Source organism: Homo sapiens, chromosome 5, assembly GCF_000001405.40.
Source record: "Homo sapiens chromosome 5, GRCh38.p14 Primary Assembly".
In the NCBI taxonomy this organism is placed as follows: Eukaryota; Metazoa; Chordata; class Mammalia; order Primates; family Hominidae; genus Homo; species Homo sapiens.
The window spans coordinates 150,562,519-150,844,010 of record NC_000005.10 but is presented as its reverse complement, the minus strand read 5'-3'; the positions used below and the strand labels follow the sequence as shown (position 1 = coordinate 150,844,010).

General features: G+C 44.7%; 6 protein-coding genes and 3 long non-coding RNA genes across 38 annotated transcripts, besides 29 other annotated features; 6 read left to right on the top strand and 3 right to left on the bottom strand.

The window, feature by feature from the left end:
- On the bottom strand, positions 47,277–65,254 carry SMIM3 (small integral membrane protein 3). The gene is made up of 2 exons (NM_032947.5): positions 65,039–65,254; positions 47,277–48,581 (listed from the first exon to the last, which is right to left on the bottom strand). The coding sequence occupies exon 2, from the start codon at positions 48,568–48,570 to the stop codon at positions 48,388–48,390; it is 183 nt and encodes a 60-aa protein (NP_116565.3). The 5' UTR covers positions 48,571–48,581; positions 65,039–65,254; the 3' UTR covers positions 47,277–48,387.
- Positions 52,898–53,876: an enhancer, noted in NCBI's record as "H3K27ac hESC enhancer chr5:150169697-150170675 (GRCh37/hg19 assembly coordinates)". NCBI's record gives its function as "activates a minimal SCP1, AML or CMV promoter by ChIP-STARR-seq in primed H9 embryonic stem cells {active_cell/tissue: H9 hESC(primed)}" and the evidence as "EXISTENCE:reporter gene assay evidence [ECO:0000049][PMID:30033119]".
- Positions 53,877–54,856: an enhancer, noted in NCBI's record as "H3K27ac hESC enhancer chr5:150168717-150169696 (GRCh37/hg19 assembly coordinates)". NCBI's record gives its function as "activates a minimal SCP1, AML or CMV promoter by ChIP-STARR-seq in primed H9 embryonic stem cells {active_cell/tissue: H9 hESC(primed)}" and the evidence as "EXISTENCE:reporter gene assay evidence [ECO:0000049][PMID:30033119]".
- Positions 63,610–68,809, top strand: LOC124901110 (uncharacterized). 2 transcript variants are annotated; one of them, XM_047417995.1, is made up of 2 exons: positions 63,610–64,104; positions 64,460–68,809. In XM_047417995.1, exon 2 carries the CDS (start codon positions 64,890–64,892, stop codon positions 65,529–65,531), a length of 642 nt encoding a protein of 213 aa, XP_047273951.1. In that variant the 5' UTR covers positions 63,610–64,104; positions 64,460–64,889; the 3' UTR covers positions 65,532–68,809. The 2 variants fall into 2 exon arrangements, with proteins under 2 accessions (XP_047273951.1, XP_047273950.1); XM_047417994.1 differs by having other exon boundaries at positions 63,610–64,148.
- Positions 63,871–64,732: an enhancer, noted in NCBI's record as "OCT4-NANOG-H3K27ac-H3K4me1 hESC enhancer chr5:150158841-150159702 (GRCh37/hg19 assembly coordinates)". NCBI's record gives its function as "activates a minimal SCP1, AML or CMV promoter by ChIP-STARR-seq in naive and primed H9 embryonic stem cells {active_cell/tissue: H9 hESC(naive and primed)}" and the evidence as "EXISTENCE:reporter gene assay evidence [ECO:0000049][PMID:30033119]".
- Positions 65,170–65,359: a silencer, noted in NCBI's record as "silent region_16517". NCBI's record gives its function as "represses an Ori minimal core promoter by ATAC-STARR-seq in GM12878 lymphoblastoid cells {active_cell/tissue: GM12878}" and the evidence as "EXISTENCE:reporter gene assay evidence [ECO:0000049][PMID:35858748]".
- Positions 84,919–85,218: an enhancer, noted in NCBI's record as "active region_23428". NCBI's record gives its function as "activates an Ori minimal core promoter by ATAC-STARR-seq in GM12878 lymphoblastoid cells {active_cell/tissue: GM12878}" and the evidence as "EXISTENCE:reporter gene assay evidence [ECO:0000049][PMID:35858748]".
- Positions 84,994–135,571, top strand: DCTN4 (dynactin subunit 4). Of its 8 annotated transcripts, none has more exons than NM_001135643.2 (14): positions 84,994–85,152; positions 87,524–87,594; positions 90,354–90,532; positions 101,854–101,897; positions 110,536–110,643; positions 112,105–112,125; positions 112,522–112,595; positions 112,855–112,967; positions 113,271–113,380; positions 121,031–121,104; positions 124,241–124,295; positions 125,628–125,735; positions 128,349–128,446; positions 132,649–135,571. In NM_001135643.2, exons 1-14 carry the CDS (start codon positions 85,018–85,020, stop codon positions 132,860–132,862), a joined length of 1,404 nt encoding a protein of 467 aa, NP_001129115.1. In that variant the 5' UTR covers positions 84,994–85,017; the 3' UTR covers positions 132,863–135,571. The 8 variants fall into 8 exon arrangements, with proteins under 8 accessions (NP_001129115.1, NP_057305.1, XP_011535946.1 ...); XM_011537644.2 differs by lacking the exons at positions 84,994–85,152; positions 112,105–112,125 and adding exons at positions 85,313–85,425; positions 86,063–86,090; XM_047417261.1 differs by lacking the exons at positions 84,994–85,152; positions 112,105–112,125 and adding exons at positions 85,313–85,425; positions 85,588–85,895.
- Positions 85,649–85,718: an enhancer, noted in NCBI's record as "active region_23427". NCBI's record gives its function as "activates an Ori minimal core promoter by ATAC-STARR-seq in GM12878 lymphoblastoid cells {active_cell/tissue: GM12878}" and the evidence as "EXISTENCE:reporter gene assay evidence [ECO:0000049][PMID:35858748]".
- Positions 108,853–109,082: an enhancer, noted in NCBI's record as "active region_23426". NCBI's record gives its function as "activates an Ori minimal core promoter by ATAC-STARR-seq in GM12878 lymphoblastoid cells {active_cell/tissue: GM12878}" and the evidence as "EXISTENCE:reporter gene assay evidence [ECO:0000049][PMID:35858748]".
- Positions 142,154–142,930: an enhancer, noted in NCBI's record as "NANOG-H3K27ac-H3K4me1 hESC enhancer chr5:150080643-150081419 (GRCh37/hg19 assembly coordinates)". NCBI's record gives its function as "activates a minimal SCP1, AML or CMV promoter by ChIP-STARR-seq in primed H9 embryonic stem cells {active_cell/tissue: H9 hESC(primed)}" and the evidence as "EXISTENCE:reporter gene assay evidence [ECO:0000049][PMID:30033119]".
- Positions 142,931–143,707: an enhancer, noted in NCBI's record as "NANOG-H3K27ac-H3K4me1 hESC enhancer chr5:150079866-150080642 (GRCh37/hg19 assembly coordinates)". NCBI's record gives its function as "activates a minimal SCP1, AML or CMV promoter by ChIP-STARR-seq in naive and primed H9 embryonic stem cells {active_cell/tissue: H9 hESC(naive and primed)}" and the evidence as "EXISTENCE:reporter gene assay evidence [ECO:0000049][PMID:30033119]".
- RBM22 (RNA binding motif protein 22) lies at positions 142,949–153,219 on the top strand. Its single transcript, NM_018047.3, has 11 exons — positions 142,949–143,079; positions 143,514–143,567; positions 144,740–144,769; positions 145,380–145,512; positions 147,120–147,220; positions 147,306–147,478; positions 148,305–148,505; positions 149,771–149,935; positions 150,704–150,792; positions 150,985–151,116; positions 152,130–153,219. Exons 1-11 carry the CDS (start codon positions 143,026–143,028, stop codon positions 152,258–152,260), a joined length of 1,263 nt encoding a protein of 420 aa, NP_060517.1. The 5' UTR covers positions 142,949–143,025; the 3' UTR covers positions 152,261–153,219.
- On the bottom strand, positions 164,643–183,142 carry MYOZ3 (myozenin 3). Of its 2 annotated transcripts, none has more exons than NM_133371.5 (7): positions 182,932–183,142; positions 181,009–181,070; positions 173,373–173,527; positions 172,361–172,414; positions 172,103–172,256; positions 171,509–171,671; positions 164,643–167,304 (listed from the first exon to the last, which is right to left on the bottom strand). In NM_133371.5, exons 2-7 carry the CDS (start codon positions 181,067–181,069, stop codon positions 167,136–167,138), a joined length of 756 nt encoding a protein of 251 aa, NP_588612.2. In that variant the 5' UTR covers position 181,070; positions 182,932–183,142; the 3' UTR covers positions 164,643–167,135. The 2 variants fall into 2 exon arrangements, with proteins under 2 accessions (NP_588612.2, NP_001116325.1); NM_001122853.3 differs by lacking the exon at positions 182,932–183,142 and adding an exon at positions 182,584–182,760.
- MYOZ3-AS1 (MYOZ3 antisense RNA 1) lies at positions 171,542–178,497 on the top strand. Of its 8 annotated transcripts, NR_186482.1 has the most exons (6): positions 171,542–171,895; positions 173,204–173,483; positions 173,802–173,861; positions 175,413–175,625; positions 175,742–175,894; positions 177,980–178,497. It is a non-coding gene; the product is annotated as an MYOZ3 antisense RNA 1 (long non-coding RNA). The 8 variants fall into 8 exon arrangements; NR_186480.1 differs by lacking the exon at positions 175,413–175,625; NR_186481.1 differs by lacking the exon at positions 175,413–175,625 and having other exon boundaries at positions 175,739–175,894.
- Positions 184,804–258,001, bottom strand: SYNPO (synaptopodin). Of its 14 annotated transcripts, XM_047416685.1 has the most exons (7): positions 242,823–242,935; positions 242,017–242,182; positions 229,948–230,102; positions 229,118–229,219; positions 225,244–225,908; positions 193,708–196,067; positions 184,804–187,607 (listed from the first exon to the last, which is right to left on the bottom strand). In XM_047416685.1, the coding sequence occupies exons 5-7, from the start codon at positions 225,641–225,643 to the stop codon at positions 186,924–186,926; spliced, it is 3,444 nt and encodes a 1,147-aa protein (XP_047272641.1). In that variant the 5' UTR covers positions 225,644–225,908; positions 229,118–229,219; positions 229,948–230,102; positions 242,017–242,182; positions 242,823–242,935; the 3' UTR covers positions 184,804–186,923. The 14 variants fall into 14 exon arrangements, with proteins under 14 accessions (XP_047272641.1, XP_047272644.1, XP_047272643.1 ...); XM_047416688.1 differs by lacking the exons at positions 229,948–230,102; positions 242,823–242,935 and adding an exon at positions 257,889–258,001 and having other exon boundaries at positions 242,017–242,062; XM_047416687.1 differs by lacking the exons at positions 242,017–242,182; positions 242,823–242,935 and adding an exon at positions 257,889–258,001.
- Positions 187,210–187,269: a silencer, noted in NCBI's record as "silent region_16516". NCBI's record gives its function as "represses an Ori minimal core promoter by ATAC-STARR-seq in GM12878 lymphoblastoid cells {active_cell/tissue: GM12878}" and the evidence as "EXISTENCE:reporter gene assay evidence [ECO:0000049][PMID:35858748]".
- Positions 187,410–187,629: a silencer, noted in NCBI's record as "silent region_16515". NCBI's record gives its function as "represses an Ori minimal core promoter by ATAC-STARR-seq in GM12878 lymphoblastoid cells {active_cell/tissue: GM12878}" and the evidence as "EXISTENCE:reporter gene assay evidence [ECO:0000049][PMID:35858748]".
- Positions 191,893–192,394: an enhancer, noted in NCBI's record as "H3K4me1 hESC enhancer chr5:150031179-150031680 (GRCh37/hg19 assembly coordinates)". NCBI's record gives its function as "activates a minimal SCP1, AML or CMV promoter by ChIP-STARR-seq in naive H9 embryonic stem cells {active_cell/tissue: H9 hESC(naive)}" and the evidence as "EXISTENCE:reporter gene assay evidence [ECO:0000049][PMID:30033119]".
- Positions 198,977–199,215: a silencer, noted in NCBI's record as "fragment chr5:150024358-150024596 (GRCh37/hg19 assembly coordinates)". NCBI's record gives its function as "represses an EF-1alpha promoter that drives an FKBP-Casp9 reporter gene in an ReSE screen in K562 erythroleukemia cells {active_cell/tissue: K562}" and the evidence as "EXISTENCE:reporter gene assay evidence [ECO:0000049][PMID:32094911]".
- Positions 202,470–203,669: an enhancer, noted in NCBI's record as "CDK7 strongly-dependent group 2 enhancer chr5:150019904-150021103 (GRCh37/hg19 assembly coordinates)". NCBI's record gives its function as "activates an origin of replication core promoter dependent on BRD2, BRD4, P300/CBP, MED14 and CDK7 cofactors, with strong dependence on CDK7, by STARR-seq in HCT116 cells {active_cell/tissue: HCT116}" and the evidence as "EXISTENCE:reporter gene assay evidence [ECO:0000049][PMID:35650434]".
- Positions 216,431–217,144: an enhancer, noted in NCBI's record as "H3K4me1 hESC enhancer chr5:150006429-150007142 (GRCh37/hg19 assembly coordinates)". NCBI's record gives its function as "activates a minimal SCP1, AML or CMV promoter by ChIP-STARR-seq in naive H9 embryonic stem cells {active_cell/tissue: H9 hESC(naive)}" and the evidence as "EXISTENCE:reporter gene assay evidence [ECO:0000049][PMID:30033119]".
- Positions 216,903–216,972: a silencer, noted in NCBI's record as "silent region_16514". NCBI's record gives its function as "represses an Ori minimal core promoter by ATAC-STARR-seq in GM12878 lymphoblastoid cells {active_cell/tissue: GM12878}" and the evidence as "EXISTENCE:reporter gene assay evidence [ECO:0000049][PMID:35858748]".
- Positions 217,066–223,088, top strand: LOC124901107 (uncharacterized). Its single transcript, XR_007058995.1, has 3 exons — positions 217,066–217,348; positions 220,897–220,976; positions 221,350–223,088. It is a non-coding gene; the product is annotated as an uncharacterized LOC124901107 (long non-coding RNA).
- Positions 217,145–217,860: an enhancer, noted in NCBI's record as "H3K4me1 hESC enhancer chr5:150005713-150006428 (GRCh37/hg19 assembly coordinates)". NCBI's record gives its function as "activates a minimal SCP1, AML or CMV promoter by ChIP-STARR-seq in naive H9 embryonic stem cells {active_cell/tissue: H9 hESC(naive)}" and the evidence as "EXISTENCE:reporter gene assay evidence [ECO:0000049][PMID:30033119]".
- Positions 217,145–217,961: a biological region, named in NCBI's record as "H3K4me1 hESC enhancer GRCh37_chr5:150005713-150006428".
- Positions 217,622–217,961: an enhancer, noted in NCBI's record as "active region_23425". NCBI's record gives its function as "activates an Ori minimal core promoter by ATAC-STARR-seq in GM12878 lymphoblastoid cells {active_cell/tissue: GM12878}" and the evidence as "EXISTENCE:reporter gene assay evidence [ECO:0000049][PMID:35858748]".
- Positions 219,172–219,331: a silencer, noted in NCBI's record as "silent region_16513". NCBI's record gives its function as "represses an Ori minimal core promoter by ATAC-STARR-seq in GM12878 lymphoblastoid cells {active_cell/tissue: GM12878}" and the evidence as "EXISTENCE:reporter gene assay evidence [ECO:0000049][PMID:35858748]".
- Positions 219,473–219,972: an enhancer, noted in NCBI's record as "H3K4me1 hESC enhancer chr5:150003601-150004100 (GRCh37/hg19 assembly coordinates)". NCBI's record gives its function as "activates a minimal SCP1, AML or CMV promoter by ChIP-STARR-seq in primed H9 embryonic stem cells {active_cell/tissue: H9 hESC(primed)}" and the evidence as "EXISTENCE:reporter gene assay evidence [ECO:0000049][PMID:30033119]".
- Positions 220,250–220,544: a silencer, noted in NCBI's record as "tiled region #14746; HepG2 Repressive non-DNase unmatched - State 21:Repr, and K562 Repressive non-DNase unmatched - State 20:ReprD". NCBI's record gives its function as "represses a minimal TATA promoter and a strong SV40 promoter by Sharpr-MPRA in HepG2 and K562 cells {active_cell/tissue: HepG2 | K562}" and the evidence as "EXISTENCE:reporter gene assay evidence [ECO:0000049][PMID:27701403]".
- Positions 220,312–220,511: an enhancer, noted in NCBI's record as "active region_23424". NCBI's record gives its function as "activates an Ori minimal core promoter by ATAC-STARR-seq in GM12878 lymphoblastoid cells {active_cell/tissue: GM12878}" and the evidence as "EXISTENCE:reporter gene assay evidence [ECO:0000049][PMID:35858748]".
- Positions 220,572–220,631: an enhancer, noted in NCBI's record as "active region_23423". NCBI's record gives its function as "activates an Ori minimal core promoter by ATAC-STARR-seq in GM12878 lymphoblastoid cells {active_cell/tissue: GM12878}" and the evidence as "EXISTENCE:reporter gene assay evidence [ECO:0000049][PMID:35858748]".
- On the top strand, positions 227,179–236,197 carry LOC124901108 (uncharacterized). The gene is made up of 3 exons (XR_007058996.1): positions 227,179–229,031; positions 229,300–229,453; positions 235,496–236,197. It is a non-coding gene; the product is annotated as an uncharacterized LOC124901108 (long non-coding RNA).
- Positions 227,695–227,882: a silencer, noted in NCBI's record as "fragment chr5:149995691-149995878 (GRCh37/hg19 assembly coordinates)". NCBI's record gives its function as "represses an EF-1alpha promoter that drives an FKBP-Casp9 reporter gene in an ReSE screen in HepG2 liver carcinoma cells {active_cell/tissue: HepG2}" and the evidence as "EXISTENCE:reporter gene assay evidence [ECO:0000049][PMID:32094911]".
- Positions 253,293–253,792: an enhancer, noted in NCBI's record as "H3K4me1 hESC enhancer chr5:149969781-149970280 (GRCh37/hg19 assembly coordinates)". NCBI's record gives its function as "activates a minimal SCP1, AML or CMV promoter by ChIP-STARR-seq in naive H9 embryonic stem cells {active_cell/tissue: H9 hESC(naive)}" and the evidence as "EXISTENCE:reporter gene assay evidence [ECO:0000049][PMID:30033119]".
- Positions 253,546–253,745: an enhancer, noted in NCBI's record as "active region_23422". NCBI's record gives its function as "activates an Ori minimal core promoter by ATAC-STARR-seq in GM12878 lymphoblastoid cells {active_cell/tissue: GM12878}" and the evidence as "EXISTENCE:reporter gene assay evidence [ECO:0000049][PMID:35858748]".
- Positions 266,686–267,392: an enhancer, noted in NCBI's record as "H3K4me1 hESC enhancer chr5:149956181-149956887 (GRCh37/hg19 assembly coordinates)". NCBI's record gives its function as "activates a minimal SCP1, AML or CMV promoter by ChIP-STARR-seq in naive H9 embryonic stem cells {active_cell/tissue: H9 hESC(naive)}" and the evidence as "EXISTENCE:reporter gene assay evidence [ECO:0000049][PMID:30033119]".
- Positions 269,131–270,117: an enhancer, noted in NCBI's record as "H3K4me1 hESC enhancer chr5:149953456-149954442 (GRCh37/hg19 assembly coordinates)". NCBI's record gives its function as "activates a minimal SCP1, AML or CMV promoter by ChIP-STARR-seq in naive H9 embryonic stem cells {active_cell/tissue: H9 hESC(naive)}" and the evidence as "EXISTENCE:reporter gene assay evidence [ECO:0000049][PMID:30033119]".

Genomic DNA, 281,492 nt, shown 5'->3' with positions numbered 1-281,492 from the left:
CATTAAACATTTCCATTAAACTCTTTACCATTGTACTCCTTGTGCCCAGCAGGTGTTAAACATATTTTTGTTTGATTAATAAAACATAGTACACTTTGTGTGTTGTTAACTTACTAATTGACAGATAAGTTAACTTCCCTTTCTAAACTGTACCCGCTGAGCACGGGGTCTACTAATATACATCCAATTTTCAAGCACACTCTGCTTGGGTACGACACGGGCCAGTGCAGGGTACTGACTGTCCATGGTGAGTGTGGGAGGTCAGCAGAAAACCCTATAGTTTTCCAGGCTTTTTCTGTGACCATGTCTGTGAACTGAGCCAGCATCTTCAAACCTGTCTGCTTACCTGTCCACCAGTGCTGAGCCCCATGGGAAACAGCCTTAGCCCCTGCAGCCCCAGCTCAACTGTCCCATCCCCAGGCCTTGTTCATATGATCCGCTTCTCCTGGGCCCATGGTGAAGGCTCACCAGCTGCACGCTAGAGACAACCGAGCCGAAAATAATTATTTGTACAATTGAGATACTTTATCTCAGTTACACCAGGACTCTTCTGTGCTATGCCTGCCCAGGCCCCTGTGTCACTGCCAGGCCAGTGAGGGTATGGTTTCCTCTGCATGAGGTTGGTGTGTCTTCCAGGTGTTGTTAGTGTGCCTATGTGTTTGTGTGGGTGAGCCTCCAGGAGCACTGACCTGGAAGTTTAGAAGAGGTCATCAGAATTCAGCCTGGGTTACAATTGCTCCAAGCTCAGCTCTTTGAATATCTTGCCCAGATATATTGCCAGATACCTTCCTCCAGACAGGGGCAGAGGAGTCCTTTTGGAAGAGGAGGAGGAGGCCCTTCTAAAGGGAGTCGTGGAACCAGGTTCAATTACAGAGTGGCAGCCATACAAAAAAAAAAAGAACCAGATCCTAGAAGGAGCATATTCCTAAATTTACTAAGTGAGCATATAGGAACCAAGTACACATGCACACAAATACCTGCACACAGGTGAATGTGAGGTATTACAGAACAATTTGCCTTAAATACACCCTATAACTCCTATTCCATTCTATGAATGTTTTTCATCTGTTTGTTTTTTAATGCTGGTCATAATCCAATGAATTAATTTCATGAGTAAAACATGCAGAATGAAGAACACAGATTAATAGATTTCCCATGTGAGGTTATATATAGTTAATTCCATGCCAATTATCTTGATCCCCAAACAAAGGTACTTATAGCAAAGTAAGACCTGGCCTTAGCACAGATGTGGAGGCTGGTGCATCAGAGAACTCCATGTGCCCGGAAAACAATGTGGATCAAATCCCAGGCTTTTCCTCTGTTTGATCATTATCAGAAAAGGCTGCGGGAAAAATCAATGTGATAATTCATGTAGAATAATGAAACTGGATCCTCAGCTCTCATCTTACACAAAAATAAACTCGGCCAGGTGCGGTGGCTCATGCCTGTAATCGCAGCACTTTGGGAGGCTGAGGCGGGCGGGTCATGAGCCCAAGAGATTGAGACCATCCTGGCCAACATGGTGAAACCCTGTCTCTACTAAAAATACAAAAAATTAGCTGGGCATGGTGGTGCGTGCCTGTAGTCCTAGCTACTCAGGAGGCCGAGGCAGGAGAATTGCTTGAATCTGGGAGGCAAAGGTTGCAGTGAGCCGAGATCGCGCCACTGCACTCCCGCCTGGTGACAGAGCGAGACTCCGTCTCAAAAAGAATAATAATAATAAAATAAACTCAAGATAGATCAAAGACTGAAATCTAACTTGAAACCATAAAAATTCTAGAAGATAACATTCGAAAAATTCTTCTAGACATTGACATAGGCAAAGAATTCATGACTAAGATCCCAAAGCAAATGCAACAAAAACAAAAATAAATAAATGGGACCTAATTAAACTAAAAAGCTTCTGCACAGCAAAAGAAATAATCAGCAGAGTAAACAGACAATCCACAGAGTGGGGGAAAATCTTTGCAAACTATGCATCTGACAAAGGACCAATATCCAGAATCGACAAGGAACTCATACAAATCAGCAAGAAAAAAAACAAATAATCCCATCAAAAAGTGGGGCAGAGGACATGAATAGACAGTTCTCAAAAGAAGATAGACAAATGGTCAACAAACATATGAAAAAACATGCTCAACATCCCTAGTAATCAGGGAAATGCAAATTAAAAACACAATGAGATACCACCTTACTCCTGTTAAGAATGGCCATAATTTAAAAATTAAAAAATGACAGATGTTGGCATGCAGGTGGTGAAAAGGAACACTTTTATACTGCTGGTGGGAATGTAAACTAGTACAACCATTATGCAAAACAGTATGGAGATTCCTCAAAGAACTAAAAGTAGATCTGCCATTTGACCCAGCAATCCCACTACTGGGTGTCTACCCAGAGGAAAAGAAGTGATTATATGAAAAAGACACTTGCACATGCATGTTTATACTAGCAGTGACCTTGGTTATCTGCTTCACCTCTCAGAGAATCTCATTTCCTTGTTTTAAATGGGGACCATAAGCCCCCAGGGTGTTTAAAGTAAGAGAAGAGATGCCCCAGCACAAGGTGGCTATGAGGCTAGTAAGATGATAGTATGTCTGCTTTCTGGAGATTTACAGAACTAAGAAGTTGCAAAACCACTTATGCAGCTATGAGATTGGCTTTGCCCCCTCAACTCCTTGCCCAGGTCAGAACAGGACAACTGTCAGATTGAGGAGGCAGAAAGGGCACGTGGATGTGCCTTCACCAAAGGCCAACAGTAAGGGCTAGAGGGAAGAGCCCAGTGTGCAGAACACAGTCAACAGGACCTCAGTTGAAAGATACTGGGCTCACCTGTTGCAGAGACCGAGGAGGTGAGAGGAAATCTGCGGATTAGGGCTTTGCCTATCTCAAAGATCCCAAAAGGAATATTAGAGAGGGTCCCTCATGGTCCCTCATACTAGAGGATAGTCAGTAACATTCACCACCCCCCAGAGGCCATTACAGCCAGATTGCAACCATATCACAAGCGAGACTTGTCCTGATTTTCACCACTGCCTCTCCTCTCCCCACTTCTCTACCCTTTACCACCCTCCCCACTCCCACACAGACACCTTGTAAGGGTCCCAAACATCAGATGCTCATAGCAGAGGAGGTAGGGGAAAGAAAAGACCAGAAGCTGACTCTTTTCTTGTCCCTCCTGCTGATTTCTCACTCCAAGGTAGGACTGAGCTGGGGCGAGGGAGATTTAAGTTCAACAAGGGTCTAGGGCTTGTTTATTAGAATGTCTGGACTTCTGATTACCTGAGCGTGACCGGGAGACAGTATATTCCCTGAGCATGGCCAGAGAATTAACAAACCTGTGTAGTATTCCAGCCAATTCTTGGGGACTATAATGTGTCCCTTTTGGAGCTGTGATGCAGGGGGCAGTGATGTGAAGACATCAAGTCGCTTTCAGTGATTCCAGAGCAGATTCCTTAATTCTATCTCACTCTGTCCCCAGGACCCAAAGGCCTGGTCTCCCTCAGTGGAGCATAGGCAGAGAAAAGAGTTCAGATTCACCAGTACTCATTGTGGAGGAAGAAGACCCCAGGGGCTGAGCAGAGAAGGGAAGGAGGAGGCTCTCACCGGCCTTTGCACTGACCCCAGAAATCCTGGTCTGTCATCCCAAATCCAACTCTGCTGACTGAAGACTTGTCCACTCCTCTCAGTCACTGAGATCCCTAGTTTTGGCCCCAATGGCTTCTCACCCTCCCCTCTCTCACTGAGCCATCCACACCGGGCAGCCTGAGTACTGGACAGACAGCCTTTCACTCTTGGAAATACTGGCTTTGTTGGGAAGAGGAAAAAGCATAATCTGATTTCACTTTTCTTTTTCATATATGGAGCCTTCAAGAAAAAGCCAGAGTCTTAAATTCCAGCCAGAGCTTAAATATCAACACTCTCTTACTTTTTAACAGGCAAGTTAGGCATTTCTGTTCCAAATACTCTGGCTGGTTTGAAAAAAAATCAGATGGGAATCTCAGTCTTCCATCTAATGAGAGATTTGGAGCTACTATCTCTGCTTTGGGCCTCAGGTTCTTTGGATGTTGATCATCAGTGATACCCCTCAGGGCGGTGGGTGCCACACTAAGAAAACTTCTGGTGCCCTAGTATGCAAAGAGCCCCATGCAGATTTCACCCATAACGAGAGCCCCTCTATCTCTTGCCATTACAGCCCAGCCCCACTCAGCCACAGCAAGGCAGGTGCCAAAGGATTTTGCCAGCGCATCTTACCTCCTTGTTGTGGCAACAGTCAACGGTTTCCAAAACCCCAAAAATGTACATCCATCAGATGTGACTTTCTTGGAAAGACAGTAGGAGCAGAGGGGGCTGAGTCAAGTGCAGCCAGTTAAGTAAAAGGTGGCAAGAAGAGATGCATTTAGTGCGGAATTCGCAAGTGAGGGAAGAGATACTAGGCGTTTTTCTGATGGTTAGTCCCTGGGTGTGGGAGGCTGCAGATGGAGGGGAGCATGGGTGTCTGATAGAAGAGGAAAGTGTCCTGCAAATGGGCTGAGGTCCTAGGTCCTCCTCAGCCAGTGTCTGGAGCTTTTCCTCCATTGTGTCTGAGATTCATTATCTTAAAGTTATTTTCATTTCATTCAGGCTTTATGAAGTTGAAGTAGATAATGTATGTGTAGGCATTCAAGAAATCCTGAAGAATTTAGTTATTTAAATTCTCATTATTATTCCATTGTTCTAGCTGATGTTCATCCAAGACTATAGAATAAAGTACTCCTTATCCAACTCACGTAGAGACTGGGTAGTGGGCAGGGGTACAGGGGCATGCCTGCTGTGTATCTAGGTCCCTGACAGAAGGGACACAGAGGACGGAATGACCAGGAACAAGGGTTACTTCCCATCTGTTGTAGGCTGGTTCTCTTTCATCCTAGCTCTTCTCAGTCGTTGCCTCTTTTGAACTCTTCATCTCTTCATGCTGCTGACTTTAGCTGGGTATCCATGGGTAATATTCAATATATTTATCCATCAGAGATGTGGACCTGAGCACATAATGACCTCCCCACCATTGACACCAGAAGCTTGCTGGTACCCAGAGGAGGAAGCTCAGTGAGGATGTACTCTGTTATCAATAGAGCCTGGCAATAGACCCTAGTTACCCAAATCTGCCTTTGCAAGAATTTTGAATCAATTGCCCAAATTCTTAAGTTGACAAGGGAGGGAAAGAGAGAGAGTCTGTAAACTGGCCAGCCAACTCTATTAACTTGAATTAGGTGTCCTCCCAACATGTCTCTCTGCTTTTCTGCTGTAGAGCAGTCTTCAGATCCAAGAGAGCCCATTTGCCCAGTGTGCATGTTCAGCCTAGAAGTAGAGAGGAGGAAATATTTGGGGGGTACCTTTACCAATGTGGGTTGGGAGCCAGGTCCAAGCTGCCCACATTGTCCCAGTTGGACAATTTGGGGGCATATGCGTGTTGGATTGAGCCCCAGTTAAATAAGGCAGGATCACCCACAGGATAATCTATCTGTAGCCAAGTCCTTGTTTTGGGGGCATTGCTTTTGTAGAACCTAAACTAAAATAGCTTGGCCAAATGCCTCTAAGATTAAATGAGATGAAAGTAAGAATTATATTGTCTTTATGTCTTAAACCATCAACACCCTATTGCTGGATCTTGGAAGAACCAAGAATTGTAGGAAACAAAGATTGCTGTCATCTCTAGGAAGGACTCCAATGATTCTGTTAGGTCCAGACCCAAGTCATCCATTAGAAGTGTTCATGAAATTTATCTTCAGTCTCTGGAATGGTAATCTACTATTTCTATCAATCACTTCATGATACTGAAGCAGTTTCTTCTACAGCACATCTCCTCCCCTTTACTGTTGTTTTAAACCATTTAAATTCACCAACTAAGTGGACTTAATTTGGCACCATAGCACAGTGTAGAGTGGAATTCATGCATTTATCTCTCTTGTTTTCCTGAATCCCTCTGAAATAATAGTAAATAAAGAACAAAAAGATGGGGTGGGGTGATCAAATGGGAAGAAGAGTTCTACAATTATGCAAATTTCTGAAAGTATGCATGTGTGGCAGTAAATTTCAGGATTTTTCCACTTTCTCCATAAGGATTGTCACTTTCTAAAGAACATTTCTCTTTTCTGTAACCGGTTCATACAGTTGTGAAAAGTAAAGTAGAAGTTCCTCTTCGAAGACTTTCCACCCCATCTAATTAGGAATAAATAGTAACTTCTCTTAGAAGCAAAATTTATTCAAAGACCTGTGCTAACGTTCTTAAATATCTGCTAGACATAATAAAGAAATCAATGTACTTTATGTTCTTAGCTCCTACAATTTAGCCTAAATATTTGCCCTGGCATGTTTATACTGGTCCAAGCAAGCATTAGGTCACAGCCTGTTCTTCGTTATTTGAAGGTGTTTTTACCTTTATCAGCATTCCACAAGTTACTTTCTCCTTCTTTTGTTCTCCTCTGCCTTTTCCTCTTTTAAAAATGTTCTAGATTGCTAGCCAATCAAGACAAATACAGAATGTGAAGCCCTGTTCCAACCAATAGAAACTAGACACAGTAGTAAGGTGGACACATCAAGTTATAAATGACCTTGTCTTCTTTGTTCGGTGTACTCCTGTGGCAAAACTGCTGGCGAGTGTAACATTTCTGCAGAAAGTATAAAAATGGCCTTGCCGAGAAAATTAAATTTATGTTCAGGTGCTATTTCTTTATGGCACCGAAGAACAAGCATTTCAAACAATTTGGTGGCTGGTACAGGGATACATTCTCCTCTGGGGATGGTCTCCAGTCCTCTCTCATGAAGGAGCATGCTCCTCTGCCTCATTGCAGTGGCCTCAGGGATAAGGACTCGAGACCCACCCACTGTGACAAATAAACCCGGACTCTCAGCAATGCAAAAAAAGAAAAAACACTGGCCGGTGACCTGGAGTAAAAGATCCTCATATATCACCTAAACCAGGAAACTGTGTGCACAGACCAAGGAAAGAAACACCAGGAGAGCCAGTAAACTATTTCCTTGGTAGTCAAGACTAAAAAAAAAGCTGCAGGGTGGTAAAGCATTCCTTGGTTAGGACATACCAAGGAGGGAGAAACTGCAGGGGCGATAAAGCATTCCTTGGGCAGGACTAAGGAAAGAAAGCGACAGGGGGCAGTGAAGTATTCCTTAGTCAGGATGTCTTGGAGGTCAAAAAAGAGGTGAGAAATCCCCACTGTAGAAGTTGAACCTCAAAAAGAGGTGAGAAATCCCCATTGAGGGGGGCTTGAACCTCAAAAAGAGGTGAGAAATCCCCATTGAGAGGGGGTTGAACCTCACACAAACCTCTGGTAGTAAAAAAAAAAAAATATATATATATATATATATATATATATATTTTTTTTTTTTTTCAAAACTCCCCTTCCCCCTCTTCCCGAGGAAAGAAAAAGGCTAAGCTCCTCTCCCCGGTGGCTCCCCTAGAGGAAGAGGAAGGAGAGGGAGGAAAACAGCAGCATAGGTGGCTGGCAGAGGCAAAGGAAAGACCAGCAGAGAGGAAAAAGAAATTAGGAGAGGAAATTCAGAGAGAAAGAGAGCAAAAACAGCAAGCATGGTGCCAGACAGCCAGGCACCTTAACTTAACTAACCTAAAGTTAAGTCCCTCTCCCCAGCCCAGCTCTGTGTGAAAAAGAGGGTGAGGACCAGTGCCAGGAGGACAGCAGAAGAGGTGAAAAGGTACAATTCTTGCAAGTTGCGGCAGGCATCTGCCAAGCCTCAAGGCCGGTGAAGGCCCAGGGCCAGGACTGCAGCCGTGCAAATCCCACCCAGCCTGAGAAACTAAGTGTAGGAAGAAAGGGAAAAAAAAAGTAAAAAATGAAATCAGAAAAAAATAAAAACAGGAGAAATAGATGGCAGCGCATACTTGGGGGCGAGGCCCATGCCTTTGCCCAGCCCCACCAGCTGCAAGACCAGGAAAACTCAGAAAGGAAAAAAGAAACAGAGGATGACAGACAGAGAAAGAAAAATAGAATGCAAATGAGAGAGAGGAAAATAAGAGTGCAAATGAGAGAGAGAGAAATAGAATAAAAGAGTAAGAGAGAAACTGGAAGAGACAGAAATCAAAGAAAGACCCAGAAGGTGAAACTAAGAAAAGAAATAGTGTAAAAGGAAGGCAGAAAGTTAAGACATGTTGAAGATTGTCTGTGAAAGTCATAAGGAAAGTTATAAAAAGGAATTTATGCAAGAAATATTGTATAATTTAAAAGTAATTAGGCCTTCTGAATGTAAAACTATTTTAAAAACAGTTTATGTACAAAGTATGTAAGAAAAATAAAATATACTTTTAATAACAGGATTATAAGGAGGCATAAGAATATGGATTTTTACCTATATTAAAAGGTTAAAAAACTTGTTTTAAAGGTTTAAGCAAGTTTTAAAATGTTAATTGTAAAGGAAATTCTGTGTGTAAACATATTGGCTAAAGTTAAAGAGGTATCATCCAGTTTTTCTGTGAACTGAACGTTAAAATAAAAGCACAATAGATTTTTCTTAAAGCACTAACCTGCTCTTTAACAAAAATTATAAAAGGTTAAAAAGAGTCTATAAAAATCTTACCTTATAGTCAGACATTAAAATTGGATAAATAATGTCTACAAGATTTTATTAAAATTAAGTTTAACATTAATAGCACATTAATATGAAGGTAAAATTTAACTTATCTCGTATAAAATCATACAAAAAGCATTGTCAAATATAAAATGGTGTTTAGCTTTCTTAAGGCCTGAAGGTGGCCAGGTAAGTCACAAGGCCCCTCATCCCCAAGGCCACAACGCGCAGGGGCGGTGAAGGCCACAAGATGGCCAAGACCTTAAGAGGGATCAAGGCCGCCACGTACCCTGGGCGGCGCTGAGAAGGAATGGAGTGGGAGGCATCACCATGAGGCCTCAAGCCCCAAGATATGCAATAGAAATGATATGCTTAATTTATCTTCCACTTTCCCTTCCCTCAGAACTAAAAGTCTTTTAGCACAGGTGCCACCCCTAGAATTTCCAGTGCACCAGCACCAGCCTAAAAATCACATCCTCATCAAAAGATAGAAAAAAAATTCACGCCAGCCTAGGAAGGACCCTATTTTATGCTGTTAACCACTGAGACTGCCATCCGCACAGCCAAGAAAGAATGGACCCACCATACTCGAGTCAAGAAAACATCTTAGGTTACTGTACTAAGATCAAGCCCTACTAAGTTAAAGAAAGCTTAATTTTCATATACATTCTATATTGCTTCCTTTTCTTTCCTTATTCTGTTACTAGCTCCTTTGTTATTAATGTAACTAAGTCTGCCTCAGACCATTGCCTTTAATGCTTGCTCTATCATACCTTGTGGAAATGTAAAAGATCAACGACAGTTAGCCTTTTCACACAAATATTTATATCCTGGCCCTCTAATTGACACAGTTACCCCTAGCACTCATCGTTGTGATCACCTGCAGCCAAGACACTGATTTTCTGCTCCTACAGCCTGGTAACCTTGTAGTAAATAGGACTACGTCCTTTAAACTACTCAGGAGCAAAGTTAGACTTCCACGAAAAAGGTTTGTGCAGATCTAAAACCCTTCATCTATTTCACTAAAAAGACTACCCCTTCTAACTGCTAGCCTTATCAATGTAACCCTGTCCTTCTCTCTGTCACTACCTCCACCTTAACTAACTCTACAAAACGGGCATTATTACCCCCATCTTCCCCTTCTTCAGTAGCCTCAGTTCTAGATCCCACACTGGTCGCTCCTACATCTAATAAAACTAGAGTGTCTATTGTAAAAATAAGAGATCTAAGACAGACAGAACTTAGCCATCAAGACAAAATATCAAGATGCAAATGCGTAGCTGGAGTGGATTAAATATTCCGTTCACACTTTAAATAAAAGCGATTATTAAACTTGTATGCACGGTAGGCCAGAGGCCCAGATTATCCTCTTTCCACTCAGATGGTCTCCTCATCGACCAGATACGGACTGTATGGTGGCTCTTTTTCAGAATCCAATTACTTAGGATAATCCATCATGCCAAGCTCTCTCTGCTATTTCCTGAAATTCAACACTCTGCTGGTAAGCCCCTGAAGGCAATCCAGCTTCCACCTCTAAATGCCAAGTTTACTTTATGCATCTCATGGCAAGAGGAAAATTTGGTGTTCTTTGGAAGCACACAAAGATGCGAGGAGCTCGAGCCTTTCCAAGAGCTTGCCCATCAGTCCATGCTTAGCCATCCCCAAGCAAATGTATGGTGGTACTGTGAAGCACCTTTACTGGACACTCTGCCAAATAATTGGAGCAGTACTTGTGCTCTAATCCAATTGGCTATCCCCTTCACCCTGGCATTTCATCAATCTAAAAAAGTAAAAACAAAGCACCACAGGCCAAGAGAAACTCCTTATGAATCCTTTAATCCTCAGTTTTACATAAATGCTATTAAGGTCCTTTGAGAAGTGCCAAATAAGTTTAAAGCACAAAATCAAACAGCTGCACAATTTGAATCCACGTATTTCTGGTAAGTAACTTTAAATAAAAAAAAATGTAGACTAAATAAACTATATCTACTACAATCAGCAACAATTCATACATTACACTGAGGACGTCATCAAAGAGATTGCTAAACATCAAAGAGATATCTAAGCTAAGCCAGATGGCCTAGAAAAATAAAATAGCTTTAAATATAATATTAGCAGAAAAAGGAGATGTTTGTGTCATAATTAAAACTCAATATTGTACCTTTGTTCCTAATAATACTGCCCTGATGGAACTATAACAAAAGCGCTACAAGGATTAACAGCCCTATCCAATAAACTTGCCAAAAATTCAAAAATAAATAATCCTTTTTCTAAAATATTAAAACAGCCAAGAGCGGTGGCTTACGCCTGTAATCCCAGCACTTTGGGAGGCTGAGGTGGGTGGATCACGAGGTCAGGAGATCGAGACCATCCTGGCTAACACGGTGAAACCCCGCCTCCACTAAAAATGCAAAAAAATTAGCTGGCGTGGTAGTGGGCACCTGTAGTCCCAGCTACTCGGGAGGCTGAGGCAGGAGAATGGCGTGAACCTGGGAGGCGGAGCTTGCAGTGAGCCAAGATTGTGCCACTGCACTCCAGCCTGGGTGACAGAGCAAGACCCCGTCTCAAAAAAATAAATAAATAAAGAACAAAATAAAAATAATAATAATAATAATAAAATAATAAAGTATTAGTTAAGTGGATAAAAATAAATTTTAACTTCAATTCTCACCTTGTTAGCTTTTGTTATTAGTGTGCTTATTCTTGTAGGCTATTATTCCCTGCTTTCAAAGTTTTATACAAAAATTTGTCTCTGCCACTCTTACAGAGTTAACTCCTAACTCTCCTCCACCCTATTCAGAAAAATTACTTCTCTTAGAAAGACAAATAAAGCAATTAAGTCAAAACATATTAAACAAGTTTGAAGAGGAATTATGAAATAAAAAGAGAAGGAATTGTGAAAAGTAAAGTAGAGGTTCCTCTTCAAAGACTTTCCTCCTCATCTAATTAGGAATAAATAGTAACTTCTCTTAGAAGGAAAATTTATTCAAAGACCTGTGCTAACATCCTTAAATATCTGTTAGCCGTAATAAAGAAATCAATGTACTTTATGTTCTTAGCTCCCACAATTTAGCCTAAATATTTGCCCTGGCATGCTTATACTGGTCCAAGCAAGCATTAGGTCATTGCCTGTTCCTCTTCCTTATTTGAAGGTGTTTTTACCTTTCTCAGCATTCCACAAGTTACTACCTCCTTCCTTTGTTCTCCTCTGCCTTTGCCCCTTTTAAAAAGTTCTAAGTTCCTAGCCAATCAAGACAAATACAGAATGTGAAGTCCTGTTCCAGCCAATAGAAACCAGACACAGCAGTAAGGTGGACGCATCAAGTTATAAATGACCCTGTCTCCTTTGTTCAGTGTACTCTTGTGGCAAAACTGCTGGCGAGTGTACCCTTTCTGCAGAAAGTATAAAAATGGCCTTGCTGAGAAAATTAAATTTATGTTCAAGTGCTATTTCTTTACAGCACCAAAAAACAAGCATTTCAAACATAGTGTTGATCATCCCACACGGGATGATCAACTTTGGTTACAACTTTGGACCATTCTGCTTCCAAAGTGTGGGTGTTTTGGGAGTCCCTGGAGTATCTACTCCCTGGTGTAATGTGCTGGTTCAGGGCAGACACTGTGTGCTGAATTTAATAATTGTTCAAACACATGCACAACATACACACATACACACACAATTTGTTCATTTATATGTTCATGATAAGAGGCCCATACAGCCCTTTGCCTTATGAGTGGGTCTCCTCAGCAAGGGAAAAACCATGGTTTCCCAGCCAAGCAGATAAAGGGAGGTGCCCCAAAAGGGCATAGAGAATAAAAAATGCAAATTCCTACTCCTGTTTTTTGGATCCCTCCAGAAATTAGAACTCCCTGGTGTCAGACCCTCAAGCAGCAGCTGGAAAAGTCTTGCTGATGTCACCCTGTACAGAGAGTTTCATGATTATTTATTCAATTCATTTAGCATTTATAGGTTTGTTCAATTTTTCTGCTTAAGTCAGTTTTGGTCATTTGCGTATGTAGTAATTTGTCCATTGCCTTTGGTTATTTAATTTTCTGGTGAATAATTTTTCATTATTCTCTCTGATAATCTTTTTTATTTCTGTAAGGTTGGTAAGTAATGTCCTCACTTTCATTTCTGGATTTAGTTATTTGTGTTTTCTCTGGTTTTCTTTGCTGGTCTAACTAAAGGTTTGTCAATTTTGTTAATCTTTTCAAAGAATCAACTGATGTTTTTATTGATTCTCTCTATTGTTTATCTATCTCAATTTCATTGAACTCTACTCTCATCTTTATTGTTTCCTTCCACTAGCTTTGAGTTTCATTTGCCCTTTTCCCCTAGTTCTTCAAGGTGTAAAGTTATGTTAATTTGAGATTTTTCCTCTTTTTAATGTAGGTGTCCACACCTGTAAACTTCCCTTTGAGCACTCCTTTCCCTACATCACATTAGTTTTGGTATGTTGTACTTTTATTCTCACTCCTCTCTAAGTATTTTATAATTTCCATTGTGATTTCTCCTTTGACCTGCTGGATGTGTAACAGTGTGCTGTTGAATTCCACAGATTTGTAAATCTTCCAGTTCCTCGTCTCTTATTGATTTGTAGTTTTGTTTAGTTTGGTTTTTTTTTTTGTAGTCAGAAAAGATGCTTTGCGTGATTTCAACATTTTTAAATTCACTGAGACCTATTTTGTGGCCTAACATCCTGGAGAATATGCCGTGTGCTCTTGAGAAAATATATATATAATCTGCTCTGGTTGAGTGTATTGTTCTATATTGTTAGGTCTATTTAGTTTTTAGTGTTGCTCAATGTCTCTGGGTCCTTACTGATCTCCTGTATGAATGCTTTATCCATTATTGAAAGTGGAATATTGAATTATCCAACTATTATTGGGGAAATTTCTGCCTTGATCTCTTTTCATTATTATTTGTATGAAATATGTTTTTCCATTCTTTCACTCTCAGCCTATGTGTATCTTTAGATCTGAAATGACTCTATAGGAGTCTCTGCTTTTTGACTGGGGAGTTAAATTCACTTACATTTAGTAATCATTGGTAAGGAAGAACTTATTTTTGCCATTTTACTTTTTCTTTCTATATTATACTTTACCCCTCTCATTTCCTCCATTACTACCTTCTTTTTATGTTTAGTCCATTTTTAATTTTTTAAATTATTTCATCTTTTATTTTAGATTCAGGGGGTACATGTGCGGTTTCTTACCTGGGTATATTGTGTGATGCTGAAGTTTGGGGTACAATTGATCCCATCACCCAGGTTGTGAGCATAGTACCCAATCATTTGTTATACTTGGACCCCTCCCTTCCTCCGCCCTTTCTTCAGTGTCTACTTTTGCCATCTTTATGTTCACAAATACTCATTTTTTTAACTCCCACTTATAAGTGAGAACATGCAGTATTTGGTTTCCTGTTCCTGCATTAATTTGCATAGGATAATGGCCTCCAGTAACATCCACGTGGCTGCAAAGGATGTGATTCATTTTTTATGGCTGCATAGTATTCCATGATATATATGTACCACATTTTCTTTATCCCGTCCATTGTTGATGGACATCTAGGTTGATTCCGTGTCTTTGCTATTGTGAATAGTACTGGGATGAACATATGAGTGCATATGTCTTTTCAATAGAATAATTTATTTTCTTTTAGCTATATACCCAGTAATGGGATTACTGGATCGAAAGGTAATTCTATTTTAAGTTCTTTGAGAAGTCTCCAACCTGCTTTCCACAGTGGCTGGGATAATTTACATTCCCACCAACAGTGTGTAAACATTCTCTTTTCTCTGCAGCCTCACCAGCATCTGTTATTTTTTGACTTTTTAATAATAGCCATTCTGACTGATGTGAGATGGTATCTCATTGTGGTTTTGATGTGCATTTCTCTAATGCTTAGTAATGTTGAGCATTTTTCCATATGCTTGTTGGCCACTTAGAGGTCTTCTTTTGAGAAGTGTCTGTTCATGACTTTGCCCACTTTTTAATAGGGTTGTTTGGTTTTTGCTTGTTGGTTTGTTTATGTTTCCTACAGGTTCTGAATATTAGACCTTTGTCAGATGGATTGTTTGTGAACATTTTCTCCCACTCTGTATGTTTTCTCATTACACTATTGATAGTTTCCTTTGCTGTGCAGAAACTCTTTAGTTTAAATAGGTCTCACTTGTCAATTTTTGTTTTTGCTGCAATTGTTTTTGAGGACTTAGTCATAAATTCTTTCCCAAAGCCAATTGTCCAGAATGGTGTTTCCTAGGTTTTCTTTTAGGATTCTTATAGTTTGAAGTCTTGTATTTATATCTTTAATCCTTCTTGAGCTAATTTTTGTATATGGTGAAATGTAGGGATCTAGTTTTTTTTTGTTTTGTTTTGTTTTGAGACAGAGTCTTGCCTTGTCGCCCAGGCTGGAGTGCAGTGGCGTGATCTCAGCTCACTGCAAGCTCCACCTCCTGGGTTCACGCCATTCTCCTGCCTCAGCCTCCCGAGTAGCTGGGACTACAGGTGCCTGCCACCACACCCAGCTAATTTTTGTATTTTTAGTAGAGACGGGATTTCACCATGTTAGCCAGGATGGTCTCAATCTCCTGACCTCGTGATCTGCCCGCCTCAGCCTTCCAAAGTGCTGGGATTACAGGCGTGAGCCACCGTGCCTGGCTAGGGGTCTAGTTTCATTCCTTTGTGTGTGGCTAGCCAGCTATCCCAACACCATTTATTGAACAGGGAGTCCTTTTCTCATTGCTTGTTTTTGTCAACTTTGTCGAAGATCAGATAGCAGTAGGTATAAGGCTTTATTTCTGGGTCCTCTATTCTGTTGCATTGGTCTATGTGTCTGTTTTTGTATCAGTACTATGCTGTTTTTGTTACTATACCCTTATAGTGTGGTTTGAAGACAGGTAATGTGATGCCTCTGACTGTGTTCTTTTTGCTAGGGATGGCTTTGGCTGACTGGGCTCCTTTTTGGTTCCACATGAATTTTAGAAGAGTTTTTTCTAATTGTGTGAAAAGTGACATTGGTAGTTTGATAAGAATAGCACTGAATCTGTAGATTGCCTTGGGGAGTCTGGCAATTATAACAATACTGATTCTGCTAATCTGTGAGCATGGAATATTTCTCCATTTGTTTGTGTAATCTATTATTTCTTCTAGCAGTGTTTTGTAGTTCTCCTTGTAAAGATCTTTCACCTCTTGGTTAGATGTATTCCTAGGCATTTTAATTTTTGTGGCTATTGTAAATAGGATTGCATTCTTGATTTGGCTCTCAGCTTGAATATTACTAGTGTATCAAATTGCTACTAATTTTTGTACATCGATTTTGTATCTTGAAATTTTACTAAAGTCTATAAGGAAAAAGCTTTTGATAAAATCCAACATTCCTTTATGATTAAAAACCCACAACAAACTTCATTGAAGGAACATACCTCAAAATAATAAGGCCACCTATGACGAATCCACAGCCAATGTCATACTGAATGAGCAGCAACTGAAAGCATTCCCATTGAGAGCTGGAACAAGACAAAGATGCTCATTCTCGCCATTCCTATTCAGCATAGTACTGGAAGTCTAATCACAGCGATCAGGCAAGAGAAAACAAAATAAACGGCATAGAAAAGGGAGAAATCAAATTATCTCTCTTCTCTGACAATATGATCCTATACTAGAAAACCCTGAAGACTCTGCCCAAATGCTCCTAGAACTGATAAACGACTTTAGTTTATTTTTTTAGTGTACCATTTCAAGTCCCTTCCCAAAAATAAATGAAGAAATAAAAGACCACAAAAAAACAAAACAAAACAAAACAAAACAAAACTCTCTCAATCATTGCAGATTAGCATAGTTCTGGAACACTCCTTCAATGCTTAACAGGCTGTTTATAATTCTGCCTTAGCCTTCTCTTAGAGCTTGCACTGACCCAGCTGTTAGCCAGAGGTGAAAGTTGAGGGTCTTCTCAGGTTTGTTCTTTCTTCTTATTTTCTTTTATTATATACATTTTATTTTCTTTCTTTATTTAATTTATTTACATAGACAAGTAAAATTGTATATATTTATTTTGTACAACATGTTTTTAGATATGTATACACTGTGGAATGGTAATGTAATCAACATACATATTACCTCACATATTTATCATTTTTGTATGTGGTAAGACCACAAAATCTACCGTTAGGAATTTTCAAGGAAAAAAATGCATTGGTATTAACTATAGTCATGATGTTGTACAACAGATATCTTGAACTTATTCTTCTTACCCAGCTGAAATTTTATAGCCTTTGACCAACATCTCCCCAACTCTCACCCCACTACTGAGTCCCAGGAAACCACCATTCTGCTCTCTTCTTCCACGAGATCAACTTTTTTAGATTCTACATATAAATAAGATCATGCGGTATGTGTCTTTTTGTGCCTGGCTTATTTCACTTAACATAATGCCCTCCAGGCTTATCCATGGTGTCACAAATGACAGGATTTCCTTCTTTATTAAGGCTGGATAGTATTTCATTGTATATACAGGACGCATTTTTAAAAATATCCATTCACCCCTTTATGGACACTTAGGTTGCTTCCATGTCTTAATTATTGTAAATAATGCTGCAGTAAACATGAGAGTACATGTATTTCTTTGACATACTGATTTCATTTCCTTTGGATGTATACCAAGTAGTGGGATTGCTGGATTACATAATCGTTTTATTTTTTAATTTTTTGGGAAACTTCTGTACTGTTTTTCCTCAGTGTTTTTCTAAATGTATGTCCTGCCCTGGGCATGCACTTGACTTTCTAAATTCCTAGTACACATAGGTGCTTTTGAGTGCCCCAATTTTCTAAAGAAACTCTGTTCCCTGCTTTTCCTTTTATGCTTTTGAGTATTTATTACTTTATTCAGTTCTGATATTTTGCACCAAGTGAATGTGGATTGTTTGGTTGTATTACAATGTTTTTGAGGAATGCTTACTAATTTCTACCTTTTATGCTGTCTTTTGCTCCATTCAGCATTTGCTTGGCTGTTACTCAACTTTGACCATTTTCCAGAGTTCTGATAAATTTGGTTCTGACTTTTTATGTAATTTTTTTTCCTTTCAAATGTATTTAGAGCTTCACATTTCTACTGAGCACACCTTTAGCTGCATTCCACAAATTTAACATATTATATTTTAATCATCATTAAATATGAACTATTTTTAAATATTCATCGTAATTTTCTTTGGCATTATTTTGCAGTATATTGCATAATTTCCAAACTTAGAAGCTTTTTTCCCAATATCATTATAATGGCCCAGTTTATGGTCTTTTCAGATATCTGTTGCATGTAAACTTGAAAGAAATATGTGTTTTTTAGGCTGAGAGTGTAGTGTTATATATGTTACTTAAATTCAATTATCATTACATATGAGTTTCTTAAGTCCATTATTCATGTTGTTCATGAATAAATATATAAATGTTTTTAACTCTTCTATCTTCTATTTATTGTTGAGAGAATTGTGTTAAGATTTCCAACTATGTACCTGGATTTCTTTTGTTTTTTAATTATACTTCTGTCATCTTATCCCATTATATATACATTTGAAGCCATGAAATTAATTTTACATAAAATTAGAATTTCTGGCCATTACTTTTAATTGATAATTTTATTAAAGTAATTTATTCATTACTAGTAGTGCTTCCTCAAAGACCAATTTAGTATTATTATAGCTATAAAAGTTTTCACTTGATTAATTTTTAATTGTTAATGTTTCCATCACTTTACTTTCAATTCTTTTTTCTTTTTAATGTAATGTTTATTTTGTATATCATTGAATATTCTTCTAAAACCTAATTTTTAGTAGCTACAATTAAACATTTAGCTTATATTCAACTTTTCATTGTGTATAAAAATATTAAGATGAACATTATTACATATGAATCTTTACATACATCTATGATTATTTTTCTAAGCCAGAAACAATAAGTAGAATTTTTCTAGTTTGAAGGTATGCATGTGCCTTTTTTAACATGACAAGTTTTTTTATAAATACTTGACAAAAAACAATGGTATATATTTATGACATACAAAGTGATGTTTTGATATGTGTATACATTATGGAATAATTAAATCAAGCTAAAATTAACATATTCATCACATATTTAACATTTGTGGTATGAGCTCATAAAATCTCTCTTAGCAATTTTGAAATATACATTACATTATTAACTATGGTCATTGTGCTGTGCAATAGATCTTCAAAACTTGTTCTTCCTGTCTAACAGAAATTTTGTACCTTTTGATGAACGACTCCGTATTTCCCCTCATCCTCTGGTGACTTCTATTCTACTCTTTACTTTCATGAGTTTTATTTTTTTATATTCCATATATAGGTGAGGTCATGCAATAGTTGTCTTTCTGAGTCTGGCTTATTTCACTTAACATGATAACCTTCAGTTCCATCCATGTTGCTGCAGATGACTTGATTTCATTCTTTCTTCTGGCCAAATAGTATTCCATTGGGTATGCATACCATGGTTTCTTTATACATTCATCTACTGATGGACACTTGGGTTGCTTCCATAGCTTGGCTATTGTGAATAATGCTGAAATGAACATGGGAGTGCAGATGTTTCTTTGATCCTGATTTCAGTTCCTTTGGATATGCCCAGAAGTGGGATTGCTGGATCATATAGTTTTCTGAGGAACCTCCATGGTGTCTTCCATAATGGCTGTACTAATTTACATTCCCACCAGCAGCATACAAGGGGTTTTTTGTTCACATCCTCACCAAAACTTGTTACCTCTTGTCTTTTTTATAATAACCATCCTAACAGATTTGAGATGGTGTCTCATTTTGGTTTTATTTTGCATTTTGCTGATAATTATTGATGTTGAACATTTTTTCATATACCTGTTGCCCAATTATATGTCTTCTTTTGAGAAACATCTATTTGGGCCCTTTTAAAATTGGATTACTTATTTTCTTATTATTGAACTTTGAGTACTTTATATATTTTGGATATTAACCCCTTTTCAGATGTATGTTGCAAATATTTTCTTCCATTCTGTAGGTTATCTCTTTACTCTATTACTTGCTTCCTATGCTGTGCAGAAGCTTTTTAGTTTGATACAGTCCCATTTGTGTATTTTTGTTTCTGTTGCCTGTGCTTTAGGGGTTATATCTAAAAAATCATTGCCCAGAACAAAGTCATGGAGCGTTTCCCCTATGTTTTCTTCTGGGACTATTACAGTTTCGGGTCTTACATTTAAGTATTTAATCTAATTTCAGTTGATTTGCATACAGGGTGTGAGATAAATGTCCAATTTCATTATTCTGCATGTGGATATCCAGTTTTTCCAACACCATTTATTGAAGAGTGTCTTATCCCCATTGTATTTTCTTGATACCTTTGTCAAAAATCAAGTGACCATAAATGCATGGGTTTAATTCTATTATTTATTCTGTCTCATTGGTTTGTGTGTCTGTCTGTGTGACAATACTATGCTGTTTTAATTACTATAGCTTTGTAATATATTTTGAAGTCAGGTAGCATAATGCCTCAAATGTTGTTCTTTCTGTTCAAGATTGCTTTGGCTATTCAGGCAGTGTCTTTGGTAGTTTCATATAAATTTTTGGATTGTTTCTACCTCTAATGTGAAAAATAACATTGAAATTTTGTAGAGATTGCATTGAATCTGTAGATCACTTTGGGTAGTATGGACATTTTAACAATATTAATTCTTCCAACCCGTGAACTGGTATATGTTTCCATTTATTTGTGTCTTTTCAATTTCTTTCATCAATGTTTCATAATTTCCAGTGTACAGATATTTCACCCTCTTAGTTAGATTTATTTCTAAGTTTTATCTTCTATTATTAAATTATTAAATTTATTCCTAAATTTTAAAAAATTTACTTCTAAATTTTAAATAAAATTGTTTTTATTCTTTTGATACTACTGTAAATGGAATTTTTTTAAATTTCCTTTTCAGATAGGTCACTGTTAGTATATAGAAATGCTCCTAATTTTTCTGTGTTGATTTTGTATCCTACAACTTTACTGAATTTGTTTACTAATTCTACCAGTTTTTTGGTGGAGTCTTTAGGGTTTTGTATATAGAAGATCATGCCATCAGCAAAGAGAGACAATTTCACTTCTTACTTTTCTTTATATATATATATATATATATAATTATACTCTAAGTTCTAGGGTACATGTACACAACATGCAGGTTTGTTACATGTGTACATATGTGCCATGTTGGTGTGCTGCACCCATTAACTTGTCATTTACATTGGGTATATCTCCTAATGCTATCCCTCCCCCCTCCCCCCACCCCACAACAGGCCCCAGTGTGTGATGTTCCCCTTCCTGTGTCCAAGTGTTCTCATTGTTCAGTTCCCACCTATGAGTGAGAACATGCAGTGTTTGGTTTTTTGTCCTTGCGATAGTTTGCTGAGAATGATGGTTTCCAGCTTCATCCATGTCCCTACAAAGGACATGAACTCATCATTTTTTATGGCTGCATAGTATTCCATGGTGTATATGTGCCACATTTTCTTAATCCAGTCTATCATTGTTGGACATTTGGGTTGGTTCCAAGTCTTTGCTATTGTGAGTAGTGCCGCAATAAACATATGTGTGCAGGTGTCTTTACAGCAGCATGATTTATATTCCTTTGGGTATATACCCAATAAGGGGATGGCTGGGTCAAATGTTATTTACATGACTTTTTTTTTCCTAATTGGTCTGGCTAGGAACTTGCAGGAATATGTTGAATAGAAGAGTTAAGAGTGGGCATCTTTGTCTTGTTTCTGATACTGAGAAAAAACTTTCAGCTTTTCAACATTGAATATGATGTTAGCTGTAGGTTTTTCATATATGGACTTTATTTCCTTGAGTTATATTCTTTGTATACTTAATTTGTTGGTTTTTTAAATCATAAAGGGAGGTTGAATTTTATCAAATGTTTTTTCTGCATGTACCAAGATGATTATATGGTTTTTGTTTTTCATTCTGTTAATGTGATGCACTGTTGTCCGTCCCTTATCCACAGCTTCACTTTCTGCAGTTTCGGTTATCCACAGCCAACTGCAATCTGAAAATAATAAATGGAAAATTCCAGAAATAAACAATTCATAAATTTTGAATTGCACATCATTCTGAATTGGGTGATTAAATCTTGCACCACTTCATCCCACTCAGGACGTAAATTATTCCTTTGTTCAGGATATCCACACTATAGACAGTACCTGCCTGTTAGTCACTTAGTAGCTGCCTTCATTATCAGATGTATCATAATACCACACGCTTATATTCAAGTAACTCTTACTTTACTTAATAATGGCCCCAAAGTTCAAGAAGAGTGATGCTGGCAATTCAGATACACCAAAGAGAAGTTGTAAAGTGCTTCCTTTAAGTGAAAAGGTGAAAATTCTTGACTTAATAAGGGGAAAAGTCATATACTAGGTTGCTAATATCTACAGTAAGAATGAATCTTCTATCCATTAAACGCTGAAGGAAAAAAAATTTTGCTAGTTTTGCTCACATCTCAAACTGTAAAAGTTACATCCACAGTGTGTGATAAGTGCTTAGTTAAGATGGAAAAGGCATTAAATTTGCGGGTGGAAGACATCGACAGAAAATGTTCCAATTGACAACGATTGAGTTCAGTACTATCCAAAGTTTGAAGCATCCACTGGAGGTTTTGCAACATATTCCCTGTGGATAAGAAAGGACTACTGGATATCCTTCTTCATGCTAAATATATGTCCAGCATAGACAACAAAGAGTGGTTATGAAAAAGAAGCAAAAGAGAAGTTGAGCTCTCCCCATATCATTGCTTACTCATAAGATCAAATGACTTCGTTTATTAGTTGGGTACACCTATTATAATTTTAAGTGAGTCTCACAGACAGTAAGAAATTTGCCCGTGCTGGGATTACAGACAGAGGTTGGAACAGTTTGGAGGGCTCAAAAGAAGATAGGAGAATGTGGGAAAGTTTGAAACTTCCTAGAGACTTGTTGAATGGCTTTGCCTAAAATGCTGATAATGATATGGACTATGAGGTCCAGGCTGAGGTGGTCTCATATGGAGCTGAGGAACTTTTTGAGAACTGGAGCAAAGGTGACTCTTGTTATGTTTTAGCAAAGAGACTGGCAGCATTTTGCCTCTGCCCTAGAGATTTGTGGAACTTTAACTTGAGAAGGATGATTTAGGGTAACTGGTAGAAGAAATTTCTAAGCAGCAAAGCCTTCAAGCGGTAACTTGGGTACCGTTAAAGACATTCAGATTTATAAAGAAAGAAGAGCATTAATGTTTGGAAAATTTGCAGCCTGACTAAGTGATAGAAAAGAAAAACCCATTTTTCTGGGGAGAAATTCAAGCTGGCTGCAGAAATTTGCATAAGTATCAGGGAGTCTAATGTTAATCCCCAAGACCATGGGGAAAATGTCTCCAGGCCATGTCAGAGACCTTCATGGCGCCCCTCCCATCACAGGCCCAGAGGCCCAGGAAGAAATAATGGTTTCATGGGCCAGGCCCAGGGTCTCCAGGTTGTGTGCAGCCTAGGGACTTGGTCCACTTGTCCCAGCTGCTCTAGCTGTGGCTTAAAGGGGCCAATATACAGCTCGGGCTGTGGCTTCAGAGGGTGGAAGCCCCAAGCCTAGGCAGCTTCCACATGGTGTTGAGCATGTGGGTGCACAGAAGTCAAGAATTGAGGTTTGGGAACCTCCACCTAGATTTCAGAAGATGAATGGAAACACCTGGATGCACAGGCAAAAGTGTGCTACAGGGGTAGGGCCCTCATGGAGAACCTCTGCTAGGGCAGTGCAGAAGGGAAATGTGGGGTTGGAGCCCCCACACACAGTCTCTACTGGGGCACTGCCTAGTGGAGGTGTAAGAAGAGGGCCACTGTTCTCCAGAACCCAGAATGGTAGATCAACCGACAGCTTGCACCGTGCACCTGGAAAAGCCTCAGACACTCAATGCCAGCCCATGAAAGCAGCCTGAAGGAAGGCTCTACCCTGCAAAGCCACAGGGGCAGAGCTGTCCAAGACCATGGGAACCCATCTCTTGCATCAGCGTAACCTGGATGTGAGACCTGGAGTCAAAGGAGATCATTTTGGAGCTTTACAATTTGACTGCCTCTCTGGATTTCAGACTTCATGGGCCCCGTAACCCCTTTGTTTTGGCCAACTTCTCCCATTTGGAATGGCTGTATTTACCCAATACCCCCATTGTATCCAGGAAGTAAAGCTTGCTTGTGATTTTACAGGCTCATTGGTGGAAGGGACTTGCCATGTCTCAGATGAGTCTTCCGACTGTGGACTTTTGGGTTAATGCTGAAATGAGTTAAGACTTTAGGGGACTGTTGGGAAGGTATGATTGGTTTTGAAATGTTAGGATGTGAGATTTGGAGGGGCCAGGGGTGGAATTATATGGTTTGGCTGTGTCCCCACCCAAATCTCAATTTGAATTGTATCTCCCAGAATTCCCACATGTTGTGGGAGAGACCCGGGGGAGGTAATTGAATCATGGGGGCCAGTCTTTCCCATGCTATTCTCATGATAATGGATAAGTCTCATGAGATCTGATGGGTTTATCAGGGGTTTCTGCTTTTGTTTCTTCCTCATTTTTCTCTTGCTGCCACCATGTAAGAAGTGTCTTTCACCTCCCACCATGATTCTGAGGGCTCCTTAGCCATGTGGAACTGTAAATCCAATTAAACCTCTTTTTCTTCCCAGTCTCAGGTATGTCCTTATCAGCAACATGAAAACGGACTAATACACCACTTTATTGTTACATAGTAACCTCTTTGTCTCTTCTTATAGTTTTTGATTAAAATCTATTTCATCTGATACAAATATAGTGACTCCTGCTCTTTTTTGGTTTCCATTGGCATGAAATATCTTTTTCTGTCCCTTTATTTTCAGCCTATGTGTGTCTTTATAGGTGAAGTGTGTTTCTTATAGGCAGCAGATCAATAGATCTTTTTTTTTATTCATTCAGCCAGTCTATGTCTTTCGATTGGAGAGTTTAGTCCATTTACATTCAATGTTGTCATTAAGAAGTGAATACTTACTCCTGCTATTTTGTTATTTGTTTCCTAGTTGTTTTGTGGTCATTTCTTCCTTCTTTCTTTCCTTCCTGTCTTCCTCTAGTGAAGGTGATTTTCTCTGGTGATAAGACTTAGTTTCTTGCTTTTTATTTTTTGTGCATCCATTGCATGTTTTTTTGGTTTGAGATTACCATGAAGGTCACAAATACTATTTTTTTTTTTTTTTTTGAGGTGGAGTCTCACTCTGTCACCCAGGCTGGAGTGCAGTGGCTCAATCTTGGCTCACTGCAACCTCTGCCTCCTGGGTTCAAGCGATTCTCCTGCCTCAGCCTCCCGAGTAGCTGGAACTACAGGCATATGCCACCACACCTGGCTAATTTTTTGTATTTTTAGCAGAGACGAGGTTTCACCGTGTTAGCCGGGATGGTCTTAATCTCCTGACCTTGTGATCTGCCTGCCTTGGCCTCCCAAAGTGCTGGGATTACAGGCATGAGCCACTGTGCCCGGCCAACAAATACTATCTTATAACCCATTATTTTAATGTGATAACAACTTAACACTATTTGTATACACAAATAAGCAAAAAGAAAACTAATACGAACTCTATGCCTTAACTTCATCCACCTGCTTTTTAACAGTTTTTTTGTCTCTATTTATACCTTGTATTGACTATGTCTTGAAGAGTTATTGTAGTTGTTATTTTTTATTGATTTCTTTAGTCTTTAGTTCATCATTTAGTCTTTCTACTTAGGATAAGGGTAGTTTACACACCACAGTTACAGTGTTATAATATTCTGTGTTTCTGTGTACTTACTATTATCCATGGGTTTGGTACCTTCAGGTGATTACTTATTGCTTTTTAACTTCCTTTTCTTTTGGATTGAAGTACTCCCTTTAGCATTTCTTGTAGGAGAAGTCTGGTATTGATGAAATTCCTCAGCTTTTGTTTGTCTGGGAAAGTCTTTATTCTTCATGTTTGAAGGACATTTTCACTGGATAATACTATTCTAGGCTGAAAGTTTTCTTCCTTCATCACGTTAAATATGTCATGCCTCTTTCTCCTGGCCTCTAAGGTTTCCACTTAAAAGCCTGCTGCCATATGTATTGGAGCTCCATTGTATGTTATTTCTTTCTTTTATCCTGCTGCTTTTAGAATCTTGTTTTGTCTCCTCTATGTGTTTTCAATTAGCCTGTCTTCAAGCTCACTAATTCTTTCTTCTGCTTGTTCAATTCTGCCATTAAAGGACTTTAATGTATTCTTTAGTAGTTTGCATTTTTCAACTCCAGAATTTCTGCTTGGTTCTTTTTAATTATTTCAATCTCTTTGTTAAATTTATCTGATAGAATTCTGAATTCCTTCTTGGTGTTATCTTGAATTTCTTTGAGTTTCTTCAACATAGCTATTTTGAATTCTCTGTCTGAAAGGTCACATATATGTTTCTCCAGGATTGGTCCTAGTGCCTTATTTGGTTAGGTCACATTTTCCTGGATGGCATCGATGCTAGTAGATGTTCTTCAAAGTCTTGCATTGAATGATTAGGTATTTATTGTAGTCTTCACTGTCTAAGCTTATTTGTAGCCATCCTTCTTGCGAAGGCTTTTCAGATATTTGAAAGGACTTGGGTTTTGTGATCTAAGCTGTATCTGCTTTAGTGGGCAACCCAAGCCCAGTAATGCTGTGGTTCTTGCAGTATTGCAGAGGTACCATCTTGCTAATCTTGAACAAGATCTAGGAGAATTTTCTGGCTAGAGAAAATTCTAGAAAAGGGAACAAGGCAGAGACCCTTGTTCCCTTCCCTTACTTTATCTCAAACATACAGAGTCTCTCTCTCTGTTCTGAGCCACCTAAAGATTTGGACGGAGTGACACAAGCACCCCTGTGGCCACCACCACTATGACTGCACCGGGTCAAACCTGAAGCCAGAACAGAGCTGGTTCTTGCCCAAGGCCCACTGTAACTTTTCCCTGGCTACTTCTTATGTTTACTCAAGGCCCTGGGGCTCTACAATCAGCAGGTGGTAAAGCCAGTCAGGCCTGTGTCCTTCTCTTCAGAGCAGCAAGGTCCCCCAAGCCCCAGGTGGGTTCAGAAGTGCCACCTGGGAGTCAGGGACTAGAGTCAAAAACCTTAGAAGTCTACATGGTGTTCTGTTGCATTCAGCTGAGCTGGCACTCAAACCACACAATGCATTTCTTCCCACTCTTCCCTCCCCTTTCCAAAGGAAGAGGAGCCTCACCATAGCTACTGCCACCCCAGGCCATGAAGAATACTGCCAGACTACCACGGTGTTCTGTTAAGGCCCAAGGTATTTTAAGCAAGCTTGTGGTGAATGCTGCCTGGCCAGGGACTCATCTTTCAGGGCAGTGGGTACCGCTCTGGCCCAGGGCAGGTCCAGAAATGTCATCCAAGAGTCAAGTCCTGGGATTGAGGACCCCAAGAGCCTGCTTGGTGCTCTACACAACTGTGACCATACTAGTATCTAAGATGTAAGACAAAGTCTTCTTTACTTTTCCCTCTGCTTTTCTCAAGTGGAAGGAGTTTGGTCACATAGCCACCATAGCTGGTTATGTCCTGAGTCTCACCTGAAGTCATCAAATCTCAGAAGTTCACCCAAGGCCCTGGATGTAGTACCTAGATATTGCTGCTGGTTTTTTAGGGCACAAGGGCTCTTTGATTAGCAAGTGATTAATGGTAGCAGTACTGGGTCCTTTCCTTCAAGGCTGCCAGTTATCTTCTGGCCCAGAGCATATCTAGAAAAGTTGTCTGGGAACCAGGGCCTGGAATAGGGGCCTCACAATTCTGACCAGTGCCCTATCCTGCTGTGGCTGGGCTGGGATCCTAGATGCAAGACAAAGTTCTCCCTACTCTTCCCTCTGTTCTCCTCAAACAGAAGACAGGGGTTCTCTTTGAAGCCACAAGCTGTGCAGCCTGGGGTTAGGGGAAGGGTGATGCCAGTACTTCCTTAGCTGACCCGGCCGGTGTCTCAGTATGTCACGTGTCCCCCTAGTCCACTGTCTCTGGGCCTAATTCAGCCCCAGGACTCACCTACAAGTTGCAATCCTTATCGCCTAGACTGCCTTTCAAGTTTACTTGGAGACACACGGTGCTGTAGCCCGTGGTGGTGAGGTTTGCAGGAACTCAAGTTTAGATCACTGGGTCCCTCCCTTTGCAGGCAGGTCAGTTGAGTTTGGTCTGGGTTTCCTTTCTGCTCTAATAGAACAGCACTTTCAATGCTTCACAGTTGGTGTGTTCTCCCTCCCCCAGTACCCAGAGATGCCCACTGCTGCTGCCAGGGGTAAGGGAGGGGTGGTGTCTGCGATTCAGGGCTTTTTTTTTTTTTTAACCTCTTCAGTGCTTCTTTCAGCAATATGAATTTAAAACCAGGTACTATGAGTGGTCACTTGATTTTTCATTCTTATGAAGGTGTTTTGTCTGTGTAGACAGCTTGGTGTGCTAGCATTGAGGGACAATCAGTGGAGTTTTCTATTGTGCCATCTTGCTCCACCCTTCTGAAATTATTTTCTTAATTTAGTTTTGGATTATTCATTGCTATGAGTAGAAACAAAACTAATCTTTTTTTTTAACATAGCGAACAGCATGTTGACAAAACTAAGTTTTAAGTGCTAGTTATATACTCAATACTTTCCTGAATTTATTAGCTCTAATAGTTTGTGTGTGTATATCTTTTAAGATTTCCTATCTATAGGATCATATGATCTGCAAATAGTTTTACTCCTTCCTTTATAATTTGGATCTGTTTTATTCGTTTGTTTTTTTCTTGCATAATTGTTCTAGCCAGAACTTTCAGTACTGAATAGAAGGGACAAAAGCAGGCATCGTGTATTTTTCCTATACTTAGGGGAAAGCTTTTATTCATTCTTCATGGAGTATGATGTAGCTATGTGTTTTCCCTAAATGCCGTTTATCATGTGTTGTAGGTGAGTGATGACTATCTGGGTTGGTGGTGTAGAGATAAAAGAATTTACCAAGACAATTGTAGGTAAAGAAAGGCAGATTTATTAAAGAAAGTATGAAAACATGTTGTGAGGAGGCAATGTGCAAGCCAGCAGAAGAGGAGCTGACTGCAAAGAAACAAAGGCTTGCTGGAGATTTTATAGGATGGAACTTGGAAACTTGCATTCTTCTGTCAGCCAGGATGTTTGATAAATTGAGGCATTTTATGGCAAGCAGGAAGTTTGTAAGTTATGTATTTTATTTGTTCAGGAGGGCTATATGTCTTGGGCCATAAAGAAAAACAGACCTATAATTCATTTAATTCCTCTTTTGTTTATATAACTATGAAGAAAGCCATATTTATAGTTTATTTGTTCTATCTTTTTGCTTTCCCTTGGTCCTGCCAGCCTGACTCCTTTTCTCTAATTAGGTCTCTACATCATGTTAAGTAAGTTCCATTCTATTTCTAATTTGTTGAGTATTCTTGTCATTCTTGTGATTGTCAAATACTTTGCATAAATCAAGATGGTCATTCATTTTCACCTTCATCTTGTTACGGTGGTGTATTACATTGAATAATGTCCATAAGGTGAGCCACCCTTGTATTCCTGTGATATATTCAACTTAATCATAGTGTATAGCCTTTTTGGTATGTTACTTGATTTGGTTTACTAGTATACATTGACTATTTTTGCATATGTTTTCATAGGGAATGTTGGTTTGTGGTTTTCTTGTCTTGAGGTGTCTTTGTCTGGCTTTCATATCAGGGTAATGTTGGCCTCAAAAAATCGGTTAGAAAGTGTTTTCTCCCCTTCTATCTCTTGAAGAGTTTGAAAGGGATTGGTGTTCATTCTTCTGCAAATGTTAGGCAGAAATCACCAATGAGACCATCTGGTCTTGGGCTTTTCTTTGTCGGGAGGCTTCTGATTACTGATTCTGTCTTTTTAGAAGAAGTAAAGTGTTTAGAAGGTGTAAACATATCCACTTTTACAGATATGTTCAGATTTTCCATTTCTTCTTGAGTCAGATTTCAGGGTTTGTGTGTTTCTTGCCCATTTCATCCAGGTTTTCTAATGTGTTGGTATACAATTGTCCATAGTATTCTCTTTTAATCCATTTTCTTTTTGTGTGTCCAGGAAAATGCCTTCATTTAACTTCTTATTTTAGTAACTTGAGTCTTCTCTCTTTTTAAAATTGGTCCAGCTTTAAAAGTTTGTCAATTTTGTTGATCTTTTCAAAGAGCCAACTTTTGTTTCCATTAACTCCCTCAATTGCTTTTCTATTCTCTATTTTATTTATCACTAATCTAATCTTAATTATTTCCTTCCTTCTGTTAGGTTTGCTTTAGTTTGTTCTTTTTTTAGTTCTTTAAGTTACATTATAAGTTATATTATTAACTTGAGATCCATCTTCATTTTTTAATGTATGGGTTTACAGCTATAATTTCCCTCTGAGTACTGCATTAACTGCACCCTATAAGTTTTATTAGTTTGTATTTTTATTTTCATTCATCTCTAAGTATTTTCTAATTTATCTTGCGATTTCTTGTTTAACATATTGGTTGTTGTAAAATGTGCTGTTTAATTTTTATGTATTTGCAAATTTTCCAATTTCTTTCTATTTTTTACTTCTAATTTCATTCCTTGTGGTCAGATAAAATACTTTGTATGATTTTAATCCTTTAAAAATTTATTAAAATTATTTTGTGACTTAACATATGGTCTGTCCTGGGGAATGTTCTATGTGCTTTGATAAAAATGTATATTATGTTGTTTTGGGGTAGAGCGTTCTGTATACATCTTTTATGTTCAATTGATTTATAGTGTTTTCATGTCCACTATTTTTGTATAAGATCTTACTGATCTTTTTTTAAAAAATTTTTTTGGGCCGGGCACGGTGGCTCACGCCTGTAATGTCAGCACTTTGGGAGGCCAAGGCATGTGAATCATGAGGCCGGGAGATCAAGACCATCCTGACTAACACAGTGAAACCCCATCTCTACTAAAAATGCAAAAAATTAGCCAGGCATGGTGGTGGGCGCCTGTAGTCCCAGCTACTTGGGAGGCTGAGGCAGGAGAATGGTGTGAACCTGGGAGGCAGAGCTTGCAGTGAGCCAATATCACACCACTGCACTCCAGCCTGGGCGACAGAGTGAGACTGCATCTCAAAAAAAAAAATATTTTGTTTTTCCATAAGTTATTGGAGTACAGGTGGTATTTAGTTATATCAGTAAGTTCTTTAGTGGTGATTTGTGAGATTTTGGAGCACTCATAACCCAAGCAGTATATGCTGTACCCTATTTGTAGTCTTTTATCCCTCACTCCCCTCACACCCTTCCCCCCAAGTCCCCAAAGTCCATTGTATCATTCTTATGCCTTTGCGTCTTCATAGCTTAGCTCTCACATATCAGTGAGAACATATGATGTTTGGTTTTCCATTCCTGAGTTACATCACTTAGAATAATAGTCTCCAATCACATCCAGGTCACTGCAAATGCCATTAATTCATTCCTTTTTATGGCTGAGTAGTATTCCATCATATATATATATATATATATATATATATATATATATATATATATATACACACACACACACACACACACACACACACACACAGTTTCTTTTTCCACTCATTGACGGGCATTTGGGTTAGTTCCATGATTTCACAATTGCAAATTGTACTGTTACAAACATGCATGTGCAAGTATCTTTTTCATATAATGACTTCAATTCCTCTGGATAGATACCCAGTAGTGTGATTGCTGGATTAAATGGTAGTTCTACTTTTAGTTCTTTAAGGAATCTCCACGGTGTTTTCCATAGTGGCTGTGCTAGTTTACATTCCCACCAGCAGTGTGGAAGTGTTCCCTGATCACCACATCCATGCCAACATCTACTGTTTTTTAATTTTTTTTTTTTTTGAGACGAAGTCTCGCTCTTGTCCCCCAGGCTGTAGTGCAATAGCACGATCTCGGCTCACCGCAACCTTGGCCTCCCAGGTTCATATGATTCTCCTCCCTCAGCCTCCCGAGTAGCTGGGATTACAGGCACCTGCCACCACGCCAGGCTAATTTTTGTATTTGCAGTAGAGACAGGGTTTCACCATGTTGGCCAGGCTGGTCTCAAACTCCCGACCTCAGGTGATCTGCCTCGGCCTCCCAAAGTGCTGGGATTACAGGCATAAGCCACCATGCCTGGCCATTTTTTAATATTTTGATTATGGCCATTCTTGCAGGAGTAAGGTGGTATCACATTGTGGTTTTGATTTGCATTTCCCTGATCATTAGTGATGCTGAGCATTTTTTCATGTATGTTCATTGACCATTTGTATATCTTCTTTTGAGAATTGTCTATTCATGTCCTTTGCCCACTTTTTGATGGGATTTTTTTTTCTTACTGGTTTGTTTGAGTTTGTTGTAGATTCCGGATATTAGTCCTTTGTCAGATGTATAGATTGTGAAGATTTTCTCCCACTCTGTGGGTTGTCTGTTTACCCTGCTGACTGTTCCTTTTGCCATGCAAAAGCCCTTTAGTTTAATTAAGTCCCAACTATTTATCTTATTTAAAAAAGTTAACTGTAAAACAGCCTCAGGTAGGTCCTTCAGAAGGTATTGCAGAAGAAGCCATTGTTATCCTAGAAATGTGATTTTGGTCAAGTTACTTTACCCCACTGAGTTTCAGTTTTTTCACCTATAAAATTGGAGTAACAATGGAACTACAGAATAAGAATGTAGTTCTGAAATTTAAATGAGACACCTTGTAGAAAGCAAATGGTGGTTGCCTGGCATGGGCATTACATAAGCTGGCCAATAATGTAGGAAGGTAAGGCCTCAGTGCAAGCTTGTAAAGACATGAAAAATACAATGCAGGGAACAGGGTAGGTTTTTTAGTACAATTTAGAGTAGTTAGATTAAGCAGGAAACTTACCAAGTTACTGTAAAACTGACAATTAAATAATAATAGCTGTTAACTAAGTTTAGAAAGCCAGCCTCTTCTAAGTAATTACTCAGGTTTTCCTTTTAGAAACTGGTTCCTTTTAGAAACTGGGTCACCATTATTTAACAAAAGGCAAACAGCGTAAGAAATCTTCCTTCTTATATGTCTTTTTCTAAATTATGGAAAGGCTTATTGAAAGTGATTCACAGGCCAGGCGCGGTGGCTCATGCCTGTAATCCCAGCATTTTGGAAGGCCAAGGCGGGTGGATCACCTGAGGTCAGGAGTTCGAGACCAGCCTGACCAAGACTGTGAAACGCTGTCTCTACTAAAAATACAAAAATTAGCCAGGTGTAGTGGAGCATGTTTGTAATCCCAGCTACTCAGGAGGCTGAGACAGGAGAATCGCTTGAACCTGGGAGGCAAAGGTCACAGTGAGCTGAGATTGCACCATTGCACTCCAGCCTGGGAGACAGACTGAGTCTCCATCTCAAAAAAATAAAAAAAAAGAAAAGAAAAGAAAGTGATTCACTGTGTAGTTTAAAGTTTAAAAGTTTAACCCTTAGAACATGCTTTAAAACACAGAGAAAAGAAATAAAATTATGAAATGAAATGGTATAAATTATAAAGTACCTTTTGAAATCCTTAATGCCGTAATTAAAGAGAAAACATTTTCTTTATGTACAATCTTTTCAAAATATGTAATTAGCAAATTAATACTGCCTCATCTATCTTGGGCTTGTAATTGAGACATCTGACAATTATATCCCCAAAAAATTTATACACTACCAATTCTATGATTATTGCCTTTGAAAATTAACCACTTTTTCTATGAATCACACATACACAGCTTCCAAGTGGAACATTGGTTTATAGTCAGCAAGACAACATCCAGTCCTGGATCTGCCACTTACTGGCTGTGGAGTCTGGCAAGTGACAACTTCTTTCATCTTGACTGCTTCAATTAGTAAAATGTAATCAAGTTCATTATGTCACTAAAATGAGATAATACAGAGCTTGATAAATAGTACTCAGCAAATACTAACTTGAAAATAAAATGATAACTTCTCTTTTATCCTTTCCTTGTTCAGATCAATCCAAAGGCCACTAAGTGGCAAGAGAAATGAATATGGCAAGGATAGGGGGAATCCTGTGGTTACCCAAATCAGAGTGCTAAAGCCCAGGCAAGGTGAGGATGCTGGACTAGTTAGGGGTAATGGAGCTCAAGTAGAGCAAGAAGAACATCAACGAGAGGAGAAGCCTGGTGTGGGATATTGAAGCCCAAGCAGGTAGGGAAAGCATTGCACAGGGAGTGTGGGATGCAGCAGCAATGACAGACTGGTGACATACAGAAGGCTTGATCAAAAATATATCAAGACTTCTCACTATTGGAGAAGGAAGTTTCAAATATAGAAGGAGAGAAAACATGAATGAGCCCTGTGCTGTTAGATTGGAATTGGAGATATCAAAGTGAACCCATGGTTTTCAATAGGGATATAGAAGTATAGGTGTAAAAATGTGCTTATGTATGTATATAAGTATATATATATATTAACTAGCTCTGTCCATTGAAAACAGGAAGTAACAAGCCCTCAGTAACAATGAGCACACCTGGTTCTGACATCTTTTCTGAAGACCATACTCCAAAACAGGATCCAAGTCTCCTTGGAGAAATGGCTGATCCCAAGTCTAGGGCAGGGAAACTATAAGATGAGCCTGGGACATCTTTGCCAGGAAGTAAAGAAGCACTGAAAGACTTATGAGAACATATCAAAAAGACTCTTGAAAGAGTTCTCACTTGGGGCGGTCTGACCCGCAGACCCTGAGCCAGCCATGGATGAATGAAGTACACTGACACACAGATATTCTGCTTTGCCAGTCCAGCTGAGTGTCCAAGCCACTTACAGACTCCCTGGAGAGTACTGTAAACAGTTGTGACTGTGGCCCTGACCAGCTAGTGAGACTCACATTTATTTGGGGAAGATTAATTGACAAAGGCTTGAGTCAACACCACTAGAGGGTAATTGACACTGTGGAATTCCCAAGTAGAAAGCAATTAAGCACCTGCCGTACATCAAAGGTTAGTCTTAAGACCACATGAGTAAACAAGCTAGCTAGATAACTTCCCCACATTCCTTAGTTACTACTTTAACTTATTTAACTAAAGGTAAAGGGACCAGGCCGCCTTCAGCCAGATCTATTACTGATGTTATACAAACTCTCAGGCCTTCCAAGAGAGTTTGTGGCTATTACTATAACTATCTTTAATATTTTTCCCACCAGCCTTATTGAACCCCCACACTGAGCATCAAACTAAATAATGAAAGCAACTGGTTTTAACCTACTGAATAAAATAGGAACCCATGAGTCCACACTGAAATAAATAAATGAATGGACAAATTGAAAGTCTGATGAGGAACAGGATATTTGCATAGTCTCAAAGTACCACCTTACAAAATATTTATTAATTACAAAGGGAAGAAAGAGTAACTTTACAGTGGAGAAGTCTAGCAGACACCAATCAGTGACCAAAGTTAACATCACCAGTAATGAGGTGAATCAAAATTGTCACCATTGCTATGATATTCCTATCAAAGATGCAAACCTAAATCTATTCATAAGAAAACATTAGGTGAACTCAAATTGAGAGCTATTCTACAAAATAATTGGCCTGTAATCTTCAAAAGTGTTAAGGTCATAAAGGCCAAGAAAGACTAGGGAACTGTTCCACATTGAAGAAAACCAAACAGATATGACAACAAAATGAAACACATGACGCTGAACTGGATCCCTTTGCTATGAAGGACATCATTGAGAAAATTGAGGAAACTTGAAAGAATTTGAGGATTATATGGTAGTAACCTATCACTGTTAATTTGCTGACTTTGATGGTAATATGGTTATGTAGAAGAATGTTTGTAGGAAACATTCTTGTTTGTAGTGGAATACATAGAAGTAGTCAGGTAAGTTGAATGAGCATGTTAGCAACTACACTCAAAAAATTTCAAAAGAAAGTTCTTTTACTGTACTTGTAACTTTTTACAAGTTTGAGATTGTCTTTAAATACAAAGTAAATGGAAAGCATACAAATGAAAGAGAAAAAATACCAAATCCACTCTGAAAGAAGGAAAAGCCATGTGAGATTGTTCACATAGGAAAAGGATGATACAATGAAATGAAAGAAAGAATAAATTTTGTAAATCTCGATATTCTCTTAGAAGATAATCAAAACAAACATTGTTTTAGAAATGTATGCCTTCTGAGATTCAAATAATCATTTTCACTGTTAGTATGAATCATAACTTCATTTAATGCAGGAGTACTTTAAATTTCTTTCCACCATCAGTCAAAATTTCTCCTAAATAAAGGACATGCTGGGGTTATTGTAGAAAAATAGTCTAGCATATCTACGGCTACCCTGCTTCAGCTCATGACGACTAAATAATTGAAAACTGTTCTGTATCACAGAAGGAAAAAAAAGTCTTTTCTACCATGAAAATTAAGAGGCCATTTGTTAAAAGAAAGGCTCTAAACATTAGAGCAGGAGCATCCCGATGATTTGTTTTTAATGAATGAGTAAGGAGTTATGAGCTCCTGGGCAATTGAACCTCTTACATATGCCTGACATTTTCAAATTAAACAAGTGCTGATCATTATCATAGAGGCATGGGCCTTTGAGAAAATTAAGAAGTTTATAAGAATTATATTAAAAATATCTAACAGGGTAAGGAATGAACATTATCACTTGAAGCGAAGAGATATTATCACCATCAAGAATTTAAAAAAAAAGAATAAGAATAGAGAAGAATAAAGAAAAAAAGAACTCAGAGTCAAGTAGATTCAATGGAGTAAATGGAGAAACATCTCAGGATAATCAGAAAATTAAGACAAAACTTACCTGGTCTGAGGCAACATAAAATATGAAAGGCCTCATAAGTTTATTTTATACTAATCCCACCTATATGCTTGGGAAATGTATGTGTTCCTGCCAATACCTGGAAGACATGCAATGATTCCTGGCTGTAAACCAAGGAGAAGAAAAATGACATCAAAGTTACAGTCTCCATCAGTAAGCTTGAATTGTTTACTAATAATCAGAGGCACTAAAGAGTTCGGAAAGGTCTGGGACATGTCATAGAGGGAAAAAAGTTGTACTGCTCTACATCTTCTCCCTAAAATGGAAAGAGTAGAACACTGTGGGAGCTCCTGTAGGTGGGAACAAAAATCAGAAAATGAGGCAATACTTTCATTTCTACAACCCTCTTGACACTTCCAGTCCCAGTTCACTGGTCCAATTGTACAGAAACATACTTGAGGGAGATTCTTAATTAGAACATTTTTCTTGAAAAATTTTTGATAGAGAACATTTTGAAATTTATTTTTATTGCTTTCCCCCACTTGATCTTGACTGATTAGATCAAACATACATTAGCTCTGTCAGTGTCCAGGTTTTAGCCCTAACTGGAGAGAGAGAAGGCAGGGAACTTTCTTCGTTTAACAAAGTAAATACCGCCACAAGAAAAAGTGTTTCCTGAAGAAAGAGATTAACAAAATTGCTTTTACAAAGTAGACTTGTTAAGGGCTGCATGGCTGTGTGTTTATTTGGTGCTTTTCCTGGCCTTTTCACCAAACTTTGGGGATCTGGCTCTGAAGTTTGTGCTTCCCACCATCCATGGTCCACCCCCTCTTCTGGAATGTTTTCAACTGGACACCTAAGAATTCATGTAAGGAGAATTGTTTCTCCTGCTCTTTCTCCCGACAGAAATTACTGACCTCGCTGGTTTTCTATCAAAAGAAAAAATTATTTCACGTGAATCTAGTAGTTGGGTAACATTTCTGTAAGATTATATAAACAAAATAATGGTTTTGCAGGTGCTAAGAATTCTGAGAAGCAATGAGAAGATTTCTCATATACCTCAACATATTCCAAGAATGAGATGTTCTTCCATGATTTGATGACCAAGAAATCGTGTTTTCTATAGTTTGAAGTAGAAGTTTTAAAATATATTTTGAGGCATTTTCACTTTTCGCTTCTAATGTTAATCTATTTTAACCTTATGTATTAAGATTCACCAGAGAAACAGAACCAGTGGTATATCCTCTTGGTTCTTCAATAAATCTCCATATTTATTAAGTGAAAGAAAAAGAGAGAGACAGAGACAGAGATTAATTATGGGAATTAGCTCATGTGATTACAGAGGCTGAGAAGCTCTGCAACCTGCTATCTGCAAGTTGGAGAATTTGGAAAGCCAGTGGGTAATTTAGCCCAAGTGTGAAGATCAGAGAACCAGAAATTCTGTCATCCAAGGATGGGAGAAGATGGATGTGCCAGCTCAAGAAAAGAGAACAAATTTGCCTTTCCTCCACCTTTTTCTTCTATTCGAGTCCTCACTGGGTTGGTTGATGGACTCTCTAACCACCACATTGGTGAGAGTAATCTACTTTACTCAGCCTACCAATTCAAATACTAACCTCTTCTGGAAACATCTTCACAGATACATCCAGAAATAATGTTTTACCAGCTATCTGGGCATCCTTCAGCCCAGTCAAGTTAACACATAAAATTAATCAGCACATACCACCTCTTCTGTTCAAATTTTCATTACCCAATTTTAGGGAGAAAATTGCTCTGGTACCCAGCTAAACTCTGACTTCATAGAAATATTTCGGCCAGGTGCAGTGATTGAGTCTGCCATTTTGTTTGCTATTGTGTTAATTCTTGTCTGTTTTTTCAGGTGTCCTAAGCTTCTATTTTATATGTAGCTTTGGATACCTCAGCTCTGTCTGATCATTAAAGCTGCTTTTGTCACATTCGGCCTTTCAGAATAAAATAGAGCCTCTCAGAGGGCAGAGCTACTTCCTACCCTCTCCCTAAGTTTAGAGATCCCTTTAGATTGACAGGAATCCATAGCCCTTGCCAAAAAGAAATATTTTTTTTCAGAATGCATAGCCTATTTTCTCCAAACAATTGCTTTCCTTGTACTGCAGCACTCTAAGTGAAAGAGTCCCCTTTTCAGAATTTAAAAAGCTTGACTAAAGTTAAAAGGATGTATTCCTCCATTATTCCATACAGCTAAGCTTTGGTAAGCATCAGTGAAAAACTCCGACTCTTAGAAGTTTTCTCGGGCTCTTTCCTGGGTGACTTTTTCTTCTTTTCCACTATCTCATTTTCTTCCCAATGTGATGACTGAGTTCTGAGTGTCTCCATACTTAAGCTACTGGTTTTTATTGAGGTTTTTCCATCACCCTAACATCCTAACTTAATGTTTCTGAAGAGAATATTACCAAAACATTGCATTTTATCCAAAAACATTCTCTGAGAGGCTGTTTCTGAGGTAAAATATTTAATTAAAATATGTATTTCATCACACACACACACACACACACACGCACGCACACACACACAAAGCGATCTGAGTAAAATATGAGAAGACAAAGTAACTCCCTGAAATTAAAACATATTTAGGGATATCATTTATTTTTCTCCTCAGTCCATACTCTGCCTGGGTACAGTGTCCTTCCTATTCCATCTCCTTAGCTCACATTCTGGTTATTCACCTTCCTGGTCTCTGTTTTTTGCCTTTTTTCCTCACTCCCCCCACCCCTCTTTCTAATGGCTACCATGTCATCTCCCCTTACCCAATAATGTTTATTCTTTCAAATAACTTTTTTTTTTTTTTTTTGAGACAGAGTCGCCCTCTGTCGCCCAGGCTAGAGTGTAGTGGCGCCATCTTGGCTCACTGCAACCTCCGCCTCTCGGGTTCCAGTGATTCTCCTGCCTCCCAGCCTCTCGAGTAGCTGGGATTACAGGCATCCACCACCACACCTGGCTAATTATTCTTTAGAATTCTTAACCCATTCATGCAACTGTGAAAAAACTCTCTCATTCCCCTATCAGCTTACCCTGTGTATTAGCTTCCTGTGGCCGCTGTAACAAATGACCACAAACTTGGTGGCTTAAAACAACAGAAATTTATACTCACGCAGTTGGATGCCAGGAGTCCAAAATCAGAGTGTTAGCAGGGCCACACTCCTCTGGAGGCCAGGGGATGATGTACTTCTTACCTCTTCCGTCTTCTGGTGGCTACAAACTTGCCTTGATTTGTGGCACATCACTCCAGTCTCTGTCTCCATGGTTACATTGCCTCTTTCTCATCTCTGTGTGTCAGTCCTTCGTGTGTCTTTTATAAGGACTCTTGTCACTGGGTTAGAACCCACTCAGATAATCCAGGATCACCTCCCCATCTGGAGATCCTTAACTTAATGACATCTACAAAGACCCCCTTTTTTTTTCAAAGTAACATTCACAGGTTCTGCGATTTAGGAAGTGGACATAATTTTGGGGGGGCCACTATTCAATCCATTACTCCGAGACAGTATAGTTCTCCGTTTAGAAAGTGATAAGCTCCTTGCAACAAAATGGAAAGATGTGGTTCACTTAGCTTAACTTCCCATAAATTCAAAATAATTTAGTACTAAGTGTGGAAAAGAAAAACTAAAGAGCAATCAATTCCCCTTATGCCCAGAGATTCCATAAATCATTCTTTGACCAAGTGCCACTCAATTCCTAGAACACAAAATATCTTCATTTTTAGAGTAGGTATCAATTCTTTATTATACATGACCCAAACAATTGCTATGTAGAATGAGACAACAGCATTCATACTGAACTTTTCCTAACAACAACAACAACAACAACAAGTAACTATGTTTTCTGAGGTGCAAATCTTGATTGAAGGTAAATAGAAGCATAAAGGGCTCCAATAGTAGAAATTCTAAAGGCACTCATAACTATTTTAAAATTCAGAGGCCAGGCATGGTGGTTCGCATCTGTAATCCCAGCACTTTGGGAGGCCAAGATGGGAGGATTGCTTGAGACCAGGAGTTCAAGACCAGCCTGGTCAACACAGTGAGACCCCATCTCTATAAAAAGAACATATATATATATAAAATAAAGAATGTACTTATATCATTATTATGAAATTTGTTGTTGAAATGAAAAATTACTAAAACTGTTTTCATGACATATCTATGATTTTTCTCTCCATTGCCCTGTGTCTTCATTGACACTGAATTTCAATCACTGCTAAACTCTTATTGTACAGTAATATTATCATCTGTTTTTTTCATTAATATGCTAAGACACAATCTGAGAAGAAAGACTGCTCACTAAAGTAAAACAACTTTAAGAAAAAATATAAATACAAGGGTAATTAAGTTATTTGAATTAGAATTCTATGCTATTTCCTAATTTTTCCTCAGACTTATAACTGTCTCTTACCCTCCCCAACTCCAATCCTCTTTGTCCTTTCCACTTTCCTTTTATTGCCTTCCGAATTTTTCCCCAAGACGTTTGGTTGAAACCCATATAGCGAAACCAATCAAGCCAATGTGCCCCACCCATATATAATTTTTTACGGTAGTGCTAATGATCTTCCTTTGTTTTTAGGTAACATTTAAGCACTGAGTACTTATTACAGGCTCTCTGTAAGTGTTCTAGATTCAGCACCTTGTTTAAACCCCTCAGCGGCACTGTGGAGGCAAATATGATCCCCTTTTTTACAAACAAGGGCAATGAAACTCTTAAATGTTACTTTCTAAAGGGAACACGCTGGTGGAGCCAGATGGGAATTTGGTCTGCTTGACTCTAAAATTAAATGATTCTCTCTATAACTATTGCTGTCCAGCTTTAAAAGTAGATACAATAATTTTTGTAATTTTTAAAAATGATGTTATAGACCTGCTAAAACAGAAACATTTTTCCTACCATGTAAATCTTTATGGGAATTGAAGAGCCTTTCATTTGCTTTAATTAAATACCTTGTGTGATTGGAACAATTTCAAAGTTGCATTAATGCAACTTGGCCTTAAAAATTTCAAAGGAAATATTATCATTGTCATTTCATTTCACAGTCTCAGTTCCATTCTCTCTCTTTAGCAAGAATTATATAAGGGCCTAATTAAAGTTTTAGCTTACTGAAAGATTTTTAATGTTTTTTGCACCCTTAAAACTTTAGAAAGCAATTTCTGTGAGGAATTAATACTTAAAAATTGAATACTTTGTGTTTTATTAAATAATTGTGGATTCATTAAGAAACATTTTCTAAAAGGAACTTAGTATAGAAGAGATACAAGTTTTATACTTGTTCTAAGGCTGATCCTACAGGATAACAGTAAGGAAATTGCTAATCTCATTACTTCAGTGATTTTTAAAATCCCACATCATTAGGGGCATAGACCATTGGTGTTTTTACATTATTGGCCATCTTATAATTACTACTATTGAGAGCCTCTTCTAAGTCAGACATTAACCAACTACCTTACTTATATTACCTCATTTAATTCTCCCCATGCTCTAGTAGTTATCATCACCATTTTACAGATGTAGAAACTGAAGCTCATTATTGTTAATAATAGATCACATTTTGCTATATTTTACCTTTTCACTTTGCATTCATCACCCCATGTAATAATCATAACAATCCTTTGAAGTAGGTATAATTATTTTCACTCGTATTTTACAGAAGAGGAAATTGAGGCTCAAAGAGTTTATGTTATTTGCTCACGATCACAAAGCTAAGAAATAGTGAAGGTCCTCGCTCTTAGTCTCTGGTTATAGTGTTCCTGGAAAGGGAAGGAGGATGACAGCCAACCTGTAATGCAAAGTATGACTTCTTCCCCACCCCCAGAGAAGATAGGGGCGGAGGTGAGGTAAGTCATGATTAGCGACCTTCAAAATGTTCAGACATTTCCCAAGAAAAAGGAAGTTGATCTCTTCAGTGTGGCCTCAAGAGGGCAGAACTAGCATCCCTGAATCCTTAATCCCACTCTCACCGAGGGAGGAATTCTAACAAAACAGCTAATAAGGGGTGGCTTCAGCAAGACGTGAACCTCCTTTTCACTGGCACGTGGCTCTCAGACTTTAACCTGTTTGTTGAGCACTTACGGATTGTTTTTGCAAAGCAGATACTGAAGAACCAGTTCCAGAGATTCTCGGTCAGTACGTCTGAAGCAGGGCCCTGGAAGCTGCATTTGTAAGCAAATGCTCCTGTGTGAATCTGACACAAGCAGTCCAGGATCACACAGGAGAAATACTGAAAAGGCAACAACTGGCAACCTGTATTATACGGGATGTTGGACTGCATGAGCCCTGTGTTATCGCTACAGTCTCTGAAGCCAGAACTGGGAACATAAAATCTTGATCTGCTAGGAATGTTGTAGGACTGACTCTCACAACTTCGGCAGGCTAACCACTCCATTTGAAAAAAAAGTTATATCGCCATCTGGTGGACTGCCTAAAAGTTATTCAAACTCACCCTAAAAGCACGGAATGATTTTCTCATTTAATTCGGATACACTGCACACTTCACAGACCAGGAATCAAGACTCAGAAGAGTTCAGAAGAGTGTAGGCCACATAGAGCCTGGGTCTCACACCCACCGGTTCCCAGTCTACTACTACGCATGGGCTTGATTTGCTTGCTCAATCACAAAATTTTCCAGGTTTTCCTTTGGCGGAAGATTTAAGTCCCAGACAGCTATCACAGTGAAACAAAGTTCCCAAATACTTCAGTGCAATGTTTCTCAAAGGACAGCAAGTTGCCTTAAAAATGCAGAATTCTTGGCTCCGTCATAGGCCCACTGAAATAGAATCTTTGCAGATAAGGACCAGGATTTTGAGTGGTGGCGGGTGCCTGTAGTCCCAGCTACTCGGGAGGGTGAGGCAGGAGAATGGCCTGAACCCGGGAGGCGGAGCTTGCAGTGAGCAGAGATCGCGCCACTGCCCTCCAGCCTGGGCGACAGAGCGAGACTCCATCTCAAAAAAAGAAAAGCTCCTCAGGTGATTCTGTTGCATACTAAAGTTTGAGAACCATTGCCTTTGAGAAGAAACACTCGATTTATGGATGGAAAGGAAGAAGCTTTCCATCTGCAAATTAAAAATAATCCTTATTAGTGACAACTAATACTAAATACTATTACTGAAACTAAAAGGAAATAAGATTTGCTGTTGGGAGGTAGTACTACAAATTTATTTCCAAACATATTTATCATGAAATGGATGGCTACATGATATAAACAGCTGCATGTACATTTCAGGTGGATCACGTTACACTTTAACATGTACGCACAGGAGTGTGCACACATGTACACACAGTCTCCCAAACTGCATTCCCTTGAACTAGGTAGATATGTATAGAGGCATGCCATTAGAATGTTTGTTTCCAAAGACACATATTTGGTTGAAAAAAGAAATCAGTTTAAGCCAGTTACATTTGAGGTATAACAGAAAAAATTACCCCTGTAAGAAGAAATGGAACAAAATACCACCAAAATAATTTTATTAGTGACAAATTGACAATATATATATTCATGACTTTATTATAGATAATTGTTTTGGGTTGGTGCAAAAGTAATGCAGTTTTTACCATTCTAAAAGTAATGGCAAAATCTGCAATTTTTTTGGTGTTGAGAAGGTGCAATTTTGTATTTTGCTTTTTGTTAACTACCAATATAATAGATAGTGCTCAGTTGCCGTGTTTTATTTCATTGTTTGTACCATATTTACCAGACCATTCCTTTATGTCTGTATAAATATTACAATTGTTTCTCTTTTTTTCTTCTAGTAATTATCAAACTAGTTGGTTATTTCTGGAGTTGGAGTTGGGGAGGGGGAAGTTTGGAAGAAATGTTATTAATGATCTTTAGTTATTGCAAGAAATAGTGTTCTGATTTACCAAACATCCTTTTCTTCCAAAACGTTACTTCTGCTACCTTCAGTAAATGTTAAATGTAGAAAGATGAACTGACACGTATTGGGAGCAGATGGAAAATATGTTCATGTATTGTTCTTACCTATAAGCACACATATATTCTTTACATTTTTAAATGTAAATCATCTCACACAACTAATATAAGCACTAATTTCAATAGATACAATTTTTAAACTTTGTTACATATTATCAGACCGCTTATTTTTCAAAGAGGCCAACAAAACACTATACATTTTCTAACTCAACTATCTCACTTTTTGTTTGTTTGTTTTTTTAGTAGAGACAGGGTTTCACCATACTGGCCAGGCTGATCTCTAATTCCTGACCTCAAGTGATCCGCCTGTGTTGGCATCCCAGAGTGTTCATTATTCTTATAGTATTGTTTCAGCAATACTATAAGCAAAGTTCTCATTCTGTCGCCACCAGTAGACCTCTCTGAGCTCTCCTTGAGGCCACCAGTTCCTTGCCATCTCTATTGCTAGAAGACCATCTGCCTCCCATTAACAGACTTCTTCTTCTGTAATACTGGATCACATGATGGACTTAGAAGTTGAATTGCTAGGATAATAATTGATAGGAATTAATAGATTTTTCTTCCATCTGGATCAATTAAGGTATACTCTGGCAAATGGAAATTAAACATGCTTGCTTTATTTATTTATTTATTTATTTAGAGCCAGAGTCTCGCTCTATTGCCCAGGCTGGAGTGCAGTGGCGCAACCTCGGCTCAGTGCAACCTCCACCTCCCAGGTTCAAGTGATTCTCTTGCCTCAGCCTCTCAAGTAGGTGGGACTACAGGCGCCTACCACCATGCCCAGCTAATTTTTGTACTTTTAGTAGAGAGGGGGTTTCACCACGTTGGCCAGGCTGGTCTCGAACTCCTGTCCTCTGGACCTCCCAAAGTGCTGGGATTACAGGCGTGAGCCACCACGTCCAGCCTAAACATGCTTTAATATGGGGAATTATGTGCTGAAAATCATTAAAAGGATTGGGAGAGCACAGAAGGCAGGGGTTACTAGAATTCCTTCCAGATCAATACTGCAGAACCGGCCATCCTGGGGAGCTACTACTTCCGTAACAAGTGGGAAGCTAGGGAACAAGAAAGCCACAGCCTTGGCTGTGGGCTGCAGGACTGTCCCACCTCAACTGAGATCCAGGCATGAGAAAGCTGCGGGCTTGGCTCCAGATTGTGCTGCAGCTTTGGGATTCACACCAGTGTTGTGATTGTCTCACACCCTGTCCTAGCTCTCCCAGCTGAACTGGGTTCCAAACTAAAACATGGTATGCATGCATCTGAACAGCAAAGCCTAAATCACTTTTGAATCTCTATCAAGTGTAGTTACAGAAATACAGGTTTTTACTTTCATTGTAGTTTTTTGTTGTTGTTTTATTTTCCAGCCTCTGCCATCCAGGAAGGCATGCCAGAAAAACAGTTGGAAGAGATGCTGAGCAAACCTATCAGAATCTTATGACATCTTAACTATCCCCTTGCTATGGTCTGAATGTTTGTGTCCCTGCAAAATTCATATGTTGAAACCCAACCCCATGGTGATGGCACTAAGAGGTGAAGCCTTTGGGAGGTGATGAGGTCATGAGGACTCTGCTGTAATGAATGGGATTAGTTTCCATGTAAAAGAGGCCTGAGGGAGCTTGTTTGTCTCTTCCACCATGAGGACACATAGAAAGTACCATCTATAGGCCGGGCACCGTGGCTCATGCCTGTAATCCCAACACTTTGGGAGGCCAAGGCAGGCGGATCACCTGAGGTCGGGAGATCGAGACCAGCCTGACCAACATGGAGAAACCCCATCTCTACAAAAAATACAAAATTAGCCAGGCATGGTGGTGCATGCCAGTAATCCCAGCTACTCGGGAGGCTGAGGCAAGAGAATAGCTTGACCCTGGGAGGCGGAGGTTGTGGTGAGCCGAGATCGTACCATTGCACTCCAGCCTGGGCAACAAGAGCAAAACTCTGTCTCAAAAAAAAAAAAAAAAAAAAACACAACCATCTATGAGGGACAGGCTCTCACCAGACACAAAATCTGCATGTGCTTTGAACCTCCCTGTCTCCAGAACTGTGAGCAGTAAATTTCTGTTGTTTCTGAATTACCAGTCTCAGGTATTTTGTTAGAGCCACCCAAATGTACTAAGACAGAAACCCCCTTCACCATTTCCCCCTGACGCTCTCCTCTAACTCTTACCTCTGTATTACAATGCTACTCTTGGAAAGGTTTCTGTTCTCACTGTCTCAACTTCCTAACCTCCCACTCATTTCTTAACCTACAAAATACTATTAGGGCTGGGCGTGGTGGCTCATACCTGTAATCCCAGCACTTTGGGAGGTGGAGGTAGGTGGATCACTTGAGGTCAGGAGTTCGAGACCAGCCTGGCCAATATGGTGAAACCCCATCTCTACTGAAAAAAAAAAAAAATATATATATATATATATATATATGTATATAATTGCACCTCTATTGAAACACCTCATATCATAGGACCTATCCAATCTCTCTTTTTTCCCCTTCTACTCTCCTTCCCCTCCTATTTAGTGTCTTCCAAGTTCTGCATTTAGCATCTCACTCTTCTAAGTCTGTATATTCTGATCCTATCTACTTGTACACCATTATCTACCATAGGGGTTAATCCCCCATACCCTAATACCAGACATAACATCTTTCCCAGGAATAGACTCAGATCTCCAACTGCATCCTGAATGAGTCCACCTGAATATCACAAGCACCTCAAATGCAACATGTCCAATACGAAATTCATGGTCTTATTTGTCATTCTTTGAATCTGATATTCAAAATCGGTTCTTCTCCTCTGCACTATCTGTGTGTAACCTGCACAACTTCACCCACGTGCTGAAGCTAGAGCCCTGGAAGTAAATTTGATTCTTCTCTTCCCTTTTCTGTTACTATATTCAAACTGTCTTGAAGGCCCATACATTCAGTGTAAGGCTTTTACCTGAGTTCTGAGTTTAACAGTTGCTCTTTAAAGAAAGACCTCAGACATGCACATTCTAGCACTTTATTGGAACTTGGTTGTGTACATCAATGAGATCACATCAAAGTAAAAGCAGCATTTTCACACAATAATATCCCGATATCTGTGCTATCTTCTTACATAATTTAATAAATCCCAAGATGCTCCTGATTTTGGTATCGAAGAGCTTGAGTGGTCCAGAAATATCTCTACATAAATATAAATCATCACATCTAAAATAACCATCATTGTTTTAGTAGGTCCCAAAAGTCCTGGGAACACCTCTTAAAATATAATTGCCATAGGCTGGCTGCAGAGCTGGTGGGAGGGAGTGAAGGGGGTACACGTGGAGCTAATTACAGCAGGAGCTGGGCAGAGGGACACACACAAGGGGATGGGGGCCAGAGATCCCGAAAGCTGGGCAGGGAACTCAGTCACCCTGCATTTTCCAACATTGCTTGAGTGTCAAAGCTAACAGATGTGAGACTCCAGTGCAGAAAGAAGCCCATCACCCCAACTCCCTTGGCAGTGCCCAAAGATGGCACAGCCTTCCTTCAGATTACACAGGGGCAGAGATTCTGGAATGGAGAAGGTTCTGGAAAGCTCTACCCATCACCCTCCAAACTGAGAAAACATGAAGGAATGGCACCTTAAAGAAAATACTTTGGGCCAAAGTGCTGCTGGCCCCTTGGAATGGGGACAGGGTGCTCTTGGCTTGGTTTGACCTGAGGGGCACTGGCAAAGTCTGCTCTGCCCCCAGTATCTCCCTCACCACCTTTAAGGCCATCATCAGCAATCAGGTTCTCTGGTTCTTGAAAGCTTCTCAGGATTCAGCATAACACCCTTATATCTGTGGTAGCTTTACTGATCACAAACAGCTTTCACATCCACTAAGTCAGGTGGTTCTCACATCCCTATGAGGTAGAAAGGGCAGGGATCACCATCCCCATTTGAAAGATAAGGAACCTGGAACTCAGAGAGTTAGGTCCCTTGACCAAATTCACACAGCTGGCTCGTGGCAGAATCAAAACCAGAACTCAGGTCCATGCCCCAAAGTCCCTCCTGCTGCTTTTCTGAAGACAGGAAGAGGCTGGGGATAGGATGCCTGTCCTCATCCCTCACCCGGCCCTCTTGGGAGGCTCTCAAACAGCCCCACTAAGGATCGGATGAGTCCGCATGCGATAGATGATTACTGCAGTGGCTGGGCACAGCAACAACGAGGTCATGATGACAATGGTGGCCAGGATGATGAGGACAATAACCCAGATATCCAGGATGTGCTTGGGAAGCACGACTTCCATGGGGACTTGGCTGACTGCATCCATGTTGCTTCACTCTGCAACAGACAAGAAAGGAAGATCACTGTTGCGTACTCTCTCCCTGCCTCCCTGGTTAGAAGGAAACCCTCAGGAGTCAGAAGCCTGGGTCACTTACCAGATATGTAAACTTTAAGGTTCCCTGATTAGTAATTACAATGGCTTCATTTACTGAGGGCTTCCTATTGCCAGACCTGTGCTAGACACTTTATGTCTATTAACACATTCAGTCCTTACTTGAACCACTGGCCCTATAAGGCAAGGACTATAATTATTGTTTTCTATTTCTTGGCCTTTACCTTCTGTTACACCCATTTTACAGATGAGGACTCTAAAGTCTTAAAAGGCAAGATGACATTAATTTGACCGAGAACATGAACCCAGATGGGTGGGACTCCAAAGCTTTCCTGCTTAACTATTAAGCTACCATACTACCAGTCTGTTCTCTCATCTATAAAATGAGAGATGCATTGTTTTTGGTCCTATACCGCTTCTCCCATTCTCCCCTTTCTGGGGAGAACCTACCTATTCTGTGTGGTTTCGTTGGGACACTGACCTGAGTACAGGGATGGATATGTTTCCATCCCCAGTAACTTATGGAAAAATAAAATTAAAAAGGTATAAATAAATAAATTGTTTGAGCCTAACTACTTAATAAATGGAACTGCTCGGTATTTATTTTGACCTAGGGTGCTGTTAAAAAATGACTAAGACACTAAGGATTCAGTGAATTGAACACGATTGGAAACAGCTATTTGTAGTCTGCCCCTCTCCCACTCTTCCCCCCAAGTCACCAAAGTCCAAATTATCATTCTTATGCCTTTGCGTCCTCATAGCTTAGCTCCCACATATCAGTGAGAACATACGATGTTTGGTGTTCCATTCCTGAGTTACATCACTTAGAATAATAGACTCCAATCTCATCCAGGTCACTGCAAATGCTGTTAATTCATTCCTTTTTATGGCTACGTAGTATTCCATCATGTGTATATCTCACAGTTTCTTTATCCACTTGTTGATTGATGGGCATTTGGGTTTGTTCCATGATTTTGCAATTGTGAATTGTGCTGCTATAAACATGTATGTGCAAGTATTTTTTCGAATAATGACTTCCTCTGGGTAGATACCCAGTAGTGGGACTGCTGGATCAAAAGGTAGTCCTACTTTTAGTTATTTAAGGAATCTCCACACTGTTTTCTATAGTGGCTGTACTAGTTTACACTCCCACCAGCAGTGTAGAAGTGTTCCCTGTTCACCACATCCACACGAGCATTTACTGTTTTCTGATTTTCTTTTTATTATGGCCATTCTTGCAGGATTAAGGTGGTATCGCATTGTGGTTTTGATTTGCATTTCCCTGATCATTAGTGATGTTGATCATTTTTTCATATGTTTTTGACCATTTGTACATCTTCTTTTGAGAATTGTCTGTTCATGTCCTTAGCCCACTTTTTGATGGGATTCTTTGGTTTTTTCTTACTGATTTGTTTGAGTTCGTTGTAGATTCTGGATATTAGTCCTTTGTCAGATGTATAGATTGTGAAGATTTTCTCCACTCTGTGGGTTGTCTGTTTACTCTGCCGACTGTTCCTTTTGCCATGAAAAAGCTCTTTAGTTTAATTAGGTTCCAGCTATTTATCTTTGTTTTATTGCATTTGCTTATGGGTTCTTGGTCATGAAATCCTTGCCTAAGCCAATGTCTAGAAGGATTTTTCCAAAGTTATCTTCTAGAATTTTTATAGTTTCAGGTCATAGAGTTAAGTCCTTAATCCATCTTGAGTTGATTTTTGTATGAGGTGAGAGATGAGGATCCAGTTTCGTTCTGCTACATGTGACTAGCCAATTATCCCAGCACCATTTGTTGAAAAGGGTGTCACTTCCCCATTGCATGTTTTTGTTTGCTTTGTTGAAGGTCAGTTTGCTGTAAGTATTTGGGTTTATTTCTGGGTTCTCTGTTCTGTTCCATTAGTCTATGTGCCTATTTTTATACCAGTACCATACTATTTTGGTGACTATGGCCTCATAGTGTAGTTTGAAATCAGGTAGTGTGATGCCTTCAGATTTGTTCTTTTTGCTTAGTCTTGCCTTGACTATGCAGGCTCTTTTTTGGTTCCATATGAATTTTGGAATTGTTTTTTCTAATTCTGTGAGGAATGATGGTGGTATTCTGATGGGGATTGCGTTGAATTTGTAGATTGCTTTTGGCAGTATGGTTATTTTCACAATACTTATTCTACCCATCCATGAGCATGGAATGTGTTTCCATTTGTTTGTATCATCTATGATTTCTTTTTAGCAGTGTTTTGTACAAGGAAAACTACAAAACGCTGCTGAAAGAAATCATAGATGACACAATCAAACAACTTAATATGTATTTATGGCCTAACAACTTAGTAGCTGTTTGAAAAAAAAAAATACACGCAAATTGAAAAAAACAGTTTTTATTTCATTCTTAACTAGTTACTAATGGAATATATGCACCTGCTGGACACTGTGTAACTTTTCAAACTTTGGAATAATATTGGACAATGCCATCCTCACTTATTATTTCACATTAATTTTTGCCCAGTACTTGCCATACCATGCAACCACCAAAAAATCAACTTCAGGCTGGGTGCAATGGCTCACGCCTATAACCCCAACACTTTGGGAATCCAAGGTGGAAGGATTGCTTGAGCCTAGGAGTTCAAGACCAGCCTGAGCAATATAGTGAGATTTTAATTCTAATTTAATCTAATTTAATGCTAATTAGATTGGCATGGTGGCTTATATCTGTAGTCCCAGCTACTTGGGAGGCTGAGGTGGAAGGATTGCTTGAGCCCAGGAGGTCCAGGCTACAGTGAGCCATGATCACACCACTGCACTCCAGCCTGGGTGACAGAGCAAGACCCTATCTCAAAAATAATTTTTTTAATCAACTTCATAAATTATAACATTAACAAAAGGCATGTAGTAAGATTAGTGTTAAACTGTGAACTATCTTAAGCTAATCATTTGTAAAGTGTCTGAGAGATGTTGTCAAATATCACTACTTCTGTCAAAAATCTTAAACATCCTGCAGCACTCCCCTCCTTCTAGTGAGTTCACTGGGGCTCCCAGGACACTTCAGTGCTCAGCTTGGGAACCATCGATATAATACATTCCCTGCCCAGAGGGCACAAGGCTGGAACTATCTCCTGCAGGTCCTTTCAAATGTAAGGTCGATAATTCTGTGATTCTAGGTTCCAAGCAAAATTCCTAATTGCAATCCTATTTCCTATTCTTATCTAATCACTAACTTTTCCTTTCTAATGCCCTTGGCTCCATGTCCACTGTTGCCACCCTAAGTAAGGTATTGATCACCATACCCAAAGGAGAGTACCCAAGAAATACATACAAGGATGTTACTTTCTGCATTATTTGTTAAGGCAACAGACACAACAAGTGTCCACTAATAGTAAAATAAAGAAGGGTATATCTGTATAATGGGATGCCATGCAACAATTTTCATGTATTCATTCACTCACCCATTCATTCATTCATTTAACAAGTATATAGTACTTACTCCACATCAATCATTGTTCCAAATGCATTACAAATATTAATTTACTTAATTAATACAGCTACTATGAAAAACAGAATGGAGGTTCCTCAAATAATTGAAAATAGAGTCACTATATGATCTCAGTAATCTCACTTCTGGGCATATAACCAAAGGATTTGAAATCAGTATGTCAAAGAGATTTCTGCACTCCCATGTTTATTTCAGCATTATTCACAAGAGCCAAGTTATGGAATAAACCTAAGTGTCTATTAACCATGAATGGATAGAGATAATGTGGCATATACTCAATGGAATATTATTTAGTCTTAGAAAAGAAGGAAATTAGTGCCATTTGTGACAACATAGATGAACATGAGGACATTATGCTAAAGGATATAAGCCAGGCACAGAAAGACAAATATCTCAAGTTCTCATTTATATATGGAAGCTAAAAATATCAGACCCATAGAAGCAGAAAGCAAAGCCTCTGGTGGTCACCAGAGGCTGGAAGGTCGGGGGAATGGGGAGATACTGGTCAAAGGGTATTATGTTTCAGTTAGGCAGGAGGAATAAATAAGTACTGAGATAAAAAAATTAATTTATTTATTAGTCATTTAAGAGGAATCTGATCTGTAGTGAACTCCAAAAGTTTTAAGTGGAAAAAATAAAAATAAAGTGCAGAACACTTGTGTATAGGATGATTCCTTTGGTTCAGATTTTGTAGAATTAAGTAGGGAAATAGGCGAGGATATATACAGGAAAATTACTTTCTGAGTGTACTCTCAAGAAAGTGTTAATAGTGGTTACCTTTTCGGGAGCTGGACTAGGAATAAGAGGTTTTGCTTTTCATTCTTCATTCATAAAACATGATTTTATGCCGTTTGAATTTTCTCAACATGAGCATTTATTACTTCTAATTTTTTATGCCAACTGGGTTAAGGGGGCAAAGAGGCTTTTTTTTTGTTTTTGTCTTAATAATTCTCCATCTTAAAAAGTAAAAACACACATATACAATTTTAAAATCAAATAAAATTAAGAGATGAGACTAGATCAGCAGTCACCAAATGCCACATACCATGGTAAGTGACCTTAAGACAGTATAAAAGAACACTGATTTCTGGGTCTCAATCCATACATACTGAATTAGACTCAAAGGGGATGAGGAGGAGCCCTTTTTTCCCATTGTCCAGGTGATTCCAACGTGCAGCCAGATTTGGGAACCTCTGGACTCAACAAATCTTTAAGACCCCTAAGGCCTTTTCTGGCATTAAGATTTGGGAATTGATTCCCAGGTGCTCTGCAGCCAGGCTGGGCAGATCTGGGCAAGTTCCCAGATGAAGGAGAAGCCTCTGACAAAGCTCCCCAGGGCCATAGGATTATCTGCCGAGCTTGCAGAGGAGACAGAAGCACAGGCTGGCCCTGTCTCAGCCTAGGAAATGGAGTAACTTTCCCCAAGGTCTAAGACACAGAAGCATGAGTCACAGGAGACTGAAACTGTTAGAGGACCGGGGGCGGGATAAATCATTCTTTGTGGTCTCCTGACTACATCAACAGCTAGCTGCCTTAGACTAAAGGAACCCCACAAGAGTCCTTTCCTGTAAACCCTTTAACATCAAACAGTCTTCCTGACTTCAAATGCCAGGAAGACGTAATCACCCTGGCTGATTTTCATAAGCAAAGCCTGTAAGATACAGGAACTCAGGCTTCGGGGCTCATCCACAATCAAGAATCCTGGAACATTAAAGCTAGAATGAGTGCCATTTCACAGATGGTGAAACTGAGGTCCAGGGGGTCTTCTCCCTCCTGCAGTCTTACTCCTTAAGGGAATAATCATTCAAATACATAGATCTGATCGTGTCGCTGCCCCTAACTAAAACAAAACAGAACAAGTAGATGAATAAATGAAATTCTTCTGTAACCTGTATCCTAGACTGTACTAATATTACTCTTTTGCAAATGAAATTGTTATTCTAACCCCAATACCCAACAGCTAAAGTAAGGCTGCTCTAGTAGAGCCTGGAAAGTGGGGGCCTGGCAGGGGAAGCGTGCAGTCCTACCTACCCAGCAGAGCTGAATACATTATCCTCAGAGACCCTAAGCACTAGAGATGAGGGTGCCCACCCCCTTCACATATGCAATTCAAACTAAAAATAATACTACACCATAACACACAAACTTTGCATGTTACGAAATTAAAGTCGGTTCTTTCTTCTAACTGAAAAAATTGGAAAAAACTTTTCCCAGCTGTCCTTTGGCATGCCTGCTCAGTGCAGCGGGCTTACTTGGTAGGGCAGTGCTACTATTCAGTTTCCCCTCGACCCCCTGGGCTCCTCAGAACATAGTGTGAAAGCCACAAGTTGCAATGTTCTCCAAGGGCCCTTCCAGAGCTACTGTTCCAAGATTCTAAGGCTGGCCATAGAAGTAGTCGGGTGTCAGAGGGCACAGGGAGCTCTATCTCCCTGTTTCACTCTTCTCGAAACTCAAACGTGTCCTTTGCTGCACTGTTCTTCCCCATGTAACATGGGTTCCAGTCGCTTCCACCTCTCCCTACTGTCAAAGAAAAATTTTGTCTCCCAAATAAGAGCTAAGCAAACCATATCTTCAGCATCTTTAATTGCACACTAGAAATATTTGCTTGAGAAAAAGCAGGACTCTAAGCTTCTCCTAGCTGACTTCTATTTGACCTCTCTGTCATGAGTGCATAAAACCTTGTTTCTTGGTATGTCTAATATAATAGTCATAGATTAATTTATCATTTGCCTCACAGATATATTGCTTGATATTTCTTATTAATGGTTCATGTTGGATATGGCCCAAACCATTTATGTCACAAATTTATGCCTATCACTGATAAGAATATGATGTTTTTATAACCATAGGAAGTAAAACATCAATCAGGTCTAAACTCTCATTATTTTGAACCAGCATACTTTATCTGCTATTTGCCTCCTTAACAAATAATAAACTTTGACATATGTTCAATATAAGTTTGTCTAAGAAACTGCACGGAAACCACCCTGAGCTCACCAGCAGAAAAGCCACTAGCACCAAACATGCCATCCCATCAGATCACAGGCCCTATACCACCAGCCCTGTGAACTGGACACATCATTGCTCCTCCTCAGTCCATAGGGGTTAAGTAACTTAGCCAATTCAATGGAAAAGTCAACAATCCCAAAATGACTATTTTGTGTCCACTAACAAGACCAAATATAAGGTGGGGGGAAAAGCAATGTAGTTTCTACGAAAGAGGAAAAAAACTTTTTTCTTTTTTTTCTTTTTTTTTTTTTTTTGAGACACAGTCTCGCTCAGTTGCCCAGGCTGGAGTGCAGTGGCGTGATCTCAGCTCACTGCATCCTGTACCTCCCAGGTTCAAGCAAACCTGTGCCTCAGCCTCTTGAGTAGCTGGGACTACAGGTGTGCGCCACCACACCTGGCTAATTTTTGTATTTTTTGTAGAGATAAGGTTTTGCCATGTTGCCCAGTCTGGTCTTGAACTCCTGGCCTCAAGTGATCCGCCCACCTCAGTTTCCCAAAGGAGAGTGACCGCACCTGGTCAAATTTTACTTTTCCAAAGGTAAAAATTCATCCCCTCTTTTAAGTACTCCACTTGATCCAGTTTAGGCAGGCAAAGGGAAGCCCTACTGCCTGATTAGGAAACATCAAATTTTACTTCTGGGACCACTTTTCTTAAGCAATTAAAAGTTCTTTTTGCAAAAGAAAGAATCATTGTTTCGGCCAATCCCACCATTTGGCAAGTTTTCTAGTTATATAAAAATTATATAAATTTCATAAATTAAAATTTCCTACAAGTTGATAGTTTTAGGGTAACTGGATTCAAGGCAACAAGCCTGTGTTATCTACTCGTCAGACTCTCTAGCAAGCAACTTTTTCCTCTCTGACAGGACAATACTGTTTTTATTTTTGGTTCAGTATTATCATGATAAGTAACTCTGTCCAGGATATTCATTCATTTATTCATATGTCAAGTACTTGGTATTTGCAAGATACTCTCTCAGGACTTACTATTACTTACTCCTTATGACTCTGTGCTTCAAGAAGCACAGGGAAGTGAAATACCACTTCCCTTATTTCCTCAAACACAGGATCACACGAGCCAGCATTTGCTTAACAAATTGTATTTGTTTAAATTTGTAAAAACAAAAATAAATTGTTTTATTTCACAAATTTGTACTATTTGTATTTGCTTAACAAATCCCATTCATTAACTTATTAAAACTTCACAAAAATCCTATGTGGGGATTTTACAGCTATAAAAACTAAAACTGAGAGAGGTTAGCCAGCCATTGATCATAAAGCTAAGTGAACAGGATTCATACTCAGGAATCCTGATTCTGCACTTACTTACCACTACACTACAGCTACCTCCAAAGAGTCCACACAGACCCAATGTATAAGCATGGAGTATACCAGACCCACAGCTTTCTTCTAAGTCCAGGTCAAACACTGTTTTCAGCTGAAGGCCATTCCATATTTAGAGAATTAAGAAGAGATACGCAATCTATAAAGATCAGGACTTCCGATTCTGGTAATGGTGAACTAGACAATTTGGACTAGTCCTTTTACTGAAGACAGCTAGAAAAGTGGGACCAAAAAAACCTGATGGAAGGCACTAAGAGCTAATGAAATAATGAAGAATTACCAGTCTTCATTGCTTGAGAAAAAGCAGGACTCTAAGCTTCATTTAGGTTTTTTTGGTCCCACTTTTCTGGGAGAAGGCAAAAATCCAGGGAGGAGAGCCTGTCATTTTCCCCTACCGGAGAATGGAGACTGAGCAGTACTGACTCAGGAGACTAAGGGGACAAAAGTTGGAGTCCAAGACTGCCAAGAGAGGGAGAGTAAAACTTCTGCACTTTGAGCTTGGACCTTAAAAAGCACCCTTAGTGCTAAAGATGAACTGGAAGTATACTAGTCCTCCCAGAGACTACAACTCAGCTTTGCATTATCATAGCTCCTGAAATTAAATTAAGGAATCTCCAGGTGCTTGGTAGAAGCAAATATACATCCTCTCTGGAGGCAATATCATCATGATAGGTCTCAAATTATGTTTTGTTTACAAATATAATGTCCAACACATAACCAAAATTAATCAAGAATGCAAAAAGACAGGATGATAAAAACAAAATAATCAGAAACAACAGACAATAGAAAAAAAAGTCTACCGGGGCTCCAGATATTGGAGTCATCAGACAGACACATAGTTCAAATAACTTAGCTTACTATGTTCAAGGAGGAAAAAACTCCAAGTTTGAGAATTTTGACAGAGAATTTGAAATTATAAGAAAGAATAAACAGATTTTTTTAAAAGAATCAAATAGAGGTTACAAGTGGTGGCTCACACCTGTGATCTCAGCACTTTTGGAGGGAAAGGCAGGTGGATCACTTGAGCTCAGGAATTCAAGATCAGCCTAAGCAACATGGCAAAATCCCATCTCCACAAAAAAAATTTTAAAATTAGATGGGCATGGTGTGCACCTGTAGTCCCAGCTACTCAGGAGGCTGAGGTGGGAGGATCACTTGAGCCCAGGAGGCTAGGGCTACAGTGAGCCATGACTGGGCCACTGCACTCCAGTCTGGGTGACAGAGTGAGACCCTGTCTCGAAAAACAACAACAACAAAGAGAACCAAATAAAAATTCTAAAACTGAAAAATATAATAGAAATTTAAAATTCAGTAGATAGGCTTAAAAATTCAGTAGATTAGCCATAGTAAAAGAGAGAATTAGTAAACTGGAAAAAAGATCAGGGGAAAATACTTAGAATGAAGTAAGGATAAACAAAAGGATGGAAAATACAGAAAAAGAAATAGGTAAGAGAGATAGAGGAAACAGTGACAAGGTACAACATAAATATACTGGAGTATCAGAAGGAGAAAAGAAAGAATGAAGCAGAACAATATTGGAGTAAATAATAACAGAAGTTTCCAAAACTGATGAAAGACACCAATTTGCATACTAAAGATGTCCCATGAACTCCTAGCAGAATACATAAATTGGAATCCATAATTAGAAATATAGTAAATCTGGCCAGGTACAGTGACTCATGCCTGTAATCCCAGCACTTTGGGAGGCTGAGGTGGGCAGATCATTTGAGGTCAGGAGTTTGAGACCAGCCTGGCCAACATGGTGAAACCCTGTCTCTACTAAAAATACAAAAATTAGCCAGGCGTTGTGGCACACGTCTGTAGTCCCAGCTACTTGGGAAGCTAAAGCAGGAGAATCATTTGAACCCAGGAGATGGGGGTTGCAGTGTGCCAAGATGGCACCACTGCGCTCCAGCCTGAGCAACAGAGTGAGACTCCATTTCAAAAAAAAAAAAAAAAAAAAGAAAAGAAATATAGTAAATCTGCTGAGATCCAAAGATAAAGAGAAATAAGACAGAATATCTTTAAAAGAGAAACAGTTAGATTGACAACCAACTTCTCAACAGAAACAATGGAATTTAAAAACAGCAGAATGATCTCTTCAAAGAGGTGAACAGAAATAACTGCCAAGAATAATGGTGCAATAAGACATTTTCAGGCTAGGTGCGGTGGCTCACACCTGTAATCCCAGCACTTTGAGAGGCCAAGGCAGGCAGATCATTTGAGGTCAAAAGTTCAAGACAAGTCTAGCCAACATGGTGAAACCTGTCTCTACTAAAAATACAAAAATTAGCCAGGTATGGTGGCACACGTCTGTAATCCCAGCTACTCGGGAGACTGAGGCAAGAGAATCGCTTGAACCTGGGAGGCAGAGGTTGCAGTGAACCAAGATTGTGCCACTGCACTCCAGCCTGGGCAACAACGCGAGACTCCATCTCAAAAAAAAAAAAAAAAAAAAAAGACATTTTCAGAAAAAAAAAATACAGAATTAAAGTATTCAAGAGCAATAACAAACAAATTCTGGAAGAAATAGAATTAAAGTATTTTGATTTTCTTGTATTGCCTAAGAAAGGGCAGAAGAACCAAATCATATTAGACTTTGTTAAATCAAGGATGCATATTGTAACCTCTATGGTAGCCACTAAAAATATCAGTCAAAGAGTGCATAATTTCCAGCGGAAAACAGGAGAGGAGAAAAACAACAACAAATACTTAGAATAAAGGGGACAAATAGAAAGCACAGAGAAAGATGGTAGATTTAAACCCAAACTAACAAGGACCGTTAGGGTACATATAAATAAGGATAAAATATACACATACATATATATTTTTTATAAGAGACACATGGGGATTGGAAGGGTTAAAAAGTCAAAGGATACAAATGAAACACCGTGTAACCATGAATCACATACGCTGGTAGTCCCTTACTAGTATAAGGCCAAGTAGACTTTTAGGCAGAAAGTATTACTAAAGATACCAAAAAGGTAAAGTGATTTTCTATTTTTAGGTACCTAATCTCAGAATTATAAGGAGAAATAGACAAATCTGCAATTATAGTGGGAGATTTCAAGATGTCTCTCTCAGATCTTGTGGGGAAAGGCAGGATGAGCAGAATAGATGTTATCAACAAAGCCCAGAGTTGATGAGATACATGAAGTGTTGGAAGCATATGGAGTCCTGGTGGCTTTGGCAAGAGGTTTAACCTCTTTGAGCTTTAGTCTCCTAATTTGTAAAATGGAAATAATAACTAATAATTGTAACCACTTCATAGGGATGCTCTGGAGGTTAAATGAGCTAATGCGCATAAAGCACTTAGGACAACGTCTGGTACACAGTAAGGGCTTCACGAAGTTAAGCTGAGCTAGTGAACCCGGCATCGTTCCTAAATCACAAGGTCAAGAGATGGAGACCATCCTGGCCAACATGGTAAAACCCTGCCTCTACTAAAAGTACAAAAATTAGCTGGGTGTGGTAGTGCACACCTGTAGTCCCAGCTACTCGGGAGGCTGAGGCAGGAAAATCGCTTGAACCCAGGAGGTGGAGGTTGCAGTTAGCCAAGATCACACCACTGCTCTCCAGCCTGGTGACAGAGTGAGATTCCGTATCAAAAAAAAAAAAAAAAAAAAAAAGGGAGTTCAAAGCCTCTGCCATTAGTTAGGGTGCCGTGACTGCTTCGTGACTGATCTGGGCCCAATGTAGGAAACCACAGTGAAAAGTTTTTTTAAGTAAAAAAATTTTAAGCTGTCCCCAGCTTGAACCTCCCACCGGAAACTTACACCCTCCACATCCGAGCTGCAACTAACAGTCAACTTTTGAGAGCTTGCCAATGGTTATCCAACCGGTTTTACTGCCAGAGTTCACTGAGGAAGAAGGCAATAAAAGAAGTGACTGCCTGCTGGCAGGCAAGCTTAATTATCTCAAAGTGGGAGACAAGGCAGATAGAGGCAGGTGGCTTCCTGCAGGTGTGGCCTTAGCCCAGCACTGCCAGAACTCTGGGCAGACCATGCTGCTGCTGTTTTGTTTCCACCAGCCACGGTGGCCAGAGAGCAGACAGCTATAACCAGCTCCAAGTCACTGATGCTGAGGCGTCCAAAGATACATGACTCTTCAAGTATTTTGCAGAATGTGAACAAGGCTGATGGTTCCCAGGGCACAGGACTAGAGGGTTTGCCAGCATTGTCCACCTTATAGGACCCCTTCCAAAAAGTCTCCACCCTCAGAAGATGCTGCTGAGGTTGTCAAGGAAGAATGGAACATTTAAGCCAGAGAGGGCAATTCAAGTTCCTAGATGGGGCCACACTGGCCACTTTGTAGCCTGGGGAACCTAACAACTGTGTCCCAGGGGCTGATCCCACTTGAAGAACTTTGTGTTTGCTGTTCCTTCTCAGAATGCTCTTTTCCTCCCCTGTCCATTGTCTCAATGTCCATGACCTCAACCTAAATGTTACGTTTTAGTAAAGTTTTTCCCGACCCACTCTGTTAAACTATCACTCTTATCTTGTTTTATTTTCTGCATATGCTTTTCACAATCTAAAATTAGCTTGTTTGTTGCTTGTTTGTTTTTATTGGCTTTTTTCCTATCAGGCTAAAGACTTGTTCATTTGCTCCCTCAAACGCAAGCACAGGGAGAGCAGAAGCCTCACCTCTTGTGTATTGCTGTGTCCTCAGCACCTATCACAGGGCCTGGCATATCACAAGTGCCAACAAATATGAAATCAATGAAGAAATGAATATGGGAAGATTATTTCAGATGTGAGCTCACTCGTGGAACCTAATTGACTGAAGAGGTCCAGAAAGAATCCTCATCCCTGCAAAAGTCCCAGTGATTCTAAAAGTCAGAACACTATCTCCAAAATAACATGATGTCCTCTGATTTTATCATTTTCTGGGCTCTTTGTACATTCAGGAAGGATTATGGGGGGCTCTTTCTTCCCCAGCCCACCCTGTACATACCAGGCAGAAGAGAACTGGCCTTTCAGAACGAAGCCCTCTAGGATTCCCACTTGTTGATTTGCTTGGGCCGATAAGCTCAAATTCGAGTTCTGACTCCATGTGCTCAGGAGCTGGGGACTGAGGTGGGGAGGAGGGACCAGGGGTGAGGGGAGCAGTGATGTTGCCCAAGATGTGAATCTTTCTGTTCTTAGAAGAGGTCAGGGAGGCTGATAAAAGTGGGGGCAGGTTTCCCATGCCAAGTCCAATATGAGAAGGACATACCAGCTTCACATTTACTCTTGGAAGTATTTCTCCTCCCACTGTGTAACAGCCTCAAACATTTACCAACCCAGCACAGTCATTTCACCAGGGACCTTTGGTCCAAATAAAGGGGCCAGAGGAAGGAATGGACAGGACATACAACTACCAAAAATGTGAAATGAATCAAATCACAGCCTTTTCTCCAATGACCCAAAGTCCCTAAGGAGCACTCTGTTCTCATTTCACCCCAACTGGCCCCTGTCTCTCCAAACTTCCTAACAGACTACAGACCTGCCTGAGTTTCCATCTGCTCCTCTGTGGCTGGAAAAATGGAAAAACACCAAGATATTTCAAAGAGATCGGAACACAGCCAGAGCTGTGTAAGACCGCACGTACCATCTGACCCAGCCAATCACAGAGTCTTAGAAACCAACAGAGAGCTAGCAGAGGAGAAAGCCCAGGCCAAATCCCCAGCATCCTGTTTAAGGCACTACTATCCATCATTGCTATTTGCCAGTGACTAAGTGCCTGCTGTGTGTCGGGCTAACAAAGGAGACTGTCCATGAGAGGTGCTGGCAGGGTGCTCCGTGACAGAGCTGCAAGAGCACCGGGCGGTGGTAGTGCCTTGCCTCAATGTGTGAGCCTCAACAGGTCGCTCTCCCAAAGTCAGCCTCATGTGTGTGGAAAGCAGAATAATGCCCACCACCACCACCACCAAAGACATCTATGTCCTGGTCCCCAGAATCTTGAATATGATCCTATATAGTGGGTCACTAGCAAGAAACATATCCAATCAGCCAATCAGAGTGCAAATCAATAAAATAAGGAAGCTCTATCTATACACAACTAAGCAATTTAAAGTATATGGTTTAGACGTGGAATCTAGCTTGCTGTTGTTTAATGTGCCAGGCAATTATACTTCTGAGCAGTTCCCCTTCCTAACTACCTAATTCTTAGCCTTTACTGCTAGATGTCTCCATTATCTCTTGAGGTTCACCTTCTGTTTCCCTAGTGAGTTGGAAGGATACTAGGTCTCTAGGGATCCACTAGAACAGTGACTATCAAATTCTCACTTAACTTCTCTCAGGTCACCCTGAAAGTAAGTGACAGAGGCAAGATCTGAACCTAGTTCCCCCCAATTCCAATGAAGTTCAGAGAATAGGCCCTGGAGCCAGGGTGCCTGCGTTCAAATTACAGCTCTGCCACTTACTTTCTGTGTGATCATGGGTGAGTCACTCTCTCTGGACCTCAGTTTCCTCATCCATAAAATGGAGGTGATGACAGTCCCTCCCTAATAGGATTGTGGTAAAGCCTAAATGAGTTAATACAAGTAAAATGCTTAGAGTCATGCCTAGCTTATAGTAAGTACTCAGTAAATGGCAAGTATGATCATTATAACATCATTCCGCTTACTGGGCCAGTCAGGGTGGGGGAGGACAAGGCAGGGTGTCGCAATGCCAACACTTACTCCTATACCTCAATAAACTGTGTTTGTGAGTACACGTGCCCATTTTTTATACCACCGCCACACCCAACCAAGATATTCTCTTTCCTTGGAGGTATTTCCTTTGCATGTTTCAATCCATAGAGAAGAAATGGAGGCACAACGTTTAAAGGATTGGCGTATGGCTGAGAAAGCATCTGAGGCTGTGACTGGCCCTTATCCCCTTGGTCTGTCACCCCCAAGGGCCCAGGATCTGACCTGACCACAGGCCCCCAGAGTCTCTCATTTGTTTTGCATCTCTAACACCTCACCGCGACTCAGTGGTTCTCTGGCTGTTCTCTGGGACTCCCCAGATCTTTAGTGTCATGGAGCCACAGTTCTGAGGTTCGGAGAGGTCACTTGTGGGAGAGTTCATGAAGCATGACTTGTAACCCCCACAGCATGATTCACAGTCCCAGGACAGCTGGGAACAGGAGGTCCCGGCTGGAGCAGGAAAACACTTTTTAGTTTTTTTCAGTTGTCACTGCAGAAGCACATGATGTCCTAAAGCTCAGCTGTGCTGCTTTGCGTGTGTCTAGATGGCTGCTGTGCGGCCTGCATAAACCAAAGAGCATGTCATGCTCAACCACAGACAAACATCTGTTCCACTCCCATGTCTTCATTTTACAGATAGGGAAGACAAGGGCCAGAGAGGGGAAATGCCTCCATTAGGGTAATTCAGAGGGTCTCCTAACCCCCAGAGTACCTGTTCTTCCCGCTCCCACCTCCACCTAATTCAGGCATCCCCAATCCTTCCAAACTATGTGGCCACTGCAGTAGCAGCACGCATCATAGCAGATGTTCAAGGAATCTCTGATACTTGTGTGATTGCGCAGCCTTCACCACCACACCCTGGAGCTTTGAGGACCTTAGTATTCACCACAGATGAACCGGAGACTCCTCAGCCCCCAGGTGCAGCAGGATTCCAGCTGGTCCAGAAGAAACAAGTGCAGCTGCATAAGTAAGAGCCCAGCCTGGCCCTCAATCAGAATAACAGCCCCTGAGGTTTGTTTCAATTTGTGGGGGGGGCGGGGGGGGTTACACCTTTCATCCTTTCACTCAGTACATATGTATGGAGCACCTACTGTTAGCCAGGCCCTGCTCCAAGAGCTGAGAATGCCTCAGAGATGACGATAGACAGGCAGTCCCTACCCTCAAGAAACTGGCATGGGGGAGACTAGGGAGCAAAACAACCAGCAACTGGAACAACTACGTCCTCAGGAAAGGGACAGCTAACCAGCAGGAGGGAGCTTGAAGGAAGCCTTCTCTCCAAGATACTTTGCTCATGTCCTTTCTCCTTTGCTTTCTGCACGCAGAAAATGTTTTCCCAATTTCACTGATGGAAAAACAAGGATGGTGAAGCAGTTAGTGACAGAACCAGGGCTGGAACCCGCCACTCCTGACTCCAAACTCCTGGCGCCTTCTACACGGGGCCTCGAGAAAAGCGGGACAGGTAAGTGCAAAGACCCAAACCCAGCGCAGCGCCCAAGCAGGTGCTCAGGCCCGGGCGCTGAACCCTGACGCTGGGCCTGGAGAGCCAGGAGGTGGCAGTCTGCCCGAGGAGGAGGCTTCCCGAGAAGGCAAGGGCAGCGGACCCGGAGAGAAGCCAGTCTCCGAGTGGGGCTGGGGTTCGCCCACCCAAGCTCCGCCTCCCCCAGGCCCAAAATTCTGTGCACTAGGAGGCTCGAACTTAAGAGCTGACAGCAGGAGAAAAAGGAGGGGGTGAGGGCAAGAAATACAAAAGTGATGAAAAGGGAGAAATGGGGAGGAGAGACCGGACATAAAGAAGAACGTTGGGAGCCCGGGGAAAGGGGCCGCACTAGAGGTAGGTCGCGAATCCGAAGAGCTCCGCTCTGCCAGAGCCCCACAAACAATCCCCCGGTGGCCCCACTCACCCCAGATGGCGGCGAGTCTGCGGAAAGTTCCTGGGTCAGGGATGGCTCGGTGCTTCTCAGGGTCCCCAGGACTGCACGGGATCTGGCAGCTGGAAGCGACCCCCAGGCCTGGAACCTCAGCCCTAGGCAGCTCCTGGAACGTGCCCCGGCTCCTCCGAGCCCCGGGAGGCGGGAGAGCGCAGGAGCGGCCAGGACGCGCTGCTGGCTCTGGAATGCGCGGCTGCTGGGGACCGCCCCCGGAACGCCCGGTCCCGGGGCCCCGGCAACTCCAGCTCAGCTCCTCCTCCAGCGTCCCCTGCGGGCTGCGTTCGGGGAGAAAGGAACCTGCGAGAGAAGGGAGAGACCAGGGCGTCTCGGGCTCCCCTTCCACGTTGCCACACACTCGCCGCGTAGCCGTGGACATGTCGCTTGGCTTCTGAGGGTCTCCCCTCTCTGGATTGTAAACCGAGAGGGTTGGCCTAAAATGTGTCCTCCACGACCTTTCCAGCTATAGAGTAGACATGGGAAAGAAAGCCTAGCAAGTAGGTTTGGACAGAGGAGCCGGGACTCAGATCCTGCTTTGCGATGTCCGAAGTGTAGGGTCCTTCGGAGGCTTTGCCACTCTGTTTCATTCTCTGTAAAGTGGGAAAGGTAACACCTGTCTCCCAGTCCTGTTGTGAGGATTGGTTTAGAGGACCAGTGTGAAGCTGGTTGGTTCTCTGCCATAACATGACTTGGAGCATCCTGTTTATTTTGTGATAACAATGAAATAGCCCAATCCAAGGTGATCAAGAGCCCATTAGAATCCAGCATCTGAGAGGCTTCCCACGCCACTGTGGGTGGCCCAGCTTCCACGCAGGACAATGCCAATTCTGTAATCTTCTGCCCCCTCTATGTCATCCATGGAGTGAGGGGGGACTCCCGTCCCATGTTGGCACCCACACTTTTTAATTCACAGTGGTTTTCTTTAATCTTACTCTTCTGAAAAAAAGGAGCACAAGCCTTGACTATCAGTGAGACCTTGAGCAGTCTTGGAGCCCAGTAGTGTTTTGGAGGGTTTGGAAAGAGCCATACTGCCTTCCCCAGGCCTAAATTTGATATGGTGTGGGCCCCGAACTTAGAACTTACTCCATGCTGTTTCCTCTGATTCAGGGATGAGGTCAGCAGAAATGACCTCTAAATCATCATTATCACACGCCAGTTTCTTAAGGGAAGGACAGTGAGGATGAAGGGGATTCACATGAGAAATGATTTGAGAAAAACCCTAAGGGCTGTCACCCAACAACATGTTTTATTCAAAAGAGATAGTGTGGGAACCTAAAAACAAGGACAACCCAATTCTGAATAGTTTAATACAAAGCTCTCATTTAATAGTAAAAAAAGATTGAAGGAGGACAATCTTTTTTTTTTTTTTTTTTTTTTTTGAGACGGAGTCTCGCTCTGTCGCCCAGGCTGGAGTGCAGTGGCATGATCTCGGCTCACTGCAACAGGAGGACAATCTTAATATGACATTTTCCCTGGTTAGTGAAGGGGATGAGAGTTCCTTTGGGTGGACAACTGGTAACTCCATGTGCCCTGCTGTGAACATTGGCTTCCCTCTGGGACAAGGCAGAAGCTCAGGCCTGGAGCCAGCTGAGTCCTAGTCTCCCTTTCCATTTAGCAATTTATTAGTATCTCTTTAATATCGACTTGCCCTGGGACCCTAAAAGCAAGCCAGAAATAAAGTATGAATCCCCACAGGAGCATACCATGTTAAGTCTGCTGCCTAGGCTAGACTGATTTTGCAAAGAGAGCACTGAAGGGAAGAATAATGGATGCTGTGTTGGGATGCAGGAGTGGGGGAAATAGTCAATTTCAGCAACAAGCTTTTGTTACAGCAAAAGCCAGAAAACAGCTCACAACTTCCTTGGTCCTCTATTACAACCACTCCAAAGAGAAAACCATCAGGACCTGAAAGAAATAAGTAATACTCTCTTAGAGAGCCCCTGATACTTTGGGGAACTTGTACAGAAGAAGTTGTAGTCTAATGACATTGGCTGCCATCAAAAGACGGCCTTGGCCAGGGGCAGTGGCTCATGCCTGTAATCCCAGTACTTTGGGAGGCCGAGGCGGGCAGATCACCTGAGGTCAGGAGTTCGAAACCAGCCTGGCCAACATGGTGAAACCCTGTATCTACTAAAAACACAAAAATTAGCCAGGCGTGGTGGCGGGCGCCTGTAATCCCAGCTACTGGAGAGGCTGAGGCAGGAGAATCACTTGAATCCCAGAAGCGGAGGCTGCAGTGAGCCGAATTGCCCCACTGCACTCCAGCCTGGGCAATAGAGTGGGACTCTGTCTCCAAAAAACAAACAAACAAACAAACAAACAAACCACTGCCTAAAGAGGCCCCCATTAGGATGCAATCCATAGCAAATACCCTCTTTAAGAATCATATCTACACGAGACATTTTCTTTTCATTTTTCACTTGTACAAATATATTTATTTACTTTTGGGGAATAATATGACATATTGTATTAGAAATCAGAAAACCAGTATTTCGAGTCTGTCACCCAGTAGCCCACCCAAGCTCCATAAAATAGTAAAATGAGACCTATTCCTCACATCTGGTACAATTATGATGAGTAAATATTTTATTCATATACAGCAGACCCCTGAATAACATCCTTCTGTTATAACGTTGATGAGGAAAAAAAATTGTTTCCCTGCTGGGATCACCGTCTGTGTGGCATTTGCATGTCCTCCCCATGTCTTCCTGGGTTTTCTCCAGGTACCCCGGTCAGTTTCCTCCCACATCCCGAAGATATGCATGTTAGGCAAACTGCTGTGTCTATGTAGTCCCAGTGTGAACGATTGTGGGTGTGGGTGAGTCTGCTCTGCGATGTGATGGCGTCCTGTCCAGGGCTGGTTACTGCCTCGAGCCCTGAGCTGCCGGGACAGGCTCTGGCCACTGAACTCTAAACTGGAATAAGCAGGTAAATAATTCTCTTCCTTGTTTTTACTAATCTTTCTTAAATGTATGTATGGTTCACAATTATTTCAGTGTTCAATATTGGAAGTGTTTTAGTCTTTATTTAGAAGTTTGGTGGTACTTTTGTTATCAGAAATATGCTGTAGGAACTTAACTCTTCTTTCTGTCCATTTGTCTATGGTAAAATTGGTTTCCTTATACATAGTTTCACTCAAAATCAAAGTGTCCAAAACCTGTTGAGGAGGCTGAGTGAGGACTTACTGTATTCCTTCATTCAAAGCTATTTATTGAATATCTCCTACATGTTCTAGGCACTAAGGAAGACAAATTATCTTTATTTATTGTGCTTACATCTACTGGGAAAATATTCACAAAAAATAAGTAAGCAAATAAATAAGCAAGATGATACCGGTTTGCGAAACCATGAAGAACATAAAGCAAGATGATGAGAGAGTGATGGAGAGTGTTTTATCATGGAGATTGTAGTTAAACTGAATTTCCTAAATAGTTTATATCATCAATGATTATGTTACTCTGTAATATATCAACTTAATTTCCAAGGTCTTTAATTAACTGAGAATTTAGATTGATACTAAATCAAGTAAACTGGTGAATAATCTTAGCTGCTTGGATAATTTCTAAGAAAGATAGAATACAAAAACATTGGTCACCAAGCATGGTATTGAACACCATTTGCACACCTTTGCCTCTTATTTTTATATGTTTGAGAGTTGATAAACCTTTGGATTATATTAACGTATATGTTTTATTTTACCACTTAAAGAAATGCAAAAGGAGTCAGCACAGTGACTCACGCCTGTAATCCTAGCACTTTGGGAGGCTGAGGCTGGTGGATCTCTTGAGGCCAGGAGTTCGAGACCAGCCAGGCCAACATAGTGAAACCCTGTCTCTATTTAAAAATACAAAAAATTAGCCGGGAGTGGTGGTGCACATCTGTAACCCCAGCTACTCGGGAGGCTGAGGCAGGAGACTTCCTTGAACCTGGGAGGCAGAGGCTGCAGTGAGCTGAGATCGTGCCACTGCACTCTAGCCTGGATGACACAGCAAGACTCTGTCTCAAAAAACAAAACAAAACAAACAAATATATATATATATATATATATATATTTATATATAATTTTTATATTTTTAGTAGAGACAGGGTTTCACCATGTTGGCCAGGCTGGTCTTGAACTCTTCACCTCAGGTGATCTGCCTTCCTCGGCCTCCCAAAGTGCTGGTATTACAGGCATGAGCCACTGTGCCCAGCCTGCTTCATATTTCTTAATTGGCTCAATAATGTTGTTAGAATTTCATTATATATTAAGCCCACATGATGTTTAATAAATAAGTTGTCTTCCTTATGTTACTTTTTAAAGTAGATTTGTCCTTGTCCCCATTACCCTTGAGAATACACTGACAAAATCCATAACACAGTAGAAGATTTTATTCTCCCCTATTCTGATATAGTTGTTTACTGTAATAAATTAATAGAGCCTTAAATTTAATCAACAAAAGGTGGTTTTTATTTTTCTTCCATGCTTGCCTAAAGACCTCTGCTATAAGCTAAAGAGGTCAACAAAGGACAGCCCCAGAGCCTTGGTGGAAAAGATTTTATCAGATGCTCTTAGCTAGAATAGACTTACAGCCCCAGCCTTATCAGTATTCGCTGACTTCTGACCACAAGTAGACATCTATAGACTGAACCACAGCACTGAATCAGGATTGCTAGGACTCTTTTGTCCTGAAGCAACAAACCATGGAAGTATACTGCTGATCCAAGATTTGTGAGTCAAGAATGAATCACATTAGCCTAATAAGCCAACAAGGGAAATATAATCATGATTATTTGTTTTGGAATAGTGTTAGATTGTTTTTAATGTCCCATTTTCTGATGAGTGTAAGAGGAAGTCCTTTCTTCTTCATCTATTGCTAACCCTCATTTTAACAAACTATGCTTATTGCAAACTGAAATGAAATATTTTTAATGATACCTTGTTCCCACTGGCCCATCAGAATTTGAGAGTAAATATTTTTACTGAATCCTTGGCTATGTAATTATTTGAACAGATTCAACGAATCTGCCATCCTTTTTACCAAGATGTATTGAAAAAATCAATCATATAATCAAAGCCATCCAAAGAGTTATATTTGAGAATAAATTTCATTTAATCAGCTATAATCACATAACCATTAAAGAATAAGTGTAGTACTTCCTTTGCAGAAGCAAGGCTACAAAGCCTTCCCAGAAAACTGATCTGGTACCTATTATTTGGCTTACAGGGTTCCAGCATTGTGCTAGTAATGTGTATTAGGCTTCTCTTGCATTGTCATAAAGAAATATCTAAGCCTGGGTAATTTATAAAAGAGGCTTAACTGGCTCACGGTTCTGTGGGGTGTATAGGAAGCATCGCTAACAGTCATGGCAGAAGGTGAAGCAGGAGTAGGCACGTAACATGGCGAAAGCAAGAGCAAGAAAGAGAGGGGGAAGGTGTCACACACTTTTAAACGACCAGATCTCAAGATAACTCACTATCATGAACACAGTACCAAGGGGATGGCACTAAACCATTCATGAGAAAACTGCCACTATGATCCAGTCACCTCCCACCAGGTCCCATCTCCAACAGTGGAATTACATTTCAGCATGAAATTTGGGCAGGGACAACATCCAAACTATATCATAATGCTTACTTACCATCAGGCCAGCAAATTTAGCAAACGCTAAGGCCCTTGGGAAAAGAGAAAGTCACTCACTTTTAAAGACTGCATATAAAATCAGATGGAAATTAATGTCTTGGCTCTGGTTTTCTGATATTGGAATAAATGAGCAAAGAAGAAAAATTTTAAAATATAAATTATTACCCTAGAAAAATATTCATTTGATGCAAAAGAAAGCAATAAAGGAAGAATAAAAGAGTGAACATACTTGAAAGATATAAAAACAAAAAGTGAAATAGCAGATTTAAATCCAGCTATATCAATAATAACATTAAATGCAAATGGATTCAACAGTCCTATCAAAAGGCAGTGATTATCAGATTGGATTTTAAAAAATGCAAAGAACAAGATCCAACCTATATTCTGTCTTCAGGAGGCACACTTTAGATTCAAAGATATAAATAGATTGAAAGCAAAAGAAAGGATAAAAAATATATATATACATATATATAACGCAAACAGCAACCATAGGAAAGCTGAAGTAAAAATAAAGATTATAATGGAGCTGAAAAATCCCTATCACTTAGTGACATCGTAGCCATTGTAACATGATAGCACAACACATTATTTATGTGTTTGTAGTGATGCTGGTTTAAACAAACCCACTGCATTGCCAGACATATAAAAGTATAGCACATACAATTATGTACAGTACATAATACTTGATAATAGTAATAATAAATGACCATGTTACTGGTTTTTAAAAAAGAAAGCCAAAGTGGCTATATCAGTAATAGAAAAAGTAAAACAAAAAGGCCTGGTGCAGTGGTTCATGCCTGTAATCCCAGCACTTTGGGAGGCTGAGGTGGGCAGATTACTTGAGGCCAGGAGTTCGAGGACAGCCTGGCCAACATGGCAAAACCCTGTCTCTACTAAAAATACAAAAATTAGCCAGGCATGGTGGTACATGCCTGTAACCCCAGCTACTCAAGTGACTGAGGCACAAGAATTGCTTGAAGCCGGGAGGTGGAGATTGCAGCGAACCGAGATCATGCCACTGCACTCCAGCCTGAGTTACGGAGTGAGATTCTGTCTCAAAAAACAACAACAACAAACGTTACTAGAGATAAAGAGGCACATTTGATAATGTTAAAGAGTTAATCCATCAGGAAATTATAACAATTATAAATATACGCACTAACAAGAGAAAAAATAACATAAAGATTGATAGAATTAAGGGAAGAAGTAGACAATTTAACAATTGTCAAAGATCCCAATACCTAACTTTCAATATTGTATAGAACAAACAGGCAGAAGATCAACAAGAAAATAGAAGAATTGAACAATACCATACACACACACTAGACCTAAAACACATCTATAGTGCACTCTACCAAACAACGAATAATACATACTTTTCTCACATGTACATAGAATACTATCGAGAATTGGAAATATGCCAGGCCATGAAACAAATTGCAATAAATTTAAATAGACTGAAATCTTACAAAGTATATTCTCCAATCATGATAGAGTGAAATCAGAAATCAAGAATGGAAAGAAATTTGGGGAATTAACAATATATGAAAATAAAACAACACACTATCAGTGTATGAAAGAAGAAATCACACAAAAAATTATAAAGTACTTTAAGGTGAATGAAAATCAAGACACAGCTATGTGATGCAGCTAGAGGATGTAGTTAAAACAGCATGTAGAGGAAAATGTATAGCTATAAATGCCTGCATTAAAAAAGAAGACAGATCTCACATCAACAACCTGACCTATCACCTAAGACACTGGAAAAAGAAGAGAAAACTAAACCAAAAGCAATTAGAAGGAAGAAAATAATAAGGATTAGAATGCATATCCACAAAATAGAGAATAGAAAAACATGAAAACCAAGAAAACAAAAAGTTGATTTTTTTAAAAGGTCAACAAAATTGACCAACCTTTAACTAGACCGAACAAGAAAGACTGAGATCCAAATTACTAAAAGTAATTTATGAAATTGATGTCAGAAATGGAAATGGGGCCTTTACTACTGACCTTTTGGAAATAAAGTGAATTACAAGGAAATACTATTAATAACTCTTTGACAATCAGTTAACTAACTTAGAGGAAGTAGACAAATTCCTAGAAAAGACACAAACTGCCAAAACTCACTCAAGAAGAAACAGAAAACCTGAATAGACTCATAACAAATGAAAAGATTAAACTGGTAATTGTTTTTAAAAGTCCAGGACCAGATGGCTTCACCAGTGAGTTTACTAAACATTTAAAGAAGAATTCACACCAATTCTTCACAAACTCTTCCAAATAACAGAAAAGGAGTGCACACTTCCCAATCCATTTGTCAACCCAGAAAATCTGCTACAGGTCTCAGTTAATTTAGAAAGTTTATTTTGCCAAAGTTGAGGACGCACCCATGACATAGCCTCAGGAAGTCCTGACGACATGTACCCAAGGTGGTCAGGCGTGGCTTGGTTTAATACATTTTAGGGAGACATGAGACATCAATCAATATATGTAAGAAGTATATTCAGTCTGGAAAGGTGGGACAACTTGAAGCAAAGGCAGGAAGACTCAAAGCAGGATGGAGCTTCCGGGTCACAGATAGGTGAGACACAAATGGTTGCTTTATTTTGCGTTTCTTATTCGCCTTTACAAAGGAGGCAATCAGATATGCATCTATGTCAATGAGAAGAGGGATAACTTTGTGGGGTTTTTTGTTTTCATTTTTGTTTTGAGACAGAGTCTCGCTCTGTCACCCAGGCTGGAGTGCAGTGGTGCGATCTCGGCTCACTGCAACCTCTGCCTCCCTGCTTCAAGTGATTCTTCTGTCTCAGCCTCCTGAGTAGCTGGAACTACAGGTGCACGCCACCACGCTCAGCTAATTTTTTGTATTTTTGGTAAAGTAGAGACAGGGTTTCACTATATTGGCCAGGCCGGTCTTGAACTCCTGACTTCAGGTGATCTGCTCGCCTCAGCCTCCCAAAGTGCTGGGATTACAGGTGTGAGCCACCATGCCTAGCGAGGGATAACTTTGAATAGAATGGGAGGCAGGTTTGCGTTAAGCAGTTTCCAGCTTGAGTTTTCCTTAGTGATTTTGGGGGCCCAAGATATTTTCCTTTCACAGTATTATGCTGATACCAAAATAAGACAAACATATCACAAGAAAAGAAAACTACAGACCAATGTGTCTTATGAATATTGTCACAAAAATCTTCAACAAAATACCAACGAATCAAATCCAGAATTATACAAGGATTATAAAACATGACCAAGTAGGACTTATCCCAGGAATGCAACATCCAAAAATCAATGTAATATATCACATCAATAGAATAAAGGGAAAAAAGTTCAAAAGAATAAAGTTGGACTCTTAGAGTAAGTCTGCATGACCATACAATGGAATATTACTTAGCAATAACAAAAAGTACTGATGCAGGCTTCAAGATAGATGGACCCTAAAAACAGTATGCTAAAAAGAAAGAAGCCAGTCACAAAGGGCTGTATATTCTATTATTCCATCTATATGAAATATCCAAAACAGGCAAATCGATAGAGATAGAAAGATTAGTGGTTTCCTAGTGGTAGGGGTAGTAAAGGGAATGTGGGGTGATGTCTAAAGACTGGTATTTCTTTCTGGGGTAATGAAAATCTTCAAAAATTGATTGTAGTGATGGTTGTGTAAATCTGTAAATGCTAAAAGCCATTGAATTGTACACTTTAAATGAATTAATTGTATAACATGTGAACTATATCTCAATCTAGTTGAGAATATCTTTGGAATGATATTGGGTATTGAAAATTTAACCCTAGCTCCTTGTGAAATCTCCAGTGGAAGCTAATTATCTGGCTGTAATAGTTGCTCAGAAGCATATAGCTCTAGATTTGCTGGCCATACAACAATGAGGCTTCTGTGCAAATGAATTAGGCCAAATATCCTCTAATGAAATCAGTCATCTTTGTGATCACAATTTTTGAAGTTTGTGATTATAGAGGTGGATTGATAAGAAAAATCATCCAGAAATTTGGAAATACACCAAAAGGATGACTACATGTCCTGCTGACATCACACTAGAGCATGACCTAGTGTGCTCTAAAGGACCATCTGACTCTCTAAGGATATGGATCTTTGTTTGATTGACTATTTACTATTAATTGGGGTCCAGACATTTTACAACCCCGTAAAGTTACATGTTAACTTTAGAAAGTTTGATATGGTACAAATGTGGTTTCTTCCTTGTTTTAGCTTGTACCATCCAGTAGAGATACAAATGATTTCTGTCTCATAGAAAAGATAACCCCAAAGGTTATGATTTTATTGCCCTGTAGGTAATTAACCAATTTTGCATCTAACCTATTAATTTTATTTTAGCATTCCTTGTCATCCTACTGGTTCCTTCATTAAACATCTAAATAAAACTTTGATCCATGCTTTCTATGTATATGTATACAAATTATATTTTTAATATTTTGAAACTATACTTTTTTATTTTTTACTTTTTGTAGTGATGGTGTTTTGTCATGTTGCCCAGGCTGTTCTTGAACTCCTGGGCTCAAGCGAACCGCCCACTCTGGCCTCCCGAAGTGCTGGGATTACAGGCATGAGCCACCACACCAGCTTGAAGACTATACTTTGACAAACTATTTGAAGAGAACACAATGCTAAAACAGATTTCAGAGTTCTTGAACTCATGCCATTCTTCCCAACTGTCAAGAATTGCCAGGCAAAAGGAGGTAATGCAAGATCATGTAGTTCAGAATTTTTGAAAATTGAGTTTGAATCCTGGTTCTGGCACTTATGGTGACCTTGGATGAAGTATTTAATGTCTACGAGCCTCTGTTTTCCCTTCCACAAAATGTGAATGCTACTGCCTAACTGAAGCAGCTTCAATGAGGATGAAATAGAAACAAGTGAAATCATGAATGTGAAAGAACATGTGTCTAGTAAATATTACTTATTTGAATAGATAATATATATGAATGACATGATCATATATAGGATTTTTCCCTAGGCCCTAGAGTAGAGCCTTCATACTATGTACAATTCTTTCCTTCCTGCATTTTCACTAAATTGAAACACTGCATGTCCAAAACTAAAGGGAAAATTAAAAACAATCTAATCCAAATTCTCCCTTTTACAGATGTGGAAACTGAGGCTCAGGGAGGCTGAGTGACTAGCCAAGGCTACCAGCTGACAATTGTTAGAGCCAGACTATGAACCCAGGACAGCTTGACTACTGAGCCTAAGCTCTTTGCCACTCTGCACTAATAATTTTGAGTGGGGTCTGGTTTTATCAAAGTCCTCCCTAAGTTCAAATTTCTGGTTACGATATTTTCCTTTCTATCACCTGCACCTAGGTGCAGAATAAGTGCTCTACTAGTTGAATGAATGAATAAATGAATGATAGGATGACCAGAGGTCAACCAAGACTTCTCTTTCCAGTTCTGAAGTTGTGCCGAAGGCAAAGTCGTATGCTTGAAAAACTATTGTATTAACTCAGAGAGTTCTCCAGAGAAACAGAACCACTGTGTGTGTGTGTGTGTGTGTGTGTGTGTGTGTGTGTGTGTGTGTGTGTGTAGAGAGAGAGAGAACAAGAAAGAGAGATTGATTCTTAAGAAAGTGGCTTACATGATTGTAAAGGCTAGCCAGTCCAAAATCTGCAGGGTAGCCCAGCAGGCTAGAAACCTAGGGAAGACTTGATGTTGCATCTTGAGTCTGAAAGCAGGTTGCTGGCAGAATTCCCCCTTCCTAGGGAAGGTCTATCTTTTTCTTAAGGCTTTCAATTGATTGGATGAGGTCCACCGACATTATGGAGGATAATCTGCTTTGCTCAAAGTTCACTGATTTTTTTTAAGAGGCAAGGTCTTGCTCTGTTACCCAGGCTCGAGTGCAGTGGCACAATCATAGATCACTGCAGCCAAAAACAGAATAGAATTGTAAGACAATAGGATGTTTAGTCTAGAGATGGGAGGACTCATGTAGGCAATGGGGAATCTGAGCAAACCTCTGAAGTATGCCTGGGACAGAGGGAGCCGACCTAGAATCAGAGAGTGTCAGCTGAGAAGAAGCAAATCTCAGTTCACCCAAAGAAAGAATTTTTTTAAAGAGCTGTCCGAAATTGGACAGAACAGGCTTTCTTGGGATGTCATGGGTTCCCTAACACTGGAGGTATGGGAGCAGAGAGATATCGCAGAAGGTTTTCATTGAGGCGGTGGAAGACTGGGGTATGGGGGCAAGGAGTGTGTCACTGGCACAAGGTAATGGTACTAAACTGGCACTAAACAGTACTAAACCATGACTTCTAGTCCTGGCTCTGTCGCTAGTTTGCTATGTGACCTTGAGGAAGTCCCTTCTTCTTTCTATATCTTCAGGCTCCAGAAGTGAAAAGAAGATAGTTCAGTTAAATGTTCTCTGTAGTCACTTGCACCTCCAAAACTTTTTTAAAGCTAAGGCTCAAGGATCTTAAGATTACTACAGTTTTTAATTAAAAGCATACCTGTGTTAGGGTGATCTATTTTGTTTCACTGATGAATCTGTCCTGGCTCAGACATTAGTTTCTCACTTACAGGCCCCTAAACAGCTCGGGTCTTCCCAAAAGTCAGGCAATAAGCACCAGGACTCCTGAAATTACTAGTCTCCCTCTCTTCCCCTTTCTTCCTGAAAAAATTCCCAAAGTTCTGTTTGTTCTATAAATCCTTGGGCAAAATGCCTTCTTACTCTTTGGGGGTAGCTCCACTCACTTGCTAACTCAAAAGAAATAACCTTCTAGCCTGAACATAAGATACAGGAATTTTTATTTTAATTAAAACTTTTGTATTATGGCTGAAAGCCTTCATTGAATTAATGATAAGGAAGGATGGTGAAATGATGAAACTTCTCGAACATGTGGAATTTGAGATAAAACAAAGTGCTAAGCAGACAGGGAGAAAGAAGAGGAAATGGAAGCGTTCTGTTTTATAGCTTTGAAGTGGAGTGATAGTCATATGGTCTCATTAGTGTGGTTATAATTATTTGAATCAATTCTCATGGCTTAATTCCAAAGTGTTCAATTATTACACAGTCATGTAGCTAGAGATAATAGAGTGTCTATTACCAGAAGATATCTCTGTTCAAATTTTTGAAGTAAACTTTCGTCTCAAATATTTATATGCCTTTGCCTATATTTTTCAAAAAAGAATATTTACTTGAACGAAACACTTATTTAGCATTTATTGTATAGCAAAGATTTTATGTGCATTATATTACTTAGTCCTTAAAACAATTCTAGGGTGAAAATGTTATTAACCCCTATTTTACACATCAGAAAACAGAAGCCCAAAGAGGATATGTTAACTTTTCTAAGATTACCCAACAGGAAGTAAAAGAACTGATGCTAAATGTCTTGCATCTGAATGACTCTTATTGAGTTAGGTCCTCTCTGTGCCTCTTTTTCTGCTCATTGAAATGGAGTAATTACTGACCTAGGTAAGGCACAGTGAGATGCACAGGCACAATCAGAATTGCAATGCACACTGCATAATGCACAAGCAGAATCAGACAATTAGCTACATGGTTACAAGAGAGGGTAGAGTAACTGTGAGAATAAAAGGGAAAAAATACTGTTTTGAAACCTATACAGTGTATTTCTATTTAAGAGAGTATTAATAAGTTTTACTTATTAACTTTAAGCATGCACTTAAGTTTCATTTTTGCTTCCAGATTCACCCTCTGCACAGTTCTCCATCCTGCCTTGTGAATGGGAGGTTCATCTGAATGTATCCCATCAGTGGGCCTGGTAGCAGACACTGCCAATCCCTGCGCAAATCTCTTAGGCCTTCTCCACCTCAATGTTTCACAGACTTCCAATTGCCAGTATCTGTATCTTTGTGTCTGAGGGCTTTTCCCAGAAACACAGAAGGTTGGTCTGTCAGTCCAAAAGTATCCAGGAATTAACCCTTTTCTCCAGGAGCAGCCCTCAACCAAAGACTTTAGGAGTATAAATATCCCAACTCCCTCACCCTTCAGTGAAATAATTCTGAGAGGTGTGTTTACATTGTTTCCAGAGTTTCTCTGTGGGACTAGGCTCCAGTCACCCACTATGATAGCTGGCTTAATAACACAATCATACCAGCTGTCTTCTCTTCTTTATTTCACTTCCTCAGTTCCCTACTGGTATACCCTGAACCTTTGAACCTCTCAAATAAATGACTTGCACTTAAACCCTTATCCCACAATCTGCTTCTGAGGGAAACTAAGATAGATTTCCTTGATGTCTAGTTTTCTGGTGGGCTCATCTAAGCGGGAAGCACCAGCAGGAGCTGAGGTGTTTTGCATTCTACCCCCACCCTCACCCCAGGGGCTGCAAGGCTGGCTCTGTGGCCCAATTCCTGTTAGGGGACCCTCTTCACACAGCTCTGTCTGTCTCCAGAGTACAGTAACTGCTCCCACCCTTGCGTCTTCAGGCCTCAGGCCATAAACAGCACCCACCTTTACTAACCCTGTGAACTGCAGTGTTCCTTCCTTTTCATTGCTCTCCACCCCACCCACAATTCCACAAATAGTTCCTATATTAAACTTTCTTCAAATTATCAATTTTAGCCCGCCATCTGTTTCCTGTTGGTACTGTGACTGATTCAGCTGGTTTGATAACTTCTGGGTTTGACCTCAGAGAAGACAGTTGGTTATGGGGACATGTGGGGAGGGCATGAGGCCATGACTAGGACAGTGGAGGGGGCAGAGATGGAAAGAGAAGTATACAGTGTGGCAGAGGTTAACTGTTATGGTGGTGGTAAGGAAAGAACAAAGTATCCCCAAACTTAGCAGCTTAAAATAAACATTTTTTATCTTACAGTTTCTGAGGGTCAGAGTCCAGGAGTTGCTAACCTGGGTGGTTCTAGCTCAGGGTCTCTCACAAGTTTGCAGTCAGGCTGTCATCTGGGTCTGTAATGATCTCTATACTCAAGTGAAGCTGGAGAATCCACCTCTGAGCTCACTCGCTGGTTGCTGGCAGGCCTTAGTCCTCAACAGCTGTGGGCCAGAGGCTTCAGTTTCCTGCCACACAGGCCTTGCTATGGGGTTGCTCACAAAATGGCAGCCTGCTTCTCCCAAACAAATGATACAAGAGAAAGGGTGTGTGTGTGTGTGTGTGTGTGTGTGTGTGTGTGTTTCAGACAGAGAGAGCTCCAGCAAGAGAGGGCCCAATACAGAAGACACAGTCTTTTATAATCTAGTCTCGGAAGTGTCATCCCATCACTTCTGTCATATGCTGTTGGTCACACAGACCAACCCTGGTACACAAGGGTAGAAACACCAGAAGGCAGTGGCCACTGATGGCCAGCTTGGAGGCTCACTTCCACCAGTGCTCAAGAGTAACAAAATTTCCCATTAAACTTCCCTGTGAGGACAGGAAGGCTCTCAGATGAGACAGCTGAAAGTCTAAAAGAACTTCCCAGGAATAAATTGTAAGAGGGGCAACACTGGAAATCCCAATTGTCCAAAACAATTTTTTTAAGAAGCCAACTTAGTGCTGCTCAGAAGTAAAGCTGGAGAGCCAGTGTAACTTTAGACAAATGAATTCCTCTCTCTGAACCTGTTTTCTCACTTGTTAATGAGGGGATTGGGCCATACTCCGTGGCCTAATAACCAATACTTACATACCACTGATATTACTGACAGCGTGCTGCCCTCTACCCACTTTACTTGTATTAACGCATTTTACCTTCACAGCAAGGGGAGAAGCTACTGTGGAGAGTCCTTGGCCCCATTCCAAACGGGCTGGGCTCTCCCACACCAGCATCACCTCAGCCTGAGCTGGAGCACTGAAGATCTGATTAATGTGTTTAGCAACTGACTGATTGGCTCTTTTTCTGGCCTCTTGTGAAATATGCCTTCCTGTGTTGTCATCACCGTGCTTTGTGAGTTGGAACAAAATAAGAGACTGAACAAGTTAGCTTCATTTCTTTTTCTTAAATATAAAAGTGTCTAGTCCTTTCCTGGATGTTTTTATTTTGACCTCAGGGAGAAGAAATAGTCTTGGTAATTTCTGAGGAAATAAACCCCCAGTGGCTGAATTTGGTCAAACTGAAAAACAAACTGTCCCCTGGCCCAACCAGGGCCTCCCTGTTGCCTAACTTCAAGCCATCCCCTCCCACATGGCAGTCTATGGGCATGAGGAAATCCCATAGGCTCTATCTTCAAAATACAGCCAGAATCCGTGCTCTATGGCACTATCTTCTTTTGCTTGGATCACCATTGGAATTTGCTAACTGAGCCCTGATTCTATCCTTGTCTCTCTACAGTCCATTTCCAAAACGATGTCAGGAATGACCCTTGTAAAATGTGGGTTAGATCACATCACTGCTCTGCTTGAAATCCTGCAATGGTTCCACATTCCCTTCAGAGAAAAATTCAACATCCTTTAAATGCCCTTTGAGATCCTACATGAGTGCACCCCCAGCCCCCATTAACTCTGGGACATCATCCCCCAAACCCCTCCCCCGTGCTCACTCCCTAACAATGACACAGGTCTTGCTGCTCCTCACATACGCCTTAGAGACCTTGTTTAGCTCCTTCTGGAAGGCTCTTTCCCCAGATATCCACTGGGCTCTCGCTCTACCTCCTTCAAATCTTTGCTCAAACCTTACCTTTTCAGGAGGGTTACCCTGACCACACAATCCAGAATTGCAATCCTCCCCTCTCCCCCTATTTCTTGTTCTGCCTTCTAAAAGAAGCAACTGCTTAAAGGTGAAAAAGAAAAAAAAAATTTTTTTAGTTGCCAGCTTCCATATGGCAGCAAGTTCCAGATGGTTTAAAATAGTGTTCATCCACTCGACAAATACTAACCGAGGGCTTGCTCTGTGCCAGGCACTGAGTTAGGCAGGAATTCAGTCTTTAATTCCACTTTGCTCAATTCAGTGAGCAATACACTGGTGCTCTCCTAGAAGCAAGCCTCGGGGTTGGGTGGTGAATTGTGCAAGAGGGAGGGTGAGAAACAGTCTCTGTTTGGCCAAATTTTAGTCAGGCTTCTGAATCTTCTGTAGGCCCATCTGTGCACTTCTCATAAAAAGTGGTTTTAGTGGGCCAGGCGTGGTGGCTCATGCCTATAATCCCAGCACTTTGCGGGGCTGAGGAGGGCAGATCATGAGGTCAGGAGATCCAGACCATCTTGGCTAACACGGTGAAAACCCATCTCTACTAAAAATACAAAAAAATTAGCCGGCCGTGGTGGCGGGCACCTGTAGTCCCAGCTACTTGGGAGGCTGAGGCAGGAGAATGGCATGAACCCAGGAGGCGGAGCTTGCAGTGAGCTGAGATTGTGCCACTGCACTCCAGCCTGGGCGATAGAGTGAGACTCCGTCTCAAAAAAAAAAAAAAAAAGGAAAGAAAAATTCAAAGTTCAGTTCAATTCAAAAGCAAAAACAATTCAAAAGATTTCCCAGAATAAAGGCAGGCCAGCAGTCTTTTGCCATGTTTACACTTGGGAAATTAGCTTTAGCCCTGCCACCACCACATTTCCTGGGCAGTAAGGGCCCCCACAGGGGCTAGCATGGATATTGATGAAACAGGGACTTCTTTTTTCTTCCTCCTCTATTCACTTACTATGACTTTTAGATTAGCCTGTAAATAGATTCAACACAGGAAACCCTATAATTAATATAGTTTTCAAGTAGGAAAGCAAAAGTGGGGAAGGCAGCCAGGGCAGGTGGCCAGCATTGGTGAGAGCAGTTCCCCAGATTCCTAAGCTGTAGAAAACCCTAAGTCTTTGAGGTCAGAGCCCAGATTCGGTCCCCTTCACAAGACCTCATTTGACCAAAGTCTGACTAACTTCCAGTTTTTTCCATTATTATTGTGGATTTACTCTGAAGGACTCTTTATAAAAATGAAAACCACTTTGGGTTTTTCATACTTGGGATATTTAGGGAGCATTTCTTCCATGTGCTTAGTACTTCATACCTTACAAAATGCTTTCACAGCCTGGATGATTTTTTATTTTCACCAAGGCAGGGATTATTCTTCTCATTCTATGTGTCTTGAAACAAGACTCTGAGGTGTAAATGTCTTTTTCAAGATCACATAGCTAGAAAGTGCCAAAAGTATCCACTCAAATTTGATAATATGCCAGGTGGGCAAAACAGTGGGAAATGGATAGCTCATACACTTATAGTGAGAGTGTAAATTGGCCTAGAATTTCACAAGGGCTTATTGCCAGTATTTATTAAATGTGGATATCCTTTGATCTGCCAGTTCAACTTTAGGGTCTCTGTATTAGCCTGAGTTCCCCCTAGAAAGCAGAGCTCAAAATGAGATTCTGCAGGCAGGAAGCCAGGATTGAGAAGTGAATGAGGGTGAGTCCAGGGCTGGGTAGAGTGAAAAAGCAACACAAGGCTACATTATCAAGCTGGTCACCATTGTGCATAACTAGGACTCGATCCTGCTAGAACCCTGAGCCTTTGAGGATGGAAAGTATCTCATTTATCGCTAGTTCCCTCCCCAGTACCTGGCATGTAGCAGGGACAAGATAATTGGCCACTTAATTATTTAAAATCAGTGCTCTAAAAAGTGTCTGTTTTATGTGGATTCAGCTCAAGTCTCCAGCCTTTCTGTACCTGCAGGCTCTGGGACTTCATTTTAACAGCATAGTCCAGAAAAGGGAATTTAAACTCAGTAGAGACTAGTTTATAAACCAGAAAACCAACGAATTCATTAACCTAAAGAAATAATTGCAAATGAGTTGGCTAGTAATATATTCTCTCCTAGGAGCAGATGTCACCTATGAAACTAAATTAGTGCCAGGCTATTGCTTGGTGAACAAGTAATGACTTTTAGGCTCAATTGGTAAAGCGTGACATAAATTGTGAGATTAGCACTGTATAAGCTGAAAAGGTCTATATAAATGTAAGGTATTATTAACATCACCATATTAGAAAATATGCTGGAGGGAGTATACATAGGGGTTATACCTGCAAGCACTAGAGTCAGAGAGAAAAGGGTTCTACCTCCATCTATGAAACCTTATAGAGGAGTCACTGCACTTCCCTGTGCCTCAGTTTCCTGCTCTGTAAAATAGAAATAATGATAGCCACATGCTTTTTGGAGCTGTTGTAAGAATTAAATTAGACAATGTATGTAAAGTTTTGACACAGTGTGCTGCACTTAATAAGTGCTCAATAAATGTTTGCTAATAGTATTCAGTTCCCTTTCTTCTCAATCACCAACTCTAACGTCAGACAGGTAATAATACAACACTACTACAATTATAAAAATGTAGACCTGGTGGCAGGCAACAGAGGCTCCAGTTTCTGCTAGGCAGTTCTAGGTGGTCATTTTACATACTGGGGAGTCCCAGTTAGAGAAAGGGAGTCAGGCTAGTGGGACCAAGGGATAGCAAGAAGAGCAGATGCACTCTAAGTCTGCCTTTCTTCATGGTGCAGGACACGTAGCCCTCCTGTGCAAATAACTCACAATCTTCCTGCACTCAGCTATCACGAGACACATGCAAGTTAGCTCCCTGTAACCTTGGAGTTCTCGGTACTGCACAGCACTCTGCAGCCCAAGAACCATCGGATAAAATCTCCAGCAAGCCTTTGTTTCCTTGAAGTCAGCTCCTCTCTGGCTGGTCTGCCCATTGCAACCTTTCAACGTATTTTCATACCTTCTCTAATAAATCTGCATTTCTTTACCTAAAACTGTTGATAAATTATTTTCCCACCCATGTAATACCAGTCTCACGTAGTCGCTGCTCACCCAAGAGGCAGACCTGAGCCTTAGTTTACACATTAGAAAAACGTAGACGCCTACCAACATTGTTCATTCATTGATTTCATTCCCTCCTTTTCATACTTATTGAAGGTCCACAATACAGACTTAGACCTAACGCTAACTATGTACTCAAAAACCTGCGTTTCAAATGAGATAATGTATGTGAAAGTTCCCAAAGGCCATTGGCAAGACTCAGAAGACAGTGCTGGTGTGACTCCTGTCTTGCAGTCCCCACGGAGCCCTGTCCCTTTGAGACCTTCCATTTGTCTCCTGGATGCTCGCCTGTTAAGTGGGGCAGAGGAGGCCGTCGTAAATAAGACAAAAGATCAGGCTTCCATTCTGGAAGAAAAGAATAAAAGGAGCTCACTGAGTCCAGACCTAATGGCAGTAAGGGCAGTGGACGCTCACAAAAGCGCTGGGGGACGGGCCCAGAGTTGGGGAGAAAACAGGGATCCCAGCTGCGCACGCGCGCTCTGGTTTTCGACGGGCGCAGAGCCGGACGAGGTGGGAAACCTAACGTCAAAGTCTACGTAGGAAGTCGTAGGGAAGGCAGCGAGGAAGACGCTGGCTCTCGGGTCACGTGATGCGCCGGGAGCGTCATCGCCTCCTCCCTCCCCAAGATGGCGTCCTTGCTGCAGTCGGACCGGGTTCTCTATCTAGTCCAGGGAGAAAAGAAGGTTCGGGCCCCGCTCTCGCAACTCTACTTCTGCCGCTATTGTAGCGAACTGCGGTCGCTGGAATGTGTGTCTCACGAGGTAACAGAGTCGCCCTATAGCGAGTATGTGGGGTGGGGGGGGCGCGGCGTTCATGCTAGTCACTGCCACCGGAAGGCTGGAGCTATTTTCCTTCCTTACTGATTGGTTATGTCTTCCGTCACTCGGGTTTGCCTGCGATTTAATTTGCTTCTAATCTGTCACTTGGAAAGGAGGAGCAGCCTCGGGTGGGACTGAGCGGATCTTCTGGTTCTAGAGCGGCCTCTGATTGGACAAACTTGACTTAGGGACCGTGTCTGTCTGCGATGGGGCTTGGTAATTGGGTGGACTACGGAGAAAGGTCTGGGGGTGCTTAGTTCAGGCCACTTAAGGGGCGAAAAACTGCCTTTCCAGGATTTATTGCGAGGATGGAGGGAGGCGCAGGCGTTCTCATTCATAGTTCTCCCATCCTGAAAGTTCTGTTCCTCTTTTGTCCAGAAACTGGGCCCTCGTCAGACTGCCTTGCCCTGTTCCTGACTCAGGCCAAGGCCTGCAGCCGGGAAGAGGTTGGGGCGGCGTGAGTTATGTGAAAAGCGCTCAGAATACAGTATGTCATGTAAGAAGCTGAAAGTGTATTTATGGAGCTAGAGGACAATGCTGTCCTTCCCTGGCACAAGTGGGCGTCCGAAGTTGGATTTTTCAAAAAGAAGACCCCGGCCAGTAAAAAGTCACCAAATAACAAAACCCCAAAACTTCTGCAGCGCTTGGCACATCTTGTTTATTCAGTAAGCTTTAGGGATTAAAAGGCGAGTAAGACATAAAATGCGCTGTTTAATAAGCCATAGTCTTAGTGAAGAAAAAGCTGATAGTAGTAATAGTTGCTGCTTATTCGATACTTGCTATATGTCATGTGCTTTATGTAATCTTCAAACCAATTTAAGTGGATACTTTTTTTAAAAAATTTTTTTTACAGGTAAAGAAACAGATACAGAGTGTTCGCTGTAAGTCACACAGCCAGTAATTTGGGGGTGGGAAGGAGGACCTGGATTTGAATCTAAACAGCCTAACTCAGAGTGTTTTTTACTGAAGATCCCGGGACTGTTAAAATAAATGCATATGAAAACACATACTATAAGCCATTTTATGTGTTATTAATAACTTATTTTATTGAAGATACTTTTCATAATAGGAATAGTCAAGAAAAGCAATTAAATAATACAAGAAAAATCGTATATATTAAAAATATGGCATCGATTTTTCTTCTCATCTCCATTAGCACTTTCCTTATGTGTATCTCCTTGATGATTCCCTATTCCAGCTCCACCTCCAGAATTTATTGGATCATATTCTCCTGTGGTGAATAGAGTGCTCAGTCTCCATGATCTGTCTCTAAGACTCTCTTCAATTAGGACATCCAGTCTGTGACAGCATCTTTTACAGCCTGATGTGTACCTGTGATATGGAGGCCATTAGAGTTTAGGGAAAGATGAAGCTCTGAGGGCTGGGGCAGGCAGTGAAGTTCTAATGGAGAATCTGGGTCTGGAGCTGCACATGAACGGACAAGCAGAATTTGGAAAGGGGGCAAAAAGGAATGACTTGTATTTTGCCTTTTTTGATGAGTCAGTGCAGAGGTTAGTTAGCAATATTGTATTTTATGTTCCTGGAGATTATTTGAGCAACAACTTTATTAATCTTTTCAAATTGACCTGTTTATAGCAGATGATGAAAAAAGCCAGTTTCTATCATAGTATTTATGTTCCAGTGATTGTCTTTTCATTTGCAGGTGACTAGAGTTCTATAATTGTCAAATAGGACCTACATTAAAGAAAATAATTATTCAGACTTTTAAAAAATAAAATGAACTTAAATTTTAGACTCCAGTTTTTTAAGTACAATAAGACTGTCCCATTAATTTGTTTAAAAATCTCTAATTGGTTGGCCATAGCTGACTATGTAAATAAATATTTATGCTTGCCTTCAGTCAACCTGTATTACTTCAATAATGAGAAATCTTTAAAAAAATGTCCTTCAAAACCTAAAAGTATGGTCAAGTTTTATAGTCATATAAAGCTAGCCTAGACAGGAGGATATTTTATCACAATGTTACAAATTGGATTATTTTATTAATCTCTTTATTAATCATAGAATTCTATGGAGTTCAACTGGAAATTGTAGATTGTTAAATAAACAACTTTTAACACATAAAACCCTGATGATGGAATAGGAAAGATCAGAAAAATAGAAGGATTTTTTAAATCCGGAAGAAGAAGAAAAAAAAAAAACAGGTGACTGAAGAAGAATAAACCCTAAGCAGAAAACAGTCTACTTTCTGCTACAGTATAACATATTTTAAAATTCACTATTTGACAAGACATATACACAAGTTAAACTGAGTTCTCCTCTGGTTTTTTTTTTCTTTCTTGTTTCCTCCTAGGTGGACTCCCATTATTGTCCCAGTTGTTTAGAAAATATGCCATCGGCTGAAGCCAAACTAAAAAAGAATAGGTAAGACCTGGACTGATTTTTTTTTTCTTCCTATTTTCCTTGACTGTTCTCTAAAATAGCTAGTTAAAAAGACACATGGGCCAGGCATGGTGGCTCACGCCTGTAATCCCAGCACTTTGGGAGGCGGAGGCAGGGATCACGAGGTCAAGAGGTTGATACCATCCTGGCTAACATGGCGAAACCCCATCTCTACTAAAAATACAAAAAATTAGCTAGGTGTGGTGGCACGCGCCTGTAGTCCCAGCTACTTGGGAGGCTGAGGCAGATGAATTGCTTGAACCTGGGAGGCAGACATTGCAGTGAGCCAAGATTGTGCCACTGCACTCCAGCCTGGGCAACAGAGCAAGTCTTTGTCTCAAAAAAAAAAAAAAAAAAAAGACACATGAAATTAACTTTTTTAACCAGCTCTTTTTCATTTTTAAGCATCACCATTGCCAAAGATGAAATCCCCTTTGATTTTTGAAATAGATTTTCTACTTTAGAACAGTTTTGTACTTCAGAATTATGGTGAAGATAGTATGGAGAGTTCCCATTTACCTCACATCCAGTCTCCCCTATTGTTAACTTTTTACATTAGTGTGGTATATTTGTTACAATTAATGAACCAATACACTACATTTTATTCAGATTTCCTTAGTTTTTCTGTGGTCTCCTTTTTTTCCAGGATTCTTTTCAGGATATCACATTATATTTATAGTTATGTCTCTAGACTCCTCTTGGGTGTGGTGTGATAGGAGAATCTTAAAATTTCCTTGGTTTTGATGACCTCAAAAGTATTGAGGAGTACTGGTGAGGTATTTTATAGAATGTCATTTCATTAGGATTTGCATGATGTTTTTTTCTCATCAGACTAGGGGAATGTATTTTGCGGAGGAGAACCACAGAGGTAAAGTGCCATCTTTGATTACATCATATCAAGGGTAAATACTTATGACTTGTCACTGTTGGTGTTAACCTTGATTATCTGGCTTGAGCTAGTGTTTGTCAGGTTTCTCCACTGTAAAGTTACTGCTTTTCCTTCTTTTTTTGTACTCTACTTTTTGGAAGGAAAATTACTGTCACAGCCCATAAAGACTAGAGAATTATGCTCCCCTGTCCTTGAGGACTATCTGCATAAATTATTTGGATTTGGAATTCTTTTGCATGGAAGATCTGTCTCTTCTCCTCTTGTTTATTTGTTTTTTAAATCACTTACTTATAGGACAGTGGGATTATGAATATTCATTTTATATTTTGGCTTGTAATCCAATACTACTTTATTTATTTTGCTCAAATTATTTCAGCTTTGGCCATTGGGAGCTCTTTCAGTTGACTCCTAGATCCCTTTGACATACCCCCATCATTAGGAGCAGGAGAGAGTTCTCTGTTCATTACTTTGATCATTTTCTTACCAGTACTACAAGATACTCCAGACTCATCTTGTGTGTATGTTTTGTGTGTATTTTTTTTTTTTTGAGACAGGGTCTCACTTTGGCGCCTAGGTTGAAGTGCAGTGGTGCAATCTTGGCTCACTGCAACCTCAACCTCCCAGGCTCAAGCAGTCCTTCCACCTCAGCCTCCTGAGTAGCTGAGACTAGGCACATGCTACCACACCTGGATAATTTTTGTATTTTTTTGGAGAGATAGGCTTTTGCCATGTTGCCCAGGCTGGTCTTGAACTCCTGGCTCAAGCACTTCACCTGCCTTGGCCCAAAGTGCTGGGATTACAAGCGTGAGCTGCTGTGCCCAGCCTCATCTTGTATATTTTCTGTCTCAGTCTTAGAGTTGTTTCTCCAAGGAGCCTTGGTTCACTTTATTGGAGAATAGTCTTAGAAACCAAGATATGGCTGCTAGGCTTGCTCATTGCTACTGGATGGTGTTTAGTTTTTAGCTTGAAGTGAAAGTCCTTTTGCTGTTAGTCATACCCCCATACCTTTATGGATGTGAACCACTATTATTTGTCTTTCCTGCCCTGAGAAGTAACCCCTGATAACCAGATACTGTTTTGTATACTTTCCACAAATTAATTTTTATCATTTAATCCTCAAAGCTTCCTTGTAAGGTGAGTACTATTATTATCTTCTTTTGATAGTATCCAGATGGCAGACTATAACAGATAATGCAAGTTATATTATAGAACAGAACTTCAAGCAGGTACAGGACTGCAGGTGAAATCTTGATAATCTGTGCTGGTGGGAGAGTTAAAAGCAAGAAGACATAGGGACCTCCTAAAGGAGAAATGTTGGCTGAGCACTAGGAAAAGTAGCATTTAAGGAGAGAACAGAAAGCCCTGAAAATATGCTGCTTCTGAACCATTCCAGTTTGATAGCATTGTTTGCTTTCTGTTGAAGCTCTCTGGCACAGCAGTCGGTTATTTTCCAAATCCAGTTTCACAGCTTCTTGTATTGTTGACTCTAAGTTTTCTATGGCACAGTTGGTCTGTCCTCTCTAAAGGCATAAGCTGTGACAGTTCTCTTCCTCAGAAATCTTTGTGATCAATATAAGCATAAAAAGAGTCTGGAATCATAAACTCCATCTGTTAACAATGGTTCTCTCTGTGGAGTAGGATTGGGTTGGGCTCTAATTCTTACTTTGGCGATAACTGCATATTTTTTAAACTAATGAACATATAGTACTCTTGAACTGTTAAAGCAAAGTTGGTAAGAGGCCTGCAGAATGTTACTGTTTTTTCTTGAGAGACACTTGTCCTTATATTTGTTCTCTCTTGAATTCCTTGATAAATATTTGTTGAATGAATGGTTGTGTTTGTCATGTCACAGATGTGCCAATTGTTTTGACTGTCCTGGCTGCATGCACACCCTCTCTACTCGGGCCACGAGCATCTCCACACAGCTTCCAGATGACCCAGCCAAGACCACCATGAAGAAAGCCTATTACCTGGCATGTGGATTTTGTCGCTGGACGTCTAGAGATGTGGGCATGGCAGACAAATCTGTAGGTGAGTGAGATGGACTTCAATATGAAATTTTGTACAATTGACAGTGCTATAATTGCCCATAGATTATTATTTCTGTAACCCGTTGGGGCGATAGGAGCTAAATTCAGAATATTTTGTCATTAACTCTTCTGTGTTCCCATATGTTCACATTTGTAGACCTTAGTGTTTTATCTGAGATGGGATAATATTTAGTTTTCTTAGACTTGATAAAATAGCTTTTATAAATCTGGTACTTTCTTGGAATCAAAATATTAATGCTCTTCATGAAAAATAAACATTCATGTTAAGACATCATGGATAAAACTAAAAGATAAGGCCGGGCACGGTGGCTCACGCCTGTAATCCCAGCACTTTGGGAGGTTGAGGCGGGCAGATCACAAGGTCAGGAGATCGAGACCATCCTGGCTAACACAGTGAAACCCCGTCTCTACTAAAAAATACAAAAATTAGCTGGGCGTGGTGGGGGCACCTGTAGTCCCAGCTACTCGGGAGGCTGAGGCAGGAGAATGGCGTGAACCTGGGAGGCAGAGCTTGCGGTGAGCCGAGATCGGGCCTCTGCACTCCAGCCTGGGTGACAGAGCAAGACTCTGTCTCAAAAAAAAAAAAAATCTTTAAAGATAAAAATGACAAACTAAGAAAAATAGTTGGGTCTTATATAACAGGCTAAAGATGAATACTCAGAAATGAGGAACGCTTATAAGTCAATAAGAAAAAGACTTAGTAGAAAAACAGGCAAAGGATATGAGCAGCAATTCTCATAGTAGAAATAAAAATGGTCAATGAATATGCAAAAAGATGTATTCGACTTCCCTAGTAGTCATGTAAATGCAAATTAAAGCTTCCTTCTATTTGGTACAACATGTTTAATCTGGTTGTATCAAGTGTTGGCTAGAACATAGGAGAATAGTTCTCTCATACACTATGGTAGTCTATCTTGGAGACCAATTTTAAAACATTTATTAAAATTTTAAATTGCTTATATCCTTCTGCCCAGTAATTCAATGTCCAAATGTCTGTCCTGGAGCATTCAAACATGTGCTCAAAAACTTTTACGTATATATATAAAATGTTTATCAGTGAAAGAGAAAAATTGGTATGTTTGGATTTAAGACCACCTAAGGCATTATATACCTCCATCATTTGAGTGTTTGAGTGTTTTAGAACAGATTACACTTAATTTTATCACGAAACTTTATTTTTGCAAATTCTGTATTTCATGGTTAACATCATAGAGTGGAAACATTCTCTGTACAGTCAGTTCAAAATCTTGAGTTGCTTTTGATTTAAGTGATCCAAAGTTTAAAAAAAATTAATAAAATCTTGAGTTGCTATTTATGCTTTATATAAGTAGTAGCATCACTAACTCCGTATTTTTTTTTCTGAGGTTTCATTGTTTAATTTTCTAAAAACATTTTAAACTTGTAAAAATTCTCATTTTGGGATTTTCATAAAAAGTACAGCTTATTGACTAATAAATGAGGAAGCTCATAACAAATTCATTATATGTCATTTGACATAACTAAAATGAAGCAGACTGGCTAAAACCTTTCTATAGATTCTTACACAATTTGGAAGTAAATATGGGTGAAGTTCTTTAGATTCAACTATGTTCTTAAAAATTTAATCCTTGATTCTATTGAATTTGCTCTTTGGTTTAGAATGCTTTGAGCTGTTGATGGTTTTTCTGACTTTGTACATTGAGTTGATAAAATACATACTCTTTTCAAAAACAGAAAGTTAAATAAGTATATCTTAGTTCCTTAAAAATGCTCATTGGTGGGTAGCTATTTACCTGAAGTGTGACTGAAAATAGAAAGATTCTGTAACATCTTTGAAAATTGCCAGTAAGTATTTATGTGTATATGTTTTAGTGTCAGTATAGGAGATAAGTTAAAGAAAGTAAGTTAAATGTTAAAAAGCAACCTCAAAGTGGCATAATGTAGGCCTCAGTGAACTAAAGTATTGTTTTTTCATGTTTGTATTTTGTGTCTTTTTATCAAGTAAAAGAAACAGCCCGGAAATCCAAGTAGATTTCTCAGTTTGTTACTCTGTTAGTGAGTGTTTTATGCTTTTTGGTTTATGAGTCATGAAGATTGGAGAATTTATATTTCAGAACTATAAACTTATGCTGGCTTCTAGAACTGTATCTCCTCTAGGGTATCTCAACAGGGATAATTGAATACCAGGAGCTCTTAAAGCGTACAGATAATTTCATTTCCTCCTTGATGTCATTGGTATCTCAGAAGCCCTGAAACCACTTAAGTTAGAACTATTTGTTTATTTATAAGTACTTGTCTGTAATGTACGGAGAAAAACTTACAATGAGATTATTATGTCTCCCAAATTGCTACTTAGAATAAATTACCAGTTCAAAAGAAGCAATTAGATAAAATATTCAGACGTTTAAAAATATTACAGCTGAAACATTTCTTTCACATAATTATTTTTCATGATTGCCTTAAGTGAGGCAACTTCTAAAATAATATTATACTAAAGTGTTATTTCTGCCATTTCTTGCAAGAGGATACAATGTCACCTTCAGCAAGGTAATTGCGTCCTTTTTGTTTTGAAAAAAGTGATTTTATATGAAATATGTATATTCATGTACTTATCACCCAGTTTAAGAAATGAAACAGCCAAAACAGTTTAAGCCCTCCCCCTACTTTATCTTCCTCTCTGCCCGCTAGAGATAATAATCACAATCCTGAATTCAGTGTTTATTAGCATCCATACATGTCTTTATACTTCTCCACATATGTATGCAGCCACAAACAAATAACATTTTTCACTTTTAAGCAAATGAAAACATACTGTATATATCCTGCTACAACTTTACTCTATCAGCATTATGTTTCTGATACACAGTTGATTCCTGTATGACTCACCACAGTTTACTTATTCCGTCTTCTCTTAATGAACATTTAGGTTGTTTTCATTTTCTTTGCTTTTGAAAAAATATAGCTGCTGGAAGCAATCTTGTATGTGTTTCCTAAGGCACAAGTGTAAGGACTTTTCTATATAACTAGAAGTAAAATTGCCAGTCATAAGTTGTGTACATCCTTAGCACTCCAAAATGATTTAGCAGTCTTTGCTCCTAGTAGTAATATGTAAGAGTAAACTACCTGTAGCTCCAGTTCCTTGTCAGCTCTTAGTACTTTTGGACTCTAAAATTTTTCCAGACTGATGGTTGTGAAATGGTATCTCATTATACTTTTATTTTTCCCTTTATTTGGCTAGCTTTACCAATATATAATTTATATATAATAAAGCTTACCAATTTTAAGTGTAGAATTCTGTGATGTTTGACAAGTGTGTAATCACATAGCCACCACCATAATCATGATACACAACATTTCTGTCCCCCTAGAGAATCCTCATGCCCCATTGCAGTCAGTTTCTTCCCCCAACCTCCCGGCCCCTGACTAGACTGATATGCTTTCTATCACTAGAATTTTGCCTTTTCTAGAAGTGTATGTAATTGGAGTCTTACATTACAGTCTTTCCTGTCTGTCTTCTTTTATTTAGCATAATGCTATTGAGGTTCATCTGTGTTTCTTCTTTATATTATTTCTTCTTATTGTTGAGTAGTATTCTGTTGTATGAACATGTTTGTTTATTCATTCTCCACTTGAACATTTGGATTGTTTTTGGGTTTTGGCTTATGTGAATAAAGGTGCTATGAACATTTGCCTATAACTCTTTGTGTGAATATATGTTTTCATTTTTCTTAAGTGCCAAAGAGTGAAATTATTAGGTCATAGGATAAGTGTATGTTTAATTTGTCTAGAAGCTGCCAAACTATTTTTATTTTTTTTTATTTTTTAAAGTAGAGATGGGGTTTCTCCATGTTACCCAGGCTGGTCTCCAACTCCTGGACTCTAGCAGTTCTCCTGCCTCAGCCTCCCAAAGTGCTGGGATTAAAAGCATGAACCACTGCACCTGGCCAATGCCCAACTGTTTTCCAAAGTGACTGAACAATTTTGGATCCTCCCCAGCAAATTAGGAGAGTTCCAATCCCTTGACAACCCTTGCCATATTGTCAGTCTTACCCATTTTAGCCATTCTAGCACATGTACAGCAGTACTTCACTGTGGTTTTAATTTGCATTTTCTCATTGTGTTTGTTTACCAGCCATATATCTTTGGTGAACTGTCTGTACAAATCTTTTCCCTACTTTTTAACTGGGTTTTGTTGTTGTTGGTTTGTTTTGATTTGGTTTTTTAAACTGAGTTATAAGAGTTCTATATTCTGGATACAAGTCCATTGTTGAATATATGTTTTGCAAATATTTACTCCCAGTCTGTGCCTTGCCTTTTCCTTTTCTCAGCAGTGTGTGTTGAAGAACTCAAGTTTCTAATTTCAGTGAAGTCTAATTTACCAATTTTTTTATTTTATAGTTTGTGTTTTTTGTGTCCTATTAAAAAAACTTTAGCCTAACCCAGTGTCACTAAGATCTACCCATGTTTTCTTCTAGAAGTGCTGTAGTTTTAACACTTACATTTAAGTCTTGCTCTTTTCTTTTTTTCTTTTTTTTTCTTATTATTATACTTTAAGTTTTAGGGTACATGTGCACAATGTGCAGGTTAGTTACATATGTATACATGTGCCATGCTGGTGTGCTGCACCCATTAACTCGTCATTTAGCATTAGGTATATCTCCTAATGCTATCCCTCCCCCCTCCCCCCACCCCACAACAGTCCCCAGAGTGTGATGTTCCCCTTCCTGTGTCCATGTGTTCTCATTGTTCAATTCCCATCTATGAGTGAGAACATGCGGTGTTTGGTTTTTTGTCCTTGTGATAGTTTACTGAGAATGATGATTTCCAATATCATCCATGTCCCTACAAAGGACATGAACTCATCATTTTTTGTGGCTGCATAGTATTCCATGGTGTATATGTGCCACATTTTCTTAATCCAGTCTATCATTGTTGGACATTTGGGTTGGTTCCAAGTCTTTGCTATTGTGAATAGTGCCGCAATAAACATATGTGTGCATGTGTCTTTATAGCAGCATGATTTATAGTTCTTTGGGTATATACCCAGTAATGGGATGGCTGGGTCAAATAGTATTTCTAGTTCTAGATCCCTGAGGAATCGCCACACTGACTTCCACAACGGTTGAACTAGTTTACAGTCCCACCAACAGTGTAAAAGTGTTCCTATTTCTCCACATCCTCTCCAGCACCTGTTGTTTCCTGACTTTTTAATGATTGCCATTCTAACTGGTGTGAGATGGTATCTCATTGTGGTTTTGATTTGCATTTCTCTGATGGCCAGTGATGATGAGCATTTTTTCATGTGTCTTTTGGCTGCATAAATGTCTTCTTTTGAGAAGTGTCTGTTGATATCCTTTGCCCACTTTTTGATGAGGTTGTTTTTTTCTTGTAAATTTGTTTGAGTTCATTGTAGATTCTGGATCTTAGCCCTTTGTCAGATGAGTAGGTTGCGAAAATTTTCTCCCATTTTGTAGGTTGCCTGTTCACTCTGATGGTAGTTTCTTTTGCTGTGCAGAAGCTCTTTAGTTTAATTAGATCCCATTTGTCAATTTTGGCTTTTGTTGCCATTGCTTTTGGTGTTTTAGACATGAAGTCCTTGCCCATGCCTATGTCCTGAATGGTAATGCCTAGGTTTTCTTCTAGGGTTTTTATGGTTTTAGGTCTAACATTTAAGTCTTTAATCCATCTTGAATTAATTTTTGTATAAGGTGTAAGGAAGGGATCCAGTTTCAGCTTTCTACATATGGCTAGCCAGTTTTCCCAGCACCATTTATTAAATAGGGAATCCTTTCCCCATTGCTTGTTTTTCTCAGGTTCGTCAAAGATCAGATAGTTGTAGATATGCGGCATTATTTCTGAGGGCTCTGTTCTGTTCCATTGATCTACATCTCTGTTTTGGTACCAGTACCATGCTGTTTTGGTTACTGTAGCCTTGTAGTATAGTTTGAAGTCAGTTAGTGTGATGCCTCCAGCTTTGTTCTTTTGGCTTAGGATTGACTTGGCAATGCGGGCTCTTTTTTAGTTCCATATGAACTTTAAAGTAGTTTTTTCCAATTCTGTGAAGAAAGTCATTGGTAGCTTGATGGGGATGGCATTGAATCTATCAATTACCTTGGGCAGTATGGCCATTTTCTTGATATTGATTCTTCCTACCCATGAGCATGGAATGTTCTTCCATTTGTTTGTATCCTCTTTTATTTCCTTGAGCAGTGGTTTGTAGTTCTCCTCGAAGAGGTCCTTCACGTCCCTTGTAAGTTGGATTCCTAAGTATTTTATTCTCTTTGAAGCAATTGTGAATGGGAGTTCACTCATGATTTGGCTCTCTGTTTGTCTGTTATTGGTGTATAAGAATGCTTGTGATTTTTGTACATTGATTTTGTATCCCGAGACTTTGCTGAAGTTGCTTATCAGCTTAAGGAGATTTTGGGCTGAGACGATGGGGTTTTCTAGATATACAATCATGTCATCTGCAAACAGGGACAATTTGACTTCCTCTTTTCCTAATTGAATACCCTTTATTTCCTTCTCCTGCCTGATTGCCCTGGCCAGAACTCCCAACACTATGTTGAATAGGAGTGGTGAGAGAGGGCATCCCTGTCTTGTGCCAGTTTTCAAAGGGATTGCTTCCAGTTTTTGCCCATTCAGTATGATATTGGCTGTGGGTTTGTGATAGATAGCTGTTATTATTTTGAGATACGTCCCATCAATACCGAATTTATTGAGAGTTTTTAGCATGAAGGGCTGTTGAATTTTGTCAAAGGCCTTTTCTGCATCTATTGAGATAATCATGTGGTTTTTGTCTTTGGCTCTGTTTATATGCTGGGTTACATTTATTGATTTGCGTATGTTGAACCAGCCTTGCATCCCAGGGATGAAGCCCACTTGATCATGTTGGATAAGCTTTTTGATGTGCTGCTGCATTCGGTTTGCCAGTATTTTATTGAGGATTTTTGCATCAATGTTCATCAAGGATATTGGTCTAAAATTCTCTTTTTTGGTTGTGTCTCTGCCCAGCTTTGGTATCAGGATGATGCTGGCCTCATAAAATGAGTTAGGGAGGATTCCCTCTTTTTCTATTGATTGGAATAGTTTCAGAAGGAATGGTACCAGTTCCTCCTTGTACGTCTGGTAGAATTTGGCTATGATTCCATCTGGTCCTGGACTTTTTTTGATTGGTAAGCTATTATTGCCTCAATTTCAGAGCCTGTTATTGGTCTATTCAGAGATTCAACTTCTTGCTGGTTTAGTCTTGGGAGAGTATATATGTCGAGGAATTTATCCATTTCTTCTAGATTTTCTAGTTTATTTGCATAGAGGTGTTTGTAGTATTCTCTGATGGTAGTTTGTATTTCTGTGGGATCGGTGGTGATATCCCCTTTATCATTTTTTATTGCATCTATTTGATTCTTCTCTCTTTTTTTCTTTATTAGTCTTGCTAGCGGTCTATCAATTTTGTTGATCCTTTCAAAAAACCAGCTCCTGGATTCATTAATTTTTTGAAGGGTTTTTTGTGTCTCTATTTCCTTCAGTTCTGCTCTGATTTTAGTTATTTCTTGCCTTTTGCTAGCTTTTGAATGTGTTTGCTCTTGCTTTTCTAGTTCTTTTAATTGTGATGTTAGGGTGTCAATTTTGGATCTTTCCTGGTTTCTCTTGTGGGCATTTAGTGCTATAAATTTCCCTCTACACACTGCTTTGAATGTGTCCCAGAGATTCTGGTATGTTGTGTCTTTGTTCTCGTTGGTTTCAAAGAACATCTTTATTTCTGCCTTCATTTTGTTATATACCCAGCAGTCATTCAGGAGCAGGTTGTTCAGTTTCCATGTAGTTGAACGGTTTTGAGTGAGTTTCTTAATCCTGAGTTCTAGTTTGATTGCACTGTGGTCTGAGAGACGCTTTGTTATAATTTCTGTTATTTTACATTTGCTGAGGAGAGCTTTACTTCCAACTATGTGGTCAGTTTTGGAATGGGTGTGGTGTGGTGCTGAAAAAAATGTATATTCTGTTGATTTGGGGTGGAGAGTTCTGTAGATGTCTATAAGGTCTGGTTGGTGCAGAGCTGAGTTCAATTCCTGGGTATCCTTGTTAACTTTCTGTCTCGTTGATCTGTCTAATGTTGACAGTGGGGTGTTAAAGTCTCCCATTATTATTGTGTGGGAGTCTAAGTCTCTTTGTAGGTCACTCAGGACTTGCTTTATGAATCTGGGTGCTCCTGTATTGGGTGCATATATATTTAGGATAGTTAGCGCTTCTTGTTGAATTGATCCCTTTACCATTATGTAATGGCCTTCTTTGTCTCTTTTGATCCTTGTTGGTTTAAAGTCTGTTTTATCAGAGACTAGGATTGCAACCCCTGCCTTTTTTTGTTTTCCATTTGCTTGGTAGATCTTCCTCCATCCTTTTATTTTGAGCCTGTGTGTGTCTCTGCATGTGAGATGGGTTTCCTGAATACAGCACACTGATGGGTCTTGACTCTTTATCCAATTTGCCAGTCTGTGTCTTTTAATTGGAGCATTTAGTCCATTAACATTTAAAGTTAATATTGTTGTGTGTGAATTTGATCCTGTCATGATGATGTTAGCTGGTTATTTTGCTCGTTAGTTGATGCAGTTTCTTCCTAGTCTCGATGGTCTTTACATTTTGGCATGATTTTGCAGCGGCTGGTACCGGTTGTGCCTTTCCATGTTTAGTGCTTCTTTCAGGAGCTCTTTTAGGGCAGGCCTGGTGGCGACAAAATCTCTCATCATTTGCTTGTCTGTAAAGTATTTTATTTCTCCTTCACTTATGAAGCTTAGTTTGGCTGGATATGAAATTCTGGGTTGAAAATTCTTGTCTTTAAGAATGTTGAATATTGGCCCCCACTCTCTTCTGGCTTGTAGAGTTTCTGCTGAGAGATCCGCTGTTAGTCTGATGGGCTTCCCTTTGTGGGTAACCTGACCTTTCTCTCTGGCTGCCCTTTAAGTTTTTTCTTTCATTTCAACTTTGGTGAATCTGACAATTATGTGTCTTGGAGTTGCTCTTCTTGAGGAGTATCTTTGTGGCATTCTCTGTATTTCCTGAATCTGAATGTTGGCCTGCCTTGCTAGATTGGGGAAGTTCTCCTGGATAATATCCTGCAGAGTGTTTTCCAACTTGGTTCCATTCTCCCCATCACTTTCAGGTACACCAATCAGACGTAGATTTGGTCTTTTCACATAGTCCCATATTTCTTGGAGGCTTTGTTCGTTTCTTTTTATTCTTTTTTCTCTAAACTTCCCTTCTCGCTTCATTTCATTCATTTCATCTTCCGTCACTGATACCCTTTCTTCCAGTTGATCGCATCGACTCCTGAGGCTTCTGCATTCTTCATGTAGTTCTCGAGCCTTGGCTTTCAGCTCCATCAGCTCCTTTAAGCACTTCTCTGTATTGGTTATTCTAGTTATACATTCGTCTAAATTTTTTTCGAAGTTTTCAACTTCTTTGCCTTTGGTTCGAATTTCCTCCTGTAGCTCGGAGTAGTTTGATTGTCTGAAGCCTTCTTCTCTCAACTCGTCAAAGTCATTCTCCATCCAGCTTTGTTCCGTTGCTGGTGAGGAGCTGCTTTCCTTTGGAGGAGGAGAGGTGCTCTGCTTTTTAGAGTTTCCAGTTTTTCTGCTCTGTTTTTTCCCCATCTTTGTGATTTTATCTACTTTTGGTCTTTGATGATGGTGATGTACAGATGTGGATGTCCTTTCTGTTTGTTAGTTTTCCTTCTAACAGACAGGACCCTCAGCTGCAGGTCTGTTGGAGTTTGCTAGAGGTCCACTTCAGTCCCCGTTTGCCTGGGTATCAGCAGTGGTGTCTGCAGAACCACAGATTTTCGTGAATCGCGAATGCTGCTGTCTGATCGTTCCTCTGGAAGTTTTGTCTCAGAGGAGTACCCGGCCGTGTGAGGTGTCAGTCTGCCCCTACTGGAGGGTGCCTCCCAGTTAGGCTGCTCGGGGGTCAGAGGTCAGGGACCCACTTGAGGAGGCAGTCTGCCCGTTCTCAGATCTCCAGCTGCGTGCTGGGAGAACCACTGCTCTGCTCAAAGCTGTCAGACAGGGACATTTAAGTCTGCAGAGGTTACTGCTGTCTTTTTGTTTGTCTGTGCCCTGCCCCGAGAGGTGGAGCCTACAGAGGCAGGCAGGCCTCCTTGAGCTGTGGCTGCTTTTTTTTACCTAAGCAAGCCTGGGCAATGGCAGGCGCCCCTCCCCCAGCCTCACTGCCACCTTGCAGTTTTATCTCAGACTGCTGTGCTAGCAATCAGTGAGACTCCGTGGGCGTAGGACCCTCCGAGCCAGGTGCAGGATATAATCTCCTGGTGCGCCGTTTCCTAAGCCTGTTGGAAAAGCGCAGTATTCGGGTGGGAGTGGCCCGATTTTCCAGGTGCCGTCTGTCACCCCTTTCCTTGACCAGGAAAGGGAACTCCCTGATCCCTTGCGCTTCCCAAGTGAGGCAATGCCTTGCCCTGCTTCGGCTGGCGCACGGTGCGCTGCACCCACTGTCCTGCACCCACTGTCTGGCACTCCCTAGTGAGATGAACCCAGTACCTCAGATGGAAATGCAGAAATCACCCGTCTTCTGCGTCGGTCACGCTGGGAGCTGTAGACCGGAGCTGTTCCTATTCGGCCATCTTGGCTCCTCCTAAGTCTTGCTCTTTTCAAGGTAAATTTTGTAAATGTTGTTGAAGTAAGGGTCCTTTTGGTTTTTGGTTTTTGAGGTTTTTGTTTTGTTTTTGATGTGTGGATATTCCATTGTTGCAGCACCATTTGTTAAAAGTGTTCATTATAGTTTTACTTTCAGTACTTTCAGTTTTCTTGAATAATCTTTTCCTTTGTGATTTATGCTGTGTGCTTCTTACGTAAGAAATTCTTCTCTAAGCCAAGGTCATAGAACTTAGAAAATGCACAGTGTTACAGATAAGAGCAAAGTCTCCGGAGTCAGACTGAGTTTGAATCCTGGCTTTACCACTTACTCTCCGTGTGACTTTGAGCAAGTTATTTAACATCTCTGAGCCTCAGTTTCCTCATATATAAAATGAGACTAATAAGAGTCCTTACCTCAGAGGGTTGTTATGAGAATAAAAGGAAATGTAATACATTTCAAGTGCCTGGCACAGTGGCTGTGCATTGGTGATTGTTATCACCATCATTAGATGTTTTCTTAAAATTTTGTTCTGAACATTATAGTCTATAGTTATATAGACCAGAATGGTCTATATAACTTATGTTTTAAGTTTCTTTTTATGGCCTACAGAAGACTTGTTTTATGAAAATAAAATTATCACATTATGAAAGTCTTGTTTAATATTCTTTTATTTTGTAGCTAGTGGCGGTTGGCAGGAACCTGAAAATCCTCACACACAACGGGTAAGTAAAGGGTCATAAGAGAGAGAGGATGAAATCGGAAAAAATTGAGTAAAAGACTGAAGATCTTGCATTTTATGGGTAGATATGAGCTGTGTTTATAAGTCCATAATACGTCTTTGCACATAGACAGTGCTTCTCATTGTAAGACATTGAAATACACTGTCACTTTTTTCCAAATGACTTAAGATAATGGAGAATCCTAGGTGTAGCTTTAGTTCTGTATTTGAATTGTGCATCAGGAAAAGGAACCAAGTTTTTGTTTTTTCTTCACACAACCCACCAGTGAGTTAAGGTTCCATTTGTTCTCAGATACTCTTAGAAATATCATAAACAGCCAGGTGTGGTGGCTCATGCCTGTAATCCCAATACTTTGGGAGGCTGAGGCAGGAGGATTGCTTGAGCCCAGAAGTTCAAGACCAGCCTGGGCAATACAGTGAAACCCCATCTCTACAAAAAAATTAAAAATTCAGCTGAGTGTGGTGGCGCATGCCTATAGTCCCAGCAACTCAGGAGGCTGAGGTGGGAGGATTGCTTTAGCCTAGGTTTTCGAGTCTGCATTGAGCTATGATCATACCACCACGCTCCATCCTAGGCAATAGAGCAAGGCTGTGTCTCAAAAAAAGAAAAAGAATGCGGTAGAGACAAACGCAGTGGCTCATGCCTGTAATCCCCATTACTCAGGAAGCTAAGGCAGGAGGATTGCTTGAGGCCAGGAATAAGTATGTATTTTTATACACATCAAAGCTATACATCTACACACAAGTATTTTAAAATATATGCAAAATATAATATATTTGTTTCTCTGAGTAAGAAAGATATCTAAACCAGTAATAGTTGATACCTCTAATGAGTAGAAAAGTCAACTTGGGCAGAAGGGATAAAAGAGAAGTTTTGCTTTTTATTCTTTTCATGTGTATAGTGTTTGAACTTTTTTTTTTTTTTTTTTTTTGAGACAGGATCTCACTCTGTCACCCAGGCTGGCATGCAGTTGCATGATCACAGCTCACTGCAGCCTCAACCTCCCAGGCTTAAGCAATCCTCCCACCTCAGCCATTTAAAAGAAAAAAAAATAGGTTTTTGGGGAACACCTGGTGTTTGCTTACATGGATAAATTATTCAGTGGTGATTTCTGAGATTTTGGTGTACCTATCACCTGAGCAGTGTACACTGTACCTAATGTGTAGTATTTTATCCTCACCCCCTTCCCAGCTTTCCCCCTGAGTCCGCAAAGTCCATTGTATCATTCTTATGCCTTTGCATCCTCATAGCTTAGCTCCCTCTTATGAGTGAGAATGTATGATGTTTGGTTTTCCATTCCTGAGTTACTTCACTTAGAATAATGGTCTCCAACACTATCCAGGTTGCTGCAAATGCTATTATTTCACTAGTTTTTATGGCTGAGTAGTATTCCATGGTGTATACATACCACATATTCTTTATCCACTCATTGATTGATGGGCATTTGGACCGGTTTCCTATTTTTGCGGCTGTGAATTGTGCTGCTATAAACGTGCAGGCAAGTGTCTTTTTCATGTAATGACTTCTTTTCCTCTTGAGTAGATACCCAGTAGTAGGATTATTGGATCAAACGGTAGATCTACTTTTAGTTCTTTAAGGAATCTCCATACTGTTTTCCATAGTGGTGTACTAGTTTACATTCTCACCAACAGTGTAAAAGTGTCCCCTTTTCACCAGATCCATGCCAGCATCTATTACTTTTTTTTTTTTAATTAAGGCCATTCTTGCAGGAGTGGTTTAGATCTTCATTTCCTTGATCATTAGTGATGTTGACCATTTTTTTAAATATGTTTGTTGGCCATTTGTGTATCTTTGAGAAATGTCTATTCATGTCCTCTGCCTACTTTTTAATGGGATTATTTGTTTTTTTTCTTGCTGATTTGTTTGAGTGTCTTGTAGACTTGAGATATTAGTCCTTTGTTGGATGCATAGTTTGCAAAGATTTTCTCCCACTCTATGGGCTGTCTTTTTAGTCTGCTGATTATTTCATTTGCTGTGCAGAAGCTTTTTAGTTTAAGTTCCATTTATTTTTGTTTTTGTTGCATTTGCTTTTGGGTTCTTGGTAATGAAGTCTTTGCCTAAGCCAATGTCTAGAAGGATTTTTCTCATGTTATCTTCTAGAATTTTTATGGTTTCAGGTCTTAGATTTAAGTCTTTGATACATCTTGAGTTGATTTTTGTATAAGGTGAGAGATGAGGATCCAGTTTCATTCTTCTACATTTAGGTTGCCAATTATCCCAGCACCATTTATTGAATAGGATGTCCTTTCCCCAGTTTATGTTTTTGTTTGCTTTGTCAAAGATCAGTTGGCTATAAGTATTTGGTTTATTTCTGGGTTCTCTATTCTGTTTCATTGATCTGTGTGCCTATTTTTATACCAGTATTATGCTGCGTTGGTGACTATAGTCTTATATATAGTTTGAAGTCAAGTAATGTGATGCCTCCAGAGTTGTTCTTTTTGCTTAGTCTTGCTTTGGCTATGTAGGCTCTTTTTTGGTTCCATGTGAATTTTAGGATTGTTTTTACTAGTTCTGTGAAGAATGATGATGGTATTTTGGTGGGAATTGCATTGAATTTGCAGATTGCTTTGGCAGTATGGTCATTTTCACAGTATTTATTCTACCCAGCCATGAGCATGGGATATGTTTCCATTTGTTTGTGTTATCTGTGATTTCTTTCAACAGTGTTTTGTAGTTTTTCTTGTAGAGGTCTTTCACCTCCTTGGCTAGGTATATTCCTAAGCATTTTGTTTTTGTTTTTTGGGTGGGGTTTTTGCGGCTGTTGTAAACAGGGTTGAGTTCTTGATTTTATTCTCAGCTTGGTCACTGTTGGTGTATAGCAGTGCTACTGATTTCTGTACATTGATTTCATATCCTGAAACTTTACTGAATTCAAAACTTTTTTTTTTTTTTTTGAGATGAAATCTCTCTCTGTCAGCCAGACTGGAGTGCAATGGTGCAAACTCAGCTCACTGCAACTTCTGCCTCTCAAGTTCCAGCGATTCTCTTACCTCAGCCTCCTGAGTAGCTGGGATTACAGGCGCCCGCTACCACGCATATTTTTAGTGCAGATGGGGTTTTACCATGTTGGCCAGGCTGGTCTCGAGCTCCTGACCTCAAGTGATCTGTCCACCTCGGCCTCCCAAAGTGTTCGGGTTACAGGCATGAGCCACTGTGCCCAACCTTTTATTGAATTCATTGATCAGATCTAGGAGCTTTTTGGATAAGTCTCTAGGGTTTTCTAGGCATACGATCATATCATTGGCAAACAGCAACAGTTTGACTTCCTCTTTACTGATTTGGATGCCCTTTATTTCTTTCCTTGTCTGATTGCTCTGGCTAAGACTTCCAGTACTGTGTTGAATAGAAGTGGTAAAAGTGGGCATCCTTGTCTTGTTCCAGTTCTCAGCTGGAATGTTTTCAACTTTTCCCTGTTCAGTATAATGTTGGCTCTGTGTTTGTCGTAGATGGCTTTTACTTAAGGCATGTTCCTTCTATGCTGATTTTGCTGAGGGTTTTGCTCATAAAGGATGCTGGATTTTGTCAAATGCTATTTCTCTGTCTATTGAGATGATCCTGTGATTTTTGTTTTTAATTCTGTTTATGTGGTGTATTACATTTATTGACTTGGGTATTTCAAACCATCCCTGCATCCCTGGTATTAAACCCACTTGATCATGGTGTATTATCTTTATGATATGCTGTTGGATCCAGTTAACTAGTATTTCGTTAAGGATTTTTGCATCCATGTTCATCAGGGATATCTGTCTGTAGTTTTCTTGTTTTGTTGTGTCCCTTCCTGGTTTCGGTATAAGGGCGATGCTGGATTCATAGAATGATTTAGGGAGGATTCCCTCTTTATCTTTTGGAATAGTTTCAGTAGGATTCATAAAAATTATTCTTTGAATGTCTGATAGAAATCAGCTGTGAATCCATCTGGTCCTAGGCTTTTTTTTTGTGGACAGTTTTTTTTAATTACCATTTCAATCTCACTGCTTGTTACTGGTCTGTTCAGAGTTCCTATTTCTTCCTGGTTTAATCTAGGAGGGTTGTATATTTCCAGGAATTTATCCATCTCCTCTAGGTTTTCCAGTTTGTGTGCATAAAGGTGTTCATGGTAGCCCTGAATGATCTTTTCTGTTTCTGTGGTATCAGTTGTAATATCTCCCATTTCATTTCTAATTGAGCTTATTTGGATCTTCTCTCATCTTTTCTTGGTTAATCTCACATTCTATCAATTTGGTTTATCTTTTCAAAGAGCCAGCTTTTCGTTTCATTTATCTTTTTTATTGTCTCTTTTGTTTCAGTTTCATTTAGTTCTGCTCTCATCTTTGTTATTTCTTTTCTTCTGCTAGGTTTGGGTTTGGTTTGTTCTTGTTTCTCTGGTTCTTTAAGGTATGACCCTAGATTGTCTCCTGTACTCTTTTAGACTTTTTGATGTAGGTATTTAATGCTATGAACTTTCTTCTTAGCACTGCTTTTGCTGTATCCCAGAGCTTTTGATAGGTTGTGTCTCACTATTATCATGCAGATCAGAGAGTTTTTAAATTTCCATCCTGATTTCATTGTTGACCCAGTGATCATTCAGAAGGAGATTATTTAATTTCCATGCAATTTGCATCGTTTCAAGAGTTCCTTTTGGAGGTGATTTTCCATTTTATTCCACTGCTGTCTGAGCGAGTACTTCATATAATTTCAGTTTTCTTAAATGTATTGAGACGTGTTTTGTGGCCTCTCGTATGTTCTATCTTAGAGAATATTCTATGTGCTAATGAATAGAATGTATCTTCTGCAGTTGTTGGGTAGAATGATCTGTAAATATCTGTTAAGTCCATTTGTTCTAGGGTATAGTGTAAGTCCATTGTTTCTTTGTTGACCATCTATCTTGATGACCTGTCTAGTGCTGTTGGTGGAGCGTTGAAGTCCCCCACTATTTTTGTGTTGCTTTGTATCTCATTTCTTAGGCGTAGTAGTAATTGTTTTATAAATTTTGGAGCTCCAGTGTTAGGTGCATATATATTTAGGATTGTGATATTTCCTGTTGGACTAGTCCTTTTATCATTATATAATGTCCCACTTTGTCTTTTTTAACTGTTGTTGCTTTAAAGTCTGTTTTGTCTGATATAAGAATAGCTACTCCTGCTCACTTTTGGTGTCCATTTGCATGGAATATCTTTTTTTACCCCTTTACCATAAGTTTATGTGAGTCCTTAGGTGTTAGGTGAGTCTCTTGAAGACGGCAGATACTTGGTTGGTAAATTGTTATCCATTCTGTAATTCTGTATTTTTTAAGTGGAGCATTTAGGCCATTTACATTTAACATTAGTATTGAGATGTGAGGTACTATTCTATTCATTGTGCTAGTTGTTGCCTGAATACTTAGATTTTTTTTTTCATTGTGTTATTGTTTTATAGGCCCTGTGAGACTTATGCTTTAAGGAGGTTATATTTTGGTGTGTTTCAAGGTTTTGTTTCAGGATTTAGAACTCCTTTGAGCACCTCTTGTAGTGCTGGCTTGGTACTGACAAATTCTCTCAGCATTTGTGTGTCTGAAAAAGACTTTATCCTTCATTCATTTACAAAGCTTAGTTTCGCTGGATACAGAATTCTTGGTTGATAATTGTTTTGTTTAAGGAGGCTAAAGATAGGACCCCAGTCCCTTCTAGCTTGTAGGGTTTCGCCAAGAAATCTGCTGTTAACCTGATAGGTTTTCCTTTATAGGTTATCTGATGTTTTTGCCTCATAACTCTTAAGATTCTTTCCTTTGTCTTGACTTTAGATAACCTGATGACTGTGTGCCTAGGTGGTGATCTTTTTGCGATGAATTTCTCAGGTGTTCTTTGAGCTTCTTGTATTTGGATGTCTAGATCTCTAGCAAGGCCAGGGAAGTTTTCTTCTATTCTTTCCTCAAGTAAGTTTTCCAAACCTTTAGATTTCTCTTCTTCCTTGGGAACACCAATTCTTAGTTTTGGTAGCTTAATATAATCCCAGACTTCTTAGAGGCTTTATTTTTTATTATTATTGTTATTATTCTTTTTTCTTTGTATTTGTCAGATTGGGTTAATTCAAAAGCCTTGTCTAAGTGTGTCTGTCATTTCAAAAATTGTGATTGTTTATTATTTATGCTGTCTTTCTCTGGAGATTTTTTTTGTCCATAACCTGTATTTTTTTTTTTTTTTTTAATTCCCTTAAGTTGGTTTTCACCTTTCTCTGGTGCCCCTTTGAGTAGCTTTTTGAGTAGCTTAATAGTTGGCCTTCTAAATTTTTTTTCTGACAATTCAGAGTTTTCTTCTTGGTTTGGATCCATTGCTGGTGAACTAGTGTAATCTTTTTGGGGTGTTAAAGAACCTTGCTTTGTCATATTACCAGAATTGTTTTTCTGGTTCCTTCTCATTTGGGTAGACTATGTCAGAGGAAAGATCTGGGGCTTGAGGGCTACTGTTCAGATTATTTTGTCCTACGACATTGTTCCTTGATGTGGTGCTCTCCCCCTGTGGCTTCCTGAGAGCTGGACTGCAATTATTGTTATTGCTGCTCTGGGTCTAGCCACCCGGCCAGAGCTATCAGTCTCCGAGCTGGTACTGGGGAGTGTCTGCAAAGAGTCCAGTGATGCAGTCCGTCTTCAGGTCTCTCAGTTGTGGATACCAGCACCTGCTCTGGTGGAGATAGCAGGAGAGTGAAGTGGACTCTGTGAGGGTCCTTGGTTGTAGTTTGGTTTCGTATGCTAGTTTTCTTTAATGCTGGTTGTGCTAGCAGTGAATTGTCACGTGGACAGACTCAGGACCTCTGGTTAGCCAGGATGTCACAGGTGGTGGAATTAGCTGTTGTTTTCTCCTTTTGAGGGCAGGGTTGTTCTTTTATGAGTTGCTATAATGAGTTGGTTGGCCTCCAGCCAGGAGGTGGCGCTTTCAAGAAAGCATCAGCTGCAGTAGTGTGGTGGGGATACAAGCTTGCCCTAAGGTTGCCTGGATAAGTATTTGGGTTTCCCAGGTGATCAGTGGGGCCATAAAGCTCCCAAGAGTTTACAGTCTTTTGTCTTGGGCTACCAGGGCAGGTAGAGAAAGACCATCAGGTGGGGGCATATCTGAGCTCAGAATCTCCTTGGGCAGGGTTTGCTGCAGCTGCTGTGAAGGACAGTTGTGTGGTTCTCAGGCCAATGGAGTTATGTTCCCAGGGGGATTATGGCTGCCTCTGCTGTGTCATACTGGTGGCCAGGGAAGTAGGGGAAAGCCAGCAGTGACAGGCTTCACCCAGCTCCCATGCAGCCAGCAAGGCCAGTCTCACTCCCACCATGCCCCACCAACAGCATGGGGTTTGCAGGGCCAAGATTTTGGCCCAGGCTACAAGCCTACTTGCTGAAAAAGCAAGCTAGCCTTTTGGACTCCGCCCCTTCCCGACTGCTGTGGCTTATGTGCTCATATCTGTACTTCCCCTTTACGCCTTCCCCATCTTGATTGTGCCCAGGAAAATTTGCTCTCCGTCAAAGTTATTACAAAGTTCACCTGGAAGTTTCTGTCTCCAAGTGGTCCTTCCTCAGTTCCACTGGCAGCACTCCCCAAGGACCCCTGTGAGATTAAAGTCAGAAATGACTTCCCTGGGCTTCACTGGGAACCGGGAGTGCCTACAGGGCTCTTCCCGCTGTTGCTTCTTCTATTTTTATATTTCACTCGGCTCTCTAAATTTTGTTTCAGCACTAGGTAAGGTTAAATTTTTCTCCCATGATCTGGATTTTTAGGTTCTCCAGTGAGGATGTGTGTTTGAAGGTGGATTTTCCCCCTCTTACACATGGGCACTCACAGATTTTCTGCTGTCTCATGGATTTTGCAGCAGCAAGCCACTTCTTTTAAAGGGTCTGTGAATTCTTTCAGTTTTCCTAGTATGTTCCTGCAGTAGTTCTTGGAATAAAAATTCACAGTGTGAGTCTCCACATGTTGTTCTGTCTGTCTGAGGGGAAGCTGCAAGTTAGTCCTGCCTCCTATCTGCCATTTTTTTTTTGCCACCTCATCCTCTTGAGTAGCTGGGACTATAGGCATACACCACCATGCCCAGCTAATTTTTGCATTTTTTTATAGAGACAAGGTCTCACTCTGTTGTCCAGGCTGGTTTTGAACTCCTGGCCCCAAGTGATCTACCCACTTCAGCCTCCCAAAGTGCTGGAATTGTAGGCGTGAGCCACTGTGCCCATCCTGGTTTGAACTTTTTATGATTAATATGTATTGCTTTTATAATTAAAATGTATTTTAAAAATTAAAAAGTGTGATGGAGTTGGGGAATAAAATACAGTATAAAATGCTATGTTCTTAGAAATAAGTGGTCCTGTGGCCATGCAGAAAAAAAATAAGAGCAGTTGTGAGGGGAAATAAGTAATGAAGTTAGAGAGCAAAAAATTTCCAAGCCTCTTCATTGCCCATTTCTTCCCATCCTTGAACTTCAGTTTTCCATTTCACTTCGGAAAACAGATCACATAACGAAGAAAAATTATCTTAGAAGAAAAAGGGCAAACTTGCCCATCTTAATAATTTGTCTTCTCTATTCATTATGTGTCTAGTCAGTGTAGTTGATTAATTTGATATGTTTTCTGTTAGCTTTTTTGTGTACTGAGTCTGTGATTTTCTTACAGATGAACAAATTGATTGAATATTACCAGCAGCTTGCTCAGAAAGAGAAGGTTGAGCGAGATCGCAAGAAACTGGCACGACGTAGAAACTATATGCCTCTGGCTTTTTCGGTGAGAATTTGGTACTAAAATGATTTGCAAGACCTCTAAGGCCTAAGAACAGTGATCATTTCAGAAAATGGCCATTGTCCTAGATTCCTGAATGGTGGATATCAGAGAGAGGGATTCTTCAAATTATAGACGTTTAAGTCCAATAGTTAGGCTTTTGCTATATCATTAGTTCTGTTTGAGTTATTTGTGTTTTGAGGACATTTGTGTTTCTTTCTCCATCACTCCCCTTTATCTTCTGATTATTTCCCCAGAAAGGCTGTTAATTTTGTAGGCACTGCAGAGTTCCACGTACAGCTTTTGTGTATTACAGAAAGTCTGAGAAGAAGGAGGTGGGCAAATGGTAGATTTCAGTCATATTACCCCTGTAGCCCACCTTTGACATCCTGGCAGTAGTGGTTTCTCAGCTTTAGTTATAATTTTTTTAACATCCTCCCCTGTTTCTCCAAGATGAAAAACACTGACTTTTTACATAGTGCACTTGTGTGGTTAAATAGTAATATATGCAAGTAGAATTTTTGATAAGAATTATTTATGAGAGTCATTCTCTACCAGTTTACGTACTGCTAGTAAGAAGAAAGAAATTAGGATTTGGAATTTTTGTTATTTTACCCCGAGTTTTATTTGCTCTCATAGTACAGTTTGTTTTCTGTGTGCTTGCTTGGGGCCCAGCAAATTGACATTCAATAAATAACATTTATTGAATGGCAATGATGTGTCAAGCTCTGTGCTAAATAAACACTTTACATGTATTACTTTACTTAATCCTCACAAAAATCCTGTGGAGTATCATATCCCCATTTTACGCTTGAGGAAATGGGACCTAGTTAAGCAACTTGTCATACTGCATCCACATGAAAATTAGTTAAGTCATTGAAACCCTAAGGGTTGGTAAAGTCCATATAAAAATACCTAGATTAAGCTGGGTGCAGTGGCTCACGCCTGTAATCCCAGCACTTTGGGAGGCTGAGGCGGGGGGATCACTTGAGGTCAGGATTTCAAGACCAGTCTGGCCAACATGGCGAAACCCTGTCTCTACTAAAAATACAAAAAATTAGCTGGGCATGGTGGCGCACGCCTATAATCTCAGCTACTTGGGAGGCTGAGGCATGAGAATCGCTTGAACCCAGGAGGCGGAGGTTGCAGTGAGCCAAGATAGCGCCACTGCACTCCAGCCTGGGTGACGGAGTGAGACTCTGTCTCAAAAAAAATCTAGATTAGAATTTAAAAACATTAACACTTGCAAAGCACCTACATTTGCAAAAAGAAGTGAATTTTTCTGAATAGTCCAGTGGTATAGTCAGCATATGCACCAATGTGTGTTATATTTAGAGGTAGAATTTGAATTAAATGAATTATTCTTCCAATTTTCCCATATAACCTGCCTGCTATATGCGTTTGCTTCTATCTTATGCTGCATTTTTTGTCTCTGTTGCAACCTGCTGCTATTTTGGGGCTCTACAGCAACATACTATTCATGTAGTGGTAAGTTCTCCTTTATGATTCTTGCTGACCCTGAAGAAGTTAGCAGATGACCACTGGTGTTCCAGGAAGACGTCTGTTGTGTATCTTAGACACTCCACATAGTTCTTGCCTGAGCCGTAGCTTAGATACTTTTAGATTACTAGCAGAAGCTCACATTTGGTTCATTTTTACTGTATTAATATAGTTTCAATCTCCATGTTTAGTGCTGTTATTATTTTAAGAATAGAATAATGATGTGGGGCTACAAATTGCTTTCTTTAAAAGAAGCCTTTAGATTAGCTTTTTTTTTGCTTATTTCCCTGAGCTTCTCATGCTATCCTACCCAAAATTCTTTCTTTTGATAAATAGGGTGTGTAAAAGTGGACTTTCTAATAGGAATTTCTGAACTTTGTTTAGGACAAATATGGTCTTGGAACCAGGCTTCAGCGACCACGAGCTGGTGCATCCATCAGTACCCTTGCCGGACTTTCGTAAGTTTAGACATGAAATGACTTTGAGGAGAACAGCAGGTATCAAAATGAATATCAAATAAATGAGATTAAAACACACACACACACACAGTTGTCAATGGAAAAGAAGATTCTCATACTTAGAAAAGACCTACGCTATACAGATATTCTATGACAGAGGAATACTTCAATTATTGATATCATAGACTGAGGATAATCAGGTGGATCCGTGAGAAATTACTCTTTTGTTTTGTTTTGTTTTGTTTTTTTAATTTTTCAGCCTTAAAGAAGGAGAGGATCAGAAAGAGATAAAGATTGAGCCAGCTCAGGCTGTGGATGAAGTGGAACCTCTACCTGAAGACTATTATACAAGACCAGTAAATTTAACAGAGGGTAATTTTCTGTGTTTTTCTACTTTGTTTCTAGTCTACATCTAATTCTGTTTTTGTTATTTATGTACCTAGTGATTTGAGATTTTTAATGGAATAGCTGTTAGTAGTAAAAACAATATGTAGAAAATAAAACAGCTGTAATAGAGGTAATTGTTTGAAATCTAAAATGTCAACTTTCTATATTTTCATTTTTATGAACAACACTGTTCGTAAAGGCAGTAATGCTTCGTGTAATTACTGGTACATAAAAGTCTGATTTTGAAAGTCACTGTAAACTAAGCCTGTTTTCTGCCTTTCTTTCTAGTAACAACCCTTCAGCAGCGTCTGTTACAGCCTGACTTCCAGCCAGTCTGTGCTTCACAGCTCTATCCTCGCCACAAACATCTTCTGATCAAACGGTCCCTGCGCTGCCGTGTAAGTATTCCATTCTGTAGACTGACCATTTGTACAAGAGGAAAGCAAAAATAAATGTGGCTGGTGTCTGACTAATGTCAAAACCTTTGGAATGTATTAAATACAGAAAATACTTGTAGAGAACATACTAATTGCCAGGCACTATTTTAAATGCTTTCAATATAAACAGCTCTTACAACTCTGTGAGGTAGGTACTACTGTTAAACCTGTTTTACAAATGTAGAAAATGAAGTATCTGAAGGTTAAGTACATAGGGTTAACCCCTAAAAGAATAGTGAAAGAGTGTGAACTTTTAGGCTAGTGTTCAGGCTCAGGGAGGACCAATAAAAAATAATCAATTTAAAAGAAAGCAAGAAAAATCAGCAAAATCCAGGCTCTGGTAATCTACAGAACAAATGACAGAGTTTCTTCAATAAATAAATTGTAAAAACAAAATGGAAAAGAAACCTTTTAGAGGAGTACTATCCAACAGAACTTTCTATGGTGATGGAAGTATTCTGTGTCTGTACAGTCCCGCATGATAGCCACTAGGCACATGTGGCTCTTGAGCACATGAAATGTGATAGTGCAGCTGAGGTACTGAGTCAGTCTTTAATTTCATTTAAATAACCACATGTCGCTAGTGGCTAATGTTACTTAATCATTCTCTAGATTAGAAGAGACTTAAAAGTTTACCAAACACAATGTATAGAGTTTACGTAGATTCGGATTCAAACAAAACAGAAAGAAAGGGCCCAGGGGAGGAGGGAAGAAGGGAAAGAGGAAAGAAGGAAAGAAAAATTTGTGAAATCTTTGAGAAAATTTAAACACTGGTAGCATTTTCGATGCTATTAAAAAACTATTGGGCAGGGCACAGTGACATGCACTTGTAGTCCCAGCTACTCTGGAAGCTGAGGCAGGAGAATCCCTTGAGCCTGAGGAGTTTGAGACTGTAGTGTGTGATGATGGTGCCTGTGAATAGCCACTGCACTCCAGCCTAGGCAACACAGAAAGACCCTGTCTCTTAAAAAAAAAAAAAAAGTATTTTTTCTTTTTTAGGAATAATGATAGTACTTTGTTTGTTTGTTTTTTAATGTCTTTATCTTTTGGAGATACATACAGAAATATTTATGGAGGAAATGACTTGGTCTCTGATATTTGTTGCAAAATAATGAGGGATGAGGAATGGGTAAGAGTATAAATGAAACAAGATTGGCCATTGTTGCTAATTTTTGATAACAAGATGCTGATTCTTTTTGTTTGTTTAACCTGAGAGCATAGATTCAAGTCCTGCATATATATTCCGAAGTTGATAATCGTTGAAGTTGGGTGATGGGTACCTAGAGATTTGTAATACCATTCTATATTTTTGTACACGTTAGAAAATTTCTATAATGAAAAACCTTTATAAAAAGAAAGAAAAAGAAGGGGCAAAGGAACATTGAATTGGTAGTTCAAATAGAAAGCCTGGGCTCATGCCTGTAATCACAACACTTTGAGAGGCCAAGGCAGGAAGATCACTTGAGCCCAGGAGTTTGAGATCAGCCTAGGCAACATAGTGAGACCCTGTCTCTACCAAAAAAAAAAAAAAAAAAAAAAAAAAAAAAAAGCCAGTGTGGTGGTTCACACACTTGTAGTCCCAGCAAGTCAGGAGGCTGAGGCAGGAGAATTGCTTGAGCCCAGGAAGTTGAGGCTGCTGTGAGCAGTAATCACACCACTGCACTCCAGCCTGGGTGACGAAGCAAGACCCTGTCTGTTAAAAAAAAAAAAAAGATTGTGTGTGGTAAGATAGTAGATTAAAATCCAGATGTATCAGTATTTACATTAAATACCAATGAACTAAATGCTTCCATTAAAAGACAAACATTGTCAGTCTAAATAATAAAGCAAATTGCAGTGATCCATCTATATGCTTATTACAAGAAGCACAAACATGAGAACTCAGAAAAGTTGAAAGTAGAGAGAAGTGGGAAAAATATTGGACAAACACTAATTTTTTTAAAAGAGGGATAATTTGTTTAAAAAAAAGATTCAATTTACAAAGAAGATATAACCGTCTAAAGTCATGTGCACTGAATAATAGACTCAAAATATATAAAGCGACATTTGAGAAAATTACATAAATGGACAAATCATTTTGGGAAATTTTGACATACTTCTCTCAGTAACCGAGAGAACAAATAGATGAAAATCAGTAAGAATATAGAACATTTGGACAATTTATCTAGCAAACTTGACCAAATGGGCATATATAGACTACTGTACCCAATGTCTGCAGAATATATGCATTCTTTTCAAGTACACACAGAACACTTATAAAGGTTGATTATATACTGGATTATTATAAAGTAAGTCTGAACATTTTTCAGAAGATGAAATTCTTTTTCAGTTAAAAGAAAGTTTTTATTAACAAGAAAAGATTTAAGTCACATTTATACTTTATAATAATAAATAGGCTAAGATGCTCAATAACACAAGACTTTCTCTTTTGAACACTTTATTTCCATTTAGTACTCTTAAATACATTTGCTTGTTGTGTGTTTATATTTTAATAGGTAAAAGTTATGAATTACCAGCTATTTTGCTACCTAACTGCACGGGAAAATGAAAATTTATAGAATTTTATCATTAGATCAGAGTTTTAAAAATCAAAGGATAAGGATTTGTTTAAAATCTTTTAACATTAGGGCATTATACCTTTTTCAGAACAAATATAATTTACAGAAATTATACAAGGCAATTTTTTATCAAATATCAATATTTTAAAATGCTTTATTTAGCTGAAATGTTATTTCAGTTGAGAAAACTATCTCCAATTACAAAAAAATCATCAGGAAGCTTATTGGGTTTTTTGTTTTTTTTTTTTTTTTTTTTTTGAGACGGAGTCTCGCTCTGTCGCCCAGGCTGGAGTGCAGTGGCGCGATCTCGGCTCACTGCAAGCTCCGCCTCCCGGGTTCACGCCATTCTCCTGCCTCAGCCTCCCGAGTAGCTGGGACTACAGGCGCCCGCCACCACGCCCGGCTAATTTTTTGTATTTTTAGTAGAGACGGGGTTTCACCGTTTTAGCCGGGATGGTCTCGATCTTCTGACCTCGTGATCCGCCCGCCTCGGCCTCCCAAAATGCTGGGATTACAGGCGTGAGCCACCGCGCCCGGCCTGCTTATTGGGTTTAATCTGCTTTAGAAATGTCCTAAGAAGCCTAAAATTAAATATTTTAAGTAGAAAAAAATAATTTTAAAATAGTATGTTATACTATTACTGTGGTTTATATACATATATTAAATGGTCTCTTTTATAGGAAACATGTCTGGAAGTTTATCACATTAAGCACTGTAAAATTAAAGGCAAGAGCTAATCACCTTTTAGCAAAAGTACTCTGTATGCAACAGTTGCAAATATGAAAGCTATTATTTAGCAGTTGATAATTGCCTGATACAAAATATAAACAAAGTACATTTACTGGATTGTTTTTAGTTTGCAGCTGCCCTCAAATATCCCAGATAAGGATGTCTCATAAATCAAAGCTGCAGTACAATTCACTTAGTGGTTAGTTAGGCCAATCCTCCCCGCCATTATCCTTGTTCTTCCCCACCGCCCCTAACCCCTGCAGTGGCACCATATTATTAAAAACATTAAGTACCTGGGGTTTGTGCTTCAGGTCAAGACATCATTTGCATAATTTCAAATGACAGACAACTTTTCATGTAAAAATGATGCTTTGTGGTCACAATTACTTCAAAAAGTAATTGTTTTCAAATAACCTGACATACCGTACCTTAGCAATTACAAAACCATGATTTTGACACATGGCATTTGTAAGATGTGAACAGCTGTTCTTCTGCTTAAGTTTAGAGTGCTGCAAAACTTGGGTAATGACTATTTTTTCAGTTAACATAACCAGCCCACGGTACAGCACACTGTATCACAAAGTACAAATCCAAGGAAGGTAATACCTTTGCTAAGTTGCGGAATTTTGGCAAATCAGTACAGGTCTCTTTAATATGATAAAACTGTATTTTTGTGGGAGTCATGTATAACTTTAGGAATAATTTTCACTCCAAAAATATTTAAGTGCCAGCTGATACTATTAAAAACATTATAATGGTTTTTAATGGTGATTTATAACAAAGCAAGGATAATGGCGGGGAGGATTGGCCTAACCACTAAGTGAATTGTACTGCAGCTTTAATTTATGAGAAATTTATGAGAAGTTATTTTATACAAACTAATATGTTTTAAACTACACAATATCTCTTCTTAAGTGAGCTCCCCTGTTCAAGCTGTTAGAGTATCCAGCAGCAGAGCAATGCATGTCTCGAGGAGGTGGCTCCGCTCAGTTGTGGGGTTGGTCCAAAGCTGGGGAGAGTTCCAGTGTGTTGAAAGCTTTAAAATTCTATTTTAAGGAGATTTACTGTCAATACCAATTTCCAAGGACTTCTTTAAAAATTGTTAAATTTTCACATAAATACTGGAACTCTCAAAATTAGACAGTTATTTCAAACAACATTCATTTCAGATGATCCCTTATATTTAGAAGCCCTGCATCTCGTTGGTTTGATCAAAAGTCATATAGCCTTATACCAGCTTATTTTTTTTTTAATTCTGCTTAAAATATAGGTTTGTTGGGAGGCTGAGGCAGGAGAATTGGTTGTACCCAGGAGGCGGAGGTTGCAGTGAGCCAAGATTGCGCCATTGTACTCCGGCCTGGGCAACAAGAGCAAAACTTGTCTCAAAAAATAAATAAATACAGGTTTGTTTTAAATAACAAAATATAATAAATAGCCAGCTTGGAGAGACCTGGGGCACCCATCCAATATTGTCTACCAACTTTCATGATTGTTTCTTTGCACATGCTGCTGCTGCCATTGGAGTCCCTATGCTTTCTCTTGCTGAGGCTGTCAGCTGGAAGATGAAATTATTAAAGTATATTATTTGATCACAACGTAGTTAAGTTAGGAATCAGTAATTTCTTTATAGCAAAACTTGCAGGATACAACTAAGGCTGTGCTTAGCTATACAGTATATATTAGAAAAGAAGAAATATTAAAAGATTAGCGATGTCAGCATCCATTTCAAGAAGTTAGAAAAAAAACAGCAAAGTCCAAAGAGAACAGGTGTTAATAAATTAAGAAACCAAAATAAAATACAATAAATTAATATAAAATACAGTAAATTAAGAAACCAAAATACAAAAGGGCAACAGAATCAGAAGTTGATTTCTTAAAAAAGATTAGTAATGGAAATAGTTATATATAAATTAAATTGATATAAATTTATATAAATATGGTTATATAATGCACCATTAATATAGTAATACCTACCAAAAGTAAAGTTACCTTTTGTCTCATCAACTTCACTTTTAGGAATCTACCTTGCACCTCCACAAATACAAACCAAAATATGCAGAGATTATAGTATATCCGCAGAATGAGTACTATAAATTTATAAAAGAATGTGTTAATATGGGATACTTTTTTTTTTTTTTTTTTTTTTTGAGACGGAGTCTCACTCTGTTGCTCATGCTGGAGTGCAGCGGCGTGATCTCGGCTCACTGCAAGCTCCACCTCCCAGGTTCACGCCATTCTCCTGCCTCAGCCTCCCGTGTAGCTGGGACTACAGGCGCCCGCCACTACGCCTGGCTAATTTTTTTGTACTTTTAGTAGAGATGGGGTTTCACCGTGTTAGCCAGGATGGTCTCAATCTCCTGACCTCGTGGTCCGCCCGCCTCAGCCTCCCAAAGTGCTGGGATTACAGGCGTGAGCCACTGCGCCCAGCCTGGGATACATTTTTAAATGCAAAAAGCAAAGTGCATGGTAGGTATGCACTTTTTCTGTATAAAAAAGGAGGGAAAGTACAAATGTACATATAAACAAAAAAAAGTGTGTCTATATGTATGCAGACGTAGACCCATGCATATGAGAAAATTTGTTATATACTAAATATGGCATTGTAGATCATTGGGGAAAGAATAGGCAATTATATTTTGCTAGGTCAAGTGATTATATGGAAGAAAATAAAATTGGGTTGCTACCTCACCCTACATAGAAGTTAATTTCAGGAACATTGGAAATCTGAAGAGCCAAACTTCTAGAAGGAAATAGAGGAGAATACCTTCATGACTTCTGGGTAGGGAAATGTTTCATAAGTAATACAAATAAGCACAAACTGTAATGTAAAGTTACATATTTTACTTCATTAAAAGTAAAACTTGTACCCTCATGCCAAAGAAAACCCATAAAGAAATGAAAAGATAAGCCACAGACTGAGAAAAGTAGTTTGCAAGGTATATTATTAACAAGAGATTAAAATCTATTGTTAATATCAGCAAATCGGCAAGGAAATAAAAATAACCAGTAGATCCTAACATTCAAGTTATGGCAGAGGAAATCCCAATAGCCAATAAATATGAAAGATATTCAAATTTATACACTAATCAGGGAAATGTACATTAAAACTGCAATGAGAAAATGAAAAATTAAAAAAAATTAACTGCAGTGGAATATCATTTCATAATCGTCAGATTAGTCAGTTATATTTCAGTATCCATTAAAATAGCAAATGCATACACCCTTTGATCTACTCTTAGGAAATTGTCTTACAGATACTTAGACACTTAGGAAATGATTCATGTACAAGAACACTCATCGCTGCATTACTTACAGTAGCAAAATAATGGAAACATCCTGAATGTCCATCAATTTCTATCTTATGTAAGTTATAGAAATTGTTACAGTGGGACACAGAGGCCTCTCTATATGTACTGAAATGGAATTAATTCCAAGATAGAATAAATGAAAAAAGCAAGAGAATAAATATAAAATGTTCCCTTTTGTGTTATTGTGAAAAAAGCAAGGTGATGTATGCTTGTACTTTTATGTGCATAGGCTATCTGGAGAAAACAAGGGGACAGACAGATAATGGGTAATCTTTACACTGGACACCTTTTTTGTTCTGTTAAAAAAATTTTTAACCAGGTATATGTAGTATGTATTTAAGAAAGTAGTAAATAATTATTACTGTCCTAGTGCAGTGGCTCATGCCTGTAATCCCAGCACTTTGGGAGGCCAAGGCAGGAAGATTACTTGAGCCCAGGAGTTGGAGGCTGTAGTGAGCTTTGATTGTGCCACTGCACTCCAGCCTGGGTAACAGAGTGATACCCTATCTCAAAAGTAATCATTGTTACTGTACTTTAAAGCATAGGATCTGGAATTTTACTACCTAGATTTAAATCCCAGTGTCCATTTTTATTGGCTCTGTGAAGTTGGACAGGTTACTTACCCTTCCTGTATACCATTTTGATCATCTATAATATGGCAACCTTAATGTAATACCTATACCTAGCTCATAAAGTTGATGTGATATTTAAATCCAGTTAAACCAGTGAGCACGTTGTTTAGCAAATACAGTATGTACTCAGTATGTGTTATTTTAGTAGTTTTTAAGTACCACAGAGGTATAATAATATTGGATAGTGGGGTTGCACATATCAGGAAGTGCGAACATCTTTTATAAACTTTGGCTGCTATACATTATTCAAAAACATATGGTCTTATAGCAGAACAAAACAAAACAAAATTCTCGTAAATGCTGTCCTTCTGAATTTAGCAGCTCTATGGATCAACAAAGTGTGTTGTTGTCTTCTGATACGTGTTATATTTGTTTTCTTTTTAGAAATGTGAACATAATTTGAGCAAGCCAGAATTTAACCCAACGTCAATCAAATTCAAAATCCAGCTGGTCGCTGTGTAAGTATTTTGGGATTGGTGTTTTCAGTTACTGTTTTGAGTTATTTTGGTTTATTCTTCTTCCCCAGTATGAAGTGTGTTTACTCTTGGCCTAAAAAAAAAAAAATTACATCAAAATAATCTTGACATTCTGTTCCTGTTTAGGTTTTTAATTTAGTTACATGCCATGAAGTTTAAGATAAATAGATTCAGGGGTATTGGGATCAGGGACACAGTGTCCCAGTATGATCTGGAGCAACAAGGTATGTTGATTATTTGGTGGAAAGTCACTAGTCATCATTACAAATTATAAAGTATCTGAGTTTGGGAATAATCCTTCAAAAAAAATTTAAAAATAATGAAGTATAGCTGATTGAAGAGTATCCCTGTAACAGTGTTCATTTTACTTACCTGTGTTATAACACTTCGTTGACTGGAATGAAAGTGATTAAGTTAGTGTTAACTCTCTGGGACTTGTGAGTAGAAGAGAATTTTGTGTATAAAAACTACCTATCAGGCTATCTGAATGGTCCTAATTAGAGACAAATACTGCCACTTAAAACTTACCCAGTGTTCATCTAATTAAATGTAAACTTTTCATATCTCATCATACTTTTCTAATACATAAATTTTTTAAATTACCTGGCAAACAAAAATATTTTCACAAATTAGGAAAGTATTGTCTAGCTTTGGAGTAAGAGAGCCCTTCTTTAGCAAGACAGGAAACCCAGAAGCCATTAAAAGAAAAGAAACACCTTTGACCTTAGCAAAAAGAAATAGTGGTTATAAAAGATGAAATTAAAGCCAGGTGCAGTGGCTCACACTTGTGATCCCAGCACTTCGGAAGCCTGAGTCAGGAGGATCACTTGAGCCCATGAGTTGAAGACCAGCCTGGACAACATAGTAAGACCCCATCTCTACAAAAAATTTTTAAAATTAGCCAGGTGTAGTGGCATGCACCTGTAGTCCTAGCTACTTGGGAGTCTGAGGTGAGAGGACCCCTTGAGCCCAGGAAGTCAAGGCTGCAGTAAGCTATGATTGTCCCACAGCACTCCATCCTAGACAGTGGAGCAGGACTCTCTCTCTAAGGAAAAAAAAATTTTTTTAAGACAAAATTAGCAACAAAGTCCTGAGACAAATAGTAAAGCAAGAAAGAATATTTGGCAGTCATGACAAACAAAAGTTTAATATCCCAGGCATAGAGAATTCCCAGAAATTGAAAAGATAAAAATAGAGGGAGGCAGTAAAGTGGAATGTGGAACAAGGGATTTGAACAGGTAGCTTATGGGAAAGGAATTTCAAATGACCAGAAGATACACTGTATATGGAAAGAAACTAAGATTTGATAGGAAAAGTTTTAAAAGGTAATTAGCATCTAGTGCTCATGAGAATGTGGGTAAACACATACTTGCACACATTGTTGGTGGGATCTTGAATTGCTAGTCTTTTTGGAGAGTGGTCTGGAAATATCAAAACAAATTACATAGACCTTTTAACCCAACAGTACTGTTTCAGGGATATATTCTGTAGAAACAAAATCACCAATATATAAAGATGCATTTCCAAAGGTGTGTTTTAGAATATATTAATGGCAAAAAGCTGCAAACAGTTTAACCAAAAGTTAATCAGTGTCAAACTGATTAACCATTAACAAGGAAATAGTTGGTTAAATTGAGATAACTTGTACTGTAGAATATTATGCAGCAATTAAAAATAAGTATTAGGAAACAAAAAGGTTGGGAAGTGCATGTCTAGTGAGTTAGGAGGAGCTAGGAGGGCCAGGAAGAGGGTCTGTCACTTACTATTTTTGTCTAAACATACTTCCCTCGTCTCTGAAATGGGAATAATGTATTCCTCTTGGGATTCTTGAAAAGAATCAAATGAGTAATTATGTTTGCAAATGCCTTGTAACTCACCATAAAATATGTTCATTTTCCTAACTACTCTTAATACATGATTGGTTAGAGACCTACAGAAATGGCACTTGTGAAGTCTGGGATGAACTCCTTTCTTAAGAATTATACTCATTACAGAAACCCTGAATGGCAGCCTGTACTTAGCATCAATTTCTTAAGCTTGCTTTGAGAAAAAGTGATTTTTTTCTGACATCATTTTAGAATTGCCTGGCTATCTTAATACAGATGCTCTGAGGCCAGGTGTTTGGCTCATGCCTGTAATCTCAACATTTGGGGAGGCCAAGGCAGGAGGATCGCTTGAGCCTTAGGAGTTCAAGCCCAGCCTGGGCAACACAGTGAGTCCTCATCTGTACAAAAAATCAAAAATTAGCTGAGCATGGTGGCACACACCTGTACTCCCAGCTACTTGGGAGGCTGAGGTGGGAATGTCACTTGAGCCTGGGGGGTCGAGGCTTCAGTGAGTCATGATTGTGCCGTTACACTCCAGCCTGGGTGACAGCAAGACCCTGTCTCAAAAAAAAAAAAAAAAATACAGAGCTCTGGTATCAAACCTCAGACCTACTGAATTCAAATTCTTAGAAGTGGGGTCTTTAAATTTATTTTTATTGTTGTTGCTTTTGTGTGTGTGTGTGTTTTTTTTGAGATTCAGGAAGACAAAAGTTTCTTAAATTCCTGTTAAGTTACTCAGGTAATCCTGCTGGTCACCATGAAAAATAGCTCGTTTAAAGTTTAAATATCTGATTCTAAGATGTACTTTTTCCCCCACTTTTAATGTTTCTGCAATAGATTTCGTATTACGTTAATGTATGCACAATAATGAACATTTATGTGAGCTTTGTTCCAAGCACTTTTCAAAGCATTCTTGCATGTATTCTTCACAATAACCTCAAGTGAAAGATACCATTATTTTCCTCATTTTAGAATTGGGAAAACCAAGGCACAAGGAGATAAATATCTTGCCTTAGTCATTACAAAGCAATATCTTGATATGTAAATGCTAATCTGGGGCCTGGGCAGTTTCAACTAGAAATATACGTAAGATTTCAGAAAGAACTCATACCAGTTTGGTCTTATGTCTTTTCTTAAGTTCTTACTGTGATGATATGGTTCATTAAAATTATTTTTTTTCTGATACATTCTAATTAACATGAAATCCTTTATGTACTGCACTAGCTTTAAAAAATAATAATAATTTTAAGAGACTCCAATGAACATTAATGCATTTTTTTATTTATGCACAGCAATTATATTCCAGAAGTGAGAATCATGTCAATTCCCAACCTTCGCTACATGAAGGTTAGTACCTTGCTCATTAACAGGAAGAAAAAGGATTGATCAATGATGTGTGTACATGTGTATGTGGGTGGCTGTGTGTGTATTTGGCACAGGATCCAGTGAGCAAGGGATAGAAAAGAAGACAGTTTGGGATAATAAAGACTAAATTTGTTGACACTGAGATTCTTGACAACAGCATCTGATGAAAAGTAGGGAGAAGGAGCAGGGTGCACATTATGTTAAGGTGAAATTATAGGTGGGGAAAAGAAAGGAGAGAATGTTGGATCCCACAGGCATCTTTTGTTCTTCTCCAGCCTAGAGATTCTCTTCGATCTCCTGTTTGTTATGTTTCAGGTACTAGGATTCAGTTAGATTTATATACCACAGCCCTTCTCTTCCTTGGAGTCCTCATCTACTCCCCTTCCTTCCACACACACACCCAGTGAATTGTAGAATATTCTGCAGCAAACTCTTTAACTCTTCTTTCATGCTGCTCCTGAAAACACAAATATTTATTACATGGGCCTTCATTTGAAAGATTTGTTTTGCTTATCTAGAGAGGGTACCAAACAAGGACAAATTATCACAGTTCAAGAAGTCTTAAAAAGTTTTTATAAGGTCGGGCACGGTGGCTCATACCTGTAATCCCAGCACTTTGGGAGGCCAAGATAAGTAGATTGCTTGGGTGCAGGAGGTCAAGACCAGCCTGGGCAACATGGGGAAACCCCATCTCTACAAAAAATACAAAAAATTTGCCAGGTGTGGTGGCGCACACCTGTGGTCCCAGCTACTCAGGAGGCTGAGATGGGAGGATCACCTGAGCCCAGGAGGTTGAGGCTGCAGTGAGCCATGATCATGCCACTGCACTCCAGCCTGGGCAACAGAGTGAGACCTTGTCTCGAAAATAAATAAATAAATAATAAAAATTTTAAAAAGTTTTTGTAGTCTTGGTGTGCCATTTTTGCTCTGTTCATGCATCTGACTGGCCTGTGGCTCCCATATTTTATTTATGAGGGCCTCCTTTTCAGTCCTTAAGTGGCAGCCTGGGTGAGACAAGAGTTTTAACTTCACTTAGATAATGAACATTCCTCAGAATTTCTGGATCTAGTAACTGGCCCTTTCAGTGGAATCTGTCCCATTTCCTCAGTGAAATAGCAACTCCAGAGAGTATTTGGTCTAACATATAGATAATAGAACAGGGATCAGTAAGCACATAGAGAATACAGTGATGTAGAGGTATAAGTAGGGCGTCATTGCCCAGGAGTAATGGCGGGGATGGTAATTTTGCGAAATATTCGGTATAGCAGCTAAGAAAGTGGCGAATGTCTGAGAGATGTGTTTCCTATTCACCAGGAGAGCCAGGTCCTCCTGACTCTTACAAATCCAGTTGAGAACCTCACCCATGTGACTCTCTTCGAGTGTGAGGAGGGGGACCCTGATGATATCAACAGCACTGCTAAGGTAGGAGCATTTTGCCTCAGCCTGACTGACCCGCACTTTCCCTGGAGTGTCCTCATTTGACCTGGCTTAAAAGACTCCACACACTCTCCTTTCCACATCTAGTCAGCAAGTTCTTTTGATTCCACCTCCTAAATTTTTTTACTTTATCCTGAAACACACTGCCCTATTTGAAGGTCTCATCGTTTCTTACCTGGACAGTGACAATAACTTCCTAAATGACCTTGCTATTTTTATACCACCACCTCTGTTTCAACCCATTTCTTCTCTCTTGCCACCAGGGTGATACTTCTAAAATCTAACTCTGTGCATGCTGGTCATTTAGCATTGCTCTTGACTGAGATGAAGTCCAGATTTTTGGCATAGCATAAGAGCTGCTTAATGACATTACTTCTCTGTTCTTCCAGTGTGGTCTTCCTTCAGATCCTCAAATTTAGCATTCCCTGAATCGTACATATTAGTGGTTGTGATCCAGACAGATCCAATGGGTTATAAACTTTGACACTGGAGAATTGTGTATGCTATTCATTTTACTTAGCATGCCTCCTTCCTATCCTGACTCCCCTAACATACATGCCCCTTCAGTCTCTCAGTCTCATACATTCATTCTTCAACACTTGTGAAATATCATTTCCTTTTAGAAATGATACGTTTAAAATCATTTAGAAGCTGGTATGCCTCCTCTAGATTCCTCTACCTTACAAAGAGTATACATAACATAGCACTAACTAGTCTGGGCTTGGTGGCTCACGCCTGTAATCCTAGCACTTTGGGAGGCCAAGGTGAGTGGATCATCTAAGGTCAGGAGTTCAAGACCAGCCTGGCCAACATGGTGAAACCCGTCTCTACTAAAATACAAAAATTAGCCGGGCATGATGGCAGATGCCTGTAATCTCAGCTACTGGGGAGGCTGAGATGGGAGAATCACTTGAACCCGGGAGACAGTGATTGCAGTGAGCTGAGATCGCGCCACTGCACTCCAGCCTGGGCGGCTGAGGTGAGACTCCATCTCAAAAAACAAAATAACTAAATGTTAAAGTAGGTGATTTTGACTCAGTGTGAGTTGAATGGATGTAATATGGCCTCTCTTTATATTTTGCTACTTCTAGTACTTGAAATTTTAGAACAAGAGCCTTTCTCTATAGATCATCTATTACTAATTCATAATTCAGCATGATATTTATAATAGAAATGGTTTAAAAAGATGCCTATATCTTTAGTTCTTATTCAAATAATATTAGAGAATTTCTGTCCTCTTTTTTTTTTTCTTCTGCTTTTTAATGATTTCACTTACTAGCATCACCTCCAAAGAGAGATAACACTTATTTCACTTATTTGGTCCTTGTTGCTTTTTTTTTTTTGAGACGGAATCTCACTCGGTCGCCAGGCTGGAGTGCAGTGGCGCAGTCTCGGCTCACTGCACTCTCCGCCTCCCAGTTTCAAGCGATTCCCCTACCTCAGCCTCCCAAGTAGCTGGGATTACAGGCGCCTGCCACCACGCCCGGCTAATTTTTTGCAGTTTTAGTAGAGACGGGGTTTCACCCTGTTGGCCAGGATGGTCTCAATCGCTTGACCTTGTGATCCACCTTCCTCGGGCTCCCAAAGTGCTGAGATTACAGATCTGAGCCACTGTGCCCTGACGTTCCTTTTTTTATTAACACTAATAAGCAGCTCCAGTTAAGACAGACAGAAATAAGTACCTGATGCATAAGCACAGCATATCTTTATAAAGCTCTCTTTATACCTCCCCTCCCACATTTGTATCTATAATTAGAAATTTGATCAACACTGTTAACTGTTAACCTCTGATAGAGCAAAGTTGAGGCCTAATTACAACATAAGTCTGAAGAATGCTAATTGTTTTCCATGACCATAATCACCCAGTATCTCATGTAAGTTTATGTATCAGGTACCAGGAATCAGCTGGTACCATGTCAAAAAACATTGTGTTGGAACCAGTGTTTCTCCTTTGTGTTGTTCTTAATGATGGACTGTTTCAGATGTATCAAAAAAAAATGAGGAATAATATGGCAAGTACCCATTTCTCCCCATCCCCTTAAGAAATTAAACATTAGGGCTAGGCGCGGTGGCTCACGCCTGTAATCCCAACAGTTTGGGAGGCCGAGGCAAGTGGATCATGAGGGCAGGAGTTCGAAACCAGCTTGGCCAATATGGTGAAACCCCGTCTCTACTAAAACTGCAAAAAATTAGCCAGGCATGGTGGTGGGCACCTGTAGTCCTAGCTACTCATGAGGCTGAGTCAGGAGAATCGCTTGAACCCAGGAGGCAGAGGTTGCAGTGAGCCGAGATCATGCCATTTGCACTCTAGCCTGGGCGACAGAGTGAGACTCCATCTCAAAAAAATAAATAATAAAATAAAACATTAAAGACACAATTGAAGCCCCCATGTTCTCCCCAGTTCCTCATTGCAGACCCCATGAAGTAAGTACTAACTTAGCTTTCTCTTAAAACCTTTGTTCTTATAAACTCCATAGAAGTAGTATATGTTTCCTGAAACTTGCTGTGTGCTTCCATTTGTCTAAATCAATGTCGTACTTTGCTATATTCTGTCACACTGGTCCCTTCTCAGGCAGGCCTCTCTGTGTTGCTCTCCAGGTGGTGGTGCCTCCCAAAGAGCTCGTTTTAGCTGGCAAGGATGCAGCAGCAGAGTACGATGAGTTGGCAGAACCTCAAGACTTTCAGGACGATCCTGAGTGAGTGATCTTTTTGTGATCCCCATACAACAAATGGCTGATAATAGAATGCCCACTTATATCCAGTTTTCTTGTCTGGATTTTTTAAAATAACTTTTTTCTTCCTGTTTCTAAAAATAATTATTGTAGAAAATTGGGGAAATATATGTAAGACCATGAAGAAGAAAATAAAATTATCCCACCACCAGAGATAAACACCATTAGCATTTTGGCATTTGTCCTTCCAAATATTTCTCACCTCATTGGGATCATTCTATAAATACAGTTTTTTAGCCTTTTTCACTTGAATATATTTTCCCATGTTAATAAAGAAATTTTTAATTATATGATTTTAATGGTTGTGGACAGGATACAATACTCTGTCCCTAGAGATTGATCATCGGGTTTGTTCCCCACCCCCACCCCCTTGGAGGAATTAATAGATTTTACTCTCTCATATCTAATAACTGAAAAGAACCAAACCTTCCAGTAACTGGGGACTGTGACCATCAGAGAATTCAGTCTGTAGACTGAATGTTTTCAATGATTCGAACAGAGGATTTAATATAAATAATTGTTCACTTGTGTAACTTAAAAAGTGAAAAAGAACACTGAAGTAGCAATTTTATGCTACTTCATGGGCATAAAATTTCAAAGATAGCTATTTGATGAGCCAGCTACCACCCCTTAGGTGGAGGGAACAAAGGGAAATAGTTAGAATTATTAAAATTTAGAACTTAAACAAAGAGCTCCATGTAGCTGAAACTCAGGCCTCCAGTGAGCTGAAGGGGAACACTGCTTGCGTGGTCCTGGCATCTCGTGATGGCAAAGGAGGGGTGGCATGATTATACAAGAATTGGAAAACTTCAACTGCTTACTGCCACTTCCTCCTGGGTAAAGAAGCATTGCTGGGCCGGGCATGGTGGCTTACCCCTGTATTCTCAACACTTTGGGAGGCTGAGGCAGGAGGATTGCTTCACAGGAGTTTGAAACCAGCCTAGGAATAGAGTTAAGACTCCGTCTCTACAAAAAAATTTTAAAAATAGCCAGGTGTAGCAGCGCATGCTTGTAGTCCCAGCTACTCAGGATACCAGGGTGGGAGAATCAGTTGAGCCCGGTAGGCTGAGGCTGCAGTCAGCTGTGATTGTGACTGTACTCCAGCCTGGGCAACAGAGTGATACCCTGTCTCAAAAAAAAAAAGACATTTTTGGAGTGATGGCCACAGGGAACAGGGACCACAAGCAAACAGGAATCTCTAAAGGAAGAGCAAGACCCTTCCTCCTCCAGACTTCTAGTCTCCCTTTAGAGCCCGCTGCTGACAGAACCTGACAAAGAGCCATCCGATCCAGCAGATACAGTCCAAGCAGAATCCTGTGTCACAAAGCAAAATTGAGAGAGGTGCGCTTGGAGCTGAAAAATAATAGCTTAGTAAACTGGCACAGGGAACATTCACAGTCTTTGTTTTGTTTTTAGAGAAGGAGTCTCTGTCGCCCAGGCTGGAGTGCAATGGCGTGATCTCCTGCTCACTGCAACCTCCACCTCCCGAGTTCAAGCAGTTCTCCTGCCTCAGCCTCCTGAGGAGCTTGTATTACAGGCAAGCGCCACCACGCCTGGCCAATTTTTGTATTTTTAGTAGAGATGGGGTTTTGCCATGTTGCCCAGGCTGGTCTTGAACTCCTGACCTAAAGTGATCCACCCGACTTGGTCTCCCAAAGTGCTGGGATTACAGGCGTGAGCCACCATGCCTGGCCCATTTACGGTTTTTTGACAGAATGATCAAAAGCTTTCTCAACAAGATATTAGAGAGAAGAGATAACAAGGTGGGTTAGAAAAATAAAGTGAAGCCAGGTGTGGTGGCTGATGCCTGTAATCCCAGCACTTTGGGAGGCTGAGGCAGGCAGATCACTTGAGGTCAGGAGTTTGAGACCAGCCTGGCCAACATGGCGAAATCCTGTCTCTACTAAAAATACAAAAATTAGCCAGGCGTGGTGGCACGTGCCTGTAATCCCAGCTTCTTGGGAGGCTGAGATGGGAGAATCACTTGAACCCTAGGGGCGGGGGTTGCAGTGAACTCAGATCACGCCACTACACTCCAGCCTGGGCAACAGAGCCAGACTCCGTCTCAAAAAAAAAAAAAAAAGAAAAGAAAAGAAAAATAAAGTGAAGGCAAAGGTGAGATTAGTTTAGTGATACCAAACGTGGGTTAACTTCAGAAAGCACCAGGTCAAGTGTTGTTTTGTTTTGTTGTTCGATAGCATTCCAGACCCTAACCCCAGAGGATTTTTTTTAGCAGGTCTAGCTAGGGACCAGAAATCCAAATTTGTTTTGGAAAAGCTTCCCAGGTATCAGTGGTTGCCTGGGAAATTAAGGATAAAAAGAAAGACTGATGTTTTTCTTTTTACCATTTTAAACTGTTTGAATTATTTTTTACATGACTCATACAAATCAAAGGTCTGGTTAGTTACTGTAATACAAAATGTGCTGAGTTGTACAGTACAAAATGTGTTCTCTCAAATCCTTGCTTTATGTGGGTCCTCAAATTAATTAGGTACAGAAATTTGTTAAGCCAAGATATACTTCTGGAATGATTGTCTGAGATATCAGATTTCAGCCTGATTACATGATAGAGTAATTAAAAACTGAATTAATTATATTTTACATTATTAGATTTAATAGAACTTTCAGATTTCTGGAAACTAACACTGTATAAATATGTAAATATGTAATCCCAGTAACCTTTCTTAGAGTAACTGAATGTCATTTGGGTAGTAGACAAATTCTGTTTATTTCATTGCCCTTTTACTTTCAGAAACTAAGTTATTAAAGCACAAACTGTATGCACAAATGAGGGGAAATTGAAATGCAAACCTCAATGAAGAGACATTTTTGTGCTAAAATTCCTAATTACATAAGTTATTTACAAAAACATTCTTGATTTATGGTGTTCCAAAATTTCCCTTAAAGCACTGAGTTATTAAAACTTCCCACAGTATGGCCAGGCATGGTGGCTCATGCCTATAATCCCAGCACTTTGGGAGGCCAAGGCAGAAGGATCATTTGAGCTTAGGAGGTCAAGGCTACCATGAACTATGATCGTGCCACTGCTCTCCAGCCTGGGTAACAGAGCAAAACCTTGTCTCTAAAAAATAAAAATAAGGCCGGGTGCATTGGCTTATGCTTGTGATCCCAGCACTTTGGGAGGCTGAGGCGGGTGGATCACCTGAGATCAGGAGTTCGAGACCAGTCTGACCAATGTGGTGAAACCCCATCTCTACTAAAATTATAAAAATTAGCTGGGCGTGATGGTGTGCACCTGTAATCCCAGCTACTCAGGAGGCCGAGGCAGGAGAATCGCTGGAACCCAGGAGGCGGAGGTTGCGGTGAGCCAAGATTGCGCCACTGCACTCCAGCCTGGGTGACAGAGCGAGACTCCATCTCAAAAAAATAAATAAATAAATAACTTTCCACGGTATGAGTCTATGTTCTATAGAAATATTGCATTTGCACAGAGGTAAATGTAAAGGGATGTTTGCAGCACCATTGTTTATAATAGAGAAAAGTTGTCAGCAACCTCAGTATATGCCAATTATGGTAAACACATAATTGAATACTGTGCAACCATTACATAGATTGTAGATGATCTGTATATACCAGCGTCAAAAGGTGTTTGTGATAAACAGAGTTAAAAAAAAGCAAGTTATGGAATAGTGTGTACCATCTGTGTTGGTTAGAAAAGCAGAAAAGTATAAGCTCATAGAAAAATATATGGCCAACGTGTTGGCTTATGCCCGTAATCCCAGCACTTTTGGAGGCCAAGGCAAGCAGATCACCTGAGCCCTGGTGTTCGAGACCAGCCTGGGCAACGTGGCGAAACCCCATCTCCACCAAAAAATATACGTATTAATATATAAAGCTAGCCAGGTGTGGTGGTGCATGCCTGTAGTCCCAGCTACTCGGGAGGCTGAGATGGGAGAGTTACTTGAGCCCGTGAAACAGAGGTTGCAGTGACCCAAGGTGGAGCCATTGCACTCCAGCCTGGGCGACAGAGCGAGACTGTGTCTCAAAACAAAACAAAAAAATACTTGGTAGGTTAAGAACAAAGTGTTTATAGGTTTTCTGTGTGTGCTGAAGGAAAGAATAAGGTGAAAGACTTTTACTGTAAGTCTTAGTGGTTTGGCTGATTTTTTTATCTACCTAATACTTGCTTTTTTTTCTTTCCATAGCATTATAGCCTTCAGAAAGGCCAACAAAGTGGGTATTTTCATCAAAGTTACACCACAGCGTGAGGAGGGTGAAGTGACCGTGTGCTTCAAGATGAAGCATGATTTTAAAAACCTGGCAGCCCCCATTCGCCCCATTGAAGAAAGTGACCAGGGAACAGAAGTCATCTGGCTCACCCAGCATGTGGAACTTAGCTTGGGCCCACTTCTTCCTTAAAAGGTTCCACTGGAGGGCAGATCCCAAAGGACAGTATCACCGTAAACCTGCGTTAAAATGTGGAAGCTGCTGCTTCATTAGGCCTTGTTTATAACGATGTACCCATGCACTACGGAATTCTATTGCTAAGAAAGTGGGAGCATAGGCAAGGCATTGGGAACACAGGGTAGCTGCTGTTGCTCTTGCTCTCACCCCTGTTGACACCAGTAAGTCTGTGTCTCCCTCACTGAACCCTGCACGTTGAGTAACAGCAGCATAATTCCATCCTAGGAAAGGGGATGGGTGTTCCTTGGAATGGCATTGTATTTACCACCTGAGAAACTCTGTACTGTCTCTTGATCTGATCTCACTAAGGATCACAATGTCACAGATGAAACTTAAATGATAACCCAAAGGTAGACCTGCTGTTAATGATCCAGCATTGGTCACAATGTACCAACTGCTTTCTGCATTCCGTTAAATATCATCTAACAGTCTAAAACATATCCCTTCATTGCCATAATGGCTGCCATTTTGCCATAGATTTCCATATAACTGAAAAACTGAATTGTCACTTTATCTTTAGTATCATGATGATTGGAAAAACCTGTGAAGTTGTTAAGGCACTCTCATTTGCCCTCTTTTTCTAAGTGAATACAGGACACGTATTAGTTGTTCTTAATTTTTTTCCCAGTAAAATATGGATCTTTTAAGAAGAATTTGAGAAGCAAACAATTACATGTCATGTCAAGGGGGTAGCAGATTCCATTCGTTTTCAATATTGCCACAATACCCAGGGATTAATGCTGCCACAGGGGGGCAATCTTTATTTGTCTTACTTCCTACCCCTTCCCTGTTCTGCCTCTTTAACTCAGTTAAGTTGTTCTGTTTGGGACCTGGAAAAGAACCCAAAGAAAACCTGAGTGGACAGGTTCATTTCTGGAATGCAGAAAACATTTTAAAGGCTAGATTTTTAGAATATTCTCAACTAGCATTCTTTCCATTGATTTGAAGGGGAAATTAACTATTATAATCTCTTGAATCCAAAACTGGATATTAAGAACTTTCCCCCTTACTAAGTTTAAGACTTTTGTCATGTGGTGAGTCAAATAAGACCATTTTGATTGTAAACCATAAAATAGTTCAGCAAGTAGCCCACAGTTCTGGCCTAACAGCAGACTTGCTGTTTTCACTTGGTATCCTGGAGTTGGGTTGCTAACCTTAATTTCTATGATGTTTTCTAAAATGAAACTTGATAAAGTAGACCACCAGCTGCACCGTGTTTTCTGTAAAAGTATTGTTAGTAAGTGGCCAAGAGACTTGAGGAAAATACAGATTTTTTGTTTACCTTGGTCTTGTTTTAAGTCTTAAAAAATTAAAGATAACATTATAATGTAGAATACAGATGGGACATAGTCCTTGTAAGCTTCCCTTGAAAATGTTTTAAATATTTAGGAAGCTTTTAAAAGACACTAAATTGTACTCTAAAAGACACTAAATTGTACTAATTGTACAAAGGTCAAGCCAATTTTATGAAACAGTCCTACAGAGTAATATATGTGATGCAGTGTAAGAAGGAAAATACTCATCTCTAACATTATGGTAATAACATTTAGCCTCTTAGGAGTTGGAGCAGGGGGATGGGTAATTACAGATTTGCAGACTATAGAAAGAGTTTCATTTTTTTGTGACCCCACAGAGTCTCAAATTTTTATTTCACTACCTGCTAGAGCCTACTGTGAAATCACTGCTCCATATTTGCCAGTGGAGGAAATGGGCATAGAGTAGAGAATAGCTTCATATGTTTACACGTTTGCATAGACTACACACATGTCATGCGTTTATGGCAGGTAGCTGGTATTTATTCCCCAAAGTAATAATGTTGAAGTATGGGTCTCATCATTCCCATACACAGAAACACAAAACACTTTGATCATAAACTTTTTTCTTCAGAAGCCAAACTAACTTGCAGAATAATAGAGCCACTGGTTTAATGTTTCCTCAAGATAGGTTTTAGTGTAAGCTAGTATTCTGTGTGTTCGTAGAAATGATTCAATACCTGCAGCTGGTGAATTAGGAATTGTATTTGTTGCCTTTTTTATATTAGATGAGGTGCAAAAATTTTAATGCTAGTCAGTATGCACCACCACAGGAAAGTTAGATCCCATTAGCACTTGAAACTACAGCTTTGGAAACTTAGGCTAAGTTAATTTGGATTTGTTACTTGATTCACCTACTGACCTTTTCTTTTGTTTGAAGTGCTTATCAGCATAATGAGCTAAGTGTCATGCATATTTGTGAAGAAACACCCTTTTTGGTCCCTTTTGGGACAGAGAGGTACTCCTTGATCTTTATGAATGACAGGTTACTGTTTTGCCTTATTGCTTAACTTAATGTAGTGAAATAAAGCAGACAAAGCTTGAGCGTGTCTTTTGTTTGCTCTCATGTAGATACTAAGTAGCATGGCTCAGAGCCAAAAGACAAGCGTGAAGTTAAGAGAGTTGGCTAAGAGAGTTGGTGGGGCATGCTCCCTTCCATTCCTTAAATGAAGTAATCTAAAATCTCTTAGCAGGTTAGTTCACCATAATATATAAGTAGATGTTGCTTTGAGCTTCTTATATACATATTCACAGAACCATTATATAAATGTTGTTAGACCTCTACCAGTTTTTATCCTGGGTCATTGCTTCTAAAGATATCCTTTACAATATACACAGTGGTCTGACTCCACCAGTGGCCACTCATCACCTTCATCTGTACCTTCATAACTGTTCCTTCCCTCCTCTTACTTAGATGAATTATTCATACTCTTCCTGTTGGAACCCAGCCCCACCTCTTAACACTGAAGCTCATCCTCTTACCTATTCACAGATAGCATCGGCAGCTCCCTCCTTCCCTTTTCCATTAGCATGTGATTTCTCTCATCTTAAAAAAGAAATTGGCCTCACTCTCCTCTTCAGCTGCCACTCCATTTCTCCACTCCCTGTACAGCAAAACTCCTCTAACTCTGACTGGGCATGATCGCTCACACCTGTAATCCCAGCGCTTTAGGAGGCCGAGGTGAGAGGATGATTTGAGGCCAGGAGTTTGAGACAAGACTGGAAAACCTAACAAGACCTTGTCTCTGTTTAAGTAAAAGTTTTTTAAAAAACAAAAATGGCCAGGTGCGGTGGCTCACACCTGTAATCCCAGCACTTTGGGAGGCTGAGGCGGGCAGATCACGAGGTCAGGAGATCGAGACCATCCTGGCTAACAAGGTGAAATCCCGTCTCTACTAAAAATAATAAAAAAAATTAGCCGGGCCTGGTGGCAGGTGCCTGTAGTCCCAGCTACTCTCGAGGCTGAGGCAGGAGAATGGCGTGAACCTGGGAGGCGGAGCTTGCAGTGAGCCAAGATCACGCCACGGCACTCCAGCCTGGGCAGCAGAGCGAGACTCCGTCTCAAGGGAAAAAAAAAAAAAAAAACCCTAATTCAACCTTCCAGTTCCTCCATTCTCACCTGAACCCATTCCAGTTAGACTCTCACCGCCACCACTTGGTCGAAACTGCTCTTGTCAAGGTCACCAGCAATCACCACACTTAAATACAGGGTCAGTTCTCAGTCCTTAACTATGCAATTTTTCAGTAGATCTGACAGTTTATCTCTCCCTTCTTGAAAGGCTTTGCTTGGTTTCCAGAACACAACACTCCTGGTTTTGAGGCAGAGCAGGGACCCCCTTTTAGGAGGCTTGTGGGCCCCTCCATGCATGGAAATAAAGGGAAATCTTGAGTTCCTTCAAGGGAATTCTAGGCACCTAGCTAGCCCAAAGAAGTTAATGAGCAACCTGATAAGCAAGAAGTAGCTGAACACAATAGCCAAGGAAGTCAGAGTGAGATGTTTTGTTCCCTATAGAAACTAAGGGTAACATACATGTCCCCAACTTTTCAGAAACCTGAACTCTCACCAGCTTTAAACCTCAGATAAGGGGAAACTGAGAACTGAACTCTGACCACTGTTCATTGTTCTAAGTTGCTTCCTGAGGGGCCTGGAGGAAGTCATGTCCACCGGCCAGAGCTAACATTCTTTTCTGTGGATCCCAAGTTTAGACAGCTTCACCGCCTTAATCATAAATCAAAAAATCTTTGAAACCACCTATGACCTTTGAGTCCACCCCCATCCCAGCTTTGAGATGTCCCACCTTTTTAGGTCAAACCAATGTATAGCCTCTATGTATTGATTTATGACTTTGCCTGTAACCTCTCTTTCCCTGCCTTTAAAAACCCGTAGCTTTAAGCCATCTGGGAGTTCGGGTCTTAAGCATGATCTGTGCAATTCTCCTTGCATGGTGCCCTGCAATAAAATGCCTCACTTTCTCTTGCTACTAGCCTGATGTCAATGGCTTTGTGGCACTGGGTGAGCAGACCCCAGTTTAATTCAGTAACAATTTTCTGTCTACCCTGCTAGAAAGTTTCCTTCCGTATTCTTTGCTAGTTCTTTCCCATCTTCCCAACCTTGCAGTATACCAAATCTCATTTCTCACACTTCTTTCCTCTTTACACTCATTTAATGAACTTGCCCAGTTTTGGGGGGCAAGAATGCCGAGAAAAGATCTATTCCTAAGGCCCACACAGGGCCTGCTGAGGACTGAGGCTGAATTGAATTAGAACAACAGAGAACCCCTTTACTTCTACCCCGCTACCAGCCTACCAAGCAGCTAGTAACAAGCATCCATTTCTAGGGGATGGGCAAAGGCCTAGAAAGTTAGTCACCACTGTGCAGGTAGGCAGGACAGCTGTAAGCTGAGGATGAAGCATGAACACTTGAGTTCTTCAGCCCCAACCTACAGTATAGAATAATGCTAGAGTAGGTGAAATCTGTGGTACATTGAAAGCAACCATAGCAATAAAACCCAAGCCCAGGTCAGGTGCGGTGGCTCAAGCCTGTAATCTCAGCACTTTGGGAGGCTGAGGCAGGTGGATCACCTGAGGTCAGGAGTTTGAGACCAGCCTGACCAACATGGAGAAACCCCATGTCTACTAAAAATATAAAATTAGTCGGGTGTGGTGTTGCATGCCTGTAATCCCAGCTACTCAGGAGGCTGAAGCTGGAGAATCGCTTGAACCCAGGAGCTGGAGGTTGTGGTGAGCCAAGATCGCACTATTGCACTCCAGTGTAGGCAACAAAAGCAAAACTCCATCTCAAAAACAAAAACAAAAAACAAAAAAAAAACCCAAGCCCCGCTTGATTCCTAACCAGATTGACCAAACCCCATGCAGACGGTCTAACAGAACACACTTGCCCATTTCCGAGCATTAATATGATTTACCTCATTCTCTTCTGTTATATAAGCAATGACTTGGCCGGGCACGGTGGCTCACGCCTGTAATCCCAGCACGTTGGGAGGCCAAAGCAGGCAGATCACTTGAAGCCAAGAGTTCAAGACCAGCCTGGCCAACATGGTGAAACCCCACCTCTACTTAAAGTACAAAAATTAGCCAGGTGTAGTGGTGCAGGCCTGTCGTCCCAGCTACTCAAACCCAGATGTTTGAACTAATGGACAGAGACTTTAACATGTTGTTGGGGCTCAGAAAATGATACCCCAAATTAAGGCTCTGAAGCAGCCTCAGAAGCAAAAGTTTCTCTCTGACCTTCTGCCTTCCTGTCTCTGGCCCTTCATTCTTCCCCAAGCCTAGCCACAGACACTGAATCCCTTTTCCTCAAGGTGGGTCATAGAGAGAACCCCTTTTCCCCAAAGCCAGCCATAAAATGTAAAATACTACTCTAGGCCGGGCGCGGTGGCTCACACCTGTAATCCCAGCACTTTGGGAGGCAGAGGCAGGTGGATCACAAAGTCAGGAGTTCGAGACCAGCCTGACCAACATGATGAAACCCTGTCTCTACTGAAAATACAAAAATTAGCCAGGCATGGTGGTGCGTGCCTGTAATCCCCGCTACTCAGGAGGCTGAGGCAGGAGAATTACTTGAACTTGGGAGGTGGAGGTTGCAGTGAGCCGAGATCGCACCATTGCACTCCAGCCTGGGCGACAGAGCAAGACTCTGTCTCAAAAAAAAAAAAAAAAAAAAAAACTACTCTAACTTCCGCCTTGCTTTTGTGTAAAAACTGGCTCTGAATAAATTATCTGAGCTACTTTGTTTTAGATTGTAGGTCATAAGACCCCCATTCCAAAGACGGTCCTGTACATACCCAGAAGGAAGGAATGCTGCCGAGAGAGGCCAAGAATCTAGACAGACAGGCCTCGCTGGGTTTCCCCACTCAGTCTATTAGCGCTAAATCAGTACGCTTTTTGTCCAATCCTATTTCTACATAGCTGTCCATACTTTGTTGAACCTAGGCATATAAATGGACAATTTCCCATCTGTGTCTTCATTCTGAAGGCTCCTATGTCAGGTAAAACTATGATCAAATAAATTTGTATGTCTTTTCTCCTATTAATCTGCCTTTTGCTAGTTAATTTTCAGTGAATCTTAAGAGGGCAAAGGGGAACTTTTCTGTTGGCCCCTACAATGTTAAAAAATCTGGTGGAAAACATGGAGCCAGGTGCCATGGCTCACACTTGTAATCCCAGCACTTTGGGAGGCCAAGGCTGGAGAATCACTTGAGCCCAGGAGTTCCGAGACCAGCTTGGGCAACATGGTGAGACCCTGTCTCTACAAAAAAGTTAAAAATTAGCTGGGCACCGTGGCCTGCTTCTATAGTCACAGCTACTTGGGAGGCTAAGGCTGGAGGATCCCTTGAACCCAAGAATTCCAGGTAACAGTGAGCTATGATCATGCCTGGGTGACAAAGTGAGACCCCCATCTCGAAAAAAAAGAAAAGGAAAATATGGATTATATATATTGTGAAAGGAAATTAAATCTTGGGACCCCAAACTCATTAAGCCAAAGGGAAAAGTCGAGCTGGGAACTGGGTCACACAAACCTGCCTCCTGCTTTTGGTTCCTAAATAAGATGGCTATAAGATGAAAAGCTACATGCCTCCCCCATATGTTGCCCAGTAATTCAGACCCTTCCATTAAACCAGCAAACCTTTTTCATTTACAATCTCATTGGACATGTTTGGTATTCCAGTGCTATGATCACTTAGCTTCAATCTTTGTACCACAGATAGGTATCGAAGATGTTATATGGCATATAGAGGCCATAACGAATTACACCCAAAGGCCCTAAATGGTAGCTGCATGAGTACCTCTTTGCTAAGCAATGAGGTCATGCTTATGAGGAAAGCTGTGTTGCAAAACTATGTGGCTTTAGATATACTCATGGCAGCACAAGGGGAACCTGTGCCACCGTAAAAACTGAATGTTGTGTGTATATTCCAGATGAATCAAAGAACATAAACTGAATTATGACCAGTATGAAAACCCAGATAAGCAACTGTCAGATCCAAAACCCTCACTAATCCATTGCTTGAGTGGTTGGTTTGGATCCTGGGGAATTTAGTGGCAGAAGCTATTGCTTATAATAGAAGGAATAATTTATGTTCTGTCCTGTTTCTGCTTACAATGTTGTTATAGTACGTGTTTGCAAATAAGTCAATATGCAACCGAAAGGGCTAAGGTAATGATTGCCCAGAGAATTGCTTTAATTGAGGAGGCAGTAATATAATAAAGCTTGACCCAGCTTCCAGGTTTGCTTTCCTTTTGTTGCTATAAATCTGGCCTAGTCCCTATATATATTTTTTCATCTCTTTTCTTTTTTCCTTTCTAGGAAAGTAAAATTCCTCACTAGGAATTTCCTTGTGGGCAAAATATGGGGGAGGCATGTAGCTTTCCATCTTGTAGCCATCTTATTTAGGAACCAAAAGCGGGAGGCAGGTTTGTGTGACCCACTTCCCAGCTTGACTTTTCCCTTTGGCTTAATGAGTCTGGGGTCCCAAGATTTAATTTCCTTTCACATTTCCCCCTTTTTTTCTTTAACATCTTTTGGAGAAAGCATTTTAAAAGGAATATGTGTTCCTGGCCTCAGTTCGCTTTTTCCTCCTTTTTTGAGCTGGTTTCTTGTCGCTAGGATGGTTTATTCCAGGAAATTCAGGTCTCACGTTACTAGGAAGGCTCATTCCTAGGAAGTCATGTTCCATGTTGCTAGGAAGGCTCATTCCTAGAAGTCATGTCCCACAAAGATTAAAAAATAAATTGGGGGAGGAAAGAGGGAAAAAGGAAGGAAAGGAGATGATTCTGAGGGCTCCAGACTTAAAGGAGAAAAGGGTCCTATCTCTTTTCTCTTAATGTTAAATGTTATTTTGTTTGTGGAATGTTCACTCTATAATATATATGTTGATTAAGTATACCATTATGCATGATTTGCAATATTGATTGACCTGTGGAGTGCCTTGAGCCTGTGTGTCCAAGACTCTGAGTGCTGAGTGAGTGGGAAGTACTAAGGAGAATTGCTTTCTTGGAAACTCCATGTAGTTCGTGGCTTTTGTGATTGAAATAGCATCAGTAAAAGTCTGGCATTGTGGAAAAACACAAATGTACGTGGACTCTGTTATTTCTGACCTTGCACTCCTCACAAGGCATGTGAAATTGGAGTCACAGATGTAGAAACCAGGCAGAAGACAGTCTGAAGAGATGATACTTGAGAATTTTCCAAATATAATAAAAGACAACAAATCACAGATCCAAGAAGCTCAGATAAACCCAAGGACTTTCTTATAAAGGAAAAGATATACTTACCATATGATCAAATAATCTCACTCTAAGGCATTTACACAAGCAAAATGAAAACCAATGTCCATACAACGATCTGTATGTGAATGTTTATAATGGTTTTATTTATATTCACTAAAATCTGGGAACAACCCAAATATCCAGCAACTGGCAAGTGAATTGTATGATATATCCATACAATGGAATTCTACTCAGTAATACAAAGGAAGAAATTATTGATACATGTAATAATATGGATGAATCTCAACTACAAAATACTAAGTGAAAAAATATCAGATCCAAAAGGATATATAGGATTCCACTTATGTGACATTCTGGAAAAGGCAAAACTAGGGACAGAACACAAATTAGTGATTGCCATGGTTTGAGTATGGGATAAGTGGACTAACTACAGAAACAAGGGAACTTTGGGGATGACAGACAATTCCATATTTGACTGTAAGTGAATGTATGTACAAAATTCAAAACTAAAAAGGATAAAACTTTATGTAAATTATACTTTAAATCAACTTTTTTTTTTAATGAGGTGATTTAAATAAATGTGTTAGGTAGCTTGATGACACGGTAAGTATGAAAGTGGTACCAGAATGGCTTGAAACTCATAAAATATTGGCAGAGTGGTTATGAGTTATTCCAAAAATCAAATAATGCATATGTTGATTCGTAAGACCCTTGTCATTTCAGAAGCTGGAAATGAAACAGTACTAATGAATTTGTGGCTTCACCACTTTTTAGCTCCACAACCAGGAGCTATATCAGGAGAGATTAGGTTAATCTCTCTAAACCTGTTTTCTTTTCTATAAAAGAGGGATCATCATACTTGCCTACAGGGTAGAGTTACCAGATAAAATACAGGACGATTGGTTAAGTGATGTGAATTTCAGGTCAACCACGAATCCTACTTTAGGACGAGTAGGTACCATATATATTTATAATTAAAAAGCGATTCGCCGTTAATCTGAAATTCAACTTTAGACGTTCTGTAATTCGTGCGTGTGTGTGTGTGCATGTGTGTGTGTGAGTGACAGAGAGAGAGAGAGAGAGAGAGAGAGAGAGAGAGAGACAGAATCAGAATCTGGCAGCCCTACAGAGAGCCCTACAGAGAGGTTATGCGAATAAATAAGACACTGGAACCGCAAGACGTTCGCCCAGAGTTTGGCATAATAAGCGCCTCAGTGGTAGCGAACGCTATTTTAACCCCAGCCTCTGATGCATTACGTCTTCCTTTATTCTTTCGCCCAATTGTTAAATGAATCAACTGTACGTGTGGCCCTTCATTCCAAGCAGGCAAAAACTCGAAGGAAGCATCCAGGTGCATTATACCAGGACCCCAATTGTTAAGCTTAGAAATTCCAAGAGCGGGCGACGTCATGACGCAAAGGCCCCGCCCCGGAAGAAGCCCTAGACGCGTAAATAAGACGCCGACCGGCGCGGCGCTAGCCTCGGGGCTTGACGGGATTGTGGCGGTCCTCTCTCCCAATTCGGAAGCTACAGCTACCTCCGGACGCTCTCAAGATGGCGACCTCTCTGGGTTCCAACACCTACAACAGGCAGAACTGGGAGGATGCGGTGAGTGTGCCTGCCGGAGGAGGATGGAAGGAGGAGGCGAAGCCGCGCACCTTGCAAGCTGGCAGGACAGGGCCTGCGGCGCGGCCGAAGGAATACCGGGGAGGAGCCAGCGCGGCGGCCTAGCTTGGCCGGAGCAGGAGGGCGGAGGGCGATCCTCCTGCGGGCTTGAAGGGAGGGGGCTTAGCCAGGGTCCCGGGACCAGCACCCTTTCCATCCCTGCCCCCTCCAGCCTATTAGAGCTGGTTTTCTTTTCTCCCGCCGCCTGCCGGAAGTGCAGACAGCGCCCCCTCCCGCGATCGGGTCGTGATGGACTTCGGGTTCCTGCCGTGCCTAGTTCCCCACCCTCGCTTCCCGCCCCCTCGCCACCCCAAGTGTCACTGAGGTGTCAGGGTCTTCGGAGGGTGGTCCTCAACCAGATTTCCCATTTTCACCAGGACTTCCCCATTCTGTGCCAGACATGTCTTGGAGAAAACCCATATATCCGAATGGTGAGTGATCGCGTGTGAAACGAGTTATTCATGTCCTGTCGATGTTGTGGTACTTGCACACTGTGAAGTGTTTCTCTTAGACAAGCAGAAAAAATGATGCTCTTTTACTAACGCGAAGTGCTGGACGACTTGCAAAGAACTGTCATGTGTATTCTCTTACGAATCCGGTAACACTCCTGTAATGTAGGGGTAATAACGATAGCTAGTATTTGTTGAGCATTTACCTAGGAAATAGGTCTGTTGACCAGAAGGTGAGAGCGTTTGTGTCTTTTCATACAATAGTAAGGAATGGAGCTGGGATTTAAGTTCACATATTCTGGCTCTAGGAATGTCAGCATGATAGGAGGAGAACCAGAACTAGAAACTAGGTTTCCTGAATCCTGGTCAAATGCCTTTTGGCCAGTGTACTTTATCTCTTTAAAGTAAGCATTCCCCCTTTGTTACAAACTAGGGTAAAATTAGAACCAGTTAACAATAATAAGGTTAGGGCTGTATTATTGTGTAGTCGTAGAGGTGTTGATATGTTAGTATGTTCACGATGTTTGAATGGTTCAAGATGTTTGAATAGTTCTGTTTAAACAGAACATTTACTATATTCCGGGCATTGGCACAGGACAAGTCTACAGTAGCTACCTTTTGACTAAACTTTGTAAAGTGGGCGGGCCACAGCTGTATCCTCTCTGATTTAGGGATTGTGGAAAGCATTAGGAATGTTAGTTCTTGGGAGTGAACTTGGGAGCCAAAAATGAACCTAAGAGTTGTGGCTGTGGAAAGACACTCACTTACCTAGCATTAGATGCATATACTCTATTTCTTTTTTCTGTAGAGACAGCATCTCGCTATGTTGCCCAGGCTAGTCTGGAACTCCTGGGCTCAAGCAATCCTTCCACCTTGGCCTCTCAAAGTGTTGGGATTACAGGCGTGAGCCACTGCCACCCAGCCCAGATCCATATACTCTTGAGATGTTATCACTTATAATATGTTGTTATAGTATGTTCCCTACCCTCTTCCCAAAAAAGGTTGGGTTTTGGGTTTTGTTGTTGCTGTTTTTCTCTCTCTAGGATGCCAGGGATTTCCAGACACATTTCTTGGGTTATGTTTAAGGAAAGAGTAGACATCTGGCTTTTTTCTTTCTGTAACTCCAGTTCTTTTCTATTTTTTTTCTATTATAGACCAAAGAAAAGTATGGGAAGGAATGCAAAGTAAGTATGTCTGTTAAAGAGTAATGATTTCTGTTTCATTTTTCTTTTCTCTACCAAATTAGCCTTCAGCTTACTAAGTTTTGAGGTCTTCCAGTAAAAATCAGTGCTATACAACTTTTTATGTATTACTGATATATTCATTGGCTGGCAACTGTTTATGTGGGAGGTAAGAAAATGAACCCTCTAATGTAGAGATTCTTACGGTGTCAGTGGATGGGCACTGGAGGAGTTTGTACACCAGGTGGTGTATGACTGTCCACTCGAGCATTTTAGCTGAGGAGGAAGGTCATTCTTGTCAGAAGCTTCTCAAAAAATTACATGACACTCCCCACTCCCCCTAAAAAAGATTAAGGTTCAGATTATTATTGGTGCTTAGCTCTAGGATGGGAAGAACTTTGACCCTTTGGCTATTTCATTTCTGTACTCTGAATTTTTGCTGGAGAAGGATGCTGAAAATTGTATTGAAACATCAAATCAACTAGATGATTGCTAAGGTCTCTTCTAAATCCTACATTCAGGGATCCTTTTTTGAATGCCCCGTTGTTATCAGATCTCCAGATTGCCCAGATCAGGACCATTGACATTCTATGGCTCTTGCTTTGTGTTCCAGATCTGTGCCAGGCCATTCACAGTGTTTCGCTGGTGCCCTGGAGTCCGCATGCGTTTCAAGAAGACTGAAGTGTGCCAAACCTGCAGTAAATTGAAGAATGTCTGTCAGACCTGCCTCTTAGACCTAGAGTATGGTATGTTTGACCTGTCCAATAAATCTGAAAGTGTGCAGGTGCCTAAAACTACAAGTCAGTCTTTTGTCTCCCACTTCGCACCCTAGCTCTGGTTCTGATTTCACTTTGGAATGTCTGCCGTGGTCTGCTTTTCCCAGGAAAAGAACCATAATTAGGCCACTCTAGAGTCCTGAACAATAGTAGGAACTTAAGGAAAAGTTGGGAATTAATCAAAAGTGGCCTAAACCTTCATCTCTGTAGCCCAAGTGAGGTAAAAGGCGTTGATCCTATGATAGATAATTTATTTGCCTTAGGCTTCTTTCTTGATCCAGAGCTTTTTTCCACCATCCCAATCAGAAGCTCACAGGGTAATTGTGCTTTATTTTATTTTATTTTTTGAGTTAGGGTCTCACTCTGACACCCAGGCTAGAGTACAGTGGTGTGATCACAGCTCACTGCAACTTCGAACTCCTGGGCTCAAGGGATCCTCTTGCCTCTGCCTCCTGGTATACCACCACACCCAGTGCACGTGTGTGTGTGTGTCACTATTTTGCCCAGGCTGGTTTTGAGCTTCTGGCCTCAAGCAGTCCTCCCACCTTGGCCTCCCAGAGCCACTATAGCCAGCCTAATTGTGCTTTAGACTTTTATTTCAATTGTGTTGTTAGAACTGATATATTGCTACTGTTTCAGAGTAACTGCTTTTGGGAGTAATTTTTTTTTTAACCATAGGTGACTGTTTTTCAGAAAGATAATTTTTCAACAAGAGTTTTTACTATTAAAGGAAAGGGAAAAATATATGAGTTTATGTATGTTAAGTTCATTAGAGTTACTCTTCTAGTCAGAGTCCTGGCCACATTTTATGTAATATTATTTATATGTTTGTTAAGGAGGCGTCTGGTCCTGGAGTACAGTGACCCTTAGATGACTGTGACTATCCAGAGGATCTGTAAGACTAACCTAGAAAGAAACCACTTTTACATTTACTTTAAATAAATCATGTTGTAATAAAAACTAGGAGCTAATTTACAGGTTGAATATGACCATGGGCACAGTTTGTTCATCTAAAAATTTTCTTTTATAATTTTTTTGTTTTTTGTTTTTGAGACAGGGTGTCACTCTGTTGCCCAGGCTGGAGTGCAGTGGCATGGTCATGGCTCACTGCAGCCTTAACCTTTCCAAGCTCAGGTGATCCACCTCAGCCTCCTGGGTAGCTAGGACTACAGGTGCATACCACCACACCCAGCTAATTTTTGTATTTTTTGTAGAAATGGGGTTTCACCACGTTGACCAGGCTGGTCTCGAACTCCTGGACTCAAGCTATCTGTCAGCTCCAGCCTTGCAAAGTGCTAGGATTACAGGCATGAGCCACCACACCCAGCCTAAAAGATTTTTTCTAAAGCATTAATTTCATCAAATTTCCTGACAGTTCAGGAATTTGGACAATTTCTTAGCATGCTGTGTAGCAGAAGTAACCTGATGGTGCTAAAGAGTTTGAATAAAAACATAGTAAAGTCTCTGGTACTAAATAGGAAAGAGGAGAAGGGAAAGATGATGTATTCTGTGTGCATGGTTAGTATGGATATGTTTTAAAATACATCTGAGGTCTTTTTCCTCTTTTTTTGTACCAGGCCTGCCCATCCAGGTTCGTGACGCAGGATTGTCTTTTAAAGATGACATGCCAAAGTCAGATGTCAACAAAGAGTACTATACACAGAATATGGAGAGAGAGGTATGCTGCCACTTTTTGGATAAAAATCCTAATGAATTGACACAGTCTGTATAATTTATCTTTTGAATTTGTCATCCCCACTTAGATTTCTAACTCTGATGGAACACGGCCAGTTGGCATGCTGGGGAAAGCCACATCTACCAGTGACATGCTGCTCAAACTGGCCCGGACCACACCCTACTACAAAAGGAATCGACCCCACATTTGCTCCTTCTGGGTGAAAGGAGAGTGTAAGAGAGGAGAGGAATGTCCATACAGGCAAGAGCGAGCCTCATTTTCAGTATTTGCTTTCAGATGATTTCTCATCTAAGAAGTGGGAGGTCCTAACTTAAACTGTTTCTGCTTTAAAATCTAAAGGTCATACAACTAATGTGGTATACCTCATGTCTTAGAACTATGAAATTTAGAAGAGCATGAATAAATTGTAGTTTTTACTTACAATTGAGCCTTGGAAACTAAATTGCTATGCCATACAATATAGATGCTGACCCTAAACATTTCTGCCTGAGAAGTAAATCTTCACTGCCATGGTTTAAATGAGTTGACTCTCAATGTATAGTTGAAGTCAAAGTAAGGTCAGACTTCTAAAGGGTGTGTATGTTTTGGTTAAGACTGCCAAGCATCTGGATTAGGAGTTCTTAATTTGGGATTGGTTAACCCCACCCCCTAAAAAATAATGTATGTGCTTTCTCTGGGGCGAGGTTCATAGCTTTAATCAGATTCTCAGTGGAATACAGCACCCCAAATGTGTTAAGAATCATTGACCTAGAGAGGGGTAATCATGTGTCCCTTTCTGGGGGGCGGGAGGGGGTGGATCATGTCAAGAGTATTTATTTATAAGGAAAGTTTGGCATCCTAGATGGCCTAATGGCTTTTAGGAGGCTAGTAATTCCTTCCGTGATACAGTAAATCTCTTGGTATTAGGTCTATTTTGGTAATTATATTTTGGTAGAAACCATAGTTTCTAGTTCAAAAGGCACTTCAGAATATGTATCTAGGACTTTAATATGTAGCTACTCTTGGAAGATAATCATTTTTTCACCTTCGTTTCACCTTTATGCCTTGTTTTTTTCTTGAATCATAGACATGAGAAGCCTACAGATCCAGATGACCCCCTTGCTGATCAGAATATTAAAGACCGTTATTACGGAATCAATGATCCTGTAGCTGACAAGCTTCTAAAGCGGGCTTCAACAATGCCTCGGCTGGACCCACCAGAGGATAAAACTATCACCACACTATATGTTGGTGGTCTAGGTGATACCATTACTGAGACAGATTTAAGGTTTGTGGGTATAAGTTAGAGAGTTATTTTTGCCTTTAACTGCCCTGGAATAATTTATTTGCAAAAACTGCAAGAATGATCATTCTGTACAAAATACATTTTTCTGTAGTCTCTCTATTGTTAGTATCATGCTGACTGGAATTTTTGTAAAATTGTCCTTTATGGTGCCACAGTAATAATGTGCTTATGTGGCTGGGCACAGTGCCTCATGCCTGTAATCTCAACACTTTGGGAGGATCTCTTGAACCGAGGAGTTTGAGACCAGCCTGAGCAACATAGTGAGACCACATCTCTACTAAGAAATCAAAAAAATTAGCCGGGTGTGGTGGCATGTGCCTGTAGTCCCAGCTGTTTGGGAGGCTGAGGCAGGAGGATTGCTTGAGCTTGGGAGATCAAGGCTGCAGTGAGCTGTGATTGCACCACTGCACTCCAGCCTAAGCAACAGAGTGAGACCCTGTCTCAGAACCAAAGCTCAAAGAGTGCTTATCCATCCTGGCATATGGTAATAATGACATAGGATTCTATTTGACCTAACAGCCAAGTTTTAAAGGATGGCACGCATCCAAGTATGATGAATTATGTAGAGGAGGGAGAGCTTTGCGATGATAAAACTCTTGTGGTTTAAATTGTTGGTTTTTAAAGAGACTGGCATTTGATAAATTTGTGTTATTTTTGGCTTGTATTATGCTTGGCTAGATGAGACTTCTGGGCAGATAGTAATGGAAATTACCTCTTCCAAAGAGATAAAGTGGAGAAGAAACTCCTGTAAGTTTATAACCTGCCCTTGGTAGCCTGTCTCCATTAAACCCTATCTAAGTGAGCTAGACAACCCCCAGGGGTTGGCAGACTTTCGCTGTAAGAGGCTGGATGGTGAATATTTTAGGCATTGTGGGCCACATGCAGTCTCTGTCACGTATTCTTGTTTTAAACTTTCTTGGCTCATGGGCCTTGAGAGCTATGGTTTGCCAACCTCTTATCTAGGGTTTAGGGTCTTTAAAGAACCTATTAGAACCCCCTTTCCTCCATGGGAAAAAACCCTGAGATGTTTGAGAACCTTTATTTACTCATTATTTTTCTTTCCTTCTCTCAATCAGCAGCACCCACAGTAGGACAAGATATGGGGTGGAGACCTGCGGGTAGTTAGGCAGATAACCTTGGGGCCCACCTGCCTAGTGGTGTGTCAGTGAAAGTTAATCCATTTTCAGTCTCCTGGGTACATCTTTTTTAACTCCCACTTTCATTTTTCTCTGCCTGTTTCCCTTCAGAAATCATTTCTACCAGTTCGGAGAGATCCGGACGATCACTGTTGTGCAGAGACAGCAGTGTGCTTTCATCCAGTTTGCCACACGGCAGGCTGCAGAAGTGGCTGCTGAGAAGTCCTTTAATAAGTTGATTGTAAATGGCCGCAGACTGAATGTGAAATGGGGAAGGTGAGAATTAAACTATTTTTAAGTGACATTTTGCTTAGATTTTTAAGAAACTATTTCATTTTCTGGAGACTAGTAGGCTTTTGGTTAACAGGCTTAAATGAACAGGATCTTTAAAGAGATCTTTCAAAGATCACTCTCTATGTGATACTTGATTCCTGTGGATGTTGGGAGAACCCTGCTTTGGAAATGTATTCAGGGGGTTGGTGTATAATCTACTCCTTTGAAGGTTCATGTTTTTGTGACTAGCTATTATAGGCCAAGTATAATGCCAGGCCATGAAAGGTGAATTTTAGGGTTTATAAATGAATTAGACCTAGATTCTGCCCTTAGAGGCTGATTGTCCAGTGGAGAAGATAAAACAGGGAAGAATCGCTATTTTAAGTTTAAAAGTGATGATTGCATAAGAGAGACACAGGTGAAAGACCCAGTTCAAAGGGGGAACATGTCTCCAACTTGGAACCAGGGAAGTGATGGCTAATAGCAGCATCTGCCTTTGTGGAGCGCTCCCTATGTGGTAAGCACTGTGCTAAACACGTATGTGTTGCCTTTTCTGGTCCTTATGATAGTTCTAGCAGCTTTTGAACCCAGGTCTTTTCTGGTGTCAAAACCTTTGCTCTTGTTCACTGTGCACAGTGGCATTTATGGGAAAAGAGTGTGTGCTGAGGAGGAGGTAGAGCGAAGGAACTCCATTGGACTGGGGAATGTAAGAAGCAGAGGTGTGAGATAAGGTGGGCCAGAGTGCCGACTGTATGCATGTGTGTTTCCCAGATCCCAGGCAGCCAGAGGAAAAGAAAAAGAGAAAGATGGAACTACAGACTCTGGGATCAAACTAGAACCTGTTCCAGGATTGCCAGGAGGTGAGTGCAGACTCCCTGCTGACTTCAGAAGCTCTTTCTGCCCTGATGTTCCTATTTTGGAAGATGGGACCCAGGTCTGGTTCATGTTGCCGCTCTACTCTCCCAGTAGGACCTCTGAGAATGTAAAGGTGGTAGAAACAGCGTTGCACAATTGTTCTCCCCTCTATGTGTTGACTATTTTCTCTCCTCCAGCTCTTCCTCCTCCTCCTGCAGCAGAAGAAGAAGCCTCTGCCAACTACTTCAACTTGCCCCCAAGTGGTCCTCCAGCTGTGGTGAACATTGCTCTGCCACCGCCCCCTGGCATTGCTCCACCCCCACCCCCAGGTAACTTCCATCTTCCTTCTTAGCCCAGAGAAATCCTTGTGAAAGTTCTGTCTCATAAACCTCACCATCATGTTCAACACATCCAAATCCTGTGAGTTTGCTCTGTAGAAGTCTACCAGTAAAGTTGATCTGTTGGGATTTCTGAAATTTTTCTTTCTCCTGCTCTGCCGAGGAGAAGAAAGGGGCCAGTTTTCTAAAGATCCGCGTATATGTGTCAGCAGAGTAAGATTATTAGATTACAAAGATCTATCACCAATTTGTTCCCTTTTCTAAACTAAATGCTAATGGATGCCCTAGAGCACTATTGCCCAGTGTGGGCTGTGAGCGGGTGTCATTTTACAAAGTGTTTATCACCTGTCTGCCACAAGATCAGGAGCTTGTGCCAAAATGTAATCAGTGAACCCCTTCCTTCATTGAGAAAGTCTTGTTACCAAAAAAACTGTCAGATGAACTAAACTGTGCCTGGTCGTATAATTTACATTTTGACTCAAGCTCTTTGTCTTGAGTGGCCAGAAATAGGTGGAGGACTGGCACTTCGTATAGCACTGCTGTAGACAGTGTTAACAGTGGAAGGAAATCACAGGTAGCCAGTTCTCCTGTGGCAGAGAGCCCATACTCTGAAGAGAATCTGGTTTCTGAGCACCCTCCATTCTGGTGTCAAGCATTGAGGTTAATGATGACACAGTCTTTGCCATCAGCCTGATTTCTTTCTTATCTCCCAAATCCTGACTGAATCCTGTCTGGTAGGATTTGGCATGTTGGATACATAGCAGAGACTCAGATGACATACTAGGCGATACCTTGAGTGCTGTGGAGTTTTTTGGACTGTGGGGGAAAGGTTTCTAAAACCAAGGAAATAACAAGTGGAAGTAAGTTTGTGAACTGACATTTGCTTAAGCCCCGTGTCAACCTTGATTTATGTGTAGGTGGTTTTAACCTTAGCAAGATTGAGAGGTTTGAAAGGTTATCAAGGAAACTACCAGCCTAACACATTTGTTCTCTCGTATCTGCAGGTTTTGGGCCACACATGTTCCACCCAATGGGACCACCCCCTCCTTTCATGCGGGCTCCAGGACCAATCCACTATCCTTCTCAGGACCCTCAGAGGATGGGAGCTCATGCTGGAAAACACAGCAGCCCCTAGCACCTTGTCACCACTCTGGGGCTCTGTGGAAGAAAGGGCACTTAAAACTCCCAGTAAATCTTGGAATAAATATATTTTTCCTTCCCTTGTAGTTTCCATGGTAGCTGAATGTGCTCAGATGTGAGCAGTCAGAGACTGACAGCCATGCTTTCCTATACTTGTTCAAAGGATCGATGGACCGTAAATAAGCTGCCATTAACACATCTGGTTACTGCTGTAACATGACTAATAAAACCGAACGCCTGTTCCCCTTACCCGTGTGGGGGACACGCAGATGAGTGAATTGGAATGTCCAGCAGAGTTACCCTCCCAATTATATGTTCATTTTGTATATTTTTTGGTCGGGGGAAAAATTGACCTGCAGTAAAAAAACCTTTGACCATTTTTATGTCCATTGGATACTTTCCTTTTTATCATCTTAAAAAAAGATAACTAGTACTAATCATTGTAGTGGCCTAAGTGTGATTTAACTCTTGAAGTCACACCCTCCGAAAGATGAGTAGAAACCAGCACCAGCACAGCCCAGATCTTCTCTTTCCTCTCCTTTTCCTCATTTATTCCTAAAGGAATCTGACCATTTTACGTCTCTACGGCCCAAAAAAAGACAAAAATAAAAATTCCTTTTTATTCCTGTCAACTGGATGGAAACACAAATTTCATGGAGCTGTGTACCATCGAAGAAACCTGGTGTCTGGCATGAAATTACTGTAAAGAACTTCCTGTAAAACACGTTCTTTAACAAACTGAAATGAAAAGCATTGGAGCGTCTGAATGAAAGACGTGACCTCCTGCTGGGACTCTGATGGTCTTCAGCATTCACCTTCGTGTGTCTTCAGTGTCTCATTGTCATCCCTGCTTCTGTTTGGTCTTAGAGTGTTTGGATATAACTGAATTGTAGATGGTAAAGGAAATTTGATGTGTTTTTTGTTTTTAAATAATTAAAACGGGTCAATTTTTCACATGTTGTCATGGGTTTATTTCTAGATTCCTCTTTATCCTTTGGTAGCTGAACTCGAGGTCAGTGGAAGTTATTTAATAGAAATGAGTTATATATTGTAAATTTTTTAAATGTTGCTTTAGACTTTTGATTATATCCATTCCGTGATGATTTACTTATTTTTTTTTAACCTCAGCCTATTCTTAGGTTGATTCCATGATGATTTAAAAGGCTCAGACCTCTTTAGTATTTATCTCAAAGGGTGATTGTGAGGTTGAAATAAGATAGTGCACAGAAACACTTAGCACAGAGCCTGGTGTAGGGTAGTTGATAAAGGGTAACTTTAAGAAGTCACCCAGCTGGGTGCATGCCGATAGTGCCAGCTACTTAAGAGGCTGAGGTGGGAGGATTGCTTGAGGCCAGCAGTTCAAGGCCAGCCTGGGCAACATGGTGAGATCCTGTCTCTAAAAAATAAAATGTAATAGGTCATCCTTAGGCAAGTCATTTTAAAAGGAAACATTTATTATAAATCCATTTTTCCTGAAGCCAAATTTTTTTTTTTTTTTTGAGATGGAGTCTCACTCTGTCACTAGGCTGGAGTGCAGTGGCACGATCTTGGCTCACTGCAACCTCTGCCTCCTGGCTTCAAGCAATTCTCGTGCCTCAGCCTCCTGAGTAGCTGGGATTACAGGCATGCACCACCACACCTAGCTAATGTTTATATTTTTAGTAGAGATGGGGTTTCGCCATGTTGGCCAGGCTGGTCTTGATCTCCTGATCTCATGATCCGCCCACCTTGGCCTCCCAAAGTGCTGGGATTACAGGAGTGAGCCACCGCGCCCGGCCATTTCCTGAAGCAAATTTTATGCTACTTTTATCTAAAATGTTTACTTCCAAGAAGGACATGCCCCATATGGCACCCTGTTTTAGATTTGCAGAATTTTTTTTCCTAGAGAACTTAAATTGCCTTTTTTAAAGATTTAAAAATCTATACTTAGAAATTTTCATTTTATTGCTAGTAATGTCAAATGTGAAGCAATGTACGATACTTCCAAGTATCTTTGTATCCTTTTGGGTCTTTTTTGCCTGCTTTTGAGCATGTAAAGGATTTTTAGCCAATTTGTAAATGAGATGTGAATCTTATGGATAGCATTTTAATAACTGCTAGATTCAACGATTTACATCTCCACATACACATACATACATACATATATGCCTATCCAATTGTGTATTGTAACCTTGCTTTCTTGGGGAGGAGGAGATTCTAATTTTTGTGTAGTTTGGTTATGGATCTTTTTTAAAAAACCAGTATAAAGGGAAGTATAGAATAGATATTCATAAATAAACCAGAATTATGAGCAATTATATCTTGGCAAAAACTCTTGCTTGCCAAATTCCATTGCCTAGGGCACACAGCTGGGTACACTTGGTGAAAAGCAACTTTTGCCGTTCCCAGGCTTGGCCTGTAAAACCCTCACCCAGTCCTATGTGCTTTCTCCATCTGGCTGAATGCACAGAATGGTCTCTAGAAGATAGCAGAGTCACACAGTGGAGCCTGGGTTCCTCCATCACCACTTAGAAGACAATATTGCTATATGAGAAATTGTTGTTGTATTAAGGCATTGAGACTTGGGGATTTATCTGTTACAGCAGCTAGTGTTACTCTAATAAAAATATAGATGTCCTCACATCTAATAATAAAAAGGCACTTGTTTATATAGTAGGTTTACACTGAGTGATGGTGTTTTCCTCTTTTTTTGAAAAATAGGAGTCTCACTACATTGCCCACGCTGGTCTCAAACTTCTGGGCTGAAGCGATCCTCCCGCCTTGGCCTTCCCTTTGTTGGGATTGCAGGCATGAGCCACCGTGTCCAGGCAAGTAATGGTGTTTTAAACAGACTCTGGAGCCAGACTACCTGAGTTCAAATCTCAACTTCAGCTCCTCCCAGCTATATAACCTGGTGTGTACTTAATCTCTCTCTAGTTGTCATAAGGCCTCATCTCTTAACCCTTTTTGCTGCCTGTAATATTTTGAGCTTCTTCTCCCATGGAAAAAGCTCAGAAGGTAAAGCATTATGACAACTGGACTAAGGCAGTGACAGCCCATGGGGCAAAGAGTGAGATATAACAGATGTTCTGGAAGCCAAATCAGTGAGCCACTGTGACCTGAAATAAATGGAGGTGAAAAGAGAGGAGTCTAGGGTAACCCCTAACCTCCCACCTCAGGTCTCTGGGTTGGTCAACTGGGTAGAAAGATGTCTTTTCCTGAAATAGAGAATGCTGGAAGAAGAAGGCGAGATTGGGAAGTAGGGGTAGGAAAATATGAATCCCCTGTGGGATCTGGTGAGTTTAAGATATCTGTAAGGCCAATGGAAATTCCCAACCCAAGGGGAATGGAGCTTAAGGGAGATTAAGATTTGGATGGGCAGTGAAGTAGTGGCAGCTGAAGCCCTGGCTGTGGAGTGCAATTCTCCAGGGTCGGCAGGTAGAGCAATTTTTAAACTTCAGTGAGTCTAAGTTCCTGGATTTTTATGAGGTAAAGACTACCCTTTGAGAAATAGTAGTATAGGATGAGATCACTTCTTTTTTTTTTTTTTTTTTTTTTTTGAGACAGAGTCTTGCTCTGTCGCCTAGGCTGGAGTGCAGTGGTGCGATCTCAGCTCACCACAACTTCCACCTCCCGGGATGAAGCAATTCTCCTGCCTCAGCCTCCTGAGCAGCTAGGATTACAGGCACACACCACCATGCCCAGCTAATTTTTGTCTTTTTTTTTAGTAGAGACGGGGTTTCACCATGTTGGCCAGGCTGGTCTTGAATGCCTGACCTTGTGATCCACCCATCTCGGCCTCCCAAAGTGCTGGGATTACAGGTGTGAGCCACCGCACCCAGCCAAGATCACTTCTAAGATTAGAAAATGTTACTCTTCTCAGAGATTCTGTAGTCTTTTTTTTTTTTTTTGCCCCTAACATTTTACTGTAAAAATTTTCTGATGTACAGAAAAGTTAGAATAATTTTACTGTGAACCACCGTATACCCACCAACTGATTCTACAATTAACACTTTGCCATATTGGCTTTATCACATATCTATCCATTTCTTTATGCATCCATCAATCTTTTTTTTTTGGAGATAGAATCTCACTCTGTCACTCAGGCTGGAGTGCAGTGGTGCTATCTTGGCTCACTGCAACCTCCGCCTCCCAGGTTCAAGCAGTTCTCCTGCCTCTGCCTCCTGAGTAGCTGGAATTACAGGCGTGTGCTACCACACCCGGCTAATTTTTGTATTTTTTTACAATACAAATTTTGTATTTTTTACAATACGGGGTTTCACCATATTGGCCAGGCTGGTCTCAAACCCCTGACCTCAAGAGATCTGCTCACCTCAGCTTCTGAATGCGCTGAGATTATAGGCATGAGTCACCGTGCCCAGCCCCATCAGTCTGTTTTTATGCATTTCAGAGTAAACTGAAGACATCAACAGACTTCACCTTTAAACATTTCAGCATTTATATACAGATGCTTCTCAATTTATGGTAGAGTTATATCCCGATAAGTTGAAAATATCATTAAGTGAAAAATGTATTTAATACACCTACTGAACATCACAGCTTAGCTTAGCCTATTGAGCAAAATCACCTAACACAAAGCCTATTTTATAATAAAGTGTGGAATATCTCATGTAATTTATTGACTAGTCTCCTGAAAGTGAAAAACAGAATGGTTGTATTGCTTTCACAACATCCTAGAGTTGAAAAATCATAAATTGAACCATCCTAAGTTGGGGTCCATGTTTAATTAACTAGAGTTCAATTCTTTTTTCCATCTGTCCGGATGAAAGAGTTCAATATTTTTTGTGGATTTTTAAGGTCAAAGTTACATAGACTAAAATGCATGAGTATGTCATTCAAGAGTTTTGACAAATGTATACATCCATGTGACTCAAACCCCTGTCAAGATATAGGACATTACCATCACTCCAGAAAATTTCCTCCTGCTCTTCCTAGCCAATACCCACTCCCACCAATCTCCAGAGGCATCTACTATTCTGATTTTTATTACCACAGATTAGTTTTGCTTCCTTTAGAACTTCATATAAATAGAATCACGCAGTGTGAACTCTTTTATATTTGGCTTCTTTCTAGCAGGATGTGTTTGAGAATCATCCATAATGTTGTATACAGTTCCTATTTATTGCAGGATAGAATTCTACTGTATGACTATGCCATCACTTATCCATCCTCCCATTGATGGACACCAAGGCTGTTTCCAGTTTGTTTGGGTTTTCTTTTGCTACTGAAAAGCTACTATGAATATTCTTGTACAAATTGTTTGTGAATATATGTTTTCATTTCTCTTGAATAAATACTTAAGGCCGGGCGCAGTGGCTCACTCCTGTAATCCCAGCACTTAGGGAGGCCGAGGTGGGTGGATCACCTGATGTCAGGAGTTCGAGACCAGCCTGGGCAACATGGTGAAACCCCATCTCTACTAAAAATACAAAAATTAGCCGAGCGTGGTGGCAGGTGCCTGTAATTCCAGCTACTCGGGAGGCTGAGGGAGGAGAATCACTTGAACCTGGGAGGCGGAGGTTGCGGTGAGCCGAGATGGCGTTACTGCACTCCAGCCTTGGTGACAGATCAAAGCTCTGTCTCAAAAAAATAAAAAATACATAAATACTTAGGAGCAGAATTACTAAACATGTCTGGTTTTAAAAAGAACTGTCAGACTTTTTCCCTTTACATTCCTACCACAATGTAGGAGAGTTCCAGTTGCTCCACAGTGTTGCCACCCTTTGATGTAAATGGTTTTCTGAATTTTAGCCATTCTGGTGGATGTGTAATGGTATTTAATTGCGGTTTTATTTTGCATTCCCATTGTGACAAATAAGTTGGACACCTTTTCAACTACTTATGGCCATTTACATATCTTTTTTTTTTTAACATTGAGAAACTTAAGGATGAAAAATCTGTTTTTATTTTTATTTTTAGAAATGGGGTCTTACTTTGTCACCCAGGCCGGAGTGCAGTGGTGTGATCATAGCTCACTGCAGCCTTGAACTCCTGGCCTCAAGTGATCCTCCCACCTCAGCCTTCCAAAGTGCTGGGATTACAGGTGTGAGTCACTGCGCCCAGCCTATATTTCTTCTTTTGTGACATGTCTGTCCAAATATTTTGGTCATTTCTATTGGGTGTCTTTTTTTGTATTAACTAGTTATAGAAGGTATACATCTTAGGTATTAGTCCTTTGTCAGAGACATGTTTGCAAATACTCTCTCCCAGTCTGTGGCCTGCCTATTGACTTTCTTTCTTTCTTTCTTTCTTTCTTTTTTTTTTTTTGAGATACAGTCTCTCTCTGTCGTCCAGGCTGGAGTGCAGTGGCATGATCTTGGTTCACTGCAACCTCCACATCCCAGGTTAAGCGATTCTCCTGCCTCAGTCTGCTGAGTAGCTGGGACTACAGGCACGTGCCACCACACCTGGCTAATTTTTGTGTTTTTAGTAGAGATGGGGTTTCACCATGTTAGCCAGGCTGGTCTCGAACTCCTAACCTCAGGTGATCCGCCCACCTCAGCCTCCCAAAGTGTTGGGATTACAGGTGTGAGCCACCACGCCCAGCTTTATTCACTTTCCTAGTGATTTTTTTTGATGAGCAGAAGCTTTTTGTTTTAATCAAATCTAACTTAGTATCTCATATACCAAATCTGTATTAGTTTGCTAGGGCTACCATAACAAAGTACTAAAAACTGGCTTAAACAACAGGAATTTATTATCTTACAGTTCTGGAGACTAGGCCTCCAGGATTAAGGTGTTAGCAGGTTTATTCCTTCTGAGGCTGTGAGAGAATCTGTTCCATGCCTGTCTCCTAGGTTCTAGTGGTTTGCTGGCAATCTTTAGCATTCCTTGACTTGCAGGCACATCACTCTGCCTTCATCTTTCCTCGTTGTTCTCCCAATGTGCATGCCTCTGTGTCCAAATTTCCTCTAGTTATAAGGGCACCAGTCATATGGATAGGGCCCACCCTAATGATGTAATTTATTGTTTGTTTAAAACATTTTCCTTTTCTAGGGCTCTTGCATTTCCATATAAATTTTTAAAATCAGCCTGCCAATTTCTACAAAAACATAAGCCTATGATTGGGATTGTGTTGAAAATAGGTCCATTTGAGAAGAACTGACATCTTACAAATATTGAGTTTTCCAATCTATGAGCACAATATATGTCTCCATTTAACTATCTTCTTTAATTTCAGCAATGTTTTAAGGCTTTGGTGTACAAGTCTTACACAACTTTGTTACATTTATTACTAAGAATTGTGTGATTTGTTGCTATTTTTAAAAAAATGTCTTTTCCAATTGTTGCAGTTAATATAGAAATAACAGTTGGGTTTTGTGTCTCAACCCTGTATCCTGTGACCTTGCTAAATTCACTCAGTACTTCTAGGAATTATTTTGTAGATGTCTGCAATGATCTATGTAAACAATAATTTCACCTGTGAACAGAGACCGTTTCATTTATTTATTTCCAATCTTTATGCCTATTTCTTTTTCTTGCCTAACTGAACTGGCTAGGACCATGAGTACTACATTAAATAGAAGTGATAAGAGAAGACATCTTTGTCTTATTCCCAAGCTTGTGGGAAATGCATGCAGTATTTCCCCGTTAGGTATGTAATTAGCTGATTTTTTGGAGCTAACTTTGATCAAACTGAAGGAGTTGGCTTCTAAATTTTTAAAGAATTTTCACCATAAATTGGTGTTGAATTTCATTAATGCTTTTCCTGCACCAAAAATGTTAAACCAAGATTGCATTCCTGGGGTAAACCTAACTTAGTCATGATGTATTACATATATTTATTTATAAATTATATATACAGATATATTTATAAATATGTGTGTGTGTATATACATATACATATATACATATACAAACACACACATATGTATCTTGGGTTTTATGTCTATATTCATGAGGAATAGTGGTCTTTTCTGTAATATTTTTGTCGGGTTTCTTCCGGCATTATAAAATTTGTTTGGAAATGTTTCTTCCTCTATATTTTGAAAGCATTTGTATAACAATGCTTTTTTTGTTTTTTTCTCCTTAAATGTTTGATACAATCCTCTGGTGAAGCCATCAGGTTCTGGTGTTTTCTCTGTGGGATTTGTCTGTCTTGAGTTTCAAAGCTTGTTATTTTGGAATAACTTCAGATTGACAGAAAAGTTCCAAAGACAGTTCTTGTATACTTTTCACCCAGCTTCCCCTCTTGTTAACACCTTACATAGTCATAGTATGTTTTTCTTTTCTTTTCTTTTCTTTTTTTTTTTTTTTTTTTTTTGAGACGGAGTCTCGCTCTGTCGCCCAGGCTGGAGTGCAGTGGCGCAATCTCGGCTCACTGCAAGCTCCGCCTACCGGGTTCACGCCATTCTCCTGCCTCAGCCTCCTGAGTAGCTGGGACTACAGGCGCCCGCCACCACGCCCGGCTGATTTTTTGTATTTTTAGTAGAGACGGGGTTTCACTGTGTTAGCCAGGATGGTCTCAATCTCCTGACCTCGTGATCTGCCCGCCTCGGCCTCCCAAAGTGCTGGGATTACAGGCGTGAGCCACCACGCCCGGCCTCTTCTTTTCTTTTCTTTTTTTTTTTTTTTTTGAGACAAGGTCTTGCTCTGTCGCCCAGGCTGGAATGCAGTGGCACAAACTCAGCTCAATGCAACCTCCGTCTCCCGGGTTTAAGCAATTCTCCTGCCTCAGCTTCTTGAGTAGCTGGGATTACAGGTACATGCCACCATGCCCAGCTAACTTGTGTATATTTTTAATAGAGACGGGGTTTCACCATGTTGGCCAGGCTGTTCTCAAACTCCAGACCTTGTGATCCACCCACCTCGGCCTCCCAAAGTGCTGGGATTATAGGCGTGAGCCACCACGCCCAGCCTAGTATGTTTTTCAAAACTAAGAAATTGGCCAGGCGTGGTGGCTCACACCTATAATCCCAGCACTTTGGGAAGCCGAGGTGGATGGATTGCTTGAGCTCAGGAGTTCAAGACCAGCCTGGGTAACATGGTGAAACCCCAGCTCTAAAAAAATACAAAAATTAGCCAGGTTTGGTGGCATACACCTGTAGTTCCAGCAACTCAGAAGGCTGAGGTGGGAGTATCGCTTGATCCTAGGAGCTGGAGGTTGCAGTGAGCCGAGATTGAGCCATTGCACTCCAGCCTGGGTGACAGAGTAGTGAGACCCTGTCTCAAAACAAAAAATTAAACAAACAAAAAAAACTAAGAAATTAACGTAGGTACCATACTATTAACTAAGTTTTTATTTGGATTTCACCATTTTTTTTTCTGTCCTTTTTTTCTGTTTCAGAATTCAGTCTAGGCTTCCACATGACACTTAGTTGTAATGTCTCCCAGTCTCCTCCAATCTGTGATAGTTGATTGGTCTTTCCTTGTTTTTCATGCTGTGGTAGGTTTTAAAAGTACCAGTCAGGTGTTTTCGTAGAATGTTGCTCATCTGGGTTTTTCTGATGTTATCACATGATTAGACTGGGGTTAAGGATTTGAGGAACAATATCAAAAGAGCAAGTGCCCTTCTCATCACTTCATATCAGAAATCTGAGTATCACTGATGATGTTAACCTTGATTACTTTGTTAAGGGAATGTCTTCCAGGCTTCTCCTTTGTAAAGTCACAATTTTTCTCTTCCTATGCTCTATTCTTTGGAAACAAGTTGGTTAAGTTCAGTCTATAATCAATAGGATGGGAATTAACCTCCACCTTCTAAGGGGGCAACTGTCTACAGACATTATTTGAAAGTCTTCTACAAGGAAAAAGGAAGTTTTGTCCCTTTTTCTTCACTTATTTGTTTTTTATTTATTAAATTATTAATTTATATCCCTAGTTTCATTGATATTTATTCTTTGAGTTATCATCTCCTATTCTGTGGGTTCTCTTTTCACCCTCTTGATAGTATTCTTCGATGCACAAAAGTTTTGAATTTTGTATATTCAGTTTTTTAAAGTATATGTAGTTAGAATGAGTAATCTGGTGGTGCAGGACGCTACTTTTTCATTGTATTTTTCATATCTTCTGTATCCTTACTAATTATTTGTCTGCTAACCCATCGATAATTGAAAAAAATGTGTTAAATCTTCCTCTGTGACTATGGGTTTATTCTTACACTGTGAAGATCTGCTTTATCACAATAATACTTTTTGCCATCAAGTCTACTTTGTCTGATGTTAATATGGCTAAAACACATTTCTTTTGGATAGTATTTCTTTCTTTCTCTCTCTCTTTCTCTTTTTCTTTCTTTTTTTTGAGACAGGGTCTCGATTGCCCATTCTGGAGTGCAATGGCATGATCATAGCTCACTGCAACCTCAAACTCCTGACCTCAAGTGATCCTCCCGCCTCTGGGATTACAGGCGTGAGCCACTGCGTCAGACAATTTTTTTATTTCATTTCTGTGCCACATATTTTAGGGATATTGCTTATGAACAGCACAGAACTGAAATTATCTTCGTCCAATCCACAAGTCTTTTTTTTTTTTTTTTTTTTTAAGACGGAGTCTTGCTCTTTCACCCAGGCTGGAGTGCTGTGGCATGATCTTGGCTCACTGCAAGCTCCGCCTCCCAGGTTCACGCCGTTCTCCTGCCTCAGCCTCCTGAGTAGCTGGGACCACAAGCGCCCACCACCACGCCCGGCTAATTTTTTGTATTTTTAGTAGAGACATGGTTTCACCGTGTTAGCCAGGATGGTCTCGATCTCCTGACCTCGTGATCTGCTGCCTTGGTCTCCCAAAGTGCTGGGATTACAGGCGTGAGCCACCGCACCCAGCCCAATCCACAAGTCTTTATCTTTAAACTGGTGAGTACTGTCTAAATGTAAATATTACAGTTACTATGATAACTGATATGTTTGAAAGTAATTATACCGCTTTATTTTATGTGCTTGTGTTTCTTCTTCATCCTTCCTGTCATCTATTGGATTGATCATGTTTTAGGACTTAGTCACATGCTTACCATTTCTCTGCTCACTAGTGCTGCTTAGATTCTATACTTTCTTTCTGGGTCCTTCCTGAAGTATGTTCTTTGTTGTTTTTTCAGGGGTCAGTAGAAAACTCTCTTAATACTTATTTGTCTGAAAATCAATGTATTGTGCTCTCACTCCTTGAAGACATTTTTCCATTATTGCCGGAAAGTGTCAACATTAGTAGTGTTGGGCATTGTCATTTTATTCTCCATCTCTTTTAACTTCTCTCTCATATTTTCCATCTCTTTAACTCTCTGAGATGCATTATGGGCACTTTTAGCTCACTAATTCTCTCTTCAGGTATGTCTCATGTCCTATTAACCTGTTCATTCCCATTTTAAAAGGAGGGATTATTTTGATAAAATATGTACATGTGCAGAAAAGTGCAAAACACACAGGTGTACAACTAACTTAAATATTGTAAAGTGAACATCTATGTAACAATCGCCCAGGTCTAGAAACAGAATTTTTCCAGCTACCCTAGAAGCATTTGATGGGTCCCTTCACATTCACAAACCCCTCCCCACTCCCAAAGTTACCACTATTCTGACTTTTATATTAAATATTTTCTTCCATCAGGAAACATTTGCCTTCCTTTGCTTACCATTACGTTCCTGAGATGCATCCACATTGTTGCATGAAACTATAGTTCGTTGTTGCTATGTCTAATGCCACGTTTCTCTGCGTTTTGGCTATTCTTAGTCCTTTTCATTTCCATATCACTGTATGATTTAATTTATGGGAAGAACAAAAACAGGCAAAAATATAGAATTTTATATGAAGGATTTCTTTTCTTATTTATTTATTTATTTTGAGATGGAGTCCTGCTCTGTTGCTCAGGCTGAGTGCAGTGGTGCAATCTCAGCTTACTGCAACCTCCGCCTCCTGGGTTCAAGCGATTCTCATGCCTCAGCCTCCCGAGTAGCTGGGATTACAGGCACACACCACCATGCCTGGCTAATTCTTGTATTTTTAGTAGAGATGGGGTTTCACCATGTTGGCCAGGCTGGTCTCAAACTCCTGACCTCAAGTGATCTGCCCACCTTGGCCTCTCAAAGTGCTGGGATTACAGATGTTAGCCACCACGCCCAGCCTATATGAAAGATTTCTTATAATTTATTCCATGTAATCTCAAATTACATGAAAGGTGAGTGATTTGCTTTTTCAGGATCCAAATTTTACTTCTTAAATAAAGCAGCATGATACAGAACAATCCATATAGTATGATTCCATTAAAACAAAGACATGCCTATGTGGGTATGCATCTATATACACATGCACATATTTATCCATTCAAATAATTCTACAATTCTAGAAGGACCAAATTGTCATCAGTGGTTACCTCTGGTGTGTAGGAATGGCAGAGGTAGGAAGGTGTACATATGTATGTGGGAGGACTATGTGGGCAGACACTTCACATTTTACTCCTTGCTTATTATTATTTTTTTATTTTTACAATGAGCATTCTTTTTTTTTTCTTTTTTACAACACCAGAAAAAGTCACATTCTCAGAAGAAGAAAGGATTTGTTTTGGGTGCAGTGGTCTCCCCACCAGGCTCCTTTTCATACCTGGTGGCTGCAGTTACTTTCCAGAGCACAGCAGAACCAACCTGAGGCAACTGGAGTCCTCTTGTCTACTTTTCAGATTCTTGAATGGCTGGTCTTCAGCTCATGGAAACCTGGCTTTAAATGGCAGCCCCCAAATTCAAGAGAAAACACCAATTGCAAGCAATTCTAAAAGTCAGGCCATTGGGCCCTTGGGACCCAGAAGGGGAGTGAAACTCCAGAGCAAAAGGAAAATGCAATCGCTATCCCACACACCCTGGGAATGGGCTGGACTCCTGACCTTCCCCATCGCCCCCAGAGAGAGAGGCAGGGAGAGCTCTACAGCAATGAGAGGCTTTCCTTCAGGCTTCAGCTTTAGTGACCCCCAGTGACATCTTAGCAGCCAGCTTCTCATGCTGCATCCAGTGCAAGAACAACTTTTCCAGCCTAGAGCAGCAGTTGCATGAAACCTACCATTGACTGAGCTCTTATTATAAATGTGCCCTGCACTGTGTTCACAACAAACCCATAAAGGAGGTTTTATACTTGTCCTCATCTTACACTTGGAGAAACAGAGGCTCGGAGATGTGAAATGACTTGCTCAAGTTCATCCGGCTAGCAGTGGCAGAGTTAGAACCTACCCCATCCAGTCTGACTCCCAAGCCTGCACTCAACTTCTAAACTCCAAGGCAGGGCATCACAGTCAGATGATTTCAGAGCGAGTGGGCATTGACCACCCAGTGCACTGAAAAGAGACATCCACTGGAATCAGATTCCCATTTGGTGTCTGCCCCTGGACAAGTCACTTCCTCCTTTTGGCCTAAATATCCACATCTGTAAAGTGGGGACAACAATATCTTTCTCTCAGGGTTGTTCTGAGAATTAGAAATAAGATATGTAGAGAAACTACTACCAGCCCAAGCACTGAGGCACTCGATATAAAGCTGCCATCATCATCATCATCATCACCACCACTTTAAGCAGCCTGCTCAAAATGGAGTGGAAAGAAGGAATCTTAATAAGCACCCCACTTTGCACCTGTCCTGTTAGGTGCCCAGTGGGTGGCCCCTTCTCTCCATTCCCATGGCCTCATCCCTTGCAGGCTTCCTGGCTTCTGGCATTACCCTTCTCCAATATGCGCCCCACACAGCACCCAGCAAGACCCATCACTAAAACCTTCCCCATTTCCTTAGTGAAGCCCACCCCATGCTGGCCCTCACTGGCTCCTCTAGCACAGCCTTCTCCCTTCTGCAGAACACCCTGCACCCGTGCTCAGTTCCATATTTTTGCACATGCTGGTCCACTTTCCAGAAATACCCTCCCCCTCACACCCCCTTCATGGACTCTCACGCCTCCCACAAGGTCCCACTCAAATCCTTCAGGAAGCTTCCAGAATCCCATCTCACACCTAGGGTGAGGGACTCCTTCTTCTGCTCCACAACACTTTGTTCCTCAATTGTCAATAAGCATGCTTTAGGGAAAATTATGGTGACTTCATGCTCTATAATGTCTTCCCTACTGTCTTTTCCTCCTCGAGGCCCGGGCCTGGCAGTGTCTAGCGCACAGTCAGCGCTTAGGAACTGTTTAGAGCATGAATAGATGAAGACCAACTGCATCTCAGTAAAAGGAACATTTTCTAATTATTTGAGTTATTCACAGGAAGATGGGGTGCCAGTGAGCACCCTGTCACCGGGGGAGTGTACACTACAGGAACAGGAAAGAGCAGAGGTGTGGATGTGGACTCCTAATGACACAAACCATGGATAAGTTATGCTGGAATCACCTGGAGTACTGGTTGCTATTTATTTATTTACTTTTGAGAAGGAGTCTCACTCTGTTGTCCAGGCTGGGGTGCAGTGGCGCAATCTCGGCTCACTGCAACCTCTGCCTCCTAGTTCAAGTGATTCTCCTGTCTCAGCCTCCCAAGTAGCTGGGATTACAGGCATGCACCACCATGTCCGACTCATTTTTGTATTTTTAGTAGCGACGGGGTTCCACTATTTTGGCCAGACTGGTCTCAAACTCCTGACCTCAGGTGATCCTCCTGCCTCGGCCTCCCAAAGTGCTGGGATGACAGGCGTGAGCCACGACACCCGGCCCTGGTTGCTATTAATAATACAGATTCCTCGACTCAGGAGACTCTGATGCTGCAAGTCTGGGACAGTCCAGTTGTCTGGATTTGGAACAACATCCCCAGGTAATTTTGAAACACACCCATGTTTTGGGACGACTGAACTTGGTGACCTCTGAAGCCATTTGCAATCAGGTTTTGTGTGTGAAGGCCCTTCTTCAACTGTGAAGTGCTGTCCACAAGTCTTGGCTCCGGATGTTACCAGGCCCCCGAGACTGGGGAACTGAAGATTCAGGCTAGGGCTACAGCTCCTCGGACTCTGGGAGGTTACGGACCCAGCCCTGGGCCACTCTGTTGAAGCTGGGTCTGAGACGGAGGAGTTCCAAGCCACTGAGGGGCTCCGGGATGAAGGGGGTGCCTGGCCTGGGAAAAGTGCCCCCCACGAGGGGTCCTCCAAATGGCACCGGGGTCCTGGAGAAAGAGAGCAGCAGGAGAGGTGGGCTGTGTGGAACAGGGACAGCAGTACACTGACATGTGGATCACCATGTATGGGCCCCTCCCTGCCGCTCTCTGAGCCTCAGTTTTCCCTTCTATACAGCAAGATTCTGTACATCTTTTTTTTTTTTTTTTTTTTGAGACAGAGTCTCGCTCTGTCACCCAGGTTGGAGCGCAGTGGGGTGATCTCAGCTCACTGCAACCTCCGCCTCCCAGATTCAATCAATTCTCCTGCCTCAGCCTCCTGAGTAGCTGGGATTACAGGCACGTGCCACCATGCCCGGCTAATTTTTGTATTTTTAGTAGAGACGGGGTTTCACCATGTTGGCCAGGCTAGTCTCAAACTCCTGACCTCATGATCCGCCCATCTCGGCCTCCCAAAGTGCTGGGATTACAGGCGTGAGCCACCGCACCCAGCAATTCTGTACATCTTAAGAGGTTTTTTTCAACTTTGCCCATTTCCAAGTCTGCGCCTACTTGGGTGGTTCGTTGCTTAGCAATAGAAGTGAAGCCGATGGAGTCAGAATTGACTTGTCCTAGGCAAGACTCTAGACTCCCCTTCAGTAAGCTCCCCTTAGGACAAAAGGCCCAAAACTAGAGAGAGAAGAGAGCATTAGAAAGAGCACTGAAAATCAGGGGGGAAATGCAGATTACAACAGATATGCCATTTCTCCTCCAGGACACTGGCACGATGAAATAATGTGGTAACTGGGCAAAGTTGGTGAGATGGCGGGGGAAAAGTTTCACACATGCTGCTGGTTAGAGGGTAAGCCAGTGCTGCTACCGCAGAAGACAATTTGGCAGGATCTTTCTAACCTGAAATGTGTGAACTATGTCACCCCGCATCTTCACCTCTGAGCATATGGCTTAGGAAAGCACAGGCGCGTAGGCACTGGGATGCAGACCTGAGCAGCACATTAGTGACAAACCAGAAACAACCCACGTGTCCACTAGCAGAGAAATGGGCAAGACAGATAGAGCATGCTCACACGATAGAAAGCTATACAGCAGGCTGGGCACGGTGGCTCACGGCTATAATCCCAACACTTTGGGAGGCCGAGGAGGGCCGATCACCTGAGGTCAGGAGTTCGAGACCAGCCTGGCCCACATGGTGAAACCCCGTCGCTAGTAAAAACACAAAAATTAGATGGGCATGGTGGTGGGTGACTGTAATTCCAGCTACCTGGGAGGCTGAGGCAGAAGAATTGCTTGAACCTGAGAGGCAGAGGTTGCAGTGAGCTGAGATTGTGTCATTGCACTGCAGCCTGGGCCACAAAAGCAAAACTCTGCTCCACCCCGCGAAAAAAAAAGAAAAAGAAAACTATACAGCAGCTTAAAAGGAACTAGAGCTCTACGTATTAGTATGGTAGATTTCGAAAGCGTAATGTTGAGTAAAAAAAGCAAGTTAACAGAATGAAGTGCAAAGTATTAACACACACACCCCCACACACACACAAACGCCATTCCCCCTACAGGCATGCAGCTGCCCACACAAAATGTTCTGAGCCCATTCAGGCCAGCCTGACAACCATGTTACCTTTGGGAAGGCAACTGGGATTGGAGGATGGTGAGCAAAGGGGCTCTACATTTATTTGCCTAACATTTTTTAAAAGAGAACCTATGTATGTGATTTTAATAATACTTTTTTTTGTTGTTTTGTTTTGTTTTGTTTTGAGACAGGGTCTTGCTCTGTCACTCAGGCTAGAGTGTAGTAGAAGGATCTCGGCACACTGCAACCTCCGCCTCCCAGGTTCAAGCGATTCTCCCACCTCAGCCTCCTGAGTAGCTGGGATTACAAGTGTGTGCCAAGAAGCCCAGCTAATTTTTGTATTTTTAGTAGAAATGAGATTTCATCATGTTGGCCAGGCTGGTCTTGAACTTCTGACCTCAAGTGATCCGCCTCCCTCGGCCTCCCAAAGTGGGATTACAGGCATGAGCCACTGCGCCCGGCCTTAATACTGTTTCTTAATTTTAAGAAAAATAAAAATCATTGCTTGTGTTGTTTTTCCAGCAGCCTGGGACCAGTGGGAAGAGGAGAGTGCTTGCCTCTGGGGTGGAAAGACAAACCTTGAGCCAGGGCCTGAGTCCCAGCCAGGAAAGCATTTCTGCCTGGACCACCCCAGTTTTGGTGGCAACAGCCAGGCCTCACAGGAACAGGCTGGGTGGTGTCCAAGCCATGCAAGGCCCACAGTCAGGCCCTTGACTGGGAGCCCAGGACCCTGGAAGCTGAGCACATCTTGGCCACCCAAACTGCTGTTTCTCTTCTCTATGCCTCAGTTGGTCTTTCTCCCTCAGAAGAGGTCTGGATGCAGGGCTCCCTAAGAGCCTCTTTCTGCTGGTGGGAATGTGCCTTGCTGTCATACATGAGGCATGAGATCAGTGGGAGATGCAACCTGAGTGGCCCAGCCTGGAAGCTGCCTGCCAGGACTGAATGTCTGCTGCAGGTTTCAAATGACTGGGCAGGCAGGGTCTGAGGGCCCAGGAGGAGATAGGGCAGTCCTGCCTGCCAGGGAACTCCAGAATGTCTGTTAATGGCTCGTGACTCACACAGCGCATGCTAAGCCCAATTCTTCCCATCAGGAAGTCTCTGCCTATTCAGATATTTGAGGGCAGTCACATCCCTCTGGAGCTGTCTCTTCTCAAGGCAGATCACCCCCAGTTCCTTCAGCCCTTCCTCATATGTGCTGATTTTCCAGGCCTAGCTAGGCTCTGGCGCCCACCCGTCTGTCTTAGACAGACCCAGTCTCCACGTGTGGTCTGAGCAAATGCCAGAAGAGCAGGACCGTGGCGTCCTCTCTGTGGACTCCCCTTTTCCTCACTAAATGCAGCCCAAACCAGAGGAGCATATTCAAAAATAGCACCAGACCAAGGAAGCCAATGCAGTTAACATGCACTCCTCAGCCCAAGGCCTTCCCCCAGTGCCAAGCTCCTGTCTTGATTCCTATGGTTTGTTTTCAGGCCCTCAGTGCAGAATGGTAAATGTATCCCTTTCAAGCTCTCCCCTGTCCAAACTTCATCTCAGCTGTAAATAATAATCATAATACGCCGGGGGCGGTGGCTCATGCCTGTAATCCCAGCACTTTGGGAGGCAAAGGCGGGTGGATCACGAGTTCAGGAGTTCGAGACCAGCCCGGCCAACATAGTGAAACCCTGTCTCTACTAAAAATACAAAAAATTAGCCGGGCACGGTGGTGGGCGCCTGTAATCCCAGCTACTAGGGAGGCTAAGGCAGGAGAATCGCTTGAACCCAGGAGGAAGAGGTTGCAGTGAGCTGAGATTGCGCCATTGCACTCCAGCCCGGGTGACAGTGTGAGACTCCGTCTCAAATAATAATAATAACAACAACAACAATAATAGCTATTGTTTGTTGCAAGTGTCTTACTTGCCAGAAACTTTACCTATGGCTTCTCGTGTCATCTCCATAGCAACTTTATGAAGCAGGTACTATAAACCCCTCATTTTACAGGTGGGGCAATGGAGGCTCAGAGAGGTTAAGTCACTTGCCCAAGGTCAACACGGGCAGGCCTGGGGTCTGCATTCAAGTCCACGTGGAGGCCTCACGCTCTAAACCCATATAGGCCACTGCGCTGTGGCCCTCACTCTGGCGTCCAATGTTTCACTGCCACTCTCCACTTTGGGGCAGCCTCAAAGCTACCTTGTTGGCCTCTTCTAGGCCATTGGTGAAAGGAAAAGCTGAGCTGGCCTCGAACTGCTGAAATCTGGGGACCCCTCAGAGAAGGACACAAATCTAGATGTTCATCAAAGAGGTAGCACACAGCAGCCATGGAGAACAAGGCACTGGGCTCTGGAGTCAGACAAACCCAGACCTGAATCCCGGCCCTGCCGGTGCTTCCTTGTTTTGTGGCTTTGGCCGGGTTGTTCATATTCCTGAGCCGCAGCCTCTTCATCTGCAGAACAGGAAAACTCATAGCACCCGCCCACCATGTCCTGGAGAATATCCAAGATGTGCGGCACCTTCACTCTTCATTTCTCCCACGTTAACTGAGCACCTACCAGGTGCGGAGGCGCTGTTCCAGCCAGAGCTCAGTCAATGAATAGAAAGCGCTGGGGACAGAGCCTGGCCTGCAGAAAGTGCTCAGGAAACGCAGGCTCCCGCTGTGGCTGTGACTGGCTTCCCGCCCCTCCCGGTCTGTCCCCCGGGCTGCCCGCCCCGCCTTACTTGTTGAAATTTCGGTAGTCGTTGGGGCTGGGGGTGTGACTTCGGCCATCGCTCTGGTAGTCCCGGTAGCTGACGAACTCCTGCCAAGGGCAGCGGTAGCCCTTGGAGATGGCGGTGTGGTTGAACTTCTCTGGCGGGACGCCCTTCAGCGGCTCCGCATAGCCTAGGGGCGCGGGGGGAAGGGAGCGCCTCCGTTCTTCCACCCTCAGCCCCCAACCCCACCTCGCCCCACCCCCATTCCGCGGACGCGGTTGGAGGAGGGAAGATCGGAGTTAGGGGAGAGGACGGCGGGAATGGGAAGCCACAGTTGCTCCAGCACAGGAGACCCCTCCCCATCCCAGGAAACACGGAGGACTGCAGTGAGGAAGCCACGAGTTCGCAGCGCGGGTTGGTCTTGGCCTTGGCTGACTCGCTGTGTGACCTGGGGCGCGGCGCCCCTCCGGCTCGTGGTCTGGCGAGGGGAGTGCGCGCGTGCGCGTGTGTGTTGGGGAAGGGGGCGGACTAGCCTTCTGGGTGCTCTTCCTGCCCCATGGGGAGCACACCCATGCTTCAGGCCCCCCAGCCCTGGTCCCGGGACCCGAGGAGGCCACTCACCTGGCGCCAGGGCGCTGGGGCTGGGGACGCACCCAGCAGGGGCGGCTGCAGGGTGGGCGCCCTCGGGACCCCCGAGTGAGGCCCCGGGTGAGGCCGGGAAGATGTGGAGCTCCGAGCGGTAGTTCGGCCCCTCAGGGCCATTGGCATTGGCAACCTGGGCACAGGGGCGGGTTCTCAGAGGCCACCGACGACCTCCCGCCCCCAGCCGCGCTCCCCTTCCCCCAGCTTCCCTTCCAGGGAGCTCCCCTCCACGCTCACCGTCCCCGACTCCGCTGTTCCAGTCACCTTCCTCCTGGCGCTTCCGGCCAGCATCTGGGAACGAGGGGGTAGAATAAACCGCAGAGAAGCTCAGCGGGGCAGGGGACCAGGGTTCTCCCTCCACCAAAAAAAAAGGTCGGGGGGAGGCAAGAATCCTAACGCCCATCATCGGGGAACAAGGATGAGTTACTAGTTTACAACGCTAAACCCAGTGCCTGGGACCGAGAAATACTCGATATATGTTAATTGCTATTGTAATGCCGAGTCCGGGCAAGATACTTAATTTCCCTGAGCCTCAATGTCCTTCTCGATAGAATGAGGATGATGGTGATGAAGATCTCTTCCTCAGAGGGGTCTATGAGCATTAAATGAGATACCTGCAAAGTGCTTAGCTAGCATTGTCTTAGGCACATAGCAAAGGCGGGTGTTTTGCCATCTTTATTTTTCTGCCACATCACTCCCTCTCAGTTGCCTCCTGTCTAGCCCAGAAATTAAGTGGAGGGTGGATGGAATAGCCCTGGCTTCCTTAGAAGTATCTGGAACTGCCTGCTGCCTTTCTGAAGCCAAGGGAAAAACCCTTCTTGCCTTTCTTCTCCACCAGCAGATTATTCCATGGCCTTTCCTTTCTCCGGTGGGAAGAAGAAAAAAGGGCATTCTACATTTTCCATCTTAGATCAGGCCCAAGTCTAAACTAGATCCAGCCTGCTGCAAATTTAGCCTAGAGTGCATGCCTGTCTTAGCTTTTTTTTTTTTTTTTTTTTTTTGGTAGGAGCCAGAGTCCCTTCACTCCACGGCTTATCCTCAACCCCCTAATCCACTTTGTTTACTTTGTTCTGTATCCAGGGAGAGATGCCTAAAAAGATAACACTTTTCAAGGATCACACTGAAAGGCAGGAGCCTAATCTGATGGGAACATCACAGTCCTCAGCCTGGCTTACCGTTTGACTTTAGGCTAACCAGTGGCTCTCTGTGGTCCTCATTTTCCCCATGAGCACAATGGTGGCTTACTCACCGCCCGCTGGCTGGCTGCTAACTCGAAAGTGAACTTCTGCACACGGCGCTGCCTCTTCTGGAAGAGGAGGGACCCTCTGTTGTTGCGTAGTGACAGCTCCTCCATCATCAGGTCCTGGGGCACGCTCAGCTTCTTGCCCAGGTCCAGCGTAGGGACTGCCAGGAAAGGCCAGAGCGGGCTCTCACCACCCCATCCCCCATACACTCCAGGCCCCACCTCTCGAAGCATGGCATGCTGTGTGTAAGAATGCCTGTTTCTCACCAAGCTTGCCGACACCGGGTGTCATGATTGTTTGAAATCTTTGCCCACCTGATGGGCAAAAATGACACCTCAGAGTTTAATTTGCATGTGTTTGTTGCTCAGTGAAGTTTAGCACTGTTTCCGAAGTTCTTTGGCCATTTGTGTTTATTGCATGAATTCCCCATGCAGGTCTTTGCCCATAATGGTGGAGGTAGTGAGAAATGGTCAGATTCTCGATATTTTTTAAAGGTAAGCCATGGGTATGGGCAATGAGTGAGAGAGGATGACTGCAAGGTTTCTGGCCTTAGCCACTGGAAGGATAGAGCAGCCATTCACGGAGATGGGGAAGGCAAAGGGAGGAGAAGGTTCTGGGAAAGATCAGGAGTTCAGTTTTAGACCTGTGTTCTTTTAACTTTAAAATAGCCTTTTATTATTATAAAAAAGCATATATGGGCCAGGCGCGGTGGCTCACGCCTGTAATCCCAGCACTTTGGGAAGCCAAAGCAGGCGCATCACCTGAGGTCAAGGGTTCGAGACCAGCCTGACCAACATGGCAAAAACCCATCTCTACTAAAAGTAGAAAAATTAGCTGGGCGTAGGTGGCGCATGCCTGTAATCCCAGCCACTCTGGAGGCTGAGGCAGGAGAATCACTTGAACCCAGGAGGTGGAGGTTGCAGTAAGCCGAGATTGCATTGCTGCACTCCAGCCTGGGTGACAGAGTGATTTTCCATCAAAAAAAAAAAAAAAAAAAAAAAAAAAAAAAAGCATATATGGGCCCTGAGGAAAGTTGGACAATACAGATATCAGACAAAAAAGAGAAAAATACCATTATCTATCACCCAGAGACTGCCACTATTAACACCTTAGTGTATGTCCTTTCATATCTTTTTCAATGACTATATTCCTATGAGGTTTTAACCAAAATAAAATTATAGCATACATGTTTTGTAATTTTTTTTTTTTTGAGATGTCACCCAGGCTGGAGTGCAATGGCACAATCTCGGCTCGCTGCAACCTCCGCCTCCCGGGTTCAAGCAATTCTCCTGCCTTAGGCTCGTGAGTAGCTGGATTACAGGTGCGCACCACCACGCCCAGCTAATTTTTGTATTTTTAGTAGAGATGGGGTTTCAACATGTTGGCCAGGCTGGTCTCAAACTCCTGACCTTGTGATCCGCCCCCCACCCCCCCTCGGGCTCCCAGAGTGCTGGGATTACAGGCGTGAGCCACCGCTCCCGGCCTGTAACTTGTTTTATCAAGATCTTTACAAGTTAAAGATCTCCACATTTCCAAGTGAACAAATTTTTGTTTTACCTAATATCTAGTCCATATCCAAACTCTGCTAATTGTCTCCAAAACTGGGCACACTAAGTTTGAGGAGACTTGTAGGCATCTAAGTAGTGGTGCTGAGGAGGGAGATAGATGTGTGAATCTGGAGAAAACTGACCTGGAGGTGAAATGTTGGGCATCATGAGCTTTTACTGGTATTTACTGGTATTTGTTGTTGTTTTTCAATGAAGAACGTTACATTTATTTCTTTTCTCATAGTTGGAACTAGTCTTTACAGCTATTTAGAGGATTTTCAGGGTGATGGCTGTTCTTAGTAGTTTGAGACCCATCCCTATCCTTTGTGCGTTTCCTACCAGCCAAATTCAAACTTTCACGTTTGGCCAACAAAGGAAGCCTTTTGCAGGACAGAGGGGACAGAATGGTGAGGACCTTGGCAGGTGAGAGCCCTGTGTGGGCAGCACGGCCTGCCTAGTCCATCTCTAAAATCAGATACACATACGTTCATATTCCAGCTCCATAAATGGTATTTTAAGCTGGGAGGCTGGATGAGATCATAAAGAAATGAGAATAGGTAAAGAGGATCAGAGACGGAGCCTGGGGCCTCCAACATTTACAGTGAGGCGGTGAGGAGGAACCAAGCCAGGAGCCTGGGCAGGAGCAGCCCACAACATAGGAAGAAACTAAAGAGGATGGCATCCTGGAAATAAATGATGAAAGCATTTCAGGTATGATAGAGAGACTAACAGAGCCAAGTGCTGCTGATGTGTCAAGGAAGATGAGGGCTGAAAATCCACTATTATATTTAGCAATACAAGGTCATTGGTAATTTTCACTAAAGCAGTTTCTATGGAGTGTTTGGGTGTGAAAGCCTAACTGGAGAGGGTTCAAGAGAAAATGGACAGAAGAACAAGTTTAACCACACCATGAGGAAGCGATAAGCCAAATCCAGGACGCAGGACATTCTACAGGACAACTGGCCTGGTTTTTCAAACAAGTGAGTGACATGGAAAAAAGGGGCAGAGGGGTTGCTTTAGATTAAAGGAGATTTAGGAGCCATAGCAACCAAATAAAAACTGTGGCCCTTGTTTGGATGCTGATGAAAACAAACTAGAAAACTGAAGAAGGTTGAATACAGACCGCTTATTAAATGGTATCAAATCATTACTGCAAATTTTGTTCAGTATGCTAATATCTTTGTGGCATGTAAGGAAATGCCCTTTTATTATTTTGATGCATTCTGAAGAATTTGCGGGGTGAAATGACATGCTTTTTGGTATTAGCTTTGAAATTTAGGAATGAAGGAGGGACCATGTACTCCCTACTTGTATGTGTCTTTGGAAATTGACTAATAAAATGTCAAAAAGAGAGAAAGAGAGGATTGGTAAGAACAATATAGACAACTGCTTGGAAGAGTTGGGCTTTAAAGGATCCTGGCTACAGACAGCTATGGGATCAAGAGGGGTTTGTTTGTTTGTTTGTAAAAATGGAGAAATAACAGCATGTGCGTTAACTGACGGGAACATTTGACAATGCAATAGAGAGAGGGGAGAATTGCTGAAGGAATGTCCTTGAGCAGGAGTGACAGGAGAGCTGGGTTTCCAGAGCCCAGCCAGAGGAATTGGCACCAGGCAGGTATGAGGAGAGTCCATCCACCATATCAGAAAGGAAAACCACAAACACGGGTGCAGATGCAAGCAAGTAGACAGATGTGGCGGAGGATGCTTGCAGATGTTCTCTTCTGGTTACTCTATTTTTCTCAGTGGAATAAGAAGCAAGGTCTTTAGCTGAGAATGAGGTTGTGCAAGGAGGTATTGGAGGTTTGAGAAGAGGGGTTGCCAAAGTCATTAAGAGAGTAGCATGAGATAGTGAATGAACTAGGGAGATGGACATGGCTACCAGGCAGTACTGGGGGTCACTTGGGTGCTGTGATTCATGCCAGTCAATGGAATCCTAAATAGCTGTCTAAAAAGGACACTGATTTTTTTTTATTCTTTCAACGGACACATAAAGGACACTTTTTATGTGCTAAGAACAGAAAGAAATCCACTTATAGGCCGGGCGCAGTGGCTCACACCCATAATCCCAGCACTTTGGGAGGCAGAGGAGGGTGGATCACTTGAGGTCAGGAGTTCAAGACCAACCTGGCCAACATGGCAAAACCCCTTCTCTACTAAGAATACAAAAATTAGCCAGGCATGGTGGCGTGTGCCTGTAATTCAGCTACTTGGGAGGCTGAGGCACAAGAATCACTTGAAGGTGGAGGTGAAGTTTGCAATGAGCTGAGATCATGTCACTGTGCTCCAGTCTGGGCAAAAGAGTGAGATGCTGTCTCAAAAAAAAAAGAAAAAAAGAAATCCAGTATAAATTAATTGGAGGGGAAAGTAAGATTCAGAAGAATAGGTATTCTAAGATCCCATTTATATTATATATTATATAACTATATTTTATATATATGTGTGTGTATATATATATATATATATTTTTTTTTTTTTTTTTTGAGACAGAGTCTTGCTCTGTTGCCCAGGCTAGAGTGCAGTGGTGCAATCTCGGCTCACTGCAACCTCTGCCTCCTGGGTTCTAGTGATTCTCCTGCCTCAGTCTCGCAAGTAACTGGGACTATGGGCATGAGCCACCACGCACGGCTAATTTTTGTATTTTTAGCAGAGATGGGGTTTCACCATGTTGGCCAGGCTGGTCCCAAACTCCTGACCACAAGTGATCTGCCCGCCTCAGCCTCCCAAAGTGTTGGGATTACAGGTGTGAGCCACCGCGCCCGGCCCCCATTTCTATATTAAAAAATAAGTATGTGTTTTTGCATGCATTGAAAAATCTGCAAGGAGACATGCCAAGGAGACATGTCACCACAGCAGTGACCATGGGACATATAAAGGAGGAGGGTTGGAAATTGTTTACACTGTTTTGTTGTAACTGTTTTTAACAAGAAAGTGTACTGCCTACTTAAAAATATAAAAGAATAGTTATACCTAAATACATAATAAAGCACCCTCAGTATCATATTCTGAAATACTATACAGATGAGCTGAGCTCAATATTGTTCTTTTTTTTTTTTTTTTTTTAGACGAGTTTCACTCTTGTTGCCCAGGCTGGAGTGCAATGGCATGATCTCGGCTCACTGCAACCTCTGCCTCCCGGGTTCAAGCGATTCTCCTGCCTCAGCCTCCCGAGTAGCTGGAATTGCAGGCATGCACCATCACGCCTGGCTAATTTTGTATTTATAGTAGAGATGGGGTTTCTCCATGTTGGTCAGGCTGGTCTCGAGCTCCCAACCTCAGGTCATCCGCTTGCCTCAGTCTCCCAAAGTGCTGGGATTACAGGCGTGAGCCACCTCCCCCAGCTGAGCTCAATATTTAAAAAAAAAAAATGGCAGGCACAGTGGCTCACAACTATAATCCCAGCACTTGCAGAGGGCAAAGTGGGTGGATTGCTTGGGCCCAGGAGTTCAAGACCAGCCTGGGCAATATAGCAAGACCCTGTCTCTATTAAAAAATAAAAAAAGATAAAATCTATTTGACTGAGTATTTCTATTTCTAGGAATTTATTCTCGGGGAAAAAGTTGAATAAATATGTCCAAAGATACATGTATAAGAATGTTTATTGCAGTGGGGTTTAAAATTGTGAAAACTGGGACTCAGTCTCGTGGTGGATGCTGCCAGATGCCCCTTATTAGTGGCTAAGAGTTCACACCACCACCTTCTACAGAGAACTGCCAGTGGAATGGATGCTCCACAGCGCCCTTGCCTCAGGTGGGATGAATTCTGTGGAGCAATTCATGCTCGAGAGCTCCCCGCGGGGTCACACTGAACTGGACAGCCGCTGAGCCCACATCCTCGCTCAGCAGTACCCCACCCTAGGCTGCATTCCTCCTTCCCTTCCGAGAGCACGTTCTCAATAAGTCACTTGCACAAGGCTCCTCTGTTCTGCCCCGAAGGATCTCACCCCAGACAACCCTCATCAGGGGATGGTTAAACACACATGACGTGTCCAAACAGCAGAAAGCTGGTAAGCACGGGGAAGGAAGGCGTGAGATAAATCATACTAGGATGGAATGCTGCTAAATGAAAAAAAAAAAAAGCCAAAGAACATAGCATATAGTATTTAGCCCATGTGTATGTATGTTTATATAAAGACATTCATATATGAACAGAACAAGAATTTACATAAATATGTTAACAGTGGTTATCTCCAGATGGTTCCATTATGATGAACTTTCAAAGCCGTTCATGTCTGTTTTGTCTGAATTAAACAAATTTTTTTAATGTATGCCAAGTCAATGGCAAGTGAATTTTTTTTTTAAAAAGTGATGTATTATCATTGTAACCATGTAATAAAGAAACAGCTCTGAAGACAAAGAGACCTGGAGTCAAATTGCAGCTCTACCACCTACCAGATGTGATCACCTGCTCCTCTGAGCCTCAATATTCTCATTTCCAAAATGAGGAGAATATCTAACTTAGGGAGTTGTGGTGGGGATGAAATGACACAAAGCATAAAGGATACTTTTCTCTTAGCAAAGTATCTGCCACATAGTAAGCATGCAATGATGGTAAACATTTTTATAACTTTTACTTTACAGTGGCCGTCTTTAGGTAGTGAGATTATGAGATTTATTTTTTCTTCCTACTTTTGTTTCAAAATTGTCTTTAGTCAGTACCTTAGCAATAATCAACAAGTTATATATTTCAAGTCTTGTATCAATGATGTGTCTCCATATTTGGGGGTCTGTAATGAACTCCCCAAGAGAAAAGAGAATGCATTGCCTGACCCTTCTAGTTAGAGCGTCAGTACCCATAGAATGTGCATATTTCAGCTACAAAATCAGGGTAGGGGAAGAAACTGGACATCAACAAAAGGAGGCAAGAGCACACAAAATAGGTTAAAAGGATGCCACATATGAAGTCATGAAATATGACTGACTCCTTAGCACGCTGAAGGCAAATGCACAAGTCCTAACTTAGGTCCCCTGAGTCAGAATCCTCAGGAGTAGATGCTGGGACTCTGTATGCTTAACCAACATCAAATCATTATGATTCACAATAAAGCTTGAGAACTCTGACTTAGTTGAATTAATTTTTTTCTTTTTCTTTTTTTTTTTTTTTAGAGACAGAGTCTCCCTCTGTCACCCAGGCTGGAGTGCAGTGGCACAACCGTAGCTCACTATAGCCTCCAACTCCTAGGCTCAAACGATCCTCTTGCCTCAGCCTCCTGAGTAGCTGGGACCACAGGCATGTGCCACCATGCCTGGCTAATTTTTTTTTTTTGTAGAGATGGAGTCTCACCATGTTGCCCCGGCTGGTCTCAAACTCCTGGGCTCAAGCAATTCTTCCACCTCAGCCTCCCAAAGTGCTGGGATTAAAGGCATCAGCCTCTGTGTCCAGCCCCTAAATTAATTTTTAAAATACCTGAAATCCTCTAAAGTAGACCAAATAAACAGATTCCAAAATTGTATCAAGAGTTCCTCAAGAGGTCTTCTAAAATTGATAAAAATGAATTTAAACTTTTTTAATGAAATGATAAAAATGATTTACTCATTTGATGAATCAGCTTTAAGTAGAAAGTTTTGTATTCAAATGGGCAGCCTGCTCTTCCCACCCTGCTCCACTCTCTCGACTCCCCTGTCTTCCCACCCTACTCCACTCTCTCCACTCCCCTCTCTTAGCCATGGGGCCCAGCCATCCTGGGCCACCCAGAGGCCTCGGTGAGACCCACAGGAGTAATAGGCAAAGGCAAGTGTGTGCAGAGCTTGCAGCCACAGGTAGGGCTGGAGTTGGGACCAGAGTCTTCAGAGCTTAATTTGGGGCTGAGGTGAGGCCTTAGATGAAGCCAGGGCCAGGGTCATTTTAGAGCCAAGGCCCAGCCTGGGACACTCAGCCTCAGCTCCTGGGTCTGTGGACAGATGGGCAAGACCCCTCCCAGTGCCTCAGGGAAGCTTCCCAGCCTAGGCAGCAAATTCTACAGGCACTCCCTCAGAGCTGGCCTGGAGCTCACACCTGTCTGCCCAGGCCTGGGGCCAGCAGGCCAGAGTGAGTGCAGCCTGGGAGCAAGGAAATGATGGAGTCTGAGGAAGGCATGAGGCTAGAACCACCTTACCTGGTTCAGTGAGGTCCCCCATGGCAGCCATCACTGGCCCCTTCTGCTCCTTGGGGATCATCCTGTGGAGGAGAGACCCCCATAAATGGACCAGGCTGCCTCCATTTCTCCCCAGACCTCCTTCCAGTCTCTGGTTCACCCTGCCCCAGTCCTGAACAGCTTTAGGCCAGCCCCAAATCACAAGCAAGGGATGTCTGAGCTGGAAGGGACTTCAGGGTCTCCGTGCAGAGGAGACTGAGGCCCAGGGAACGAGAGGGAGGTGCTCAAGTTTGCACGAATCTATTTTCATGTTGCTAGGGAAGCACTGTCTCTTCAGGGGTGGTTTCTAGGGCCTTTTCCCAGCTCTGGCATCCTGATCAGAGGGAGAGTAGGTGCCAGGGGCATCCGGGTGGGGCAGGCAAAGGTCTCAGGCACTACTGTCATCGGTTGACCCAGGAGAGTCCTAGTCCAAGGCTGAAAGAAGTTGGAGGTTTAAGTTAGGGGAAGGGGGAGGATGGACTAGGTTGGGGTTACACTGGGGTCTGCAAGGCTGGTGAGCCCCTTTCATCCTTGGCACTTGGCCCTGACGCTTGAGGGCACAGGCTGGTCCAACCAAGCAGAGAGAACCATCCCCCGTCCTCCCCATCTCCCCGCTACTGGGCTAACTTCCGTGGTGTTCTCTTCTCCCTCGTCCCTTCTCTTCCTCCTGTTCCATCCCCCTATTTGTATCTCATGGCACTTTCAAAGAATCTTGGAAGAGATTTGCAAATAAAATGAGGTCCAGAGCCCTTAACTTGCCCAGGTACCTTAACTTGCCCTCTGGAGAAGAGGCAGAGCCCTTGAGCTCCTCGACTGACCACCCACCTGGGTACCCTTCTCCTTTGCCTCCAGGTTTTCCTATACTCCTTCCTTTAGAAAACAATCTGCCTTCATCTGTATCCCCAACACCGACAAGGGGCCCTGGGAGTCAGTGGGCACTGCATTGTGCAACTGGAGTCTAGTGGGTGTCCCTGGCTTTCTCTGTAACTGCGAACAAGTAGCTTTCCAGCTCTGCACCTCAGTTCCCCCATCTGTAACAGTAGGGGGTTAGGCTAAATCACAGAGATCCATGGATGGGCTTTAGGGTGTTCACAAACCCCCTAAAACTATACGTAAACATGAGTGTGTCTACATGCATTTGGGGTGAGGGTCATGGGATGATTGAGAATGCCTCGATCACAACCGTTTAGGATTCCACAGTCCACAGATCTGTTTCTTGATAAACACTCCCTTTACAGAAATTCACAGATGCTGGGAAGGGTCTCTCATTTTACAGAGAAGCTGCTTCCCTCTACTGCCTAAAAATCCCAAAGTCCTGAGCAGAGCCATTACCTATTCCCCACCTTTAATCCTAGCCACACCCTCCCCATTTAATGCAGGGTAACCTAGAGCTTAGAGTTCCTCTCCTCCCAAACCAGGATCGAGGCTTGCATGGGGCCCCAAACTCCCTAGATCCACTGCAGGGCCCTTCCTCTCCGGGGGAAGGAGCTCTGGGGATTGGCTCACCTCCTCTGCCCACTCCCCTGAGTTCCCCAAGCTCCCCTAGGATGCTGGTACCTGAGAGGATGGGACCACAATAGGCAGGAGGGAATCTTAGACCCTCAAGATTAACACCTCTGTCGGGAAGCTGAGAGTTGCGTGGCGTCCCTGTAGGCAGTCAGCGGTCAGCAGTCAGTAGGCAGCGAGCAGGGTGTCCCCTGCAGCCAGCTCTGGCTTCAGCTGATGAGAATCATTCCTGCCTTGCCATGGGTCACAGCCTTATTTCGGGCTGCAATAGGAGCTGGAGCCAGAGGCTAAAAGCACCAGACCCTAGGGAAGACAGGTGCCCTGGCAACAGGCCTGTGCAGACAGAGGGCTTGCACCCACGTGTACACACACACTCACATATGCACACACCAAAGTCACCTGGAAATGTTGAGGGTCAGCTGCTGGTAGCTTCCGCTTGTTAACTGTTATATCCTTAGTGCCAAGAATGGTGCTTGATAGGAACTCAGCAGATATTTGTCGAAGGAAGGAATGGATGGATAGATAGATGGATGAATGAATTGCTCCTCAATATCTTTGCTTGACTTATCCTTTTCTTCCTTCCTTTCTTCTCTCCTGCCTTTCTTCTTCTGCCTCCTTCCTGCCTGCCTTCTTTTCTCCCCTCCTCCCTCCCTCCCTCCCTCCCTCTACCTTCTCACATTCCCTGAGCCTCTCTCTAAGGACTGAAAATAAATAAGGCAGGGCTCTGTCTTCAAGGAGCTCAGCCAGGTCAGATTCAGACGGGTAAACAAGCTTTGGGGAAGGCTCTGGGAGAGCCCAGGGGAGGGAGTTACCAGCTCAGCCTGGGGTGGGGGGTGAGAAGGCTTCCCAGAGGAGGACACACTGGAGTTGGGCCTTGAAGGATGAGTGGGAGTTCACTGGGCAGAGAAGGGGCATGGCAGGCAGTGGACATGTCACCTACAAAGATGGGTAGGGGGTTGGCAAGTAGAGCCGGAGCTGGGGGCAGTGCTGAGAGATTAGCCCAGACAGTGGGGGCAGCGGCCAGATCCCAGCAGGCTTTCAAAAGGAAACTGTGTTTATAAAGGGTTGCTGACAAGATTAAAGTGGTGAAATGGAGTGATCGGATTGGCATTTTCCAAAGATATCTTTGCTGCCATGTGGGAAATGGGTTGGAGGGGGCCAGACTGGAGGCAGGAGGACCTGACTGTCACCAGGGGTGGCTGGATCAGGGCAGTGACAAGGAGATGGAGAGGAGAGGGAGTTGAGGGTTATTTGAAGAACCCTTGGGTCTTGGTGAGGAACTGGATGTGGAAGGTGAGGAAAGGGAGTCCCACTCCCCTGTTTCATGCTTGGGTGACTGGAAGGGGAGGAGCAGGAGGGGTGGGGGCAGACACTGAGGTCAGTTTTGGATGAACTTTGAGGTGTCGGGGGACTGGGATGAGATCACCAGTAGGCAATGGGACACTGTGCTGCAGTGAGGCCCCAGCCGAAGATAAAGATTGGGTCCAAGGCACACACTCCTGGGGAAGGGTGGGCCTAGCAAGGATGGGCTGGGTGCAGGGTGGGGACCACCGGTGTCTGTGTGCTGGCAGACTATCCTGGGGTGTATTTCTGACACCTCTCAAATCAGAAGCCTAGATTCTGCTGTCCACCACCCTGACCTTAGCTTCCTGGCCCTCGGTGGGCCTGAGCTTCTAGAGAGGAAGAGTGAGGTGTGTTCCCAGGGCAAGCTTAGCCTCACCTGGGAGCAGGATCACAATCCCCTTCTCTGGCCAAAGGACACTCCTGCCAGGAGAGGATGCCTCATGGCCCGAGTCCTTGCCTCACTGGGGCTGCCTGGCTCAGACGGGACCTCTTACAGTGGCGCCTTTCCTGCCCTGGCACCCCCACCTGCCATGAGGAAACAGCCTCAGAGCACAGAGCCCTGACCCAGCTTGGCCCTGCCCACTCTGGTGATAGTGCTCTGTGGTCAGGGCCTGGACAATACCACCCTGAGACATTACCTAGACCCACTCTCCCCATTATACGGATGGGGAAGCTGAGGCCTAGAGAAGGAGTGGGCTCACCCAGGGTCACCCCGCTCGTCCATGACAGGACCAGGACTGCAGTCCAGGTACTTCTATGGCCTCAAGTTGTCCGTTGTTCCCATCTCTCCCCATGGCTGCTTCTTCCCAAGCTCCCATCCCATATGTCTCAAATATTCCCAGCCACCCAGAGTCCCATGGACTGCTCCATGCTTGGGGAGAAGGGAAGGACATCAGACACAGCTGAAAATGACACAGGAGGCAGAAGAATGCAGGAAGCATTTATTGAGGGCCAGAGCTGCATTCTACAAGAGGCAAGAGGCAGGACACAGGCAATCTCTAGTGGGTTAGAGGAGAGGTTGGGGAGAGGGCAGTGACAATGAGAGAACAGCCAGGCGCTGGCTTGGGAACTGCCGGTTTCTCAAGGCTGCCTCCTGCTAGTCCTCTGGGAAATGCAGGTAGAAATGGATCCTCTATGCTACTGCCTCAGCCAGAGGCCTGATGGTGTCCCTTCCCTGGGAGGGGCCCTTAGCCCCAGTCTCCTGTGCTACAAGGGACCCAGCAGCAGGTAGGGGCTTTGGTAAATATAGTCACTCATCATTAACTGAGTAAGAGCACCTTCTCATCTTCACAGCAGCAGGAGCATTCCTGAGGCCCAAGGAGCCCTCTAAGGTCACTCTTTCATTCCAAAGCACCCTGTCCCAACCCTATCTTCCATACTGACCTTAACTCCCTCCAGCCTCACTTGGGGGTTCCAGATCTAACATCACCCCGGTAAGTCCCAAACCCAAACTGTCCCTCACCTTTAGCAACATCCTGGTATCCTTTCACCTACATACGTTTGATCCTCAGCCAATTCCATACCCCCAGCTGATCCTGAAGCTAATATTCTGAACCTCTAGAAGGCTCTACCAGCCAACTCTGGAAACTACAGAACTCAGCCATATTCCTCCCTGAGTCCCCCCTGGGGACCTGAATCACAGCCACCAAGGTTTAGGGAACCAGTGAGGGCCTGCAGCCAGGCTCCCCCAGGTCACTGGGCACCAGGCACTAGCTAGGTCAGAGTGCACTGGGGAAGGGATGGGGCAGGATAATGTCTACTTTTCTGGGCACGATATGGACACTGGGACTGAGGTCTGACACTGAAGAAGGGGACATTTCCAAGGGGACCAGAAATACAGGCAGACCCTAACTTAACACCCTGCTCACGTACCCAAGCTCATCGGCCCCTAAATTCAAGCCCAACTAGCCCACCACCACCACCCACCCCCGACTTCCTAATATCATGGAATGCATTTCAAGACTGGAAGAGCCCTCAGGGGTCATCTGAGCCAATCCTGTCCCCTGCTAGAATCTCCTCTATGCATCCTGGCCATGCTTTTCATATTTCCCGTAACAAGTAACTCTTTGTCTCTCTCTTTCCCAATAAGCAACCCCAAACTGAGGGCAATCAGGTAAAGTCACATGGTAGCTCTGTATCTCTTCTCTCCCCAGTTCAGCTTTGAGCCCAGAACCTGCCATGAATGGGCCCAGAAGGAACAGATGAGCTGGAGGCCCAAGTCCTGGGCCTAAGGGAAATCACTGCCTTATAATTCTCTTATGGCTGCAGATAAGATGTCCTGGACAGTCTGAACTGGGATGGAGAAAGTAGCATGACAGGGACCCGGGGAGAATTTTCCTGCCTCTTCCCTCCAGAGGGGATAGTGGGACACCTTGAGCTGGCCTGGGAGACCTCTCTAAAGGTCATTGTGATAAAAATAGAGCTTGTCTGGGAAGGGATGGAAAACAGCTGCTCCTGCCTGGGACTTGGTGCCAGGGAGCCGGATGGTCAGGCCAGTGCCTGGACATGCGACACAGGCCTAGGACCTTCTGAACACACCCCGCTTGCCAGACTCCAGACAGCAGAGCCAGGAGGGGAGGGACGAGTATGGAACCCTGAAGGTAGCAAGTCCAGGGGTCCATATACACACTGCCCCGCCTCATCCAAGGCACTAACTAGTGTGTGTGTGTGTGTGTGTGTGTGTGTGTGTGTGTGTGTGTGTGAGAGAGAGAGAGAGAGAAAGAGAGAGTGTGTGTGCATCGGTGTGTGTACTGATGGGAAGGGGAATTTTGACGTTTGTGGATTGCCTTGGCCAAAGCCACCATTAAACAGATGGGAAAGCTGAGGGTCAAACAAGGAAGGGTCTTACCCAGGGTCACACAACAGCTGAATGAGAGCAAGGGCTAGAACTCAAGCTTGCGTCCCTAACCCATCCCCAACCCCAGAGCTCTCCTCTGCTGACCCCTCATCTCTGGGGCTGCCCAAAGAGGCCAGACCCTTTGGGTCCCCCAGGTCTAATGAGCCTTCTTCTGGCTCTGCCCTCCCGGGGTGGGGTCGGGGGTGGGGCTCTAGGTGGTGCAGGAGGCCTCGGCGGGGAGGCTGCCACGCTTGAGCCGAAGGCTGCCATTCCACCCGCGGGGACAGATATTGTAGCCCAGGATGCCTGGAGACTTAGCCCCGGAGTCCTCGGAGTCGAGGGACACGTCGGAGTCCGTGGGCGAGCGGCGGTAGAGGAAGGGCCTGGGAGGCGCGGGCAGCGGGCTCCGGGGACTGGTGCAGGACGAAGGACCGGCGGGCAACGGGCTCCGCGGGATGGGCGCGAAGGCTGCCCCCGGCACAGCAGCCGAGCCGGGGCGGGCGGGCTGTGGCGAGCGCATGCGCGGGGGCGGGGGCGGGGGCGGGGGCGGGGGCGGTGGCGCCCTCGGCGGGGAGAAGGGCCGCGGGTTCTCGGCGCCCGCCGACCGCGGGGAGGCGCTCTTGCGCCGGGCCGCATTGATGATGTTTCGCGCCAGAAGCGCCTGCAGCTGGCGGCTGGGGGGCCGCGCCTCGGTCTCAGGTCGCAGCGGGGACACCGAGCGCTCGCTCCACGAGGGAGACATGGGCGGTGGCGGCGGCAGCGGCGGGGGGCTGCTCATGCTGCTCCCGCGACCTGGCTCCCACGGGCCCGGGCTCACCCAGCCGTCTAGGCTGCTGGGGGGCCGGGACGCGCCCGGCGTCCAGGGTGGGGAGGTGGGCAGGCTCTCCCGGCGGTCCTGGGGAGAGAGCAGAGAGGGTGGGGCAGGCATTAGTGCTGAGGTCTTCCACACCGGGCTTTAGGAAGGGACGGAGTCCGATTTGTCCATTACACCGAGAAGGGAAGCCACCGATCCAAGTCAGGTAGTGCCTGCAATAAAACGCAGGCGCCCAAACTCTCAGCCCGGAACGCCTGAAGAGTCCCCGCTGTCTTGTGTCTGCCTCCGTGTTAAGAAGACTCGCTTTGGAGAGAGCCGCCTTAACTTACTAACTGAGCTTGGGCAAGTTACTTCACCCCTCTGGGCTTCAGTTTCTGCTTCTGTAAAATGGGGTGTGATAACAGTACTTAACCTTATAGGGTTGTTGTGAGGGTTAAATGAGATAACTGATGGAAAAGAACATTACATATATCGGCACATTCCTTGGAAGAAAGTGCTCAATAGATGTTGATTACCATAAAGAAATACCAGAAGGGCTTGGCGCGGTGGCCCGCGCCTGTAGTCCCAGCACTTTGGGAGGCCGAGGCGGGTGGATCACCTGAGGTCAGGAGTTCGAGACCAGCCTGGCCAACATGCAGAAACCCTGTCTCTACTAAAAATACAAAAATTAGTGGCACGGTGGCGCGTGCCTGTAGTCCCAGCTACTGCGGGGGCTGAGGCAGGAGGATCGCTTGAACCTCAGAGGCGGAGGTTGCAGTGAGCCGACATCGTGCCACCGCACTCCAGCCTGGGCAACACAGCGAGACTCTGTCTCAATTTAAAAAAAATACTAGAAGGATATACATGAAACTAACCAAAATGGTCACCTGTTAGGAAATGGGGTGAGAACAGGAACAGGGCACACAGTCTGAGGCACTGGGAGCTGCTCTGTCTGTGGCACATCCCGGGAAGCTTTCAGTCAGGCTAGCTGAGGGAGGCTTCGGTTTCCCCATGACTTAGGGAGAGGAGCTGGGAGGGAGGTCCCGGGCCCAGGGCCACATGGGAAGAACTAGATAGAGGCTGAGACTAGTGTCTCAGGGCCAAATGCCAAGTCAGGGTGGGCTCTGTGTGTCCTCTCATCTGACCACAGTGTCACCCTGAGCAGGGAGGTGGGGCCTAGAGCTCATGACCCAAGCCAGTCAGCAACTATTGAGGCAGGGGAACCTGGCTCTTCAGCCAAGAGAGTAGGCTGGGGCAGGGAGATGGGAATAAGGCTTTTTAATATATTACTTTTTATATAAGTTTAGATTTCTGAACCATATGAATGTATTATCTATTATCAAAATTAAAATGTAAAAATATTGACCATTATTATTTTTTAAGATGGAGTTTCGCTCTTGTTGCTCAGGCTGGAGTGCAATGGCACAATCTCAGCTCACCGCAACTTCTGCCTCCTGGGTTCAAGTGATTCTCCTGCCTCAGCCTCCCGAGTAGCTGGGATTACAGGTGCCTGCCACTACACCTGGCTAATTTTGTATTTTTAGTAGAGACGGGGTTTCTCCATGTTGGTCAGGCTGGTCTCGAACTCCTGACCTCAGGTGATCCGCCCGCCTCAGCCTCCCAAAGTGCTGGGATTACAGGCGTGAGCCACCGCGCCTGGCCGACTATTATTAAAGTTGGACTTAGGGAAAGACCCTCTCAGCCCCAAACCATTTGCCATGTTGCCATGGTCACCTCATCATCTTTCCTTGGATGCCTGAACAGGGAGGAAGATGCCCCTGACAGATGGAGATACAAAAGGAAGTCGGGCCATTCCTCCCTAGGCAGCACACGCCCCTCACTGAGCTTTTTCACAGCAATGGGGAGGGGAGTGTGGTTTTGGAGAGGCCAAGATGGTGAACAGCTTGGAGGCTATGAAGCACTGGTCAGCGATGCAGAGCCATACCTGTTTCCTATGTACTTAAGGACTTTCAGTCTACAAACTTCATTCTCATCCTTTATCTCATTAGGTTTTCACAACAGACTAGTGAGGTAATTAGCATTACCACACCCATTTTACAAATGATGAAAATGAAGCTCAGAGGTGTAAATAACAATCTAGTGTGTTCTGCCCCACCAGGAAGTGTGTGTGTGTGTGTGTGTGTGTGTGTGTGCTGCTCAAAGGCTACATGTTTAAGCGGTTTGAACTGGTTTGAAAGTGGAGGGCTTGGGAATCCCTGCCTAACATGTATCTCCTGAACTTTCCAACTGTTCACCCAATCAGATTCCAGCAATAACCAGTCCACCTTGCCATTTAATCCAATCCAAATTCACTAGCAGTCATCCACCAGAGTTCAGAGCTAGCCAGTCCATTCCATGCTTCCTACCCGATCAAAATCTAGAACCATCCAAAGATTTATTCTTTCATCCAATCAGTGATCAGCCATAACCAAGCCAGTCATCCTCTCATCCAACTGAGAGTCTTCTAATTCCTCCCAATCCAAAGGAAATAGACACCAATTGTATGTTTTATCCAAACAGAATGTAGCAGCTGCTAGATGAGCCCAGACTCCAAACTGGAGCCCTTTAACCTAAAGAAGAATGTTATACAACAGCCTGAGCAGGACATTTTTCATGGGATACTAATGCTGGAGTGACCCTTAGAGACTCCCTAGGGACATCCAAGCTCCCAGTCATCAAGCTGAAAGTTAAGGCTCAGCCTGGGATCCCACTGTTTTCTTCCCAGGGTCAGAATTGTGTATACATGAGCCAGAGACACTGGGAGCTTCTCTGTGCCAGTGGAACATCCCAGTCAGGCTGGCCGCAGAAGGCAGACCCCACAGTTTAGGGAGAGGAGCTGGGAGGAAGGTCCCAGCTCCAGGGCTAGAAGAGGAGGGCTAGGGCCAAATGCCAAATCAGGGTGGGCTCTGGCATGACCCAACACCTGACCACAGTGCCACCCTGAGCAGGGAGGTAGGGCCTAGAGTTCATGACCCAAGCCAGTCAATAACCACCCAAGGCAGCGGAACCTGGGGTCTTCAGCCAGGAGAGTAGGCTGCACAGGAGAGCTATGATAACTACCTAAAAATCTCTAAAGCATTGTTTCTGCCTTTGGTGGCCACAAGGGGAATGCTGAGGCCAACAAGTGGAAGAAATAACAATTCAGCCAAGACTACAAAACAGAAGGGCTCAAACGGGATTGAATGTTGAGGGCAGTGGTAAGCAGATCCCCATCATCTGGAGATGGGCCAGAGCCTGACCTCACCCTAACAGCCATGCCTGGGCACTGACTCTGTGTGTATGTTTTTGAGTCGGGGGTGTGCACAGTACGAAAAGGCTGCAGGAAATCAGAACTGTTCACTTTCTGACAGAGAGCTCAATGCACCGTGCACACCAGAGCTCCTTGGGAATGCGGTGGGTGAAAATTCAAAAAGTAGCATCCACTCAACCCAACCCCAGACCCAAAGCAGGGCACATGTGTGGGGTGAATACATAAGTAGAACACAGTCAAACCTGGACTGTCGGAGACCAAATGGTCTCTGACCTCCTTCTGTAATCCTTTCACTGCACAGAAGGGGAAACTGAGGCCCAGAGATTGGAAGAGGTTGTCTGAGGTCACACACGAATCAGATGCAGACCTGGGGCTAGAACCCAGCTCTCCTGACCCTTGATGGCAGTTCTTTCCTCCCCACCAGGGGCAGAAACTCCATGCTTTTAGGATCCAGACAGTGAAAACAATGGCAAATGTGGGAAATGGCCAAATTTAGATAATGGGGAGCAGGGAGGGGACCTGAGGGAACTGGAGAGCGAATGCTGGCTAGAGGAATTTCTATTCCACTTGTAAAGAACCCAAACAAACCTCAACGAGAAGAGGTAGTGCATTTTCCCCAAAAATCCTCTAAAGTATTTTTGGCCAAACTCTGAGGGAAGGAAAGAACAAAAGGTTGCGATTTGCACAGGGTTCTGGCTCCCTGAGTGCTGTAGAGAGGAAGCCCTCATTTCCAACCCAGCACACGTCTGTACCAGTGCAGAACCAGACACACGGCAGGTGCAGGCAGCACGCAGGACACAGCCACACTTTCACACACAGTAATTGAGCAGGCCCACTCCACTTCCCAGGCTAGAATCAGGCAGGAGGAAGGGAACCCTGACCCCTAGCAGCACGGAAGAAAGAAAGAAGCAAGACGGATTTGAGGCAGAGTGTATTGAGAACATGAGAGAAAACAAAGTTGGGGGCAGAGCTCAGCCTGGCCGCAGGAGCTGCAGAATGAAGGGCGGGCTCTTCCATTGGTGGCCCTCAAGGGTAGAAGGGAGCAGGGGTCCAGGGCAGGGGCTTCACTCTGTTCTGGGAGAGGCCAGGCCTGAAGGAGCTGAGCTCACTCACAACTCCCCCACGCATACCCCCTCGATCTGTGTGAAATGAGCTCACTAAGAAGGCACCCCTGTTCCCATGGAGACAAGCCCAGAGCTCACAAAAACTGCAGGCTCAGCCCAGCATGGGCACTGCCTCCACCACCCCTTGCCCCACTGGGGAACCCAGAACTAGGGCTGGGAAAGAGAAGTGGGTGGTCCTCGGCCCCCAGCCTTGCGAAGCTTCCATCTGAATCCTGCCACTTGTGTCTGTATTCTCTCACCCCCCACAAAGCCTGGTTTGGTCGGGGGCTGTATCATATCACCTCCAAAAGTGTCAGAGGCGATGGGAAGTCTCCAGCTACCTGACTTAACACCCTCACTGTATGAATGTGGAAACTGAGACCTACAGACACACATGCAGTTGGTCTGTTAGAATCCAGGTCTCAAGTCCCAGATTTTCCTCAAAATTCTAAGATCTCCTCTGTCCCTTCCCACTGCACTGCTATGCACCTGCCCCAGCTCCTGCCATGCTCCTACTGTCCCCAGGCAATCCTGAGCCTAAGCCAGCCCAGCCCAGCCCAGCCCAGGCATCCCTTGGCCTCCTGCAGCAGCTCATTCCAACCCTTCCCTCACCAGGTCACCCTCACAGCCATCTAACGCCACCTGTCCTTTGGCAATAGCCCATTTCCTTTCTCTTTCTTCCCAGGGGACTGTCTTGTCACTTACAAGGCCTTTCTTCAAAGCACCAGCCTATCCTCTCAATCCTCACAGATTGTTACAGCTAGAAAAGCCCTCCTTGTATAAATGATAAAACTGAGGCCCAAAGAGAATGTGAGTGGGCCAAAGTCACACAGCAAATGAGAAGGTGACATGGGACCGGAACCCTCCTCTCCTGCCTCCCCCTGGGCCCCGTTCCACTGCGCTGAGGTGGCTTCTTTTAGTCAGGCAGATCTTGGTTGAATCTGAAGCCAAAACAGCCAATGGATACATGGCTAGGGGCCACCCTCCCTGTGGCACACCCACATCTGCACAGCCCCCTACAGGGCTCTCCTTCTCCTGGGGATCCCCTGGGACGTCCCCCACCCCTAGAGCGGTGACAGCAAGCCAGGTAGAACTGGGGCTGAGGCCTGGGCCCAGTGATCTCCCTAAAACAGAGCCAGGCCTCAGAGGGGGCAGGAAGAAAAGCGTCAGACAGCAGTGGTGGGCCGAGTCCGCAGCCAGCAGAAGGACCCTGGAGGGGAGCGCAGGCGGAGGCGAGGCAAAGCTCTCTGAAGCAGCGGAGAGGAAACGGTGTCCAGAAGGCAGAGGCAGAAGAGACAGGCCCATGGAGGTGAGAATCCAGCAACAGGAAGAAAGACGCCAGGAGCTTGAGCCTCAGGAGGGAGGCCCCCCTGGGGCAGCTGAGGAGGCAGACCCTCGGCTGGCTGACTCCACAGGCACTGGCAGGCTCTGTCTGCTCCAGAAGTCCCTGTTAGGATCCCCTTCTAGGCCACTCCCCCAGCAAGACGCTGGCATCAGACTCTGCATCCCTACAGCTCACAAAGGCCAGAGGATGCCCCTCTACCGCATCAGGGCTGCCAGACAGTTCTCTCTCCATGACCCTCCTCCCCGCTCAGACATGGAGTCCGACCCCTGTTGTAGTAGGGGAGGGGCGGCTTCAGCTCAGAGAGGGGAGGCGACTCGCCCAAGGTCACAAAGCCAGCTGGTGGCCGCATCTGACCTTGAACCATGGACTCCCCATTCTCCTCACTCAGCTCTGTGCCATTTCCTGCCACATCTGCTCTCCATCTGGCCCTCAAGGAGGGGAACTTGACCGGCAGTGGGACCCCCGTGGGGTTCGTTACTTGAAGCAGAAGGAAGGCTTCCACACCTGAGCCTCGATCCCGGCGTTCCGGGTAGAGAAGGAGGGCCTGGGGGCCTGCTTGGCTCGGGGAGACCACGCCCTGGAGGGAGACACGGGGGAGATGTCACCGCCGTAAGGAGGGCTCACGGCAGTGGGCTGCAGGCTGTCCTGGCCGGGGGAGGTGTAGAGGCCCGGTGAGGAGCGCGAGGGCCGAGGCAGGGCAGGAGATGGAGGGAGAGCCCCCTTGGGCAGGTTGGGCACCAGGTCCAAGGAGCTGGGCTTGGCGGGCGAGGCAGCTCTTGGTGAGACCTTGGCAGGCTCCTTGATAGGTGAGAGGACAAAGAGCGAGGGGCGCAGCTGGTATGGCGGCTGCTTGGTGGGCTCTGGGCGCAGGACCCCGTTCTCAGGCAGGTAGCCATGGTAGAGGGAGGCAGGCGGGGTCCGGGCTGGGCTTCGGGATGCCACTCGGAAGGCCCCGGGGGCGTTAGTGGGGTATTTCCAGGAGGAAGGCAGGGACATGGTAGGTGATGGGCAGCGGGCCAGCTCTGGCGTGTGGCTTGAAGACTCGATGACATATTTCTCCATCCGTGACTGGCGGCGGGCGTAGAGCTCAGCTCCCTTCCCAGAGGCCTCGGAGAGGTTCTGGTTGGGTTTGGGCTTCGGCTTGGCCTGGATGCGGGGTGACTTGAGGCAGGAGGCCCACTCTGGTACCACCTCCTCCGCCGCCGCGGGGCTGGCCCTGTCACGAGGTGCTGGCTCCTGCTGGAAGTTGGAGGCCTCGGCCCCCAGTGCGAAGGGCTCCTCCTCCACGCCTACCTCCCCCTGGTCCCTCTGCCGCCGCTTCTCATCCGCTGTCTGTACCAGATCCAGCAAGTCTGGATTCGGGGTCACCTTGGGCTTCTCCACGAAAGTAAACATGGATTTGCGGCTGCCCCGGCGGGCCATCGACTCCTCCAGAATGCCCGTCTTGCTGGCAGGAACCGCCTGGCCCTTCAGATGAGAAGACTTGGGGTCGGAGCTGGGATACAGGACAGAATATGAGGGAGGAGACCTCACCCAGGAAGCCAGAGGGGCTGTGGACAAGGTCTCAGTGTAGGTGGGGGGTGCAGTGAAGTTCCCCAAGGGGCGTCTCTCTGAGGCCGGGCTTCGCTGCCCCATCATCCTCCTTTCCACCATGGGGCTGCGGGACATTATGTGTCTCTGTGGCCGGGGGCTCCTGTCTGGCAAACTGGGGGGCTGGGGAGCCGGGGCCTTCTCCCCAAAATGTCGTCTCTCTAGCATGGGGCTCCTCTCCATCTGGCTGGTGCCCCCTGGCGCCTGGATCCCAAAAGGCCTGGCCGTCCTGTTGACCACTGATGGGGGCTTGGCCAGTGTGAAGTGGACCTCACTGTAGACCTTGGTGGGCGTGGTGGCAGCTGCTCGCCCAGACATCTCTTGATCTGCTGACACCACTAGGGTGTTGGGCTGGATGTCAATGAGCAGGGAGCTGGACATGAAATCTGAGGCTGGGGGCCTGGAGCTGGGGATGAGCGTAGCTTCTCTGGAGAAGGTGCTGGTGGTGGTAGCTGGAGTTGATACCTTGTCAATTAGGAGTGTGCTGCATCTCACCTCCTCAGCCGGTGCCTGGGGTTGCCCATCAGCACACAGGGTGCTGGGTTTGGAAGCAGGCCCTGTGCCATTAGATGGGAGTTGGGCCTCTGAGGAATTCTGTTGGATGCTAGAAAGTGGCAGGCTCTGTGGGACAACAGTTGCCGGTGGGTTCTGATTGACATCGGTGGCTGGCGGATTGTGGCTGCTGTTAGAAGTTGGTGTGGTGAGCGTGGCACTGGGCGAGGCAAGGTTTTGGTTGACATCTGCAGCTGGGCTGTGGACCTCAGCTGGAGGTGGGGCCGGTGAGGACTGCTGGGCCTCTCGGTTTTGGGACAGGTGCAGCCCATTGGCTGTCAGCAGTGCTGCATTCTCCTTTAGATAAACCACCAGTGGTACCTCTTCCTCCTCACTGGCCACCTTCTCCAGGTGCCGCAGCAAGCTAGCCTCCTCTGAGTACCCCTCCATGCTGTGGCCAGGGACCCCTCTGTCGGGGCTCTGGGGACTGGGGTGCCGTGGAGGGCCTGGCTCCGGCAGCGAGGTGGAACTCAGGCTGAGCCCCGGTGCATGGCCTGGGAGGCTTGAAGGGAGCACTCTGAGGGACTCCTGGCTGGGCTTCTGTCCCCTCTGGCCGTGGCTCTCCAAGGTGAACTCGTTCACCCTCTGCCGGCGCCTGTTGAAGAGCTGGACGCCACGGGAATTGGAGCTGGGAGGGGTGGTCAGCTGGGCTGCAATCTGCTGGCTCCGCGCCTTGGCTTCTTTCAGATCCTTCTCCGTGAGGCTAGTGCTCCGGCCCAACGCTACAGGGAGGGACAAAAGCCCAGTTAGCAAACAGGAATGCAGTGACACAGGGGTGCACGGACAAACAGGCAGACAGAGATGGTCGCCTCGGCCCTTCCTACACAGGATCTCTTCTGGAATTTAATCGTCACTCACTGTTTCTTAGAATTAGCTCACTTCGTAATCAGCCCTGACCTACCTTTCATGGCCCAACTCAAATGCCACCACGTCTACGCCACCCTGATTATCCTCTCAGGATTAACTGGTCCCTGATTTGGAATCCCCCTGACAGTTGCTGATATGGCACTTTACCAAACTGAGTACGAACACCTCACCCTAGAAGTCCCACCGTGTCCCCAGTTCCTCCCCACTGCCTTCTCCTCTCTCACTAGGCTCTGCCACACTGGCTTGCTTTCTCTTCCTTGAAAATGCCAAGTATGTTCCTGCCCCAGGGCCTTTGGACTTGCTGCTCGCTCTCCTTGGAATAATCTTTTCCCAGGTAGCAGTCCATGCTGGTTCCTATCTTGCCACTCAAGTCTCAGCTGGAATGTCCCCTCTCTGGAGGCACCTTTCCTTCTCCTATCCCATCTGTTTTGTTTTCTCCATAGCATTCACCAAGTTGAAATGATCTTTATGTTTCCCTGTCTATTATCTGTCTCCTCACCTACAGCATAGCTCCAAGGGGCAATGACCTTGCCTGACTTTTTTTTTTTTTTTTTGAGAAGGAGTTTTTGCTCTTGTCGCCCAGGCTAGAGCGCAGCGGCGCAATCTCGGCTCACTGCAACCTCCGCCTCCCAGGTTCAAGTGATTCTCCTGCCTCAGCCTCCCGAGTAGCTGGGACTACAGGCATGTGCCACCATGCCCGGCTAATTTTTGTATTTTTAGTAGAGATGGGGTTTCACCATGTAGGCCAGGCTGGTCTCGAACTCCTGACCTCAGGTGATCCACCCGCCTCGGCCTCCCAAAGTGCTGGGATTACAGGCGTGAGCCACCGTGCCCGGCCACCTGACTTGTTTATCACTCTAACAACAGCCCCTAGAACAGCACCTGTCATACAGTGGCACTCGGTAGATATTGCTGAATGCACAAATGAACCCCCAGAATATTTTCTGTGTGCCTTCCTTAGGGCCCTTTATACTTTCAGAATTATAGCATAGGAATGTGCTCTAATTTTTTTAAACAAAAATGTTTTAATAAACCACCGTCTGCTTTTTTTAATTTGTATTTATTTATTTTTTTGAGACAGTACCTTACTCTGTCACCCAGGCTGGAGTGCAATGATGAGATCTCAGCTCATTGCAGCCTCGACATCCTGGGATCAAGTGATTCTCCTGCCTCAGCTCCCCAAGTAGCTGGGACTACAGATGTATGCCACCATGCTCAGCTAATTTTTGTATTTTTTTTTGTAGAGACAGGGTTTCACCATGTTGCTTAGGCTGGTCTCAAACTCAGGTGGGCGCAAGTGATCCGCCCACCTCAGTCTCTCAAAGTGCTGGGATTACAGGCATGTGCTTTGATTTTATAAAGAGACGCCACTAATATTTCCCCTTTTTAGGGTAGGTAATACATTCACATAGTCTAAAAATTTATTTATTCATTCATTTTTATTTTATTTTTACTTTTCTGAGACAGGGTCTTGCTCTGTTGCCCAGGCTGGCATGCAGTGGCACCATCATAGCTCACTGCAGCCTCAACCTCCTGGGCTCAAGTCATCCTCCCACCTCGGCCTCCCAAATATCTGGACTATCGGTGTGCGCCACCACACTTAGCCAATTTTTTTTTTTTTTTGTATTTTTTGTAGAGAAGGGGTCTCCCTGTGTTGCCCAGGCTGGTCTCAAACTCCTGGGCCCAAGTGATACTCTGGCCTTGGCTTCCTAAAATGCTGAGATTATAGGCATGAGCCACTATACCTGGCCCTAAAAATTAAAACATAAAAAGGTATACAGTAAAAAGTGTCACCCCATCCCTGATTACTCTGTATCACAATCAGTTTCTTCTATCTCCTCCCAGGATTTCTTCCTAGTTTTACTTAAATACTCATTTTAAAATTCACATCTTTTAACACTAGAAAAGTAACAAATTGAGCTAGTTTCACCAATGACTACTGTAGAACATTGCATTCTTTTATTTTATCTGCACAAGACCACAATGAGACAAGCATTGCTTGCCTGTGTTTTACAGAAGAAGAAACGGAGGTTCAGAGATATATAAGGAACTGCCCCAAGGTTGCAAAGCCAAGGGTGACAAAGCTGGAGTCAGAACTGTTCTTTCTGGGGTCTCTAGTCCATGCTCAAGTGGTCTACTCATCCCAAAAGGTCTCTTTGGGACATAAGGGGCAGGAACAAGGTCATCATGGGTCGGGGTTCAGTCTGGGATTTGAGGTCCTGAGATCAGGCTGAGTTCAGTCCCCTATTAATCTATAAGATCACCATAGGCAACCATTTCTCTTTCTATCCCCAGTGGCCAGCTGGCACACAGTTGATGCTCAATTTATAATTGTTGAATAATAAATGAACAAATGCTGCATGAACAAATGCATTGACAGACAGGTGGATGGATCAGCCTGTGACCAGCAACATCAGTGGCTAAGAAAATTCCTCCCTCCATTGCCCCTCTCCTCCCTACTGTGGGAAGCTAATTAGTTCTTGAGGAATCTGACCCTGCCCTCCCCTCCCTTGCCCTCATTAGCACTGGCCATGGCATGCTGAGTCTGTCTCCAGGGACAGTCTTTCCAGGCATCTTGCCAGCGAGGCTCTGAATTCATGGACTCTCAGAGCTGGAAGAATTCTGACAGAGGAGGTATTTCATCACCACCCTGTTTTATAGGTGGGAAACAGAGATCCAGAGAGTAGCCCAGGGTAGAGCCGGGTGACCCCACATGGGACCCGCAGGGAGGCCCACACAGAGCAAAGAAGCTGTGACCAGCAGCGTCACAGCAGCTCCACTGGGGCAGCCACAGGTTTTCTGGCCCCAACCTCCTTCTTCCCTCCTCCATCGAACCTGGTTTTCCCCTAACCTATTAGAAACAGTGAAAGCACACAGCCTATCCCACCCACCCATGATATTACTCCCCCCGAGTAGGACTCTTCTCCTGCCTGGATCACCCTATCTATTAAAGATGTCTATTAGCCATCTATTAGCCAGGCTGCTCCCCTGGGAGGAGCCTAAGGGATGGGGTGCCAGCCACACTGGAGGGCTCTGAGAGGTTGCTCAGCTCATGCTGTGTCTGTCTCCCCTGCTCTGCTTAGAAACCAGGCCTCCTGGCCTGAATCCAAGCTCTGCCATTTGCTAGCCGTGTGACCTTGGCAAGTTACTGTACCTCTCAGAGCCACAGTCTCCTTAACTTGACATGAGTGTTGGGAGGCCACAAAGAGATCATGAAAATGCCAAGGCCTGACTGCCATGAAGCCCAGGTGGACAGACAGAGGGCTCATGCTATCCTGGCATAAGCTGGCAATTGGTCACCCCATTCCACTCCCTGGAAAAGGTCAGATACTCTTCTAGCACAGGGGATTGACTGAAGGTCAAATAGCAGGAGATTCCAGAGCTACACGGAGGCAGAGCTTACTGCCCCAAAACACAGAACCTCGGAATCTCAGAGGTGGCTGTCACCAAGTCCAATTCCCACACAATTCTTGCATCTTCAAAACAACATGCTGAGTGTGCAAGTCTCTGCTGACATACTCAGGTGACGAGCTCACTCCCCCGGGAGGTGTCTTCCACTAATTAACATTCCTCAGCTAGAAAGTTCCTCCTTACATTCACTTCCAATCACTTTTTTTTTTTTTTTTTTCTGAGACAGGGTCTTGCTCTGTCGCTGGAGGGCAGTGGCACCATCATGGTTCACTGTAGCCTCAACCTTCCAGGATCAAGTAATCCTCCCACCTCAGCCTCCTGAGTAACTGGGACTATAGGCATATGCCACTATGCCTGGCTAATTTTTGTATTTTTTGTAGAGACAGGATTTCACTATGTTGCCCAGGCTGATCTTGAACTCCTGAGCTCAAGTGATCCACCCACCTCAGCCTCCCAAAGTGCTGGGATTACAGGCGTGAGCCACCACGTCCAGCCATCATCCGCTTTCTTGATGTGGTTCTGCCTCCCCAGGCTGCACAGAGAAAAAGTCTTCTCAGCCGGGCGCGGTGGCTCGCGCCTGTAATCCTAGCATTTTGGGGGGCCAAGGCAGGTGGATCACGAGGTCAGGAGTTCGAGACCAGCCTGGCCAATATGGTGAAACCCCATCTCTACTAAAAATACAAAAATTAGCCAAGCGTGGTGGCGGGCGCCTGTAATCCCAGCTACTTGGGAGGCTGAGGCAAAAGAATCGCTTGAACTAGGGAGGCAGAGGTTGCGGTGAGCCGAGATCACGCCACTGCACTGCAGCCTGGGCAACAGAGCGACATTCCATCTCAACAACAACAACAAAAAGTTTTCTCTTTCATTCCAGCCTGACAGCCCTGCAGAGATTTGCAGATACATCAGATCCCCTTGGGACAGGGTCAGGATAAACATCTCTAGTCCTGCCAGTGTTTCTTATGACACAGTTGCAGCAATAGTAGCTAATATTGATTGGTCACTTACTGTACACCTATACACAGACTTTACTCATATTATTTAATTTCCAAAACAAACCTACAAATCACAAACTATTATTATGCACACTTTATTGATGAGAAATCTACGGCTCAGAGAGGTAAAGTGAGCTGCCCACGATCACAGAGCCAGAAGGAGTAGAGCTCTGTTCACACCTGGCTCTACGTTACTGCAGAGAGCACCAGGCTCCTGGCTGGCCGGTTCCCACCTTGCAAGGCTCATAGAAAGCACTTCAGTGTTTGATTACTCCAGACCTCTCAATGCCCCTGCATTTTTCTGCTTTTCTCCTTACTGGCTCTAGAAGGCCATGGGTTTAGAAAATCCTCAAATGTCAGAATATGAAGGGCCTTTAGAAATAAGCTGGCCTGGGAGGCCCAGCCAAGGAAGAGGTCAGAGAGGAGGATGTGAGCCCAAGACCAGGTCAGCTGACTCTCAGTGAGGCTCCATGCACAACCTGGGCTGCCGCTAAGATCCCATCACCACCACCTCTCTGAGCTTAGAACTGCTCCCAAGCTACTGTTCTGGAACAAGAGGAATGGCAGAAAAGGCCAGGAGGTAAGAGAGCCCTGCCCTCCAAGGCAAGCTCCTGCAGCCCGCACTCCAGCCCACAGTGACTCCATGGAAAAGGAATTCAGCAGGAGGTTTGGACCAGATCCAGCCAGCCATCCAGATGATTTTCGCCACCCTTCACAAACAAAGCTGGGGAGGCGGGGGGACACCCTAGAGTCCCTCGTAGCAGGGCACCAGGGGGCAACTCCATCTAAAATTCCTCAGACTAGGGAGCTGCCCTCTCTGGCAATATCCCAGGCAGCAGCTGCTCAAGATCATGCTCTTGGTGTCAAAGGTGGGGGTGGGGAGGTAGCCAAAGGCTACAGGGGACAGGTACCTCATTGAACCCTCAATCGGCCTGGCTGTGGCCTGCACTTGTGCAAGTCATGATGTCCCCACCGCCTCCCCACCTAAACTTCTGCAGGGCCAAGTTGGGGTGCTAGCCCTTTAAAGACCCACCCTGGACACTGGATCAGGAGCCCTGAAGATAGGCCTTCAAGAGAGGAAGGGGTGGAGGGCGGGCACAATGAAAAGCTGCCTGGGGTCAGGAGACCTGGGTCCAACAGGGTAAATCCTGAAGTGGGGGAGTAGGCGAGAAGCCCCAGCACAGCCATGAGAAGGGGCTTTGCAACGACTGCTGTCACTACTGAGCCCCTGCTGCAGCCCAGGCTCAGTGCTGTGCACTTTATGCTCACCACCTTGTTCAGTTCTTACAACAGCTCCCAGACATAAGTCCTGTGATTCTTCTCATTCTGCAGATGAAACTGGGGCTCAGAGAGACCTGCCCAGGGTCACACAACTTATGAGTGGCAGAGCTGGAATCCAAACTCAGAAAAGTCTGGCTCTGAGTCTAATCTCTTAACTATTCTCCTTCCAGACTAGGACTCTGGAAAGAGGAGAAACAAGAGAGGCTCCAGTGCTCTTGGATGATGGTCTGCAAAGCCCTCTGCTCCCTCATCTTGTGATCAATGCCCCTCAGCAATGTCTTCTCCCCTGAAAACCCAGCTGCCTAGAACAACTCCTTCTTTCTTCCACTTCTTCCTTTCAGGAGAAGAGTTGATAAACTCATTCTTACTAAGGTAGAAAGGACTGATAAGGCATGAAAGATGAGTAGAGTGGGAAGATCACTATGTTGGGAGTCAGAAGACCCCAGTTCTTGTTTGGCGTAGAAAGGGACAAACCCTTTCCCCCACCCCTACCACCCACTGTGGACAGCTGCTTGTTCTGCCCACCACTGGGGCCCGTGTGGATGGAGGATCCACAGGAGGGAGGTGGGGCCGGGGAAGGGAGGCCAGAGCAGAAGGTCAGGACAGGGAGAATTCAAGGAAATGCTTCTTCACACGATGCCGTCAATGGGAGTGTCCAGCCAGGGTCAGGTGGGGCGGGGTGGGACAGAGAGCCAGGGGTAGGAATAGAGATTGGCTCAAGGCAGCCCATTGTGGTAGTCCAGGGGTCTTGGCGACAGGAAGGGTAAACAGGCTGGGTAAACTGCCCCCCTGGTGAGGTCAGGAAGGAACCAATGACTGGCCACTGCACAACCTCTGGCTCAGCTGGGGGCAGGAAAATGGAGAGGCCTGAGTAATGGCCTGGCTACCTTGCCAGCCCCTTCCCCATTCCTCCCACTGAAAGGAGGAAATGACACAGGCTCCATGCCCTGGAGAATTCTCCATCCCCAGAGTCATGGCGAGCGCAATCTGACTGGGGTCGGCAGACTGCCAGACCTCCTCTTGGGAGGAGAACAATCTAGACTTTGGTGGGAAGGACTGCCGGGCATGGGAGAAGACACAGAAATGGGGTGGGGAGCCCCAGGCCCAGCCCCCGCCTCACCACTCACAGGCTGGCAGAAATCACCACATACCTCTCCCTTGATGCCCAGAGGACAGACTAAGATCAGAGGGGGGATGCCACATGCCCTAAGTCATATACCCCAAGCCACAAAGGCACCTCCGGGTGCTCATCTTACTCACTCTGCTAGGTCCTCCCTGAAGCCAAGCTTCCCCCTGGATGCTCCTGCCGGCCTTCAAGCCTTGGTTCTCAAAGCCTCCGGCAAAGGCAGCCAATTGCTTGGCTGACGAAGCCAGGAAAATCCCACATCGGCAGCAACATGAAGGAGCTGGATGTGACTTTTCTCCTCCACAGATGACTCAGCCCAGCTCTTTATCAGGAAAACCGATTTTGCAACAGCCTTTTAAATGGCCTCTCCACCCCCAGTCTCTCCCCCGCCAATCTACCCGCCCCACGCTGCCAGATTCATCTTCCTCCCTCCGGGCTCCACTCATGCCTCTCTCCTGCTCAAAACCCTCTGCTGCCTCCCCAGGACATGGAGGATCAAGAGGAGAGTCCTCATCCTGGCATTCAAACCCCTGCTATCGGGGCCTGCCCAAGAGCTCACTCACCTTCTCTCTGTGCCCTCAGCAACAGTGGAGGGAGTTCAGTGGCTTGCAGTTCCCACAGCTGCCCAATGAATTCCTGCCTGCAAAGCAGCGTTTGCACAGACCCCCTCTACCGGGAACCCTCCTCTGTCTCACATCCTTTCTACATGCCCTAATCCTTCAGATTTCCGGCCTACCTAGAATGCCACCACCCCCTCCAAAAAGCCTTCACCAATGTTCTGTCTGCATCACTTAATAACCACCACCTTGTGTATTATTTATTCTAGTAAAAGTAATCTTTCAGGGTATACTCACCACATGCCAGGTAGCAGGACAGGGCCTTACTTCACTTACTTCCACAGCAACCCATGAGGCCAGCACTATCCTCATCTCCATATTAGAGAAGACGCTGGCTCAGAGGGGTGCAGCAACTTGCTCAAGGTCACACAGCCAGCCAGAGGAAGAGCTGAAATTCAAGCCCAGGTTGGCCTAATGCCCAGTGCAGGGCCAGTCACGTGGGCCATGCTGCCCCCTCCCAGTGTTTTGCTTTGTAGCAATGAGGGTCTGGGCCCTATTTTCCCCCAGAGACTGCAACGGCCTCGAGGGCAGGGGCCTCTACTGCTTCACTTCGGTATTCCTCCCTTGTCCCCACCACATCTTCCATTGGCACTTGCAGAATAAACATGAAATCTATGAGAATGACAAGAGCCAACATTTTGGGAGCACCAGATGCTGCCAAGCCAAGGGTTTAACATGCCTTTTTTCATTTAATCCTCACAGCAACTCATAGAGGAGGTTCCCTTATCCCCATTTTGTAGATAAGGAAGATGAGGCACACAGAAGCAGCTAACTCACCCCAGGTCTCACAGCTTAGCAAGGGGCCCCTGCGGTCTGACTGATCTCAAGCCTGGACGCCTTCCTTCTGAAGAGCTCCCCACAAAGCAAATTCACCTTCCTTACTCACCCATCCAGGCCCAGCCCAACGGCCACTTCTTGTAGGAAGCCCTCATCAATCCATTCAGACTCCTAGATCAGTGCTCCTCCCCTGTTCAACCTGGCCCAGAGGCCCCAGAGCAGGAACAGAGCTCAGAGGAAACGGCAGGTTGAGAAAACTCAGAAACCCAGGGGAAGGAGGCTGGGCCTGGCCAAACTTCTGGTTTCTCTCTGCTGGCAGTGGGTCGGGATCAGGGAGGGCAGAGATGGATGGGTAAGGGGAAGCTAAGATGAGGGCTCCACAGTCAGCGCAAGCCTGACCCATCTTCTATCCTTGCAGACCACAAGCCCTGCTCCCTGTTGGCTGACCAGGGCCCTGCCAAAGGCCAGGAGCCACAGCCTCTCTCTTGCCCATTCTACTGGGGTAATTATTAATCTATAATCAGTCAATTTTTAGAAACTTTGAGATGGTAACCCAGAGAGAGGCAAGCTGAGCCCCAGGTATACAGCAAACTGAAAAGGGAGGGCTCACAGAGAGGATCACAGGATCACAGCCCAGGCTTCCACCTCTCCAGTCCAACCCTGGTGAGCTAAGCCTGTGCTCACGAAGCCCCCTCCTGCTGTTTCACTCTCCCCAGCCCCAGCTCCCTGGAAGCCTTGGGAGTACAGAAAGAACCATCATACCCTGCCTTTCCAGAGAAAACACATAATCTAAAAGACAAAAAGGTGGCAAGCCAGGGCAGGGAAAGAGGTGGTTTCCCCTAAACAGTGCCTCTGCCAGGGTCAGGGCAGGGCCTAGGTCATCTGCGGGTCCCCTCCACTCTTCCCAGGGCCTGACACACTCTGGGCCCGCCACAAAGATGTGGTCCTTCCCCTTAGCCCTGTGCCAGCCTAGGGCCAGGACTGGTCTCTGTCCTCTGTAAATGTCCCCAGACTCAGCAGAAGCCATCACCCAGGAGGGGTTGAAACCATCACTGTGTTGATTAAATAAACTACTAAAGGACAAGCACTTCCAGAATCCAAAGCCTCCCCCTTCACATTTTGCTTCACCATTCATCCCTGGAGATGAATTTTAGATTTGTCTAAATCCAAGATTCATCTAGATTCTAGATCAAAGATCTAGAGGGTGGTTCCTGGGAGTGGGAGGAGAAGGAAGGAGAGAGCAACACGTTTGTGAGGGAAGGAGATGAAATCTCAAATCACTGTGTTAGACCTAAGGGGAAGAATGTTTCATGAAGTGAGGGGAGAACATACAACCTAAGAGAAAGATGAATTAGGATGAAGCAATCCAGGAAGTCTTCCTGGAGGAGGTGACATATGTCCTAGCTCTTGAAAGATGGAGATAAGGAAGCATTCTAAGCAATGATGATAGCTCAGCAGAGACTAGGAGGTTCAAGATAACCCCCACCCCACTCCCCTACCTACCCCCATACCCCAAATCAAGACCAGCTGAATAGAAAGGAAACTTTGATAGAGGAACACACCCACTGGGCTTGCCCAGAGGCCAGGGGTGAATGGGGAGGGCTAGGCACAGTTCCACAGGAGCTATGTACATTACCAGGCTCATGCCCGGAGACCAGAACCTGGGCCTCCGGGTGGGTTACATAACTGCCCCCAACTCCTTGGGCCACAGAGCCAGCTGGGACCCTCCGCCTCCACCTCTCCTGCCATCTGTCTCAGCAGCTTCCTTCTTATAGGAAAGGACGCCGTGCAGCCCAGCTGAAAGTGAAGGACAGCGCCCTGTGGTAAATTCCCCACATTCCTTCCTCACAGAAAAATAAATAACTCAAAGAAAAAACGCAGGAGGAACGATAATGACAAAGTCACCGCACATGGGGTAAACAACAGAGAGATGAGGTTTATCCCCAGGAGGCGTCATCACCAGCCTGGGGCTCTGGGACAGACAAACCTGCCCCCAACCCCTGCGGGTTCCCCAGACGGGGTCTCAGGCGCGCTCACAGCTGCCAAAGAAGGCGCTGGGAATCCCTCAGTCGTGGCAGGTGGTCACCGTGTGCAAACTCCTCAGGGGCCGGGTGCAATCATGTTCATTACTCAAGTTGCTGCTTACTGAGCACTTCTAATGTGCGAGGCATTCGGTTTCAGTGTTATCATTTTTCATCATGTTGTTTTATTTTATCCTCACAGGCTGTGAGTTAGGGAGTACCATTATTCCCATTTTACAGATGAGGAAACTGAGCCTCAAAAAGAAAGGTTTTGTGATTTGTCAAGGTTATTTGGCCAGTGAGTGGATTGTGGGTTTCCAGCCGGCCCCTCACTCCCGAATCCATTCAGCCTGCCCGCTCCTCCCACAGACAGCCCTCCTTTACCAAATCCAATCAGAGGTGCAGCCAGTTCTTCCCCCATCTATGGCTCAGCAAGGCATCCTATTCAAATTGCTGGGCTACCTTCAGTAAATCACTTCACCTCTCTGAGTCTCAACTTCATCATCAGTAAAACAGGGATAATAATATCTGCTTTGCAGAGTAGCTGCTGAGTAAATGAAATGCAGCAATGATTTCTAAAGTATAAAGCACTGTGCACACATTGGGGGGTGGTTAACTGTAGGCTTTTGCACACACCCACCTCTGCGTAACTCGACCAGGCTGGGGCTGTATCTGTCTCTCTCCCTGTCTTCACCACCCCTCTCTGGGTCTGGTCTCACTCTTCTGCTCATTATCAGACACAGTCCAACCCCATCCCCCTTCCCAACACCCCCCACCCCGCGTTCTCTCTGCACAGGGGATCCCCATGTCACTTCTAGCCAGAACCAGTTTTGAACCCCAGGCCCCCTCAGAGGAGGACACCATGGCTCTGGGGTGCTGGAGGCTGCTGACCCTGCCATGGCCCTCTCCTCTGCTGCCATTCACCAATTACCAGGCAGGTCTGGCCCCACTCCAACAGGAGGAGTCTCCTGCCAGGGAGAGGCTGAATCATGCAGTCCTGCCCTCCATGTTTCCCTCAAATTATAAAAGAAAAGAAGACTAGAAGTCAGGAGATTTGGTTCCAGGGTCTGTCCTGTCACAATTTGGGTGAGACACTGGGCTGATCCCTGACCCTCTTGGGGCCTCAGTGCATCCAATTTGTCCAAAGGAGGGATTGGACTGGACTGGTGGTTCCTAGAGTGTGGTGCCCCCACCACTAATGGAAGCAAAAAGGATTTTAGGTGGTACCTTGATATTTAAAATCTTAATAGTTATATACATTTCAAATGTGAATTGGAAAAGAGGTATAATGAACACACTTGTGATCTCAGGTATATTACTGCTTAAGGAGAGGCTAAAGTGGACATTTCACTAACAAAATTTAAAGAAAATATGTATAGGTGGTGCATGGATTCATTCATTCAACAAGTATTTATTACACACCAACTAAGGGCCAGGCACCGTTCACAGGCATGAAGGGAAACAGATTAAAATCTCTGCTTGCATTCGGGTAAGGGAACAAGATAATAAATACACAAGTAAGTCAGATGGTAAATGCTATAAAAAAATAAAGCAGGGACTGGAGATATATGGACTGTAAGGGGTGAGGAGTGATTTGCAAAGGTAGATATGATAACCAAAGCCATCCTCACTGAGAAGGCACATCTGAGCAAAGAACGGAAAAAGGTGAGAGAGTGAGGCATATGCTTGTCTAAGGCAACAGTGCAGGCAGAGGGAACAGCAAGTGCTAAGGTCCTGAGGCAGGCTCATACCTGGCAGGTTTAAGAATGATAGACATAATGTGGAGGTAGGACACGAATAAGAAAAGTGTGGGCTGGGTGCGGTGGCTCACACCTATAATCCCAGCACTTTGGGAGGCCGAGGCGGGCAGATCACTTGAGGTCAGGAGTTCAAGACCAGCCTGGCCAACATGGTGAAACCCCGTCTCTACAAAAAATATTTGCCAGGCATAGTAGCGCATGCATGTAATCCCAGCTATCTGAGGGGCTGAGGCAAGAGAATCACTTCAACCCAGGAGGTGGAGGTCACAGTGAGCCCAGATTGCGTCACTGCACTCCAGCCTGGGCAAGAGAGCAAGACTCTGTCTAAAAAAACCAAACAAACAAAAAAATGTTTTCTTTAATGGCCCTTCTCCTTCTGAGCTCTGCATTGCAACCATTTCCATACACACACACATACACCTGCAACATACACGCATTCTCAGTAGCCTCTTAATGCTGGAGAGGCTCCAGCCGGCAGCAGCACATCCTCCTCTGCACGTATGCCCACACACAGAGGTGCTGCTTGCTTCAAGCCTGTGCTACACACAGCAGAGCGTGCCCAGGCACGCATGCACACCCACAGAGGGGGCAGGACGTACACATAAATATGTGCACACTGAGCACCCGCAGGTACACGGGACTCGTGGAAGGCTGGCATGGATGGATGGGCATCAGGTACACACCTTGTGGGACGTATGTGTTTCCTTCCTGCCAGCCTGCCCCGTCTTCAGGTAACCGGGTTAGCAGACAACTCTTGCCTTGAGGGCACATGCTCCTGGAGAATGGACAATGCACCGATGGTATGGTTTCAAATTCACTTCTCCAGGATCTCTGCATCTCAGTCATAGTCTCCCTTTTCCAAGGGTACATTAAAATCTGCCACTTGATGCTCAAATGACCCAGGGGATCATGTGGCTGTGGAGAGTGTCCCCTTTGTGTGTGTGTGTGTGGTGTGTGTGTGTGTGTGTGTGTGTGTGTGTGTGTGTTTTAGACAGGGTCTCACTCTGTCACCCAGGCTGGCAGGCTGGAGTGCAGTGGTGCAATTACAGCTCATGGCAGTGACCTTCCAGGGACAAGTGACCCTCCTGCCTCAGCCTCCCAAGTAGCTGGGACTACAGGCATGCACCACCACACCCGGCTAATTTTAAAAAAATTTTTGTACAGACGAGGTCTCACTTTGTTGCCCAGGCTGGTCTCAAACTCCTGGGCTCAAGCAATCCTCCTGCCTTGGTCTCTCCAAGTGTTGGGATTACAAGCATAAGCCACTGTGCCCAGTCAAATGTCCCCTTTTCTATCCTTATTGCCATTAAATGGGATAAGCCATATGAAATGCCTACCATAGCACCATACACCTTAGCACCACCACCAGCATCCTCACGTGTCACCAAAGTCATCTCCACCTTCATTCCTCTAGGGCACTTGGAGGCAACTGAACAGTAGAGGGAAAGGACCAGGCCAGGAGCTGGAGATCTGGGTTTTAGCCTCAACCTGGTCTGCAATTCAATGTGAGGCCTCTGGCAAGTTCCTTCCCCTCTCTGGTCCAGATCAGAAACTTGCAGGTGCTTCAGAATCCCTCAGGGAATGTGGTCAAGATGCAGATTCCTGGGCTTTATCCTAGACCGGAGGAACCACAGAATATACACCTTAACAGGCTCCCGAAGGGGTTCTGTGTACAGCCAGGTTGGGAACCCACTGGGCTTTAGAGTCCATGATCTTATAACTAAGTGTGTAAGTTAGTGAACACAAGAAAATGTCTGGAATACAGACTTTCACACAGTAAGACTCCATAATGTTAATAAAAATACATTTAATAAAATATATTTATATAATTGTCTTTTTTTTAATTTTTATTTTAATAGAGGTGCGTTTTCACTATGTTTCCCAGGCTGGTCTTGAACTCCTGAGCTCAAGCAATCCTCCTACCTTGGCCTCCTAAAGTGCTGAGATTATAGGAATGAGCCACCGCACACAGCCTATGATAATTATATACGGTAATTTTATAGCATTCCTTGAATATGCACAACACTTTTATAGTTTTCCTAGCACTTTTCATCCATCAGAGATAGAGACAGAGCAAGGATTGTTACACCATTTTACAGACTAGAAAACTGAGGCAGAGAAAGGGCAAGGGACCTGCCCAGGATCTCACTGCACATGGTTCATTGGCTCCTAGCCAGAGCCATTGGCACAGCCTCATGAGGTGCCCCACCTCGGGGCCTTATCCTCTCATCCCATGTGATTTTGACTCCCAGCCCCCAGTGTAACTGTCCTACCACTCCAGGTTTATGAAAACTCTGAGCACACATGACTTCTCCATGCCTCTGGAGAACAGGACAACCTCAACCAGTTAATTTCCTTCCAGCCACAAGACCCCTCTCACTGGCAGTGCAGGGAGTTCCCAGAGCCCTAACGCTACACACTACCATCTGCTCTAAAATAGTTGTTTTATTCTAACTAATCTGAGTTCAACCTGATCACTAGCTATGGTGACCTTTAGCAAGCCTTATATGTGCGGAGCCTCAGTTTCCTCTAAAAGATTCTTAATTCCCACTCTGCTATGTTATTGCTCAGATCAGCTCTCACACAGGCAAAGGCCTGAAACCTATACTACTGCACATTAGCTCTCTGGCTAAAGTGTGAGCTCCTGGAAGGCAGGAACCCTGTTTCCCCCACCCATGCACCCACACCTACAGCATGTAATATGTGCTCAATAAATATATGCTGAATGCATGATGCAAGGAAATGATATGGCCAAAGCAGCTCTTTCCTAGTCCTAACTGACCATGGTATTTCATGAGTCATTTCCCAGGTCGAGGGGTAGGGACTCTGAGCAGGGACGATCAGGGCCAGAAGGAATGGTTTCTAGGTCCTGGGAAATTGCCCTCCCCTCTGCACATAGTGGACCACCTGCCATGGCTGTGATGAAGGCCACGCTAGGAGGGCGGTGTTCTGGGAGTCCCGAATGTAATCCTGTTGACTCACAAACATAAATAATGCACTAGTATGTTCTCTCCTCACCACCCTGTCACACTAAGAATAGCACCGGCTACTCTTTCAGGGATTCCAAGGGGAAGAGGGCAGGACAGCAAGATAGGGACAAGCAGGGAAAGACGTCACTGGGCTATGGACCATCAAGCACTCCTTCTCCAAACCCATAAAGCAGAGGAGCCTGGAGGGCAGAGCCGAAAGGGCCCTTAGAGGCCAACTGTCAGAAGCTCTCAGGGGGTGAGCAGATGGCACCTGCCCCTCCACCAGCCTGTTTTATCTTTTCCTCCTCCTGACGCCCATCCTAATAAAGCCTGTGCCTCTAACTTACCCCTCCACACTCCTCCCCCTCCTTGTTCATGGGATGAATAAATATACAGTGGGTGGGTGCCCTCTTATGTGTTTATATGTAAAGCTTTAGAGAAGGAAAAATATGCTATAGATTTTCATTTATCTTAAGTTTAAAAATAACTGACCTAGAATAGCGCTTCTCATAATTTAAAGTACATGGAAATTACTCAGGAATGTTGTCAAAATGCAGATTGTAATTCAGGAAGTCTGGGATGAGGAGGCCTGGGATTCTGCATTTCTAACAAGTTTCTGGGTGATGCTGATACTGCATCCATGGGCCATACACCGAGTGTAGAAAAATTAGAGTATTTATCTATAATAGAGATGGGGAAACTGATGCCCAGGGAGAAAAAGGGGTGTGCCCTAGAGCGTACAGCAGAGCTGGGCTCAGGATGCAAGCCTCCTGCCTGCCATCCCGGGGTTTTGGCTCCAGGGTTGGCTGGGGGTTGGTGCCTGGAATGGAACAGGGGACAGGCAGCCGTTACAGGCAGTGGAAGTAGGTCTGGGGCGGCCTTCATTCAGACACAAGCTGACCCTCCTTTGTCCACAGACTCCCACAGGGAATAAAAGGAAATAAGAACTCACCTGAACAGGGGCACTCAGCTTGAGTGACCGCAGCCTCCTGCCCAGGAACGCACTCTCACCAGCTTGCATCTGAGGCCTGCTGGGCCTCCATAACCCTCCTTGAAGAGATGGGGGAGAGAGGGCCCCAGACTCTGCATTTAGCCACCTCAAGAAGTGGCTGGGGGGGCATGAATGGGGTCTGTCGATAGCACTATCAGGGTGGACATCCAAGGGAAAGAGGAAAGGAAAGGAGCAAAGACCCACCTCCTAGATCAGCACCAGCATGCTCCTCTTTCCTATGATCCGCCTCAAGCCCCTTCGCAGGCTCCAGGCCCTGTACCACCAGCCCCACTGCCCTGACCCCTGCGCTGCAGCTCCCGTCGTGGTGCTTCACCTCCCAGCCTGCCAGGCTCCAGCCATGCTGACCCTCTTTCTAGTGCTCGGCCAGCCCAGCACTTTCTCCCCTCAGGGCCTCTGCACTGGCTGCTCCTTTTCCTAGAGCTCTTTCTTCCCTTGCCCCCTTGGCTGCACCTTTCTGACCACACTTCTCATCCTTCAGGTCTGTTCACAGGTCCCAAGGCCCTCAGAGGTCACATTCTCCTGCCACAACACTCTCTGCCTCTTCCCTAAACGCTCATCAGCTTTGTAATTCCATAAGGATTTGTTTTCACGTCAGTCTGCCTGTCCCCGCAGGGCAGGGACCTTGGCTATGTCCATGCCCCTGTGCCTCGGCCATAGCTGGGCCTGAATAAACATTTGTTGACTAAGTAAAAGAGCAAATGCATGAAACACTGCTCACATCATGACTGCAAAGCCTCCTGCCTTCATGCTCCCATGTGACCTCACTCACCCGGAGTTGTACAGGATTGGGATTTGCACAATTATCTGGGTACTGGCCTCTGCTCTGCTGCACCCTAGCTGAGTGGCCACTGCAGGTCACCTCTCTGAGTGGGGTCTCCTGCAGTGTCTGTCAGGTCTAAATGAGAGAAGAAATCTGGGAAAGAACTTTGATTGACAGCATTACTCTGTCAATGTTTGAGGCCCAGAGAGGGAAAGGGCTCATTCAAGGCCACACAGCCAGTGTGTGGGGATGCCAGACACCCCTGGCACAGCTTAAAGTCCACAGCTGAGCTTCAGGCCCACCCAAGCTCAGTAAGAGCACCATCTGCCTGGAGGCTGGGCAGGGATGGAGGAGGGAGAGGAGAGGGTGGATGGGAGCATTCAGCCTCAGGCCCAGAGCCAGGGTATGGTGGGCGGGGCCCCCAGCAGGAGACCTGAGTGGGGCCTGGCAGCCAGGCATGGGGGAGCCAACTGGCTCAGGTTGGGTGGTGGCATGCTTGTTCTCCGTGCGCGTGACAGTCTATTTTTTAATCAGTACTCTCCCCATCCCCCAACTCCATGTGCCCTCCCAAAGGGCCCCATATTGGGAATAATGTCCTGGCTGAGGAGGCCAGGGCCACCTTAGGGATCCATGGGAGGGTCCCCAACATCTCATCTTCCTATGGAGCCCACAAGAACTAAGCGGCCCAGAAGGCAGGACAGGAGGCTCAGGGATGAAGCGTGTCCTCTGCCTGTGTGACCCTGGGCTGCTCCCTAAACACTCTGACCTCAGTTTCCCCTAACTGTACAATGGTGGCGGTGTGCCAGACTGCGTGGGAGTTTATTACAACTCAAGCACTTAGGAGCCACTCAAGTTCCAAGGCACTAACAACGCCCACTCATCAGGCCATGGCAGAGCCTTCCATGCCCACAGTGACTGCAGGGCACCCTTGATCCTCTCTGACCTACTGCCAGGGGAATAGAAAGGTTGAGCTGGTTCAAGGGCCAATCTCAGAGCCCCGGACCCTAGACCCAGTGAGGCTCCTCCTTCCAGGACCTAAGCTTCAGGGATGATGAGGATCAAAGATGAATGCTGTCTGTTCTGGGATAGGTGGCTTGCTTTTTCTGAGCCCCTGGCACTCCATCTAGTGTGGGAGAGACCATGTTGCGAAGAAGTTAAGCACACAGTTTTTGGGGCCAGACTGCCTGTGTTTGAATCTAGCCACTTACCAGGTGTGCGACCTTGGAAGCTCACTTAACCAACTTCTCTGTGCCTCAGTTTCCCATCTGCAAAATGCTAATAACAGTACTCACCTCATGGAGTTGTTGATGCGTAAAGAACTTAAAGCACCCATGGTACATAGTAAATAACAGTAAACAATCATTTTTCAAGAACTGTGGCTTTTATCTTTCAAGCACTCTTAGACTCTAAGAGATTTTATTCTGGAGGATTACACGCAAGGGTCTCAGGTTAGCCCACTCTCCTGTCCCAGGGGCTCATCCAGCCTGCCCCTTCCTTGACCCTTGACACCATGGTGTCAGCCCCTCCTGCTAGCCCCATGTTCTTGGTGACAAGCCAGTAAGGAGCTTTGTCACACCCATGATCCCCTCAGATCCTTACTAGCCCATATCTCAGCAGTCAGAAGTGAAGCCTGAGGCCCAGAGGAAGCAAATGATTTGCCCAAGACCACCAGCCAGTCAGCTAAGAGCGGAGGTTCGAGCATCCGTTCCTGAAGCTCAGTCCAGGCATTTTCCGCTGTGCTTGTGCCTATTCTCCCACCATCAAAACCTGTTCCTAGGCCGGGCATGGTGACTCATGCCTGTAAGCCTGAGGCAGATGGATCACTTGAGCCCAGGAGTTCAAGACCAGTCTGGGCAACATAGCGAGACACTGTCTCTACTAAAAATACAAAAATTAGCCGGGCACGGTGGCACATCTCTGTAGTTCCAGCTACTTAGGAGGTGGGAGGATCACTTGAGCCCAGGAGGTCGAGGCGGCAGTGAGCCATAATCATGCCACTGCACCCCAGCCTGGGTGGCCGAGTCAGACTCTGTCTCAAACAAACAACCCAACCAAACAAACAAAAAAACCTGTTCCTGGCCAAACATCAAAAAGTAACTTATACTGAGATACAATTAGTCTTAAGCGAGAGCCCATCTCCTTAAGAACTTGCTATTTCTATTTTTTTGCTGGAGTCTCACTCCGTCTCCCAGGCTGGAGTGCAATGGCGCGATCTCGGCTCACTGCAACCTCTGCCTCCTGGGTTCAGGCGAGTCTCCTGCCTCAGCCTTCTGAGGAGCTGAGATTACAGGCATGCACCACCATTCCTGGTTAATTTTGTATTTTTAGTAGAGACGGGGTTTCACCATGTTGGCCAGGCTGGTCTCAAACCCCTGACCTCAGGTGATCCCCCTGCCTTGGCCTCCCAAAGTGCTGGGATTACAGGCGTGAGCCACCACACCTGACCGCTATTTTAACAGAGATCAAAACCTCACAATACCTAAATGGTAGCTCATTTTTTTTTAGCATTTATCATCATCTCATTTAATTTTCAGAACAACAGTATACAACAGGGTCTATTATTGTTTCTATTTTATAGATGAGGAAACAAAAACCCAGAGAGGTTACATAACATAGTTAAGATCTCCCAGCCAGCCAGGAAGGGAACCCAGAGGTCCAACCACAGAATCTGTGTATTAGCCACACATGAGGCATGCCTCCAAGAATTTAGGAGTAGACTGAATTTTGTTCCACCCGCAGCAACCCTGGGAGGCTGGACAGGGTAGGGTAGGGCAGGGTCTGCACAGTACTATACGACCCTGCCTCACCGAGTGGAAAAGCTGAAGCTAGGCTGGTGGAATTTCAGGCAGCAGCAGCCAGTTGGTAGATTTCATTCCAAACAGAGGGCTTGTGTAAGCCTTTGGAATTACAGGGCCTACAGGCTGCTTCCATGTTGACTCCTCCTCTGGCCACACTGGGTAGCAATTGAGCCCCAATATCCAGGGACAGTTCACAAAAGACTCTGACCACACACACACACACACACACACACACACAGAAACACACACACACAGAAACACACACACACACACACGACTAACTTAGCAGAGCCACTTTGCAGGCAGGCCCAGCCGCCCCTCTGACCAGATCTCAGGTGGAGCTCCTTTGGATCTGCAGTCTGAAGCCCCTGGGGATGCAACCAACACCCCCACCCTCCAGTCCCTGCCACTGGTCCCAGCCCCTAGCCCCAGAGCATGACCATCTTCTGGGAAACCTTTCCTCCCAACCAAATCCTCCCCCACCCCAGCTTCCCCATTCTTCCAGACTCCAGTTGCAGATACACCTTCCCCAGAAAGCCTTGAGCATTGCTTCAAATAAGATTCAGGTCTCTGTTCTGAAGTCACCTCTGAGAGAGGACTTTCCTAATCACCAACCCCCGGTAGCCCCCTAACTGCTCTCCATCTTAACAGCATGACTTATTTTTTTATGGCACTTTTACCTATCTGAAATTATCTTGATGATTTATTTGCTTCCTTTTTTCTTTTCTATCTCCCCAATTAAAATGCAAGTGCCTTGAGGGCAGGGGCCTGTCTGTCTTATTCACTACTGCAACCTCAGTGTCTAAGCACCCATCCCAACCCATTGCTAGCCAGGGACAGTGAGGCCCATAGAGAGAAAGGGATTTACCCAAGGTCACACAGTAAGTGAGTGGGCAGCAGAGGTTGGCCTAGCACTACAGCCCAGGGCACTTGGCCCATCTCCACCCTTCCCCAGTTGACCCTCAGCAGATCTATCCTGCTGCTGTCTCTTCACTACAATGGGGACCAGAGCCTGCAGGGCCTCACCAGTAGCACCCCCCTGTACTTCCCCGGGCCCACGGTGCCCTGATCTGGGCAGCCCTGCCTGCTTCCCCTCAGTCCCTCCCTTCCTGGCACCAGCAGCTCCGATGAGCTCATGTCTAGAAGCCTGGGAGCTGCCTTGAAGGAAAAGGTGCCTCCCAGGCCAGGCAGGGGCCCTGGAGGTGTGCTCAGCCTTGTGGGAGGGCAGCCCTGGCAGGTGGAAGGAGTGTGCTGACTCCTGCCCTGCCCACCTCCCAGAGCTGTGACGTGGGCTCAGGAAGACACATGTCAGCCCTGGAAATGGGCTGTGACTAGGGGTGGAGAGAAGATGGAAGAAGGTTCCTCCCATGCTTCTCCTCTCTCTCCAGGTGCTCCATGGACACTCATGTCGCCATTCACCTATTAAGGATGTGCTCTTTCCCAAGGAGAGGGAGCTCTGTTGCCTCCTTCCCACAGAATCACTCTGTGCAAACCTCTTCCCCTCCTTGGCCCCAGTCTCCCCAATTCTAAAATCGGATACTGGATAAAATGCCACGGAAGAACCTAGGGATGCACCAGGAACCACGCGCCTGAATGCCACAGGTTTGATTTGGTTGGTTTTTTTCCTACCTTAAGGGATGGGGAGTAGATAAGGGCAACAGCTGACTAGGGAGGGAAGGAGTTAAAGGCCTTATTTAGCCATGTAAATGCTGGTTCCAACCACAGCTTAATTTAGGTGTCAGTTGTGGGGTTGAGGGGAGCCGGCCCATGGCTTGCAAAGACGGGGCAGGCCTGGAAAGTGGGGGCTGCAAGCCAGAGTGGTAAACAACATTCCTGGGGGAAGTTTGAATATCAAGCTAGAGTGATCCTAGGCCATCCCCTTCGTACTGATGGAAAAACTGAGGACCAGAGAAGGGGAGGAACCAGACCAAGATCTCCTAAGGAGACAGAGGAAGGGGATGCCCCACCCAGCAAACAGGGTTTTTCAGCTCCCCGGGGGGTTTTCAACTCCCCTGAGGGATCTCATCTGCCTGCCTGAGACAATATGGCAAGTAGTGGGGGAGCACATCAGTTCCAGTTTGTGGCTGTGCCCCCCAACATGGAATGGGCCAGGCCTGGGCTTGGTGACAAGGCAGGCTGGCGCCAGTAAGGCTTCCAACCCCTTGCCCCAGTGTACCCTAGACCCCCATCAGCATCCAGTTTCACTTCCACTTTCTAATGGACAGGGGGTAGGGCACCCTCTGACTAGCCCTACAGCTACCACCAGCACTGCTGTCCACAGTGCAATTTCCCCCTCAGGGGCTACCCTGCCAAACCCTCTCACCGGAGGCCAAGAGAGCAAGGGTCTTGCTCCAAGATCACATAACAAGTTGGTTTATTCCAGTGCCACCTGCCATTCAGGACAGGGTGGGGGATGGGGGATGGGGCACATGCTGCTTCCCACTCAGCTCTTGTCCCTTCCAGACAACCTGGACCCCATGGACGGAGTTCCCTGGCACCTTCCGGAATACGCCCATAACTTGGGGTAATGGGGGGAGCAAAGGAGACCTTTTCCTGAGTCCTCAAAGAGGTCCTGCCAGGGCTCTGGACAGTGCCCCTGATTCCACAGCGCAGCGGTTAGAAAGGAGCCGAGCCCTCCACTAACTTCACCTCTGGGGCCTCTCTCTCACCTTGGCAAGGAGGGCAATTGCAAAGATGTTGTGAGGCGGGCAGCGCAGGACAGTTTCCCCTCTCCCTGTAGGCGCTGGGGAAAGGCCTGGATTTCTCCAGGTAGGGCTTGGGCTGGGTGGTCCCCAGGGTGTGACTGCTCTGGCATCCTGTGTGCCCCACCGGCACAGCCAGACCCCAGAGCCCGGTCGCCCCGCCCGCAGGGAGGAGTGAGGAGGCCCAGCACTGGCCGTTCCCGCTGCCCCCACGGCGCCCATGTTGGTCAATTCTGGGCAGAGCCCAACCCGCCTGGGTTATCCTGGGTCAAGTCGGTCCGACTTTTCCCAGAACGGGCTTGGGGAGACAGACTCTGGGCTGTTGCCCACCTGTAAGCCTGGGGCTGCCTCGCCCTGATCCGCTTGCGGGGAGGGGCGCAAGGGCTGGAGCCCCCACGCAGCCCAGGAGGGTAGCTTCCCGGCGTCAGGGCGTCCTCCCGCTCCTCAGCTGCTCGAAAGCCTCGATACCCCTCCAGCCCCCCACCTACAGATGGGGAAACTGAGGCCCAAAGTGTAGAAGCGACTTGGCCAAGGTCACCCCGCGTGCGAGGACTGGAGCCCAGATGTGCCACCTCCTCCTGGGCGGCGCCGGGAATAGCGCAGGTGGGAAGGGGCGAGGCTCGCGCGGTGCCCGCACCCCTGCCAGGCCAGCGCCCCTCACTCACCTCCAGCCGCTGCGCACGGTCCCCGAGCTCCCGGGCGCCGCCGCCTCGGCACACCTGGCCGCGTCCGTCAGCGCGCCCCGCCCCGAGGTCCCCGCCACCCCCGCCCCGCGCCAGGCCCAGGCTCCGCGCCCGACGCCCCCTCCTCGCCGCCGCCACCGCCACCGCCTAGCGGGCTGCTCCGGGACCCCGGGCTGGGAGCCGGGAGCGCTGGGCGGGCGGGCGGGCGGGTGAGCCGTGCTCCTGCTGCCTGCTCCCCGGGGCCCTAGCGCCGCCCCTCCCGCCCCGCCCCGCCCAGCCCTGGGGGTGCGACTCCCTCCTCCACCCGCTCAGCCTCCCATCTCCAGGCGGGGGCACCTCTCTTTCCTCTCGCTGTGCCTCACTCTCTGCTGCCTGGTTGTCTGTCTCTCCGTTTCCTTATCATTTTCTGTATCGCTAGGTCGGTCGGTCTGTCCTAAAATCCTCCTATCTCCTTCGGCTAGGAGGGAGACAGTTTCTTTGTGTCCCCTTTTCTTTTCTCTAACCCACCCACTACCCACTTTGAAATCTGCCTTTGTGATTCTGTCCCCATAACTGGTACCACCTCCCACCCTACCTCTTCCTGGCTCTCCTTTCAGACCTGGGTGCTCAGGCCCATCTTCCCCGCTATGTCTCAGCCCCAGTAACTAGAATAACTGTCTCTCTTGGTAGAACTTAGGCAAATGGGCACTGAGAAGGGTGACCATGTCCCCACCCACCTGCTGCCATCCCCTGACTTCACCAGTGGGTCAGCAACAAGGCAGGGTGCTGTATGGCAGCTCTGGGGCTCAGCTCCCCACCTTTCACTGAGCAAAATGCCATTCAGATTGAGCGTGCGAAGCCCCATGGCAGTGGCCATGTACATCAGAGTCACGTGGGATGCTGTTAAAAGTCCAGATACCCACATTCCAGCACCACTCCCATTGAGGGCACGAGCTGGTGGGCTTGGCACAGGACTGATGGCAAGTACCCTCCACAGCCCCAGCAATTTTGAAACAGAACCACGGTTGGAGAAATGCTGGTCTAGGTTTTCACCGAAGTTTCCCCGGGTTCCCCACCCCCTTGACCAGGGTGGTTCCACTTTCATCTGTCTTTTGCATCAAGAGTTGTGTGTTTAGATTTCTGCTAAAGGAAGTTAGGAATGTGCTAGCGTAAGCCCACCCCACACAAGGGCCTGTGAAACACAGACCTGCAGGTGGCCTGGGTTTGGGATGTCCCCTGTTCACACTGGGGAGACTCAGAATGCAGGAACCCTCCCTGGCAGTTCCCATTTCTCCTCCTGGCCTCATGGGCTTCAGAGAATTCCTCTGATCGTGTGGCTGCTCTGCTCTCATCATCTTGTACCCAGGGTAGAGGGCAGGTTGGGAGAGTGAGGGGTGGGGGTGGGATCCTGGGACCCCCACCAGGTTGGGGTATCGCTAACCCTGAGAGTGCCTGCTCTAGGGAAGTGGCTGCAGCCCAGCCTGTGGGAAACCAGGAAGCTGTGTGTGGGTGAGAGGAAAAGAGAGAGAGAGGCTAGGATTGCTGTGTGGGTGGTATGAAAGAGAAAGAGATGTGGAAAAGAAAGGAGAGAAAGTGATTCGGTCTGTACGTAGGTGTGTGACAGTGGGTGTGCAAGAGTGGCTAGGTCTGTAGGAGAGAATGTGTGAAAGATTTCAAAGTGTAGGTGTGTAGCAAAAGGAAATGGAGAAAAGAACATGCTTTTCACCTGTATCTATGAGAGGGAATATGTGTGTTTGTGTGAGAAAGTGTGCCTATGTCTGCTTATATGTTTTCAGATGCAACTGCAGCTCTGTAAGCAAATCTGAGACGTGTTCACATGTGGCAGCTGTGCATGGGTGAGGGGGCCTTCAGGAAGGTATGTGCCAGTGTGTACCCCATGCATGGATGTGTGTCTGAGGGCCTCCATGTGTGTGCAGTTGTGTGAGTGCATATGTGTGATGGTTTGCATGAGAACATGGCATCTATACATCATGTGTAGATACATGTGTGTTTACGGATGGATGTGAAAGCATGTATGTGTGAGTGCATGGTGAGGTGTATGTGAACCTGTGAGCAGTGCTCCTCACCATCACCCTCCTGTTACAATCACTGTGGAGCAGGGGAGTGGAGGGGGAGTAGGCAGCTTCCTGCCCAGGCTCCTGCTCCATCTGCCCTCTCTGTCACAGCCTGAGGAGCAGGAGCCTTGTTCTGGGCCCAGTGACCACTGTCAGCTGTTAACACGCACACAGGTCCCTCTGCCTGAACAAAACAGACATGTCCAGTGGCAGGACTCATCTGACAACACAGACCCACACCCCTCCCCACCCCAGAGGCTCAGAACAGTGTCCACTAGAGTTGGAAGTGGCTCTAAATCTGCTACACACCTCCAGCCTCCAATAACAAGTGGCCACCAGCAAAGGCAGGGAGGCATCAGCGGTGAGTACCCAGGTTTCCCCCAGAGCATCCGAGTGGGAGGGAATTTGGCTTGGCAAAATCTTCCAACAACTCCCAGAGCCTGAACAACCTTTTCCCAGCCCCAGGTGGGTGGAAGAACACAGCCTGCTGCCTCATCACCATGGAGACAGGCAGTAGAGAGGGTGGTTAAAAGCATGGGCCCAGACCTCCTGGGGTTCAAATCTCAGCTCCTCCACCCACAGGCTGTGAGACTTTGACAATTCACTTAAATTCCTTATGCCTTAGTTTCCTCATCTGTAAAACAGAGATAAGAAAAGTATGAACTTCACAGGATTGTTTATAGGATTAAATACTCCATATGGCGCATTTAGCACAGTGCTGGGCAGCTGAACTGGGAGGCATAAGCCCTGGGTTCCAGCCCTAGCTTTGCCACCAACTTACTGTGTGAGTTTGGACAAGTCACTTGCCATCTCTGGCACTCAGAGTCTCCATCTGCACAACAATCTCAAGAAACGCTACCAGTTATGACCAGCTGAGACTTTGGGGAGGGCAGCTTAGCATGGGGCTGTCTTGGTGAGCTGGGGGCCCTAGTGTTGGCTGAGGCCTGATCATGAGCTCTACACTACCCTTTCCTCCCCAGATCTATTTTCCCAAATTGGCAGCAGCTGATGGCATCTCTCTGTACCCTCTATCCCTCTAGCCTGCCCACAGGGCCCTGTGTTGCCCTGCTCAGCTGGTACTCAGGCCTTGGAGAAATGGCACTGGTACCCACTGACCCCAAACAAAGGTATCTGCAGTGCCCAAAGCAGAAGATATAGTGGCTCATACTTAAACCTGCCTGTGAGCCCTCTAGAGAGGCAGGTACAATTGCGGAAGGATGGATGTAATTGTTTGAAGATGCTCATAATCCTTCGGCGGTAATGGCAGGAAGCTTTAAAATGAAGCCCTAATCCGCTAATAACCTGGCAGCCCCACAGCCTTCTTCCCTCCTGATCTCCAGGAAGGGAGAAGGAACTCTAGCCACTCCCTTTCCCAAGGGAGCAGAAAGGCAAGTGTGGGCTCTGACCCAAGACCACCGGATTTTGACTCTCCTGCAAGACCCAGCTTCCTTCCTGCCTCCATCTCCAAGAAGTCTTCCCTGCCCATTTCATCCTTCTGAAGTCTTTTCTGCCCCCTCTGTCCCTAGAAATATTCTAGGACAGAACTGGATGACAGACTGGCTGGACAGTAAAGAAAGGAATGAGGCCTGGTGCGGTGGCTCACGCCTATAATCCCAGCACTTTGGGAGGCCGAGGCAGGCAGACCGCCTGAGGTTAGGAGTTCGAGGCCAGCCTGGCCAACATGGTGAAATCCCATCTCTACTAAAAATACAAAAATTAGCTGGGCATGGTGGCGGGCACCTGTAATCCCAGCTACTTGGGAGGCTGAGGCAGGAGAATTGCTTGAACCCGGTAGGCGGAGGTCGCAATGAGCCGAGATCATGCCACTGCACTCCAGCCTGGGCGACAGAGCAAAATACCATCTCAAAAAAAAAAAAAAAGAAAAGAAAAGAAAGAAAGAAAGAAAGAAAGAAAGAAAGAAAGAAAGAAAGAAAGAGAAAAAAAGAAAAAAAGAAAAAGAAAGGAATGAACCATACTGTTCCAGGCAAGAACACAATCATAGTCTCAGCTCTGGCACTAGCTGTGTGACCTTGGGTAGGGGACTTAAATCTCTGAGCCTCAGTTGCCTCACCTGTAAAATGGGGAGAATAATACCTGCCTGCCTTGAGAGTACAATAACAAGAGTGAGATGCTATCAAATGAACTGGCTTGGTGTGACTTGCCAACAGAGTTCATTAAAGGTAGTGCCTTCTTCTGTCCTCTCCATCCATGGGCTCTTCCATTCCAAGATGTCCGCAGACAACACTTTACTCCTATAATTCCAGAAGACAGTGGTGGCCAAGAGCACAAGCCTCGTGTTCAAAAAACCATGACTGGATCATGGCTTAGCAGCTTGCTAGTCATGCATCTTGGATAAGTCACATATATTTCCTGAGCCTCTATATTCTCATCTGTATAATGAAAATAATAAAAGTATGTCCCTCATGGGGATTGCTACGAGGTTAAATGAAATGAAAAGGGTAAAGCTCTTGGCACAGGGCTTAGCACATAAAGGCTTCTAACAAATAATAGCAGTCCTATTGTTGAGCTGATGATGGTCATTTCAATTAGGTATAAACGTTTCTTACATACCTATCTAGATTACTCTAAAATTTCCAAAACACTGCCACAACTAAGATCATTGCAACCTCCTAACAGCTCTTTGAGGTAGATAAGACTCATATTTTTATTTTATTTTCACAGAGGAGGAAAGTAGAGCTCACCAAGGGGAAGGGATTTGCTAGGGCTTGGCTAGTCGGCAACATCCAGTCTAGAAAGCATCTATGTCTCCTGACCCCAGCCTGGGCCCGTGAGAGGGATGGGAGCAGGTCCTGGGAACTTCAGACTGTAGGAGACTGAATTTGGGCGGACTCTGGTGTGAGGGCCCACCTCCAAGTTCAAGACTGCAGTGCCTCCCTGGGGTCCTCCTTCTTCCTGCCCTAGAGGGATTAAAGGTCCTTTCTTGCTCCTGCCCAGCCCCCTGTGTGACCCCAGCCTGGTAGACAATGGTGGCCATGGGGGGTGATCAGAGCCTGGAGAGAATTATTTCAGAGAGAAGAGTGGGCGGGAAGGCTGGTGAGATGCCAGCCGGGCGTCAACGACGCCTGCAGAGAAATGAAGTGTTCCTTCAGTTTCCTGACGCACAAGCCCTCCCGGGACTGTGTCCCCCGCATGCCCTGCACCCCCGGGATCTACTGGCTGCGGCTCCTGCTTGAGCTGAGCATGGCCCTGCTCACGTCCTCCCCATCTGGACCCACTTCAGCGTTTCCATGGGCTGGCTGTGGAGGTGATTCAGCGTGGGCTTCCCTGTCCCGCCCTGCTCTGCAGACAGCAGCCGCTGCAGGAAAATTATCATCATTCCTGCCCTTCCTTCCTTCCGTGCCGCGCACACTGTGCTCTCCCCACACGCTGTCATGGGATCTCACTGCAGCCTAGGTGGTGTTCTATCTGCCCTTGTCACCTCTAACAAATGAAAAACCAAGGCCTAGGCGAGGAACGTGGGCCTAGCTCAGCCACTACTAACACGCTGAGTGACCTCTAGCTGTCTTTTTCCTCACTCTGAGTCTCAGTTTCCCCACCTGTAAAATTGGGGGGTCAAATTCTATCAAAGGCTTCAGTCTCTACCTCCCAAGCTCCATGAGGTCAGCAACCACATCCGTTTGGTCCAGTGCCGCGTCCCCAGCACCCCCACGTAGCCAGCACTCAATCCATTTAATGAGAGGGTTCTGCCCCATCGGTTGCTTGGGACACCGCAGTGATTTGTTGCCGCTAATGATTAAAAGGCAGACGAGAGTGGGAAATGGGCATTTTTTTTTTTTTTAGCCAAGCAAGATAATGTGGCTTTCTCTCACTGCCTTCTCACGTGCCCTCTTTGGCAGAGAAAGGAGTGGGGTTAGATGTGGTGCAGCTGGAACTGCACGTAGCTCGCTGTCGCTCCTATCTCTCCACAGCTGTTAATCTGGGCATGCCCATGGGACTGTGATGAATTACTGTGGATCATGGAAAAATATGGTCAGGAGCCCTTGTACTAAGGACCTGGGGGGTCTCCAGTGACTCTGGTAGTCCAAGGGAAAAGGAACACAAGCTTACCTGGTTTCTGGGCCACTCTGGGCCCAGGGCCAGGGCTGGGGCTGGCTGTCATCATCTGCCCGGCCTTCACTACATCCCAGTCCTGGCTGGCCCTGTCGTCGTGCTGGGACGCCCCTTGTTCCTCTCTGGAGCAGCTGGGTGGTTGGATGCCCAGGGCTTTGGGCAGCTGCGGTGTCCCCTGGGTGACTCTGCAGGCAGAGTCGTCCCCACTCCTGCTGACCCCCTCATCCTCTTCCAGGTCGGTAGGCCCCACCTCTCCCTGCAGGCCCTCCTCACCGCTGCTCTCCTCGGCTTCCAGAGCCAGACACCTGTAGCTTCCATCAGGGATCTGGAAGGCGCAGGGGGTAGGCCTCCCTTCGCTGGGTGCAAGGGGCGGAGGTGGGAGGTGAGGACCCAGCATGGTGCTGTTCTTCCTCAGCGATGCAGGGAAGCAGGCTCCTGGGCCTGGGCCAGGGCCTGGGCTGGGGCCAGCTGTGTGAGCCCTGGTCTCTGCTCCTTACACAGCCTCCTCTGACTCTCTGCACTTTTGCCTTCCTCCGCTGATTCACAGAATTGGGGTGAGGTCTGGCTGAGACGAAAGATAAGTCCTTCCTGGGCTAGTGGAGTGGTGGACCTCCAATCCCTCTTCTTAACCCGTCTCTGGTGTGAGGCCGCTTTGGGGCAATCTATCGGCATAGGGAAGAAAGAAACAGCACATGAGAAAGCTCGCTTGGGGTTCCAGGCTGAATTTCTGAAGCCTGTTCCTCTTCAGGTGACCCTGAGAACTGGTCGGCATTTGGGGTGCAGGTTCCACACTTCCATAGGGAAGTGTTTCGAAAGCTCCAGTCATTTAACATCCTGGATTTTCACCACATCCTCATGCTACCTGAAACTTTATCTAATATTTTTCCATTAATCAACTTGAAATCACTTACTTCTATTACTTTAGAATTATCTTAAGCAATATTTGCAGAGAAACCACAAGTATATTGTGCTCAGTCCTTTTCCCCCAATGCACATTAAATAAATATCTAGTTATTTAACAACACGTATCTAGACACCACCTAGAAAGAATTCACTCATATCCCAGCAAAGGTACCTACACCACAGGAATCACAGGAGTGGTGTGACCTAAGATGCAAACTGGGGATAGGAGCCCTTGGAGGAGATTGTGCAACAAGAAACACTGTGCAGTCCGGGGGTGGTGGCTCATGCCTGTAATCCTAGCACTTTGGCAGGCCGAGGCGGGTGGATCACCTGAGGTCAAGAGTTCAAGACCAGCCTGGCCAACATGGTGAAACGCTGTCTCTACTAAAAATACAAAAATTAGCTGGGCGTAGTGGTAGGCACCTGTAATCCCAGCTACTTGGGAGGCTGAGGCAGGAGAATCGCTTGAATCCAGGAGGTGGAGGTTGCAGTGAACCGAGATCGCCCCATTGCACTCCAGCCTGGGCAACAGAGCAGAAACTCAGCCAAAAAAAACAAAAGAAGATGGTGCAGTGGTGTGCTTTCAGTTTCTGTGCCCAGGCTTGCAGTTAGAATCCTAGCTCTGCCATTTGTGTGACGATCAACAAGCCAGCCACAGGACCTCTCTAAACCTCCACTTCCCCGTCTGTAAAATGGGTATTGTAATATTTCTAACTTCGCATTGCATTGAGGATTACATGAAAAAATGCACGCAGAGGACTCAGCACAGTTTCTAAGCCATACCTTAATACATGTTGGCTGTTCTTTCATTCCACAAAAATTTCTTAGGATCCTATTATTTTTCAGACATCATAAAAAGTACTGGGGATATAGCAGAGGGATAAAGAAGCCTTAAAATGTGGTGAGGAGAGCTGTGAATGATAGCAGGAACAACAATAATCATTGTATGATTATTTATATAAATGTTAAGAATGATGATAATCCAAGCAAGAGGGAATGGAGGCTTTCTGTAAGGGGTGGTGAGGAGGGGGTAGATGGGAGAGATACTTGGGTGGAAGAACTGGCTGGGCTTGGAGGCAGATGGAGAGTGGGTGTGGAGAAGAGGGAGGAGCCTAGGATGCAGCCCAGGTTCCTAGCTCTGGTGACAGAGATTTTGTTAATAGAGATCAGGAATAAATGAGAAGGAGCAGCTGTTTAGTGGAGCAGGGAGATGAGTTAGGTTTTGGATTTCCAGGGGAGATGAGCAGTGGGCGGTTCCACATAGGGGTCTAGAGAACAGGGGAGAATTCCAGGCTGGGGACAAATATCTAGAAATCATTTGTGGAGGCAAAGGGTGGAGATGGGTGAGATGCCCAGGATGGGCAGGTAGTGCGTAAGACAGAGCAGATGGCCAATTACACTTGGGAGGAAACCCTAGAATCAAGGGATCTTGCTTAAAGACTGGATTCCGCTGCTACTTAGCTGTGTGAACTCAGGCAAGTGTGAACTCTCTTACTCTCACTTATCCTACTGCAAAATGGGGAGCAGTGAGAATCCTGAAAATTGTGAGAGTCTGTGGACATGAGTGACCTGAGGACCTGGACTGACCTCAGCTGCTGTGGTCACGCCTCCGCCCCCAAGCAGGGGTCAGGCACCTCCCACTGCAGCAGGCTGGGTCAAGGTCTTGGTTTCTGGCTGGGACTGTGCCAGGAGAGTCTGGCAGGCAGGCAGAGAGATAAGCGCATTACCAAGCCCCAGGGAAAATCAGAGCCAACCAGGGGAAAGGCAAACAACCATCCGGATCAGAAAGATAACCAGGCACCTGTTATAGCAGCCTCAGTGGCAGGGAAATCAGGAGAAAGAAGCCCACCTTCTGCCCCCCGGGGAAGAACAGAAGCACCTCTTCTATCTTGGGTCATTCACTTAGGTTATTGCCGTAATTTCTCACATCAACCCTATGAGAGAATTACCTTATTATTATCCCATTTCAGAGGTGAGGAAATTGAGGCTCAGATAGGTGAAGTGACTTCTTGCCTAAGGCACACAGCTAATAAGTGGCCAGGCTGGGATTCCAACCTAGCTCTGACACCTTGACCATGATGGTGGATTCAGAGACATGGAGGAGAGGCTCCAGGCCCTCATTCATCTCCAGGTGCTTTCTCACTCACCAGCTGCTGCCAGATTTCTGCCATTTGAGTTTCAAAGAATCTTAGAATCTCACAAAGGCCAGCAGCACTCAGAAGAGACAGGACTGTGAACTGGGGCAGGTGCTTTTCGCACTCTGTAGTCAGATTCCCGGAGGACACCATGGTGAGACTGAGCCAGATGATGCTGGAGGATCCGTCCAACTGTGGCATTGCAGGATCCCCTGATTCTAAGCACTTGGATACCCACCTCCGTCATCCCCCCACCGTAGAGCCAGATGGCCGGAGGCAGAAGGAGTGGGCGTGGGGAGGGGGCAGGGCTCCTCTGACTCCCCGCAGGGGCCTCGCCTCACTCTATCCCTGCTTCTGTTTTGATGTATTTGACGGTGGCCACGGTTTCCAGGAAAGAAGAGAGAGGCGGAAAAGTTAACTTTCCGCCACCCACACAAATATTTTTGGCCGGCGTTGTCTTCACGCTGCCAAGCCAGGAGGGAGGAGTTGGCAGGAGCACTCCAATTCAAGGTTCCCTCCCAAGGAGGAAGGAGGACTCCCAACCCAGTCGGGGAGCTTGGGCAGGCCCTATGCAAGCCTGAGCCCCACAGCACCCACCTCTGTGCAGGAGCTGTGGGGGTCGGGACCCGAAACAATAATAGCAGCTGCCACTAACTGAGCACCTGCTAGGTGCTGAACCCAGCCCTTTACCTGACACTCCTGCTGTGTCAGTGCAGTCTATACAGGAGGAAACTGAGGCACGGAGAGGTAAGTACTGTGTTCAGAGTCACACGGGTGGGAAATGGCAAAGCAGGATGTGAATGGAGGCAGCCAAGGTCTGTGCTTGTACTCACTGCTCTCAGCAGCTGCAGACTCCAGGGACCCCCACAGCTCCTGGGGTTGCTGGACTCAGCCATCGCTCAGATGGCCAACCCATCCATGAGGGCGGATCTCCTCTGTGGGTAGGAGAGCACCTGCTGCAGACTCCACAGACATGGGAGGGAGTCCTACCAACTTCTAATTCCATTTCCCCCAGATTCATGACCCTCATCTGGACACAAGCTCTAAAATACTTGAGCCTTGGCAGAAATGGCTGATAGAGTCCACAGAACACGCTGTCCTCATCTCAGAGAGGAGAACTCTGAACCCAGAGGGGAAGGATTTACCTGCAGTTGTATGGCAAGCCAGAGGTAGGCGCTGCACTGGAACGCAGGTACCCAGACCCTTAGACTCTAGCTCCTCACATAAGCCCTGCTCCCTCTGAGGGGTCAGCCTCCCCTTCTCCCTCCCCTTCACCTCTGCATGAGTCCAAGCAGGGGCCCCCAGGACCAGAGGACCGGCTGAGCGTCAGGTGCTCCACAGTCTGAGGGCCGGCCAAGACACCCCAGGGCTCCAACTGTTGGCTTCTGCAATGGCCTTGGGGCCCTGGCATCCCTTCTGCTGCTGTGTGTGTGGTGGGGGAAGGGCACTGGCTTTGGCATCAGGTCTGGGTTGGAATTCTCACCCAGTGGCTGCCTGACCCTGGACATGTCTCTTATCTTTCTGAGCTTCACTTTTACTGCCTGCAAAACAAGGCTTAAAACACGATCCACTTCCCAGGGTGTTTGTAGGGATTAATAGAGAAAATATAGGCTTATTCCTTCACCCAGTGGGGAATGAGGAAGCATTGCTGTGTGCTGCTCACCTGCTGGGCTCTACAGACGCTTGGTGAGCCTGGCATTCGGGGCCCCAAGTGCTTGGTGTGCACAGACTGCAATGATTATAAGGCACAGTCCAGCCTCCTTCTGATTCCCCATCATCTGCAGGGTCCCCATGGGTCAAAAGAGCCTCCCTTGTAAGCTGTAGAAGAAGGGAAAGGGAGTGAGGGGTGCTGAGCATTAGGGCTTAAGTAGGTGCATTGCAGAAGTCAGGGCATGGGGTCCTTGTTTCGACTCTTCCATTGCCTCACTGAGTCAGGCTGGGGAAATCACAAGATCTAATTTTATAGGTGGAAGGCTATAGGGCGGAGAAGGGAGAAGCAGCCCAGGAAGACTAGACCCTCATTCCTCCAAAGGCCCCACTGCCCATGGCTCTCTACCTGACCTCCCCACCTGCTGTCTCTTCCTGTTTCCATCCTATAGAAAGTCTGATCCATTGTCCTAGAGTGTGGCTCTGACTGTGTTGCTCACCTGCTCAAGAGCATTCCATGGCTCCTCATTGCTCACAGATAAAGCAACACTGCAAATGCAGGCTCAAAGCCAAATCTTATGATTCTTGGCTGAGGGGAGTGAGGAAAGGTTTCCTGGGGTAAAGATCATCCATCAAGGCCCAGTGAAGGCAAGAAGGCAGGACCACTGGGGATGACTCTGAAGAACGAGGCGGGCTTGGATAGGCTGAGGTTAGGGCATGTATGGAAGGGCTGAGAAGATGGCCAGTTTGTGACAGCCTTTGGTTGCCTAGGCTCTCTCCTGCTGGCTGGAGAGACAAAGTAGGGGGGTGGGCAGCCCTACACGGTTGGGGGAAATGACTGCAAGGCCCAGCTCTGTAGGTTTGGGTTGGAGGCAACATGGCCAGACCAGCAGGCATGGGACTGAAAAAAGGGCTGGCTGGCAGGCAGAGGTCCCAGCAAGAGGAGAATTTTGGAGCAATTTCTTCAGCAGCTGGCACAGGTCCAGGCACATAAAGCAACAGGCCAGGACCAGTGGCTCATGCCTGTAATCTCAGCACTTTGGGAGGCAAAGGTGAGATGATCACCTGAGCCCAGGAGTTTGAGACCAGCCTGAGCAACATAGTGAGACCCCCGTCTCTACAAAACATTAAATATTAGCCAGGCATTGTGGCACACACCTGTACTCCCAGCTACTTGAAAGGCTGAGCTGGAGGAGTGCTTGAGCCCAGGAGGTCAAGGCTGCAGTGAGCCATGATTGTGCCACTGCACTCCAGCCTGGGTGACAGAGTGAGACCCTGTCTCAGAAAAAAGAAAAAAGAAAAGAAGAACAAAACACAAAACCAGTAACAATGATAATAGCTGATGTATATGGAGTGTTTACTCTGTCAGGTGCTATTCAGACACTTCATTTGCAGCAGCTCATTTGATCCTCATCACACCCTATAAGGAAGGTGCTATTATTATCCCCATTGTGCAGATAAGGAAATGGAGCTGCGATGACTTGCCAAGCTCACACAGCTAGTGAGCGATTGAGTCAAGGTTCACATCCTGATGGTCTAGCTCCAAATGTCACTCTTATCCATAAGGCTGTACTTTCTCAATGGTATAAGTAGTTGCTGAGCGAAAGAATGAAAAGATGAACGAATGAAAGAGAGGAATGGGAAATGGAAGGATGGGAGGGAGGAAGGAGCTTCTCTCTGATGTCTGGTACATTGCCTGGCATATTGTAGATGCGTAATATATATCAAATGAAACAATACATGTGGGGTGGCCAGGAGATTGACTGTAGGTGTAACCTAGGAGCAAAACGGAGGCATCCTGAGGAAAAGGTGACTCTGAACGGGTTCAGATGGCTCAGGTGCACCTGCCCACCAGATTCCTGTCTGGAAGCACCCTCAGCACCAGTCTAGGGTAGGGGAACTGTCTGGTCTATCCAGAGCTAAGTTCTCCCTGACAACAGGAAGAAAGCTTTTGTTGTCCTTGCGAACCTGACCTATGTTCCTGCCTTAGTGTTTCTCTCCCAAAGAGGGGATGAGATCCAAGGTTGGGGGTTTCTTCCTCATGGCTCCAAAGGCGGGGAATTCCAAGCCCTTCCAACCTCCAGAGCTAGTAAGCATGAGAAACCCCAGCATTTTCCATTACCTTGCTCTGCATTCTTGGAAGAATCACTTTCTTTTACCAGGCCTCAGTTTCTCCAGCTGAGAAAGGCCTTGAGCAAAGTGGTTAGTGGGAGCGGTAGCAGCAAGGTTGCTGCTACACCTGAATTCTCCTTGGCCTTGCCCATTTCCAGTGTTTTCCAGTTGGGGTAGTCAGTCCCAGAGGGATGTCCACCATGATCCCACGGTCCCGATCCCTTCTTCTAGTCCTTCAGGACAGACTGACCAATCTTGGCATCCTTCCTCCCTTCCTCAGCGGCCATCAGTATCAACCATCCCAACCGCCCAGCCTACTCTGACCCCTTCTCCTTCCTCCCTAGTCCTCCCTCCATTTCTGCCCACCTCCTGGGGCAGAAGGGACCAGTGTTGGATGGGCATGAGGTGGAGCTGGGGGGAGCCCCAGGAGCCATAGGAAACCAGCCCTTGGCACGAGGTAGTGGTGAGAGGTTGGGAAGAACTTCCAGCTGGGCACACTGGGTGGTCTCAGGAGAGATAAGGCTTCAGTTCAGCCTCAGAATAGTGGGTAACTTCAGATGAGTCCCTGCATCTTACTGAATTTCAGGTGCCCTCCTGGTAGAATGGAGACTCAGTCATTCATTTACTCATTTGTTCACTCAATGCATATTCACAGAACGCCTGCTAAGTGCCATCACTATTTTAAGTGCTGGCAGTACACAGTGAACAAAAGAGAAAGAAACTCTGCCCACGTGAAGCTCACATGTTAGCTGGGGTGGACAGATAAATAAATAAGAAAGTATGTCAGATGGTGTTAAATACGATGGAAAAATAAGCCAGAAAGGCGGCCTGGGAGTGCTACGTGTCATTAAGATAAAGAAACTGCTATGAACATAACAAATCTTAACAGATGCCATTCCGTGTTTTGTATAGCATATGCATTTCAAGTTCACTATTATGTTAAATCCTCATATGCAATTATAAAAAAAACACAAACCAACATTAGGTGACAAACTTAGAAACATAAGCCCTACAAACCCTTGGGAGACATATTTCTTAGGCTAATATTCTGATTATTCAATTGTTCACCATTTTAGAACCTTCCTATTCCATTCTGAATATGTCTACTATTTAGAAATGAGTATTTTTTGTAATCTTGTATATAAAAAATAAGATTTCATATGTTAGCATTCTTTTTTTGGAACATTCTTTTCCAAGTTCGTTATTGGTAGAGCATCTCCTCACTGTAAAACACATGATATGCAATGAGTTTGAGGACAATAATAATGATATCATATTGCTGTGAGGATTAAATAAGGTAACCTGTGTACATGCTCAATAGAAACAGCTGTTGTTATTATAATTATTGTTTTTGTGAAGTGGTGACTGAGGGCATTACAAGAGCTACCACGTATTGAATATTGAGCATGTGCTGGGCACTGTATCAATCTTGTTTCTTGTTTCTTCCTCACAATAACATTATGAGGCAGGCACCTACTGTTATCCCTCAGTTAACAGATTGAGGAAGCAGAGGCTCACAGAGGGTGAGTCTGTGCCCATGATCCCAGAGCAGGAAAATGACCAAGCTGGAACCTGACCGGTGTCTGTGGCCTGGCGTGGTCACTGGAGGTTTTCTGAGGGTCTGGGGAGAGGCCATTTCACACAGCACAGAGTCCTTTGTTCTGGCTCTGGCTCTGCCGTGCCTGTGACTGTGGCCACATGCCTCCACTCTTGGGCTTTGGTGACCTCCCTGCACAATGACAAGCCTGGGCCTGGGGTCTCAAAATGCTCTTCCAGCTTTAGACTGCCTGTGGAACTCAGCACCCAGGATGCTGGGGCACTCAAGCCTGTTCCAAGTGGACTCACTGAAGCCAGCCTGCTCACAGAACCAGCCAAGTCCCCAGTACGTCACATCTATTTCTGCCCTGCTGGGTTTATAAATACATGGGCCAGGGAACCAGCTTCAGAGGAACTGGGGAGACTGAAGTCATGGCTATAAATACGGGGCTGAGACTGGCTGAGGTCAGGCAGGGGTGTGGCAGGGCAGAGGCCACTCTGCACAAAGTCCAGTCTCCCTTGGCCACACCAGAAAATGGGGGCTCAGATGGGGAGGGACTTGCCCAAGGCTACGCAGTCAGCAGATGGGGAGAGGGCTGGCACACAGGGCCCTGGCTCTGAGACTGCTCCACACTGCCCCCCCCCGCCACATTCACAGTGCCCCCTCACCCTGTCCCCCAGTTTAAACAAGAGACTGAGACGGATACTATGATTTCGGTTTCTATAGTAAACTTATGCTGATAACATACTGCTTTTTATCTGTTGCATACATTGGGGCTCCCAAATATTGCATTGCAGAAAGGGTTCAAGGACTAAAAATTCAGAAAATGCCTAACCAGCCAGGCATGATGGCTCACGCCGATAATCCCAGCATTTTGGGAGGGCGAGGTGGGCAGATCACCTGAGGTCAGGAGTTCGAGACCAGCCTGGCCAACATGGTGAAACCCCATTTCTACTAAAAATACAAAAATTAGCTGGGCGTGGTGGTGCATGCCTGTAATCCCAGCTACTCGGGAGGCTGAGGCAGGAGAATTGCTTGAACCCGGCAGGTGGAGGTTGCAGTGAGCCGAGATAGAGCCATTGCACTCCAGCCTGGGCGACAAGAGTGAAACTCCATCTCAAAAAATTAAAAAAATTAAAAATAAAAATAGAAAATGCTTAACCATGCCTACCAAATGGGATCCCTTCTTCTCCATGCCAAGTGGCCCAGCTGTGTGCTGAAGCCAGCCACACTGTCTCAACAGCCAATGCACCCTTTCCCAGCTCTGCATTCAGGGACATTGTCAATGGCTTAAAATGGGCCACGGTGGGAGTAGTTACACCACAGAAACTGGCAGGTGCTACAAATCAAAGCTTTTTTTTCTCCAGAGAGCAAGTTGTTAGACATTTATCCACACACCGCTGGTTAAAACCATGACTAGTGAATCCCTATCATACCCATTTCCTGACTGTCTGAACTTGCCCCGGTTACTTTACTTCTGTGAGCCTCCAATCTTTCATCTGTGGAGTGGGAACCCTAACCACGCCTGCATCATAGCAACTGTGAGGGCTACCGGAGCTGGTGCCCCTAAGGGTTAGCATGGCAATTCCCAAACTTGTCCACCTCATCAGAATCACCTGAGGATCTTTTATACATTCCAAAGCTCTGGCCACACCCCAGACAAATTAAATCACAGCTTCTGGGGGTAGGACCTGGGATCAGCGTATTTTGAAGCTTCGCAGGTTGTTCCTATGCGCAGGTAGGTTTGGGAACCCTCACTCTTTGCAAGCACTATGTAGATGCCCAGAGATCATACAGGGATGGGGAAAGTGCAGACCCCACATCACTGCTCCATTGTTTAACTCCTGGGGTTTCAGGAAAAAAAAAATGTATTAAAAATAGTGGGTTTTATTCATTTGTTTTTTCTGTTTAAAAGCCTAACCAGCCTAAAGAAACCATGGGAGGAGAGGCTCTTACCCTCTCCTTTGCAGATGTGGGCCCGGCTGCCTCACACTCCAGAGCAGATGGGCCACAGGCTTATAGGTCCCAAGGAAGCTTCACTTCATGTGGTACCCAGCTGGCCAGCCAGGAAGATGGAGGGGCTTCTGGCTGGCCTCTCTTCCTCTCCTAGAAAGTCATGCTGGCCCTTTTGGGTCCATGGGCCAAAGGTTCATGAAGGTGGCTCTGCCTGTGAGACATCAAGCTCCTGGGTTGAAGGACTTGGATTAAGAAGAGTGACATCAGTGCACAGTTTATGCCAAGGGCTTGGGGCCTCAGTCCAGCTTCTTCCTGGACCACCACCAACAACAACCAGTGATAAAAATAATTATACTAGTGGCTGACATTTATGGATTCTTCCTACACACTAGGCTATACCACAGCGAGTGCCTCGAAAGGAAATATAGTATAGCACTGTGCCGTCCAACATGGCGGCCACTAGCCACATGCACTACTGAGCACTTGAAATGTGGCTAGCCCACATTGAGATGTGCTGTAAATAAAGAATAGACACCAGATTTCCAAGACTTAGTACCAAAAAAAGAATGTAAAATTTCTCATTAACAAGTTTTTTTCTTACATTTATTACATGTTAACATGACGCTATTTGGAGTTTAAATAAATGCATTATTAAAATTGATTTCATGGGCTTCTTTTTTCCACCTTTTTTTTTTTAACTTTTTAGTGTACCTGCTAGATAATGTAATATTACATCTGTGCTCGCATTACGTTTCAGGGGACAGTGCTGGCATTGCAGTCAGGAGGGCTGGTCTCCACTGCCATACTCCAGCACTGCATTCTGCCACGTACCAGCTGTGAGACCTGGGTCAAGTTATATCACCCTCTGTTCCTCAGTTTCTTCATCTGTAAAACTAGAATAATAATAGTACCTACCTCTCATTTAAATGTGCTTGGCAAAGAAAGTCTTCAATAAAGATCAGCTATCCTGGCACCCCTTGGCATTGGGCTAAGTGATTCCTTGGGTTATTACGTGCCTCAATAGGTACTGAGCTCCGTGTCACTTGTGGTAAACAAGCAGAGAATGAGAAACTCCTCAGTAGAAATAAACTGACCCCAATATTACAGGAAACCCAGACCAGCACAGAGCATTGTAAGACCATAACCTCCTTCACTCTGGACATTCTACCTTTATTAATGCAGCCTAACATCAGATTTGCTTTTTTTTTCTTTCGACAGCTATGTTCCTATTACGCTTATGGCCCACAAAGACGTCACTAAATAACTGCTACTTTTATGCCATATCTCCCACATCCTGTACCTAGGCAGTTGGCATTTTGAGCCCAATGGAGGACCTGACACGTATTTAAGTTAGTTTGGCATCATGCTGACAAGGACTCTCAGTAAGGACTGGAGCCCAGACTCAAGTCTATCAAAAGATAATAACCCCCTCCCCCTCCCCCCAATGTAGGATGAAATAAAATAATGGAAGGGAAATATGTTTTGTCAACAGTTATCCAAGGCTACTATTAAATCCATTCAGGACACAGTTGTTGAGGCTGGATGAAGAACAAGTGTGAGGGCGTCAGATACTGGACAGGGAAGGGCTGGAGGATAGAAGTACAGGCTCAGGAGTTGGGGGCAGGTCAAGGAAAGGAAGACACTGAAAGAGGCGGCTGAGGGGCGCTCAGCCTAACTGTAGATTTGCTCGGTTGGCCAGCCCCTGTCACCTGCCTCTCCTCCTCACTGAAGCCTTGGCTCAGCACACACTCAGACGTTCAGCCCTGTTCCTTCCAACCCTTGTGACTGTGGGCAGGTCACTTTCCCTCCCTGGACCTGAGAAAAGGCAAAATCATGTTGCTGCTCCACAGGGCATGGCAATATTGGAGGTGAAAGTGCTGGTCCCCATGCCCGGCGCAGAGCAAGAGCCCAGTGCTCTGGGACAGTGTGGCAGCATGGTTCGGCAGCCGGCTCTGCACACAGGCAGCCTGCCTTGGAGAAGCCAAAAACGAACTGTGTGGCCTTGGGCAAGTGACTTCCCCTCTTCTCCATGTACAAATCAAGAATAATCACAGTGCCCACCTCACTGGGTGGTTGTGAGGATGAAACAATATAAGAGCTTAGAACAGAGCCTGACAGTGGCAGTGCCCAGTATACAGTAGGTATTACTGCAGTGAGGGGGTTGAGACTGTGTAAGTTGTTGGGGCAGAGGGGAGCAGGTTGAACCAGAAGTAGCTACAGAAACACGCCATCCCAGCATCTGTCCTCCAGCTTGGAGCTTCTTCTGCTGTGTGTCTGTGTGCGTGTCTGTGTCTATGTCTGTCTGTGTGTATATGTATTCATTGTGTATGTTTGTATGTGAATCTTGTGTTTATGTGGATATCTGCATGATATCTGCATGATATCCACGTGTGTGTATGTGTGCACATGTACGTGTCTGGGCGTGTATCTGTGTGTCTGTACGTGTTTCTATGTGGCATTTTGTATATATGTGTCTGTGTGTAATCTGTGTAATTGTGTTTCTTTGTGTGTATCTTTGTAACAGTGTGTAAGTGTGATGTATATGTGTCTCTGGGTACGTATGTATGCATCTGTGTGTGTCTATGTATATCTGTCTGTGTGTATTTGTGTGTCTGTGTGACTGTCGTGCGTTTGTGCCTATATTTATGTGTGTGTCTGTACGTGTCTCTGTGTATCAGTGTGTGCATATCTGTGTGTGTGTGTGTGTGTGTGTGTATGTGTGTGTGTGTGGTGGGGGTGGTTGGAGTCTGTCTGCAGAGCTGCTGGGAGTGGCCCAGGAGGTGGTCCAGCCAGACCAAACAACCCCAGTGAGCTTGCAGCTCCAGGCTTTTCTCCTGACTCTGTTTGCTTTCTTCCTCTCCTTTCCGGTCCCCTTTAACCCATTCCTGCTCCAGTGAAGCTGGGAAGGAGGCCCTGTCCGGGTAAGTACCAAGGGCCTCCCCTTCCCCTCTCCCCATAAGATTTCCTACCTTCTTGCCCCCACCCCTCCATCCCTGCCTTGTTGCCACATTGATCCCACAGAGGCCCCTTCCCTATCTGAGCCTCAATTTTCTGAGTTTCCTCATCTCTTTAAATATCCTTCAGGTATGAACCATCATACCATCCCTGCTATCAGTGACAAGGAAGAGTGCTAGTCCTGACCACCCGCCAACCTGGGAGACTCAGGGAGAACATTCCAAGAAGTGCTTTTGGTAGTGTTTATGGCAAGATTTGAGACCAGCCTCAGGGAGAGCCCCACCTGGGGCTCAGGGCCTCTGACCGTCCAACCTCACTACTCACAAAGGCCGTGGTCCCAACTTGGAACTGCAGGGACTATCAGAGGGGAGCAATTTGAGGAGCAAAGGCCTCTGGGTTTCCATTCAGCTAGAGGAGTGTTCATTGAGCACCTACTATGTGCCAGGAGCTTAGGGTTGGCTCATTTCATCCGCATAACTGCCTTGTGAGGTAGGTGCTATTCCTGCCCACTTTACAGATGAGGAAACACAGACGTGGTGGGATTAAGTAATCTGCTTGAAGTTATGGAGCCATGGGGAGCGGGGATGGGACTGGAACCCAGGCCTGCAGAAGAGTTGGTGCTCTTCTCTCATCTTAGGGCATATCATTTGCTTCCGCATTCTCCCCTCTGTAAAATGACAATCACACCCCCTCCTTAAGCCAGCAGAGCTATCAGCAGGCCTGATACCTTTGAGCTACAATTTGTTCAGTGCCAGCCGCAGTGTGTGCCAGGGCTTCTGTGCCGCCACCTCGTGAATTTTCACGACAATCCATTTTACAGGTCAGGAAGGTGGAGTTGAGACGCAGTCGCCTGGTGAGCTCCCACGGCTACTACAGGAGCAGAGCACGGGGTCACCTAGTTTCTCTTCTTTTTCTTTTTGCCTCACCCAGCAGCTACCTTCAGTTTTTCCTCGCCTAAAGTTAACATTGCCACCGGTAGATATGGATGTGACTCCATAGATAAACTGCATTGTTGCCACTTCCACACACTGCCCCTACCAAACCCAGGAAAAAGAAATCAAAGTAAAATCTAAGGAAGTCAAGAACCCAGGGCATCACTGTCGGTGAATAAGTTCTAGAATCTTCAGCCTCCATCTGCACCCCATTCCTTAGCCCAACAGGGTGGCTTACTTAAGCAGACCACAGTTATGGGAACAGTTTTGCTTTTAAATGAGAATGTTTCTTTGGGACGCAGTTGCTCTTTAAGCGCTCATCCTCCCCACATAGCAGTGCCACCTCCCGCTCCCTGGTCAGGCAGATCTCTCTATAACCGTGCCCATGCCAGGACAGCATGAAGCAGATCTCTGTTTGCCCTTGGCCTTGGGTATAGCTGCTAGTGGTTCAGCAGGACCCACAAGGCCACTGAAGGTCAGTTAGAATGTGGCATGTTCTGCAGGCAGAGGCTATGCCCCTGATCATGGCCAGCAGCTTCCCCAGGGTTTGAAACAGGATTCAAGGGAATCCAGGCCCAAGGACTGTGGATGACTCCATATGCCCATCTCCAGGAAGCCCAACTCCAAAACTCACAAGGTTCTTCCCCCTAGGAAAGGCACCCTTCCATAAGAACAAGAGTCTCCTGGAAATAGCATTTTGTTTCATCCTAGGGCAGCACTAGAGAATCGCTTTAGCCTCATCAAGGACAATGCCTCCTGGGGCCAGAGGAGAGGTGGGCCAGAGAGGGCAAGGAGCTTGCCTAGGGTCACACTGCATGTCAGGGTCAGGGATCAGGTGGACCCAGCCCTGTGCTCCTTCCTCTGCATCTCTGCCTCACCAAGAAGGGACTGTGAATTCGTCCCTACCCAAGGATGCTGTCCACATCCTGGAGCCAAAGCTTGGTACCCTTTGCCTGTTGCAGGACAAGACAAGAAAGAATGGTCCCGAGAGCTGCATTTCCTGCAGCAGAGCAGGGTCAGGCTACCCTAAAGAGCTGGTGATGAGACAAATCACCAATGAATATCCACATATAAGCAACTGTGGTCACAAGTAACACTAACGGCAACAGCAAATCTAGCAGAAAGGGAGGAGGGTGAGGGAGTATGTCCTGAAAGATGCCAGCTCTGACCAGCTTTGCCTGGAGAAGTGACTGGGGAGCTTTGCCAAGGGGCCCCCCCAGAACCCTTGCACCCTCCCAGTGCACCTCTCCCTGGCTAGTCCTGGGCTGGCAGATAAAACGCAGCCAAGTGGCCTGGGAGCCAGAGCTGAATGGCAGGAAAGGCCAAGGCCAGGGTGGCCTCTCGCCTACCCACCCATCCTGGTGATTCAAAGCCAGGCTGAGGCCGGACAAAGCACTTGAAAATGTCAGTCAGGGGACAATCTCTTTCCCAAACTCCTTGCCTGTGACCTTGGGCATCCAGCTTTTACTCAGGATGGCTGATCTTTTCCCCAGCTCTGCGCATTCCATCCCCTGCCCCTTCCCACATAGCACTCACAGCATACACCACACACACACACACACACACACACACACACACACACACACACACCCTAAGGTGGCAACTGGGCTTTCCACTCTGTAATCACAGAATTACAGGGCGGTTGCTAGTTTGTGGGGGCCAAAAGATGGCCTACATAGCAGATCACACCTTCAGGCCCTAGACAGTCAAAACCAACGCTCTTAGGAACATTTAAAATGATGAAAGCGGCTACACGTGGTGGCTCATGTCTGTAATCCCAGCGCGCTGGGAAGCCATGAGGGAAGGATCGCTTGTGGCCAGGTGTTTGAGACCAGCCTGAGCAACATAGTGAGACCCTGTCTCTACAAAAAATAAAAGAAAAAACAGCTGGAAGAGTTATGATCATGCTACTAGACTCCAGCCTGGGTGACAGAGCGAGACTCTGTCTCTAAAAAAATAAAATAAACAAATAAAAATAAATAAACAAATAAAATGCTGGAAGCGTAATGACAGCCCATTGCCAAAAGGGACAGAACACAAGGATCTTCTCCTGATCCCCGGCTTTTATTCATTTGGGTCCATTATTCCTTTATTTCCAACTACCCGCTGGCTTGATATGCTATTTAGACACCTTTCCCTAATGTAGGTAAAAACAACACACACTCCTTGTTACAATGAAAATTGGCAGTCTACATGGCACCGTCTCATGGGCTGCCAGAGGTGCACACACCAGACTTTGGAAAACACTATCCTGGCCCAACTCTGCCATTGTGGGGATAGGGAAACAGGCCCGGAGACAGGAGGAGACGTGTCCAACATCCGTAGCAAGGCAGTGGCAGGGCCACCACCAGAACCCAGAGCCTGGCGCCCAGTAAGGCTCATTCCTTAAGGAGAGATGATCCAGGACTCAGGTCACCTAGGCCCTCTGGGAGCCCCATTTGCCACAGAACCTGAAAGTGTGGACTCCAGCCTCGCACCAAGGCTGAGCCCACATCCCAGTGTCCTCTGTGCCCCCGATGAGTCTGGATGGCCCACCACTGTCTCCCCGATGGCCATAAGGAAGCTGTCCCTCACTCAGGCTAGGTTTTCTCACCTGCCAGGGCTACAGTGGTGATGCCGAGCTCCTGGAGGTGACTGCTCTGAAAAAGATGAAAACAGATGTGGGAGCCGAGATTGTTATCACCTCCTTGCTCTACTTATCAGCTTTTCCCCCAGGGAAATGGGCAGAGGTTGTGCAGGTGCCAGAAGACTGAGCTGGGCTGAAAGAAAAGGAATGAAGGAGGATGGTGGTCACAAGGGAGTCTCTGCACAGTGAGGACCACCCCCTACTCAGGTGAGTGTCCTCTCACCCCAGAGGACCCTCCCAGGGGGCAGCCAGCAGGCTCCCAAGCTCTGGGTGACAGGTAGGAGTGTGCCCAGGACTTAGGCCACAGGAGGCCACTTCAGCCCTGCAAGCAGGAATACCCCACCGACCTGCAGACAGGCTCTCGCGTGTGCACACACGCTCATTCATACAACAAGCACACGCACAGAACTCATTCACTCACACTCTGACACACTCTCACTTGTACGGATGCAAATGACCCCGAGCCCTCCTGCACAGCCCCTCACCCACCCTGGGGCACATGGTGGGGCCAGCTGCATCTTTTCTCCCCCAGCCCCAAGCCCCAGGCTTGGCGGCGTCTCTGCCCCGCTGCCTGGGAGACACATGTGGTTTCAGTTAACAGGAGAGCTGGCATTTCCGTCCCAGACAGCCAGGCCCTGCCAGGGCCCTGGCCCTACAGGCACCCGCAAGAAGGGCCACCTCCACCCCCACTCCTCCACTGGCCATCCCAGGGACCCCGAGGCCCCCTCTCCCCTGGAAGGCCCTGTTCTCTTTCCCTGTGGTCGCCCCCTCACCTGTAGCCGGACACCACACCCTCTGGCACAGCAACTGGCTGTGCCCGGGCCTCTGTCCACGGCTGCCCGGCTGCCCGCCGCCTGCCCGCCTGCTCCTCACTCGCGCTCTGTCTGGAGCAGGCTGAGCGGGATGGGAGGAGGGCAGGGTGTCAGGGGGGCGGGCGGGAGGGAGGGGAGGGGGCGTGTGGAAATGAAACTTTAATAACAGAGCCCCTTTTGTTTCCGAGCATATGGGATATTTCATACATACTGAAGACATTAGCCGTCTATATTTTTAAGGGCTTGGGCTAAAGGATGAATAAATACAGCCCATATTCTGCTTGACAAACACACACATCAGAGTACTGACTTCTGTAGCATTTCAAAACCTGAAGAAAAAGCCCCCAGCGACACAGGACACTTAAAAATAAATATGTTTCCAAAACCTTAGGCTGGCTTTGCCCCTTCCTGGAGCCACTTGGAGGACTCGGGGCTCCCTTTATCCCACAGCACTTCCCACCACCCGCTATACCTTCTGTGCTATTGTGGGAAGCAAGCCCCTGGAATCCAGCCCCCTGCCCCATTTCCCTTTCCCGGATCCCTTAACCCCCCAGCCAGATCCCTGAGTGTTAAGAGTTCCAGAAGAGCTTGGGATCTCTGCTATCCTCATTGCAGAGATGGGGAGCCAAGGCTCAGAAAGGGGCAGGGACTTGCCTCAGGTCACACAGCAAATCCGGATTTGGGCCAAGGGGCTGTGCCTTCTTCTTTCAACAGGAGGGATCCCCACTTCCCTGCCTGGGGGATGGGCTGGGGAGACCCCAGAGCCCCAGAGGGAGGGCTGTTGTGTGGGCTGGGAGAGTGCCCGCCTGCCTTTCCCACTGGAGTGCTGCTCTGGGCATCCCCTCCAACTCTGGGCACCCATCCAGGGGTGACGTCAGCAGGGCTGGGAATGGGGCTGGCCCCAGGAAATCCCCTTCAGGCCGGCAGATCCCAACAGACCTGGAAGCCTCAGGTGCAGGAGCCTCCCTCCTTTACAGTTCAGCTCCCAAGTCCCCTCTCGCCCTCCATCTGTTCTCTAGGAACAAAAGCAGAGGCCCAGAGAGGTCTGAGGTTTGGCCAAAGTCACGCAGCAAAATGATGGCAGGACAGAAAATCGACCCCGGCTCTTCTGAGCTTGTGTTTGCTGGCAAGGTTTTGCCGGCAAGCTGTTCCCAGCTCCCTCCAGGCAGGGTCCCTCGGTTGGGGTCTGTGCAGTTTCCCCACTCATGTCTATTCATTCTCCGGAGGTGGCCTCAGTTCCCCTCTCCTGTTAGAATTCAATCCCTTCTCATCAACTGCCTAACCATCCATTTAGTTAAGCAGTTAACACAGTGCTTGACACTTACTAAGTGCCCATGATAAATGCAAACACTTTATTATGATGATATTGATTGAGTCCCTGCTACAATCAAGCCTGTGCCCAGCACTGGCACTGCAGTAGTTACTGTAAGACAAGCCCCCACCGCCGACCCCCAGGCTCACAGTACAGAAAGAGCCTCTGTCTTCGCAGATGTCTTCTCAGGGACTCTTCTCCGATACACTTTGCAGTAGGTACCACAGTCATCCTCACTTTAGGGCAACTGAGGCTCAGAGAGGTTTAGATGTCTCCCTAGGCCACACTGGTGGTAAGGGGGCTGGGCCTCCAACCAGGATTCCCTGACTCCAGAGCCAGTGCGGGTCACCCTCCTGGGGCTCACTCAGTACTTGGCCCCAGCATTGGTCCCAAGACTACTCAGCACCGCATACCACTGGGTGTCTCTACAGCCAATAACAGTCACTTTCCTGGCCCCTGCCAGGAAGAGCACCCCCAAACCATCCATGAAAAAGGGGGCACTGATGCAGAAGCTTGCTTCCCGGGTTCTTGGCCTCACCATGCCACTAGCAAGTGTGTGGGGTCCCTTCTCTAAGGACCTGGTTCTTTACCTGTGAAGCAGAGATCGTCGTTTCACTCAACTGTGAGCATCACGTGATATTAAAGGATGTGAGAGGGGCTTCGCCCGGTACATGGTGATTTCCCTGTCTGGAATTTTGTGTTGAGAATGGATCCTGGCATTAAATCCTGTCTGGGTTGCAACAGGCCCTGACAGGCCTCCTTGCCCATGGGTGGCCCTCGGTGTAACCTGCATCCGGCCCCAGAATCAGCTTCCTGAACAAGCGCTTCCGTGTCCTTGTCGTCACCCTTGCAATAAACCGACAGCAGGTCCCCCGGCCATATGAGGGGCTAGAGGGGATTGATTCAAGGCCCCTGTGAACCTGGCCCCACCTCAACCTCCCCCTCCTTCCCAAGCCAGACCCCCCACCATGTCAGCCTGCACCTTCAGGCCTCTGGGGACCCCTCCCTCCCCACCACCATCAGCGGCCCCTGCCTTCCACCGCCACCATCAGCTTGCTGATGTGGAAAGTCCATGAGTTGTGTTGTCTCTGCACATGGAACTCTCTGTTGGTAACAGTTCAGAGGCCTCTTTAGAAAGGGGGTTTCGTAGGAGTTCTGGGCTGGGCTCTGCAATAGCAAGTTTCCCAGGTACTGGGATACTTATCTGGATACTATATCTGGATACTTATCTGGATACTAATTATCTCATAAAATAATAAGAAAACCGCCATTAATGGAGCACTTCCTCTGTGCCGGGCACTGTACTAAGCGTTTCACATGCACCATACACGCATTCCTGACAACCCCAGAAAGCTGGTAGGGAGGCCGAACTGTTTGCTGAAAGCCCCCCAGCCTGTCCGTGGCAGTGCGGGTATTTAAGTGTGTCCTACGAGTATAACCTGCTACCTCCAGCCTATGCCCTTCACGGCAGCACAGACTGGCTCTAGGGGCAGCATTTTCTGTCCCTGGTGACAGGATGAGCCCCTGGAGGAGTGAGACTCAGCCTCAGTCTTTTCTTTCCCCCTGCAGCAGGGCTGAGCACCGTGCTTGTTCTGAATTGGCATTCGTGAACATTTGCTGCGCTGGATGCCAGAGAGGTCCTGGTTAAACTCTCAGATGGAAGGAGGTAGTGTGTGTTTCTCTGTGGGCGGGGGACACTGCTTCCTCGGTCTGGCGAGCCCTACCCGTGACCACGATGTGTTGCGAGGGCAGTGGGTATTCACAGGCAAGATCCCACTACTGAGGAGTGTGAGGGTTTTGACCCACTCTGTTTCTGATACAGGGAAGTTTGTCCCTCCTTAGGTAACCGGGTGGTTTCCTACCCCCAGGAAGTCATTATATTCATGCCAAATTTAGTGTGGTCTGGGTGCGGTGGCTCATGCCTGTAATCCCAGCATTTTGGGAGGCTGAGGTGGGCCGATCACTTGAGGTCAGGAGTTCAAGACCAACCTGAGCAAGATGGTGAAACCCTGTCTCTACTAAAAATACAAAAATTAGCCAGGGTGGTGGCATGCGCCTGTAGTGCCAGCTACTCAGGAGGCTGAGGCAGGAGAATCACTTGAACCCGGGAAGCGCAGGTTGCAGTAAGCAAAGATCATGCCACTGCACTCCAGCCTGGGTGACACAGCGAGACTCTGTCTCAAAAACAAAAACCAGAAAAACCTGGCTGGGCACAGTGGCTCACAACTGTAATCCCAGCTCTTTGGGAGGCCGAGGTGGGTGGATCACCTGAGGTTGGGAGTTCCAGACCAGCCTGACCAACATGGAGAAACCTTGTCTCTACTAAAAATATAAAAAAATTAGCCAGGCGTGGTGACGCGTGCCTGTAATCCCAGCTACTCCAGGGGCTGAGGCAGGAGAATCGCTTGAACCTGGGAGGCAGAGGTTGCGGTGAGCCGAGATTGCACCATTGCACTCCAGCATGGGCAACAAGAGCAAAACTCTGTCTCAAAAACAAAACAAAACAAAACAAAACAACAAAACCAAATTTAGTGTGGACACTCAATCAGCACAGCACACTATGTCCCAGAACTCCTGGGCTCACTGAGCCTCCTGTGTATGTTGATGGTGAGGGATGGGACACAGCCGAGAGGTGCAATGTCTAAGAAAACAGTCCTTGAGCATGGGCTCAGAGTAAGAGGCGTTAAATGGAGACTTGAAGAAACAGGAAGCTCCAAAGCCCACTGTCCCCCACTAGCCAACTTAGCAGAAGCCACAGGAAGACAGCAGGATTGTCTTGATTTCCCAAGGGAGGTTTATTGAGACACAGCACTAGGTCCCCAACCCTCACTATCACAGCCCTGCAAGCAGGTGCCAGTCCTACCATCTAGGTTCCCCTTCTAGAATCCAGAATGTGGACAGAAGTCATGAGGCTTTCCAGCCCTTGCAAACTCTAATGGTTGGGTACATGATGGGGCCCGTGGGTGTGAAATGCATACACTATCTTCCCTTACCTTCTAGCCTCCTTGCCCTGACTTGGGTCTTTGCATGGGGGATCTGAGCCCGTGCAGGAGATGGCAGCCTCTTCTGGGTCCCCTACCCTTGCTCAGCAGGAGACACTGCTCACCAGACCCATTCTGGGACCCAGGGACCTCAAGAAGGTACCCTGGGCTGTGGGAGGGGTAGATCACTGGCCCAGGAACCTTCATCTCTGGCAGAGCAACCTTCACCAGGGCCCCCTCTGACACATGAGCCGTCCTGATCAGATCACTGGTAATTGAGTTGCCTTGGGGGGTAAATTCCATCCAGATGTGGAGGGCGGGGTGGACTTCCTGAGCAGAGCAGGGGCGGGGCACTGATACATGGGGGCCGTCCGTCAACTCGCCAAGTACCTAGGAGGCCTGGGATCGAACGTCGTCTTCTGAAAAAGCCAGATGTAGAATTTCAAGGCCAGGATATCTGAGTCCAGCCTTCTTAGTGAGCAGATAGGAAAACTGAGGCCTAGAGAGCCTAGAGAGCAAAAGGGACTAGTCCCACAGTGACTGCTGGATTTGCGGGATCAGAATTCCAGGTCTCCTATCTGGCCAGATCTCTTCTCTGGGGGTGTTTAGGGGAAAGTAGGCAGGGTGACCCCCTCCCCCAGGAATCTCTATCAAGCCCTGGATTTGGAGGTCAGGAGTAGGGGTCAGGAAGCAGAGAATCTGTGGTTGGGGGAGGCTCTCATCACCTCCAGCTTAAACCCCCAAACTATAGAGAGCTGTGTTTTATTTGCAGAGATTGTGGGGACAGAGGAGAGAAGATTCTAGGGGCAAGCCTGTAAACAAGACCTCCCCCCAACCCACCTGCCCTTGCAGGGTCATGGGAGAGCCTGTGGCCCGGGCCTCTTTTCCCAGGGGAGGCCCCTCCATGCTTCTCTCCTTTGAGAAGAGCCGCTGGGCCACATACCTTCCTGGCTCCGTTGGGCCGACTTACGGGAAGGCAGGAAGGGGCCAGCCAGCTGGGGGGGTGGGGGGCATGAGAACTTGGAGAGAATGAGAGGAAATGAGGGGGGAGTGGGCTGGGGTGGGGGGAGATTAAGAAGGGAATTTTTTTCCTCCTGCCTCATGTTTTGGCTGCCTTAGTGTGAACATGTCTAGGCGCCTTATCGCGAAGGCCAGCACAGTCTGCACGAGAAAGAAAATAGTGTCTGCAGCGGAGAAAATTACATCTTGATAAAATAGCCCTTTGGAATGACATTGTGGGTCTCTTATCAGCGAGTGGCTGGGCCTTACATACCTCTTGTCTGCCTGTCCCCAGGCCCCTAGATCCCTCCTTTTCTTCTCTCTCCCCTGTCCCCTGACTCCTAATGCCTACCCAGAGAGTGGCCTATGCCGAAACTGTCAGCCAAGTGTGGAGACCCAACTTGTAGTCCTGTTGCTCCTGATGCTGTGAGACCTGAGCCAAGTTCTTCTCCTCGCTGGGCCTCTGTTTCCCTTCAGGGAAGAACAGGGAAGGGTGGAGGAACAAGATGGTTTCTGAAGATCCTTCCAGCATTAGCATCTCACAGTGCTGACATTTTCATACTTGGTGATTCTATGTGTTTTGAACTTTTCCAACCTCTTCCCAAATGCCATCGCATGCTAAATGTCTACGATCTAAGATGTGCAAATCCCCTTCATTTCCATTAGATACATGAAGTTCTTGCTTAATCCCCAGGTAAAGCTACCCAACCCAGAGTCTGTGCAGCTCAGAAGAGGGTCCGCCTCAGCTTCCACCTGAGAAGTCTTGCAACAGCACGGGGTCTTCCAATTTTTTAGGCATAAATATTTTTTTCCTCAAAATATTTCCTACATGGAAATCCATATAAAATAACAGACAAGTGAAGCAATCATGCCTGCTTCATCCCATCTCCCTCATCCTCCACATCTGCTCTTCTCAGGCCTCTGACCTCCTTCCACAGCATCCAGGCCCCACTGAAGCCCCTTGCAAACTTCTGGGGCAGTTGATGGAGGTCTGGACAGAACGGCAAGAGTCCTGCTCGACCATTACCTTGCTGTGCAAACTTGGAAGGACTTTCCCCATCTCTGAGCCTCAGTTTTATCATCCGAAAAAAACTGGGGATAATGTTCACCACGCCCACCTCCCCAGGTTGTTGAGGGATAAACTAAGTGGTAAATAAGAAAGTGCTCCGTGAACTGAAAGACTTGATGATGATGAGAGAACTTGTAGTCTGCAAATGTGAGGCCCGGGAGAGCTTTTAGTGACCATCTGTGCAATTCCTTCTTCTTACAGTTGGGGAAACTGAGGCCCAGGGAGAGGGGAAGGAATTTGACAAAGGCCACACAGTGAGATGGCAGCAGATCCAGGGGCAGGTGGAGGGACCCATTTCTGTAGCCATCTGTCAGGAAGGCCTGTTGGTAGGTTGTGGGGAAGACTGGTTGCTTTTTAGGGATCCTGCCCAGCTTGAGGATTTGCTCTGACCCCTCTGAGCTACTCAGAGTCTGGGTTTTCCCCTCTTCCAGCCTCCTGGCTCTGCAAGGCAGGGATGGGGAGAAAGCCCCTTTGTGTAGCAGCCAAGCCCCAGCTCTGACCCAAGTTTTTGTTCCCTAAAGATCTTCCCCCTGGCAGAGAAGCCCCATCTCCACTGCCCCAGCCCCACTTGGCCAGACTCCCCTGCCGCCTTCCACGCCACCCTCAAGCCGCAAGTCCTGGCCCACACACAGGATTCCACAGAGCGCCTCTGTCCTCTGGCCATCTGGATGGCAGGGTGGGAGCTAACACACGTCTGCAGGCTGAAGAAGGACAGCGCCAGGGTCAGCACAGCCGTGCAGGGTAAGCCCCTCCACCCAGCAGGGACACCCCCTGCCCCATGTCTGACTTCATTATCACCTCACTTTGTGGGGCTTTATTATTCCAGAACCAAGCACTGCCAGAGCTGGCAGCCCCCTAAGTCTTCCATGACTGTTACCTACATAGCTCTCAAACTGCCATTCTACTGACCACACACTGCCCATTTACCCACCAAACCCAGACACCGCCTCTGAATTCTTATCACAGTTCCAGCCAGCACTGGCCAACCAGAACAGACACAAATGTTTTTATTGTTAGAAATAGGCCACACCCCGGGCGTGGTGGCTCATGCCTGTAATCCCAGAACTTTGGGAGGCCCAAGTAGGGGGACTACTTGAGCCCAGAAGTTCAAGACCAGCCTGGGCAGTGAGGCAAAACCCCATCTCTACAAAAACACAAAAATTAGCCAGTGTGGTGGTGAACGCCTGTAGTCTCAGGTACTTGGGAGGCGGAGGTGAGAGGATGGTTTGAGTGTGGGAGGCAGAGGTTGCAGTGAACGGAGATCATATCACTGCACTCCAGCCTGGAAGACAGAGCAAGACCCTGTCTCAAAAAAAATAAAAAGAAATAGGCCAAGCCACTTCTGGAATATATAAAATAGAGCCAAGGCTCAGAAGGGAAAGGAGTGTTGCCTGAAGCTGCACAACAAATAAGGGACTGCGTAGGGAACAGAACCCAGGTCTCCGGGGCTCTGCCTGCAACTCCTGCAGACTCAGCATCCAAAAGCTCAGAAAGGAGCTTTCCTCCTTGTCCTGGCTCTGCCCTGGCCCCGGCTCCCAGGACAAACCTCATTCTTATTCCCTGCCTGAAGATAGCACACAAGTCAGGGCCTCCAGGCATGCCCTGGTCTGGGGGCCTAAGGCCATTTCTCCGCAAATGAGAAAGCCAGAGACCAGGCCATAACAGGTAGAATTCAAAGAAGTATGTCTATTCAGACTCCAGTGGGCTACCAATACAGCTCTGAAGGACTGTCCCGGGACAGAGGGGAGCACTTTGTTCAGAAGGCAGCGGTTAATCTACAGAGACATAACAGGAAGGCAGGTTTCTGTTCAGCCTAAGGAAGAGCTTCCTAAGCTGCCCAGTGATGGAAAGACATACCTTGGTAGGTGGTGAGCACCCTATCACTGGACACAAGGTTCAGATGCCCACATGGGGTGGGCAGGACTGGTAGGTGGTATTAGAGGAGATACCCTTAAAAGCCCTTTTCCATCTTGAGAGGGTGTGATTTGGGCAAACACACTCAGTCACTCAAGCTCACAAACCACAGTCACTCGAACACAAGATCCCCGGTCTTCAGAAAGAAGGGTCAAGCCTTAATCACTGAGGAGTGGCCTCTGTCTTCCAGGCTATGGCTCAATGGGAGGAAGGGTGCTCGGGCTCCAAGATTGCTGTCTTACACTAGCTGGCCTATGGGTCCAGCCCCAATGCCTCCTTCTCCTGCATGGAGCCGTCAGAATTTCCCCCATTTGGGATGTTCTTAACCTACTTGCAGATTCCCACACTAGCGTGTTTTGTTGGTCTAATTCCACCTTGAATCAGAACAGTGTTTCTCAAGATTTTTTTTTCTTGGTGGCATAGGGACATGGAACTATCCAATATCACTTAGCAGTGAGAAAGCTGTTCCTTTAAAAACTCTCTTTCATTCATTGAGGGTGGGGTTGCCAGATTCAGCAAGTACAAATACAGGAGACCCAGTTAATTTGAATTTCAGATAAATAAGAAATAACTTTTTCCAGGGTAAGTAGGGCCTCCGCAATATTTAGGATATATACTAAAAAATTATTCATTGTTTATCTGAAATTCAAACCTAATGGGCATCTTGTATCTTTTCTTCTTCTTCTTCTTCTTCTTTTTCTTTTCTTTTCAGACGGAGTTTCACTCTTGTTGCCCAGGCTGGAGTGCAATGGAGCAATCTCAGCTCACCGCAACCTCCGTCTCCCGGGTTCAAGCAATTGTCCCACCTCAGCCTCCCGAGTAGCTGGGATTATAGGCATGCGCCACCATGCCCAGCCAATTTTGTATTTTTAGTAGAGACGGGGTTTCTCCATGTTGGTCAGGCTGGTCTCGAACTCCTGACCTCAGGTGATTCACCCACCTCGGCCTCCCAAAGTGCTGGGATTACAGGAGTGAGCCAGGGCATCTTGTATTTTATCTGGCAGATATAATCAAGAAGAAAGTCTTAGTTGGGTGCTAGCCTGTCTTTAACATAGCTCTGACGCTTGTTAATCTTCCTTTTTATCAGAGAGAGAGAGAACAAGTCTCAGGCTCTAGGTAAAATTTAACAACATTGTTTTGTTTTTATTGTATTTTATTTACATGGTTACTATGTACGGTGAGTGTTACTATCTTCCCTTTACAGTAGCAATATCAAATTCCCTTTGAAATAACTGTATTCAGGTTTTAAAAAGTGAATCAATTTAAAGAAAACTGTTACGTAAGTAACATCACAGGTTCAATGCAGTTGTGACAAAAAACAGGAAGGCGAAGGCCAAGAGACCAGGGCTTGGGGCTATCTGAGACGGCGCTTCTGCCCTTTCCCATCTGTGAACTCCAGGGTCCCTTCCTCCCCTGCCCCGTCCCTTGTCCACACAGGCTTGATGGCTGGAATTCTGCAGCCCCTGGGGCAGGCCTGCAGGAAGTGCTGGGGGCTCAGCTGCGCATGCTGCAGTTCTGGGGGAGAGGTTTCAGTCCATTCTCCATCACTGAGGTCCCCAGAGCCCCTTTATACAAAACAGCCTCCCCGTCCCGGGCTCAGCTTCAGAGGGGCTGTTACTGAGGAGGCAGCCGCCAGGGACTTCTCAATGTGTTTCCAAGTCAAATCCCAGCCTTTTCAGCTTTGCCAAGACCCACCCCCACTTCCACTCTGGCTGCCTCCGGGAGTCAGGGCTGCGGGCCATGTCCTCCAGACACCCCTCCCCCACCTACCAGACCTTCCGGCCCAGACACCATTAGTGCCCCCATCCCAGGCCTGGCACCTTTGCCTCATCTGTTCCCCACCCCCTCTAACCCTGAGGCTCAGAAGACAGCCTTGGAATTAGAGGTAGGGGCTGGGAGGGGGGCAGAAAAGGAGCTAATTCCCTGGATTGCAGAGAAGGCCCCAGTCCCTTCTTAGACCAGGACTGGGCTGAGGACGGGGAGGTATAGCAGCAAGTCTATGCTGCACCAGCCTCTTCTCCTTAGAAGCCCCCTTCCCACTTCTTTATTGTCATTACCAGCAACAACGATAACAGCCCTTCCTTTTCGAGACCCTTCACGTGTCAGGCACCGTGCTAAGTATTTTCTGTGAATCTTCTTATTGCACCCACACAGGGACCCTCTAAGCTGACAATTGCCATTATCTTATTTTAGAGAGGAAAAAGCTGAGGCTTGGTTGTGTTAAGTAACTTGCTCAAGGTCACGTATTTAGAAGGGACAGAGCCCACACAAGCGCCACCCTCAGATGCACAGTATCAGCCCCAAAAGACTTCTAGGACGTGAGGTGGAGAAACTGAGAAACCAAGAGACAAAGGCTGCCTGCCAGGCTTGGTTTGACTCTGGTAGAAATCCCCTCTGCTGTCTCACCCAGCGTCTGATCACCACCAGAGCTGAAGTGCTCTACCAAGTTGCTGTGTGGCCTGGAGCAGCCCCTTGGCCCTCTCTGGGCCTCCACATCCCCTTCTGAGCTATCTTAGAGGCTTTTCAGCTTGGCTGGCTGTGGCGGTCCCTCTCTCCCCCTCCAGGGGCCTATGGTCCCAGCCAGGAGATGAGCCAGGGGAGCACGTAGGGGAGAGGCATGGGGACCATCTCAGGCCTCATTCACCTCTTGATCCTCAGCAAAGATGCTTCTCCCCAAGGCAGAGGCAGGCTCCAGCTCAGACATCAAAGAGCCTGTGCGGCTGGCGCTTTGATGGGAGCCTTGTAAAATAATAGGAAACATGAGGATGACACTGTGCCCCAGCCCAAAGCGCAAGGCTTGGAAAAATGAAAAGAAAAAACTCTTGGCAGCCCTCTGCGCGGGCTTTGGCTGAACTTCGTTCCTTGCAGCTGTCGGCAGCCTGTCCTCTCCCCACTAGGTTGTTTGCAGCCACCCCTGGCGGGGGATGTGGGTCCTTGCATGACTGGTGAACTGGGGACCTCTCCCCACAGCAAAGGAACTTGTCTACTGGAATCCCTTTCTCCCAGGCTCCAGAGAGCACTACAGAGAGCACAGAGCTGGGGGCTTTGAAAGGGCTCACAGGGACTCTGAATAAACCCTCATTTGAAGATACTTTAGTCCATCTCAGACCTGGAGACTGTGTGGCTCATAATCCAATAATTTGCTCTTTCTACCTCCTGCCAAATGCATTAGCAGCAACTGACCAGACCACGGGGGCCTGTCATTCCCCTGCTCAAAACCTTCTAGGCAACAATGTGGTGACACATACTGAATTAAATGCATGTATCCTTTGACCAGCAATACCACTTCTAGGAAGTTATCCAGCTGGCACACCAGCCCACATGCTCAAAGGTGAATGCGTGAGGATATGTTCATCGCAGGGTTGTTTGTGGAAGCAAATGGCTAGAAATGATGTCAAGGTCCATTCGTAGGGATGGGTAATGACGTGCAGAGCGTCTATATGGCAGGACAGTAAGTGGGGGTAAAACCAATGAGATACACCTACATGTGCTGCTCAGAAATTATCTGTAAGGCTGGGTGTGGTGGTTCTTGCCTGTAATCCTAGCACTTTGGGAGGCTGATGTGGGTGGATCACTTGAGGTCAGGAGTTCAAGACCAGCCTGGCCAACATAGCCAAACCCCGTCTCTACTGAAAATACAAAAAAATTAGCTGGGTGTGGTGGCGCACACCTGTAGTCCCAGCTACTCGGGAGGCTGAGGCAGGAGAATTGCTTGAACCCAGGAGGCGGAGGTTGCAGTGAGCCAAGATCACACCACTGCACTCCAGCCTAGGCAACACAGCGAGACTCTGTCTCCAGAAAAAAAAAAAAATCTATAAAGCATACACTGGAACAGAGAATGGTGTGTATAGTACATTACCACTTACAAAAAGGAAGCAATGGAATGCATTGAATCAATATAGCCTCGAATATTGCTCCAAAGACATACAAGACCTGTCAAAAGGGTTTGCTTCTCAAGAAGGAATTGGGAGAGGGGAAGGAAAATTTATTTTTTACTAAGAATTCAGTTGTATTGTTTGCTGCCTTTTTTTTGTAAATAAGTGACTGTGCAATACAAATTTTTTTATGTCAAAAAGTGTGAACACCTTTAAAAAAAAAGGTTCCATATTCCACAGAGGATAAAGTCCAAAGGCCTCATTAGACTGACTTTATGGCCCCTGGGAGCTCCTGGGAGCACCGCCCCAGCCTCCTCTTCTCTCCCCTGCCCCCTTCCTGCACCCCACCCCTAACCTCTGCCATATAGGATGGTTTTTCTCCCCCACTCTCCTAGACAGACTGAGATCCCCTTCTCTCTGACTCCCACAATCCTGGGTGTCTGGGGCTCTGAGATGCTCAAGACCTACTTTCTTCCATGGCTGCTGCAGAGGTCCTTCCCTTCCCAACATGTGGAGCCCCTTTTCCTCTGGGTGGGGACAGGCAGCCTGAGGCTGGCTCTGGGGGAGGGGAAGTTCCCCCTGGCAGACACACCCCCAGCTTCAGAGGCTGGGGTTGCAGAAGTCCAGGGTAGTGACAAAGTTCCAGGAAGGTTATGTGGTACCAGAAACTCACTAAGGGCCCTTTTATAACACGCAGCTTCCCCCGACCCCCGGGGCACACCAGAGAGTGGAAAGTCACGCATGGAGATATGGCCGGTGGCCAGGCTGGCTCAAGAGGGAGTTGGAGGTTGGTCCTCAGACCAGAATGGGAGGTCCCAGAAGCTCCCAGGGTCCATAAAGTCAGGCTGAGGCCTTTGGACTATCCTCTATGGAATATGGAACCATGTTTTCACACTTTTTTGAAACTAAAAAAATTCATACTGTACACTGACTCATTGTAAAATTACTTCACTTTACCCCTAGGGGCCTGGCGTTCATCCTGACAACTCTATTGGGCTTTGAGAAAGGTATGGGGAGGGATATCCAACACAGCTCAGTAAGGCTGACCTTCCCAAAAATGCAAGGGAATAGCTAGATTTTGCCCCTGGGAGAGACCCAATCTTTTCTTCTAAAGAGAAAATGGAGTCCCAATGACTTGTCCCAAGTCACACAGAAACCTCAGAAGAGACAGGACTGGAACAAAGCCTTCTGGCCCCTTTTCCAGAGGCTGTTTCACACAGTGGTGAGAAAACAGATTTGTGGACACCTAATTTGCTGTGTGGCCTTGGACACATCGATTTCACTTCTCAGAGCCTATCTGCTCATCTCCTATAAGAGGGAACTGAGCTCTTAATTGTCCCTTCTAATTATAATGCTATGTTTTATTTTAACAATGTAATAAATAAAAGGTACCTGTCTTTAGCATTCTAGAGTTTCATGATTATGAACATTCTAACAGTCTAACATTCTGAAGTTCCACCCAGACATCCATCCATCCATCCTTCCATCCACCCCTCCATGTATCCATCCGCCTATTTATCCACCTACCTACCCAGCATCCATTCTTCTATACATTCTTCCACTCGTTCATCCTGCCACTCACCCATCCATCCATGCATCCACATATCCATCCATGAATCCACATATCTATCCATGAATCCACATCTTCATCCCTGCATCCACATATACCTACATGCAGCATTCACATACACATACATGCATCATCCACATATTCATCTATGAATCTACATATCCATCCACACATCCATATATCCATCCATCCATCCACATATCCATCCATGCATCCCTATATCCATCCATCCATCCATCCATTAACATATCCATCCATATATCCACCCATGTACCCCTATATCCATCCATACATCCAAATACTCATCCATGCATCCATATATACATCCATGTATCCATATATTCATCCATGTATCCATATATACATCCATGAATCCACATATACATATATGCATCCACATATCCATCCATGAATTCATATATCCATCCATGCACCCATATATCCATCCATGTATCTACATACTCATCCGTGCATCCATATATCCATCCATGAATCCATATATCCAACCGTGCTTCCATATAACTATCCATGAATCCACATATACATACATGCATCTACATACACATCCATGCATCCACATATCCATCCATGCATCCATGTATACATCTACCCATCCACATCCACTCAAGCATCCATTCAACTTGTTCTACTAATATTTCTCAGGTTTTTACTATATTCCAGGGCCTGAGGATAGTCTGGTGAACATGATCGACACAACTGCTACCTTTTCAGGGCTTGCAGTTAGAAGGGGCACAATATCAATCAAATAATTCCACAAATGAATATATAATAACAAACCAAAGTTCTGCCCAGACATCATCCATCCATCCATCCATCCATCCATCCATCCATCCATCCTTCCATCCACCCGTCCATGTATCCATCTGTCTATTTATCCACCTACCTACCCAGCATAGGAAAAGCCTCAGTTTTTGAAGTGCTATTCTGGAGTTTGACCATATCTCCAGTTTATAGTGGGGGTTGGGGGTTAGGTATCAGGGCGGGCTTCCCTGAGGAAGAGTAGCTAGAGCTAAGACCCGAAAGATGAGACGGCATTTGACAAGGAGAGGGAGATTGAAGTGGCAGGTGAGCCCACGGGCTGTGTTCTATTTTAGGAAGCTCCACTGCAGCGGAAGATTGATTCTAGCCTCTGTGATTTGTGGTTTAACGAGCTTATCACAGCAGTGGCCTCAGCTGCCTCACCCTAGAGAGACAGCTGTCAAGCATGAGCTTTCCCTTCTCCCTTCCCGATTTTCCAGCCCCACCAGGTCTGCCAAGGCCGAGGGGAGCCTCTGCCTGGCACTCACCTCTGCCAGTCCTGCATGCTGGCTTGCAGCTGCGCCATACAGCAGGGAACCTGATGCCAATGAATCCTGAGGACCTTCAGAGCCTGGTACTTGTGCCGGCCCCTGGCAGTGTCCCTCGCTGGGGGTGGCACAGCCACTAGGAACCTCTTGGCTCCTCCTTCCATGGGGCCTGGTTTATGACGCCAAGGAGAACTTTGCCCAGCTCAGGGCCTCCCAAGTTCCTCTGGGGCCAACCCTGGCAGAGCCTCCAAGAGCTCCCCAGACTTGGGTTCCTGGGCTAGGCTCACCTGCCAGCCCTTCCTCCAAGGAATAAGCTGCAGGATGCCAAGAGCTCAAATGGCTCCCTTAGCCAAAAGCCTCCCTCTGATCGGGCTGTCACCTCGCTGGTCCCAGGGCTCAATGGGTATGTTTCGGCTTCCATACCTTGGCTCAAACAGTGCCCACTTTCCAGGATGTCCCCCTCTTTCCTCCCATCCTTATCAAGGTCTGCTGAAACCCCAGCTCCTCGTCAAAGCCTTTATCCATTCGGTGCCCCAGTCCCTTCCTCATCCAAGGCAGGTCAGCCTGCTGGGAGAGCTGAGGTTTTAGAGAAAACAGACCTAGGTTTGAGTCTTGACAGCTGTGAGCCTTGGTTTCCTTGTCTGTAGAATGGGGGAAAGATGATAATCATAGTATCTGCTTGTTGGGTTATCAGGAAGACTAAATAAGAGAATGTATATAAAGGACCTGGTGCGCACAAGCACCCAGCACATGGAAGATACAACTCATGTCAGGGCCACTCTGAACTCCCTTAGGATTCCATGTCTGAGCCATGTATTTGGAGTGCAACACATGCCACCTTAGACCATTAGTGCTCCCAGTGGCCTGTGCTGTCTCCCCAAATAAAAGCCCTGGCCTGGGCACAGGGAGCCTCAACCGTGAGGCCTGGCTCTACGCTCCCTCCTCGTGTGACCTGAGCAAGCCCCCTCCTTCTAGGCCTCACATGATGGGATGAGCTCTCAGTTTCCCAAAGGATGGGAACCTGAGCTACCCACCCCACCACAGCCCCAGTGGCGACCTCAGTGCCAGGCACACAGCAGGTAGGTCCTCCAGTGGCTTGAGAGAGCAAAGGAGGAGACAGCAGGGGGAGGCAGACAGGAAAAAGAGGGAAAGAAAAAGGATTCAGGGACGGGGCAAGGGGCTGCCCCCCATCCAGTTCAGAAGCGCAGGTCTGGGGAAAACTCCGCATCTGTACAAGCCAAGAAGGTGGTTTACAGCCTGTGTTTATTATAGTTACTGTGTCTCTAGCTGCCTGAATCTGGACAAGCCAGGTCTGTTCCACTGTGTACCAAGGGCTGGGTGAGGCGTGGGGGGTTCATGTGGTGAACACTCGGCTACCACAGCCCGGGCAGGAAGGCAGCGTGCAGGGAGTTGGGGGGCCAGGTTGTGTCTGAGTGGTGGGAGAGGAGTGTGTGCTGTGGGTGGGGCTCCTCTGCTCAGCATCTCTGTGACCTTAGGCAAGTGACTTTCTCTCATCCTTGCAATGAAGCTAACGAAAGGAGGCTTGGACAATGCCTGGGAAGGGCCTGGCATGTAGTAAACGCTCAATAGGTGTTATTAAAATTATTACTACATTATTATTATTGTGTGTCCGAATGTGATCTGCAGTGTGAGGCAATGAAGGTGCAGTCTTTAGTTAGAGAGGGAGAGTGTGTGTGTGTGTGTGTGTGTGTGTGTGTGTGTGTGTGTGTGTGTGTGTGTAGGGTAGAGAATGCTGCTGGTAGTAGCTGACTTTATGTGCAAAGTTAAATGAGCATCTGCATGCAAATGTCAAGAAAGGTGCTAGTTCCATGCAGTTGGGATTCTCAGGTTCCAGGAAGCCTTGAGAGGTCACCCCCAAGTCCATTCTACTCCAGCCTTCTCTGAGCAGTCACAGCTCATGCCGCTTTGTCACACATCCCTGTCCTCAAAGAGAAGCAGCCAAGTCTTCTTTAGTTGCTCACTGCAGGGCTGAGCTGCTCTTGCCCTGGCCAGGGTTTCCAGTCTGTTGGTAGGAAGCTGGGCTGTCACTGCACAGGCCTCTGCCTGGGGCAGTGCCCATGACATGAACATCCTGCCCTTGTGCCTTTCACAGTCCCCACGTGAGTCGCAGAAGTCCCTGCAGTGGGCATATTGTAGAGGACCTGCTGTCATTCACAGACTGTATAAACTGAAGGAGGCTGTGGTACTGGCCCCTCGTCACTCCCAGTGGGTAAAGTGTGGACTAGACAGGACATAGCCAAGGTCCTTTCTGTTCCAGTCCAGGACTTCCCCACCGTGAGATGCCCTCTAGAGAGAGATCAATGGGGTGAGATATTTCTGGCCTCCCAGGCCAACCTTGTCTGGTCAGAGTGCCCCCCCAGCCACAGGTGAAGGGCCTTGCAGTACCACTAACCACCTTCCAAGGTGGGGTGGGGGCACAGTAGACATCGCGGGCAGCTCTGAGGGAAGGACATAAGCAGAGGGAAGAATGAGGGCCTGCGTGTGCGAGTTCAGTTGGTTCATAGGTTTACCCTTTGAGCAGTTTTACTTCTTGCCATTTATCCCAAGGAAATAATTCACATGTGTACGAAGGTGCAGGTACCAAGAGATTCAATGCTGCATTGTCCATTCAAGGGACATTTTGAAAATCCCCTAAAAGCTCGACAACATCAGGCAGCTATACGATGGAACGGCCCTAAAAAGGTCAAAGTGGATCTGCATTTCCTGACGTGGCCAGGTGTGCACCACTGGTGTTGAGTAGAAGAAGGAAAGTGACAAAGCTAGATGAGTATGATGAGCCCACTTTCCTGAAAAGTAAACATACATAAATACTACAGAGACCCAGGACAGAAATAATAGGAGAAATGACACCAACATATTGGCAGTCAGTCATTTTACATGGTAATTTTGGGGTGATATTTAGTTATCTGTTTTGTTATATTCTCTTCTAGCTGTTATGTGTTTAACAATAAAATCATTGGCTGTGTGCAGTGGTTTATGCCTGTAATCCCAGCACTTTGGGAGGTTGAGGTGGGAGGATTTCTTGAGGCCAGGAGTTTGAGACCCTGTCTCTTAAAAAAAATATGACAACAATAATAATAAAACCACCGAAAGGGCTAGAGATGGTGGCCTGCAGCCCTCTGCTATAATCACCGTACTTGAGAGGCACTCATGAGGAAATGCGCCTTGGGTTCATCTTAGCACCTGCTGGAGGGACTTTCTCTGAGAAGTCCAGAATCTGCTTTCAGACCCTCTCCCAAACCACTCACTCAGGGGCCTCAACCTGGATTTTCCTCCTCCATGGGTGGTTCAGGTGCCAGTCACACCTCCCCCTGTGGCTCTGGCCAGGGTAACACAAGAACCTTGGGCAGGTGGGATACTTTCCTTTTTGGAGCTGAAAGCCCTTTCCTAGGCAGCTGTGTGCCTCTCCCAGCAGGACAGGGTGGGTGAGAACCCCACCCCCAATTCTGAACAGAGCCAAAGTCCAGGAGAGACAGCCATCGGCCAAAGGTCAGCAGTACAGCCAACGCCACCTGGGCCCAGCTGCTGAGGAGAAGGAGGTAGAGAGGTTCGCCGTCTGGGCAGCTGCCCTCTGGCCCGCTGCCGGCCTCCCCTGCCCCCACCCCAGCTCCCCAAAGGCCAGGAACATCTGGCTGCTGGCCTAGCTCCAGGAAGGGTGAGTGAAGGGGCCTCTTTCCACCAGGCCCGCCGCTGCCGCGGTGCAAGGCACATCAATCAAGACCGCAGAGCTGGCTGGTGCTGGGAGAAGAGCCGGCTCCTTCCCCACCCCCTCCCCAGACATTCCTGCGTAATGGAATCTCCTTTCCTGTTCATTTATTACCAACCCGCAGAACCCCGCCAAGCCCCGTCTGCACACTCAAGCCCCACCGACCCTGCCTGTTCCTGGGGAAAGGGGTTCCTGGGGGTCCTGGAAGGAGCGACCTAATGGCCACTAGCAGATTCCCACAGTACTCCTCTGCCTTCGTGCACTTGCCCAAGAGGCCTGCTCTGCTAAGCACTCACATAGGAGATCTCAAGTGTCTATGCCTGTGATATGAACACTCTCATCCTCATGTTAACAGATGAGAAAACTTCAGCTCTGAGATGTTAAGCCACTTGCTCAGAGTCACACAGCAAGACAATGGCAGAATCTGCCAAATTCCCAAGCCCAAGCTCTTTCTTTTCTTCTGTGGAAAAGACTATTCTTTCCCTCACTGAATGGTCTTTCTTTGAACCCTTGTCAGTTGACCATAGATGTATGGATTTATTTCTAGACTCTAGACTTGATAAATACATACCCTTGTGCCACACTGTCATGATTACTGTTGCTTTGCAGTTGCTTTAAAATCTCAATGTGTGAGTCCTCCTGCTGTATTCTTTTTCAGTATTGTTTTGACTATTCTGGATCCCTTGAAATTCCATATGAATTGTAGAATTAGAATGTCAATTTATACAATTTATATCAGCTATTTGACAAGGGTTGTGTTGAATCTGTAGATCAATTTTGGGAGTACTGCCATCTTAACAATGTTAATTGAGTCATCCAGTCCAGGAATATATAGTATTTTCCACTTGTTTAAGTCTTTACTTTCTTTCAACAGTTTTGTAGTTTTCAGAGTATAAAATTTGCATTTATTTTGTTAAGTTTATGTATACGTATTTCATTCTTTTTGATGCTACTGTGAGTGGAATTGTTAATTTAATTTCTGGATTGTTGATTTTGAATGTGTAGAGATACAATTTATGTTTGTATATCAATCTTGTATCCTGCAACCTTGCTGAACTTATTTATGAGTTCCAATAGTTTTTTAGTGAATTTCTTAGGATTTTCTATGTGTAAGATCATATCATCTGTGACTAGAGATAGCTTTACTGCTTCCTTTCTTTTTTTCTTTTACTTTTACTTATGTATATTTTTATAGAGACAGGGTCTTGCTCTGTCACCCAGGCTGGAGTGCAGTGGTGTGATCACAGCTCACCGCAGCCTTGAACTCCTGGGCTTACACAATCCTCCAGCCTCAGCCTTCTGAGTAGCTTGGGATGACAGGTACACACCATCACACCTGGCTTATTTTTTTTTTATTTTGTTGAAGTGAGGTCTTGCTTTGTTGCCCAGGCTGGTCTCAAACTCCAGGCCTAAAGCAATCCTCTCACCTTGGCGGCCTCCCAAAGCACTGGGATTATAGGCACGAGCCACCATGTCCAGCCTATGTCTTCCTTTCCAATCTGGATGCCTTTTTCTTTTCCTTGCCTAATTACGCTGACTGGAACTCCCAGAACATGTGGAGTAGAAGAGGCAGGCATCCTCATCTTAGCCCCTTTCTTCTCTACGTCCCTTCCTTTCTTATGGTTCCTTTTCCTCTCCTCCACCCAATGAGGGGTGGGAATGGTGTTAGCAGAGAAGAGAGTCTATACAAGGGAAGTGGCAAGAATAAAATAAGAAAGAAAAAAACCAATTTGTCAGATACATGAAAGTCCAAGACTATATCAGGATCCCCACTGTATAATTGAGAAAATGGAGGCCCAGATAAAAAGATGTGACAATTAAATTTATTGGACACCTACTCCATGCCAAGTACCCAAGATACAAAGATGAATCAGAAACTCAAGGTTGAAAGCTGGAATTCGAACTGAGATCAAAGTAGATCCACATTACCATCTTGGAAAGGAGGGAAACATAAAAGAAACCCGTCACTATTGCTCTTAAACCTCTTTAGAAGCGGAGGCTCAGAGCTGTCAGGAAGGTGGCCACTGCACACAGCCAGGTGTGCCAGCTGTGGCGGGGTGGGCAGCTCTAGGCACCGGCACAGGGGCTGGCTCTGTGTGAAGCTGCAGTTGAACCAGATGTACTGCAAGCAGCTTCCACTGTGGGCACCCGGGAACATGGTGACTCCTGGAAGCTTAGAGACACCAGAAACCCGAGTCCCAAAGAGGGTGTCACAGCCCTGGCTCAGGGAGCCCCTAGGTCTGGACTCCCTGAAGGGCCGCAGCTCCTCTCTCCTCACCACCCGCAACATGGCAAGTGGGGGGCATGTTTCAGCCTGTTTGTGTTACAGCTCTTTCAGTCCCACCATTCGGTAGGTCCCGAGTTCTTGTCCTGTGTCCAGGAAGTATGAGGTATGTGGACAACTGGAGGGTGAGCAAGACAGAGAGGAGCTTCATTGGGTGACAGAACAGCCCTCAAGAGACCCAGAGTGGGTAGCTCCTTCCTGCAGGCAGGCTGTCCCAATATGTCCATCTTTCAGTGGAGAGGAGACCCACAGTGGGCAGCTCCTTCCCGCAGGCAGGTCATCCTGACAAGTGTCCATCTCGCAGTGGAGAGAAGACCCGCAGTGGGCAGCTCCTTCCCACAGCTGGTAGTCCAGACATCTGTGTGAGTCTGGCTGAATCTGGGTTTCTATGGGCTTAGAAGGGAGAAAGTGCTTGCTGATTCATCCATGGGCAGCTGTAGGTGGCCTGGAAAAAGCACCATTAGTTATCATTCTGGGCTGGGCTGTGGACTTCACCCAGAACAGGCAGCCCAGCACCCAGGCTTCAGGCCATCCCTAGCTTGAAGGTGGGGTTTCACTAGGGACCTGCCCCTTTCTGCCCAGGGACCTGTCTGCCTCTGCCATCAACATGCTGTCCATGGTATCCAGGCTGTTCATGGCAAGAAGTGCCAGCAGGCCAGTGCTGAGCTGCCCTCAGCCGTCCCTTGCCTTCCTCCCATGCTTATTGGTGCCCAAAGTCCAGAGGAGGTCAAGGTGGTGGGGGTGCAGGTGTGTCAGTGCCACCTCGAATGCGTGCACACCTAGCTGGGTTGTGACAGCACCTGGGCTCAGCCACAACTTTGCTCCAAAATCAGAGCAGGTGCCAGGAGCAGGGAGAGGCCAAGGAGCAGGAACAGGTACATCAGAGCCTGTGCGGGGAGAGGGACTTCCCAGGCCCCTGAGCACACAGGGATGCCATGGTCCAGAGCTGTGGCTGTGCCTGGCAGCATGGGCTCCCACCTGGCCGACTTGGTAGGGGCGGGGCTCCTGCCTGTTCTTGGCCCCCTCTGGCTCTGCAGAACGCGCAGCCCTGGCAGTGCCTCCCCCACTGCAGCTGATGTGCCTCCCCGACTGCAGCTGATGTCCCTGCAGCGGCTGCTCCAGATGGGCCGCTGCCGCCATCAGTAGCCACCTTGGTGCTCTATTGTGAGGATTAGATGACTGGTTAATAGGTGAAGTTTGTGGCAAAGGGCCTGGCATGCAATGGAACTATGCGAGCCGTCCCTCTTCTGCATACTTGGCACCCAGAGAAGCCAGCCCTGTCGTGCTATGGAGTGTAGGTGGGGCCGTGAGGCTGTCTGTGCTGGGACTTCGGATGGGACTTGTCCTTGCTGCCTAGAGCCCTTTGGAGTCATGGAAGAAACTGCTGCGACTTCTTTTTTTTTTTAAGACGGAGTCTCGCTCTGTCACCCAGGCTGGAGTGTGGTGGCACGATCTCGGCTCACTGCCACCTCTGCTTCCCGGTTCAAGTGATTCTCCTGCCTCAGCTTCCCAAGTAGCTGGGACTACAGGCACCTGCCACCGCACCTGGCTAATTTTTTGTATTTTTAGTAGAGACTGGGTTTCACTGTGTTAGCCAGGATGGTCTCGATCTCCTGACCTCATGATCCGCCTGCCTCGGCCTCCCTAAGTGCTGGGATTACAGGCGTGAGCCACCGCACCCGGCCGAAACTGCTGTGACTTCCGTTCCGCTTATAAAATGGGACTCCTTGGCACTTGCCAAGGGCCTGCGACATGCAGACCTACTGCTGGGGACTTCCCAGAAAAGGCGATAATTGCAATTGTTATTCTTATCGCAGCTCACCATGTGTGTCAGTCAGGGTTCAGCCAGAGAAACACAACTAGTAAGAGATGTATAGTAAGAGATTTACTGCAAAGACTTGGCTTACGCGATCGTAGGAGCTGGCTAGGTGTGTCTGAAATGCATAAGTGTGATGGTGAATTTTATGTGTCAACTTGACTAGGCCATGTGGTGCCCAGAAATGTGGTCAAACATTATTCTGGGTTCTCCTATGAGGATGTTTCTGGGTGAGATTGACACGGGAATCACTAAAGGCAGATGGCCCTCGCTAATGTGGGTGGGCCTCATCCTGTAAGTTGAAGAGAATGAAAGGCCGACCTTCCCTCCAGTAAGAGAGAATTATTTTTGCCTGCTGGCCTTGGAACTCAGACATTAGCTTTTTCTACCTTTGGATTTGAACTGAAATAGCTCTCTTGCTTCTCAGGCCTTCAGACTCAAGACAAGAATTACATTCTCAGTTCTCCTGGGGCTCCAGCTTGCCAACTGCTGTTCTTGGGATGGGTCAGCCTCCATAATCTGGGGATCCAATTCCTTATAACAAATCTATCTATATAAATACATGTGTGCGCACACACAGGTACACACACACATGCATACACATGCACATGCACACACACGCATGCACACACGTGCACATATGCACTCGCACAAGCATGCACACACACAAATGCGCATGCACATGTGCACACCCCCACACATGCACAAATGCATGCACACACAAACCCACATGCACGCACCCACACACATGCACACACGTGCACACACACAAATGCACACATGTGCACACATGCATGCACACACCTTCTATTGGTCCTGTTTCTCAGGAGAACCCTAACACAGCAGGGCAGGTTGTCCAGAAGGGCAGGTTGGAACCCTCAGGCACTGAAGCTGGTGTCCACAACTTCTCTTCTTTAGGGAAACTTCAGCTCTGCTTTTAAGGCCTCAAACCACTTAAATCAGGTTCATCCAGATCATCTCAGATGGTCTCCCTTACTTAAGAGTCAACTGATTATGGACTTTAATCACATCTACGAGATACCTTCACAGAACACCTAGATCAACATCTGACTGAATATCTGGTGACCATAGCCTGGCCACTGACCATCACAACACCTGCTGAGTATGATGGTGAGCCCATGACTACATAGCAGCTGATTTGTTTCCCCAAAAATCCCATGGGAAGATGTTTTTAGAACATGTCTTGCCCAAAGTGACACAGCTGGCCAGGGGGAGCGCTGGTGTTAGAAGCCAGGTTGCCTCCAGAGCTCAGCCTGAGCCACTCTGAGGCTCTGAACCCCTAACCCACCTTCTCAGCCCTCATAGAGGCCCCCTGTGGTGGGACTCTCTTTGCTTTTGGAGGACACAGAGGCTCAGAGAGGGCAGGTGGCTGCCCCAGTCACACGGCTGGGAGATGGAGGCTGTTCCACTTCAGCTCTAGGCCCCTCCTCACAACAGCCTATGCTCGCTCCCCTCCCTAAGCAGTCTACCCCAAAGGACAACGCTGAGTTTCTGCCCAGGAGCTCTCTGCGTGATACAGGCACCCCTCCCTCCGGGCCTGAGCATCGCCCAGTGTAAAGAGGGACAGAGCTCTTCCAGGTTTGAGGTCGGGGGCCCTGGCCTTGGAGCACAGGGTAGAATCTCAGGACCCCTGGCTCCAGGGAGCTCATATTTTGGGACTACTCCCACCCTTGGGAGAAGGTGCTGAGGGTATCTCATGGGGGCTGCTCAGTTGGGACCAAATGCCCTCAAATGGCCTCCCTCCCAGAGGGCCTGCATCACCCAGTAAAACTTGTGTTCCTGGGGAAACCAGGGTGCCTCCTCACAGACAGGCCCCTGAAGGGTCCCAACACAGCCAAGCCTGTGGTCAGTCCCAGCCATGGCGCGGCCCACCTGCCCGCCCTTTCCTGTGAGGGCCTCGGTGCCAGGGGAGGCAGCCCCGGAACAATGCCTCACTCTGTTCTTGGCCTGGGCAGGGGCAGCTAATTCAGCCACACCTCACACCGGCTGCAGATCCCACACTCCCCTGCTCTCCCCTGCTCTCCCTGGCTCTCCCCTGCTCTCCCCTGTTTACCCCTGATCACCTCTCCTATCCCCTGCTCACCTCCACTAACTGGCCTCAGGAAACCCAGACACTCCACACTTAGCACCCTCCCAGCTCCCTGACAAGCCACAACTCAAAGGTCAGGAGTGACAGCCAAATGACTTAGGGGCCCTGGGGCTGCGGGTTGGGGATGGCCCATCCTCAAGGCCAGCCATGAGCAAAAAGCCTACCCAGCCAATGTAGCCCCACCTTCGCTCAACCACATTGACCAGGCCTCCATCATCATCTGGTGAATGAGGAGAGGGGCTCAGAGAGGCTGGGCAGCTTGCCTTTGGTCACACAGCCCAGGAGCAGCAGAAGTGGAACTCAAACCCAGGTCTTGTGCCTCCAGAGCCCATGGTCTTAACCACTGCACAAAATTGCCTTTAGGAAACCCCGAAGTGATCATGAGTCCAAGGACTCAGAGGCACCTTGCATGGATTTCAGCACATATGCATGGATGCGCGTGTGCGCGCGCGCGCGCGCGCACACACACACACACACACACACACACGCCTTCCTCGGTAACCAAACCCCATAGACGGGGCCTGCCCTTCCCAGGCAGCCTTGAAAAGGGCCTTGCAAGGGTCTTAGACATTCCAAGCCCGGTCCCTACCTTCACCTGGAGGGGGCCTCTCTGCCCCCCACATCCCCAGCCTGGGCCTAGGAGTCAGAATCACAGCTCAGAGTCTCCTTGGTGGGTGTACATGGCTTGGGGAGGTCAGTCCCGCCCCAGAGCACCCCCAGCCTGCCAGGCCTGTGGGTCAGCCAGATCCCTCCCCCAACCCTCTCAAGGCCCACAAGCCCCGGGCCAGGCCTGGCTTCCGGAGCTGCCGCCACCTTGGCTGGCCACACCACACATGGTTTTAATCAGCAGCCTGCCTGGATGAATGGCGCCTTGTGAGAGCGCCGCAGGGCTCACCTCCATGGCAGGGCCAGGATGGGCCAGGTGGGGCAGCCTCAGGGAGGGAGGAGTGTGAGGGGACCCCATGTGGGGGTCAGGGGGACAGGCAGGGACGGCCCAGCACAGCAGTCATGAGCCAGGGTCTGTGGCCAGACAGAGAGCAGGGGGTCTGGCTCTGCCACCCACAGTCTGCGTCCGGGCAACTCACGGAACCTCTCTAAGCCTGGGCCCAACTCTGCGTATAACCGGAGCCCCTTACGGGGGGCTGGGAGGATTTCATCTGAGGGTGCTTGGTGCATAGTGTGGGCCTGACACATAGTATGCACTCTGTACCTAGAGGCCAGCCCAGGGCCAGGGGCAGGGGACTCACAATTTGATTTAATAGAAGAGTGGAGAGAACTCACCTTGGAGCAAGGTGGCTGACCTCCAAAGAGGCTAGAGGTGGCATCTACAGCTGACTCTGGTTTCCGCAGTTTCAGGGCCTGGGCCTCCGCTGCTCCCTCTACCTTTCAAAGGGCCTCACAAAGAGAGCTGGAGGGGCAGACCTCAGCTCCTCGAAGGGCCCACCTCGCCTCCTTCTGTGGCAGGCAAAGCTTCAGACAGTACTAATTAATGTTTATTGAGCAGTTACTAGGTGCTGCACCTGGGTGTTTCATGCATAATCTCATCTAATCCTCCTTTTATGATTGTTTTCATTTATGTAGAACAAAACTATGACTCAGAAAGGGTAGGCAACCAGGCCACGGCCACACAGCCAGGGAGAGGCAGAACTGGGATGCGACGCTGCAGATGGAACAGCTCCTGCTGTTGCCTCAACTCCACCCACCCTGTGTCCTGTAGAGGGAGCACCATTTCCCACAGGGGTGGGTGGCACTGGGCAGCCTGCCTGGGGGAGCAGAGAGTGCCTTCTCCTCGGGCCTTCAGTGGACGGAGCTGTCTCCCTCACTGGCAACCCTGCTCAGCCTCCCTTCCCTCCCACAGAGCCTCCGAAGGCCCCATCCCAAGGGCCCAGGACCCGTGTCCTCCTCCCTGCCACTCTCCCAGCACCCACCAAGCCTGGCTCCTGGGTGTCTGAGAAATTATGGGAGGGAGTGAGAAAACATCAAGGGAGGGCCCTAACCTTGTCACGCCTCTCCTCACTGAGCCATCATGGCGGTCCTGTCATGTGGGGTAAAGTACAGACTCCTGTAACCCCTGCTGCACCCCTGCCCCTAACCTCCACCCTGCAGACTAAGGCTTTCAGCTCCTCCGCGGCGCTGGCTCTGTCTCTCATCTCCAGGCCGTGCTCATCTTTCCCCCTGCCTGGGACCCTCTCCTTTTCCACCCTGGCTAACTTGTGGTCCGAGCCCCATGCACTAGGATGACTGTGTGAAGCCCCTCCGTTCCCCACCCACCCCCTAGAACAGCCCCTGGAGCACTTCTGGGAGCAGAGCTCTGGGACCTCTGGGAGTTGCTCCAATTTCAGAATCCATTTCTGCAGAGGAAGGACTGCATCCTCTTTCCTCTGTTGGAGATGGGGACATCACCTTTGCAGACTGGTTTTCTCTCGTTCCTCTTCAAATTCAACTATCTGCAGAGCCGCGGGGGCTGCACTCACATGCCCACATGGGTGTCACTTATCAAGCTATGCTCCCAGCCTTTCAGTGGTTCTCTGAACTCAGCTGAGACCATTTCTAGAGGACTGTTTAAAGAATAAGGCATCCTGCTGTCTTCTACATAGATTAGGATGTCCCCCTCAAGCTGACTTGGCCCAGCTAAGAACCAGGTGAGCACAGCTTATTGGGTGCTCCCCCCACCCAGGGTCTCCCTGACCCCCCTGTCCTTTGGTATGATGGGTCAGCGAGGGCCATTAGGGAAACAGCCCTGTGGAAATAACTATAAACACGCTCAAAGGTTAAGCCACAAAAATGTTCCGCATAGCTTTGTTTATGATACTAAAAAATATCTAGAATAACCCACATATTCAACAATTAAATAAAGTGCGATACATCCATAAAATGGAATTCCATAAAGAGGGTTATTTAACAACACCGAGAGATGGTCACAATTTATCTGTAAGTGAAAAAAGCAGATTATAACATCTTATGTTGGAAGAGGAAAACCTCCAGGCAGTTCAGTGAACGAAACTGAGGGGTGTAGAATGAGGGGTGCTTCAGGGTGCAGACTTGGAAGCTGGAGGCCCGGGTCCTCCGGCAGCCTCTGCCCCCTTGCAGCCAAAAGACTTTGGGCCATTCACCAAACCTAAAAAGCTAGAGGTGGCCATCTGTACAATTGGGATAATATTGTACATACAGGCCGGGCGCGGTGGCTCACGCCTGTAATCCTAGCACTTTGGGAGGCCGAGGCGGGTGGATCATGAGGTCAGGAGATCGAGACCATCCTGGCTAACAAGGTGAAACCCCGTCTCTACTAAAAATACAAAAAATTAGCCGGGCGCGGTGGCGGGCGCCTGTAGTCCCAGCTACTCGGGAGGCTGAGGCAGGAGAATGGCGTGAACCCGGGAAGCGGAGCTTGCAGTGAGCCGAGATTGCGCCACTGCACTCCAGCCTGGGCGACAGAGCGAGACTCCGTCTCAAAAAAAAAAAAAAAAAAATATTGTACATACAGACATACTAGCCACTTAGCACACTGTGTGTGGCCTGCGACAGACATACAGACTAAGCATGCAACAGACATTATAAACATCACGTATGGGCTTAATTCCATATTATGGGTGATTTTCATTTTCTTACATTTGCCTATTTGTATTTTTTTTTTTTTTTTTTTGAGACGGAGTCTCGCTCTGTCACCCAGGCTGGAGTGCAGTGGCGCAATCTCGGCTCACTGCAAGCTCCGCCTCTTGGGTTCACGCCATTCTCCTGCCTCAGCCTCCTGAGTAGCTGGGACTACAGGCGCCCGCCACCATGCCCGGCTAATTTTTTGTATTTTTAGTAGAGACAGTGTTTCACCATGTTAGCCAGGATGTTCTCATCTCCTGACCTCGTGATCCACCCGCCTCGGCCTCCCAAAGTGCTGGGATTACAGGTGTGAGCCACCGCGCCCAGCGCCTATTTGTATTTTTAAATTTTTCTGCGATGAATGTTATTAATTGTATTAACTTAAAAAGTAAAAGCAAACATGACCTTACAAGGAAACAGCCCAATGGAACTCATTCCTGTGTTAATAGCCAGCATGTTGTTAAGGACATTGCTTATTATGCTGCCCTAGTGAGATTTCCTGGGAGAAACTATGATCTGCTCTTGGAACCAGGAGGCTTTGCTGGTCACACTGGCTGCCTGTGGGCTTCAAACAGCTGTGTACCTAACCTCAATGCCCACTGTGACAGAATTATTTAAATAAACTATGACACAGCTCTACCATGTACACCAGTTTGTCATGTACATAGGAGAATATCTGAGAGATTTCCACCAAAGGGTTAGAAGTATTACTGGGGGACAGGAAAGAGGGGGACATTTGAGCCTTAAATTTTGTGCACTTCACTAATGATTGCAATTCTTTCACAATAATCTTGTATTATAATCAAAATAGAAATAACATAATTTGATGTAGTAGAGAAATATTTAATAACATATAAATATGTTGACAATTTATTATGATTTAAAAGAGTTTGTAGGCTGGGCGTGGTGGCTTATGCCTATAATCCCTGCATTTTGGAAGGCCAAGGCGGGTGGATCACTTGAGGCCAGGAGTTCAAGATGAGCCTGGTCAACATGGTGAAACCCCTCTTTTTCTTTTTCTTTTCTTTTTTTTTTTTTCGAGATGGAGTCTTGCACTGTTGCCCGGGTTGGAGTGTAATGGCGCAATCCTGGCTCACTGCAACCTCCACCTTTCAGGTTTGAGTGATTCTCCTGCCTCAGCCTCCTGAGTAGCTGGGATTACAGGTGCCCGCCACCATGCTCGGCTAATTTTTTATATTTTTAGTAGAGAAGGGGTTTCACTATGTTGGCCAGGCTGGTCTCAAACTCCTGACCTTGTGATCCGCCCACCTCAGCCTCCCAAAGTGCTGGGATTACAGGCAGGAGCCATTGTGCCCGGCTGTGAAGCCCCCTCTTTACTAAAAATAGAAAAATTAGCCAGGCATGGTGCCACACACCTGTAGTCCCAACTACGTGGGAGGCTGAGGCATGAGAATCTAACCACTTGAACTCAGGAGGTGGAGGTTGCAGTAAGCCAAGATTGCAACGCTACACTCCAGCCTGGGTGACAGAGCAAGACTCTGTCTCAAAAAATAAAAATAAAAATAAAGGAGGTTTGTAAAATACAGTGTATGCATATTCTCCTTTCTGCAAAAACAACTTTATATATCAGACAGAAAGGAAATGTCCTAAAATGTGAAACATGATTATCCAGGGTGGTGGGATACAGACATTTAGATTTTCTTCTTATGTGTCTGTATGTTCTAAAGTTTCCACAATAGAGATTTATAACTCTTGTGATGAAAGAAAAAAATGCATTTTCTTAAAAGGAAAGATTTGGCCCCAACTCTCCCCTGCCTTGAGTGCCTAAGTCACGGCAAACTCATTCTTAGCCTTCTCGCCTCCTCGCTCCTCACCTAGGCGTGTCTGTTTCCGTATGGGCCACCTTGCTGTCCTTCCTGTGTCCTTGTAAAGGGCCTGAAATCCTCGTTAGAACCAGGCAAGGCAGAAGCCAGGACACAGGCCCAGCCCACTGCTCAGCGTCCAGTGGTCCCCCAACCACCCGCCGCCGCCTCCTGGGGCATTGTTCTCATTAGTGGGGATGCAAAGCAGACCCAAAGGCGGAACTATAAACACCAGAGGCAGAGACCCATAAACAGCTGGGTAACCAACTCCAGCTGTGCAGATGGGCCCTGGCCACACTGGGGGGCAGATGGGGGCTGGGAATTGCCCTTTGCCTGTCCTCCTTAGGCCATGAGCTGCCAGGAGCCGGGTGGGCACCACTAGTTAGAGAACTGGAGGGTGGAGGGTCTGCACAAACCTAAGTGAGATTACATGCAAGTGAGCAGGAGTCTGGGGGCCAAGGATTCTCAGGCACCTGAGCCCCATTACCTATGCACCTGGGCCTCAATTTACCTATCTGAAAATGGGGAAGAAAAGAAGTAACAGACTAGATGGGCTTTCTCAGCTCTACTACATCATGACCCACCCATAAATCTATGCACTAGGCCTAAATGCCTATAATGTATCTGTCTGTAATATAATAAAAATATATACTATGCGATAACATAAACAAATGTTGTAACTAAATTATCTGTACCATAACCCATACATATTATATGTTTTATATCAGCCTCTTTAATGTTATGTTTCTAAATGTTTAATGACCATCTCTGGATATCTGTGATCAGAGAGTATGTGGAGGCAAGCCAGGAAGACCTCCTGGGAGAAGGGAGACTTAAAGCCTATGAATTCGACAGGCAAAAGGAATGAGCCTCCAAAAAGGTTCTAATGGAGGAGAAGGGAGGGAAATGAGTGTGAGGGGATTTATAGGGCTGTTGAGGGTCATCCAGGGAAGGGATCCATGTCCATCTTCCACCCTAGAAACAAATATTCTGGCACAGGAGAGGGCAGGGAGAAAGCACACTGGACTGAAGTGACTAAGATTTGCCAGCCCCAGAAGCTCCCAAACCTGGTTACATAACAGGACTACTGGGGAACTTGGTAAAATACAGACTCTTGGGCCCTTCCCAGGGCTCCTGAATCAGAATCTAGGACAGTAGTGTCTGAATATTTCAATTTTTACTAATTGCCTGGTGGAGTCTGAGGCTAGAAGTCTGTTACAGGTGGGTGTTTGGGAACCTCTGGCCCAGAGCTCCCAGTGTCTGTGGATTGGATGTAGGGCAGAAGGAACACCCATGATTTTCACATCCTGTCCTGTGTCTGATCAACCAACACAGGGTATAGTCATTGCCAGGCAGCTGGTGCCACCCTATGCTTGGGGCCTGATGGGACTGGGAACCCTTGAGAAGCTCATCACCTACTGAGGGGTCCAGACCCCCATATCAGTCATCTGAGCTCAGTGCTGGATGTTGGAATCTTCTCAGGTGGCACAGCCCAAAGGGTGGATGCTGGAGGAGCCCAGAGGAGCAAAAGCAAACCTCTGAAAGCAGGACTAGGAAGGGGAGCACAGAAGGCTCTAGAGAAGATACTCTGAAGGATGGGGAGGATTCAGGTGATGGAACAGGAAAGGAACAAACAGACAAGGTGGAGGGAATGATGGGATCAAAAGCGAGAAGTGCAGAGGCAGTAGAGGTAAAAATCATATGGGAACCATTTTCTGGCCATATGGTTTGTCAGGGGCCCTTTCTGTTGGGCACTGTGAAAAGGCAGTGTGCTGAACAGCCTGGGCCAGGGGACCAGAGAGCACATCTCCCATGTCATAGGCAGCTGGCCCAATGTCCCAGAGGAAAAGCCCAAGCCTGGGACTCCCCCCACCTACCTGGGGGAGACTCTCCCTGTCCACCAGGCCCAGCCATGTGACTTTCCCAGTTCCCCCAGCTGGGATCACATGAGGCAGGCATGGGCAGGGGAGAGTGGAAAGTTCCAACTCTGACCCCAAGATCAGAATCTCCTTTTCCAGAGGGGCCCCTGAGGCCAAGTCAACCCTGATCCAGGTCACATCTCCCCAAGCCAATTCAAAAATGGGCAAAAGACTTGAACAAACATTTCTCCAAAGAGACATACAAATGTCCACCAAATACATAAAAAGATAATCAACATCATTAGTCATTAGGGAAATGCAAATAATAACCACAATGTGGTACCACTTCATATCCATTAGGATGGCTATAATTTAAAAAAAAAAAAAAAAGGAAAATGAGGCCAGGCTCACACCTGTAATCTCAGCACTTTGAGAGCCCGAGAGGGGAGGATCACTTGAGCCCAGGAGTTAGAGGCTGCAGTGAGCAATGATCACACCACTGCACTCCAGCCTGCGCAACAGAGTAAAATGCTATCTCTTAAATAATAATAACAATAATAATAATAATAATGCCAGGCACATTGGCTCACACCTGTAATCCCAGCACTTTGGGAGGCTGAGGTGGGCAGATCTCTTGAGCCCAGGAGTTTGAGACCAGCCTGGGCAACATGGCAAAACTCTGTCTCTATAAAAAATACAAAAATTTTCCAGGTGTGGTGGTGCACAACTGTAGTCCCAGCTACTCAGGAGGCCAAGGTGGGAGGATCCCTTCAGCCCGGGGGGAGGAGGTTGCAGTGAGCCATAATCCCATCACTGCACTCTCGCCTGGGCAACAGAACGAGACTCTGTCTCAAAAATAAATAAAATAAAGTGGAAAAAACAAGTTTTGGTGAGGATGTGGAGAAATTGGAACCCTTGTATATTGCTGGTGGAAATGCAAAATGATTCAACTGCTCTGGCAAAAAGTTTGCTGGTGCCTGAAAAAGTTAAACATAGAATTACCTTATGACCCAGCATTTCCCTCCTACGTCTATACCTAAAGGAATTTCAAATAGATAATTGTACATGAGTATTCATTGCAGCACTATTCACAATAGCCAAAAAGTGGAAACAACCTAAATGTACATCAACTAATGAATGGATAAACAAACATACCAATAATGGAATCGTAGTCAGCCATTAAAAATGAAGTATTAACACAAGCTACAACATGGATGAACCTTGAAAGCACATTGAGTGAAAGAAACCAGGCACAAAAGGCCACATATGGAAGAAGGATTCCATTTATGGGAAATGTTCCGAATATGCAATTCATTGAAACAGAAAGTGGTTCAGTGTCTGCCAGGGCCTGAGAGAAGGGAAGAATGAGGAATGACCACTTACTGCTATGAGGTTTCTTCTTGAGGTGATGAAATGTTCTGGAATTAGATAGTGGTGATGGTTGCACAATTTGCTAAAAACCACTGAATTATACACTTTATTATTTTGTGTATGTAAATTATATTTCAATTTACATAAACAGAGCTGCCTTGAATGCCATGTATGTATTTTTATTGTGGTGAAATACATATAACATAAAATTTGCCATTTTAACCATTTTAAAGTGCACAATTCAGTGGCATTAGTACATTCACAATGTTACACAACCATTGCTACTATCTATTGTCAACACTCTCCATCACCCAAGGAGAAACTTTGTGCTCCTTAAGCAATAACTCCCATCCTCCCTCTCCCCTCAGCCATGGTAACCTCTAGCCTACTTCTTATCTCTGTGAATTTGCCTATTCTAGATATTTAGTATAAAGGAAATCGGACAATATTCGTCTTTTTGTGTGTCTGGCTTATTTTATTTCACATAATGTTTTCAAGGCTAATTTATGTTGTACCATGTATCAGAATTTCTTCCTTCCTTTTTTGTGGTGGAATAATATTCCATTGTATTATATACCACATTTTATTTTCTCATTCATCTATTGATGGACACCTGTGCTCTTTCCAGCTTTTGGTTATTGTGAATACTGTTTAACCTTTTGATGAAACACTAAACTGTTTTCCACAGTAGCTGTACCATTTCACATTCCCACTAGCAATGTATAAGGGTTCCAATTTCTCCACATCCTCATCAAAACTTATTTTCCTTAAAAAAAAAAAAAAAATATATATATATATATATATATATATATATATATATATATATATATATAGCCGGCCACATGTGGTGGCTTATGCCTGTAATCCTAGAATTTTGGGAAGACCAGGTGGGCAGATCAGCTGAGGTCATGGGTTCCAGATCAGCCTGGCCAACATGGTGAAACCCCATCTCTACTACAAATACAAAAATTAGCCGGGTCTGGTGGTGGATGCCTGGAGACTGAGGCAGGAGAATTGCTTGAACTCGGGAGGTGGAGGTTGCAGTGAGCCGAGATCACACCACTGCACTCCAGCCTGGGTGACAGAGCAAGACTCCGTCTCAAAAAAAAAACAAAAAACAAAAAACAAACAAACAAAAAAATTATAGCCATCCTAGTAGGTGAGAAGTGGTTTTGATTTGCATTTCACTAATGACTAATGTGTTGAGCACCTTTTCATGAGTGTGTTGGCCATTGTACGTCTTCTTTGGAGAAACATCCATTCAAGTCATTTTCCCATTTTTTAATTGGATTGTTTGTCTTTTTGTTGTTGAGTTGTTCTTTATATTTTTTGGATATTAGGCCCTTATGAGACATATGATTTGCAAATATTTTCTCCCGTTATGTGGATTGTCTCTTAACTCTCTTCATAGTGTCCTTTTTTCTTTCTTTCTTTTTTGAGACAGGGTCTTGCTCTGTCACCCAGGCTGAAGTGCAATGATGCAATCTTGGTTCACTGCAACCTCCACTTCCCAGGCTGAAGGGGTCATCCCACCTCAGCCTCCCAAGTAGCTGGGACCACAGGCACACCACCATGCCCAGCTAATTGTTGTATTTTTTGCAGAGATGGGGTTTCACCATGATGCCCAGGCTGGTCTTGAGCTTCTGGTCTTAAGTGATCCACCCACCTAGGTCTCCCAAAGTGCCAGGATTACAGGTGTGAACCATGGCGCCTGGCCTTAATGGTGTCCTTTGACACACAAAAGTCTTTTAAATTTTAATGAAGACAAATTTATTTTTTTTCTTTGTTGCCTGTGCTTTTCGTGTCATATTTAAGAAACCATTACCAAATTCAAGGTCATAGATATTTGCACTGATGTTTCTAATAGTTCTAAGTTTAGCTCTTAAATTTAAGTCTTTGATCAATTCTCACTTAGTCTTGGCATATGGTATGTGGTAAGGGTTCAACTTCATTCTTTTGCATGTGATATCCAGGTTTTGGAGCACTATTCTTTCTCCAGTGAAAGGTCTTAGCACCCTTGTCAAAAATCAATTGGCAATAGATGTGAGGGCTTGTTTCTGGGCTCTCAATTCTACCCCAGGGTCTATATGTCTATCCTATGCCAGTAGCACACTGTTATAATTACTGTAGATTTGCAGAAGTTTTGTTTTTTTGTTTTGTTGTGTTTTGTTTTTGAGACAGAGTCTCACTCTGTTGCCCAGGCTGGAGTGCAGTGGTGCGACCTCGGCTCACTGTAACCTCTGCCTCCCGAGTTCAAGTGATTCTCCAGCCTCAGCCTCCCAAGTAGCTGGGACTACAGGCACGCGCCATCGCGTCCAGCTGATTTTTGTATTTTTAGTAGAGACGGGGTTTTGCCATGTTGGCCAGGCTGGTCTCGAACTCCCAATCTCAGATGGTCCACCCACCTCGGCCTCCCAAAGTCCTGGGATTACAGGTGTAAGCCACCGTGCCTGGCCTGCAGTAAGTTCTGAAATCAGAAAGCATGAATCCTACAACTGCGTCATTTTTTTTCAAGATTGTTTTGGCTATTCTGAGTTTCTTGAAATTCCATATGAATATTAGGAATTTTCATATTAGGAATTTTTTTTTTCATTTCTGGAAAAAAACCTATTGGATTTTGATAGGAATTGCAAAAAATCTGTATATTCCTTAACAATATTAAGTCTTCTAATCAAACATGGGATGTCTTTCCATTCATTTAGATCTTTAATTTCTTCAAGAAATGTTTTATAGTTTTCTGTATTCAAGTTTCTCACCACCTTGATTAAATTATTCCTATATATTTATTATTATTATTATTATTATTATTATTATTATTATTATTATTATTTTGAGAGAGAGTTTACCTCTTGTTGCCTAGGCTGGAGTGCAGCAGCATGATCTCAGCTCACCACAACCTCCACCTACAGGGTTCAGATGATTCTCCTGCCTCAGCCCCCCAAGTAGCTGGGATTACAGGCATGTGCCACCACACCCGGCTCATTTTGTACTGTTAGTAGGGATGGGGTTTCACCATGTTGGCCAGGCTGATCTCAAACTCCTGACCTTGGGTGATCCACCCGCCTCGGCCTCCCAAAGTTCCGGGATTACAGGTGTCAGCCACCACGCCCAGCCTATATTTTATTCTTTTTGATGCTATCATAAGTAGAATTGTTTTCTTAACTTCCTTTTTGGATTGTTCATTATAGTGTATAGAAATTCAATGGATTTTGTGTATTGATTTTGTATCCTGAAATTTTGCAAAATTCACTTATTAACTCTAATAGTTTGTGTATGTGTATGAATTCTTTTGGGTTTTCTAGGCATTAAGATCATGTCATCTATAAATAGAGATAGTATTACTTCTTTCTTTCCAATTTGGATGCCTTTTGTTTTTTTCTTGCCTAATTGCTCTGGCTAGAACTTCCAGTATTGTGTTGAGTATAAGTTTCTAATCTTAACTAGAAGTTATGAAAACAGACATCCTTGTCTTGTTCCTCATCCTAGGGGAAATGCTTTCAGTTTTTCACCATTAAGAATTATGTCACTTGAGCCCAGGAGTTCTAGACCAGCCTGGGCAACATGGCGAGACCCTGTCTCTACAACAAAAATAAAAAATTAGCCAGGCGTGGCACGTGCCTGTAGTCCCAGCAATTTGGGAGGCTGAGGTGGGAGGATCGCTTGAGCCTGGGAGGTCGAGGTTGCAGTAAGCCACGACTGTGCCACTGCACTCCAGCCTGGGCAACAGAGTGAGATCCTGTCTCAAAAAAAAAGTTATGTTAGCTGTGAGTTTTTCACATATGGCATTTATCATGTTGAAAGAGTTCTTTTCTAGTACTAGTTTGATAAGCGTTTATATCATGAAAGGGTGTTGGATTTTGTCAGATGCTTTTTCTGCATCAATTGAGATGATCATGTGGTTTTTTCCCCCTTCATTCTAATAATGTGGTACATTACTTTGATTTTCATATGTTGAACCACCCTTGCATTCCTAGGATAAAACCCACTTGATCATGGCATATAATTTTTTTGTTTTGTTTTGTTTTTTGAGATGGAGTCTCGCCTTATCACCCAGGCTGGACTGCACTGTCGCAATCTTGGCTCACTGCAACCTCCGCCTCCTGGGTTCAAGCGATTCTCCTGGCTCAGCCTCCCGAGTAGCTGGGATTACAGGTGCATGCTGCCATGCCTGGCTAATTTTTGTATTTTTAGTAGAGATGGGGTTTTGCCATGTTGGCCAGGCTGGTCTTGAACTCCTGACCTCAGGTGATCCACCTGCCTCAGCCTCCCAAAGTGCTGGGATTACAGGTGTGAGCCACCACGCCTGGCCTGCAATTTTCTTTTCTTGTAGAGTCTTAGTTTCAGTATCAAGGTAATGCTTGGCCTCATAGAATGAGTTGGGAATGTTCTCTCCTCTTTAGATTTTTGGTAAGAATTTAAGAGAAGGATTGATGTTAATTCTCCTTTAAATGTTTTGTAGGATTCACCAATGATGCCACCTGGTGGTAGGCATTTCTTTGCTGGGAGTTTTTTGATTACCGATTCAATCTCCTGACTTGTTACAGGCCTATTCAGATTTTCTATTTCCTCTTGAGTCAGTTTTGGTAGTTTGTGTGTCTCTAGGAATTTGTCCATTGCATCTAGAGCATCTGATTTTTTAACGTGCAGCTGCTTATAGCAGTCTCTCATGTTCCTTGTTTTCCTGTGAAGTTGGTGTTATGTGTGTGTGTTTTGAAGGGTCATTCTCAGCGCCTCAGATCACCCACCACTTCCATTTCAAGGTCCCAGGAAGAACAATCAAATGTAATGAGTTTCCACATTGAGTGGGCCACTTGACTCCTCAGCCCATCCTCATCTGCCTCAGGACAAAGGTGGCAGTGCCACCCCCAGGCTCAGGCTCAGAAATGGGGTCTGTATGTGTGTGAAACCAGGAACTGGCAGAGACTTTACTGAGCACTCACTGTGTAGCAGGCTCCTGCTGAGGGCTTTCCAGACACTGTCTCTTCACTCCTCACAACATCTCTGTCACCTCAGTCCTGTG

Bases quoted from the DNA above. Each gene is read 5' to 3' on its own strand.
- SMIM3 (NM_032947.5), bottom strand. From the start codon at position 48,570: ATGGATGCAGTCAGCCAAGTCCCCATGGAAGTCGTGCTTCCCAAGCAC.
- LOC124901110 (XM_047417995.1), top strand. From the start codon at position 64,890: ATGAAAAGGGAGAAATGGGGAGGAGAGACCGGACATAAAGAAGAACGT.
- DCTN4 (NM_001135643.2), top strand. From the start codon at position 85,018: ATGGCGTCCTTGCTGCAGTCGGACCGGGTTCTCTATCTAGTCCAGGGA. The intron at 112,968-113,270 runs GTAATTTTCTGT...CTTTCTTTCTAG, and splicing joins ACCAGTAAATTTAACAGAGG to TAACAACCCTTCAGCAGCGT. The intron at 121,105-124,240 runs GTAAGTATTTTG...ATTTATGCACAG, and splicing joins AAAATCCAGCTGGTCGCTGT to CAATTATATTCCAGAAGTGA.
- RBM22 (NM_018047.3), top strand. From the start codon at position 143,026: ATGGCGACCTCTCTGGGTTCCAACACCTACAACAGGCAGAACTGGGAG. The intron at 150,793-150,984 runs GTGAGTGCAGAC...TCTCTCCTCCAG, and splicing joins TGTTCCAGGATTGCCAGGAG to CTCTTCCTCCTCCTCCTGCA. The intron at 151,117-152,129 runs GTAACTTCCATC...TCGTATCTGCAG, and splicing joins TGCTCCACCCCCACCCCCAG to GTTTTGGGCCACACATGTTC.
- MYOZ3 (NM_133371.5), bottom strand. From the start codon at position 181,069: ATGATCCCCAAGGAGCAGAAGGGGCCAGTGATGGCTGCCATGGGGGAC. The intron at 172,415-173,372 runs GTGAGTAAGCCA...CCTCGTTCCCAG, and splicing joins TAGCAGCCAGCCAGCGGGCG to ATGCTGGCCGGAAGCGCCAG. The intron at 167,305-171,508 runs GTAAGGCGGGGC...CTCTTTCTCCAG, and splicing joins GACTACCGAAATTTCAACAA to GACCCCGGTGCCATTTGGAG.
- SYNPO (XM_047416688.1), bottom strand. From the start codon at position 225,643: ATGCTGGGTCCTCACCTCCCACCTCCGCCCCTTGCACCCAGCGAAGGG. The intron at 196,068-225,243 runs GTAAGCTTGTGT...CCCTCCCTGTAG, and splicing joins CAGAGTGGCCCAGAAACCAG to CGTTGGGCCGGAGCACTAGC. The intron at 187,608-193,707 runs GTGTGGAAGCCT...CTCTCTCCCCAG, and splicing joins ACGCCGGGATCGAGGCTCAG to GACCGCCGGGAGAGCCTGCC.